Source organism: Salvelinus alpinus, chromosome 15 (genome assembly GCF_045679555.1).
Source record: "Salvelinus alpinus chromosome 15, SLU_Salpinus.1, whole genome shotgun sequence".
NCBI lineage: Eukaryota > Metazoa > Chordata > Actinopteri > Salmoniformes > Salmonidae > Salvelinus > Salvelinus alpinus.
The window spans coordinates 41533727-41822084 of NC_092100.1; the positions used below are offsets into that span (position 1 = coordinate 41533727).

The 288358-nt window shown below is 43.3% G+C and overlaps 2 protein-coding genes and 1 long non-coding RNA gene across 9 annotated transcripts; all 3 read right to left on the minus strand.

Annotated features, from left to right (window-relative positions):
- Positions 1-11274: 11274 nt before the first annotated feature.
- LOC139540100 (low-density lipoprotein receptor class A domain-containing protein 3-like) lies at positions 11275-135220 on the minus strand. 2 transcript variants are annotated; one of them, XM_071343665.1, is made up of 6 exons: positions 134848-135220; positions 80793-80939; positions 60788-60913; positions 58967-59098; positions 16858-17260; positions 11275-16423 (listed from the first exon to the last, which is right to left on the minus strand). In XM_071343665.1, the coding sequence occupies exons 1-6, from the start codon at positions 134897-134899 to the stop codon at positions 16207-16209; spliced, it is 1077 nt and encodes a 358-aa protein (XP_071199766.1). In that variant the 5' UTR covers positions 134900-135220; the 3' UTR covers positions 11275-16206. The 2 variants fall into 2 exon arrangements, with proteins under 2 accessions (XP_071199766.1, XP_071199765.1); XM_071343664.1 differs by having other exon boundaries at positions 58967-59101; positions 134848-135217.
- A 58703-nt stretch (positions 135221-193923) lies between these two features.
- Positions 193924-286015, minus strand: LOC139540101 (tripartite motif-containing protein 44-like). 6 transcript variants are annotated; one of them, XM_071343667.1, is made up of 7 exons: positions 285887-286015; positions 277165-277358; positions 252685-253352; positions 246855-246932; positions 224635-224919; positions 219479-219501; positions 193924-194574 (listed from the first exon to the last, which is right to left on the minus strand). In XM_071343667.1, exons 2-7 carry the CDS (start codon positions 277304-277306, stop codon positions 194490-194492), a joined length of 1281 nt encoding a protein of 426 aa, XP_071199768.1. In that variant the 5' UTR covers positions 277307-277358; positions 285887-286015; the 3' UTR covers positions 193924-194489. The 6 variants fall into 6 exon arrangements, with proteins under 6 accessions (XP_071199768.1, XP_071199767.1, XP_071199772.1 ...); XM_071343666.1 differs by having other exon boundaries at positions 219479-219504; XM_071343671.1 differs by lacking the exons at positions 277165-277358; positions 285887-286015 and adding an exon at positions 260192-260392 and having other exon boundaries at positions 219479-219504; positions 252685-252741; positions 253189-253352.
- On the minus strand, positions 258580-260193 carry LOC139540103 (uncharacterized). The gene is made up of 2 exons (XR_011668082.1): positions 259562-260193; positions 258580-259073 (listed from the first exon to the last, which is right to left on the minus strand). It is a non-coding gene; the product is annotated as an uncharacterized lncRNA (long non-coding RNA).
- Positions 286016-288358: the final 2343 nt, after the last annotated feature.

Genomic DNA, 288358 nt, shown 5'->3' on the forward strand with positions numbered 1-288358 from the left:
GGGCATAGCAGGATTTTTTATAAGCTTCCAGGTTAGAGTCCCGCTCCTTGAAAGCGGCAGCTCTACCCTTTAGCTCAATGTGAATGTTGCCTGTAATCCATGACTTCTGGTTGGGGTATGTACGTACAGTCACTTTGGGGACGACGTCCTCGATGCACTTACTGATAAAGCCAGTGACTGATGTGGTGTAATCCTCAATGCCATCAAAACATATTCCAGTCTCTGCTAGCAAAACAGTCCTGTAGTTTAGCATCTGCTTCATCTGACCAATGTTTTACAGACCGAGTCACTGGTGCTTCCTGCTGTAATTTTTGCTTGTAAGCAGGAATCAGGAGGATAGAGTTATGGTCAGATTTGCCAAATGGAGGGCGAAGGAGAGCTTTGTTCACGTCTCTGTGTGTGGAGTAATGGTGGTGTAGAATTTTTTTCCCTCTGGTTGCACATTTAACATGCTGATAGAAATGAGGTCAAACTGATTTAAGTTTCCCTGCATTAAAGTCCCTGGCCACTAGGAGCACCGCCTCTGGATGAACGTTTTCCTGTTTGCTTATGGGGGAATACAGCTAATTGAGTGTGGTTTTAGTGCCAGTCTCGGTCTGTGGTGGTATGTAGACAACTATGAAAAATAAAGATGAAAACTCTCTAGATAGATAGTGTGGTCTTCAGCTTATCATGAGATACTCTACCTCAGATGAATAAAACTTTGAGACTACCTTAGATATCGTGCACCAGCTATTGTTTACAAATATGCATAGGCCCCCGCCCCGTTTCTTACCAGAGGCTGCTGTTCTGTCCTGCCGACAGAGTGCATAACCCGCCAGCTGTATGTTTTTAATGTCGTCGTTCAGCCACGACTCAGTGAAACATAAGATATTACAGTTTTTAATGTCCCGTTGGTAGGATATACAGTGGGGAGAACAAGTATTTGATACACTGCCGATTTTGCAGGTTTTCCTACTTACAAAGCATGTAGAGGTCTGTAATTTTTATCATAGGTACACTTCAACTGTGAGAGACGGAATCTAAAACAAAAATCCAGAAAATCACATTGTATGATTTTTAAGTAATTAATTTGCATTTTATTGCATGACATAAGTATTTGATACATCAGAAAAGCAGAACTTAATATTTGGTACAGAAACCTTTGTTTGCAATTACAGAGATCATACGTTTCCTGTAGTTCTTGACTAGGTTTGCACACACTGCAGCAGGGATTTTGGCCCACTCCTCCCTACAGATCTTCTCCAGATCCTTCAGGTTTCGGGGCTGTCGCTGGGCAATACGGACTTTCAGCTCCCTCCAAAGATTTTCTATTGGGTTCAGGTCTGGAGACTGGCTAGGCCACTCCAGGACCTTGAGATGCTTCTTACGGAGCCACTCCTTGGTTGCCATGGCTGTGTGCTTCGTGTCATTGTCATGCTGGAAGACCCAGCCACGACCCATCTTCAATGCTCTTACTGAGGGAAGGAGGTTGTTGGCCAAGATCTCGCGATACATGGCCCCATCCATCCTCCCCTCAATACGGTGCAGTCGTCCTGTCCCCTTTGCAGAAAAGCATCCCCAAAGAATGATGTTTCCACCTCCATGCTTCACGGTTGGGATGGTGTTCTTGGGGTTGTACTCATCCTTCTTCTTCTTCCAAACACGGCGAGTGGAGTTTAGACCAAAAAGCTCTATTTTTGTCTCATCAGACCACATGACCTTCTCCCATTCCTCCTCTGGATCATCCAGATGGTCATTGGCAAACTTCAGACGGGCCTGGACATGCGCTGGCTTGAGCAGGGGGACCTTGTGTACACTGCAGTATTTTAATCCATGACGGCGTAGTGTGTTACTAATGGTTTTCTTTGAGACTGTGGTCCCAGCTCTCTTCAGGTCATTGACCAGGTCCTGCCGGGTAGTTCTGGGCTGATCCCTCACCTTCCTCATGATCATTGATGCCCCACGAGGTGAGATCTTGCATGGAGCCCCAGACCGAGGGTGATTGACCGTCATCTTCAACTTCTTCCATTTTCTAATAATTGCGCCAACAGTTGTTGCCTTCTCCCCAAGCTGCTTGCCTATTGTCCTGTAGCCCATCCCAGCCTTGTGCAGGTCTACAATTTTATCCCTGATGTCCTTACACAGCTCTCTGGTCTTGGCCATTGTGGAGAGGTTGGAGTCTGTTTGATTGAGTGTGTGGACAGGTGTCTTTTATACAGGTAACGAGTTCAAACAGGTGCAGTTAATACAGGTAATGAGTGGAGAACAGGAGGGCTTCTTAAAGAAAAACTAACAGGTCTGTGAGAGCCGGAATTCTTACTGGTTGGTAGGTAATCAAATACTTATGTCATGCAATAAAATGCAAATTAATTATTTAAAAATCATACAATGTGATTTTCTGGATTTTTGTTTTAGATTCCGTCTCTCACAGTTGAAGTGTACCTATGATAAAAATTACAGACCTCTACATGCTTTGTAAGTAGGAAAACCTGCAAAATCGGCATTGTATCAAATACTTGTTCTCCCCACTGTACGTGCATTCAGTTCATCCCATTTATTTTCCAGCGATTGAACGTTAGCTAGCAGAACGGAAGGCAAGGGCAGATTAGCCACTCGTCGCCTGATCCTCACAAGGCACCCTGATCTTTTTCCGCAAAACCTACATTTCTTTTCCCAGCAAATCACGGGGATCTGGGCCTGGTCGGGTGTCTGTAGTATATACCTCGCTTCCGACTCATTGAAGAAGAACTCCTTGTCGAATTTGAGGTGAATAATCCCAGTTCTGATTTCCAGAAGCTCTTTCCGGTCGTAAGAGAAGGTAGCAGCAACATTATGTTCAAAACAAGTTACGAACAACCCGAAAAAACAAACAAATTAGCATGGTTGGTTAAGAGCCGATAAGACGGCAGCCCTACCCTCCAGCGCCATCACATCACATTAAACATTACACTCACAAAAGTTCCAAAAGAATACAAATATTTTAAATGTCATATTATGTGCAAATACTGTAGATAAGGTTCAGGGGAAATAAATAAACATAAATATGGATTGTTTTTACAATGTTGATTGTTCTTCACTGGTTGCCCTTTTCTTGTGGCAACAGGTCTAAATCTTGCTGCTGTGATGGCACACTGTGCTATTTAAACCAGTGGATATGGGTGTTTTTCAAAATTGGGTTTGTTTTTGAATTCTTTGTGGATCTGTGTAATCTGTGGGAAATGTGTCTCTAAAATGGTCATACATTTTGCAGGAGTTTAGGAAGTGCAGCTCAGTTTCCACCTAATTTGATGGGCAGTGTGCACATAGCCTGTCTTCTCTTCAGAGCCAGGTCTTCCCATGGCGGCCTTTCTCAATAGCAAGGCTGTGCTCACTGAGTCTGTACATAGTCAAAGCTTTCCCTCTACAGGATCGGTGCACCCCCCCCCCCCCCCCCAAATTCTTGATAATCTAACTGTACTGTCCAATTTACTTTTTTGGAACACCATTATTTTTGAATTACTGAGATTTACTGTCAGGGCCCAGGTCTGACAGAATCTGTGCAGATGATCTAAGTGCTGCTGTAGGCCCTCCTTGGTTGGCGACAGAAGCACCAGTTAATCAGCAAACAGTAGACATTTGACTTCAGATTCTAGTAGGGTGAGGCCGGGTGCTACAAGCTGTTCTAGTGCCCTCGCCAATTCGTTGATATATATGTTGAAGAGGATGGGTCTTAAGCTGCATCCCTGTCTCACCCCACGGCCCTGTGGAAAGAAATGTGTGTGTTTTTTTGCCAATTTTTACCACACACTTCTTGTTTGTGTACATGGATTTTATAATGTTGTGTTTTTTTCCCCCAACACCACTTTCCATCAATTTGTATAGCTCTCTCTCTCTCTCTCTCTCTCTCTCTCTCTCTCTCTCTCTCTCTCTCTCTCTCTCTCTCTCTCTCTCTCTCTCTCTCTCTCTCTCTCTCTCTCTCTCTCTCTCTCTCTCTCTCTCTCTCTCACACACTCCCTGTTAATCTCTCAGTTTGTCTCACTCTCATTCTCTCTTTAGTTTTCTACCTCCCTTCTCACATGCAGGCCACTGATCCACACCACTGAACACCAGTGATCTGAGCCCTGGGTGTAGAGTGGAGTGGAAGGGCCCCTGACGCCCCTATTGGCCCTCTGAGGGAGGGAGTGCCCGGGGAGGCGAGAGGAGGGCCGGGGCGTCCTCTTTTGACAGCCCAACACAGAGAGGTTGCTGGTGACCAGGGGGCCATAGAGGGGACGGAGCCTCCTGCTTTAGAGAGCACCACACCCCTTCTTCAATACACCCCGTCCCCGGCCCTTGTCCCCCCTCAAGAGAGGGTGTGTTTGGGGGAGAGGCCGGCGAGAAGAGGCAGGGCATGGGACAAAAGCCTGGTCCTCAGGCCAGCACTGTTCTGCATGGTAGCGGCCTTATTCTTCTCCTCTTTTTGCCTTTTCTTTTCTTCTCTGGCTGGTATTGTGGGGCTGAGTTGGAGGCTGGGGGGTTGATATGATGGATGGGGCTGGGGAGATGGAGGGATAGAGGGATGAAGGGATCAGGAGCGAGGAGGTTTGGGGTGGGTGGGGGGCGCAATGTCATGCTCACTGTCTGAGAGGAACGTGCGAGGCGTGGGGCTGCCCTGGAGGGTGGGCGGGTCAGTTCGGGGTGAGGGAGGTGAGGATGGGGGAGAAGTGTTACGTGTGGGGTGTAGAGAGGGGGGAACTGCATGTTTGGATAAGGGTGTGGTGGGGGGGGGGGGGGGGGGGGGCTAGGTTGCCTCAGAGGAACATGCAAGGCGTTGTGCTGCCCTGCAGGGGTGGACGGGTGGAAGGGAAGGGTTGAGGGATGGATGGAGAGGGGATATGTATGGGTGGGTCAGGGAGTTGAACTGGGGTATATGTGACAGTGTAGTGGAAGTACGTGTTGGGCTAGGTTGCCTCAGAGGAACATGCAAGGCGTTGTGCTGCCCTGCAGGGGTGGACGGGTGGAAGGGAAGGGTTGAGGGATGGATGGAGAGGGGATATGTATGGGTGGGTCAGGGAGTTGAACTGGGGTATATGTGACAGTGTAGTGGAAGTACGTGTTGGGATGTTGGGGGTGACAAAGGGGGTACGTGTTGTGTGCAAGGAAGTGTGTGGGTTGAAGAAGTGGTACTTATGTGAGTGGTGTAGAGGGGATCCAGCATGACGATGTGGTGGAGGATGTGAGACAATGGCTCAGACCCGTCCTAGTCTAGTGTTTCACCTCCAGGCTCTCTGCATAAATATGTCTGTTAGAGAGCCACGAGAGCTGGAATGTTAACATGGAAAAGATGGTGTTTGGGCATATATATTCTAAAGTATTGCCCTTGCACTTCGGGCCATAAGAACTATTGATGATACTTCAATCGGGGGCGCAACTTTCACTGGGGACACCCCCCCACAGTATGAAATTGCATTTTGTCCCCCCCAGTTTTATCATTGGAATGTGAGACAAAACAAGGCAAAGGTGTGCTTTAGGACCATGCGTCCGCCTCCGAGCGGTCGGGCAGGCGGTTTGGAGTGTTAATCTGACTGGATAAAAATATAAAAATAGTAGTTATGCCCCCCTCCAAATCTAAAAACCAAAGTTACGCCTCTGGCTTCAATGAAAATGCACAACTTACTCAGGGTATACACAAGTAGAAATCTGGAAACTTCCAAACTACATTGATGAACTGATGGCTAGCCTCTTACAAGTGTGTTTGTGTGTGTGTGTGTGTGTGTGTGTGTAAGAGAGAGAGAGAGAGAGAGAGAGAGAGAGAGAGAGAGAGAGAGAGAGAGAGAGAGAGAGAGAGAGAGAGAGAGAGAGAGAGAGAGAGAGAGAGAGAGAGAGAGAGAGAGAGGGAGAGAGAGAGAGAGAGAGAGAGAGAGAGAGAGAGAGAGAGAGAGAGAGAGAGAGAGAGAGAGAGAGAGAGAGAGAGAGAGAGAGAGAAGTGGGTGCCTTGTGGGGCCCTGGTCATCCACAGGGTGTAGAGACAGATGAGGGCATGTTGGGTCCAGGCCACCATCTTTCATCACAGACAGGATAGAACCACGGCTGGGATAACAAGAGTTTATAATAATAATTATCATAATCTTGTCTACCACCAACACTACACAGTTCCACACACTCTGCAAAAAGCCATGCTTCATCTTTTCAGACAATATCTTGAACTCCCTCTTCTTTCTCTCTCTCACACACACTCTCTCTCTCTATTTATTTTTCACTCTGTCACCTCTTCTGTCCCACACACACACAGCCAATCAATGGCTGACTCCCCCCTTCCGATCCTCTCAGCCTCTCTCCCAGCTCTCCACCTTGTGATGAGGAATTCACTGGTCCTTAGGGACATACAAATAGACACTCTCCCCAGGACTGTCCCAAAACTCTCTCCCCCTATATCAAAGCCTTCTCAGCCCCAATTGACACCAATCCCTCCCTAACACAAAGATTGACAGTGGCGAGTGTATTCCATCCCTACTGCAGTCTATCAGGCCAGCCGGGGGGCTTTGTTTCTCACACAGACCACCCGCTGTAAGACAGCCACCACACGCCACACTCTCACTACCCAGAGACAGCTAACATAACTCTCCCTGCGCATCCCGGACAGAAAGGGAAACAAGGACAAACGCCAATCTTCCGCCCGTCAGAAATCTGTCAGGGCTTGGCAACGCACTGTTTGCTGCCCAGGAGAAATGAGGCTTTAGGATTTGGCAACCTGCTGGCTAAAGCAGGACCATCCAGGCTGGTGGTTGTCACCCAGTGCCCAGAGAGAGACATCGGCAGTGGGCTGCGTGGGGACAAAGGTGGCCTGCCCTGGGGATTAACTATTAGCATGCTGGTGTGTGTGTTTAGGCCTGGTCTGAATGGGGAGGACAAGAGCCAAGGACCCGGGCTATTCTTAAACAGGGAAGTATTTCTGTTTCAGCTGCTAATGCTTCCCCCTGACTTATAAATACATGCATATATATGAGAGGATCATGATTATCTATCGGTATGTGGATTTTTGTGCTGCGCTGACGGTTGGGTTTTAGGAATAACATTTTCTCATACAGGAAATACGATATATGAATGAATTACTGTATTTGAATTGTATGTATGAAATACTTTTAAAACAAATAACAAAGGCTTGATGAGGAGTGACACCTGCAATGTGTGGTTGGCATGTGAATGAAGAAGGGAGGTAGCGGAAGACAGTAAAGTTGGTGTAGGCCTACTGTCAGTGACACAGACCAGTAGCCCTCTTCTTCCTTCAGTGTAGTGGGTCTTGTACTAAGCTGACATACTCAATTGTTTTAAGATGGTCTTACCATGGATAATTTAGCTATTTCATTTGGAATTTTAGGAGCCCTTTAGGTATCAAAAAACATATTAAAAAAATATTTGATAAAATATAGAATTTGGCCTTACTACTGTAGCCCATAGCAACACATTGAATAACACATTTAAAAGTGGCAAAAAAGGCAATCAAAAGTGTCTGTCCTAAATCTAGGAGATTTAAGAAATCTCATAAAATAAATATATATGTCTTTTTTTTGGGACACATATTTAACCCTTATTTTTATTGGCACCAAGCTACCTCCATACTTCCATTAGTTTGTATGGGTTACCTTTAGACGAGTCCTGTCACACTTGTGGAGAACACCATTGTCTCCATCAGTCTCCCCATTCCATAGAGTGGTCAAATTAGTTTGTAGGCCAAACCGTTCAGATGCTATAAATGATTTCGGGAGAGACATATTTTTTGGACTTCTCATGGTCTGACAAACACCTCTGTAGCTCGGCCACCTTCCACTGCAGATGTGGAAAGGCAACATACTGTAGGTGTCGGCGGATGTGGTAGATTGAGACGCAGCCCATGCAAAAAAACTGATAGGCCTATCTGTAGCTTAAACTGACAGATTTTAATGGAGATATTTTTATTATGTTACTTAAATTGACGGACGGGTCCATCAACAGACTCTTAAGGATTTTAAAAGACCGGAAAAGAAACAGACTGCTTGATCCATCTTTCTTTCTGTCTGTGTGTGTTTCTTTGTGTGTGTTTTAACTTATTTGAGTGCGTGTGTGTCTGTGTGTGAACATGTGATTTAACGCACCTGATGTGTGTAGTCATAAAATTGGTGTGTGTGTGTGTGTGTGTGTGTGTGTGTGTGTGTGTGTGTGTGTGTGTGTGTGTGTGTGTGTGTGTGTGTGTGTGTGTGTGTGTGTGTGTGTGTGTGTGTGTGTGTGTGTGTGTGTGTGTGTGTGTGTGTGTGTGTGTGTGTGTGTGTGTGTGTGTGTGTGTGTGTGTGTGTACTGAGGCATGCTGGATAGTGGCTGATCTTAATGCTGGTGTGTGTCAGTGTGTGATTTTCTGTGTCTACTCTGTGTGTGATTGAGCTTGTGATTTTGTGATTGTGGTATGTGTGTGCACACCCTAGCTGGCCGGTGGCTGATAATAACACAAGAGACTGTGTGTGTGTGTTTGTGGACATCTTAGCGTTGGGCTTTCCCACCGTGCTCAGTGCGTCTGGGCTCTGTGTGTTTTGGGGTTGCACGCGTGACTCCGCCAGCTGTTCTATTCTCCCCTCGCCCCTCGCTCCTCGCTCCTCGCCCCCCCCACCCCCCCTCGCCCCACCTCACCCCCCCCCCCCCCCCACCCCCCTCTGAGGCCTGTTCTTCATCTGATAAGGGTCCAGCTCACCAAGCCCTCAGCAGAGCCCCTCAGAGCTGCTCCACACGAACAATACGCCCGCCTTCCATCTCCTGCCCCTCCACAATCACTACATTTACATGAGAAAACAGAGTCTAATCTCCAGTTCACTGGAGCTATGGCAGAGCAGCCCAGTAGCAGAGTGTGTGTGTGAGCGCAAGTGGCTGTGATTGAGAGTGTAAGAGAGTGGGAAGAAAATGAAAAGCTTGCGGTCCACTCAGTGCACCATTGTCATTTCACAGAGATACGCTTTTTTTGTGAGAAATCTTTGAAAAAGAACAGGAATTTCACATTAATATGAAAAGTGTAGACTAAAATATCAAAATACTACATGTCATGTCTCAAAAATGATACCAACTTACCTCTATATAACGAGTTCAACGGTAAGCCTGTCAGTTAGCCTTAATTCTCTCACAGCAACCTGATGCAATGCTATTTTCCCATTTTTGTAAACTCTTTTTTTCTCTGGCCTCCATTGATTTAGTCACCCTAATTGTGGCCATCCTACAAAGGTAAAACCGACAATAACTTTTAAATGGATTATGATAGAGACATGTTTGGACCATTGGTAAAATATGCCTTTTTGATTGGACACCTTACAGTATACTCATTCAGTTATAGTAAAGCTGTATAGGCCTACTTCAGAATGGCCATAATTATTACAAGAGGCAATGTGGAATCATGGGATGTATCTATAAGAGTCTGTAATGACTCTACAATGCATGTTTTAAAACATTTGAAAGGAAATGTGGCACCAACCAGATGCATCACACGTGTAGTGCATCCAACAGCCATGGGCGGTGGTAATGTAATACAAATGAGAGTCCCAGGAGAGAGAAATCCCTTGCCCCTTAGCTATATACTCTGCCAACTTATTATAGCATGTGCATCATCACACTACCACCATCAACACCACAATTAGCACTTCAAAAGTAATGTATGAGGTGCTATATATATATATATATATATATATATATAATTTTATTTAATGACCCCCCTTGGGCCATTAAATCAGTGTTATGGGCTTGCTCTCATTCCCTTGGGGACCCAGTGGTCATCATCTTCATATACCGCGGGCCACACTAAATCAACACTTCACCTGTGTCTTTGTCTGTGTGTCGCCACGCCGTCTCTTCCTGGGTAGCTATTGGCTGTTCTCTCTCCTCCACACCAGCTGTCTGGTAGGCCTGGTCTGCCTAACCCTGAACTACAGATTAATTACGAGGTCCTAGCAGAGTTGGAGATACAGAAGAGAGAGAGAGAGAGAGAGAGAGAGAGCAATCCTTTAATTAAGGCTTGTGAGGATGGGTTGGGACTATGCAAACAGGGTCCCCCACCTCCGTGTTTGGGTAGAGAAGAGAGAGGGGCCAAGGCAGACAAAGGGGTAGACATGGGGAGATGGGGACAGAAAGGGATGAGAGGGTAGAGAAGGGGAGAGAGTAGACTAGGGACAGCCTGATTCAGAGATGTTATGATGCTATCTGTTGTGTCCTAATTTAAAAAAAAATTACCTTTATTTAACAAGGCACGTCAGTTAAGAACACATTTTTATTTACAATGACAGCCTACCCCAGACAGGACTCCAAATCACAGTCAGATGTTAAGCATCCTGTATTTGAACCAGGGACTGCAGTGATGCCTCTTGCCCTGAGAGGCTGTGCCTTGGACCACTGCGCCACTCGGGAGCCCTAATGTGAAGGGGTGAGGAAGGTGGGGGGTCTGAGCGTTCAAACAATACACCACTAAGAATGGGTGACTGGCCCAAAGGCATTATACCTGTTCACTATGACATTAAATTCAAACCCTTGACAAATATTAGATTTGTACTAGTTGTGCCCTGATATCGATCAAAGCACAGACATACTAACATCATAAAATGGTGGAAGCTCTCTTTGTGACAACAGGCACAACTCCGACATAAAGTCATTTTTGGGTAAGTTGCCAAAATGCCACGTGCGTCCACTTATATCTTAGGGGGGCTCCTGAGTGGTGCAGCAGTCTAAGGCACTGCATCTCAGTGCTAGACACGTCACTACTGACACCCTGGTTTGAATCCAGGCTGTATCACAACTGGCTGTATCACAACTGCCTGTGATTGGGAGTCCCATAGGGTGGCGCACAATTGGCCCAGCATCGTCCGAGTTTGTCCGCTGTAGGCCATCATTGTAAATAAGAATTTGTTCTTAACTGACTTGCATGGTTAAAATAAAGTGTCATAACCACTTAACCATCATGAAACTTCTATTCAATCAAATAAGCCTCACGTAGAAAATTAGCAATTACATTTTTTGATGACCAAATTCGACACTCATTGACCATACAAAAATTCCTCACTTCATGGGCTTATTTTCATGATTTTGGGTGGAGTAAAACTTCTCGCTTCACCTCTTTCTCTCTGACTATAGTGGTTTAAAGACTCAGATTCAGACAACAGCGTCCCTAAGCCTGGCCAATTGTATTGTAGGGAAAGAGTGGCACCAGGTGGTAGGATGATTGAACTAAATCCCAGGCACAACCATGTGAAATGAATCAACAATAATTACATTTAACATAGATTATGATGGGAAACAAAGACTGAATCTAATGAGAAAAACACTTGACACATATTTGAATCAGAACCATTTTATATTACTTTTAATGTACAGAATATATTTGATCAGACAGAAAAGCAACGGAAACAAAAAGGTGGTGTGTAAAAGATACAAACAACATGAAACACAAGTCTCCAACAGAATGGAACAACAAATCAGTCATCCCTCTATATCGCAAACGAAAGCATAGTGTCATGTGAAAAGACTATCAGACCATTGTAACAGAAAAGATACAGACCAGGGTTGCATTCATGAAAGTGACAATTGACTATTTCAGTTAGTTCCTCAGCATTTCAGCCCACTTGCTTCTCTTGGCTCCTAGTGAATACAACCCAGATTGTCCCGAGACTCTGAGTAACACCACTCCTGTTCCTCTAGTCAGTTAGGTATCTGACACAAAACGAGACACAACACTACTGGGGGACGTGACTTTGGAGAGTAAGCCTTATCTTCTGGATTTTATAATTATAATGAATGATAATCTTTGGTTTATAGGTTGTTCAACACCACCAGCCAAATGACTGCTGGGGATATACAGTGAGCTCCAAATGTATTGGGACAGTGACAAATGTTTTGTTGTTTTGGCTATGTATCTCAGCACTTTGGATATGAAATTATACAATGACTATGAGGTTAAAGTGCAGAAAGTGAGAAAGTTAGAAACACAAATATCATACCCCCCAAAACCAACAGAAATGCTAACCTCCCCTGTTATTGTAATGGTGAGAGGTTAGCATGTCTTGGGGGTATGATATTTTTGCGTCTAACTTTCTCACTCACAATTCATTCAGGATTATCTGTAATCATGGTAGCGTCCACATTAATGTAGAGGTGTTTAGAAACTTGTTGTTCTTATTTACAATAAAAGGGACTCCAAAATGACACTACAATGTTTCTATTGGGCACAAAATCATCAGAAACACAACCAAAGCAAAACAGCAAATGCATTCAACAAATTTGTAGTCACAAGCTTGATTTAGTAATTGAGAGCTATGAATATGGGACCAAATACTTATCTTTTTACTACTTTAATACACATAAGTGAATTTGTCTCAATACTTTTGGTCCTCTAAAATGGGAGGGGCTATGTACAAAAAGTGTTGCAATTTCTAAACGGTTCACCTGATATGGACGAAAATACCCTCAAATTAAAGCTGACAGTTGAATCATTTCAAATCCAAAGTACAGAGCCCAAAACAACAAAGCATTTCAAAGTAATATGTTTGATAATGAAACATTATTTTCTTAGTTTAAAGTCTAAATATGATGTTTTAAAATAAATGTCTCTACTCTCTCACTGTCCGTATATGTACATGGTCACATGAAACCCTTGACAAGTTCTGAAATGGAAATGACACGACAACAACAATACATTACAGATCCTTCAGATAGGAGCTTTACCAGTCAGTCAATTAATAATTCTAGTTATTGCACAGTGGGCTGGGCGGTGCAGACAGACAGACAAGACAGACAAGACAGACAAACAGGCAGACAGACAGACAGACAGGGAATGGCAGTCTTCTCTCTCTCGCATCATCTGTACAGCTGAGACTTACATATTTCTAAACAATGAATTGGGACACTTATAATAAAAAGATTGAGTATTTTTCTTCTTTATCCAAACATTATTTGGCGTCAATTAAATTGGTCAAACAGCTATGGTACAAATTCAGAAAATAGTCTGTATAATAGGAATGGCAGTTACAGCATTTGAGACAGTTGGGATCCTATGAGTATGTGATTGAGTACGAATCAAAGAAATACAGTAAGAGAGACATTTTAACCAAGTTACTATAGGTAAAACAGTCCCAAATGGAATTAAACTTTCACTGCTCCATACAAAATGCTTGTCTTACTTTACATTATTTTCTGTGACTTCTCAGATGCTCTTATCCAGAGCGACTTAAAGGAGCAATTAGGTTTAAATGCTTGCTCAAAGGCACATCAACAGGTTTTTTTACCCAGTTGGCTTGGGATTCAAACCAGTGACCTTTCTGTTACTGGCCCAGTGCTGTTAACCGATAGGCTATCTGCCACCCACATGTCTGCCTCAACAACCCAGTAAGGATACTGAGCTGATACAGTTCTGTTGAAGTACTACAAGAGGTTACAATGTTACATATGCAGTCAAAACAGTATATCCTTAATCTATCAAAATGCAATTTGTAGAGCAACATTTTTTCCCTTCTGATTGACATATTGAAATAGACTTTAATACAGTGTGTGATAACACTGCATGCGCAACCAACCACATCTGTGATGATTCATTTCAGTTTGTCAGGAAATACATGCTGGGAGATGGTGCAGTCAGTAACACATCATTATGGAACCAAGGAGAAAAAGTCTGATCATTTTTGTCAGTGACTATATGAGAGTCAATTGAGCAAATACTTTTTTACTTGGTTGAATAATGCTCTTACAGTTTTTTCTCAGTCAAGCATTTTTTGGAACTGTGGTTAAATGTCCGTATAGCAAAACAACAATGATCAAATGCTTAAATACATTTGTAGATTGTCTGATCATTTTCTTGTTTTTGTACCTGGATTGCATATCTTAGATTAACTTTAGCAACAATGTCAATACAATTGTCATTTAAAAAAAAAATCGCTGTTAAGTGTTTTGTTCACAGAATGTCAACACATTGTTTTCATCAGAAGAGAACAGGTTGCAATGTGTTCCCTGTTTCCGGCAATCAGTTAATACTACTGCACAAAATAGACAGTGGTTTTATTCATAGTAAATCCGGTACAGTATAGAGAAAGATCTACGCAATGCGGACAGCCTAAGTTTTATGATTGTTTACAACATGCAGAGATGCAGAAAATGAAGTTCAGTTCCTTCCAAGTACTCATGAGACAAGTCATCTCCAATATTACACACCTTTGGTTTGGTGAGGATTGAGGCCTATAAATTCAGTTGTTTTCCTCCACTGTATTCACCTGTCCTTATATCTATTGGGGATTGTGTGTCTGCTTGCCAATGGAACATCTACAAACCTATGAGCAGAACAGCATATGTATCGAATACATGGAATTGGATTGTGATGATACCAGTGAATGAATTCTGCAAACCATGTGCTTTGTTTTCCATGTTCTTTTTGATCAGGAATAATACTTGATTTGATGTGTATGAAATGGTTTGGTAAAGTATGCATAAAAGGAGAGTAATTGTCCATAGTTCTGCACCCTAGTTGTATTTCCTGTTTCGATCATCATGACTGCAAAGAAAATCTATTGACCAACTGGTGTTTTTAAAAGACAGAATAACTTTCTGTTTTGTCAGCTATATGTACAGTGCATTCGGGAAAGTATTCAGACCCCTTGACTTTTTCCACATTTTGTTATGTTACAGCCTTATTCTAAAATGGATGAAATGATTTTTTCCCCCTACACACAATACCCCAATACACTGTATGTTTGTGTTGATGTTTTTGCAGTAAGTCGTCTTCTTTTGATGAATTTGCAATTTCGGTCTCATTTAGCCTTGCTGAATGTATTTGTGTATTTACTGTTTTGCAAGCAGCCACATAGTTCTGTGTGTTGTGAGCCTCGTTTTGAAAATAGACATTGTTCAACAAAAATGCTTGTATGCAATTGAGATTTGTTTTTACTTGAGGATAATCCCGAATGCTTATTTAAATGTACACGCTTGTGTTCCAAGGCACCAAGTGGAAGGGTCTCTGCTCCAGTCCACATCATTTCTGCACTTCCTCTTTATCTCTTCCCTGACAAAATGTTTGTCCTGTGCTCTCAGGCAGCAGAGTGTAACATTCATCAACATAAAAACACTAGTCAGACATGAAGTGCAGTCTGAACATTCTGCTCCTCTCTGCCAAAGTGTCTGAGGAGATATATCAAAATAAAGCAATTTGCACTGTTATCATGGGCAGTAGAACAAGATCTCAATGAACAGCTGTCAAACTAGACCCTGAGTGGACATACAGTTAACTTATATTTTAGTGCTTTGAAAAGGCACAGATACCAAAATAAACAACCTTACTTTGGGACCTTACTCAGTCAGAGAATTTTCATCCACATGTTCTCATCCTCAAATAATACTTCCATTTGAGTTCCTGCCAAAACACAAGTTACGTGCATACCCAACAATCACCACAAGTGCTCTATAACAGAGAAATATGATTCCAGTTATTCCTATGAAATGAAAAAGATGGCCAATGAGAATAGAGATGGAAGAGAACCAGCATCATGCAATATGGATGGGAGGGAAGTGCAGTATGTCCAGTACCCAAGAGCTTCTGTGGCTAGCTGGTTGTCCTAATGTGCTAAACTGTAACATTACAGATATGACACTGTGCCTTTTTCACTATTCTTAAACAACATATACATCTGCCACTGTAACACCATGTGACATTTGACCCATTATGAGTACCACAAATACTGTTAGTTAGTGCGACTCCTACTTCATTGTTAATGCATGACTGTACTACACAGGTTGACCATCTATCCAGTCAACTTAATCCAAGCTAAAGGATCTCCGCCCAACCACCCAACTGGTCTTCACCAGTCCAACAGGAGATGAATAGTGTTGGGAGGCTGTGGAAGTTTTTCTCAGTCTTTAGAAGTTTAGGCTCTGGTTTCTGTTAAGCAGACTGTGAGAAATTAATTTGTAAAAAGCACTATATAGCCACAGATTAAATGCAATTGACTGATGATTGACTGATTAATTGAATGAGTAGTTAGCCCAGTCAGGGATATGTAGATACATTTCCAGCAGAGGGCGCCAACGTACAAGAGTAATGATTCCAAGTGTCTCAGTAAGTCAGTCAGTCAGTTGTAGCTATAGGTAGAATAGCGCCTTGTCTCTCATTCCCACAGCAGGCAGGACAGTGCTTTGGGCCTTAACATATCGCACAGCTCTTCTCTCTTCAGCCATCCACAGCGCTGAGGCTGGGTACTGTAGTCCTACGTAGATGCAGTAACCAGAGGACTACAGCTGGTCCGACTCCTCTCTGGAGCTGGAGCTGAGGCTAGGCCGGGACAAGCCTGGGGCCACAGTTCTGGGTGTAGGGGGCTCAGATGGGCATGTATTGGGCTGAGTGGAGGGCACTGTGGGGGCTTCGTACTGGGGCAGCTCACCTTCTGACGGCAGCTCCTCCCCATCTGGGAGGTAGGGAGGCGGGGGGAGGTCGAACCACGGAGGCCGGCTGGAGGCGAGATGGAGAAATAGATAAGTAAAGGAGCGTACATATAATTATGCTACTATTGCACTGTTGCATTCTAACGTCCTAACTAATAAATTGACAAATTATGGTCAGAAGTATTCTGAATTGTATTTAGTTAAGTTTAGAGACAGATCAATTCTTAGTTAGATTTGTGTGTATTAGGTATTTGTTGTGAAATTGTTAGATATTACTTGTTAGATATTGCTGCACTGTCGGAACTAGAAGCACAAGCATTTTGCTACAGCCGCAATAACATCTGCTAAATATGTGTACGTGACAAATACAACTTGATTTGATTTTGAATATAACAAACACATTAAAATAGACAAAGCTACAGCTGGCAAAATGATAAGCCTCACACTACCCCCTCCAGTAAACTACATTTACAGTATGTCTCAAGCGGACTCTCAGCCTACCTGACATCCAGTACAGCCTGGGAGTAGGAAGGTGGTGAGTCCATGGGCATGCCAGCTGGGTAGAGGGCCCCAGACAGCAGCTGTAGCCCTGGGGGACCTGCAGGGTACTGGGCCGCAGCAGACGGGGAGGTGGGAGAGAGGCCAGGGCCAGCCGGGTGGACATGTCCCCGGTCTAGGATGACCAGGCGGGACAGCAACAGGGGCTGGTGGTGGTGGTGGTGGTGGGAGGACCCCCGGACCCCACGGGGCAGCAGCACGCTGCGCTTCCTCTGATGGTGCAGGACCAAGGCCAACAGCGCCACCACCAGGACGAAGATGACAGCGCTGCCGATGACCGCGTAGGTGATGCTGGGGTAGTAACGCAGCCGGTAGTCCAGGGTTACAAAGTCCTGACCTGGAGCCTCTGGAGGAGAGAAGGGAAATATATGGATCTGTTTAATGTAGGACTAGATCTAAGGGGGAAACGATCTTACAGTTATTTTCTAGAGAACCTATGCAGAGTTCAGGAGCTTCGTGTCTGAGATGAAAACAGAGAGCAACACTACGGGGAAGGTCAGATTACTGCTGTTGAGGAGTGAGCAATGCGTGCACACACACGAGAGTAACACTTAGGAACTCACAGGTCAAGATGAGAAAAGGGAACAGTGGGATAGTAGTCAGAAACACAGCAGCAGCCTACTGGTTGAAATTAACAGGAGTTGCAACACTAATAAGGAGCACTGTGCTTTATTATTCCAGATGAGAGGAGGGAAACATTTCCTGTATGGGGGCGGGTAGTCTGGGGAGACCAAGGGCCGCACTCAGAACTAGCCTGAATAAAATGTGCGTCCCCCCTCCCCCAACAGTCGCTACTAAACAATCACCAACACCCCTTCCCCTGTCATGGTGATGCTCATTCACTCAGACCCGGGCCGTTCCTTCCCTCAGTTCCTTAGTCCTATTCATTATGCGCTGAGCTCTGCAGAGAGCGGTCCAAAACAAAAGTTAAATACTACAGTAATTAGCGCAGTAAAAGAAAAACAGATAAAGGGATCCCACCGCTGCCACCCGTCCCGCTCGCCAGACGCACAGACAAAAGGAACTCATAATCAGGGCGATCACCAGAGTTTCAAAATATTTGGGGCTCAGTCCTGAAGACCAGGGAGTGAGGGGTTTGTGGGTCCGAGAAAAAAGAAAAAAAAAATCCCGGAGTTCTACGTCATTGTACATGACTGGAGACATTACAAGAATACTTTTTTATACCACAGAAATGATCAAAATGACAAGCGACTCTGACATTTACATACTGCGATCAATAAAATGAATGACCCATGTCTTAAAGCAACCAATAGCGTACGCAAATGAAAATATTGGATCCACAGATTTTAGGCCTACAATATGAGGAGGAAAGTATAGTCCAACAACTTTCCAGTGGCACTCAGCTACTCAAACTCCTATTTGTCCAGCAATTGTATTTTGAAATATTGCAAAACACCTTCTAGCTGCTGCCTGCTGTTCATTGACAGCCACAACTCAACAACAATCAGCTGTTTTATATTTCCCACGTGGGCTGCCCGATTGCTGGATTCCTGACTGTAGACTCACTAGGTCTATGCGTTTGGCAAATGTATTTCAATGTATGTGCAACACTTCCAGCACCCCTTCCTGCAGCGCTGTTTTCTTTCATGTGCTGTGCTCTCCCCAAGGCCAAATAGTCAACACTTTTTGTCATTAATTCAATCGAGTGTGGTCAGTAACCCCATATGAGGTTATTGTTTCGGTAGGCCTACTGTTACAATATTTGTTTTAATCATCTATCAGCAATTAGCTTAGCCTACATTTACAAGGGAATACATTCAGTAAATCAATGAAGCCAATAGTAGTTTCAGCTATATTGTTATTGAAACGATGCAGAGGCCTTATGACCTCTTTAAACAATAAAACATGTGTCAAATGACTTGAATAGTCTATGGGAAAAGCGTACGAATGTGTATTCGCATCAGTAGTATAAAAGTGACTAAAATGCATCAGAAAAGTGTTGAAAAGTTCAGGAAAACATCAGGGAAGCTTATTAGGTAGACTATAGGCCTAATGTGTGTGAAAAATCTGCATTACTTTCAATTGCTAGACTAATGATCATGAGCACTTCCCTAAACTTAGCTAACAATTGTCTGCCTAATTTTGACCAAATATCCAAACAGAGATTCAGAGAAAACAAAAATCTGACATTGACTGAATTATCAAGATGAGTTTCCATGTTTGTCTCAAAGCAACGCAACGACGTCGTCCCGATTATCAGTTGACCTTTCACGGCAAGTGCTTTACATTCATTATAACAAGTGGTATAGTGCTACTTTTTGATGTAGCCTACCGGAGCACCATTTTTGTATAATTATTACGCCATTATTTCTGAATGAAAGTTGGTACCAACATGAATTTTAGAATGTACATACAATGCATCATCCAAATTGTATGATTGCCTTTGCCTACACATACTGTAAGTAGCTAAAGGAAAACGTTATATTTGTGAAATCCTAAAACACCAAATTAGGCCTACTTTATTATGAATTAGGCCATCATCACTGTCAATCGTGAATGATAATTATTCACGTCTTACAGGTGAACGTCCATGCTGCACGGCAACCATTTGATCCCAATCACTTTCATGTGAATATGCATTTCAATCTACTTGAAAGATATACAGTAAGTAAGTAACCGGCCGAACTAATCGCATTTGAGACCAGATGAAGTTAAACACAGCCACCTCATGAGAAAAAAATGTAACATTTCAGCACATAAGAAATTACATGGTGTTTTTGGCATAACAGTGGCCTGACATTATCATGTTATTATATTCGGTTTATATTCGGATTGATAAGTAATCATTAAGTGATCTTGAGAGACATAGCACCATTGTGAAAAGTGGGGGAGCGTGGCTCTGTTGCGCACCAGCAGCACTACGCCCCTGATTATAACGGTTGGATGACTGGGAGTTAAGTGGCACATTCAGTTGACACATTTTGTTTTACACCATTGCAGCAGCGCAAAAGCTTATTGGCTGACCCAAAATAATTCGGGACTAAAGCACCAAAAGCCAGGTCCTGGTGACGTCCATGCTCATAATGCCTCCACGTACACAATGGGTAGGTATTTGGTGTGTTTAGCGATAGAGGTCCTATATGAAAAGGCTACTGTTCTGTCTCTACTGCACTACCTGCTCCGTGCTAATGAACTGGTGTTTCTGATGCAGACACATCAGAATAGAAGCACACACGCATTTTTCTATTCCATAAGGGAGCTTTGCCACTCCCAGATGACACCATCACCTCTAGCAGAGTCTCTATACTCTAAGTGCTCATAAACCTTTCCCCCCAGAAGAGGTAGAGGGCCAGGGATCACACAGGCTCTGCCTGCTGTTCCCACAGACCACTTTAATCATACCAGAGTGGCTTCTCTCACCCCCTTCTTCTCCCATCCTCTCAGCGCCTGCTCTCCCTTCTTAGTACCTACACTGCCTCCTCCTTCCTCCCAGCTCTCTTCCATCTCCCCCAGCCTCTCCTCTATAGGCAGTAATTTACTACCATGGAGATGACATGTAGCTGGAACAGGCAGTCCCACCAGGTGTATTCTTGTCGTTTGAACTGAGAGAGGATGTGGAGTGGGAGGTAGATCCTTTAAAGTGTCATCACAGAAACACAAGGGTGCAGTTACAGTGTGACACACAAACCTAAAAACAAAGCCTGACAAATAAAGTAGAAAATAAAGCCTGCCTAATCTCTTTCTTGCTCATGATCCAGATGCATAGACAGGAGTAAGACATACAGGAAAGTGAGACACGGTATTGGAGAATGCCTGCTATATTGAGGGCCAACATATTGAACATGCAGTGGTTATAACGAGCAGCACTGAAACTCTTCTTTGTCTGATCAAATCAAACTATGACAGACATTAACAGAACACTGCCATTTTATTGCTGGGATACAGGGGATTTCTTTGAAGCGCATTCTTTCATCCTGATTGGACACCTGCCTGCAAGTATGCTAATGAGCGACTCATGTCAAAATGAATGAGAAGAGAGAGAGAGAAATAGGGAGCTGGCAATACTGGAATAAAGGAATAGAGACATTTTCCCTGCTCATACTCCAGGAGAGGAGATCCACATCTATACAAATAAAGCCGTACACAGCACAGCAAATCCTTTCTCTACGTACCTTAACACATAATGTATTCACATACTCTCCTTTAGAAGAGAGAAAAAGAAAACAAGGGGAAAAACACTATCTCCTGCTATAACATTCCACTGCTTCGTCTCCAGTTGATTGGTTTGTTTGCCTCATTCCATGGAGGTGGGGAAACGCCGTGTGACGGTTGATAATTACAGGTGTTGGTTCAGCTGGCGGCACGGACATGACAGCGAGAGAGGTTTGTGATGATGGTGCAACAATGGAGTCAGTGACGAAGCTGGCCGCTCCTCAGATCAACACATTAGCTTGAGCCAGAGTAAAGATGACCATGCCGTGGAGTGGAGTAGTGGTGAGACGTACCACTAGGGGGCAGTCTGTTCCTATATTTTCACCACATCTTGGGAAAACTGGTTCCCCTCAGTGCAGGACTAAAACCTCAAACAGGACTATTCCTCCTGTCCAAGTTCCCCCAGTGAAGGGAGGCCGACACCCCTCACCCCCTGGGCAGCCCTCCAGAGCAACAGCCGAAGAAGGGGTAAAACACAGCCCAAACAGGCGGACAAGCCATCTGGCTAACAGGCTTCAAATATACCCCGGCGCATGTGCGCACTCACACACATACTAAGTGAGAAAAAAAGCAATTAACACTATTCAAAAATTACAACACGTCTTTCATTCTGGTCCAAATCTGCTAACTAAATCCTAACCCACATGGAGGGAAATCTATAAATGAAAAACGACAAACAAGTAGTAGGGGCCATGCTGTTCATGCCCCCTGGGAGTACTATTCATATGCTAGCTACTCACTCTCAGATTCCTCTGTCGGTGGAACAGTATGTAGAGAGGGAAAAACAAACTCTTAAAAATGACTGTGGTGGATGTGGTGGGCAACTTGGCTGAGGGACTGACACCATACTCCCCCTCTCCTCTCAGAATTCCATTGGCTGTCTGGCCATGCTGCTCTCTTTAGCAGTGATAGCATAGCGTAGCATGTTAGCTGCTCCCTGAGAGACACCATTACTCCTCCCTGCCTGCTGCTGCTGCGTTACTAGTGTTCATATGTCATGTCCCGTGTGACCCTCTCCTGTTATTATGTTCTGAGAGAGGGGAAGAGAACGACAGAGAGTGTTTGGATGAGTGAGAAAGTGAGAATGAGAGCGAAAGAGAGAGGTAGGGTGGGATCAACAACATGGAGGGAACAACAGAGAGAAAAAGAGAGAGTGAGTGAGGCCACGATAGAGAGTGAGAGAAAAAAATAAAAGAGCCAAAGGTAGTGAGGGAGGGAGGGAGGCAGCCCCCAGCCACACAGAGCTGGGAGGAGAGGTTTTCATGCTCTATCAAGTCTCCATTTGCCTGTCCTGTAATAACTTGTCCGCTCCATTGCCTGCAACTATCACCACGGCCATTACACTCTGTCACACGGTTACAGCAGCACGACCAGCCATGTTTGGAGGCAGGCAATGGAGACCACTAACAGATTGCACCACATCCATACACACTGGGAGAGGACGGAGGGATTGAGGAATGGAGGGGTTGAAAGACTGATAGAAGGAATAGAAGTGAAGAAGAAAGAGTGATGCAGGGTGGAGGGAGGGATGTTGGGACAAAGTGAAAGAGTGGATTAATAAAATGTATTGCAGGGAGCCAGACTTGGCTGGAATAGTGCAACAATGACTCATTAGGGATTCCAGTGAAGAAAAACGGTTGGGTGCTTTGGTGCAACACAGAGTGTGTCAAAGACTTTCAAATGCAGAATTCCTTAGAGATAAGCGGTGGGGTGCTGGTGTGATGTGTGTGTGGTTGGGGGGACAGAACCTTCTGCAGGAATAGTAAGACAAGGGAGGGGTCAGTGGTTAGAAAGAGCTTTGACTACAGGCCCCTCCTACTGAACCTGAGGGGCCCGTCTCCATAGTAACTGTGTGCTTTGGGCCGAGAGGTGAGAGAGGAAGGGAAGGGTGGGAGTAGTGGCTGTACACACACACTAATGCCCCCTGGGAGTACTATTCATCCATGTCAGAGAGACAAAGGGAGTCGGTCTGTCCATCTGTCTGTCTGTCTGCAGGATCCACAGGTTGAGGACAGACCTCCCAGAGGAGACAGCTATGCTGTGTGCGTGTGTGTGCGTTCAAAGGGAGCTATCACAAAACCCCATGGATGCAGCAGGACACTATGAGAGAGATACAGAGCCATGGATGCAGCAGGACACTATGAGAGAGATACAGAGCCATGGATGCAGCAGGACACTATGAGAGAGATACAGAGCCATGGCCACTGCCAAACCTTTTTATCTGATGTTCTTTATCATTTTATTTATGCAGGTGAGACTCTTTGAGATAAAACATCTCATTTTCAAGTGTAAAACAGCAGCAATCAGACTCATTAAAAGTTAAAAGTATACAGACACAGACATACAGTGGGGAGAACAAGTATTTGATACACTGCCGATTTTGCAGGTTTTCCTACTTAGAAAGCATGTAAAGGTCTGTAATTTTTATCATAGGTACACTTCAACTGTGAGAGACGGAATCTAAAACAAAAATCCAGAAAATCACATTGTATGATTTTGAAGTAATTAATTTGCATTTTATTGCATGACATAAGTATTTGATCACCTACCAACCAGTAAGAATTCCGGCTCTCACAGACCTGTTAGTTTTTCATTAAGAAGCCCTCCTGTTCTCCACTCATTACCTGTATTAACTGCACCTGTTTGAACTCGTTACCTGTATAAAAGACACCTGTCCACACACTCAATCAAACAGACTCCAACCTCTCCACAATGGCCAAGACCAGAGAGCTGTGTAAGGACATCAGGGATAAAATTGTAGACCTGCACAAGGCTGGGATGGGCTACAGGACAATAGGCAAGCAGCTTGGTGAGAAGGCAACAACTGTAGGCTCAATTATTAGAAAATGGAAGAAGTTCAAGATGACGGTCAATCACCCTCGGTCTGGGGCTCCATGCAAGATCTCACCTCGTGGGGCATCAATGATCATGAGGAAGGTGAGGGATCAGCCCAGAACTACACGGCAGGACCTGGTCAATGACCTGAAGAGAGCTGGGACCACAGTCTCAAAGAAAACCATTAGTAACACACTACGCCGTCATGGATTAAAATCCTGCAGCGCACGCAAGGTCCCCCTGCTCAAGCCAGCGCATGTCCAGGCCGTCTGAAGTTTGCCAATGACCATCTGGATTATCCAGAGGAGGAATGGGAGAAGGTCATGTGGTCTGATGAGACAAAAATAGAGCTTTTTGGTCTAAACTCCACTCGCCGTGTTTGGAGGAAGAAGAAGGATGAGTACAACCCCAAGGACACCATCCCAACCGTGAAGCATGGAGGTGGAAACATCATTCTTTGGGGATGCTTTTCTGCAAAGGGGACAGGACGACTGCACCGTATTGAGGGGAGGATGGATGGGGCCATGTATCGCGAGATCTTGGCCAACAACCTCCTTCCCTCAGTAAGAGCATTGAAGATGGGTCGTGGCTGGGTCTTCCAGCATGACAACGACCCGAAACACACAGCCAGGGCAACTAAGGAGTGGCTCCGTAAGAAGCATCTCAAGGTCCTGGAGTGGCCTAGCCAGTCTCCAGACCTGAACCCAATAGAAAATCTTTGGAGGGAGCTGAAAGTCCGTATTGCCCAGCGACAGACCCGAAACCTGAAGGATCTGGAGAAGGTCTGTATGGAGGAGTGGGCCAAAATCCCTGCTGCAGTGTGTGCAAACCTGCTCAAGAACTACAGGAAACGTATGATCTCTGTAATTGCAAACAAAGGTTTCTGTACCAAATATTAAGTTCTGCTTTTCTGATGTATCAAATACTTATGTCATGCAATAAAATGCAAATTAATTACTTAAAAATCATACAATGTGATTTTCTGGATTTTTGTTTTAGATTCCATCTCTCACAGTTGAAGTGTACCTATGATAAAAATTACAGACCTCTACATGCTTTGTAAGTAGGAAAACCTGCAAAATCCGCAGTGTATCCAATACTTGTTCTCCCCACTGTATATAGATATAGCTCCACAGCCAGTAAGCAGGGTAAAATAACAACCACTAACTTCATGACAGGAACAGGAAATTAGACCATTCTGATCTTTCACAAAAGTACCCAAAAAGGCTGTTTTTAAAAATGTGGATGTAGCTGCTGTGCTTGAAGTCAGGGCCTGACGAGGAGAGTTGGTGATGCTGTTACGGGGAGAATTGCCGCCATCGGTGGCGATGTCTGGAGCTAGGGAAAGGGGGATACCTAGTCAGTTGTACAACTGAATGCGTCTTCCCCATTTAACCCAACCCCTCTGAATCAGAGAGGTGTGGGGGGCTGCCATAATCGACATCCACATCTTTGGCGCCTGGGGAACAGTGGGTTAAACTGCCTTACTCAGGAACAGAACAACATATTTTTACCATGTCAGCTCTGAGATTCGATCCAGCAACCTTTCGGTCACACGAGAGAGAGAGAAGAAAGGCATAAAAACAAAGAGAGGGAATGAAACAGCGGTGAGGAGCAAGAGAGAGAGAGAGAGAGCTGTATATGGTTGTATGTTTTATTGAGTGTATAATATAGACTGAGTGCAAAACTGGAGACAAATTTAGCTCCAATAACTCCTGTGGTATATGTGTCAACAGCAACCTTGGGAAAATCCTCTGCATTATCATAACAGCAGACTCCTACATTTCCTCAGTGAAAACAATGTCCTGAGCAAATGTCAAATTGGCTTTTTATCAAATTGCCATACGACAGACCATGTATTCACCCTGCACACACCAATTGACAAACAAACAAAACAAAAGCAAAGTCTTCTCATGCTTTGTTGATTTCAAAAAAGCGTGTGACTCAAATTTGCATGAGGATCTGTTATATAAGTTGATGGAAATCGGTGTTGGGGGAAAACATAGTATATTATAATATCCATTTACAAAACAACAAGTGTGTGGTAAAAATTGGCAAAAAACATATTGATTTCTTTCCTAAGGGCCAGGGGCCGAGACAGGGATGCAGCTTGAGCCCCACCCTCTTCAACATTTATATCAACAAATTGGCGAGGGCTCTAGAACTATCTGAAACACCTGGCTTCACCCTACTAGACTCTGAAGTTAAATGTTTACTGTTTGCAGATGATCTGGTGCTTCTGTCCCCAAACTAGAAGGGCCTACAGCAGCACCTAGATCTTCTGCATAGATTCTGTCAGACCTGGGTCCTTGGGCTCAGTTCATCTCAGTAAGACAAAAATAATGGTGTTCCAAAAAAGGTCCAAAGACCACAAATACAAATTCCACCTACACAAAAAATGCTACCTACCTTGGCCTAAACATCAGCACTACAGGTAACTTCCACAAAGCTGTGGACGATTTGAGAGACGAGGCCAGAAGGGCCTTCGACGCCATCAAAAGGAACATGAAGGCTGACATCTCAGTTAGGATCTGGCAAAAAATATTAGGATCAGTTATAGAACCCATTGTTCTTTGTGGTTGTGAGATCTCAGGTCCATCACCAACCAAGAATTCACAAAATGGAACAAACACCAAATTGAGACTCTGCATGCAGAATTCTGCAAAAATATCCTCTGTGTACAACATAAAACACCAAATAATGCACATAGAGCAGAATTAGGATGAAAATAATCAAAATCCAGAAAAGAGCAATTATATTCTAGAACCACCTAAAAGGAAGCGATTCTCAAATTCTCCATAATAAAGTCATCACCTACAGAGAGATTAACCAAGAGAAAAGTCATTTCAGCAAACTGGTCCTGGGGCTCTGTTCACAAACACACACAAGACAGCAACACAACTAGGCCCAACCAAATAATGAGAAAACATTTGTGACCTGTTGCCACAAGAAAAGGGCAACCAGAAGAGCACAAACACCATTGTAAATTCAACAATATTTATCTGTTTATTTATTTTCCCTTTTGTACTTCAACTATTTACACATTGTTATAACACTGTACATAGCCAATAATAGAACATTTGAAACGTCTATGTTCTTTAAATAATTTTGTGAGCTTAATGTTAACTGTTCATTTCTGATTGTCTATTTCCCTTGTTTATTTCCCTTTTGTTTATTGTCTATTTCACTTGTTTTGGCAATGTAAACATATGTTTCCCATGCCAATAAAGCCCCTTGAATTGAGGGAGAGAGCAAGAGTGAGCGAGAGAGCGAGAGAGACACACACACACCTTGTGTCACACCTAGAGATGTATAATAAACAAACAGTACCTTTAGCTCACTCATTCTTACAGCAACAAATCCTCCTCTACCCCATGCCCTAGGTTATGAAAACTAGCAGAATTTAGGATATGTTCCCCTTCAAATGTATGCAGCTTATATCAAATCCCATTAGATTAGCCTATAGACTCAGTCAGCACTGGGTATTTATCCAACTTAATAACTTCCTTGGGGTTCCTGTCCTAACGTTCACAGGCTTTGAACAGGGAAATCCAACTGGGTACATGTTAAATGTTAGACATATTTCAAGCTACCTTTAGAGGACTTTATATTGCTCCCCTTAGATCTAATAGAATAGAATATGCCTCACACTAAATGATACCAGGAGAATTGTAGCTACAGGATTTTAACTCAAAGTGCTCCCCCTCTGGCCAGGAAAGTATATCGCAGTGGCTGGAGAAAACATAGTCAAGTATTTAGATTTAGATTTGATTAGGATCCCCATTAAGCTGACGCCACGACAACAGCTAGTCTACCTGGGGTCCAACAAAATAAAAAAAGACATTACAGACAAAAAGGTTTGGGAGCATAGATGGGACACTGATCTGCAAATGGGGTTGGGGGCTGACACACAGGCACAGACCGAGCGTTTCTCATTGTAACTCTAGCCACATGGGAACTGGTGGTGACAGGAGTCTTTGTGAGCGTCTGAAGATCAGGTTGAAGGTGATTTAGTGCTCAGCACAGGAGATCATATATGGCAGGGGTAATGAAAATACAACGTGAGTGGGTCCTCCATATCTCCTTCACACACACAGATGCACACCCCACAATTGGACCAGTCTGGGCATGGCTTATCTGCAACAGTAACAGAGACCAGTGGTTTTTCCACATAGACCCAGTGTCTCCAGCCATGACATGTTCTGATAAAGTTGAGCCCAGAGTGGACTGGAAGGGAGGGAAGACCGGAGGGAGGGAGGCTGGCTACTGGTGAGTCGATCAGAGTAACATACATCCATCCTGTTTGGCCAATACACACATGCAGTACATGCAAGTACTACAAACAGATAAACATGCATATTACCCACACATGCACACACACACAGACACTACCCTTGGTTCTGAAATGCACCAAGGTTTCAGATGCAGATCATTGTATCGAATCCCCTCTCCTCAAACACTGGGCCTGTCCAGCCCTACGGACGGGAGAGGGCGTTGGTCTTATCACTGTCCACAACACAGCCCATATCTATGGACCACACTACTGCAGATACAGTTGAAGTCAGAAGTTTACATACACCTTAGTCAAATACATTTAAACTCAGTTTTTATTTCAGCTTTTATTTCTTTCATCACATTCCCAGTGGGTCAGAAGTTTACAAACACTCAATTAGCATTTGGTAGCATTGCCTTTAAATTGTTTAACTTGGGTCAAATGTTTTGGGTAGCCTTCCACAAGCTTCCCACAATAAGTTGGGTGAATTTTGGGCCATTCCTCCTGACAGAGCTGGTGTAACTGAGTCAGGTTTGTAGGCCTCCTTGCTCACACAGGCTATTTCAGTTCTGCCCACATATCTTCTGTAGGATTGATGTCAGGGCTTTGTGATGGCCAGTCCAATACCTTGACTTTGTTGTCCTTAAACCATTTTGCTACAACTTTGGAAGTATGCTTGGGGTCATTGTCCATTTGGAAGACCCATTTGCGACCAAGCTTTAACTTCCTGACTGATGTCTTGAGATGTTGCTTCAATATATCCACATAATTTTCCATCCTCATGACGTCATCTATTTTGTGAAGTGCACCAGTCCCTCCTGCAGCAAAGCACCCCCCCAACATGATGCTATCACCCCCGTGCTTCACGGTTGGAATGGTGTTCTTCGGATTGCAAGCCTCCCCCTTTTTCCTCCAAACATAACGATGTCATTATGTCCAAACAGTTCTATTTTTGTTTCATCAGACCAGAGGCCATTTCTCCAAAAAGTATGATCTTTGTTCCCATGTGCAGTTGCAAACCGTAGTCTGGCTTTTTTTATGGAGGTTTTGGAGCAGAGGCTTCTTCTTTGCTGAGCGGCCTTTCAGGTTATGTCGATATAGGACTCGTTGACGGTGGATACAGATACTTTTGTACTTGTTTCCTCCAGCATCTTCACAAGGTCCTTTGCTGTTGTTCTGGGATTGATGTGCACTTTTCGCACCAAAGTACGTTCATCTCTAGGAGACAGAATGGGTCTCCTTCCTGAGCGGTATGACGGCTGTGTGTTCCCATGGTGTTTATACTTGCGTACTATTGTTTGTACAGATTAACGTGGTACCTTCATGCGTTTGGAAATTGCTCCCATGGATGAACCAGACTTGTGGAGGTCTACAATTTGTTTTCTGAGGTCTTGGCAGATTTCTTTTGATTTTCCCATGATATCAAGCAAAGAGGCACTGAGTTTGAAGATAGGCCTTGAAATACATCCACAGGCACACCTCCAATTGACTCAAATGATGTCAATTAGCCTATCAGAAGCTTCTAAAGCCATGACATCATTTTCTAGAATTTTCCAAGCTGTTTAAAGGCATAGTCAACTTAGTGTATGTAAACTTCTGACCCACTGGAATTGTGATACAGTGAATTATAAGTGAAATAATCTGTCTGCAAACAATTGTTGGAAAATTACTTGTGTCATGCACAAAGTATATGTCCTAACCGACTTGCCAAAACTATAGTTTGTTAACAAGAAATCGTGGAGTGGTTGAAAAACGAGTTTTAATGCCTCCAACCTAAATGTATGTGAACTTCCGACTTCAACTGTATATGGCTCTACTCAGCTCTGCCTGGATGGAAGAGAAGGCTCTTGGGATGTAGCAAGATTCCCTTGTTGCATTGTCAAGTCTGTCTGTTCACATACCTCTCTCTCTCTCTCTTTCTCATAGGAGCTTTATTGCCATGGAAATATATGTTAAGCAATACATATTTTTTATAGTAAACATTACACAAAAGTTCCAAAAGAATAAAGGCATTTCAAATGTCATATTATGGCTATGTACAGTGTTATAACGATGTTGAAATAGTTACAAAAGGGAAAATAAATCTTCACTGGTTGCACTTTTCTTGTGGCTAAAGGTCACAAATCTTTCTGCTGTGGTTGCACACTGTGATATTTCACCTAATAGATATTGGAGTTTATCAAAATTATAATTTTTTTCCCGAATTATTTTTGGGTCTGTGTAATCTGGGGGAAATATGTTTCTCTAATATGGTCATATATTTGGCAGGAGGTTAGGAAGTGCAGCTCAGTTTCCACCTAATTTTGTGGGCAGTGTGCACAAAGCCTGTCTTCTCTTGAGAGCCAGGTCTGCCTACAGCGGCCTACAGATACCTTAAAAAAAGGTAGGGTGATGCGCCGGAGGGCAAGGCTGCTGTCTTATCGGCTCGTCACCAACCATGCTATTTTGTTTGTTTTTTTGCGTTGTTTGTAACTTGTTTTGTACATAATGTTACTGCTACCGTCTCTTATGACCAAAAAGAGCTTCCGGACATCAGAACTGCGAATGCTCACCTCCAACTGGACGAAGAGTTCTTCTTCAATGAGTCGGACGGGAGGGATATAATACAGACACCCGACCAGGCCCAGATCCCCGTTATTCGCTGGAGAAGGAAATGCAGATTTTGCGGAAAGAGATCAGGGTGCTTTGTGAGGATCAGGCGACGAGTGGCTAATCTGCCCTTGCCTTCCGTCCTGCTAGCTAACGTTCAATGGCTGGAAAATAAATGGGATGAACTGAAAGCCCGTTTATCCTAAACTCAGCAAAAAAAGAAACGTCCTCTCACTGTCAACTTAACATGTGTAAATATTTGTATGAACATAACGAGATTCAACAGCTGTGACATAAACTGAACAAGTTCCATAGACATGTGACTAACAGAAATTGAATGTGTCCCTGAACAAAGGAGGGGTCAAAATCAAAAGTAACAGTCAGTATCTGGTGTGGCCCCCAGCTGCATTAAGTACTGCAGTGCATCTTTGTGCAGATTTGCCAGTTCTTGCTGTGACGTGGTTTGCCACTGCGAGGACGATCAGCTGTCCGTCCTGTCTCCCTGTAGCGCTGTCTTAGGCGTCTCACACTACGGACATTGCAATGTATTGCCCTGGCCACATCTGCAGTCCTCATGCCTCCTTGCAGCATGCCTAAGGCACGTTCACGCAGATGAGCAGGGACCCTGGGCATCTTTCTTTTGGTGTTTTTCAGAGTCAGTAGAACGTTTTCATAACTGTGACCTTAATTGCCTACCGTCTGTAAGCTGTTAGTGTCTTAACGACCGTTCCAAAGGTGCATATTCATTAATTGTTGGGAAACAGTGTTTAAACCCTTTGTGAAGAAACCCAATGAAGATCTGTGAAGTTATAAGGATTTTAATAAATTATCTTTGAAAGACAGGGTCCTGAAAAATGTTTTTTTTTTTTTTTTTGCTGAGTTTACCAACGGGACATTAAAAACTGTAATATCTTATGTTTCACTGAGTCGTGGCTGAACGACGACATTAAGAACTTACAGCTGGTGGATTATACACTCTACCGGCAAGACAGAACAGTAGCCTCTGGTAAGACACCCCCCACGGGGGCCTATGCATTTATTTAAACAACAGCTGGTGCACGATATCTAAGGAAGAATCTAGGTTTTGCTCGCCTGAGGTAGAGTATCTCATGATAAGCTGTGGACAACACTATCTACTTAGACAGTTTTCATCTGTATTTTTCATAGCTGTCTACATACCATCACAGACTGATGCTGGCACTAAAACCGCACTCAAAGAGCTGTATACTGCCATAAGCATATAGGAAAACGCTCATCCAAAGGTGGTGCTCCTAGTGGCCGGGGACTTTAAAGCAGGGAAACTTAAATCAGTTTCACTTGATTTCTATCAGCATGTTAAATGTGCAACCAGAAGGAAAATAATTCTAGACCACCTCTACCCCACACACAGAGACGCATACAAAGCTCTCCCTCGCCCTCCATTTGGCAAATCTGACCATAATTCTATCCTCCTGATTCCTGCGTACAAGCAAAAATAATAGCAGGAAGCACCAGTGACTTTGTCTATAAAAAAGTGGTCAGATGAAGCAGATGCTAAACTACAGGACTGTTTTGCTAGCACAGACTGGAATATTTTCCGGGATTCTTCCGATGGCATTGCGGAGTACACCACATCAGTCACTGGCTTTATCAATAAGTGCATCGAGGACGTCGTCCCCACAGTGACTGTACGTACATACCCCAACCAGAAACCATAGATTACAGGCAACATTCACATTGAACTAAAGGATAGAGCTGCCGCTTTCAAGGAGCGGGACACAAAACCGAAAGCTTATAAGAAATCCTGCTATGCCCTCCGACGAACCATCAAACAGGCAAAGTGTCAATACAGGACTAAGATTGAATCGTACTACACCGGCTCCAACGCTCATCGGATGTGGCAGGGTTTGCAAACTATTACAGACTATGAATGGAAGCACAGCCGAGAGCTGCCCACTGACACGAGCCTACCAGACAAGCTAAATAACTTCTATGCTCGCTTCGAGGCAAGTAACACTGAAACATGCATGAGAGCATCAGCTGTTCCGGGCGACAGTGTGATCACGCACTCCGCAGCCGATGTGAGTAAGACCTTTAAACAGGTTAACATTCACAAGGCCACAGGGCCAGACCGATTACCAGGACGTGTACTCCGAGCATGCGCTGACCAACTGGCAAGTGTCTTCACTGACATTTTCGGCCTCTCCCTAATACCAACATGTTTCAAGCAGACCACCATAGTACCTGTGCCCAATAACACTAAGGTAACCTGCCTAAATGACTACCAACCTGTAGCACTCACGTCTGTAGCCATGAAATGCTTCGAAAGGCTGGTCATGGCTCACATCAACACCATTATCCCATTATCCCAGAAACCCTAGACCCACTCCAACTTGCATACCGCACCAACAGATCCACAGATGATGCAATCTCTATTGCACTCCACACTGCCCTTTTACACCTGGACAAAAGGAACACCTATGTGAGAATGCTATTCATTAACTACAGCTCAGCGTTCAACACCATAGTGCCCTCAAAGTTCATCACTAAGCTAAGGATCCTGGGACTAAACACCTCCCTCTGCAACTGGATCCTGGACTTCCTGACGGGCCGCCCCCAGGTGGTAAGGGTAGGTAATAACACATCCGCCACACTGATCCTCAACACGGGGGCCCCTCAGGGCTGAGTGCTCAGTCTCCTCCTGTACTCCCTGTTCACTCATGACTGCACGGCCAGGCACGACTCCAACACCATCATTAAGTTTGCTGATGACACAACAGTGGTAGGCCTGATCACAGACAACGATGAGACAGCCTATAGGGAGGAGGTCAGAGACCTGGCCGTGTGGTGCAAGGACAACAACCTCTCCCTCTACATGATCAAGACAAAGATGATGATTTTGGACTACAGGAAAAGGAGGACCGAGCATGACCCCATTCTCATCGACGGGGCTGTAGTGGAGCAGGTTGGGAGCTTCAAGTTCCTTGGCATCCACATCACCAACAAACTAACATGGTCCAAGCACACCAAGACAGTCGTGAAGAGGGCACGACAAAACCTATTCTCCCTCAAGAGACTGAAAAGATTTGGCATGGGTCCTCAGATCCTCAAAAGGCTTTACAGCTGCACCATCGAGAGCATCCTGACGGGTTGCATCACTGCCTGGTATGGCAACTGCTCGGCCTCCGACCCGATTGTAGTGCGTACGGCCCAGTACATCACCGGGGCCAAGCTTCCTGCCATCCAGGACCTCTATACCAGGCGGTGTCAGAGGAAGGCCCTAAAAAAGTCCACAACTGGCAGCTTCATTAAATAGTACCCAGCAAAACACCAGTCTCAACATCAACAGTGAAGAGGCGACTCTGGGATGCTGTCCTTCTTCTCTTTGACTTGTGAGGCATCTGTTTCTCAAACTAGACACTCTAATGAACTTGTCCTCTTGCTCAGTTGTGCACCGGGGCCTCCCACTCCTCTTTCTATTCTGGTTAGCGACAGTTTGCGCCGTTCTGTGAAGGGAGTAGTACACAGCGTTGTACGAGATCTTCAGTTTCTTGGCAATTTCTCGCATGGAATAGCCTTCATTTCTCAGAACAAGAATAGACTGACGAGTTTCAGAAGAAAGTTATTTGTTCCTGGAAATGTTGAGCCTGTAATCGAACCCACAAATGCTGATGCTCCAGATACTAGTCTAAAGAAGGCCAGTTTTATTGCTTCTTTAATCAGACAACAGTTTCCAGCTGTGCTAACATAATTGCAAAAGGCTAACACAACGTGCCATTGGAACACAGGAGTGATGGTTGCTGATAATGGGCCTCTGTACGCCTAAAGAATCTGCAGTTTCCAGCTACGATAGTCATTTACAACATTAACACTGTCTACACTGTATTTTTGATGAATTTTATGTTATTTTAATGGACAAAATAATAGCTTTTCTTTCAAAAACAAGGACATTTCTAAGTGACCCCAAACTTTTGAACGGCAGTGTATGTGCGGCTGTCATGTTGAGGTCCTTGCTGCAGGGGCGGGGGGCAGAAGGGGCGTAGGTGGGATCTGGGGAGGCCTATATAGAGTGTGGCCAGGGTTTGCTTGGGGGGGGTCTCAGCTGGATGGGGTGGGGCTGGTGATGCTGTGGTCTGGGTGTAGGTCCTCTTGGCGTGGGTTCTCTCAGTGCAGGTCCTTCCGGAGGGTGTCTGGCTGGTCTGGGTGAGGTGTCCATTCTCTGAGACTCCTGTGTGAGGTGCTGGGGCAGCATTTGAGGGTGCTGCAAGTGGGGGGCCCGGGTTATACTCTCCACTGCACTCTTGGCTATCTTGATCAAGCATTCCTTCCTCCATCTATTCCCTCCTTTACTCCCTCTCCTTCAGTATCTTTGTTTTTATGCCTTTCCTTACCCAGTAATTAGCCTCTCTCTCTCTTTCTCACTCTCTCTCTCTCAGCTAATTTGCATTTGACTGTAAATCAAGTGCGCCTGGAAATAGCAACCCCTCCCCCACGAGAGAACAACGGTCAATCAGGAAACGCAACACAGAGAAAATGCTATTGAACGCCGCTCTCCTGGCTACCCAAAGCCCAGAGTGCTGCCTGCTTACCAGGAACATTTGACACTGGAGGAGGGACAGTCAAAACGGAACCAATTAAGATCAATGCTTGCACAATGAATTATGTATGGGTGTATGTGAGAGAGCTGCGGAGCTAGATAAAAGCATGGGGCCTGCCAGTGGGGGGCCTGAGTTATACTCTCCACTGCACTCTTGGCTATCTTGATCAAGCATTCCTTCCTCCATCTACTCTCTCTCTCTCTCTCTCTCTCTCTCTCTCTCTCTCTCTCTCTCTCTCTCTCTCTCTCTCTCTCTCTCTCTCTCTCTCTCTCTCTCTCTCTCTCTCTCTCTCTCTCTCTCTCTCTCTCTCTCTCTCTCTCTCTCTCTCTCTCTCTCTCTCTCTCTCTCTCTCTCTCTCTCTCTCTCTCTCTCTCTCTCTCTCTCTCTCTCTCTCTCTCTCTCTCTCTCTCTCTCTCTCTCTCTCTCTCTCTCTCTCTCTATTCAATTCAATTCAATTCAATTCAAGGGGCTTTATTGGCATGGGAAACATGTGTTAACATTGCCAAAGCAAGTGAGGTAGATAATATACAAAAGTGAAATAAACAATAAAAATTAACAGTAAACATTACACATACAGAAGTTTCAAAGCAATAAAGACATTACAAATGTCATATTATATATATACAGTGTTGTAGCAATGTATAAATGGTTAAAGCACACAAGTTAAAATAAATAAACATAAATATGGGTTGTATTTACAATGGTGTTTGTTCTTCACTGGTTGCCCTTTTCTTGTGGCAACAGGTCACAAATCTTGCTGCTGTGATGGCACACTGTGGAATTTCACCCAGTAGATATGGGAGTTTATCAAAATTGGATTTGTTTTCGAATTCTTTGTGGATCTGTGTGATCTGAGGGAAATATGTGTCTCTAATATGGTCATACATTGGGCAGGAGGTTAGGAAGTGCAGCTCAGTTTCCACCTCATTTTGTGGGCAGTGAGCACATAGCCTGTCTTCTCTTGAGAGCCATGTCTGCCTACGGCGGCCTTTCTCAATAGCAAGGCTATGCTCACTGAGTCTGTACATAGTCAAAGCTTTCCTTAAGTTTGGGTCAGTCACAGTGGTCAGGTATTCTGCCACTGTGTACTCTCTGTTTAGGGCCAAATAGCATTCTAGTTTGCTCTGTTTGTTTGTTAATTCTTTCCAATGTGTCAAGTAATTATCTTTTTGTTTTCTCATGATTTGGTTGGGTCTAATTGTGCTGTTGTCCTGGGGCTCTGTGGGGTGTGTTTGTGAACAGAGCCCCAGGACCAGCTTGCTTAGGGGACTCTTCTCCAAGTTCATCTCTCTGTAGGTGATTGCTTTGTTATGGAAGGTTTGGGAATCGCTTCCTTTTAGGTGGTTGTAGAATTTAACGGCTCTTTTCTGGATTTTGATAATTAGTGGGTATCGGCCTAATTCTGCTCTGCATGCATTATTTGGTGTTCTACGTTGTACACGGAGGATATTTTTGCAGAATTCTGCATGCAGAGTCTCAATTTGGTGTTTGTCCCATTTTGTGAAATCTTGGTTGGTGAGCGGACCCCAGACCTCACAACCATAAAGGGCAATGGGCTCTATGACTGATTCAAGTATTTTTAGCCAGATCCTAATTGGTATGTTGAAATTTATGTTCCTTTTGATGGCATAGAATGCCCTTCTTGCCTTGTCTCTCAGATCGTTCACAGCTTTGTGGAAGTTACCTGTGGTGCTGAGGTTTAGGCCGAGGTATGTATAGTTTTTTGTGTGCTCTAGGGCAACGGTGTCTAGATGGAATTTGTGGTCCTGGCGACTGGACCTTTTTTGGAACACCATTATTTTGGTCTTACTGAGATTTACTGTCAGGGCCCAGGTCTGACAGAATCTGTGCAGAAGATCTAGGTGCTGCTGTAGGCCCTCCTTGGTTGGTGACAGAAGCACCAGATCATCAGCAAACAGTAGACATTTGACTTCGGATTCTAGAAGGGTGAGGCCAGGTGCTGCAGACTGTTCTAATGCCCTCGCCAATTCGTTGATATATATGTTGAAGAGGGTGGGGCTTAAGCTGCATCCCTGTCTCACCCCACGACCCTGTGTGAAGAAATGTGTGTGTTTTTTGCCAATTTTAACCGCACACTTGTTGTTTGTGTACATGGATTTTATAATGTCGTATGTTTTTCCCCCAACACCACTTTCCATCAATTTGTATAGCAGACCCTCATGCCAAATTGAGTCGAAGGCTTTTTTGAAATCAACAAAGCATGAGAAGACTTTGCCTTTGTTTTGGTTTGTTTGGTTGTCAATTAGGGTGTGTAGGGTGAATACATGGTCTGTTGTACGGTAATTTGGTAAAAAGACAATTTGACATTTGCTCAGTACATTGTTTTCATTGAGGAAATGTACGAGTCTGCTGTTAATGATAATGCAGAGTATTTTCCCAAGGTTACTGTTGACGCATATTCCACGGTAGTTATTGGGGTCAAATTTGTCTCCACTTTTGTGGATTGGGGTGATCAGTCCTTGGTTCCAAATATTGGGGAAGATGCCAGAGCTAAGGACGATGTTAAAGAGTTTTAGTATAGCCAATTGGAATTTGTTGTCTGTATATTTGATCATTTCATTAAGGATACCATCAACACCACAGGCCTTTTTGGGTTGGAGGGTTTTTATTTTGTCCTGTAACTCGTTCAAGGTAATTGGAGAATCCAGTGGGTTCTGGTAGTCTTTAATAGTTGATTCAAGGATTTGTATTTGATCATGTATATGTTTTTGCTCTTTATTCTTTGTTATAGAGCCAAAAAGATTGGAGAAGTGGTGTACCCATACATCTCCATTTTGGATAGATAATTCTTCGTGTTGTTGTTTGTTTAGTGTTTTCCAATTTTCCCAGAAGTGGTTAGAGTCTATGGATTCTTCAATTACATTGAGCTGATTTCTGACGTGCTGTTCCTTCTTTTTCCGTAGTGTATTTCTGTATTGTTTTAGTGATTCACCATAGTGAAGGCGTAGACTCAGGTTTTCCGGGTCTCTATGTTTTTGGTTGGACAGGTTTCTCAATTTATTTCTTAGATTTTTGCATTCGTCATCAAACCATTTGTCATTGTTGTTCATTTTCTTCGGTTTTCTATTTGAGATTTTTAGGTTTGATAGGGAAGCTGAGAGGTCAAATATACTGTTAAGATTTTCTACTGCCAAGTTTACACCTTCACTATTGCAGTGGAACGTTTTACCCAGGAAGTTGTCTAAAAGGGATTGAATTTGCTGTTGTCTAATTGTTTTTTGGTAGATTTCCAAACTGCATTCCTTCCATCTATAGCATTTCTTAATGTTACTCAGTTCCTTTGGCTTTGATGCCTCGTGATTGAGTATTGCTCTGTTCAAGTAGACTGTGATTTTGCTGTGGTCTGATAGGGGTGTCAGTGGGCTGACTGTGAACGCTCTGAGAGACTCTGGGTTGAGGTCAGTGATAAAGTAGTCTACAGTGCTACTGCCAAGAGATGAGCTATAGGTGAACCTACCATAGGAGTCCCCTCGAAGCCTACCATTGACTATGTACATACCCAGCGTGCGACAGAGCTGCAGGAGTTGTGACCCGTTTTTGTTGGTTATGTTGTCATAGTTGTGCCTAGGGGGGCATATGGGGGAGGGAATGCTGTCACCTCCAGGTAGGTGTTTGTCCCCCTGTGTGCTGAGGGTGTCAGGTTCTTGTCCAGTTCTGGCATTTAGGTCGCCACAGACTAATACATGTCCCTGGGCCTGGAAATGATTGATTTCCTCATTCAGGATGGAGAAGCTGTCTTCATTAAAGTATGGGGATTCTAGTGGGGGGATATAGGTAGCACACAGGAGGACATTTTTCTCTGTTAAGATAATTTCCTTTTGAATTTCTAGCCAAATGTAAAATGTTCCTGTTTTGATTAGTTTAATGGAGTGAGTTAGGTCTGCTCTATACCAAATTAGCATTCCCCCTGAGTCCCTTCCCTGTTTCACACCTGGTAGTTTGGTGGATGGGACTACCAGTTCTCTGTAACCTAGAGGGCAACCAGTGGGTCCGTCTCCTCTGTACCAGGTTTCTTGCAGGATGACAATGTCTGCATTACCGATTTCTTTGGTGAAGTCCGGGTTCCTGCTCTTTAGGCCAAAGGCAGATGACCTCAGGCCTTGGATATTCCAGGATGATATAGTGAAGGCTTTTTGTTCCATAAAGTGTCCAATGTTGTTGGCCGTGTGGTTTGGCCTCAGGCCAGTAAGTGTGAGCAGAGCCTGCTGAGCATCTGGTACATGCCGTTGGCTTGGGCGAGTGTAAGAGTGGGGGTTGGGCCTGTTTGCCCGCTCACTACCTGGGCGTATGTGTGACTTCCATGTTGATGCCCTCTTTGCGGGGGTGGGGTGCATGGGGTGGGCAGGAGTGGCATAGGTCTGATCTGAGGGGGCCTAAATTGGGTGTGGGCATGGTTGATGTGGGGGGGGTGTGTAGGTCCAGGGGGGGGTCTTGGAGGGTGTCTCGCTGGTCTTGGTGGGGTGTCTATTGATCTGTTGCTCCTGTGTGAAGTGTTGGGGCTGCGTTTGAGAGCGATGTCCTTTAGAGTCCGGGCAAAGGTGGGCACTGCTGCCTTGTAGAGGTGGACCTGGTCATAGAGGCTGTTCAAGTCCAGGGTGGAGTGGTGGGCCAGAAAAACATTTGGTTTTGAGGCACAGTCACGGGAGATGCTTGCGTTTACCCGCTGTATTGTAGCAGGGTGGAAGTCTTTTCGTGGTAGCAGGGTGGAGATAACCACTTGTGCGTTGGGGAAAGTAGAAGAAGCTTTTTCGATCACTCCCTTCAGTGCTGTGGCCACCCTTTCCTGCTGTGCTCTCAGGTCGTTTGTGCCTGTGTGTATTATTATGTGGCTAGGTGAGCCTAGTTTGTCCTCAGACAGAAGGTCTAGGGCGCACTGGGTGTTTGGACACCAGAGTTTAGACACACTGTGTTTGGGAAAAAGTTTTTTTTCTTCTATATATTTCCCATTTGAGTCCATAAGAAGGACAATCTGTGTCTTGTGTTTGTCCTCAGTGGGTGTGGGGGGGTTGTCAGGAGGGCTATCAGGGTGGCTGACAGGGGGGGTGCTCAGAGGGGGTGAGAGCTGCTGGGCTTGGGGTTTTTCTTTTGTCTGTTCTGTTGTGATGTCGTTTCTATGGTCAGGGTCTGGTGTGGACTGTTCTGCTGTGGTGTCGAGACTTTTGTCGGGTGCTGAGGTGGGCTGTTCTGCTGGCGTCTCTGTGGGGATGGCCACCTCCCTAGTGGGTTGTTCTCTGTCACATGCCATCCCCCTCAACCTCTCCTCCTGTAGTCTGATCCTCTCCTCCATCCCCTTCTCCCTCTCCTCCTGTAGTCTGATCCTCTCCTCCATCCCCCTCTCCCTCTCCTCCTGTAGTCTGATCCTCTCCTCTAGTGCTCTGTTCTTCTCCTGCTCCTGCTCTTTCTCCTGTTGATGTTGTCTCACCACTGTCCATAGTGCAGATATGTCTTTCTCCACCTCCGGCTCTCCAGGTCTGGTTAAGGGGGTGTTGTTGTGCTGGACTGTTGTCTGGGTCTGTGCTGACTGGAGTGTGATCACCTGCTGTTCCAGCTCCACCTGCCTTACCTCCAGCTGGGTGAATTTATCCTTCATTTCAATGAGGGAGAAGTACTCTGTACTGGGAGGTTGACTGTCTGCTGAGGGTTGCTCGTCTGTGTGGTTATATGATGAAGACGTCTGGTCTGACCCGCTTGGGGTGGGGGTATCTTTATCAAGGGAGAGCTTCTCCTGCTGGGCTAATTCTTTGATTTGGTGAAAGTCCAGCTGAAACTGTTTGTGGTTGCCCTGTACCATTACTGTTCCAGACTTATAGAGATTTATATTAGCCGACTCCTCGTCCTCGTTGTCAAGAATCCTGAGTTTCCACCCCTCGTTAACCCCCCCTCTCTTAACAAAGGGGTAGTGTGCTAATATAGCACTGTGCCATGCCACTGGATGGTTTGTGTAGAAGATAAGGTTGCTGATGTTCCCATTTTTGTAATAGTCAGCAAAAAGTGTCTCTTGATTTTCCATAAGGAGCTTCATTTTGTGATCTTTTCTTGCCTTATCATTCTTTACAATGACAGGGTACTGTATTTTAATTACCTCTGAACAGCGGGAGGCAGCTTCTAAGGCCTCTCCATTTGGTTGGGGTAGACTATTCGACTCTCCTGCCATTGTTGGGCTAATGGGCTTTGACACCTCTCACTTGACACTTAAGTGCTAGATGAAGTTGTATCAAGCTTGGCAGAGTTATGTTACTATTCAGTCCTTATAAAGTAATGTCATGTATTATTCTTCTTGGCTTTTGGAAATAGAATATAGTTTCAGACTAAACATTACTCACTCAGTTCCAGGTTGGGTGGTGTTCTCAGGTTTCTGTTGTTTTCCAGAGAATTTGCTGTATAGAATAATTAATCCTTGGTATTTGTGAACTTTTCAGGTGATTCTGTAATTCCGTCCAAAATCAGGTTGTAGGTTTCGAGTTTTGATTTGAAGTGAGGGTTATGTTGTAGAGGGTAGCATCCTGTATGTGTTCCTGACAAAAAATCCAAGTTTATCTAACTCTAAATGTATCTTTTTTAAAGAAAATGCTGAAAAATGCAGGAGCTCATCTGATCGTGACCTCTCTCTCTCTCTCTGAAACTGGAGTCTCTCTCTCTCTCTCTCTCTCTCTCTCTCTCTCTCTCTCTCTCTCTCTCTCTCTCTCTCTCTCTCTCTCTCTCTCTCTCTCTCTCTCTCTCTCTCTCTCTCTCTCTCTCTCTCTCTCTCTCTCTCTCTCTCTCTCTCTCTCTCTCTCTCTCTCTCTCTCTCTCTCTCTCTCTCTCTCTCTCTCTCTCTCTCTCTCTCTCTCTCTCTCTCTCAATTCAAGGGGCTTTATTGGCATGGGAAACATGTGTTAACATTGCCAAAGCAAGTGAGGTAGATATTATACAAAAGTGAAATAAACAATACAAATTAACAGTAAACATTACACATACAGAAGTTTCAAAACAATAAAGACATTACAAATGTTATATTATATATATACAGTGTTGTAACAATGTACAAATGGATAAAGCACACAAGTTAAAATAAATAAGCATAAATATGGGTTGTATTTACAATGGTGTTTGTTCTTCACTGGTTGCCCTTTTCTTGTGGCAACAGGTCACAAATCTTGCTGCTGTGATGGCACACTGTGGAATTTCTCCCAGTAGATATGGGAGTTTATCAAAATTGGATTTGTTTTCAAATTCTTTGTGGATCTGTGTAATCTGAGGGAAATATGTCTCTCTAATATGGTCATACATTGGGCAGGAGGTTAGGAAGTGCAGCTCAGTTTCCACCTAATTTTGTGGGCAGTGTGCACATAGCCTGTCTTCTCTTGAGAGCCATGTCTGCCTACGGCGGCCTTTCTCAATAGCAAGGCTATGCTCACTGAGTCTGTACATAGTCAAAGCTTTCCTTAAGTTTGGGTCAGTCACAGTGGTCAGGTATTCTGCCACTGTGTACTCTCTGTTTAGGGCCAAATAGCATTCTAGTTTGCTCTGTTTTTTTGTTAATTCTTTCCAATGTGTCAAGTAATTATCTTTTTGTTTTCTCATGATTTGGTTGGGTCTAATTGTGCTGTTGTCCTGGGGCTCTGTGGGGTGTGTTTGTGTTTGTGAACAGAGCCCTAGGACCAGCTTGCTTAGGGGACTCTTCTCCAAGTTCATCTCTCTGTAGGTGATGGCTTTGTTATGGAAGGTTTGGGAATCGCTTCCTTTTAGGTGGTTGTAGAATTTAACGGCTCTTTTCTGGATTTTGATAATTAGTGGGTATCGGCCTAATTCTGCTCTGCATGCATTATTTGGTGTTCTACGTTGTACACGGAGGATATTTTTGCAGAATTCTGCATGCAGAGTCTCAATTTGGTGTTTGTCCCATTTTGTGAAATCTTGGTTGGTGAGCGGACCCCAGACCTCACAACCATAAAGGGCAATGGGCTCTATGACTGATTCAAGTATTTTTAGCCAGATCCTAATTGGTATGTTGAAATTTATGTTCCTTTTGATGGCATAGAAGGCCCTTCTTGCCTTGTCTCTCAGATCGTTCACAGCTTTGTGGAAGTTACCTGTGGTGCTGATGTTTAGGCCGAGGTATGTATAGTTTTTTGTGTGCTCTAGGGCAACGGTGTCTAGATGGAATTTGTGGTCCTGGTGACTGGACCTTTTTTGGAACACCATTATTTTGGTCTTACTGAGATTTACTGTCAGGGCCCAGGTCTGACAGAATCTGTGCAGAAGATCTAGGTGCTGCTGTAGGCCCTCCTTGGTTGGTGACAGAAGCACCAGATCATCAGCAAACAGTAGACATTTGACTTCGGATTCTAGTAGGGTGAGACCGGGTGCTGCAGACTGTTCTAGTGCCCGCGCCAATTCGTTGATATATATGTTGAAGAGGGTGGGGCTTAAGCTGCATCCCTGTCTCACCCCACGACCCTGTGTGAAGAAATGTGTGTGTTTTTTGCCAATTTTAACCGCACACTTGTTGTTTGTGTACATGGATTTTATAATGTCGTATGTTTTACCCCCAACACCACTTTCCATCAATTTGTATAGCAGACCCTCATGCCAAATTGAGTCGAAGGCTTTTTTGAAATCAACAAAGCATGAGAAGACTTTGCCTTTGTTTTGGTTTGTTTGGTTGTCAATTAGGGTGTGTAGGGTGAATACATGGTCTGTTGTACGGTAATTTGGTAAAAAGCCAATTTGACATTTGCTCAGTACATTGTTTTCATTGAGGAAATGTACGAGTCTGCTGTTAATGATAATGCAGAGGATTTTCCCAAGGTTACTGTTGACGCATATTCCACGGTAGTTATTGGGGTCAAATTTGTCTCCACTTTTGTGGATTGGGGTGATCAGTCCTTGGTTCCAAATATTGGGGAAGATGCCAGAGCTAAGGACGATGTTAAAGAGTTTTAGTATAGCCAATTGGAATTTCTTGTCTGTATATTTGATCATTTCATTAAGGATACCATCAACACCACAGGCCTTTTTGGGTTGGAGGGTTTTTATTTTGTCCTGTAACTCATTCAAGGTAATTGGAGAATCCAGTGGGTTCTGGTAGTCTTTAATAGTTGATTCTAGGATTTGTATTTGATCATGTATATGTTTTTGTTCTTTATTCTTTGTTATAGAGCCAAAAAGATTGGAGAAGTGGTTTACCCATACATCTCCATTTTGGATAGATAATTCTTCGTGTTGTTGTTTGTTTAGTGTTTTCCAATTTTCCCAGAATTGGTTAGACTCTCTCTCTCTCTCTCTCTCTCTCTCTCTCTCTCTCTCTCTCTCTCTCTCTCTCTCTCTCTCTCTCTCTCTCTCTCTCTCTCTCTCTCTCTCTCTCTCTCTCTCTCTCTCTCTCTCTCTCTCTCTCTCTCTCTCTCTCTCTCTCTCTCTCTCTCTCTCTCTCTCTCTCTCTCTCTCTCTCTCTCTCTCTCTCTCTCTCTCTCTCTCTCTCTCTCTCTCTCTCTCTCTCTCTCTCTCTCTCTCTCTCTCTCTCTCTCTCTCTCTCTCTCTCTCTCTCTCTCTCTCTCTCTCTCTCAGCCTGCCCACGCATGCACACACACACACAGCTGCTCCACATATAAACACACACATTTGATCACATACAGACACTCATAATCACACACACAGCTGCATTGTTTTCATTCTTAGTGATGGCTCTGTTGTTCGATATAATAAGCCACAATAGTCCCTGCACGCAGCTTTTTGGGGGGGTGAGCGCCAAGGAAGGCATATATCGACATCTTTAGGCCCTCTTCAACCATCCAAAATCAACGGATGTTTCTAGTGACCAGGCTGCCAGCACAGCCACACTACAACACAGCCACACTACAACACACCACTATACAAAGGATCTCAGGAGAGAGAGGCCAAAGGTAACACATACTCAGAGAGAGAAAGACTCTTTCTGAAAGTCTCTTTCTGATTTTCTCTCTCCATGCCTCTAGCGTGTAGGAGTCCAAAGAATCCTACCCCACAGAGACACTAGAGAAGAAAAAGAGAGAGAACATAGAGAGGATAAAAACCACCACAGGAGCAGAGCAGAATTACCATTTCAAGCATCGTATACAAGTTTTCCCTGTGAACACAGACTGCTAGAGGAGAGGAGAAGAGCAGAGGGGGGAGGAGGGTGGAGAGTGAGTCAGGATGCATACAGGCCCCCACTGGCAAACAGGGATCAGAACATAAGAGGTGTATGTGTTGGGGGGGGGGGGGGGGAGAAATGAAGAGAGCAGAAGACACATTTCTGTTGTTCGCTGTAACTATGGACAGTAAAGTTGTATTGTATTGTGTGTGCGTTTGTCATCACCTATCAACACACCTGACCTGTTTATACTGTGTGTATACCACACATGCTATAGTCTAGTAATGTACAGAGAGACACATGTGTGCCCTCCAAATGCGTTTTAACCTTGTCCACAGAAAGAGAGGGGGAGAGAGAGCGGAGAAGGAGAGAGCGAGTCCAGTTGAGCTCAGTAATTACCATTAATGAAAGCAGCGTTGCATGCAGGGACTCATCCTGCTCTCCTATTCACTCTCTGGGCCTCAGGGACACAGCCCAAAATCTCATATCCTCCGCTTTCCCACCTCTCTCCCTCTTTTTCACCCTTTTCTCCCTTTCCCCCTCCTCTTTCCCCTAAATCTCATTGTGCACCTCTATCTCCCCATCCAGGCTCTCCACCCGTCCTAACTCCCTCCCATGCCAGTTCCTTTCCTTGATCCCTTCACTCTTATTTTTGCTCTTTACAACATACTTTTTAAAATTCTTACCCGTCTCTCTTCCTCCTCTTTGTCTGTCATCCCCTATCAACTCTATCAGTCTCTCCTAATTCTTTCTCCTTCCTCATCTTTCTTCAACTTCCCTGTCTGTCTCCCACCTTTTCTTGACTCTTTCTCAATTTCAATTCAATTTATTGGCATGGGAAACATAGGTTAATATTGCCAAAGCAAGTGAACAAGATAATAAACAAAAGTGTGTTGGGGTTTGTTCTTCACTGGTGGCCCTTTCTTGTGGCAACAGGTCACAAATATTGCTGTGGTATTTCACCCTATAGATATTGGAGTTTATTAAAATTGGATTTGTTTTCAAATTCTTTGTGGGTCTGTGTAATCTGAGGGAAATATGTGTCTCTAATAAGGTCATATATTTGGCAGGAGGTTAGGAAGTGCAGCTCAGTTTCCACCTAATTTTGTGGGCAGTGTGCACATACACTGTCTTCTCTTGAGAGCCATGTCTGTCTACGGAGGCCTTTCTCAATTGCAAGGCTATGCTCACTGAGTGTGTACATAGTCAAAGCTTTCCTTAAACCAAACTTCTCTCTCTCGCTCTCTCTCTCTCCCCATCTATCTATCGCTCTCTACACAATGAATCCGGAGGGTTATATTTTGTACATCTCCATCAACTCCCTATTCTTTCTCTCCCCTCCCAGCTCTCTCTCCGGCTCTCTGCCGCTCCCTTGCTTTCATCTCCCTCACATTCCACTCTTTTTCATCCCATATTCTATCTCATTCTCCCCCACCCTCCTCCTCTCGCATTTCTATCTCTCTATCGTTCTCCGACACACAATCACTCTTCCCGCTCTCCTGGGCACGCTTTGGTCTCGCTCTAGTCAAGCCTTTTTCCTCCTGCATTTCCCTGACGGATACACACACACACACCTCCACCATCCTGGAGACGTACAACGTACGCACGCACGCGCGCACACACACACACAGCTCCCTGATGGATACGAACACTTACACCTCCACATACACCCTGAACGATTCAGACACTTAGCTCCATACCCACACACTCCTCCCTGTCTGCACACCTACACCATATGCTCACAGTATTGTGTTGTCAGGACACAACATCCATTAGTATTTGCCTATTAACAGTAATCCAACTCTGCCAGTCATAATGCCAATGGTACAATACAAACACATTGGCGAGAGAGAGAGAGACAAACATAAATACATAAACATGACCTTGTAGTGATGGGCCCAGCCTCCTAAGTGACTGTCCACACTGTATGCAAGGATTTGCTTTGTGTTGTCTTAGGAATGCTGCATTATCTCACCAACCCCCTCTTGTCACATCTCTATGAACCAAGTGATGCTTTTGCTTTTACATCTTGTAGGTCTGATATCTGATTGGAAGTTCACTTTTAGAGTATTCTATTGGTGAATGATTCAGATTTTGAATCCAAATCCAAGCTTAATTTCATTGTCTCTTTCTCTCTTTGTTCCTGACCTGCTGTGGTGAGATATACTCTGTCTCTTCCCTCTCTCTCCAATGAGCTATGGCCCATTTTATTTTTTATTTTATTTAACTAGGCAAGTCAGTTAAGAACACATTCTTATTTACAATGACGGCCTAGGAACAGTGCGTTAACTGCCTTGTTCAGGGGCAGAATGACATTTTTTTTTACCTTGTCTGCTTGACTCTTCGGTTACTGGCCCAACCCTCTAACCACTAGGCTACCAAGCCATGGTTTCTTTGTATCTCTCTCTCCCTCTCTGATCATGCATATATTGTAATTATTGTTAATGCTTTGTAACTTAAACTTGTGCTTTGTATGTGAATTTATTGAATTTTACAATGTAATTAAATCTATTTGCCTTTCATAGACAACTCTCAAACCTTTATTGGTAGTTTATTCCTGTAACTGAACAATAGTCCTGCTTGCATGTTGTTGAATCATCTTTATGGAATGAGTTGTCATATTAATTGCAGTCTTATCACAGGTCCGTTGTGAGGTACGCTATATATAATATGACAATATTTACCCCACTACAACCCAATGCATCATGCTTATTAACTCATATTCATTAACATTGATGGATTCACTAGCTCCTCTCCATGGTGTCCCTACAAACAATAGCAGCTACTGTTACGGAGTCTAGTTGATAGGTAATCGACTAGCTGGACTGTTCCCCAGACTCCACGCGTAGGGATTTGTACAATGCTTAACAAGGCTATTGAATTTAACATTGGTGTCTGTCTTTATTCCTTAATCCGACATATCATACTGAAACAGCTACTGTATGTTGGCACTGCCATGTTGAACTGAGCCTTGCTGTTGAAAAACCTCTACAGTGTCCGACTTTCGACTGTCGCAGACGCAGCTCCCCCAACTTCACACACCGACTATCATCTACAGTCGGCTACGTTAGTCTTATTGCCCAAACACAACCTGTATCTTACGTCAGATGGCGTCAATCCTAGGCAAAGCATGTCTCTCAACCGATCTGCCTTACAGGTCGTGGAACTCATATTCAAATTTTAAATATTCCAGAACGAAAACATAGTTCCTATTTTTTTTAAATCACTGCGCTCTCTTATGACTCTCCATGAAATAGACAGAATAACTAAATTATTAAAAACGTTATTACAGTGATTTTGCAATTGTGCGAAAATAAAAAACTAAGCGGTGGCTAGCTCCTGCACAAATTCTGTGCAAGGACGTCGGTCACCAACGTGACTTGATCAGCTGCTTAGCTAACGTTTGCTGCTAGTTTACTGACATAGGTAACGTTAGTTATCTAGCTAGCTCTACCTTCAGTTAATGACATAAAAAGCTTGGTTAGCCTGTTTCAAATATCCTGAAGTTGTAGACATGCAGCCCCAAAATTAGGAGGGACAGAAATCAGTCTGTAAATCAGCATGTTTCTCCACTAACGCTAACATGCATATTTGTATTGTTGGGTCAACTGAGTACAGCAGCTGACTCAGGAGGCTACTGCAATGACTCGCGGCAGAACAGCTGCTTCATGAAAACTCTTAATAATGTTAGCATTAGCACTACTACAGTAGCTTACTAGCTAGCGTTTGTTGGAAGCATTCTACATTGTGTGTGCTGCACTAAGTAGGTAGCTGGTTGGTTAGCATCATTTCAGTGACTGGCTCAGCTAGCAAGCTATGTAATGTTGGCTTTCGTTCCCATTGTCTAACGTCAGAAATACTGCTCCATGAAACACAAAATCCTTAGCTAGATATAAAACGGTGGGACTAAGACGTCCTCAACAGACAAAAAGTACACATTGTTGAATGATGTATTGGTCTACAGTAGCTTAGATTCATTTAGACTGTTTTGAGGCAGAAATGGGGTTCAGCGGGGTATGTCACCGATGTAATATTTTTAGCCAAACTACTTTGGATCTATCTCATTACCATTTGTGAAATTCGAGACAGAACAGTGCAGATGGAATCAACGCGCTATCTGACGTAAGACAATGACAGACTCTGGCATTACCTCCCAGTGATTAAAAGTTTTTCAGCCTGTTTGACTTGTGATAGCCTATTCTATATGACCTTCTGAAGCTACTCTGCTGCTTATGGATGAGCGCATTAGGCATGTCACCCAGGTAAAGTAATGATATGATAAAAATAGTGTGCTGGTGAAATGGCCTTCTGGGCACATCACTACCTCTTAGAGTAGGTCTATTTTTAACACATTCATCATCAACCCTGCTGCCCAGGAGAATGAAGTCATGTGGATCACACCTCTTCACTCTAATCCATTAATTCCTCTTAATGAAACATTTTATTAAATGGCAGGAAAAGTTTTTTGCATACCTCCTAGGCTAAAGAGGTCTGAACTAATGGCGAGCTTCCTTACTACGCATGCAGAAGTGTTTCAACATTATAACAACGTGGGCAAGGTCTCATTATTCCATGTGTCTTGAGTTACTTGATAACACGTTCTCTTCGGCAATTACGTTCTGGCCAAGAGGTTGAGATGGTTATGTAAAGAACAGGCTGAGGGGAGAGGAGGCACAGTGGAGTGGTTCCTGAGCCCTATTCAAACACAGATAATGGGTACGGAAGAGCAGGCTCTGCTCATGCACACGCACACACACACTAGAGAGGAGGGGCTATGGGTATTAGTAACAGTAAAGCTTATGTCCCGACTGGAATTCCTCTTCATGTCCGTGGGTGGAGGTTGTACCAGTTGACCACCATCGTCATGGTGACTGAATGGGGTTGGATGTAGCAGAGCAAGGTTGTTCATTTTGGGGAGCTCAGACAGAGTGGAATGGCTGGCCATCGTTTAAGGACATGGGGATTCATACAGACACAAGTGCAGGGGGAGGGCTCTTTCTGGCCATGGCCAAGACAGTTAGGCCCTTACACTGACGCTCAGCCATGGTATAGGTTAGAGCAGGGGTATTCAGCATGGGTGTCTGCAGCCCCCCCCAATGTTTTTATGAATATTGCTAGCAACAACAAAATAAACACATTTTCTTATGACATACCTACAGTAGAAAAGAGGAGAATATACTATTTGTAATGATGTCAACTTTATTTCTTAACTCCTAATATTGAGCAAATTACACTCATTGGAGCCAATTGTACTCACTGGAGTAGGTAACATAGCTGCTGGCTGCTGGTAAGGTTTCTTGACTTGGACATTTTTACCAACACATGGCTAACCTTTGTTAAACCAGCTAAACAGCTGCTCTTAGCGAAAATGTGTTTTGAGTTTCCATTTTAGCTAATAGGAGTTTACACTTCCTCTTCCAATTATAATGTGGGGAGGTCAAAATAATGAAAAACTATCTACCAAATCTATTCAAAATGTTTTTTTGCTAACATATGATGGAGGTCCCTGGGTCGCCGGTTTGCCTGGGAGAGGCTCCCTGGGCAATAGAATAATGAAGACCCCTAGGTTAGCGGGCTACTTCTAATGGAGGAACAGGGAGGGGAGGGGGGAGAGGAGAACAACAAAAGAGGGAAGAGAAACGTGGGTACACATACACACACACTGAAAGTTGAACTAGTTGAACTCCCTGGGCAGTAGCGTGTCCAACCTCTTCTATTCTGCTCTGTCCACTGAGTGTTGGCTCTGATAAACTAGCACTATTATATTCCACTCCCCCATCCCCCTCCACCATTTTACGCTTACTCCCACGGCATTCTCCCTCTGTCCTCGCCTTCTGTGGTAATGACGGCGCAAGACAGACCCACACCTTACACACAGATGCCTGCATGCACACACACACGCCGCACACACACACACCGCACACACACACACACTTACACCTCCACCATCCTGAAGACGTACGTACGCGCGCACACACACACACACTTACACCATCCTGAAGACGTACGTACGCGCGCACACACACACACACACCCAAAACTCCCTAGGATTAACTTGTTATTTTAATCTATAGTGCCTATTCTCTGGCCCAAATTCCAGCAGAAATCAATGGGGGATATATCGAGGCTGATAAGCCATTAAAAGTAAAGGGATACCACCAGCGATGAACACAGCCCATGAATCTGTAATCACACTGACATTCTGGATTCAGTTTATATATCAGCGTGACGGCAGGTCCTAATGTGTGCTTTACTGTGGACTCTAATGGTGAGGTGGAAATGAGTGTTATATATCGTCAGTGTACACACAAATCTGTGTAAATGACGTCTGTTTATGAGCTGGTGTAGACGGCTGGCCCTGGGATCCAGGTTTCTCATGCATAATGGTTATGCAAAGCAGAAGATGCAGCTGTGAATCTCCTCTCACACAGAGGAAGGCGATATTAAATATATAGATTATACTCTGTAGACGTAGTGCTTCTCTGGAGTTCAAAAGAGGCTCTCGGAAGTTTTACTAGGAGGAAGGAGAGAAAATTCTGTGTCCAAAACTTCTGAACCCAAGGATTCAGAAGCCAGCTTCAAGGGGTTCTTAGACAGACAGTATGTAGTGGTAGATATAGCGGAGAGGGGGGGAAAAAGGGGAGATCACAATTCTGTTTGCACAGTTGTTTACATGGATACGCTTCTTAATAAAAACCTATTTGAAACAAGCCATTACATTTCGTTATTATCATGGCATTTCATTATTATTCAGGTTATTACTTTTAAATATGAATCAACAAATTAAGAAATGCCAGTTTGGGGGGGGGTTCTGTTGCATTTTTGTATTGACAACATTAATTAGGCTAGGGTCTATTTCACTCCACTTCCTGTCTGAGACTGACATGCCCAAAGTAAACTGCCTTACTCAGGCCCAGAAGCCAGGATATGCATATAATTGGTTCCATTGGATAGAAAACACTTTGAAATTTGTAGAAATGTTAAAATAATGTATGAGACTATAACACAATTGATATGGTAGGAGAAAATCCAAAGAAGAGCCCATGCTCTTACAATGGAAAGCTATGGGTTATATGCATTTCCAGCTCCCAGATTGCAATTCCTATTGCTTCCACTAGATGTCAACAGTCTTTGTTCAAGGTTTCAGGCTTGTTTCTTCCCAAACGAGGAAGAATTTTGAGTTTTGGTACTGGGAGTCAGAGTTAAAAATCAGTCTGTGCGCACGCAACGAAGAGGAATTTGCTTAATAAGCATTTGCTTATTTTGCTTTTCAATTGAACATACTTCTTTCCGTATGAAATATTATAGTTTAATTACATTTTAAGGTACCTGAGGATTAAATAGAAAAGTATTTTGACTTGTTTTAACAAAGTTTAGCAGTAGCTTTTTGGAATCCTTTCTCTGCATGTTGAATGAGTGGATTACTCAAATCGATGGCGCCAAATAAACTGACCTTTTGGGATATAAAGAAGGATTTTATCTAACAAAACGACCATGCATGTTGTAGCTGGGACCCTTTGGATTGCAAATCAGAGGAAGATTTTCAAAAAGTAAGTGAATATTTAATCGCAATTTGTGATTTTCTGAAGCCTATGCTGGTTTAAAAATATTTTAATGTGGGGCGCCATCCTCAAACAATCGCATGGCATGCTTTCGCTGTAAAGCCTATTGTAAATCAGACAATGCAGTTAGATTAACACAAATGTAAGCTTTTAACCGATATAAGACACTTGTATGTACCTAGATGTTTAATATCCATAATTTTAATGATTATTTATTTGATTGTGCGTCCTCCAAATTCACCGGAAGTTGTCAACAGTTGTCCCCGGAAATGTATGAAGGAATTGACAAGGAAAGTATGAAGGGGACACCTATGCTATAGTATGAAGATGAAATTAACAATCATTAAAATAGAAACATGCAACATGTCCATAGCCTATTTATTAGCAACACTGATTGTCAAGGAAGAGAGTATTGGAAAGCTTTTTCAAATACTGTGAGGAACTATTATAATTTGAAAAGATGTAAAAAAAAATAAAAAAAACAGACCTTTGTTGACATACTGTGTGAGGTGAAGAAACATTACTGAGAAGCCCAGCTGGGCAGGTACTTCTACGCTTGAATCGGCATGCACGCTCCGTCAACATGAGCAGGACAAAGAAAGCAGACACATGCTCATTGTTCACATGGAGTGCATAAATGATGGTTATGAAATAAACCACAACTTGTTTCTCATGTAGCAAGTGTAGCAGGTTGTGAACGTTTTCACTCCGAGAATGAGAACAGTAAATTACTGTAATTAATACATGCATAAACAGAAATTAATGTGACCAAATGAGAGAGATTAACGGTAAATTGCCTGTTTTACAAGCAGTCGATTACCACATGGGCAATGTTCCCTCTAAGCTGTGCACGTGCGTGGGTGAGCAGTAGCACTGAGACTGCTGCGCAGCTCCCTGAGCTCCCTGGACTGGTGTGCAGAATGCAGAAGAAATATCAGCCCACAAAGAGAAGCACGAGATTGAACTTCACTCAACTTTCTAGAGTTTTCCCTGTTAGTTAAGACTACCAACGTTTCCCTTTACTGTGGCAATTGTGATCGAGTCAACGCAATATTAGCCACTTTCAATGCAACATACCGGAACAAAACAAACTATGCAAGACATTTTGTTATAGGCAGAACGCATAGGAGTAAGATTCTATTGCACACGACTCAACGGCACAGCCAATCAGAGCTGCAGTAGGCCTACCTGCAAATAGACCATTGCCATATATGAATCTGTGCTATTTAGCTTGAACTGGACTGTGTTTACAGCTGTGGTCTTGAGTAGATGCACTTGTTTTGAGATCAAAGCAAGAGCTGCATGTAGCCAGATGTGCAAATTTTGTTCATATCCTTTGCCAGTTAGTGAGTTATTAGCCCAGTTATATATAATTTGTAGTCAGCAATAGAGGAGTGATTGCTTCCTACAAGAGCACAAAACGTGTACATTTCTATAGTTCTTTGAAAAGCAGGTTAGGTAAAGAGCTTATTTTTGTCTTAAAGGGGCAGTGCTGTATTTTGAGACAGCCAAGTAGCCAATAGGCAGAGGGTAGCATAATTTGTCTGATTGCCTGTAATAATGGTATGAGAATAATAATACATTTTGTTTTATAAAATTGTTTCCAGCATCAAACAACGCAACAACATTTTCAGTCACATCCTTGTCAGAAGGACAAGTGGATAAACAGGTTAGTGTCTAAAGTCTCATGGAATGTAGGCCTACATTGAACGTCACACATTGGCTGCTACTGAAGGCTGAATAATTAAACAGTCATTTCCATGTTAAAATGTTATGGGATGCATTTTCTCCATTGTTTTTGATGGTAGGTCACTCTGGTAGGCCTACATTATGATCTCATAGTCACAGTAGACTACTTGGCCAATGTCTGAAACTGCAACTTAAAGTGGGGCACAGCCTCAGTGTTCACAGTAAACGTGCACTGGAAGTTGCACAGAATTTTGGCAACATTCAGGACTGGGTATGATCAGCGTTGATTAGTTTATAAATTAAAATATGCCATATCGAATTATACCATGCCAGGTTGGAGAGGACTTGCCCATTGTCCATTTGACACAACGTTAGCGCATTATAGGCCACAGAGCCAGAAAACTGGACCTAATAGCAGGAGTGTCTGCTAATGATTATAAGCAATTGTTTTGCTAACTTAGTCTGTCTATTCAACTTTCTATATCTCCTCCTCTTTCCAACTGATGATAGGTGCTATAGGCTATGGTACTTCAGTAAAATATGGTTTGATTTGTGGACTTTTATACAATTCACATTTTAATTGCTTGCTAGTATAAATCTCTCTTCTTTTCAAAAAGGTTTGATGTGTCTGTCTATTGATTAATGATTTAACATCTTTCGACAAGGCGTTTACCTCCATGGAAATGAAGCGAATAAAAAATAACTGAAATCTTAAAATGAACGTAGGTTTATTTAAACGGTTTTGATGGTTATTTTATTTACATGGTCTTCATCCATAACCGTCAGTGACATGGTTATTGAATTACCGTCACAGCCCGAATGTCAGCCTCTTTCCCTGCTCCTTCTGGGTCTCTTCTTACATTTAATTGGCTGTCTGACAGTCCTCTATGGACCTGTAGGCCACTGATTACACTGATGGGGTCGGTGGCAGGGACAGTAATGTGACCAAATACATGTTGTGACAGTTGTATGGTTACTGAAGCAGCACGGGACATATTTATGACGAGAGGGTTTCAGTTCAGCATGAGACTGGACTGCAGGCCCTGAAGATATCATGGTGTGTTGGTGTGTGTGTGTACTCTACAGCATCTTTGCATTTGTGAAGTGTGTGTGTTGCATATGATAGTGTTTGTAGTTGCCACATATTTAGCATTGAAGGACTTCAGTTTAATGGTCACCAGGCCTCCAAACAATCAGGATGTACAGTGTGACTATCTGTGAGGGGGAGTGGTAAACATAGCAAGTCACTATGGTTCGATCCCTTAAAGTAATGCTGCAGGATAACCTTGATGAGAAAAGTTGGTTATAAATAGGCTTTGTTGTGATGCGAAGGGATATGAATGTAAATGACATGCAAATGTGTCCAACAAACATTGCATCTGTATTCAAATGTGCCTTAGATACTGAAATGTGAGTAAGGTTTGGGACTGGGGACATGAAACAGAGCTTTGGTTGAAAGTGGATGCGAATATGAGCAATAATGGAGAAGTTTCCCAGAGCCTTCGTGAGCTCTACTCTACATGAAGACACTAGCATAATCCACACTGCATTTCTGAATTCCTGCATATTGTTTGGAATGTAAATATTTAATGATAAAGTCTATTTGAAAATGGTTATGTTAAATTTTTTGAAAAAGTGGAAATGTTGATAACTAACTTTAAAAATGATCTATGTTTTCTACAGTCCACTGGAGAGGTTGGTGCTGATTATTCAAACACGCACACATAGACAGACGTGCGCATACAGGGAGCGTGCCAAAACAAAAGCCTTTGATGCCGGTGATCAGACAAAGCATGCAATGTCTTCAGAAATCCACAAAGCCAGTTGAAAGCTTACACAACCATCAAATCCTCCTCTACCTTTATGTCTCTTTGTTTTGTTTCTCTCTCCATCTATTTCTCACAACTTCAGCAGGGATGGTCATCAGATGTGAGAATGAATCACTCCAACATCACCATGTGCATAATACACTGTGTCATTAGTCTACTGAGACAATTCAATGGCTGTACTTTGAAAGAATGTCCTTTCTTAGCAGATTTGAAACAACTTTCACCCATTCTGTGAATTAATGTTATTACTTAGAAAATAAACTCTCTTCAACTTTCCAACTCAAAGAGAATACTTCACCCACAGTCGGGCATTAAGCAGCCCTCTGCATGTCTCTCACTATTTCACATTCACAAACGTCCTGATATTAGACTGCAGCCGGTCAGGGAGTTATACTGGGTGTATTAATGCTTTAGTGTGTGTGAGAGTATGTTTGGTGCTTGGGTATGCAGAGTGCTTCTCTGGACCCCAGTATTCAAGTGTGTGTGTGTGTGTGGGGTGTTCCTGTTCCTAACCCCCTCCAACACTGTGCACCCAAACACACATTTGAGAGGAAAGGTAAATCTCTCTCTTTCTCTCAGACTACTGCCCACCTCTCTAAATGTCCCTCTCAGTCACTTCTATCTATTCAATTCCCCTCCTCTGGCTTCCATTTCACTATTCCTCTGTCTTCGATCTACAGTGGGGAGAACAAGTATTTGATACACTGCCGATTTTGCAGGTTTTCCTACTTACAAAGCATGTAGAGGTCTGTGATTTTTATCATAGGTACACCTCAACTGTGAGAGACGGAATCTAAAACAAAATCCAGAAAATCACATTGTATGATTTTTAAGTAATTAATTTGCAGTTGAAGTGTACCCATGATAAAAATTACAGACCTGCTTTGTAAGTAGGAAAACTTGCAAAATCGGCAGTGTATCAAATACTTGTTCTCCCCACTGTATATCAGCTCCACCATCTCTCATTCTCACTATCCCTCTCCTATTTACCTCTCTTCCAACCTTTCATGTCTTTTATTCCTACCTTTTCTATTGCTCTCTATTTTTCTCGTATTCTCTCTCTATACACTCCCTATATTACACCACCTATCCTTCCCTCTACGTATCTCTCATATCCCTCTCTCAACATTTATTGGATCAGTGCATTTATAGATGCTTGTATATTGTTATATTACATTGTTTGCCACTTCCCCCCTCCAAAACCAATTATGCAATAAATAAATAGATAAACAACATAGCGGCCATCCTTCATGGCTGTCTAACAGTGCCAAATGGCCTAAATCAGATTGCAGGAATGAAACAATAAAAATATAAAATGCTGAGAGTAGGCTAGATTTAATTATCAGACACCTTAGCGGCAGGTAACCCAAACAGCATTTGACTACAGGAGATGTCCGACCTAGCAGATACACAATCCAGGGAGGTGACTAGGAGGACACCAGAAAGTAAGATAGGAGGAGAGGAGGACAGGCTGAGGAGAAGAAGAATGTAGTGGGGGTAAGGGAGCAGAGGAGGAAGAGGAGAAGGAGGGAAGGAAAAGTACATGTGGGGGAGGAAGAGAGGAGTAGAGGCAGAGAAAAAGAAAAGGAATGGGATGAGGAGAGGCGAAGGAGAAGAGGAGGGGAGTGTGGGGGAAGAGGAGAGGTATAGACGCAGAGAACAAAAAGAAGCGGTGAGTGTGGGGAGTAGGACAGGAAGAGAGGTGGAGGAGAATATATATAGAAGAAGTGGGGTGTGGGGGGAAGAGGACAGTAGAAGAGGTGAAGGAGAAGAAGAGGTGTGTGTGGAGAGGAAGACGGGATTGTAGGCTGAGCTCAGGTGTCTTAAAGCAGATATTATTGCCTTATCTGTCACCTGCAGCAGCTCAGCTATTCTTTTAGAGAGAGAGAGGAACTGCTAGGGGAGGGAACATAGATGGTGTGTGTGTGTATACCTTTGGGTGTGTGTGTTATGTAGATTAAATTCCCCCTTCTCCTCCTCAGCACAGAGGGAAAATAAACACGGTAAACACTGGGCTTCACTTCTCTGCTGTGCTGTAATCTGTTCTGAAGGCCACGGGGGTCTGGGAGATGTGTATGGAGGCACATGTCAACTGTCTCTGCAGGAACAACAAGCTAGAGTCTTGCTTCTGACTGCAAAAGTTGGCTTGGAGTGCAAGAGGAAGCCAAGTATTGAATCCTGGTGAACACTGTTAAGGATAATAATGGTGCCTTGTGACTGTGATCCCATTAGCTTGTAGCCGTGATAGTGTGTAGTTTGCGCATAGTTAGCATGCAGCTGCGTACCTGCAGTGGTCAAGCAATGCTGCTCTGTTTCAAGTAGTTGGCATGTAACTGTCGAATGGCTGTCTTTCTACGGTGGTCATTAGCATGTAGCCGTGTTAGCGTGTAGTTATGCAGCATATAACTCCTTACCTGCGGTGGTGAGGCAGTGTTCCTCATCGCTGTTGTCCTGACAGTTGTCTTGTCCATTACACAGGAAGCTGCGGTCCACACAGCGCCCGTTACGACACTTGAAGCGGGCCTCCAAGCACACCAGCGGGTTACCTGCTGTGAGAGTACCACAACATGACTCAGAGGTTAGAGGTCAGGGGTTAGAGATTAGGTATGTGATAAACATACTGTAGGCATTGTTTTGATTTGTTTTTATAACCACTAGCTCCTTAACACTAGAAGTGCAGAGACCAAACTGCGCACAGCTCACCTGGCAGTTGCCCTCGGAACAGAACCTACAACATCTGCAAGCGACATGTTTATGGGAAGTGTTGCAAGCAAGAAAAAGCGAAGATTTGTCGACTCTTAGGACAAGGGATAACAGCAAAAAGAGATCCAACTGATGCCATTGCATGAAGACAGATGCTTTACTGTAAGCACGAGTGAGGCCAAAAATAATATGTCCAATAAATGACAATAATGGACTATTTTTACTTTCGTGCTGATTTGACTATTTATCAAGCCCACTTTGAACTGATACTGATGTTTAGGATAATGATAATTTATTCATTTCACCGTGTGTCTTGCTGACCGTGCGTCTTAGTGGTTTGGGTATTTGCATTTGTTTTGTCGTTATAGAATCAAGTTGTTACCGTGTTCCAACGCACATGCTTTTTTTCAACATAGTTGTACAAAGGCAAAACCATGAATAAAATTGGTTTATCACTTGAAATTCTGTGCTTTTAGTGTTTTTCATTTTTACATATACCCTACGGTAACATAAACGAATAAAAATGCTATTATGTAAAAATGTATATTTTTACGTATTCTAATGTTACCTAAGACCTTCATAAACACACCCAAAGGATTATTTTCCCGATAACATTACATTTATTTATTAGACTGTTAGAATGTTGATGCCCCAAAAGACATTGGCTCAAAGTGGAGTCCCTCGAGGCCTGGCACTTTAGGTGTTAAACTAAAGAGCAGAAGCTGTCCTAAAAAACAAGAGAAACCTCAAACCTCAATCCAAAACATATACTGTAACACAGTCCAATTTAACAGAAACGTTGGGATTTTAGACTATCCAAAATTATCAGACATTTGAAGAGGGGAGTAATGAAAAAATGTAACACATCACACGGGATCGAGAGATACAGTAAAACCATTTGATCAGGGTTTTTGATTAGATACAAAAAAATCTAACTCGAACTAGCATGAGAGACATCAGAAAAGTTCTGATTCCTCTTTACACTCTGTGCTGCTTGGCCTTTGTTCCAAGCCTGGGCAGAATTAGGCGGAATTATCTTGTGAGACGATTCCGACAATTACCCAATGGAGATGATGTGGTCGGCTCTGAGAGTGTGCCGCTCCCAGCACAGAGCACACGGAGGGATAACAGCTCCATTGAAATAGCTAGATTAGATGTGTAAGCCGCGTCAGCGTGGGGGCCTGCGGGCTAGGCATAGTGTTTTTGACGATGGAGAGTGATTGGTTCGTTAGAAGCTGCCCGGTTGAGATGGAGAGAGACAGGAACAGAGACACCACTCCCACCAATTCCTCTCCCAATCCTCCACTATAATATACTACAGCTGGCTCCCAAATGATCCCTATCTCTGTACTGTGTCTGCTAACAAGAGGGGAAATCGCACTGACTATAGGACCAGAAAACCAACCTGAGTGTGAATACAGTATGTGGCTAAATAGAGAGTGGTTTCCATGATAATTGTATATTAGGGTCATGATGAGGTTTGGTTGTAAGGGTTATTATGGGATGGGAAGTGGTTGCCGTGGGATACTCACTGCAGTTCTCCTCGTCGCTCCCGTCAGGACAGTCACTGAAGCCGTTACAGCGGAAGCGCCCGATGATACAGTGGATCCCGTTGGCACAGGCGAAAAATGTTGGAGCACACTTGGACTTTATCTTGGCTGTGGGGAGGAGATAGGGAGAGAGAGAGAGAGGGAGAAAAGGGTCTGTTATTTAGGATGATGGCAAAAATATCTATGGATGGATGATGCTGCAGTTTTAAGTGTGTCATAATATAATTGAGCTGTGGGGATAAGAGAAGTAGAGAGCGAGAGAGAGAGAGAGAGAGAGATAAGGAAGAAGAGAGAATGAGAAGGAAGCAAGGACAGCAGGAGAGAGATGGAGAGGAGAGGGAAAGAAGGAAGGAGAGAGATGAAGAGCAGGACAGGGAGAGAGCGGGAGAGAGAGGATGAGAATGGTAGGGAGAGAGGGATGTGTTATATGGGACATACCAGACAACCACTGTATATTACAGGATGTTGATGGAGTGTCATTCATGGCCTTAAAGGATCCTCTTATTGGCATTCTGGCAATGGTGCACTTTGAATACAGAACTGTTGTTCTGTCATACTAAAGGTCAGTGAATTAATCTGTTCTACTTATCCTGCAGCACTTCTTTGCACTTTCTCTATTGGCCTACTGCCCTCAACTTAAGAGCTACTGGTTGGAGACAGAATGGAAAGCAGTTAGGAAGGAGAGCAGGCAGAAAGCAGACAGAGACAAAAAGCAAACAGATAGTGGAGGGGACCCTTGGAATAGATCCAACACCAGTCAGTCTAAAGGAGGGTAGATGGAGAGAGGGCCAGAGGACAGATCTCAGTGGACAGCCAGGAGATTGACGAGCCTCCAGCCCCATCATTCAGCACCGTTTAACACCAGTAGCACCTAACTTCAGCTGCCTGCCTCAGACATATTGATCTCCCCTCTCTGGAGGAGGAAAACACAGTGCAGGAATTGCTACACCACAGACAAAGACTTGTGGGGAGAAGTCAGACCAGAAAGACCTTGGGTACTTGGTTACTGCTTTTCAATCCATTGCCGATAGTGGCATTCTAGGGCCATGATTGCCATTTTGAGAAGTGCATTGGATTTGCACATGGAGTCTGTCCCATAGTGTGACCCAAACCTGCCATGGCAAGATGAGTCCACCATCTGGGACATGCTACTGTGCAAATCAAAGAACCCCTGAGAGTGTTATCTAGATTAGAAATCCACTAACTGGAGAGAGAAAGCTGAAAACATGTCTAAGTCCATGTTTAATTCCCCCTGGAAAATGTATGCAACACAAAAGCTTAGTAACTCAGGCGCTTAAAGTATAGATCAAACTTTCTGTCTAAGTAATCCACCTCATACGAGAGCTACAAAGTAGGTTGCATAGCTAGCAGCCAGTTGAGCAACCACTGCCAGTAACCAGTTAGCCACCAGTATGTGGGCACAGACACTGCATACATAACAGGCGGCTCTAGTAAAACCCAGCATTTGAAAGCAAGGCCTCAAACCCCCTGAAGGCGGTGTAGTGAGTGGGTACACAGTACATCTCTCAGCCAGCCAACAGCCAAACATCTCCCTGTGTTTTCCCCACTCTTAATAACAAAGAGAATCGGCCTGTCCATGGCTTGGCACAGCAATTTTTCATATGCTAGGGGCTCACATTTCTCCCCCTACAATCTATTGTGGTAGGCCGATTTATGAGCTCTTTCAAGCTGTGTCGATAATGTGTGGTAGAGGGAGGGGTACGCAGAGCACCCGCATATTCTCCTCTCCTGGCTGAGGAGTGGGTGTGTGTGTTTGTGTGTGTGCGTACAATCTGGGAAGCCTTTGTTTACTGCCACAGAGGAGGCCCTGAGCGCTTAAAGCCCATTTTGCATGGGTGGTATATCACATTCATTAAACAAACGCTGGGGAGAAAAAAGACATGGCTCCGAGCTGTAGCACAACATAAAAGCAAGGATCTAAACAGGCTGTGTAGGTGTACATTAAAGCTAATTTGTCCGCAAACAATGAAGAAAACTCAAAGGTTGTTGTTTTTTCTTCATATTTTCTCTCACTCTGATGTAGAAAAGAATAAAAACAGGTTCCCATCTATTACATATCATGTCTTGTTTGTATTTCTTTTGGCCTCCTAAGAAAGTGAGAATTCAAGCTGAGAATGATTTGTGGGTATGAGGTGGCTACATGGATCTGAAGTATCAATCTGCCTCTTGTCTGCTCCTTTCCTTTATCATCTACTCAGACCATAGAGAGGGGTCAAGGAAAGGAAGCCATTTAACACCATTGAGATGCACCCCTGTGGAGGTGGGTAGTAACCGCATGCTATAGCGTGGTATGAAACAACTTCTAATTGAGGAACCACTGTATCACATCCGGTTGGGGTCGCCTCGTCCTTCACAGGTAGAACAGAGTGCAGCTCTCTGGACATAACAAACAATCAAAGTTGATTGGAGAAGCCATTTTGGAGTAAAATAAAGGAAGTGAAGAGGGCAGAGACTTAACAAAATAAAACTCAGACCCTGTTAGTACATTTTCCTTGTTTCTCTTTGTTTTTGTTGCATGGAATTGTTGGCTCTCCACCTCTCTAAATTGAAGAACTTCCATGTTGCTGTTTTTTCCTCTCAGAGCATTGCTCTTCAAGCTCTCCCTCTCCCCCTACCTCTTTCCCTCTCCCACCCCTCCTGTGACTCTTTCCCTCTTAGTTGAACTTCTTTCATTCTGGGCCAAGTTTTTTTCCTTTTTCTCTGTGCCTAAATAGAAGTTGTTTACAAAAATCAGCCCCAGTTTTTTTTCTGTGTTGAATGGCTTCCAAAGTTAGTGGCAGTGTTCAGCTCAGCAGAAAAAAATGAAAACGAATGGGCCTGCAGTCAGGCCGAATCGTCTAGAAAAGTCTATCACCAGCAGTAAAACACAACCTGATCTCACTGACACACACACTAACACATGGACGGAAGCACAAACAAGCGCAGAGGCATGCCCACGCACGCACGCACACTTCAGGGGTGAGTGCTTTTCCTTTCAAATCTCTCCTAAACCTTATCCAAGAGAGCATTCTTAATTGCAAATTTGTTTGCCATAAAACTTCCAAGCATGCAAGCAGCAAATAACATATTTTTTCATTGCTTTAATTAAATACTAAGGTTTTCCCTTTTCATGCAGACATTTGCAGCCAAACGAAGGCCATTGCTGCATAGTACACATACTGTTGAACCTTTGAGTAGCTGGTGATTCATCTGAGTCCCTTTATAGACGGACAGAATGAAAAGCAGCGCATATTAAAACACATTATCGTTTCTTTAAATCAAATCAAATGTTATTTGTCACATGCTTCGTAAACAACAAGTGCAGACAAACAGTGAAACGTTTACTTACAGGCCCTTCCCAACAATGCAGATATATATATATATATTTTAATAATAGAAAAATAATAAACATGAGGAATAAATACACAATGAGTTACGAATCGTTGGCTATGTACACAGAGTACCAGTACCAAGTCGATGTGCAGGGGTACTTGGGGTAGATAGGTAATTGAGGTAGATATGTACATATAGGTAGGGATAAAGTGACTAGGCAACAGGATAGATAATAAACAGTAGCACCAGTGTATGTGAGGAGTCAAAAAAATTGTGCAAAAAGGGTCAATGCAGATAGTCCGGGTAGCTATTGGTTAACTATTTAACAGTCTTATGGCTTGGGGGTTGTTCAAGGTCCTCTTGGTCCCACACTTGGTACATCGGTACCGCTTGCCATGCGGTAGCAGAGAGAACAGTCTGTGACTTGGGTGCCTGAAGTCTTTGACAATTCTCAGGGCCTTCCTCTTACGACGCCTGGTATAGAGGTCCTGGATGGCAGAGAGCTCAGCCCCAGGGATGTACTGGGCCGTACATACTACCCTCTGTAGAGCCTTGCGGTCGGATGCCAAGCAGTTGCAATACCAAGCAGTGATGCAGCCAGTCAAGATGCTCTCAATGGTGCAGCTGTAGAACCTTTTAAGGATCTGAGGGCCAATGCCAAATCTTTTCAACCTCCTTAGCGGGAAGAGGTGTTGTCGTGCCTTTTTCACAACTGTATTGGTGGGTGTGGACCATAATAATTCCTTAATGATGTGGACACCAAAGAACTTGAAGCTCTTGACCCGCTCAACCTCAGCTCCGTCATTGTGGATGGGGGCATGCTCGGCCCTCCGTTTCCTGAAGTCCATGATCAGCTCCATTGTCTTGCTGTTGTTGAGGGAGAGGTTGTTGTCCTGGCACCACACTGCCAGGTCACAGACCACCTCCCTATAGCCTGCGCATCGTCGTCGGTAAGAGAGGCCGAGGAGTTGAAAGGACATTATCTGACCTTGCCTGTGCGTTTGTGAGGGAAGGAAAATCGATGGGTAATGGAGTCTGGGTGAAAGAAAGGAGGGCAGCCAGAGACTGAGGCAGTCTGCTAGGAGGCTGGAAGATCAAACTAATCAATCTGGCCCCTTCAGGGTCCTGGCCCAGTCTGGCGCCGTACAATACAATAACCTTCTGAGGGAGAACAACCTACAGTAGGTTGGCCCTAAAGAGCCGCCTTCAGCCTTGCTTTCTCTTGGCCCTGAACCTTTAATGGAACTTTATGATCACGCCAGGCCAACAACGTTCAAGCGATGTTACCGATGTGCAAAAGAGGAGCAGTGAGTGACTCCCATATGCTGTACGTATTTACAATAATTGAAAATAACAACATTTCAATCAGCCGACATCATAAACCATCAAGTCATTATGAGCAAATGTTTTCCTAGTTGGTGATGCCACAGGACCAGCAACCTTCTGTCAAGACAAGTGTGTGCAATATCAACTATGAAAACATAATTTCCAACGCATCTGCATTTAGAAAGCTGGCTTTTTTAACGGATGGTAAGACAGAGAGCGATACAGACAGGCTACTTGGTGTAGAGAATGAGCGTTGTTTAGTGCAGCGATAGATCTCCCCAATAAAGACTCTGTTGCAATATTCATCAGAGGGGCTCATATCTTCTAATAGCCTTGTTTCAAGTCAGTGCATCCGACAATGTGTTGCTCTACAACGGCACATTAGCATTTCTTTTTCTTTTGTGGATTTCAGGGAAGCCGCTTTGCTGGAGCGCAACTGTCTGAGGGGCAGGGAGGGAGTTCAATCTGAAGTAGAAAGAGACAGAGAGAGAGAGGAGAGAGAGGAGAAAGAGAGGGGAGAGAGGAGAAAGAGAGAGGAAGAAAGAGAGCGAGGCCTTAATCAATATTTCATCCTGGTCTGTGGTATTAATTGCAGAAGCTCATTGATCAGTCATCCATTAAGCGTCTGGGCTGCACCAGACCTATTCTACATCCCTCTGCATCTACTCTGCACTCCTCTCCTCCTTTCCCCATCCTTCTACTGCCCCCTCCTCTTCTTCTCCGCTCCTCTACTATCTTTCTCTATCCCCTCCCCTTCCTCCTCTTCTCCATTTTTTGTCTTTCCCCTCTTTTCTTTTCCTCCCCTCCTTACTTCTCTCAGTTCTGATGTATTTTTTATTATCAATGTGTTTAATAAAAAAAGGTGTTCCTTTAATGTTGAAATAGATGGTCTCTTCTCCTCTGTGGTGTGTGAGGAGTGTGTCTGAGACAGCGCTGTAACAACAGATATAAAACCACACACACTCCCTCTGTAAGCCCCACAATCCTCTCTGGCCTCTCCTCCATGATACAGACTTTCCATAAGCTCCACACTCCCAATGGCCCAGGGAGGACATGGAGGGACAAGGGAGAGATGGAGTGAAAGAGAGAGAGAGAAAGCGAGAGAAAGAAACACATGTTGCATGCTCGTTTCACAGACACACACAAGCTCAGAGACATTGTGGTGGAGCTGAAAGGATCCTGGCCAAACAGCCAGTAGGAGATGGATTCCTACACAGAGAGGGCAAGGCTTTCTGGGATTTACTCATTTTCATCCCCTTACTTTTTCTGCCTATATTCCCATCTCCCCCTTTTTCTCTCTCTGTCCTTTGTCCATGCCATCACCACCTCTCTCTCTCTCCTTCTCTTAGCATCTTCCCTCTCTCCCACCTCTCTTCCCCTCTCTCCCTGCTTCAATAAGGCTGGTGGTTAATCTCCACTAAGAGGGCATGGACCAGTAAGCCCCGTTAGCGCTCCTCTCCATACATAGAACACATTTACATGCATGTACAGTATGTATGTATGTATGTATGTATGTATGTATGTATGTATGTATGTATGTATGTATGTATGTATGTATGTATGTATGTATGTATGTATGTATGTATGTATGTATGTATGTATGTATGTATGTAGGTGCAAACTACCAAACTGAGACACGCACACAATCTATTTTCCACCCTTAGGAGCTAGAAGCAGATCTGCCATATCTGTCGGCGCCATCTGTAAGCAATAAGCACACAAAACACTGCATTTCAGGAGTTCTGTACTAGACGTGTTCATTTGGGACACAGATGTAATGTGAAAAATGCTTCATTTGTAAAGGGGATTGACCTTGCATTGGCTTTGCAACACAGTAACCAAATAACCTACATGTGTAATGTAATGTAATAATGTATTTCAAGGTTATGTTTAATTTCTCTGTCTTGAGGAGATATACAAGGACATGGAGATATTAGGCTTTTTTTCTCTGAGTGCTGTAGATGTTGAATGCTTTTTCAAAGCGAGCGGCCGTATTAACATGGCTCTGGCTGACCTCTTTGCTGGAGCGCAATTGTCTGAGGGCAGGGAGGGAGGTCAGTCTGAAGTAGAAAGAGAGAAAGAGAGAGAGAGAGCGAGAGAGATAGAGAGGGGGAGAGGCAAAGAGAGAGAGAAGCACACTCAGTTCTATCAGGAAGAATGTATGCTGGCAGAGAGAAAGAGAAAGCAGAGAGAAAGCAGGAAATACAAGCCAGGTTTGTATCTCCCTGGGCCAAACTTTCAACTGGTTGTCATGGGGATACGATGCAGGAAGGAAGATAGCAAAAGCTACTGGGGCATCGAGATAGCAGCATATTTCCTTGGATATGATCAAGGTGCGTGTGTGTGTGTAACCATGTGTGAAGAAAATAAGTGTGAGCTATTATTGTGTATGAGGTGAGTGTACAAGTACATAGCTGGATATGTTTACTTGTGAGTTTGTGTGCTTGTGTGTTTATATTTGTTAGTGCATGCGTGTGTGTGTGTTTATACACTGTCTGAGTTGCATATGCACATGGGTCTCAGTGTGTACAAACAAGTCATTTGCATGTCCAGATCAGCCCGTCAGCCAGCACTCCAGTCCGTTCCCCCTTGGCTACATCATTTCTAAAAACAAATTCTCATTAATGAGTCATGGGGGATATCTGATTGAATATGACCTTTACTTTCAGCTCTGCACGAAAAACCCAATTTGTGTGAAGGCCGCCCACATCAGGGCTAACCACTGGCTAAGTAGCCTTGTCTTCTGGGGGGTTAAGAAACCAGAGTAATGATTCTCATCCACCAGACAGAGGCAGAGCAGGGAGCTAAAAGGACAATGATACTGTACTGCATGGACTGGTACAACCTTCTGGTACAATACAGCTGCCATGGCATCACTCACATGGGTGCTACATGTTACTAGTTGAGGTGAGTCCTTAACTTCCTACCTTTAGTATGTAAAGCACTTTGAGCACCTGGGAAATAGGCTATACCCAGACAAAGTAGGTATTCTTATTCAGGACACAGAGGTAGGGCAGCTAGCTAGCTAAAGGCTAATCGAATAACAGGGCAGTCCAGGCTTCATTCAGCCAGACTGCAAATTGACTGTAAGAAGCCTTAACAGATATATGAAAATCTGGATACCGCCCAACCCTAATAGAGAGATATACACGGAATGTACAAAACATTAGGAACACCTTCCTAATATTGATTTGCACACCCTTTTGCCCTCAGAACATCCTCAATTCGTTGAGGCATGGACTCTACAAGGTGTCCAAAGAATCCGCAGGGAATGCTGGATGTCCTTTTGGTGGTTAATCATTGAGACATGGATTGTGCGTGTGCCAGTCAGAGGGTGAATGGGCAAGCCAAAATATTTAAGTGCTTTTGAGCAGGGTATGGTAGTACGTGCCAGGCGCATCAGTATGAGTGTGTCAAGAACTGCAACGCTACTAGGTTTTTCACGCTCAACAGTTTCCCATGTGTATCAAGAATGATTCACCACCCAAAGGACATCCAGCATTCCCTGTGGATGCTTTGGACACCTTGTAGAGTCCATGCCTCGACGAATTGAGGATGTTCTGAGGGCAAAAGGGTGTGCAAATCAATATTAGGAAGGTGTTCCTAATGTTTTGTACATTCAGTGTATATCTCTCTATTAGGGTTGGGCGGTATCCAGATTTTCATATCGTCATACCGTCCTTCTCTGTTATTTATGTTATTACCGACTTAGTACACAAAAAAGCGCCAAAAAAGCCCATCCGGCGTCTATTGCCAGAATGCTAACTAAATTAGCACAAGTAATAGCAGCTCAAATAAGCAAAGAGAAACAACAGTCCATCATTACTTTAAGACATGATGGTCAGTCAATGCGGAACATTTCAAGAACTTTAAAAGTTTCTTCAACTGCAGTCGCAAAAACCATCAAGCTCTATGATGAAACTTGCTATCATGAGGACCGCCACAGAAAAGGAAGACCCAGAGGTACCTCTGCTGCAGAGGATAAGTTAATTACCGTTATCAGCCTCAGAAATGGCAGCCCAAATAAATGCTTCACAGAGTTCAAGTAACAGACACATCTCAAAATAAACTGTTCAGAGGAGACTGCGTGAATCAGGCCTTCATTGTCGAATTGCAACAAAGAAACCACTACTAAAAGACACAAATAATAAGAAGAGACTACCTTGGGCCAAGAAACACAAGCAATTGACATTAGACCGGTGGAAATCTGTTTTTGGTTCCAACCACCGTGTTATTGTGAGATGCAGAGTAGGTGAACGGATGATCTCTGCATGTGTGGTTCCCACCGTGAAGCATGGAGGAAGAGGTGTGATGGTTTGGGGGTGCTTTGCTGGTGACACTGTCAGTGATTTATTTAGAATTCAAGGCACACTTAACCAGCATGGCTACCACACCCTTCTGCAGCGATACGCCTTCCCATCTGGTTTGCGCTTAGTGGGACTATCATTTGTTTTTCAACAGGAGAATGACTTTTTCACTGTAGGCTCATTTACTTGTGTGGCTGCCAGCCAAATAGCGTTGCACATCTTTTGTCATCTGATGAAAATGAAGCTATTTTCTGCCGAATGTGTTGCTTTAATGTATTTTCTGTGAAGGAAAACTTCTATTGAAGCACAAAAACACTCTTGACTTTCAATTTAAAACACGACACCTGTCAATACACAGCTGGACTCACCTGCTCCTGCCTTCTACCGTTGTGCTATTTACAAACAAACACGTGACTGGCTCAACTGTTCTGGGGAACTACGGTAAGCTTCATCATGTAAAATAATGTGACAGGTGAAATGAAGAACGCGATCTGCTTTATCTCCTAACGTATTAAACAAGTAGACTGCAGGTGTTTGCATAATAAGTAGCTACAAATACGAAAATAGAGTAAAAAACGTCAGCATTGGTGATATTGAAAAACAATCCTGTGGCTATTTCCAAATACCCCGGTATACGGTATATACGTTATACCACCCAAACGTACTCTCTATTATGCATGGAAATACTTTGGAACGGATTAAAATCACTTGGAGCTGATATGCTGGTGTTTTTACAGTCTTTTTTACATTTTCTAATAATAACATTTACATGTTTTTTTTGCTCAGAATACTTGGAGGGGCCAAATAAAAAGCCAGTTGGGGAACCCTGCCCTACAGAGAATCATAGATATGGCCTCACAACTAGAGATATGAAACATGAGGTGGCAAACATCCTCTCTATCAAACTAGCAGCAGCTCATATCGCAGGTGACACATATTTCCTGTTGCTGCTGCTGCGTTGGCAGAAAGGAAGCAAGGTTAACACTAATGGTAGTCATAGTGATAAGGGTTGCCGTGCATACAGATAAGCACGGAAGAACCGAGACAAGCAAAAATGGAAAGCATGTGTAGTACTGGTATGGAGGTGGATAGACAGTGCTTCCAACCTACATGTTGAGTGAAGGCACAGCTCTAAACGACAGGTTTGTACTAAAAAACTAAACATTTGTTGAATTCCCAATGTGTTATCACTATGCTTACTACCATCTAATAGAACAACCAAATTCCAATTGGAAAACAATGTTTGATTTTTGGTGTAGTTGTCATTAAAATGGGCTATCACTGCACTTTCAACCATTTAATGGACAACAAAGTTAAAATGGGAATACAATGTCAGATATTTTGTATTTATACAACAACGTCATGTCTTTTCACTGTGCTTCATAAAGATGTTTTATTGTCACATGCACCAGATAGGTGCAGTGAAATGTTTTGTTTTATAGGGTAAGTCATAGTAGTAAGGAACCTCCTGGAGCAAATTAAGATTAAGTGCCTTGCTCAAGAGCAAATCGACAGATTTTTCACAATGTCGGCTCGAGTATTTAAACAGCATCCAATTTGTTTACAAATGTATAATTGACATGTTGGATTCACGTCTCCATCTCAAACAAACATCTAAGTTAAAGAATAGAACTAAATCTAATCAAACTTTAATTGCACTTTAAACAACATTTTATTTGATTTAGTCTTATTCTTGAACCCTGGGTTAAATTGAAAGAGCTGTTAAGGACTTCGCAAATGCTACATAGACCTAAATAGCATTGTTGTAGTCGAGTCACTAAACCTCAAGTCCAAGTCGAGTCCAAAGTCTCCAGTGCTCTGAGTCGAGTCACAGTATACAGTCTACCGCTGTCGGCGTACCTGGAAGAGGGCTTAGTCCGCTCTTCTCAAGACCACCTCCAGGTATCGTCGAACAGGCAGATCGACACCGGACCCCGGCTCCCTGCTATCATCTTGGGCAGAGGGTATGGCTGTCTAATCGGGTTCTGCCCCACCGGGTAGAGTCCCGTAAACTTTCCCCCCATTTTATCGACCCTTTCCCAAGATCCCTAGCACCTCTGATGTTCATCTTCTGTTGCCCAGCACCCTCTGTATACATCCCATGTTTCATGTATCAAGGATTAAACCTCTGTCTCACAGCCTTCGTCTACTCTTTGTTACTTCGAACTGTCTGCACCTGTGTCTTATCCTGAGGTCTGATAAAAATAGTGTTAACATAATTTTTGAATGACTACCTCATTTCTGTACCCTACACATACAATTATCTGTAAGGTCCCTCAGTCGAGCAGTGAATTTCCAACACAGATTCAACCAAAGAGCACGGAGGTTTTCCAATGCCTCGCAAAGAAGGACACCTATTGGTAGATGGGTAAAAATAAAATAAAGCATACATTGAATATCCCTTGAGCGAAGTTATGAGTTTGAGTGAAGTTATAATTTCACTTTGGATGGTGTATCAAAACATCCCTACATCACTACAAAGATACAGACGTCCTTCCTAACTCAGTTGCTGGAGAGGAATTAAACCGCTTAAGGATTTGACCATGAGGGCAATGGTGACTTTAAAACAGTTACAGAGTTTAATAACTGTCATAGAAGCAGACTGGGGATGGATAGACAACATTGAAGTTCCTCTACAATACTAACCTAAATGACAGAGTGAAAAGAAGGAAGCCTGTTCAAAATACATATATCCCAAAACCTGCATCCTGTTTGCAATAAGGCACTAAAGTAAATTGCAAAGAAATTAACTCTATGTCCTGAATACAAAGCGTTCTGTTTGGGGAAAATCCACTCTTCATATATTCAAGCATGGTGGTGGCTGCATCATGTTACGGATATGCTTATCATTGGCAAGGACTAGGGAGTTTTATTGGATAAAAATAAATGGAATAGAGCTAAGCACAGGCAAAATCCTAGAGGAAAACCTGGTTCAGTCTGCTTTCCATGAGACACTGGGAGAGAAATTCACCTTTGAGCAGGACTATAACCTAAAACACAAGATCAACTATATACTGGAGTAGCTTACCAAGATGACATGAAATGTTCCTGAGTGGCCTAGTTACAGTTTTGACTTAAATTGTCTTGGAAATCTATGGCAAGACTTTAAAATAGCTGTCTAGAAAATATCAACAACCAACTTGACAAAGCTTAAAGAATTTTTAAAAGAATAATGTGCAAATATTTTACAATCAATGTGTGCAAATCTATTAGAGACTTACCCAGAAAGACTCACATGTATTTACTCAGGGGTGATTGACTCAGGCGTGTGAATACTTATGTAAATGAGATATTTCTGTAATTCATTTTCAATAAATTTGCAAAAATTTTGGAAAACATGTTTTCACTTTGTCATTATGGGGTATCATGTGTAGATGGGTGAGAGAGAACATTTAATTGAATCAATTTTGAATTCAGGCTAGAACACAACAAACTGTAGAATAAGTCAAGGGGAATGAATACTTTCTGAAGACACTGTATAGTGAAAGCAGGTGCTTCCACACAGGTGTGGTTCCTGAGTTAATTAAGCAATTAACATCCCATCATGCTTAGAGTCATGTATAAAAATGCTTGTCAGGATGTTATTTTGGCTATCATGGCTATGCCCCGATAGGATGGCAATGCCAACATCCACAGGGCACGAGTGGTCACTGAATAATTTGATGAGCATGAAAACGGTGTGTGTGTGTGTGTGCGCACATGATGGCGCCGGAGGGTAGGGCTGCCATATTATCGGCTCTTAACCAATCATGCTATTTTGTTTGTTTTTTCATGTTGTTCGTAACTTGTTTTGTACATAATGTTGCTGCTACCGTCTCTTATGACCGAAAAGAGCTACTGGAAATCAGAACTGGGATTATACACCTGAAATTTGATGAGGAGTCCTTCGTCAATGAGTCAGACGCGAGGGATATACTGCAGACACCCGACCAGGCCCCAATCCCTGTGATTCACTGGAGAAGGAAACTGAGATTGAGGCCAAAGATCAGGGTGCCTTGCGAGGATCAGGCGACGAGTGGCTAATCCGCACCTCAGTTCCGTTCTGCTAGCTAACTTTCAATCGCTGGAAAATAAATGGGACGAACTGAAGGCCGAGCACATATATCCGGTGACGGGATGATATGACAACAGCCAGTGAAAGTGCAGGGCGCCAAATTCAAAACAACAGAAATCTCATAATTAAAATTCCTCAGACATACATGTTTCTTATACCATTTTAAAGGTAGTCTTGTTGTTAATCCCACCAAAGTGTCCGATTTCAAATATGCTTTTCAGCGAAAGCACTACAAACGATTATGTTAGGTCACACCAAACCACAAGAACAAGAACATACAGCTGGCGTGTTATACACTCTATTAGCAAGACAGAACAGCAGCCTCTGGAAACACACGGGGCGGGGGCCTATGCATTTATGTAAACAACAGCTGGTGCACGATATCTAAGGAAGTCTCAAAGTTTTGCTCGCCTGAGGTAGAGTATCTCATGATAAGCTGTGGACCTCAATGTCTACCTAGAGAGTTTTCATCTGTATTTTTCGTAGCTGTCTACATACCACCACAGAGTGAGGTTGGCACTCAATGAGCTGTATTCCGCCATAAGCAAACAGGAAAACGCTCATCCAGAGGCGGCGCTCCTAGTGGCCGGTGACTTTAATGCAGGGAAACTTAAATCAGTTTTACCGAATGTCTATCAGCATGTTAAATGTGCAACCAGAGGGAAGAAAATGCAAGACCACCTTTACTGCACACACAGAGACGCTTACAAAGCTCTCCCTCGTACTCCATTTGGCAAATCTGACCATAACTCTATCCTCCTGATTCCTGCTTACAAGTAAATATTTAAGCAGGAAGCACCAGTGACTAGATCAATAAAAAAAGTGGTCAGATGAAGCAGATGCTAAGATAGAGGACTGTTTAGCTAGCACAGACTGGAATATGTTCTGTGATTCTTCAGACATTGCGGAGTACACCACATCAGTCACTGGCTTAATCAATAAGTGCATCGAGGACGTCGTCCCCACAGTGACTGTACGTACATACCCCAACCAGAAGCCATGGATTACAGGCAACATCCGCACTGAGCTAAAGGGTAGAGCTGCCGCTTCAAGGAGCAGGACTCTAACCTGGAAGCTTATAAGAAATCCCGCTGTGCCCTCCGACGAACCATCAAACAGCCAAAGCGTCAATACAGGGCTAAGATCGAATTGCACTACACTCTCTCGGACATTCGTCAGATGTGGCAGGGCTTGCAAACTTTTACAGACAACAAAGGGAAGCACAGCCGAGAGCTGCCCAGTGACACAAGCCTACCAGACGAGCTGGGCCAGACGGATTACCAGAACGTATACTCCGAGCATGCGCTGACCAACTGGCAAGTGTCTTCACTGACATTGACAACCTCTCCCTGTCTGAGTCTGTAATACCAACATGTTTGAAGCAGACCACCACAGTCCTTATTAAAGGTCGACCGATTATGATTTTTCAACGCTGATACCGATTATTGGAGGACCAAAAAAAGCCGATACCGATTAATCTGCCGATTTTTTTAATTTATTTGTAACAATGACAATTACAACAATACTGAATGAACACTTATTTTAACTTAATATAATACATCAATAAAATCAATTTAGCCTCAAATAAATAATGAAACATGTTCAATTTGGTTTAAATAATGCAAAAACAAAGTGTTGGAGAAGAAAGTAGAAGTGCAATATGTGCCATGTAAGAAAGCTAACGTTTAAGTTCCTTGCTCAGAACATGAGAACATATGAAAGCTGGTGGTTCATGAGTCTTCAATATTCCCAGGTAAGAAGTTTTAGGTTGTAGTTATTATAGGAATTATAGGACTATTTCTCTCTATACGATTTGTATTTCATATACCTTTGACTATTGGATGTTCTTATAGGCACTTTAGTATTGCCAGTGTAACAGTATAGCTTCCGTCCCTCTCCTCGCTCTTACCTGGGCTCGAACCAGGAACACATCGATAACAGCCACCCTTGAAGCAGCGTTACCCATGCAGAGCAAGGGGAATAACTACTCCAAGTCTCAGAGCGAGTGACGTTTGAAACGCTATTAGCGCGCACCCCGCTAACTAGCTAGCCATTTCAAATCGGTTACATCAGCCTAATCTCGGGAGTTGATGGGCTTGAAGTCATAAACAGTGCAATACTTGAAGCACAGCAAAGAGCTGCTGGCAAAACGCACGAAAGTGCTGTTTGAATGAATGCTTACAAGCCTGCTGGTGCCTACCATCGCTCAGTCAGACTGCTCTATCAAATCATGGACTTAATTATAACATAATAACACACAGAAATACGAGCCTTAGGTCATTAATATGGTAGAATCCGGAAACTATAATCTCGAAAACAAGACGTTTATTCTTTCAGTGAAATACGGAACCTTTCCGTATTTTATCTAACGGGTGGCATCCATAAGTCTAAATATTCCTGTTACATTGCACAACCTTCAATGTTATGTTATAATTACGTAAAATTCGGGCAAATTAGTTCACAATGAGCCAGGCGGCCCAAACTGTTCCATATACCCTGACTCTGCGTGCAATGAACGCAAGAGAAGTGACACAATTTCACCTGGTTAATATTGCCTGCTAACCTGGATTTCTTTTAGCTAAATATGCAGGTTTAAAAATATATACTTCTGTGTATTGATTTTAAGAAAGGTATTGATGTTTATGGTTAGGTACACGTTGGAGCAACAACAGTCCTTTTTCGCGAATGCGCACTGCATCGATTATATGCAACGCAGGACACGCTAGATAAACTAGTGATATCATCAACCATGTGTAGTTATAACCAGTGATTATGATTGTAAAAAAAAAAATGTTTAATGCTAGCTAGCAACTTACCTTGGCTTCTTACTGCATTCGCGTAACAGGCGGGCTCCTTGTGAGGCAGGTGGTTAGAGCGTTGGACTAGTTAACCGTAAGGTTGCAAGATTGAATCCCTGAGCTGACAAGGTAAAAATCTGTCGTTCTGCCCCTGAACAAGGCAGTTAACCCACCATTCCTAGGCCGTCATTGAAAATAAGAATGTGTTCTTAACTGACTTGCCTAGTTAAATAAAGATGTAAAAAAATTCAAAAATAATAATCGGCATCCAAATTTACCGATTACCGATCCTCAACACGTGGGCCCTTCAGGGGTGCGTGCTCAGTCCCCTCCTGTACTCCCTGTTCACTCATGACTGCACGGCCAGGCATAACTCCAACACCATCATTAAGTTTGCTAATGACACAACAGAGGTAGGCCTGATCACCGACAAAGATGAGACAGCCTATAGGGAGGAGGTCAGAGACCTGACCATGTCTCATCGCTGTAGTGGAGCAGTTCCTTGGCGTCCACATCACCAACAAACTAACATGGTCCAAGCACACCAAGACAGTCGTGAAGAGGGCACGACAAAATCTATTCCTCCTCAGGAGACTGAAAAGATTTGGCATGGGTCCTCAGATCCTCAAAAGGTTTTACAGCTGCACCATCGAGAGCATCCTGACGGGTTGCATCACTGCCTGGTATGGCAACTGCTTCTACAGAGGGTAGTGCGTACGGCCCAGTACATCACCGATGCCAAGCTTCCTGCCATCCAGGACCTCTATACCAGGCGGTATCAAAGACTCCAGCCACCCTAGTCATAGACTGTTCTCTCTGCTACCGCACGGCAAGTGGTACCAGAGCACCAAGTCTAGGTCCAAGAGGCTTCTAAACAGCTTCTACCCCCAAGCCATAAGACTCCTGAACAGCTAATCAAATGGCTACCCAGACTATTTATCCCTCCTCCTACGCTGCAGCTACTCTCTGGTATCATCTATGAATAGCCACTTTAATAACCCTACCTGCATGTACATAATTACCTCAATTACATCGACACTGGTGCCACCCGCACATTGACACAGTACCGGTACACCCTGTATATAGCCCCGCTATTGTTATTTACTGCTGCTCTTTAATTGCTTGTTTTTCTTATCTTTAACACATTTCTTTTTTAGGTATTTTCTTAAAACTGCATTGTTAATTAAGGGCTTGTAAGTAAGCATTTCACTGTAAGGTCAACAACATTTGATTTGATGTGTGTGTGTGTGTGTGTGTGTCAAGGAGGAGACAGACAAAAACAACTAAATGCTCCGACAACGGAGTAGGGATATCTATAAGGTATTTTAATACCAATGCATCCACTCGGCTTGGGTGTCAATTAGAGTAACTTCATGCGAACCCATTCACATTGTTTCAGCATCAATTCAAATGATTTCATACGAAGGCGATCACTGCACGTTAGCATCAGTCCAATGGTGAGGTTAAAACTCTTGACAGAGCAGAGAGCTGTCTGAAGAACCAAGCCTAACCTAACCTGTCTGCTCTGCCAAGACCAGGAGGTAAAGTGATGGAAGTGAAGGGGATGGGTTAGATGGATTACAGAGACCTCAGGCTGAGAGAGGAGAGGAGGGAGGAGGAAAATTCTGTCCAAAAAAGTTCTACTGAAATGAACAAGAGTGAGTGAGAGAGAGAATGAAAGGGAGAGAAAGACAGAGAGAGAGACAGTGAGAGACAAAGAAAGAGAAAGAAAGAAAGAAAGAAAGAGAAAGAAAGAGAGAGAAAGAAAGAAAGAAAGAAAGAAAGAAAGAAAGAAAGAAAGAGAGAGAAAGAAAGAAAGACAGAAAGAAGAGTGAGAAAGAAAGAAAGAGAGAGAAAGAAAGAAAGAGAGAAAGATAGAGAAAGAAAGAGAGAGAAAGAAAGAAAGAGAGAAAGAAAAAGAAAGACAGACAAAGAGAGAGAGAGAGAGAGAAAGAGAGAAAGAGAGAGAGTCAAAGAAAGAGAGACAAAGAGAGAGAGAGAAAGAAAGAGAGACAAAGAAAGAGAGACAAAGAAAGAGAGACAAAGAAAGAGACAAAGAGAGAGACAAAGAGAGAGAGAGAAAGAGAGAGAAAGAAAGAGAGAGCAAGAAAGAAAGAGACAAAGAAAGAGAGACAAAGAAATAGAGACAAAGAAATAGAGACAAAGAGAGAGAGAGAAAGAGAGAGAGAGAAAGAAAGATAGAGAAAGAAAGAGAGAGAAAGAGAGAGAGAGAAAGAAAGAGACAAAGAGAGAGAGAAAGAAAGAGAGAAAGAGAGAGAAAGAAAGAGAGAGCAAGAAAGAAAGAGACAAAGAAAGAGAGACAAAGAAATAGAGACAAAGAAATAGAGACAAAGAGAGAGAGAGAAAGAGAGAGAGAGAAAGAAAGATAGAGAAAGAAAGAGAGAGAAAGAGAGAGAGAGAAAGAAAGAGACAAAGAGAGAGAAAGAAAGAGAGAAAGAAAGAGAGACAAAGAAAGAGAGAGAAAGAAAGAAAGAGAGAGAAAGAGACAAAGAAAGAGAAAGAAAGAAAGAAAGAAAGAAAGAGAGAGAGAGAGAGAGAGAGAGAGAGAGAGAGAGAGAGAGAGAGAGAGAGAGAGAGAGAGAAAGAGAGAGAGAGAGAGAGAGAACAACAATCCATGAACAACTCCAGTGTGACTTGTCATCTTGGGAATCAGGGTCCCGTTGGCAAAATGTGAGTTGTCTGGTGACTCCCTGAGCTGCCACAGCAAACAGAGAGAGTGTTGGCGAAGAAGGAGAGGACATGGGGAAGGACTGTGTGTGTGTGTGTGTGTGTGTGTGTGTGTGTGTGTGTGTGTGTGTGTGTGTGTGTGTGTGTGTGTGTGTGTGTGTGTGTGTGTGTGTGTGTGTGTGTGTGTGTGTGTGTGTGTGTGTGTGTGTGTGTGTGTGTGTGTGTGTGTGTGTGTGTGTGTGTGTGTGTGTGTGTGTGTGTGTGTGCATTGGGTTATGAGAGTTAGGAGGGTATGTAAACTGGGGCTGAGCCACATGTACATTTCCCAGAGGCGTCTTAAAGTCTCAGCAGAACCAGAAGGGAAGGGGGTGAGTAGATGTTTGGCAGGGACCTAACACCCGTCCCACCCAACATGAGGAGGCAACATGTTCCTTAATTGGAGAAAAAAAACATTAGGTGTGTGAAAGGTAGGGTAACAGTCATCAGAGGGGAATGAGGGGGAAAACCCACCTGGAGATGAAGAGAGGGGGCGAGAGAGAGCGAGCAACAGAGAGAGAGAAATTTGATACTTGTAGACATATTCACTTAAGAAGGGAGAATGAGACGGGGTGTGGTGGGGGTGTTGATGCACTTGAGATGGGAGTTCCCCTTAAAGGGGTAATCCGCAATTGCTACATCCATTATTGTACTTGTAAATTCACGATATGTACCCATTGATTCTTGAAGAATATAACTTAGAAATGCCTCAGGTGCTTAGTTAACTGTCTTACCCCATCAGAACCCAAAATATAAGGTTGTTTTACTCCAATGTTAGTGTACATTTACTTTGTTTACAAACACTGTATATAGGCCCGAAACATGACTAAAACTATCATTTGGATATCATGGATATCATGGACGGTCAGTTCTTGTCACTGTCTATGAATTTGAGATCCAGCCCCATCCCTCAGCTTTTTACCAAAACAGGGGTGGGGAAACGCTTTGTTATTGTTTCTACTGCTGATTGCCTCTTTAAATATGTCAGGAGCTCAAAGTTAATGCTTATCAACATTCCCATCTTTATGTGGAGAGGGGGGATAAAGAGGTGAGAGCGGAGATAGAGAGAGAGAGAGAGAGAGAGCGAGAGAGAGAGATAGCAGGATAGACGAAAGCTCAATAAAGATCAAAGCCAAGCAACACTAGTAGGATCATGACTTTACTGGATTAAATTACCGTGGTGTTACAGTAGCATTATAATGTGCTATTTCTACACAGAGGCGTAATCGTCCATTGCTTTGATGGTATTAAGTTTCCCCAAGTGCTAAACTGGGGCTATGGGTTTGGATAGGGGGATGGGGGTGAGGGGGGCTAGACAAGAAAGAAGGGGCGAAGCAAGAAGCGCAGGGCTAAACCTGGTCTCTGGTTCCCTTAAAATGCTTAGAGAGAGAGAGAGAATGAGAGAGAATTAGAAAGTGGAGATGGTGAAAGGGAGCTGTACTCACGGCAGCCTTTCTCGTCGCTCTTGTCGAAGCAGTCGGGCAGTCCGTCACACTGCCACCCGCCTGGGACACACTTCCCGTCCCCACACATGAAGTTCCCTGGGATGTTACACTCGGTGGTGAAGTTGTTCCCCGGAAGGAGCTGGCTCTCTGTGGGAGAGGAGGAGAGAGGGAGGAGGAAAGGAGAAAATGGAGGAGAGGGGTGGAGGGGAGAGGAGAGGAGGAGGACGAGGATGAGGAAGGAGGATGGGAAAGATGAGGAAAAGGAAGATGAGGAGGAAGAGGGAGATATTGTACAATCTGAGAACTTGAACGGTAGAAGGATATTGCATTCAAAAGATAATAATCTCACAGTCAAAAGGCAGGCTATTATTATCTCCAAATGGAAAATATTAAAGGCATTCCTATATCAGTATCCAGGCAGGTCATAAAAACAGAGGATAGCATCATGAATACCAATATGAAAGTATGAAAGGGTCATAATGGTGATAACAGTCAGTCTCTGAGTCAGTCTACTGCTGGCTAATATAAAGAAGGGCAGATAAGGACACACACATCAAGCACACACACACACACACACACACACACACACACACACACACACACACACACACACACACACACACACACACACACACACACACACACACACACACACACACACACACACACACACACACACACACACACACACACACACATTTTCCCTCTGATTTCCCTATCGCTAAATACGACAAAACGACAAATGATGCGTGCATCATTGCATAGTGAAGATTCCTTTCTAGATTCCTATGTAGACTATGACCCATTTGCCTTAGAAGGCAATATGGGTATGTATGGCATCAAGTACATTTGCAAAGCTCTTCCATTGTATGATCCATTGATCCACAAGCAGAGCAGCAGAGAAGCATAGTGGCCTGTGGGCAATTCCACAATAACGGTAACAGACACTCAGATTGCCAAACAGTATGCCAAACAAAAAACATTGATTTTAAAGTTTAACAAACCATACAGCTCTATGCACAATGACTACTTTTAACAATTTACACAGAACATAACACATTTACTGGAAGAACTGTGCAGATGCAAAGTTTGGTAACAGAATTACGGTAAAATCTCCCTCAGATTTTTGTGTCCACGCTTTCCAAAAACTCTGTTAGATCTCTGCTCCAAATTAAGAGTTAAAGATGTCTGCAGGAAGAATGGGGGTGAAGTGGATTTACACCCGGTGACGGAATTGCAGTAACAGAATTTCATCATGGGTCCCTGATCTGTGCTACAAAGAAATGCATAATTTTGGATATGAATGTCATTTTCTTTAAATAGGTACAGAAAGGTATAAATATGCAATATCCTTCTTTGCATATTTAGGTATTATTCTACACAGTAGCTATTCTTTTAATAAGATCTGCCCCCAAACAAGACCAAATTTGGTTGGTCCGGTCTGGGCCAAATCTAAACCAATCATAGACATCAACGTACAGCACAGTAGAGTACAATAGAGTACAGTACAGTAAAGTGTTGTACAGTACAGTAGAGTTCAGTACATTCTAGTGTACTCAACTCTAGTGTGCTCTACTGTGTAGTGTACTCTACTTTACCTTAATGTACTGTACTGAACTATACTCTACATTTATTTTATTTGGTAACGGAATTGAGTTTTAACCACTTAATAATTCATAAACAAAAATGCATAACAGTAAAAACACTAACTCATTGATAGGTCTACCTTTAAATCTTACTTCTGTGAACTTCCATTATCCTCCCTCCTCATGACGGAGAGAAATGAGAAAATATCTTAAAGATATGTGTTTTTTTGGTAATGGAATTTGAACTGAGAGAAGGCAGAAAAATTTATCCGAAACTAAATATAAGTGTTGATATTAGTTAGCATGGGTCTTTACTTCAATATTCTTATGTTTTCATACGTTTCTCATAAATTTTTAGACTTTTCTGGTAGATGTTTTCTAAGAACTCTTTTCTATCTCTCTGACCAGAAATCAAAGCCTTTGCTTATTCCTAATTTTTAGGATGGACAATTGTTGGAAAATGTACACACTACCGGTACAAAGTTTAAGAACAAACCTACTCATTCAAGTGTTTTCTTTATTTTTACAATTTTCTACATTGTAGAATAATAGTGAAGACATCAAAACTAGGAAATAACATATATGGAATCATGTAGAAACCAAAAAAGTGTTAAACAAATCAAAATATATTTTTTCAAATAGCCACCCTTTGCCCTGATGACAGCTTTGCACACTCTTGGCATTCTCTCAACCAGCTTTACCTGGAATGCTTTCCCAACATTAGTTAAGGAGTTCCCACATATGCAGAGCATTTGCTGGCAGATTTTCCTTCCTTCTGCAGTCCGACTCATCCCAAATCATCTCAATTGGGTTGAGGTCAAGGGGATTGTGGAGGCCAGGTCATCTGATGCAGCACTCCATCATATTCCATATAAGTTTTTTCATAGTTTTGATGTCTTCAGTATTATTATACAATGTAGAAAATAGTAAAAATAACAAAAAATCCTTGAGTAGATGTGAATGAGAAGGTGTTCTAAAACTATTGACCGGTAGTGTATAAGCACTGTACCTTAATTTCAAAGGAATATAGACTCTTAGCTTTCATTTGACAGCCATTTTAACATGATCCTAAGAATATCACATGTTGCTGCTCATGGGTCTTTTACATGGAAATGACCCTGTCTGATCTTTAATAAGTGGGATAGGGCTGAACTTGTTGATGCACTCCAGCAATAGACTAATGAGTTAGAATGTAAAACATGTGCTGCTGGGCTGGCTGGCTGGCTGGGCTCTGACACTGTGGTTGGGAAGGACACACTTAAGTGATAATGCCCGAGGAGCCGGTGTTTGGAGGATATACAGTTGAAGTCGGAAGTTTACATACACTTAGGTTGGAGTCATTAAAACTCGTTTTTCAACCACTCCACAAATGTCTTGTTAACAAACTAGAGTTTTGGCAAGTCGGTTAGGACATCTACTTTGTGCATGACACAAGTAAATTTTCCAACAATTGTTTACAGACAGCTTATTTAACTTATTTCAAATTATCACAATTCCAGCGGGTCAGAAGTTCACATACACTAAGTTGACTGGGCCTTTAAAAAGATTGGGAAATTCCAGAAAATTATGTCATGGCTTTAGAAGGTTCTGATAGGCTAATTGACATCATTTGAGTCAATTGGAGGTGTACGTGTGGATGTATTTCAAGGCCTACCTTCAAACTCTGTGTCTCTTTGCTTGACTTCATGGGAAAATCTTAAGAAATCAGCCAAGACCTCAGAAAGAAATTGTAGACATCCACAAATCTGGTTCATCCTTGGGAGCAATTTCCAAACACCTGAAGGTACCACATTCATCTGTACAAACAATAATACGCAAGTATAAACACCATGGGACCACGCAGCCGTCCTACCGCTCAGGAAGGAGACGCGTTCTGTCTCCTAGAGATGAACGTACTTTGGTTGCGAAAAGTGCAAATCAATCCCAGAACACCAAAGGACCTTGTGAAGACGCTGGAGGAAACAGGTACAAAAGTATCTATATCCACAGGAAAACGAGTCCTATATCGACATAACCTGACAAGCCGCTCAGCAAGGAAGAAGCCCCTGCTCCAAAACCTTCATAAAAAAGCCAGACTACGGTTTGCAACTGCACATGGGGACAAAGATCAAACTTATTGGAGAAATGTCCTCTGGTCTGATGAAACAAAAATAGAACTGTTTGGCCATCGTTAAGTTTGGAGTTAAAAGGGGGAGGCTTGCAAGCCAAATAACACCATCCCAACCGTGAAGCACGGGGGTAGCAGCATCATGTTGTGGGGGTGCTTTTCTGCAGAAGGGACTGGTGCTCTTCACAAAATACATGGCATCATGAGGATGGAAAATGATGTGGATATATTGAAGCAACATCTCAAGACATCAGTCAGGAAGTTAAAGCTTGGTCGCAAATGGGTCTTCCAAATGGGCAATGACCCCATGCATACTTCCAAAGTTGTGGCAAAATGGCTTAAGGACAACAAAGTAAAGGTATTGGAGTGGCCATCACAAAGCCCTGACCTCAATCCCAAATAGAAAATTTGTGGGCAGAACTCAAAAACTGTGTGCGAGCAAGGAGCCCTACAAACCTGACTCAGTTACACCAGCTCTGTCAGGAGGAATGGGCCAAAATTCACCCAACTTATTGTGGGAAGCTTGTGGAAGGCTACCCGAAATGTTTGACCCAAGTTAAACAAATTTGTTTTCTTTTTTTTCTCCCCTTTTCTCCCCAATTTTCGTGGTATCCAATCGCTAGTAATTACTATCTTGTCTCATCGCTACAACTCCCGTACGGGCTCGGGAGAGACGAAGGTCGAAAGCCATGCGTCCTCCGAAGCACAACCCAACCAAGCCGCACTGCTTCTTAACACAGCGCGCCTCCAACCCGGAAGCCAGCCACACCAATGTGTCGGAGGAGGAAACACTGTGCACCCGCCCCCCTCGGTTAGCGCGCACTGCGCCCGGCCCGCCACAGGAGTCGCTGGAGCGCGATGAGACAAGGATATCCCTACCGGCCAAACCCTCCCTAACCCGGACGACGCTATGCCAATTGTGCGTTGCCCCACGGACCTCCCGGTCGCGGCCGGCTGCGACAGAGCCTGGGCGCGAACCCAGAGACTCTGGTGGCGCAGCTAGCACTGCGATGCAGTGCTCTAGACCACTGCGCCACCCGGGAGGCCCCAAGTTAAACAATTTAAAGGCAATGCTACCAAATACTAATTGAGTGTATGTAAACTTCTGACCCACTGGGAATGTGATGAAAGAAATAAAAGCTGAAATAAATAATTCTCTACTATTATTCTGACATTTCACATTCTTAAAATAAAGTGGTGATCCTAACTGACCTAAAACATTAGGAAAAACTGAGTCTAAATGTATTTGGCTAAGGTGTATGTAAACCTCCGACTTCAACTGTATTGTCACGGATGTTGTTAGGCCCGTGCCAATATATCCTCCAAACACTGGCGTCGGGGGTATTATCACTTTTATACAACGGTTTACCAACATATTCAAATAATTATTTACATATTTTCATTAAAAACTTTATTTGGAGGAATGTATAAATACTTTTTCATCCTTCCACAAGATATAGTCCCGACACACATCTAGGGTTGCTACCCAAGCCAGCGGGTAGTTCATTCTATCGGTTTGGTTGCTAGAGACGCGACCCAGTCATTCAGCCTTTTGTTCTGTATCTATGGACGCGACCCAGTCATTCGTTCTAAATGTTCCATTGCCATAATGGCTGGCAACGTTCTTATCCTTTGCTTGCTTGTTAGCCAACTACAGCTAACTTACAGTCACGTCAAAAAGTGCAGCCAGAATAACAGCACAGTAGCTGCAATTGCATTTGTTTAAGGTGTTTCTAGTGACATTTATTTGGATACATCCATAACATTGAGCTAATGAGGCACGATTTCACCTGGCATAGAACATGTGCTCACTCGTCAGGACACTGTTGAAAGGAGCTAGCCAACAACACAGCTAACACAATCACTTCAAACTGAAGCTGGAAAGACTGCAAACAAGCTGCACTTCGTTTAATTTGACCTTTTTCAATTGACATTTCTTTGTATATATCCATAAAAATGATGCCAGCTGATTCATGATTTCGACTGGCTGAGAAACGCTGCCTGTCTTTCTCGTCCCAACTTCCGACATGTTCATTACTATGGGACAGCTGGAGATCGAATTTGAATACTGAAACAATTTTGCAAATGTCGGAGACAACCAGCAAGGTTTAAACAACTCTCCACTGTTGAAAACTAAATGTTAGTCTAAAGTAAATGTGTGATCATTTGTAGATGCTTTTTATAGAGGAGATAAAGTTTATAAATCGCTTGGCTGGGCTGATGAGACAGTGGATTGCGCAGTCAGATGGAACAGAGTAAATAGGCATTTTAACGTCATAGATTTAGCCGGTGGAAACTTGCGGCATAGACACCAGCTGGAATGCGGTTTAAACCAATCAACATTCAAGATTAGACCCACCCATAGTATAATAACAAACAACACTACTCTATAGTCATCCAAATTATAACTTAAGGACACCAAGGCACAGGATGTGTCCCAGATAGCACCCTATTCCCAATACTGTACAGTGCACTACTTTCGACCAGGGCCCAGAGGTCTCTGGTCAAAAGTAGTGTGCTAAATAGGGATAATTTGGGACGCATCCACAGTTTCACTCGGCAACCCAACCTGTACCAAACTAAGGGAGGAATACAAAGTTGTAAGAGTCCAATTTATAAATAGGCCTGTATTATAATCAGTGGTGTAAAGTACATAAGTACAAATACTTGAAAATACTACATAAGTAGTACTTAATATTTACATTTTTGAGAACTTTTACTTCAATTAATTTCTAATAATGTCATTTTTACACCATATATTTTCCGACACCCAAAAGTACTTGTTACATTTTGAAAGCTTAGCAGGACAGGAAAATGGTCTAATTCACACAATTATCAAGAAAACATCTCTGGTCATCCCTATTGCCTCTGATCTGGCAGACTCACTAAACACACATGCTTTGTTTGTAAATTATGTCTGAGTGTTGGAGTGTGCCCCTGGCTATTCGTTAGTACATTTTAAAAATAATTTAAAAAATGATGCCATCTGGTGTGCTTAATATAAGGCATTTGAAATGTTTAATACTTTTACTTTTGATACTAAGTATATTTTAGCAATTACATTTACTTTTGTTACTTAAGTATATTTAATGCAACATACTTATAGACTTTCACTCAAGTAATATTTTACTGGGTGACTTGCACTTTTACTTGAGCCATTATCTATTAAAGTATATTTACTTTTACTCAAGTATGACAATTGGGTACCTTTTCCACCACTGAATATAACTAAGGTTGACAAACTGGATTTAGTAAGAAGATTGTGAGCTGTGTTAGAAAGTTGCTGCCTGTAGTGACTATGCTTTTGTCGTTGTTATTGAGGTGCAACAGGCCCAGTATTTTAAACATGTTGTATTATTAATTAACTGGTAACAGAATCAAAATGTTTTCCTCTATTTTCATCAGCACACAGAAACAGTGAAAACATCAACCCACGTGTTCTGGAGGGCAGAACACACTGTTCGCACTTTGTTTCATTAGACTATATGTGAGTACATCATCAAACACACCTACACAGACACCCAGAAAACCTGCTAGGCAAGAACCTCGCTGTACACCTGTGTTTTTTCCCCTGACCATCTGATCCCAAAAATAACTCCTGGTCCAACAGAGCTAAAGAGTCCTGTCTACTTGTTATACATCTCTTCAGATCCAGCCACTCCCAGTGCTACATCTGAGTGATTGACAGCTGGTATGAGTCATAAAGGGATTACAGCTGTATGAGAAATGCTTCATCATCACCCTGGCCATTTCACACTTGAGGTTCTGGAAATGTCTATATAACATCCCTCTCCTCACCCTCGCAGAGGGTGTGATGCAAGATACTCTTTGTTTCTTTCAATTAAAATGAGAGAGGGATCGAGGGAGAGAGGGACAGGGAGATAGGAAAGCTGTTGCTAGGTCAGGCTTTTATATGTAGCATACTAATTGCTATTTCTCTGCTTGGCAGTAGAACGTGCCAGCGAGTTTTGTGGGATGGCTACACTGGGTTGTTTCTAACAGCTCGAGAACAGAAATCCACATTGGTGCACATGCACACAACATGCATAAAGACTTGAGGGAACTAGGCTGTTTGACAAGAGGCAATGGGTTCATTGGAGCTGCTCTGCGACTCTGTGTGTGTGTGTGTGTGTGTGTGTGTGTGTGTGTGTGTGTGTGTGTGTGTGTGTGTGTGTGTGTGTGTGTGTGTGTGTGTGTGTGTGTGTGTGTGTGTGTGTGTGTGTGTGTGTGTGTGTGTGTGTGTGTTCAGCTTATCACTATGATTTGATACAGGCTGCTCCACGGCCTGGTACTGTTACAGCAAACCCCAGCAGCACTCCTGACACTTCTTAGATTGGCACTAGCACTACACAAGGATATTGACCTACACTCAGACACTCACATACGCACACATGCAGGCACATACACACACACACACACACACACACACACACACACACACACACACACACACACACACACACGTTGATCCCTAGCCTAGCTGTACCCTGGGCTGTATCAATCTATAACCTCAATCTATAACCCGACATTAAAGTGGCCTCTTTGACCCAGCCAGGTTAACATATCTCCCCGCCATTGATCTGGATGGAGGAAGAGGTGAGAAATAGATTGGAATGGCGTTAGAAAATTCTTGAGGGGATTTTAGCAAAGGGTGTATACAATGTACTGTAGCACTGATGTTAGCATTGACACACACTGTCTGTGAGCAAAGGCACTCCGCTCCCATGGTTACTGCAGACAATGGTCCACAACATAGCTACACGTCGTGTCACACACACACCCCAATTGAGAAAATACAGACAAAGTAACATTTTCAAGACTCCAAATCTAATGAAAATGCAGAAGGGATTTTTGTGTTTGACGAAAGTAAGAATAAATTAGGGGATGGATCATTATTGGACAGCTCAGAATAAGCCTGGCTTTTTATGGCTAGATGCAGGAACTTGTTTTCCAATGACACACTGATTTTAATGGGCTGGCTGTATCAGGAGCTTCTGAAGCACAGAGGGTGGTGGAGGGAAATTGGAGCCCTATGTGTGTGTGCGTGCGTGCATGTCTTTGTGTGTGTGTGTGTGTGTGTGTGTGTGTGTGTGTGTGTGTGTGTGTGTGTGTGTGTGTGTGTGTGTGTGTGTGTGTGTGTGTGTGTGTGTGTGTGTGTGTGTGTGTGTGTGTGTGTGTGTGTGTGTGAATATGTGTGAAAGTGTGTGCATGTGACAGCTCATAGAGAAGGACAGGATTCTCATTCCTCTTCCTTAGACTCAACGGAGCGAATCACAAATGAGCCGACAACCTTTGGCCTGGTCAATTAAAGACACCACAAACAGAGAGAGAACAGCTGGCTGCAACACACACACAATTAACACACAACTCAAGGATCTCAGCCACCTCGCTACCATCTAGTAAGGCAGAGACAGTACAGGTTCATCAAAGCTGATAAACAGCTTCTATCTCCAGGCCATGAAACTGTTAAAAAGTCCCCACTAGCCAGCCTCCGCCCAGTACCCTGCACTGAACCTAAGTCACAGTCACCTTGTCACAGGAAGGCCAACAAGATCATCAAGGACATCCTAGCCAGCTACCCTGCCAATATTCTACCCTGCAACTTAGAGACTGCTGCCCTATGTACATAGAGTTATTGAACACTGGGCACTTTAATAATGTTTACATACTGTTTTACCCACTTTAAATGTATATACTGTATTCTCCTCATGGCTCATCTTATATAACTACTGATGTACACACGTTTTCTATTCACATAATGTCCATAAATCAAATGAAAAGTATTGGTCACATACACATATTTAGCAGATGTTACTGCGGGTGTTACTGCGGGTGTAGCGTAATGCTTGTGTTCCTAGCTCCAACAGTGCAGTAGTATCTAACAATTGAAAACAATACACACAAATCTAATAGTAAAAGAATGGAATTAATAAATATATAAATATTAGGACGAGCAATGTCGGAGTGGCATTGACTAAAATACAGTAGAATAGAATACAGTATATACATATGAAATGAGTAAAGCAGTATGTAAACATTACTAAAGTGACCAGTGTTCCATTATTAAAATGACCAGTGATTCCATGTCTATGTACATGGGGCAGCAGCCTCTAGGGTTTAGGGTTGAGTAACCGGGTGGTAGCCGGCTAGTGATGGCTATTTAACAGTCTGATGGCCTTGAATATTAGAAGCTGTTTTCAGTCTCGGCCCCAGCTTTGATACACCTGTAATGACCTCGCCTTCTGGATGGTAGCGGGGTGAACAGGCCGTGGCTAGAGTGGTTGATGTTCTTGATGATCTTTTTGGCCTTCCTGTGACATTGGGTGCTGTAGGTGTCCTGGAGGGCAGGCAGTGTGTCCCCAGTGATGCGTTGGACAGACCGCACCACCCTTTGAAGAGCCCGGAGGTTGCGGGTGGTGCAGTTGCCATACCAGGTGGTGATACAGCCAGACAAGATCCTCTCAATTGTGCATCTGTAAAATTTTGTGAGGGTCTTAGGGGCTAAGCCGAATTTCTTCAGCCTCCTGAGGTTAAAGAGGCGCTGTTGCTCCATCTACACCACACTGTCTGTGTAGGTGGACCATTTTAGATTGTTGGCGATGTGTACGCTGAGGAACTTGAAGCTTTCCACCTGAAGTACACGATCAGCTCCTTCATTTTGTTGACGTTGAGGGAGATGTTATTTTCCTGGCACCATCCGGCCAGGGCCCTCACCTCCTCCCTGTAGGCTGTCTCATCATTGTTGGTAATCAGGCCTACTACTGTTGTGTCATCAGCAAACTTGATGATTGAGTTGGAGGCGTGTGTGCCCACACAGTCATGGCTGAACAGGGAGTACAAGAGGGGGCTGAGCACGCACCCTTGTGGGACCCCTGTGTTGAGGATCAGAAGAAGTCAAGGTGTTGTTTCCTACCACCTGGGGGCAGCCCGTCAGGAACTCCAGGACCCAGTTGCACAGAGCAGGGTTCAGACCCAGGGCCCCAAGCTTAATGATGAGCTTGGAGGGCACTATGGTTTTGAAGGCTGAGCTGTAGTCAAGGAACAGTATTCTTATAATTGGTATTCCTTTTGTCCGATTGGGATAGCGCAGTGTGAAGGTGATTGCATCGTCTGTGGATCTATTGGGGCGGTATGCAAATTGAAGTGGGACTCTAGAGTGTCAGGTTAGGTCGAGGTGAGGAGCTCTTCACGATGACAGAAGTGAGTGCTACAGGGGGAAAGTCATTGAGTTCAGTTACCTTTGCTTTCTCAGGTACAGGAACAATGGTGGACATCTTGAAGCAAGTGGGGACAGCCGACTGGGATAGGAAGAGATTGAATATGTCCGTAAACACTCCAGCCAGCTGGTCTGCGTCAGGAGCGGGCCGCGTCGGTGCCACTGTGTTATCCTCAAAGTGGGTGAAGAAGGTGTTTAGCTTGTTCAGGAGCAAGACGTCGGTGTCTGTGACGTGGCTGGTTTTCCCTTTGTAATTCGTGATTGTCTGTAGACCCTACCACATACAGTTGAAGTCGGAAGTTTACATACACTTAGGTTGGAGTCAAATAAAGTGGTGATCCTAACTGACATAAGACAAGGTTTATGTTAACTTCCGACTTCAACTGTATGTATATATATATACACTGCTCAAAAAAATAAAGGGAACACTTAAACAACACAATGTAACTCCAAGTCAATCACACTTCTGTGAAATCAAACTGTCCACTTAGGAAGCAACACTGATTGACAATAAATTTCACATGCTGTTGTGCAAATGGAATAGACAAAAGGTGGAAATTATAGGCAATTAGCAAGACACCCCCAATAAAGGAGTGGTTCTGCAGGTGGTGACCACAGACCACTTCTCAGTTCCTATGCTTCCTGGCTGATGTTTTGGTCACTTTTGAATGCTGGCGGTGCTTTCACTCTAGTGGTAGCATGAGACGGAGTCTACAACCCACACAAGTGGTTCAGGTAGTGCAGCTCATCCAGGATGGCACATCAATGCGAGCTGTGGCAAGAAGGTTTGCTGTGTCTGTCAGCGTAGTGTCCAGAGCATGGAGGCGCTACCAGGAGACAGGCCAGTACATCAGGAGACGTGGAGGAGGCCTTCTGGTGTCCTTTGACAGCTCTTTGGTCTTGGCCATAGTGGAGTTTGGAGTGTGACTGTTTGAGGTTGTGGACAGGTATCTTTTATACTGATAACAAGTTCAAACAGGTGCCATTAATACAGGTAACGAGTGGAGGACAGAGGAGCCTCTTAAAGAAGAAGTTACAGGTCTGTGAGAGCCAGAAATCTGGCTTGTTTGTAGGTGACCAAATACGTATTTTCCACCATAATTTGCAAATAAATTCATTAAAATCCTACAATGTGATTTTCTGGATTTGTTTTTCTCATTTTGTCTGTCATAGTTGAAGTGTACCTATGATGAAAATTACAGGCCTCTCTCATCTTTTTAAGTGGGAGAACTTGCACAATTGGTGGCTGACTAAATACTTTTTTGCCCCACTGTATGTCTTGAGATATTGCTTCAATATATCCACATAATTTTCCATCATCATGATGCCATCTATTTTGTGATCATGATGCCATCTATTTTGTGAAGTGCACCAGTCCCTCCTGCAGCAAAGCACCCCCACAACATGATGCTGCCACCCCCGTGCTTCACGGTTGGGATGGTGTTCTTCGGCTTGCAAGCACCCCCCTTTTTCCTCCAAACATAACGATGGTCATTATGGCCAACAGTTCTATTTTTGTTTCATCAGACCAGAGGACATTTCTCCAAAAAGTACAATCTTTGTCCCCATGTGCAGTTGCAGTCTGGCTTTTTTTATGGCGGTTTTGGAGCAGTGGCTTCTTCCTTGCCGAGTGGCTTGTCAGGTTATGTCGATATAGGACTCGTTTTACTGTGGATATAGATACTTTTGTACCTGTGTCCTCCAGCATCTTCACAAGGTCCTTTGCTGTTGTTCTGGGATTGATTTGCACTTTTCGCAACCAAAGTACGTTCATCTCTAGAAGACAGAACGCGTCTCCTTCCTGAGCGGTAGGACAGCTGCGTGGTCCCATGGTGTTAATACTTGCGTATTATTGTTTGTACAGATGAACGTGGTACCTTCAGGTGTTTGGAAATTGCTCCCAAGGATGAACCAGACTTGTGGAGGTCTACAATTTCTTTCTGAGGTCTTGGATGATTTCTTTTGATTTTCCCATGATGTCAAGCAAAGAGGCACTGAGTTTGAAGGTAAGCCTTGAAATACATCCACAGGTACACCTCCAATTGACTCAAATGATGTCACCAATTAACTCAAATGAATTATGGAATTTTCCAAGCTGTTTAAAGTCACAGTCAACTTAGTGTATGTAAACTTCTGACCCGCTGGAATACAGTAAATTATAAGTGAAATAATCTGTCTATAAAAAAATTGTTGGAAAATGTACTTTTGTCATGCACAAAGTAGATGTCCTAACCGACTTGCCAAAACTATAGTTTTTTAAAATGTGTGGAGTGGTTGAAAAGCGAGTTTTATGACTCCAACCTAAGTGTATGGAAACTTCAGACTTCAACTGTATATATATATATATATATATATATATATATATTCCGTACTCTGACTTTGCTCGTTCTGATGCGTTCTGACACAGTGATGCGTGAGCCATGTGCCCAGTGTTCCCTGCCCTCTGTACAGACCAATAACAACCCAGGAGAGAGGGATGACTAGGGAGGAAGAAAGGAGCTGAGGAGGAAGAAAGAGAAGGTTAGGGGAGGAGGAAAAGATGAGAGGGATGAATAGAGAGTTGTGCATCAGTCAGCCCTCTTTTGATGTGACCTTGGCGTCTCCAGCCAAGACTCCCTGATGTCTCTATTTACACACGCACGCCCACCCACGCCCGCTGCCATGCCCCCACACAGCAATGTACAGGAGCCTGTATAGCAGAAGCTCTCTCACTAGAGGTGGGATAATGGCAGCTCTGCTTCTACCTGCTAAGCAACTTTGCAGTATTTTGTTTTTGGGTTATTTCTTTCATCTTTAGCCCAGAAGTTTTTTGTGTTATTACATACAGCTGGTTAGAACTTGTGGATATCAGAGTGATGGTAACTCACCCGCATTACGAACACGAATACGACTTTACCAAATTGGATCGTTTGTTCGCACCCCCCAGGGCAATTTAACTTATCCCAGAGGCTGCTCCTAGACGCCGTCGGCTGAGAAGAGGTATTCGGAGTGGACTTCTAGTCCGACTCAGGACGCGGGCACACCATCCACCGCTTCAGAGTCTCTGGACAATAAAGTAGACGAGCTCAGGGCGAGGATCTCCTTCCAGAGAGACATCAGGGACTGTAACATACTCTGTTTCACAGAATCATGGCTCTCTCCGGATATACTGTCCCCATTCATACAGCCAGCTGGGTTCTCAGTACACCGCGCAGACAGAAATAAAGAACACTCCGGGAAGAAGAAGGGCAGTGGTGATTGTTTCATGATTAACCACTCATGATTGTGATAACGTAGAGAAACTCAAGTCCTTTTGTTCACCCGACCTAGAATACCCTACAATCAAATGTCGACCGTATTACCTACCTCGGTTATAGTCACAGCCGTGTATATTCCCCCTCAAGCCGATACCACGACGGCCCTCAAGGAACTACACTGGACTTTATGCAAACTGGAAACCACATATCCTGAGGCCGCCTTTATTGTAGCTGGGGATATTAACAAAGCAAATTTGAGGAACACGCTACCGAAGTTCTATCAACACATTGACTGTAGTACTCGAGCTGGGAAAACACTCGCCCACTGCTAGTCTCTCTTCCGGGATGCCTACAAGGCCCTCCCCCGCACTCCATTCGGCAAATCAGATCACAACTTAATTTTGCTCCTCCCTTCCTATAGGCAGAAACTCAATCAGGAAGTGCCCATGCTAAGGTCTATTCAACGCTGGTCTGACCAATCGGAATCCATGCTCCAAGATTGCTTTGATCACGCAGACTGGTTATATGTTCCGGGTAGCCTCGGAGAATAACAATACATGAACGGACATGGTGACTGAGTTGATCAGGATGTTGTTCCCACTGTGACTATTAACTTCTTCACTACCGTCCCACCTGCCCAACATCCGGTGAAATTGCAGAGCGCCAAATTCAAAATACAGAAATACTCATAATAAACATTCATAAAATATACAAGTGTTATACATTGGCTTAAAGATTAACTTCTTGTTAATCCAGTCACTGTGTCAGATTTAAAAAAGGCTTTACGGCGAAAGCATACCATGCGATTGTAAGCGCCCTGCTTACAAAAGCATACAAACATTTTCCAGCCAAGTAGAGGAGTCACAAAAGTCCAAAATAGCGATAAAAATAATAACTTACCTTTGATGATCTTCATATGGTTGCACTAACAAGACTCCCTGTTAAACAATAAATGTTAGTTTTGTTCGATAAAGACCCTCTTTATGTCCCAAAAGCTCTGTTTTGTTGGCGCGTTTTGTTCAGTAATCCACTGGCTCCAAAACATGCAGACGAATACATCCTAATAATACCGGTAAAGTTCGTCGAAACATGTCAAACGATGTTTATAATTAATCCTTAGGTTGTCTATTGTCTAAATAATCAATAATATTTTAAATGGACAATAGCGTTTTCAATAGAAAGGAAAATCAACGAACGGCGGTTTTTGCCTGCCATATCAGTTCTGTTATACTCACAGACATCAGTCCTGTTATACTCACAGACATTATTTTAACGGTTTTAGAAACTTCAGAGTGTTTTCTATCCAATACTACCATGCATATGCATATCCTAGCTTCTGGGCCTGAGTAACAGGTAGTTTACTTTGGGCACGTTTGTCATACAAACTTCAAAATACTGTCCCCTACCCAAGAGGTTAAAACTTACCAAAACCCGAAACCGTGGATAGATGGCAGCATTACAGCTAAACTGAAAGCACAAACCACCTCATTTAACCATGGCAATACAAACAGTGTAGTTATTTCCTCCGTAAGGCAATCAAACAGGCAAAACATCAGTACAGAGACAAAGTGGAGTCGCAATTCAATGGCTCAGACACGAAACGTATGTGGCAGGGTCTACAGACAATCACGGATTACAAAGGGAAAACAAGCCATGTCATGGACACTGACATCTTGCTCCGACAAACTTAACACCTACGGTATATTTATATATTTCTTAATTCCATTATTTTACTTTTAGATTTGTGTGTGTTGTTGTGATTTGTTAGATATTACTCCACTGTTGGAGTGAGGAACACAAGTATTTCGCAACACCCGAATAACATCTGCTAAATATGTGTATGTGACCAATAAAACTTGATTTGATAACACACAGAATATTAGCGCAGTTAGCCAGGCCAAATCCCACTACGTAGTAGACTAGATTTTTATTTTGAGCCCTCCTGACTCAACTACAACAGAATATCACAAGGCAGCAACAGCACAACACATCTGTTATCTTACTATTGTACATGTCTACCAAGATCTTGAAATTCTGGTTATAAACACCAATCAAAAAACTGCTCTTGTTCAGTCACATGAAAAAATATGCAGAAGGAAGACCCTACAAAGGCCTTTTCCATTGGAGTGTTGATTGATTAAAGGAGGCTTGCATAAAACAGGCAAATGCGCACACAGCTTTCTCCAGAGAAATGTATCCAGTAAACAAATACGTCTGGAACCCCGCCCTAACCCCCAGGACACATGCACTACACCATGAGTAGTAAACAAGTCGCTCTACATGGGTCTGGGCTCTAGGATAAGTGTACTAACAAAACGTATGCAGGGTTGTTCCACCTCATAAAGCACCCACCATCTCAGATTGTTCTGAAATTGTTTCTGTAGTTAGTAACAGATACAATTAGCATTCCTGAAGCATTATTTTGTTGAAATATAATTTAATCTCTCATTTAAAATTCTAGGATTCAGATAACATTCAATAAATATAGTACCTAACATTCGATTTGGCCCAAACTTCCTACCAACAAGTAAGACACAAATGGATCCCCAAAACTGTTCCAAAGCCACCCACGGACCCCCCACCTCACATGCTAATCCAATCTAAACAACCAGTATACAGTATTGGTTCTCTGAGTTTGACAAGAGGTATGACGCTTTGGCTTGGAGTATTGCTTCTCCATACTATATAATGTATTCCCTGTGAATCTAGTTTTCCCCTGTTGAGAAAAATGTGTCATTAAGTCACTTGCATTATTTACCATAAAGAAGTGCGGAAGTACCATGTTATGACCACTAGATAGGAAGAGGTTTGGTCCAAATCGGATGTTGAGTACCATATTTATTGAATATTATCTGAATCCTATGAATGAAAATGGCCAATTTGGGTGCAATCAATTTCTCCAAGATCAAATACAATTTCAACAAAATTATGTTTCAGGAATGCCCGTCTTTCCTGTTTTTAACTAAATAAACGATTTCAGAACAATCTGAGATGTTGAGTGTCATGGCTTGCTGAAATGACATGAAGCGGCTCTGCAGTCTATTGTGCCCAAAACAATTGGTGCCGCACGCTCTTTTCTCTTGTTGTTGGAAAATAAAAAAGGGGCCTGAAAACAATAAAGTGCACATTAACAGCGTCCCAGCTAACTGAGCTAAACGACTACCGCCCCGTAGCACTCACTTCCGTCATCATGAAGTGCTTTGAGAGACTAGTCAAGGACCATATCACCTCCACCCTACCTGACACCCTAGACCCACTCCAATTTGCTTACCGCCCCAATAGGTCCACAGACGACGCAATCGCAACCACACTGCACACTGCCCTAACCCATCTGGACAAGAGGAATACCTATGTGAGAATGCTGTTCATCGACTACAGCTCAGCATTTAACACCATAGTACCCTCCAAACTCGTCATCAAACTCGAGACCCTGGGTCTCGACCCCGCCCTGTGCAACTGGGTCCTGGACTTCCTGACGGGCCGCCCCCAGGTGGTGAGGATAGGTAGCAACATCTCCACCCCGCTGATCCTCAACACTGGGGCCCCACAAGGGTGCGTTCTGAGCCCTCTCCTGTACTCCCTGTTCACCCACGACTGCGTGGCCATGCACGCCTCCAACTCAATCATCAAGTTTGTGGACGACACTACAGTGGTAGGCTTGATTACCAACAACGACGAGACGGCCTACAGGGAGGAGGTGAGGGCCCTCGGAGTGTGGTGTCAGGAAAATAACCTCACACTCACACTCAACGTCAACAAAACAAAGAAGATGATTGTGGACTTCAGGAAACAGCAGAGGGAGCATCCCCCTATTCACATCGACGGGACAGTAGTGGAGAAGGTGGAAAGTTTTAAGTTCCTCGGTGTACACATCACGGACAAACTGAATTGGTCCACCGACACAGACAGCGTTGTGAAGAAGTCGCAGCAGCGCCTCTTCAACCTCAGGAGGATGAAGAAATTCGGGCTTGTCACCAAAAGCACTCACAAACTTCTACAGATGCACAATCGAGAGCATCCTGTCGGGCTGTATCACCGCCTGGTACGGCAACTGCTCCGCCCACAACCGTAAGGCTCTCCAGAGGGTAGTGAGGTCTGCACAACGCATCACCGGGGGCAAACTACCAGCCCTCCAGGACACCTACACCACCCGATGTCACAGGAAGGCCATAAAGATCATCAAGGACAACAACCACCCGAGCCACTGCCTGTTCACCCCGCTATCATCCAGACGGCGAGGTCAGTACAGGTGCATCAAAGCAGGGACCGAGAGACTGAAAAACAGCTTCTATCTCAAGGCCATCAGACTGTTAAACAGCCACCACTAACATTTAGTGGCCGCTGCCAACATACTGACTCAACTCCAGCCACTTTAATAATGGGAATTGATGGAAATGTATGTAAAAATGTATCACTAGCCACATTAAACAATGCCACTTAATATAATGTTTACATGCCCTACATTACTCATCTCATATGTATATGTATATACTGTACTCTATATCATCTACTGCATCTTGCCATCTTTATGTAATACATGTATCACTAGCCACTTTAAACTATGCCACTTTATGTTTATATACCATACATTACTCATCTCATATGTATAGACTGTACTCTATACCATCTACTGCATCTTGCCGAAGCCGTTCTGTACCATCACTCATTCATATATCTTTATGTACATATTCTTTATCCCTTTACACTTGTGTGTATAAGGCAGTAGTTGTGGAGTTGTCAGGTTAGATTACTTGTTGGTTATTACTGCATTGTCGGAACTAGAAGCACAAGCATTTCGCTACACTCGCATTAACATCTGCTAACCATGTGTATGTGACAAATAAAATGTGATTTGATTTAGCTAGCACATAATGTTCTGAGAACAATATGTTTCTTAGAGCTTGATGAGAGTGTGGTTGTCCTATGGTTATGTTACATACAACCTTCCCACAGCTTTCTGGGAATGGTGCAGGATAGTTGCTTGGCTTTGGATCATTCTCAGCACATTAAGGAACTTGACAAAAAATATATTTTTGGGGAATTACTTTAAAAAAAAATGTTTAACGTGGTTACACTTAATTTCAATTTTGGTAATGTTCTCAAACTGGTTTGTATTTGGCAATGCTCCCAAATAATTCAGATAATGTTAAGAAACAATGTTCTTCTGTGGGAATTTCAGCATAAAGTTTCCTACAGGTTTCCTCGTGGTTCTATTTAAAGTTAAGTTCTCAAATTGTTCCAAAAACGTTATGAAACAACATTCTTCTGTGGGAATTTCAGTAAATCAGCATAATGTATCCTACATGTTTCCTCATGGTTATAATTAAAGTCATGTTCAGAAATTGTTCCGAGAACATTAAGAAAACTTTCCATAAAAGCCACAAGAAACTTAATGTTCAGAGAATGCTCTAGGAATGTTATTAAAAATGATATACATTCCATTCTCAGCATCAACAAAACTTTCTGTCCTTTATCTTGTTAAGTGTGTTCAGGTGTGTTTGCTGCGCCCACTAATTGGCCACACCTGATCTTAATGAGTGCTTGTTTCCTTTGAAATGAGGTCTGGTTGAATAGATTGAAATGAACTGTAAGGTTGAATCTCACTGAGGCTGTGTAACAATAACAAATTAATATGTTTGCATGATTAGGGCTGTGGGGTCACAAAATTTCGTCAGTCAGTGATTGTCAAGCAAGTAACTGTTGATCTCACGGTAATTGACCGTTAATTAACATGAACACATTCATTTTTTTATTTTTTTATACATCCATGTAATATAGCCTACACCTTCCCAATAAAGCCATTATTTATTTTAGACAGCTCTAAAGAAGCATGAGATTAAGAAAATGTAGCCTATTTCAGAAGAAAACAATCGCATACTCTGAGTTGTCCTTATGTTATGTCCTGATATGGCTATGCCAAATGGCTGTGAGCTACACTAGTTCATTTAGCAGACAACACCTGCTTAGAATTTCGTGGCATTATTTTATAGTTTGAATAATACAATTGAACAAAGCTGAATAAAATATAAATATTTTCTCAAAACGATTTGAGGGAGTGCACACATGCGGCTATTCTGTGTTGAGTAGTTAAAATAGGTACTCCCTATATGCTTAATTTAGAGTTATTAATGAGTTATTAGAGTTATTAATTTAGTTGTTCTACAAATGTTGGGCTATATGTTTTGCTTTTTAATAAATTGTAAAAAAAAGTCGCTTGAAAAGGCATGAGCTCTGCTTTGTTTTTGAGCAGGCTGTACACACTCCAACAGTCTCTCATTCACAATTTGACAAGCACTTGATAATGCCTCGAATTTCACGGTGGCATCCCCTTTGTGGCCGTAACGCACCCTAAAAAAATCCATGCCTTTTGCGGCCCGGAGTGCTGCGTTGTGCTCTTCTCCCTGAGTGCTGCACAATCCGAAGCGTCTCTCACTCACATGGCTCTCCGTCACGTGACCGGGTCTTTCTCACAGGCTACAAGTGAAGACAGACACATCAGGGACGCAACTGCTATGCCCCATAGTACAAAAGTCGACCTATTCTATTCTGTGCGAGAAATACATATTCCAAACATAGTCTGGGACAGTTGTGAGGTGCAATAGATCCCAAATTAATACAACCACTAGCATCAAGAAAAACTTTTTTACGCAATGTGGCTGATGCAACAGATCAGAACGTTTAGCTTAAAATGTTGATAAACTATTAGGCTATATCTTCACATTATCAGCGCAGCAATGTGCACATGGCAGTCGGCTATAAGCACAAATGTTCCATTAGCGGGAAAACACCTTTATCAAAAGTGACCGCAAATGCGATTATGAATGTAATGCTTTTATTATAAAAAGGTGCATTTTTATGGTGAAAATTATCTTCCCCAAACTTGAATCTCACGCACTGCTTATGTATGCCAGTTAGGCCCTTGTAAAGCAGATTAATGTGCTTAATTTTAATAAGGTTTGTGATACAAACCTTATCAAAACATATTGGCTTATTGGCTAGGCTACATGAGGTGTGCAACTATGATTCTAAAAAGACAGTTTCTTATGCTGGGCATCATTCACAAGTGATAATATATAATTCACAAGTGATAAGCTAATATTGTCATCCATCAGACTATTCTTGATTTAATCTTGTCTTTACATACACTAAATAATATAAGTGTGAAATTTGTTTTGATTTAGAATGGACCATTATCATGCACCTGTCTGTCTCGAAACAGGGGCAGCAGGAAAACACAAATGTCATCTATGCACTTAAATAGCAAATGGAGGACGCTTTTCCTTTGGTTCATTTTCATGTGAGACAGGTAGGCTATACTCCTGTTTTAAAAATAAACAGCGTGCTTAATATTAGGAAAGATGAGAAATAAATATAGTAGGCCTAGCCTATAAAAAGCTGATGAGATCCTCCTCTTTTTAGTAGAGGCCCTCACTCTGTTTTCTCGGGCAATTGCAAAACCTATAGAAATGTTGCTCAACATGAGCTCATGAAGTGTTTGATTCGATTTTCGAACACATTTGCATTGATGTCAGAGTGATTAGAGGGACAATAGAGTGCTGAGTACCAGGCAGTTAGCAAGTTTGGTAGGCTACTAATGACCATCAGCAGCATCAGAGCTTGGAGAAGCCTAATTACAATGAATAAAAGGGCACATGGAATTTGACTGCCTTCATGACTCGTGACTGCCGGTGTGCCAGTAATACGGTCCGCCACACCAGCATGATTAATGCTTAAGGAAATACATTTCTGTGCTGGGAATTCAAACCAGTGCAGTGTTACTGAAACATTGAAACATTCTGTGAAAATTTTAAGGAAGTTATTTAAAAACCTTAAAATAACCTATAATTTCCATTCTTAGAGCATTAATAAAATCTCCCAGGAATACTATAATGGAACCAGAGTAAAACATTCTTAGGACATTCCCAGAACAGGCAGAAAGTTCACTTCCGTTCTCAGAACATTTAAAAAAACGTTCAGTTTTACCAGTCAGTAAATGTATGGCTGTTCCCACAACCAATGTGAAACCAATAATATACATTCCCACAATTGACAAGAAACCAAATCTGCTAGCTGGAGTGTTTATTTCTAGTTTGGGTATAAATCTAAGCCTTTTTCGCTAGAATGTGACCGCCTAGTGACTAGCAGGCAACGTAGAGGGGCACTAAAGCCTTGTTAAAAGCCTCTGCTCCAGCCTCTGTTCTAAACCATACATTATTGATGATCAATCTGTGGCCTAAAAAGAGATGTGGTGCTAAAAGAGGATGGAGAGAGAAAGAGAGAGCAATAGATAACGAGAGTGTAAGGGAGAGAGAGAGGGGCAGAGAGAGCGAGAATGAGTGAGAGAGAAAACCCTACTCTCCGCTCCTCTTCCATTTCTCACAGCAGCATCTGCCTGACCCTGAAGGTCATAGACAAGGTCTTGGCAGAAACCACACGATCCACTTTTAAGGCCAATCCTTCAGTGGGGGAATTATGTGTGCATGCATGCAGACAGTTAGCTTTCTCAATTCCACCACAACTCTGCTGCCTTTTCATTTCAGTGATGTGATAGTAATGAGATAGCTCAAACTTCCCTCCAACTGTCTAACCAGCACTCTCTAGAAGACTGGGCTATTTCCCTTATCTCCACTAAGAACCATCAGATCCAGTAATCACCGTAAATACCCTTGTCTCCACTGCCTATTCAACTTTAACATGACAACATTAGGAGATTGGCGTGTTTACTTCCTGACGAAAGAGGAAACTGCTGTATAATGCAATGCTCCCTCCCATACACGTGATTAATATGAGTGTAATTCCAATGTCCCCTAAAGTACAGAGCAGTTTGTATATGGCACGGGCTAGTTACATTAGTCTGGATGGTTTGGGATGCTTTCCTAATCTCAACTAAGTAGAGCTGTTTTAATGTTTTTGATGTCTATTGCGGAACAGATTCCAAACTTCTGTCGACTTACGTTTACTACTTTGCTGATTCAATTAAAAGTGAATCCACAGGAATATCCTAAAAGCGTGCGAATAGTGCGAGTCAGTGCTCTTGGTAAACACAAACATAAAGATGATATTACCATTACACAGTCATAACCCTGCTCCAGTCTCCAGTGTGTTTAATAGAGCCAGTGATGGCTGCTGTTGGATCAGATTCACACTGGATGCTGACTGGCCACATTAGCCTGGCCTGAGCGAACACACTGCTATTAAATCACACAGGAAACATCCTAAATGGCACCCTGTTACCTATATAGCGCACTACTTCGAACTGGAACCCTATGGGCCACGGTCATAGGTAGTGCCCTATTTTGGGAATAGGGTACATTTGTGATGCAGAACTATTGCTCATGAAATACTATGGGATCACAGATCAAACTGCCTCTAATCTAACACAACATCATCTTATTCTGGGTGGATCAGTAGTGGATAGAGAGACGGTCACACTTTATTTGGATAGTCAGGATAGTTCATCGGTAGATGCTCTACAGATGGTCATACTATCAACAAACTATCTGTTGATAAGCAACTGCTTGCTAAGGTGAGGTTTAGAATAAGGGTTAGGCTAAGGGTTAGGGTTAGTAGAGAATTAGTTGAAATGTTACTGATACTCTATAGAGCATCTACAGATGGACTATCCAAATAAAGTGTTACCAGAGAGACCAAAAAACACACTCACTGAAAATGTATGTAAATTAATGAATTTGTTGTGGCAACAGGTGTATTTAGTGCTTGTGTGATAGACAATCGTGCATCAAGCATATCTGATTGAGGGTAAATAACTAACTAATACACAGTACCAGTCAAAAGTTTGGAAACACCTACTCATTCAAGGGTTTTGCTTTATTTGTACTATTTTCTACACTGTAGAATAATAGTGAAGACATCAACACTATGAAGTAACACAAATGGAATCATGTAGTAATTCTTCAAAGTAGCCACCCTTTGCCTTGTTGACTGACAGCTTTGCACAATCTTGAGATTCCGTCAACCAGCTTCATGAGGTAGTCACCTGGAATGCATTTCAATTAACAGGTGTGCCTTCTTAAAAGTTAATTTGTTGAATTTCTTTCCTTCTCAATGCGTTTGAGCCAATCAGTTGTGTTGTGACAAGGTAGGGGTGGTATACAGAAGAAACCCTATTTGGTAAAAGACCAAGTCCATATTATGGCAAGAACAGCTCAAATAAGCACAGAGAAACAACAATCCATCATTACTTTAAGATATAAAGGTCGGTCAGTCAATCCGTTTCTTTAAATGCCGTCGCAAAAACCATCAAGCGCTATGCTGAAACTGGCTCTCATGAGGACCGCCACAGGAAAGGAAGACCCAGAGTTACCTCTTCTGCAGACACCTGCTTGGGCCAAGAAACACAAGCAAAATACATTAGACCGGTGGAAATCTGTCCATTGTCCAAATTTGAGATTTTTGGTTCCAACCACCGTGTTATTGTGAGACGCAGAGTAGGTGAACGGATGATCTCTGCATGTGTGGTTCCCACCGTGAAACATGGAGGAGGTGTGATGGTGCTTTTCTGGTGACACTGTCAGTGATTTATTTAGAATTCAAGGCACACTTAACCAGCATGGCTTCCACAGCATTCTGCAGCAATACGCCATCCCATCTGGATTGCGCTTAGTTTGTTCATTTGTTTTCAACAAGATAATGACCCAATACACCTCCAGGCTCTGTAAGGGCTATTTGACCAAGAAGGAGAGAGATGGAGTGCTGCACCAGATGACCTGGCCTCCACAATCACCTGACCTCAACCCAATTGAGATGGTTTGGGATGAGTTGAACCGCAGAGTGAAGGAAAAGCATCCAACAAGTGCGCAGCATATGTGGGAACTCCTTCAAGACTGTTGGAAAAGCATTCCTCATGAAGCTGGTTGAGAGAATGCCAAGAGTGTGCAAAGCTGTCATCAAGGAAAAGGGTGGCTACTTTGAAGAATCTAAAATCTAAAATATATTTTCATTTGTTTTACACTTTTTTGGTTACTACATGATTCCATATGTGCTATTTCATAGTTTTTATGTCTTCACTATTATTCTACAATGTAGAAAATAGTAAAAAATAAAGAAAAACCCTTGAATGAGTAGGTGTGTCCAAACGTTTGACTGGTGCTGTAATTCTCCTAGTGTAAAGGAACAAAGCAGTAAGACAGAAGGATGTCATGGTTTATAATCAGTCTTCAGCCCTCAGTACTGTGTCTTTGCCCCCCACCCCTCCACACTTGGCTTGGAATTCAAGTAAACCCATCATCTATTTAATCCTGCCACAGATGACAGTGGCAATTTTTATAAGCGTCTGGCCTTTTTAATATCATTTTGGGATTACCTTCCTGAAGTGGGGGAGGAGGAGGTGATAGAGGAGAAGAGTAGCAATAGTGCACGAACATACACACACACAAATCAGCAGTACCCGACAGAATGACCTCTTTATGTGTAGATCAGTCCCAAGTACAGTAGGAAGCCTCCTCTGTCTGCTTTACAGACAACTGTCCCATTCATTCTGATTCTCCACGTTGGCCCGTCAGCAGCCTGCTGCTAAACTAAATGTCACAGGTCCCCCCCCACTCTGTTAACATGGCATGGCACACACACACACACACACACACACACAATGGGCTAGTTTATCTTTTGTAACTATCATTCTGTGGAGTATAATAAACAGGTTAATTAACGCTGACGTTTGATTTGTAAATCAAAAAAAGCTATGTCCTGCTCCTTCCCAGACTATTCCTAAGTGTTTGTATTGTACACTGCTCATTTGTCAGAATGTTGACATCACAAACAGAAAAGTATTTAGAGCCTTTTTTTCACAACTATTCTCAACTTGCTGTAGGACGTTGGTACCCAGCAAGGCGCTAATGCGTCTCTCTCGCTCCTCACTGAATGAATGACAAATGGATGAATGGGTGATAATTGTGCACCTTACTCCAACATTTTATTTAAATTAGGCATAACTGAATGATAAGGAGGGTGAAGAGGTTGATTTAATTAAGAAAGACAATAGCGTAAAGATGAGTTTGTGTTATGCCTATTAATCAGCAGCAAATAATTTGACCACGCGCCTTGCGGGTTAAAACCATTCTCTTTTATGTTTTACTTTGTAAAAATATCTGTTATGGGACTGTTTTATTTATTGCAACTCTATTATGAATCTAATTTATTGTAAGGGAGACAAAAACATGCTACATGTTGCAGTAGGCCTTTAGAATAACGCTAAACATATCTTTGACTCTATCCAGAGAAGCAAACGATTCCAGCCGACAATGAATGACAAATGGATGGAATGGGGATCAAGTCACTTTTCAATCGAATTTCAATTAGGCCTAACTGAATGATGAGGGTGAAGAGGTTGATTTAATGTAGAACAACAATAGTAATGATGAGTTTGTGTTATGCCTATTTATCAGCGTTGGCACTCACGTTAATAATTTGACCGCGCAACTTGGAGGTTGATACCATACTCTTTTACATTTGACTTTGTAAAAATCAGCTGTTACAGGACTGTTTTAATTACTGTAACTCTGTTACTAATCGAATGTATTGTAAAGGAAACAAAAACATGCTATGTGTTGCAGTAGGCCTTTAAAAAAATGCAAAACATATCCTTGACTCTGTCCAAGTTTATGAGCAGGAAACAAACGATGCCAGTCAGCCTCCACAGCCGGCCCATAGAAAATACACATAAACTATACCGAAACTAACTTCACACATAATAAAAAATTGCCTATAGACAATTAAAAAATACAGTTGAAGTTGGAAGTTTACCTACACTTAGGTTGGAGTCTTTAAACTCATTTTTCAACCATTTTTCAACCATTCCACAAATGTCTTGTTAACAAACTATAGTTTTGGCAAGTCGGTTTGTGCATGGATGTAGAAGGATGTATTCCAGGGCCTACCTTCAAACTCAGTGCGTCCTTGCTTGACATCATGGGAAAATCAAAAGAAATCAGCCAAGACCTCAGAAAAAAAATGGTGGACCTCCACAAGTCTGGTTCATCCTTGGGAGCAATTTCCAAACGCCTGAAGGTACCACGTTCATCTGTACAAACAATAGTACGCAAGTATAAACACCATGGGACCACACAGCCGTCATACCGCTCAGGAAGGAGACGCTTTCTATCTCCTAGAGATGAACGTACTTTGGTGCGAAAAGTGCAAATCAATCCCAGGACCTTGTGAAGATGCTGGAGGACACAGGTACTAAAGTATCTATATCCACAGTAAAACGAGTCCTATATCAACATAACCTGAAAGGCCGCTCAGCAAGACAGAAGCCACTGCTCCAAAACCGCCATAAAAAAACTAACTACGGTTTGCAACTGCACATGGGGACAAAGACTGTACTTTTTGGTGAAATGAAACAAAAATAGAACTTTCGCCATAATGACCATTGTTATGTTTGGAGGAAAAAGTGGTAGGCTTGCAAGCCGAAGAACACCATCCAAACCGTGAAGCATGGGGGTGCCAGCATATGTTTGGGGGTGCTTTGCTGCAGGAGGGACTGGTGCGCTTCACAAAATAGATGGCATCATGAGGCAGGAAAATTATGTGGAAATATTGAAACAACATCTCAAGACATCAGTCAGGAAGTTAAAGCTTGGTCACAAATGGGTCTTCCAAATGGACAATGACCCCAAGCATACTTCCAAAGTTGTGGCAAAGTGGCTTAAGGACAACAAAGTCAAGGTATTGGAGTGGCCATCACAAAGCCCTGACTTCAATCCAATAGAAAATTTGAAAAAACCTGCTTGAGCAAGGAGGCCTACAAACCTGACTCAGTTACACCAGCTCTGTCAGGAGGAATGGGCCAAAATTCACCCAACTTATTGTGGGAAGCTTGTGGAAGGCTACCAGAAACGTTTGACTCAAGTTAAACAATTTAAAGGCAATGCTACCAAATGCTAGTTGAGTGTATGTAAACTTCTGACCCACTGGGAATGTGATGAAAGAAATAAAAGCTGAAGTAAATAATTCTCTCTACTATTATTCTGACATTTCACATTCTTAAAATAAAGTGGTGATCCTAACTGACTAAGACAGGGAATTTTGACTAGGATTAAATGTCAGGAATTGTGAAAAACTGAGTTTAAATGTATTTGGCTAAGGTGTATGTAAACTTCTGACTTCAACTGTAAATATATATATATACAGTATATATCAGTGCATTCAGAACGTATTCAGACCCCTTTTTCAGAATTTTGTTACTTTACAGACTTACATAAAAATGGATAACATAAAGAAAATTGTGATAAATATACACAAATTTCCCTACAATGACAAAGCGAAAACAGGTTTGTAGAATTTCTTTGCAAATGTATAAAAAAATTCAAACAGAAAGACCTTATTTACATAACTATTCAGACCCTTTGCTATGAGGTCTAGGCTGATTTCTTTTGGATGTCAAGCAAAGAGACACTGGGTTTGAAGGTAGGCCTTGAAATACATCCACAGGTACACCTCCAATTGACTCAAATGATGTCAATTAGCCTATCAGAAGCTTCTAAAGCCATGACATAATTTTCTGGAATTTTCCAAGTGTTTTAAATGCGCAGTCAACTTAGTGTATGTAAACTTCTGACCCACTGGAATTGTGATACAGTGAATAATAAGTGAAATAATCTGTCTGTAAACAATTGTTGGAAAAATTGCTTGTGTCATGCATGAAGTAGATGTCCTAACCGACTTGCCAAAAACTATAGTTTGTTACCCAAAAATTTCTGGAGTGGTTGAAAAACTAGTTTTAATGACTGCAACCTAAGTGTATGTAAACTTCCGACTTCAACTGTATGTAAAAATGTAGATGTGTGCATAAATTGGTCATCAAATTTGATCTGATCTTCACCTAAGTCACAACAATAGGCATAGTGTGCTTAAACTAATAACACACAAATTATTGTATTTTTCGTGTCTATATTGAATACAAAAGTATCTCTAAAAGCCTTGATATTCATCAGTCCACGGTAAGACAAATTGGAGAAAAGTGCAGCACTGATGGTACTCTCCCTAGGATAGGCCGTCCTGCAAAGATGACTGCAAGAGCACAGCGCAGAATGCTCAATGAGGTTAAGAAGAATCCTAGAGTGTCAGATAAAGAGTTACAGAAATCTCTGGAACATGCTAACATCTCTGTCGACGAGTCTAACACTAAACAAGAATGTGTTCATGGGAGGACACCACAGAAGAAGCCACTGCTGTCCAAAAAAAACATTGCTGCACGTCTGAAGTTTGCAAAAGTGCACCTGGATGTTCCAAGGCGCGAACGGCAAAATATTCTGTGGACAGATGAAACTACAGTTGAGTTGTTTGGAAGGAACACACTATGTGTGGAGAAAAAAAGGCACAGCACACCAACATCAAAACCTCATCCCAACTGTAAAGTATGGTGGAGGGAGTATCATGGCGTGGGGCTGCTTTGCTGCCTCAGGGCCTGGACAGCTTGCTATCATCGACGGAAAAATGAATTCCCAAGTTTATCAAGACATTTTGCAGGAGAATGTTAGGCTGTCTGTCCGCCAATTAAAGCTCAACAGAAGTTGGGTGATGCAACAGGACAACGACCCAAAACACAGATGTAAATCAACAACAGAATGGCTTCAACAGAAGAAAATACACCTTCTGGAGTGGCCCAGTCAGAGTCCTGACCTCAACCCAATTGAGATGCTGTGGCATGACCTCAAGAGAGCAGTTCACACCAGACATCCCAAGAATATTGCTGAACTGAAACAGTTTTGTAAAGAGGAATGGTCCAAAATTCCTCCTGACCATTGTGCAGGTCTGATCCACAACTACATAAAATGTTTGCTTGAGGTTATTGCTGCCAAAGAAGGGTCAACAAGTTATTAAATCCAAGGGTTCATATACTTTTCCCACCCTGCACTGTGAATGTTTACACGGTGTGTTCAATAAAGACATGAAAATGTATAATTGTTTGTGTGTTATTAGTTTAAGCAGACTGTGTTTGTCTATTGTTGTGACCTATATGAAGATCAGATCATATTTTATGACCAATTTATGCAGAAATCCAGGTATTTCCAAAGGGTTCACATACTTTTTCTTGCCACTGTACTTTCACCTTAATTTCTTTTCAAGAGAATGTGTGTGTATGTGTGTAAGTGTGTGCACAGCATCGGGTCTGCATAATGTTGCCAGTCTCACAGTGGGGAGGCAAAGCTGGGATGAAGCAAGCTACAGGATTGGAGCAGAATTAAGTGTCAGAGAGGATACGCCAGGTCCATCTACTCCCATGACAACTGGTCCCGTGTGGCTCAGTTGGTGCAGCATGCCGCTTGCAACGCCAGCATTGTAGTTTTGATTCCCATGTGGGACCAGTACGGAAAAGTATGAACATTTATGCATTCACTACTGTAAGTCGCTCTGGATAAGAGCGTATGATAAATGACTAAAATGTAACCTGAAACACACATACATAGACACACACACACATACCTAATCAACACCTACACTTGTTTGACAGGATGTCAGTAAAAAGCCTTTTGTCAATAGCAGGATCACATTCCAGTAAGAGAGTGAGTCTTCCTATTCCCTCAAAGCCTATCCCTATACTTTTTTGACAAAACATTTTCATAGTGATATTCTTGTGTATTGGTTTGGTTGCTGTGTTACAATGGACTGTGTTATTGTTGTCAATTATAATTAGTAGAATGGGAGTACCCATTCAAGTAAGTTATGCCATAACGGGTAGACTGGCAGTCATTCTAGTTATTTCATTTCAATAGTTATGAAGTCCAGCTGTATCCCCAGAACAACTCTCCTAGAGAGAGAGAGAGAGGGAAGGAAAAATCTTCTCCTCTCTGTCAGACAAGGAGAATGGCCTCTCTTTCCTTATCTACGTCCAAATGAAAATCTCTCGCTCTCTCTCCTCCCCACCCCCTCCTCTCTGCTTTGGTAAAAATAAATAAAAGAGAAAAACAAATGTCCTGAAAATTCCCCAAAGTGGAAGTTGTTTTGGAGTGGTCAATTTATTTTCATTTGCGCCAGTGTCCTTGCCGGTGCTTGCCTGAGAGCTTCATAGATCATTCTGGCTCTGTTCGTCCTCCTCGATGACACTTAGGCCCCGCTACACAATTAGGAGCTCATTAGCCAGGGAGACAGAAACAGGACAGAGAGAACAAGAAAAACGAGAGCAGGTGGCCTGTCCTTTCTGTTCCCTCTCCTCCTCTTTCTATTCCCTGTCCTCATCCCTCTGGGCCTACTTTTTAAAGTGCATCACTTTTTATGCCCTCCTGCTTTCTTTGCTTCATTCCTTTGCTCCCTCTGTAACAGTTCATCTCCCCTTCTGTGCTTAATGTCATGAGTATCGAGAGTGTTGAATGTGAAAAACAAATAATTGGGCACAGAGTACTGCATGAATGTAGTGTCTGCATAAAGACAGACAATGTTCCGATCCCCACAGTGAGTGTCATGACCCGGACGTGTTTGTTGAGAATAGGTGTTCAAGATTCCTGTGACTGGGTCAGGATAATTACCAGAGTACATACTTTTCGGGAGAGGTTTAGAATTGGAGCTTTCCGAATCATGTCTCATTCTGAGCTTCATTTAATGCCTCTGTGTTCTGCAAGCTGTATTTTCTACCTGTTGAAATGAGCTGAAAACTGAAACAATAATTCATTTCTGCTTTGAATTAAATTTCAACCGAGACAATGCCCTCTAATAAATGTGGATAAACAAAGTTATATTGTTTTAATATTGAATGGGATTTTGAGGGACTTGGGCATGGTTTCTTTAACTTTTCAATCATTTGTTTTTGTTTGACATACATTTCAAAGTAAAAAATAGGAGTCTCAGCATCACTCTGTTGCCATGGAATTGCCCTGTTACAACTCATGTGACCCCAGACAGGGCCAATGTCAGGGCATGGTCACATAGAGATGTGTTTCTCTCAGTCACATCAGGTCTACGCTGCTTGGCAGCCCCGCTCAACACCCCGCCATCTCGGATCATCCTTCACTGTCTGCCGCCGCTCCCCAAATGTCACTGTGCCCGCATGGTCATGGTGAGCAACTGGGACTGAAGGGTAGAGTGTGTGTGTTTACTTGGCTGACAGATGAATAGAGAGTGCCTGAGTGTACAAAAGAGAAACTAGCACATACAGTGCCTTAAAAAATAATTCATACCCCTTGACTTATTCCACATTTGTTGTGTTACAGCCTGAATTTAAAATGAATTACATATATTTATTTTCCTCACCCATCTACACAATATATCCCATAATGACAAAGTGAAAACATGTTTTGTAGAAATGTTTGCTAATTTATTGAAAATGATATACAACTCATTGAGGGCTTGATGACTAGTTGACCAGTTGAAGCAGGTCTGCTTGTCCATGGTTAAAATATAAATGTGCACTGTTGGGGGTACTAGAGGACCAGGGTTGGGAAACACTGTTTCGGTTATTGTCCTGCTGAAAGGTGAATTTGTCTACCAGTGTCTGTTGGAATGCAGACTGACACAGGTTTTCCTCAAGGATTTTGCATGTACTTAGTTCTATTCCGTTTCTTTTTGTCCTAAAAAACTCCCTAGTCCTTGCCAAAGACAAGGATACCCATAACATGATGCAGCCACCACCATGCTTGAAAATATGTGACCCGTTTCAAGAAGCTAGGGCTATTTCGCACAAACATTTGTTTTTTTTGCAGAAATCCGTTCTGCAACATGGTAACTTTCATGTGCCTTAATATAGTCATAGTAAATTTAGGAACCTTCCCGCTAGCCATGACTGGCTGAGATAATGGGTGGGCTGGACATGCAGAGAGATGAGTTTGGATTGGTCTGCCATGTAGCATGCTTCTGTCTATAACATGAGCTGCTCTGTAAGTATAGATAATCATTTCTACCGTGGCTTTTTTTGAAAGATCATGAAGAACTGAAAAACGTAAGTTAACAGGCGCTATCGGCAAAGATCAGTGGGAAAAAGTTGTGATGGACTACTTTCTGGAGGACGATTGTGCCATGCTGACTCGCTCTAAATCAATCAGACGATGAGGAAATTCCTTTTGGGTAAAATAATTTTCATTGCACCCGACAATGTAGAGTCTTCTGATGACAGTGATGGGTAAGAAACAGCGACCAACATTGTCATTGTCATGGCAGAAGTTGACCAAGTTTTTAAATCAGTGGAATGCCCGGTGGAAGCAGAGAGATGATTGCAAAATGCAGTGAGAGTTGAAAAGAGAACACATAAGGCTGTTGTATAAAACACCTGTCTCTGGATTACATCTTCAAACTAAGGGCAACCATGGCATCCATGACAGAGAGGGAGAAGCATTCATCCATGTATAGTTGAAGTCAGAAGTTTACATAAACTTAGGTTGCAGTCATTAAAACTTGTTTTTCAACCACTCCACACATTTATTTTTAACAACCTATAGTTTTGGCAAGTCGGTTAGGACATCTACTTTGTGCATGACACTAGTCATTTTTCCAACAATTGTTTACAGACAGATTATTTCACTTATAATTCACTGTATCACATTTCCAGTGGATCAGAAGTTTACATACAAGTTGACTGTGCCTTTAAACAGCTTGGAAAATTCCTAGAAAATGATGTCATGGCTTTAGAAGTTTCTGATAGGCTAATTGACAACATTTGAGTCAATTGGAGGTGTACCTGTGGATGTATTTCAAGGCCTACCTTCAAACTCAGTGCCTCTTTGCTTGACATCATGGGAAAATCAAAAGAAATCAGCCAAGACCTCATTGTAGACCACCACAAGTCTGGTTCATCCTTAGGAATAATTTCCAAATGCCTGAAGGTACCACGTTCATCTGTACAAATAATAGTGCGCAAGTATCAAGACCATGGGACCACGCAGCCGTCATACCGCTCAGGAAGGAGACGCGTTCTGTCTCCTAGAGATGAACGTACTTTGGTGCGAAAAGTGCAAATCAATCCGAGAAAAACAGCAAAGGACCTTGTGAAGATCCTAGAGGAAACAGGAAATAAAGTATCTATATCCACAGGAAAACGAGTCCTATATCGACATAACCTGAGAAGCCTCTCAGCAAGGAAGAAGCCACTGCTCCAAAACCGCCATAAAAAAGCTAGACTACGGTTTGCAACTGCACATGGGGACAACAATCATACTTTTTGGAGAAATGTCCTCTGGTCTGATGAAACAAAAATAGATCTGTTTGGCCATAATGACCATCGGCATATTTGGAGGAAAAAGTGGGAGGCTTGCAAGCCGAAGAACACCATCCCAACCGTGACGCACGGGGGTGGCAGCATCATGTTGTGGGGGTGCTTAGCTGCAGGAGGTACTGGCGCACTTCACAAAATAGATGGCATCATGAGGATGGAAAATTATGTGGATATATTGAAGCAACATCTCAAGACATCAGTCAGGAAGTTAAAGCTTGGTTGCAAATGGGTATTCCAAATGGACAATGACCCCAAGCATACTCCCAAAGTTGAGGCAAAATGGCTTAAGGACAACAAAGTCAAGGTATTGGAGTGGCCATCACAAAGCCCTGACCTCAATCCAATAGAACATTTGTGGGCAGAACTGTAAAAGCGTATGCGAGCAAGGAGGCTTACAAACCTGACTCAGTTACACCAGCTCTGTCAGGAGGAATGGGCCAAAATTCACCAAACTTATTGTGGGAAGCTTGTAGAAGGCTACCCGAAATGTTTGGCCCAAGTTAAACAATTTAAAGGCAATGCTACCAAATACTAATTGAGTGTATGTAAACTTCTGACCCACTGGGAATGTGATGAAAGAAAAAAAGCTGAAATAAATAATTCTCTCTATTATTATTCTGACATTACACATTCTTAATAGAAAGTTGTGATCCTAACTGACCTAAAACAGGGAACTTTTACTAGGATTAAATGTCAGGAATGGTGAAAAACTGAGTTTAAATGTATTTGGCCAAGGTGTATGTAAACTTCCGACTTCAACTGTAGGATAGGGATAAAGTGACTATGCATAGGTATTAAACAGAGAGTAGCAGTACATTTATGCAATAAATCTAACTGATTGGATTAATCATTCAATGTAGATGAAAAATCAGAGATATTAAAAACAATCCTAAATAAAAATCTACCTGCAGCAGAGCATGCTGGGAAATATGCTAATGATGGGTGTCATTTTTGAATGATGGGACTTTTTTACTTTCCACGGTGTAAAACAATAACTCTGGTTACAACACAAACACTATGGGTTCTTTTACACCACTGTAACTCCTGAATCAACACTAGAAATGTTACACTGAAAATGCAACACTGGCCAACTTGCTGTCTACTAAAGGCCTGTCTGTTTACAGAGGTCACTCAAGGGGAGATCATTTAATCATGATCCTTCATAATCAGCTGCTTGGCTGCTCCTTCAAGAGTCACCAGCTCCTGACCCGTATCGGACATGTTGAAAGATAAACATAATTTCACAAAACATGGGATGTTCACTAGCTTTAGTTGTATCGGCTTGCTTGACACTTAAGCTTGTTACTTCACTACTAAGTTCAGACTTTACACTGAGGGGTGTGGATATTTATTTGGCATGTCTATAGCGTTCTTCACACAGTCAAGAGACCAGGGAAGTTAATATTACAGTGTGATCATGCTCTCTCATTTTACTTAGCTTGTCATACCTGAAATGTTGATCAAAAGTGGTACCATGACAAGCACTTCTGAATATCATTAATACACCTACTTAACATCAGCCTGGGAATTAAATTAAAGCGTCAATCTCGTAAATGGACATCAAAAAGCTGGGGGGAACAACCTCCGAGTGTATTAATACTAAGCTCCAAAGTCAGTCAGAAAAATCCGAGCAATCCTTCATTAGGCCTACGTATCTGGAGTCATTAGCTGAGCTGGAGGAGGGCTTGTGTGTCTGATAGTCTGACACATTGTCCGGGGCAGAAGAAATGAGTCACAACTCCAGTCTCTAGCTTCTCATTAGACCAGGGCTGCACAGAGACTAACTCAATTACCATCTGCAACATCACTTCCTCTCCTCTCCTGTAGACTAAATAGCCCAACTCCAACCTGACCTGCCTGCCCTCTACTAAGACAACCCCTGTAACTCTACCTACAGCTGGGTGATAGACAAACATCCATATGGTGATAAATTGCCTGAATTGATGTGATAATGATAAATAGAACAATACGTTTTTAACATCAATGTGCACGACAGTTTTGTTTTATTATCCTGTGAACTAGAGGTCGAACGGTTATGATTTTTCAACGCCGATACCGATACCGATTATTGGAGGACCAAAAAAATTAAACGGGTATCAGCTATTTTTATATATATATTTGAAATAATGACAATTACAACAATACTGAGTGAACACTTTTATTTTAACTTAATATAATACATAAATAAAATCAATTTAATCGCAAATAAATAATGAAACATGCTCAATTTGGTTTAAATAATGCAAAAACACAGTGTTGGAGAAGAAAGTAAAAGTGCAATTATGTGCCATGTAAAAAAGCTCACGTTTAAGTTCCTTGCTCAGAACATATGAAAGCTGGTGGTTCAATATTCCCAGTTCTTCACTATTCCCAGTTAAGAAATATTAGGATGCAGTTATTATAGGAATTATGACGCGTTGACTATTTCTCTCTATACCATTTGTATTTCATATAACTTTGACTATTGGATGTTCTAATAGGCACTTTAGTATTGCCAGCCTAATATCAGTTGATATTAGGCTGGTTGATAGGCTTGAAGTCGTTGATAGGCGAGTTGATAGGCTTGAAGTCATAAACAGCGCTGTGCTTCAAGCATTGCTAAGAGCTGCTGGCAAACGCAGTAAAGTTTGAATGAATGCTTACGAGCCTGCTGCTACCTACACCCGCTCAGTCAGACTGCCCTATCAAATATCAAATCATAGACTTAATTATAATATAATAAACACAGAAATACGAGCACTTGGTCATTAATATGGTCAAATTTGGAAACTATCATTTCGAAAACAAAACACTTATTCTTTCAGTGAAATACGGAACTGTTCCGTATTTTATCAACCGGGTGGCAACCCTAAGTCTAAATATTGCTGTTACATTGCACAACCTTCAATGTTATGTCATAATTATGTAAAATTCTGGCAAATTGGTTCGCAATGAGCCAGGCGGCCCAAACTGCTGCATATGCACCTCTACTGTGAACCACTACTACTAGTTTGATGGTTGTAACCATCAATCGTCACATTGACAATAACCCATATTAGCAAACAAATTTCATTTCAAACTTCAAATGTATCTCTTACTGAACAAAAATATAAAACACAACATGTAAAGTGTTGGTCCCATGTTTCATGAGCTGAAATAAAAGGTCCTAGAAATGTTCCATTAGCACAAAAAGCTTGTTTCTTTCAAATTGTGTGCAGAAATTTGTTTACATCCCTGTTAGTGAGCATTTCTCCTTTGCCAAGATAATCCATCCATCTGACAGGTGTGGCATATCAAGAAGCTGATTAAACAGCATGATCATTACACAGGTAATGTGCTGGGGACAATAAAAGGCCACTAAAATATGAAGTTTTGTCACACAACACAATGCTACAGATGTCTCAAGTTTTGAGGGAGCTCACAATTGGCATGCTGACTTTAGGGAATGTCCACTAGAGCTGGAACCAGATAATTTAAATGTTCATTTCTCTACCAAAAGCCGCCTCTAACGTTGTTTTAGAGAATTTGTCAGTACATCCTCATTACCGCTGACCACGTGTAACCACGCCAGCCCAAGACATCTACATCCGGCTTCTTCACCTGCGTGATCGTCTGAGACCAGCCACCCGGACATCTGATGGAACTGAGGAGTATTTGTCTGTAATAAAGCCCTTTTGTGAGAAAAGACATGTTCTGAACGGCTGGGCCTGGCTCCCCAGTGGATGGGCAAGTGAGGGCATAGGCCCACCCAATTGGGAGCCATGCCCACTCACTGGGAAGCCAGGCCCAGCCTGGCTGTGACCCTGACCAGACATATGAAATTCATAGATTAGGGCCTAATGAATTTATTTTAATTGACTGTTTACCTTTTATGAACTATAACTGAGTAAAATCGTTGAAATTGTTGTATGTTGCGTTTATATTTTTGTTCAGTATAGTATAGGCTACTTTTCGTAATGAAAAAGTAGCAAAATGCCTGCGATAAGTGATCGGTATGGTTGGTGTAGATACTTTTAGGTTTATCTTCCCAGCTCTACCTCCACCCAACAGATACATACTGTATACACATGATTTAGAATATATATATTTGTGTGCCTTTATTTATGCATAAGTGGGTGCACACAACCCATTACATCACTGGGGACAAGCTTCCTGTCAGAGGAAGGCCCAAAAAAGTCACCAAAGTCATAGACTGTTCTCTCTGCTACTGCACGGCAAGCGGTACTGGAGCGCCAAGTCTAGAACCAAAAGGCTCCTTATCAGCTTCTACCCCCAAGCCATAAGACTGCTGAACAATTAATCAGATGGACATCCTGACTATTTACATTGACCCCCCCGATTGTTTTTACATTGCTGCTAGCCGCAGTTTATTATCTATGCATAGTCACTTTACAAATTACCTCGACTAACCTGTACCCCCTCACATTGACTCGGTACCGGTACCCTCTGTATATAGCCTTGTTATTGTTATGTAATTTTCTTGTGTTACTTTTTGATTTTATAAAAAAAAATTGCTTTAGTTTATTTAGTTATTTCTTAACTCTATTTCTTGAACTGCATTGTTGGTTAAGGGCTTGTAAATAAGCATTTCACGGTAAGGTCTACACCTGTTGTATTCAGCGCATGTGACAAATAACATTTTATTTGATATGATTTAGTGGCCTGGTCGTGGGGAGAGATGCCAAGCCACGGTTGACAGAGAAGCAGCATTAAAGCAATTAACATGGGATTTGCATTTGATTTGGGCTGGCAAGGGGGGAGATGTAAACAGCAGGCAGCATCAGCCGATTAGTTCTGGTGAAGATGAGCGCATCGTCTCCACTGTCCCCCTCCAGGAGAGGATTACCCATTACACACATACACACACGCTCCCAAACATTCACGCGTTCACACACACACACACACATGCGCAAGCAGTTTGACTTTGTGTTAAGAGAGAGATTGAGAATGTGTGTGTGTGTCTCCTAGGGGTTTAAAGACAGATTTCTGACACAACAGGAGTGAAACAATGTGCTCCTCCTCCTTCCTCTCTCTTCCGCCTGAATTCACCTCTCTAAAATCATTCAGACAGGCAATATTATTGCCTTCCTTTCTTACATGACATATTTCATCATCCATTATACACCAGGGAGAACGCCCAGGCTCCAGTACGATGCTCTGAGCTGATCTCCGCTTAACGAGTGGTATTTTCAGGTAGGCAATAATGGGAAATTCAATATCAATATCATGGGGTCTTAAGTCAAAGCTTTGAAATTAATTGTGACAAAGAGGTAATTATTTATAGTCTGCCAAATTGAGATTGATCTTATTTGTTCATTGATGCACTTGCCTGGGAGAGTAACATCAAGTGCGTAATTGGCTTTTCTGTTGAAAGATTCTCATCTGTGATTGGAGTTTCACCCGAGAGGTTAGTGTCTGTGTGAGTGTAATAAAAGGTGGAGAGAATTCCACTGGTAGCCTCAGCTGAATGCCAATGTGATGTGAGAGAAGAGGGGAGGAGGGGAAGATCATAACTAGGTATTTAAAAAAACTAAAACATTTTATCCTCTCCTCTGCTCCTGACTCCATGTGCTGCTGTTGCAGGGAGTTATGACGGTTATTTTATTTTCATGATGGTCTTCATCCATAACTGGCAGGTACACGGTTATACAGTAATTGTGCAAGCCCTAATCACACCTCTCCATCCCACAGGAGGAAGGAGAGCTATTAGAAGTCTTGATGCGTCAGCTGGCCACTTCACTCAGAAAGAAGTCAAGCCACCATTCAGTCATTCCGTCCGTCCGTCTGTCTGTCCATCAGTCACCAATTTGGTATGTTACTCTTGTATTTATGTTGCTTTATCTCTATGAAAAACCACAGAGATAAGGCATATTCAATGTTTTTTATTAGTATTCACATCAGTATTTATTCTAAAGTATGCAGACTTGCGGAGGGATGACTGAAAAAAATGCAGAAGGGCAAAGTACAAATGTAATCGAACACTGAGCAAGACAAACTCTCAGGCTCAGTGTAGAACAAGAACTCTGCAATGTTAACTGGAGCAAGTAGAACAGCTAAGTCTGCAAACATTCACCATTTCACACTCTAAGACATCTCAATTCTGATTTGGAGTTTCACATTAAAAACTTGTTTGAAAAAATACTTTCTTCAGTGGTGAGTGTGACCTGTGAGTGTGACCTGAGAGAGAGAGAGAGAGAGAGAGAGAGAGACCAGGTTGCACTTCAGGCTATTGAGGCCCTGTGGACCGTTTTCACTTAAGTTCTATATGTAATTCTATGAGGAATACCAAAGAGCTTGCTATGACAGCAGACACACCTAATAGAACAATGAACATTTGATTCAGACAATTTACATCAGGGCTCGCCAACCCTGTTCCTGGAGGGCTACCGTCCTGTAGGTTTTCGCACCAACCCTAATCGAGCGCACCTGATTCTAAAAATTAACTAGTTGATAAGCTGAATCAAGCTAGATTGAAATCCTACAGGAGGGTAGCTCTCCTGGAACAGTGTTGGAGCCCTGATCTACATATTTATTAGAAATTATGCAAAACACACAAGTCCGCTAGTAAGCTCTCCAATTTAAATAAAACTATTTGTGTGTTTGGTTTGTGTGTTTGCAATGTACAGACTTTATGACTACTTTGCCAGTGATTGCATTAGGGCTGACCCCATTTAGGCGAATGGACGATTGTTTGGTCGACTGGCTGTTGGTCGACCAAGATTATTTTAGTTGAGCAGTGGCAAATATATTTAAAACAATTATGGCACACTAGACACCTGTCTGATTCACGCCTGTCTGAGTGGACTAATCCATTGTGGAGGCCGCAGGGATGGCACGCCAGTATCACCAGTAGTACATTTACCGTTAATTAACATCCTTTATAATCTACAATGTTTGTTTGGTTACAGTCATTTCTGTTAATGCATTCATTATACTATTATTACAGTCTTACCGTTGTCATTGTAGGAGAGGACACGTTGTTTGCAAAGGGCACAACCTTGGCTACACCTGTGAATTTTTTTGGGGGGGGTTATTTCATTCCATTTACGAGTTGTCAATTCATTCATTGTCTTGTTTGGAGCACTCCTGTCAATAATGATGTAAGGACACGTACCTGATTACGCATATAAGTAGGCCTAGCCTACCTGGCCTGCGTGCAAATGTAGGCCTAGAAATGTGTCCATTTGGGGATCTGATACTATTTCAGATTTTCTTTCTAACTCACCATCACTTTTGAGCTCATTTTTTCTTCGCCTCAAAAAGCAAGTAAACAAAGTCTGTTTTTACATCCATTGAGAATGACAATAGTTCCTCAACGTAGCCTATTTGAAAAATCTTTCCAGCTCTTTCTCTTTCGATAACCACTCAGCATGAAAGGGGAAAAATGTTATGCTCTGATCCGGTGGAAACGTCATAAAATAGGCTTACCTGATTATCCCTTGCGCAAATAGTCTACAGCTGTGTCTGTCTGTCCAGAGCTCATTGGCCTGAAGCTCCAGAATATTGTATACAATGTTACAGGTTTGCTAGCAGGAGAAGTTAATAGTTGATACAATGTTTCAAGTTCCTTGCAGACAGGCCATGTGTAGCCAATGTGATGTATAGGACACTTATTTTTATCAGGATATATTCTACTTGAGGGCTGCAATGTTTTTATTTGTTGGCTTTTGCTAAAGAATGTGAAACTTTAATGTGAAACTCCAAATCAGAAATGAGATGTCTAGAGTGTGAAATTGTGAATGTTTGCAGACTTAGCTGTTCTACTTGCTCCAGTTAACATTGCAGAGTTTTTGTTCTACACTGAGGCTGGGAGTTGGTCTTGCTCAGTATCGGACTACATTTGTACTTTGCCCTTCTGCCTTTTTTTCAGTCATCCCTCCACAAGGGAATGCTGACTTGCCTAGTTAAATAAAGGTTAAAGAAATAAAACATCTAATAAAAACAACAAGGCCAGCAGCAGGCAGCGGGAGGAGGGGGGTCGGCTGGAGGCGGGGGGTCGGCTGGAGGCTGGAGGAGGGGGGTCGGCTGGAGGCTGGAGGAGGGGGGTCGGCTGGAGGCTGGAGGAGGGGGGTCGGCTGGAGGCTGGAGGAGGGGGGTTGGGTGGGGAACACGTTTTTGTTCTTCTTGTTAGGCTATATTGATCTCTGGCTCCATCTTTAGTAATTTGTGTGTCTTCATTTTTAATGAAGTATGCTTCAGTGCTTAAAGCATCAGACAACCTCAGTAGCCTACATAGAGTTGATTTTATTCAAACATAGGGTGTGTCTATATATGGAAAAATAGACGTTTAAAAATGTTGATCAATTGAAAAAGAAAGAAGACTACTGTCAGTCAAGCTATTTTTTTTTGTCAGAGACAGCCATAGATTGCATATTTAGAGCATCATATTAGATAATAATGTCATGACTGTCCACAGCTATTGTTTGGAGTTCAGCTCTCCACTGCAAGCACATGAATATAACTACAAACCATGCACTTTGCCAATACATCCATACCAAGGTTTAGTGTAACCCAAAAACTATCATAAAAATAATGTAGTAGCTCTTATCCAGTGACCTACACTCAGTCAGCACATAAGTACACAATCAATGGTATATAGCAGATAGTACACAACAGCAAATAACACCCTGTGAGCCAGTCTCAGAGGGATGATGGGATTGCTGTCTGTGTCCGTGATGCCACGCTGGGTGACACAACACAGCAAATGACTCCTGATCGCAGGGACAGCAGGGGACCCAGCTGTCTGGCAGGCAGCAGGAGGACAACACAGGGCCATAATGGCCTTTTCCAACACACAACACGAGAGAACAGAAGAAAACCGACAGAGAGAGGGAGAGAAGAGGTAATGGTGTGTTGTAGGCATCACAAACAATTAGTAGATTTGGTTATCCATGGGAGATAAAGTTATATCCACCCTTGCCCAGAATGAGGGGTATGGAATCTCCTACCTCCTCAGGCTTCCTTGTTTCTGTGGCGATGATGAGTTAATGGGTTGCCAGGAGACAGAACTGCAGTGACATGAAACACTGCCACTCTACATGGCACTGTCATTATATTCCAAAAGACGGTATTCGGATAAATACGTTTTTTTTTAAGTAACACTTCTCTGCTGCTACTCCTTGGCTTTGGCGTACAGCTAGGTGTGTGTGTGTTTGTATGTGTGTTCATGTGTGCAAGTGTGTGGAGTCAATTACTGCCAAACAGACAAGAGTCTCCTTTAAAAACTCCCAAAACAGATTTATCGCCGGGACCTAACTCCCAGATTAAAGCCTATATCTCATATTAATGTTTGAAAGTTTAAACTTGTGACAGGCCATTTGAATGAAGACCAGAAGTGACTGGATCAATGTTATAAACTCCAAGGGAAAGAGCATACAGCACATTCTAGGCCAAACCATGGTGAGCAGTACAGTTAACAAGTCATATGTTATGAATATACCTTATTGAAATATCTCACCAGGATTACAAACTTTGGCCCACCGAAGTTAGCAGTACAGGGTCTTTTAACTTCACAAACTAAGTCAGAGAAGATTCTTAGCTATCGATGTATAAAACCATCCAACCAGTCAAAGGTTTAATCTTGGCTCCAGGGAAGTAGATATGATCGATAGACGACAATGATGAGACTGAGCCTTTCATGGAATAGCAAAGCACTTTGGATCGATCAGCAATCAATTTCTAATGAGTTCTCTGGACAACCTTTTATTCAAACCTCTCTTCTTTTGTTTCCCCTCCGATCCATACATCTCCAGATAGATCAGATCCATGAAACATGAAGCAGCGCGATTAATAGATCACAGAGCAGAGCTCAGGTTGGATGGAAGGAGATGCTACATCTCAGGTAGAGATGGACAGAATCACATCAATCATTCATTTATCCCATCCAAATTAAATGAAAATAATACAGAAAGAATAACAAAAAATTGGTCTAATTAATCCCATTACGTGTAGTATTTTTTTTAAGGAATTCAATGATTGCAGATAGAGGATTTGTCTGCATTCTCATATCTGCTGCAACTACTGAAATCTGTCTGTAATAGTCTGGCCCATGTCTGTAACAGGGATAGAGGTTCAAAACACAGCACTGGTATTGAGTTGAAAGTGTGGTGCTGTGCTAGGGAGGTCTGAAAGGTGACTCCAGTCATGTGGCTTTGTTTGACAACTCTGGGAAATGGCACCAACTCTATCACACACAAGGCAGGCCTAATTCAAGGGACACAGTAGGACAATGATTGGGAGCATATCAGCTGAGGTGAAAACACACACACACAGGCATACACACACATGGTATGCACACACTGCACAGACACACATACAGTCACAGATGTTTGTGCGTGGACACACAAACACACACAGGGCTAGCCACTAAACACCCTTCTCTGACAACAGAACAACCCAGGAGCACAATATCAACCAAAGGTAAACAATATACAACTTGGTTCTGCTCCTCGACTCTGAGTCTCACCAGGTGAGAAATTATTACGGCACCCGACGGTGGTTATGAATGAAAACATCCAACCACCTGTGTCTTGAAGTGTGAAGTACTATTGAGACTGTAATGGAACACATTCATCTTGATTATGGAGATATCGGGCATGCTTACGTCTGTCTGTTTCCTCACACTGCCATTGCCGTTATTTTTAGGGCGCTGCTTCACAGTAAATACAATAACGAATCTGAGGACGGCAGATATAGGAGATAGTCATTGAATAAATAATATCCTTGTTTGGACCCCAGGAAGAGTAGCTGCTGCCTTGGCAACAGGTAATGGGGCTCCTAAAAAAATATATATACTATGTCTGATAGAAAGAAGGGATAGCATGCGTGCGTGTGTGTCTGTGTGCATGTGTGTGTCTGTGCAGTAGCAGGCACTATCAGGCCATGAGGACTCTGCAAGACAATAAGGTTTGACATACAATCGTGGCCAAAAGTTTTGAGAATGACACAAATATGAATTTTCACAAAGTCTGCTGCTTCAGTTTGTATGATGGCAATTTGCATATACTCCAGAATGTTATGAAGAGTGATCATGAGAAAATGAACTGAATCCCCAAAAAACATTTCCACTGCATTTCAGCCCTGCCACAAAAGGACCAGCTGACATCATGTCAGTGATTCTCTCGTTAACACAGGTGTGAGTGTTGACGAGGACAAGGCTGGAGATCACTCTGTCATGCTGATTGAGTTCGAATAACATACTGGAAGCTTCAAAAGGAGGGTGGTGCTTGGAATCATTGTTCTGCCTCTGTCAAACATGGTTACCTGCAAGGAAACACGCGCCGTCATCATTGCTTTGCACAAAAAGGGCTTCACAGGCAAGGTTATTGCTGCCAGTAAGATTGCACCTAAATCAACCATTTATCGGATCATCAAGAACTTCAAGGAGAGCGGTTCAATTGTTGTGAAGAAGGCTTCAGGGCGCCCAAGAAAGTCCAGCAAGCGCCAGGACCGTCTCCTAAAGTTGATTCAGCTGCGGGATCGGGGCACCACCAGTACAGAGCTTGCCCAGGAATGGCGGCAGGCAGGTGTGAGTGCATCTGCACGCACAGTGAGGCGAAGACTTTTGGAGGATGGCCTGGTGTCAAGAAGGGCAGCAAAGAAGCCACTTCTCTCCAGGAAAAACATCAGGGACAGACTGATATTCTGCAAAAGCTACAGGGATTGGACTGCTGAGGACTGGGGTAAAGTCATTTTCTCTGATGAATCCCCTTTCCGATTGTTTGGGGCATCCAGAAAAAAGCTTGTCTGGAGAAGACAAGGTGAGCGTTACCATCAGCCCTGTGTCATGCCAACAGTAAAGCATCCTGAGACCATTCATGTGTGGGGTTGCTTCTCAGCCAAGGGAGTGGGCTCACTCACAGTTTTGCCTAAGAACACAGCCATGAATAAAGAATGGTACCAACACATCCTCCGAGAGCAACTTCTCCCAACCATCCAGGAACAGTTTGGTGACGAAATATGCATTTTCCAACATGATGGAGCACCTTGCCATAAGGCAAAAGTGATAACTAAGTGGCTCAGGGAACAAAACATCGATATGTTGGGTCCATAGCCAGGAAACTCCCCTGACCTTAATCCCATTGAGATCTTGTGGTCAATCCTCAAGAGACGGGTGGACAAACAAAAACCCACAAACTCTGACAAACTCCAGGCATTGATGATGCAAGAATGGGCTGCCATCAGTCAGGATGTGGCCCAGAAGTTAATTGACAGCATGCCAGGGCAGATTGCAGAGGTCTTGAAAAAGAAGGGTCAACACTGCAAATATTGACTCTTTGCATCAACTTCATGTAATTGTCAATAAAAGCCTTTGACACTTAGGAAATGCTTGTAATTATAATTCAGTATTCCATAGTAACATCTGACAAAAATATCTAAAGACACTGAAGCAGCAAACTTTGTGGAAATTAATATTTGTGTCATTCTTAAAACTTTTGGCCACGACTGTACAGTGAGGTCCAAAAGTATTTGGACAGTGACATATTTTTTGTTGTTTTGGCTCTATACTGAAATGGTATAATGACTATGAGGTTAAGTGCAGACTGTCAGCTTTAATTTGAAAGTATTTTCAGCCATATCGGGTGAAACATTTAGAGCAGCGTTTCCCAAACTCGGTCCTCTGGATCCCACGGGGTGCACATTGGTTTTTGCCCTAACACTACACAGTTGATTCAAATGATCAAAGCTTGATGATTAGTTGATTATGTGAATCAGCTGTTTAGTGCTAGGGCAAAAACCAAAATGCGCACCCCTTGGAGTCCCAAGCACTGAGTTTAGGAAACCCTGGTTTAGATAGAACAGCACGTTTTATACATTGTGCCCACATTTTAAGGAACCAAAAGTATTCTGACAAATTCACTTATGCAGTATGTGTATTAAAGTAGTCAAAGGTTAAGTATTTGGTCCCATATTCCTAGCAAGCAATGACTACAAGCCTGTGACTACAAACTTGTTGGATGCATTTGCAGTTGGTTTTGGTTGTGTTTCAGATTATTTTGTTCACAATATACAGTACCAATTAAAAGTTTGGACACACCTGCTTTTTATTTATTTGTACTATTTTCTACATTGTAGAATAATAGAGAACACATAAACGATGAAATAACACATATGGAATCATGTAGTAACCAAAAAAGTGTTAAAACAAATCAAAATATATTTTATATTTGAGATTCTTCAAAGTAGCCACCCTTTGCCTTGATGACAGCTTTGCACACTCTTGGCATTCTCTCAAACAGCTTCATGAGGTCGTCACCTGGAATGCATTTCAATTAACAGGTGTGCCTTGTTAAAAGTTCATTTGTGGAATTTCTTTCCTTCTTAATGTGTTTGAGCCAATCAGTTGTGCTGTGACAAGGTATGGGTGGTATACAGAAGATAGGCTATTAGGTAAAATACCAAGTCCATATTATGGCAAGAACAGCTCAAATAAGCAAAGGGAAATGACAGTGCTCATTACTTTAAGACAAGAAGGTCAGTCAATCCGGAAAATGTCAAGAACTTTGAAAGTTTCTTCAAGTGCAGTCGCAAAAACCATCAAGCGCTATGATGAAACTGGCTCTCATGAGGACCGCCACAGGAAAAGAAGACCCAGAGTTAACTCTGCTGCAGAGGATAAGTTCATTAGAGTTACCAGCCTCTGAAATTGCAGCCCAAATAAAAGCTTCACAGAGTTCAAGTAACAGACACATCTCAACATCAACTGTTCAGAGGAGACTGCGTGAATCAGGCCTTCATGGTCGAATTGCTGCAAAGAAACCACTACTAAAGGACTTAGGCCAAGAAACATGAGCAATGGACATTAGACCGGTGGAAATCTGTCCATTGGTCTGATGAGTCCAAATTTGAGATTTTTGGTTCCAACCGCCATGTCTTTGTGAGACGCAGAGTAGGTGAATGGATCATCTCCGCATGTGTAGTTTCCACCGTGAAGCATGGAGGAGGTGGTGTTTTGCTGGTGACACTGTCAGTGATTTATTTAAAATTCAAGGTACACTTAACCAGCATGGCTACCACAGCATTCTGCAGTGATACGCCATCCCATCTGGTTTGCGCTTGTGTGGGACTATCATTAGTTTTTCAACAGGACAATGACCCAACACACCTGTGTAAGGGCTATTTGACCATGAAGGAGAGTGATGGAGTGTTGCATCAGATGATCTGGCCTCCACAATCCCCCCACCTCAAACCAATTGAGATGGTTTGAGATGAGTTGGACCGCAGAGTGAAGGAAAAGCAACCAACAAGTGCTCAGCATATGTGGGAACTCCTTCAAGACTGTTGGAAAGGCATTCCAGGTGAAGCTGGTTGAGAGAATGCCCAGAGTGTGCAAATCTGTCATCAAGGCAAAGGGTGGCTACTTTGAAGAATCTCAAATATAAAATACCATTTGATTTGTTTAACACTTTTTTGGTTATTACACGATTCCATATGTGTTATGTCATAGTTTTGATGTCTTCACTATTATTCTACAATGTGGAAAATAGTATAAAATAAAGAAAAACCCTTGAATGAGTAGGTGTGTTCAGACTTTTGACTGGTACTGTAAATTAATGGTAAATAATGTATTGTGTCATTTTGTAGTCACTTTTATTGTAAATAAGAATGAAATATGTTTCTGAACACTTCTACATTAATGTGGATGCTACCATGATTTTTTTTAAGGGGGGGGGGGGGTTATGATATTTATGCCTCTGTAACATTCTCACTCATCATTATTCACAATTCATGAATGATTATTCGTAATCACGGTACCATCCACATTAACGTAGAATTGTTAGGAAACATATTCTATTTTTATTTATACTAAGTGACTCCAAAATAACACAATACATTATTTCCCATTCATTTCTGTTGGGCACAAAATAATCAGAAACAACCAAAACAAACTGCAAATGCATCCAACAAGTTTGTAGTCACAAGTTTGATGTAGTAGTGATTGTTTGCTAGGAATGTGGGATTAAATACTAAACTTTAGACTACTTTAATACACATAATGTCACGCCCTGACCTTAGTTCCTTTATGTCTCTATTTTGGTTTGGTCAGGGCGTGAGTTGGGGTGGGCATTCTATGTTTTTTTTCTATGTTTTCTATTTCTATGTGTTTGACCTGGTATGGTTCCCAATCAGAGGCAGCTGTCTATCGTTGTCACTGATTGAGAACCATACTTAGGTATCCTTTTCCCACCTGTGGTTTGTGGGTAGTGTTTTCTGTTTTGTGTTGTAGCACCTTTCAGGACTGTTTCGATTTTCGTTGTTTCACTTTGTATTTTGTGTTCAGTTGTAATAAATTAACATGGACACTTACCACGCTGCGTTTTGGTCCGATCTATCCTGTTCATCAGATGAAGAAGATCGTTACATAAGCGAATTTATCAAAATATTTCTGGTTCCCTAAAATGGGGGGACTATCTATAAAAGTGCTGTCTTTTCTAAATGGTTCATCTGATATGGATGAAAATACCCCCCAAAAAGTTGACAGTCAGCACTCATAGTCATTGCATCATTACAAATCCAAAGTGCTCAGTACAGAGCCAAAACAACAAAACAAGTGTCACTGTCCAAATACTTTACCTCACTATATATGCTACGCTAGCACCATCACTTCATTACACATTCATTCTGACAGGTGAGACATGGTCAGGTGGAGCTTTGGTGATTCACATGGGTCTTCAATGAGAAGATGGTGGAACACCACTATTCTATAGTGCTAATGACTAATAAAAGTTTTTTGGGCCATTCTCCCACTTTACCTCACTTCAGGGGCAAGCCTGGAAAAGACCACAAAAAAGACCACCCACACACACACACACACACACACACACACACACACACACACACACACACACACACACACACACACACACACACACACACACACACACACACACACACACACACACTCACACACTCTCTCTCTCTGAAGTTATTCCAACTGTATTCCAGCCAGGTCTGTTGTGATTTATATGGTTCATTATAACGGAAATTCTTTACAACCCAACCCGACAGAACAGGGTGCCATTGAACACAGAGTCACGGGAGGAGGAAGACACATTAAATGGCCTCTGCAGAGCACAAACAGACAGACCTGGAGTCCATTTTGGAAAGTTATATTTACAATGCATGTGCAGGTTTAATTTGCTCGGTTTTGTTACGGCAGATTTCCTCCTCTTCGTCAGAAGAGGAGGTGTAGGGATCGGACCAAAACGCAGAGTGGAAAGTGTCCATGTTTTATTAACAATTAAACTGCACACTAAACGAAACAAAATAGCAAAAGAGAATCTAACCGACAAACAGTCCCGTGTGGCACAACTACATACACGGAAGACAAACACCCACAAACAACACGTGAAACCCCGGCTGCCTAAGTATGATTCTCAATCAGGGACAACGATTGACAGCTGCCTCTGATTGAGAATCATACCAGGCCGAACACAAAATCCCAACATCGAAAATCACACATAGACAAACCCACCCAACTCACGCCCTGACCAACTAAATAAATACAAGACAAAGGAAAACAGGTCAGGAACGTGACAGGTTTCACTTTGTTATTAATAATAGCCAGCTGTGTGTGTGTGTGAGTGAGTGATCAGGTCTGGGTGACCTTGATCGGTCAGACCAAAATGGGTCGGTCGCAGAGTGGAGGCCTGAAGTTTGACAGCCCTCTAAATCTAATAAAACATATAACTTTAACACATTTAATGCATGTGTCATATGTATGGATTTACCACTGTTTAAGATATTACCAACTAAAGTAATATAGGCCTTCATACTGTACTGCAACACTGAGACTGAGACTGTGTTTTACACCAGATTTCACAAGTGCTAAACAAATGTGAAATGAGAGTTACCGAAAAAGACATCAAGACAAAAGTGTGTTAGCTAAAAAACCTTCCCGCATTCCAAAATGTAACATGAGTAGCAGAATGGCAGATGGCTGGGAATTAGTTGTCAGAATTAAATAGACATCCCTTTTAGAGCCCAAACATGCAGCAAAAACAATATTTATTTAAAAAGCATGAGTCTCACAAACTGACAGGTACAGTAGTAGGCTACACAGCTAAATGATTTGAGTCTGGGACCCATGAGCACCAACATGTGAAGTTCATATTAGGTGTCAAATGAAAGCTAAGTCTCTTTTTATTTATTTTTATTAAGGTATAAAAAAAAAATAGGAATAAGCAAAGGCTTTGATTTCTGGTCAGAGAGATGGAAAAGGGGTCTAAGAAAACATCTACCAGAAAAGTCAAAAAATGTATGAGAAACGTATGAAAACATAAGAATATTGAAGTAAAGACCCATGCTAACTAATATGAACACTTATATTTAGTTTTGGATAAATTATTTGCCTACTGTACATTTTTAAAACATGACTTTATGCTTGTAATTCTGTTGCCAAAAACCTACATATTTTTAAGATATTTATTTCTAATTTCTCTCCCTCATGAGGGAGAATAATGAACATTCACATACGTAACAAGGAAAGTTAGATGTACCAATTAGTTCGTGTTTTTACCGATATCAAGTTTGTTTATGAATTATTAGGTGATTAAAACTCGTAATTTCCGAAATCACAAAAAAAAATCCGAAATCACAGTTGGGTCACGTGCTACTGTCCTCCTTTCCACTGGCATACTGTTATGTTCAGCTCATAACGGTTTTCTTTCTCTTTCTGTCATCTGGTGGTCAAAGCAAGACTATAAAAACAATCTGGACAACCTCTCCCTCCTCTCTCTCGCCAGTTAGTCACTGACGTTACCGACATCTACCACCTTTCCATTTACTGTAACAAGGACATCCATGGATGGGCCAAATATGAACCAATCATAAATGTCTGTTTCACAAGTTTGGACAGCACAGTACAGTACAGTAGAGCACAGTAGAGAACAGTAAAGGGCCCGGTTTTCCAAAAGCATCTTAAGACTAAGTTAATCGTTAGAACCTGTACAGTATAGTACAGAAAGGTACAGTACAGTAGAGTTCAGTAAAGTACAGTAGAGCACACTGGAGTAGAGAACCATATGTGCTTTAATGCACTGTACTCTACTGTACTGAACATATGTACTTTACTGTACTGAACTCTGCTGTGCCATACTGTGCTGTGATGTCCAAACTTGTGAAACATAGACGTCTAGGATTGGTTCAGATTTTGTCTGGTCCGGACCAACCAAATGTGGTCGTTTGGGGGCAGAGCTCATTCAAATAATAGCCAGTGTGTAGAATAATACCCAAATATGCTAAACATATATTGCATATTTCTACATTTGTGTACCTGTTCAGGATGCATCACCATGAAGAGAATGATATTCATACCCATAATTATGCATTTCTGTATAGTACAAATCAGGGACCAATGATGTAATTCCGTTAGCGGTTTAAAATCCACTTCACCTACTGTAGTTCGATAACCAAAATAAAAAATGTGAAACTCAACGTGTCATGTCAAAACTGTCTTCTTGCAGGCATCCTTGAATCTTCATTTTTGGAAAACGTTGTCGCATTAGAAACTAAGGGCGATTTTACCGTAATATCGTTACGAAACTTTGCATCTGCACAGTTCTTCCAGTAAATGTGTTTTGTGACATTTTCTGTGTAAATTGTTCAAAGTAGTACTTGTTCATAGAGTTGTATGGTTTGTTAAACTTTAAAAATCTATGTTTTTTTTAGCATACATTTTAAAGTGACAAATCGGTTCTCGTTGCGGACAAGTCAACTCAGTACTCTGAGGTAGCCTTTAAATCTGAAACATGTTGAGTTTGAATAACAAAAAGGCATCATCTTTTGAACTCCCATTGCCCTCATAGAGTGGCTCAATGTGTTTTGCACAGCAAATCAACTCTCACCTGTCAGTCTTTATTCGAACCTGTAGAACGGTCTATGCAACTTGGTAATAGTCATCATACTAGAGCCTACACTGAACTTTATTGAATGAAAAACGATCTACTATGTAACTATAAACACAATATTGTTACTACAGTTTTTCTGTGTAGGTTAGTTGCTCTCAATATAGGGCTCTGGTTACATGTACTTAAAATAATTATATAGGCATACATGGAAGGCCACAAATTCATGTAGCCATACTGAAAGCATTTAAAATCCTATCCTGGTAATGTAATTCTGTAATACTTACTGCCTGCTGCACAGTCTGATAGAAGTAGGCTTCTCTCCATGCCCCCCACTCGGCCCCTCAGCTGCCATGGCGGGGCAGGGGCACAGATTGACTTGTCAACGCTGCCCTGTCAACAACCTCAGATCATAACTACCATGTGTCCTCTGACTCCTCTCCCTCTGATTCACCTCTCACACTTCACACAGCATCCTTACTCACAAACACAACAGTATAAGGCAATCTAGCCCTACACATGGCTGCCAAACGTTTAACGACAAACTGACATGCAATGCGATGTCCTGGGAAACATAGCCTACACGCCACAAGAAAAGAACGGGAATTTGAGAATAGCCCGCTGCTTTCGGGTTGGCAAAAGTAAAACAACGGGACGTAGCGGAACTAAATCGACTTCGCAGCCTTCGCAGCCCCACTCCGCTTGAAGTTAGCGCTGGTTACATTGCAACAGTGTAACATTTATGACAACAACGATATTGTGCACACAAAAGTGGCAAATAGGATATATCGTTTTTGTTACGTCTGTTGCGAAAGCACGCTTGTTCTTTCCCTTCCAGAGCAGCCACAGCGGCACTGTTAGAAGCGCCGACAGATGAAAAAGCTTGAATACGAAAAGCTATGTATTTAAAAAAAAAAAAACTTACCAACCGAGCTTGAGCCCGTCCCCGAACTAAGCAAGATGTACCAGATCCACATCTTATGGTCTTTTTTCGGCCTGCCCTTTTTGCACCCCGCCGCGGGCCAACAATCGGGGCAATAGAACACTTATCCGGTTTGCTCCTATCTCCACTTTTCGCGTTGTTTTCTCCTTTTTTCTATTCGTGACAAAGTTAGAAAATGGCTTGCGTGAAGAGCCAGATTCTCACAGGGACAGAGTTTTCGGAATCAGGGCTGGGTAGGAAGTGGCTGGCGGCGGTAGGGGCTTGGGGGTGGTGGCAGGGGATTTGGAGTGAATGGGGATCACTGGGTGGGGATCGGGTTAGCGCCGTTTGAGAGGCGGAGACTTGTGGCTGCTACAGAAGACTAAAGGTCGGTTGGGAGTAGGACCATGTATGTGCCTCGAAGGCAGGCACTCACACGAGCTCTTGATCACAGAACATGTGATATAGCCAGGCATCTATTAATCCAAAAAGCTTGAAAATAGTGACATTCAGCCATTAGTTATTCGTCCTTTATACATACTTTGTTTGTGAGATTAAATCTCTGTAGATTTTAGACTTCTGGTTTGTGAGATTAAATCTCTGTAGACTTTAGACTTTGGAGACCTGGGAAAAACTATGTGAAAGGTGCACTGAGCAGTTTAAATAGGCTACAGCTCCCTGTTTGCTCTCAATCCCCACACATATACACACACTCAACCAAGCAAGCACGCACCCACACACCCAAGCATGCACACACACACACACGTACACACACAATCTGTCTGTCACAGTGTCAGTGTTATGAATAGTGTGTCAACTCCGAAAACAGAGGGAGCAGATAGAAGAGAAGGGGAGTGATGAGCTTTCACCAGAGCAGACCTATCCTCTTTATCGTTCAATGCAGCTGTGTGAAGTCAAAGACAGACCCAAACAAAAAGCCAGCTTTTGATAACACCCTAACCTGCAGGCATATGATCTGGAAAAGCCCCCACTATCAAACAACCTCCAGCCCTGAAAGAATTCATCAGCACATTGCTTATCAAGGCAGCTGGGCCTGGAGCAGGCAGCACAGGGGGTCAGATAAATGCATAAGGCCATTGTCATCAATCTCAGTTTGATCTACAATACCAGTCAAAAGTTTGGACACACCTGCTCATTCAAGGATATTTCTTTATTTGTACTATTTTCTACATTGTATAATAATAGTGAAGACATCAAAACTAGGAAATAACAAATATGGAATCATGTAGTAACCAAAAAAGTGTTAAACAAATCTAAATCTATTTTATATTTGATATTCTTCAAAGTAGCCACCCTTCGCTTTGATGACAGCTTTGCACAGTCTTGGCATTCTCTCAACCAGATTCACCTGGAATGCTTTTCCAACAGTCTTGTGAGGAGTTCCCACACATGCTGAGCACTTGTTGACTGCTTTTCCTTCACTCTGCCATCCAACTCATCCAAAACCATCTCAATTGAGTTGAGGTCAGGTGATTATGGAGGCCAGATCATCTGATGCAGCACTCCATCACTCTCCTTCTTGGTCAAATAGCCTTTACACAGCTTAGAGGCGTGTTGGGTTATTGTCCAGTTGAAAAACAAATGATAGTCCCACTAAGCGCAAAACAGATGGGATGGTATATTACTTCAGAATTCTGTGGTAGCCATGCTGGTTAAGTGTGACTTCAATTCTAAATAAATCACAGACAGTGACACCATCACACCACCTCCACCATGCTTCACGGTGGAAACCACACATGCGTATATCATCCATTCACCTACTATGTGTCTCACAAAGACACAGAGGTTGGAACCAAAAATCTCAAATTTGGAATTTATCCTCTGCAGCAGAGGTAACTCTGGGTCTTCCTTTCCTGTGGCTGTCCTCATGAGAGCCAGTTTCATCATAGCGCTTGATGGTTTTTGCGACTGCACTTGAAGAAACTTTCAAAGTTCTTGAAATGTTCTGCATTGACTGACCTTCATGTCTTAAAGTAATGATGGACTGTCATTTCTCTTTGCTTATTTGAGCTGTTCTTGCCATAATATGGATTCGTTTTTTTACCAAATCTTCTGTATACCACCCATACCTTGTCACAACACAACTGATTGGCTCAAACACATTAAGAAGGAAAGAAATTCCACAAATTCACTTTTAACAAGCCACACCTGTTAATTGAAATGCATTCCAGGTGATTACCTCATGAAGCTGTTTGAGAGAATGCCAAGAGTGTGCAGATGTCATCAAGGTGGGTACTTTGAAGAACCTCAAATAACTCTTTTTTTGGTTACTACATGATTCCATATGTGTTATTTCATAGTTTTGATGTCTTCACTATTATTCTACAATGTAGAAAATAGTGAAAATAAGGAAAAACCCTTGAATGAGTAGGTGTGTCCAAACTTTTGACTGGTAACGTATATCGGTTGTTATGGCCATATTTAAATGCCATTAGGATGCACCACTTTCTTTCTCACTCGTGTACTAAATTGTTTTCCATACTACACTGAAATCAATCAAATTATGTATTATGAGGAGCAGAGATTGAGAGACGAAACACAAATGTTCCAGTCACTTAATAGCAAATGGATTCATAATCGAGAGAAGCCCTTGAGTTGCTGATGATAATACACCATAACAATACCAATACTGAATTGCTAAACAAAAATATCTACAATGAATGAGGAGCACAGAGCAGAGTAAACAGTTTGAGGCCTGTGGTCCCTCCTTGGTCCCTGCAGTGGGAACGTCAGAACAAGGAAATGTTCCCCTCACCATTGATTGACACGCAGAGCTCTCAGTAATGTCCCATCAATTAGCTGAAGCTATCTATAAACAGCAGGCCTGCAGGACCTAATTAGCCTGTTGGCGAATGACAAATGTATTTAATGTAACCACTGGCAACCACCAACCTCATTAGTGAACATTAAACTCTAATATGAAGGTTGTTATTGGCTTAATCACAGGAGAAACCCAATTAGACGGCAGGTTGGGGAAATTATTCGGGGTCAGAGATGTACGATGTGATTGGTGGAGGCAGGGAAGGAAGGAGGGGACAGAGCAGTGCAACCTGAGATGACAGCCTGTGGGGGCATTGATAAAGGGAGGGAGGGGAAATGGTGGAGAAAGCGTAGGGAGCGTAGGGAGATAGAGATTTTTTTATTACATTTTTTATTTCACCTTTATTTAACCAGGTAGGCCAGTTGAGAACAAGTTCTCATTTACAACTGCGACCTGGCCAAGATAAAGCAAAGCAGTGCGACAAAAACAACAACACAGAGTTACACATAAACAAACTTAATTAAAGTCAATAAAAAAAAATTTTTTTTTTAGAAAGATCTATGTGTGCAAATGTAGAAGAGTAGGGAGGTAGGCATTAAATAGGCCATAGAGGTGAAAATAATTACAATTTAGCATTAATGCTGGAGTGATATATGTGCAGTTGATGATGTGCAAGATACTGGGGTGCAAAAGAGCAAGAGGGTAAGTAATAATATGGGGATGAGGTAGTCAGGTGTGCTATTTACAGATTGGCTGTGTACAGGTACAGTGATTGGTAAGCTGCTCTGACAGCTGATGCTTAAAGTTAGAGAGGGAGATATAAGTCTCCAGCTTCAGAGATTTTGCAATTTGTTCCAGTCATTGGCAGCAGAGAACTGGAAGGAAAGGCGGCCAAAGGAAGTGTTGGCTTCGGGGATGACCAGTGCAATAAATCAAATCAAATTTTATTTGTCACATACACATGGTTAGCAGATGTTAATGCGAGTGTAGCGAAATGCTTGTGCTTCTAGTTCCGACAATGCAGTAATAACCAACAAGTAATCTAACCTAACAATTCCACAACTACTACCTTATACACACAAGTGTAAAGGGATAAAGAATATGTACATAAAGATATATGAATGAGTGATGGTACAGAACGGCATAGGCAAGATGCAGTAGATGGTATAGTGTACAGTCTATACATATGAGATGAGTAATGTAGGGTATGTAAACATAAAGTGGCATTGTTTAAAGTGGCTAGTGATACATGTATTACATAAAGATGGCAAGATGCAGTAGATGATATACAGTACAGTATATACATATACATATGAGATGAGTAATGTAGGGTATGTAAACATTATATTAAGTGGCATTGTTTAAAGTGGCTAGTGATACATTTTTACATAATTTCCATCAATTCCCATTATTAAAGTGGCTGAAGTTGAGTCAGTATGTTGGCAGCGGCCACTAAATGTTAGTGGTGGCTGTTTAACAGTCTGATGGCCTTGAGATAGAAATATACCTGCTGGAGTGCGTGCTACGGGTGGGTGTTGCTATCGTGACCAGTGAGCTGAGATAAGGCGGGGCTTTACCTAGCAAAGACTTATAGATGACCTGGAGCCAGTGGGTTTGGCGACGGATATGTAGTGAGAGCCAGCCAATGAGAGCATACAGGTCGCAGTGGTGGGTAGTCTATGGGGCTTTGATGATAAAACGGATGGCACTGTGATAGACTACATCCAGTTTGCTGAGTAGAGTGTTGGGGGCTATTTTGTAAATGACATCGCCGAAGTCAAGGATTGGTAGGATAGTTAGTTTTAAGAGGGTATGTTTGGCGGCATGAGTGAAGGAGGCTTTGTTTGCGAAATAGGAAGCCTAGATTCTAGATTTAATTTTGGATTGGAGATGCTTAATGTGAGTCTGGAAGGAGAGTTTACAGTCTAACCAGACACCTAGGTATTTGTAATTGTCCACATATTCTAGGTCAGAACCGTCCAGAGTAGTGATGCTAGTCGGGCGGGAAGGTGCGGGCAGCAATCGGTTGAAGAGCATGCACTTAGTTTTACTAGCATTTAAAAGCAGTTGGAGGCTACGGAAGGAGTGTTGTATGGTGTTGAAGCTAGTTTGGAGGTTTGTTAGCACAGTGTCCAAAAAAGGGCCAGGTGTATACAGAATGGTGTCGTCTGCGTAGAGGTGGATCAGAGAATCACCAGCAGCAAGAGCAACATCATTGATATATACAGAGAAAAGAGTCTGCCCGAGAATTGAGCCCTGTGGCACACCCATAGAGACTGCCAGAGGTCAGGACAACAGGCCCTCCGATTTGACACACTGAGAAGTAGTTGGTGAACCAGGCGAGGCAGTCATTTGAGAAGCCAAGTCTATTGAGTCTGCCGATAAGAATGCGGTGATTAACAGAGTCGAAAGCTTTGGCCAGGTCGATGAAGACGGCTGCACAGTACTGTCTTTTATCGATGGCGATTATAATATTCTTTAGGACATTGAGAGTAAGTAATAGTTGTTGCAACAATTCCAGTGGAAATTTTTAGAAAGAGGGTCCAGATTGTCTAGCCCAGCTGATTTGTAGGCATACAGATTTTGCAGCTCTTTCAAAACATCAGCTGTTTGGATTTGGGTGAAGGAGAAGTGGGGGGGGGGGGGGGGGGGGAGTTGCTGCAGGGGGTGCTGAGTTGTTGGCCGGGGTAGGAGTAGCCAGGTGGAAAGCATGTCCAGCTGTGGAAAAATGCTTTTTGAAATGATCGATTATCGTAGATTTATCGGTGGTGACGGTGTTTCCTATCCTCAGTGCAGTGGGCAGCTGGAAGGAAGTGCTCTTATTCTCCATGGACTTTACAGTGACACAAAACTTTTTGGAATTCGTGCTACAGGAAGCAAATATCTGTTTGAAAAAGCTAGCCTTAGCTTTCCTAACTGACTGAGTATATTGGTTCCTGACTTCCCTGAAGAGTTGCATGTCACGGGGGCTATTCGATGCTAATGCAGAATGCCACAGGATGTTTTTGTGCTGGTCGAGGGCAGTCAAGTCTGAGGTGAACCAAGGGCTATATCTGTTCTTAGTTCTACATTTTTGATCAGAGAGATGAGAGATATGGGGTATTGAGAGGCTTGAGAGGCTTGGAGTGTGAGAGAGTGTTGGAGAGAGACTAGGCTGTGGTAGGGAAAGAGTGGCAGAGAGGAAGAGACAGACAGACAGACAGACAGACAGACAGACAGACAGACAGACAGACAGACAGACAGACAGACAGACAGACAGACAGATAAAACTAAGGGTTTAAATACATTCAAGGGAAACGAGGCACAGGTGCAAATAATAACTGGAAACAAGGGAAAAACAAAAGGGTCAAAAAAGCACAATGGGGGCATCTAGTGACCAAAACCGGAACAATCCTGGCCAAATCCTGACAAGTCACACTCCAAACTCCACTATGGCCAAGACCAAAGAGCTGTCAAAGGACACCAGAAACAAAATTGTAGACCTGCACCAGGCTGGGAAGACTGAATCTGCAATAGGTAAGCAGCTTGGTTTGAAGAAATCAACTGTGGGAGCAATTATTAGGAAATGGAAGACATACAAGACCACTGATAATCTCCCTCGATCTGGGGCTCCACGCAAGATCTCACCCCGTGGGGTCAAAATGATCATAAGAACGTTGAGCAAAAATCCCAGAACCACACGGGGGGACCTAGTGAATGACCTGCAGAGAGCTGGGACCAAAGTAACAAAGCCTACCATCAGTAACACACTACGCCGCCAGGGACTCAAATCCTGCAGTGCCAGACGTGTCCCCCCGTGTCCCCCTAATCCTTCCCACTGGTGGAAGGATTAAATAACATAACAAATATTTTTTTTTATAAAAACCATGTAGTTAATATTTTTTAAATATGTTGTCAACCGTTATGTTAAAGCAATAAGGTCCTCGAACCCAGGAATTATCGTCTCGGGCCTAAGAACAGCCCTTAGTTGGGAGTTATCACACGATAATCACCGGGGTCTCATACCTTATTGCTTAAATATTATGAAGTTATTATATCCAATCAGTAAAAAAGGAATCGAGCTATCTAACTAGCAGATTTACATCAATTATTAACCCACCCTCTTTACCCAATGTCAATCATGTCTTTAAGAGGCACTTTAACTAGCTTGCTTACAATTTGTGATGAGTGAGTGTGTTATTGCAGAAATAAATATGCAAAAAAATGTCCCGATGGGTGCCCTTTTTTCCCATTTTGAGCACCTACCCCCTGAAAGGTCTGTGCACGGCCCTGACCCCAAGGCAGTCTGGGATGTTGATTTAACTTTGCCAGTTGTCTAGTGCTCCACTGTTAGGTCATCCTTAATGCATGACTTTAAATCCATCAAACATTACTACTGCATCTGAAGGAGAGTAATAATAAAAGTCACAGAGCCTTCAGGATGACATGACCTTGTCATGTTGGACTGCTGTCACAGCAGCTGGAAAATGCCAAGGTTCTTAAAGGACTGGCTGATAGGAGGATGTGTGTGTGTACCTCCCTCAACACTCGTCACAGACTTAATAAACACCCTAGTGTACAGTACGTGAGGAGTGGTGTGATGTGAAGGACAGCGCTGTGTGTTTGTGTGTCTGACAGAGCAGAGGACACTTCAGCGGACATGCCCCTGATGATTTCAGCAAGAATCTGTCTGCTAGCTCATTAGCACATCCACTCTGGTGGCAAACATCCAGCTCCATGGACCACACACATGCACGTGCCGTATGCACACACACTCACGCAAGGGTAAACACACAGACACATAGTCCTTTCCCTCAGACACACGCACTTATGCAAATATGCACACCCACGCGTTGTTTCACATCACCCCAAAGTCTCCTTCATGCTTCTTTAAATGCATTAATTGATTAATCAATCAATGAACTAATAATTGTATCTCTCCCCTCTGACACGGGTAGTTAGTATGGCAGACATCTTGCCAGCTGCCAATGCAGAGAAACACCAGATAGGCATTGCCAATTAAATGAGAAGGAGAGGAAAAGGGTGGTGTGTGTGTGTCATTCTTCAAAGTTATGTCTCTCCTCCCCTTGAGGCAGGCAGCCTAAGACACCTGTCCTTGACACATCCTTTACTTTATAGTTATATCCAGTGGGTGTTGTGTCCAACCTTTATTTCACTCCTTCCCTTCATTCCTTCCTCCTTCTGTCCCCATTGCACTATTCCCTTCTCCCTCTGTCCCACCCCTCCATCAGTAGCCACCTTCCAGGGAATTGACTGCCACCTCATCAAGGATGTTCCCGTTAAGTCATTAATCCTGCTTATCAAGGACAAGATTTCAATCAGTTTGGGATTACAACAATTATTCATTCCATTTTCGCTCTGTGTGACGTACAAGTCAGTACCCACTGGGCACAGATGTCAATTCAAATTCTATTCCACGTTGACTAAACGTAATTTCTTTTAAATTACGTGGAAACAACATTTATTCAACCAGTGTAAGACTTTTGGGTATATACTTAAGTCAAATGAAAATGTATACAAAAAGAGAGAGGGGGGGTGAATAGGTAGATAGAGAGAGGCCGACAGAGACGGAACTATAGAGGGAGAGAGAGAAAGAGATAAAGATAGAAACTGTGCAAGAGAGTGAGAAAAAGAAAGAGAGCGAGCTAGAGACGGTCAAGGGCAGGGGGAAGAGAAGCCCCGTCACCAGTCTTACCAGCAGGCATCGCCTGTTTTACTGACGACAGCTTGGCTTGGCTGATCCTGTCTCAGCTCTCAGCCCCTCGGCTTGCTTTAGTGGCACACCAACTTTCTGCTGTAGGTGGGTTTTTTTAGGCAAAAGTGGGACACTCATTCCCTGCCTCCTTTCAATGCCCCCACTCCTGCATATTTCAGAAGCCTGCTCTGAGCTATATTTGCATGTCCATTAGATAAAAAACCTCAGCCATGTCAAAGAGTAACGTTGAGTATAACCTTGTGCCGATTAAAACAGCTAAAATATATATTTTTTAAGTTTGAAATAATTCGAAACTGCAAGATTTCATTGAGAAAGTGACTGGACTGGATAGTGTTTGAGTTACATAATTATTATGAGTAAGAGAACAAGGTTTGTGACATTAAGAAAAGGGGAAGAGAGTGTTGAGGTAAAACACAAAGGGAAACCCAGCCGCGAGCTGACCAGGGACACAAGCCTACCAGACAAGCTTAATTCCTTCTATGTTCGCTTCGAGGCAAGCAATGCTGAACCATGTATGAGAGCACCAGCTGTTCCTGACGACTGTGTGATCTCACTCTCCGTAGACGACGTGAGTAAGACCTTTAAACAGGTAAACATTCCCTGTTCACCCACAACTGCGTGGCGGCGAACGACTCCAACACTATCATTAAGTTTGCTGACGACGTGCCCGTGGTTGGCGTGATCACCGACGACAATGAGAGCAGTGTACACAACCTTTCCCTCAACGTCAGCAAGACAAAGGAGCGTATCGTGGGCCACAGGAAATGGAGGATAGCGCACACCCCCATCCATATCGACAGGGCTGTAGTGGAGCAAGTCGAGAGCTTCAAGTTCCTTGGTGTCCACATCACTAAGGACTTATCATAGTCCACACACACCAACACAGTGGTGAAAAAGGCACCTCCTCTTCCTCCTCAGGAGGCTGAAAAGAATCGGCAAGGGCCCTCAGATCCTCAAAAAGTTTTACAGCTGCACCATTGAGAGCATCTTGACGGGCTGCATCACCGCTTGGTATTGCAAATGCTTGGCATCCGACTGCAAGTCTCTACAGAGGGTAGTGCGTACGACCCAGTATATCACTGGGGCCGAGCTCTGTGCCATCCAGGACCTCTATACCAGGCGGTGTCAGATGAAGGCCCTAAACATTGTCAAAGACTCCAGCCACCCAAGTCATAGACTGTTTTCTCTGCTACCGCAAGGCAAGCGGTACCGATGCAGCAAGTCTGGAATCAACAGGACCCTGAACAGCTTCTACCCCCAAAACATAAAACTGCTAAATAGTTAGTTAAATAGTTAACCATTAGCTATATTGCTACATATCTACATTGACCCTTTTTGCATGAACTCTTTTACTTATCACTTATCACTTATGCTGCTGCTACTGTTTATTATCTATCCTGTTGCCTAGTCACTTTATCTCTACCTATATGTACATATCTACCTCAATTACTTCGTACCTCTGCACATTGACTAGGTACTGGTACTCTGTCTACATAGTCAAGTTATCGTTACTCATTCTGTGTTTAGTCCTTGTGTTATTATTTTTCTATTATTTCTAGCAAGCATTTCACTGTTAGTCTACACCTGTTGTCTATGAAGCATGTGAAAAATAAAATGTGATTTGATTTGAGGTGACGATGGGGAGGAGGAGGTCTGGTAAAGGAGGAAGTGGATAACAGTATAGCTAAAGAGGAACATGTGATTGTGACTATGTAGGGAGGCAAGGGATTGTCCCTGCAGGGTCCAGCAGGTACAGGTAGCAGCATGTGAAGGGGTGTAAGGCTGTTTCAGACACCATGAAGTAGGCTAACTGATAAAGACATTAGAAAGTACAGTGGGGGCAAGGGGAAATAGTTCTGTCCAACAGTTTAGGGTGGCATGAAGTAACTGATGAAGAGTGGCATGAAGTAACTGATGAAGTGAGTAGCTAGGACTTAAGGGGTCAAAGGTGAAAAATAGTGGTGAAGCATATAGGGGGTAAGAGTTGAAGAGAGCAGGGTGTAAGATTTGAAGCGGGCAGGGGGTAATGGCCAGGCGGTGGCACCGGAGGTCTCCTGGGCTCTGGGATAATGAGGGCTGTCGCTGCAGGCTTAGTGTTCACGCCTGACTTACCTCAACCCTGACTAGAACACAGAGAGGAGGAGAGGAGAGGAGAGAGGGATTAGAGGAAGGGGCTGCTTTAAGGGCCTTGTTTGGGAGGAAGGGTAGGGAGGAAAGGAGAGGAGAGGCAGGGAGGAAGGGAGTGAGGAGGAAATGAGATGGAGGGTGAAGATGGCCTTTGATCACCCAGAGAGGAATTACCAGCTCATTGCCCACGGCTCCTGCGCCCCAGCTCCGCAAAGCATCATGGGAAATGGTTCTGGGTGGCTTAGGGTACAATACACAGACTCTAACTAACCCCCTACTCTCTATGTCCCCAGTACACACACACACACATGCACACTCACACACACTACTAAATATCTTTGTTTCCTCACCCGGACTTGGGCAACTCTCATTAGAGTCAACAGTGAGGAACTATGTGGGCCGTGACACACAGAGAAATACAGAGACACACAGAGACAAGAGGAAACACCACACACTTCACAGAGCCTACAGACACAGAGACACAGTGACAGAGCAAGAGAGACATGTTGTTAGCAGGATCTGGACAATTAATAGTTTAAATGCACATTCATAACCTTTCTTTGTGAAGAATAAAATGTTTTCAGGCAGAAAAACTATTCCCCTAGTCTGTAGACCTCAACCTCAAGGACAGGTATTATTGGACCAAAACAAAATATCTGAATAGTGGTAAATAATGGAATTCGAAAGATGTCTATTTAGCTGGCTGCAGAACACCCCATGCATGCCTAAGTGTACAGTGACTGAGCACCAACGACAATTGGCTGGAGGAATATAAACAAGAAGGCCGGGAATATGTATTTCTGAACCAATGGCTTAGATCCGTAGATGGCTGCAACATTCCCCTCTAGTCAACACACCTAAGTCCACACTGACTGTAGAGCAAGGACAGGTCCTTAAGAATATACAATAAGGCTAAACGGTTGGAATGCTCATTTATTATCTCTTTCAGACTGCATGCCTGAGACTAAAGAACTAGAACAGGTAGATTGGAATCATCGGCCCAGACAGTGGGAATACATGTGTGAAGACGGGTAGACTAGCCTGCCTTAGTAGTGGTCCTACTCGATACTCTATTGCCCTGAATTAGACGTTTTTCTTTTGTAAAACTTGTACATTTCAATAATTCCGTTTCATTGAACATATCAGTAAAATTCTATGTGTCATGCACCGCCTTAAAGAGCACTTCTTGGCATGTGGCCAGCTTTTGTATTGTTTCTGTGAATAGACGGTAGCAGGGCCTTGGTGAGCCAAGATCTGCCTGTCGATGACAGCTTTCGCAAGGGAGAGAACTTCTCTTTGCTCTTCTCTTGCCTGTAGCAAGGCACTAGATCTGATAGGCTAATCTGTAGCCTTTCTATCTCTTCCTTTAAATCTCGTAGCTCGGCCATGTACGAGCCCTCAAAGACCTGGGACATTTAACTTGTACTACAGCGCATAACTTTTAGGGGACTGTATTCAATAATTATTTCAATCTTGTTTGTGATGCCTGATGTGACAACAGGTAGACTAGCCTGCCTTAGTAGGGGTCCTACTCAATACTCTATTGCCCTGGATGGCTGAGATAACAGAAAGATCTTGGTCCTTGTCCCCAACACATTTCGCCTCTGCTCCTATTCTGTATTACTTGACTGGATGCAGTGAGGTGAGGATTTTTTATTATCAAAGTGAAGACCTGAAGTGTAGCAGTGTGTGTACTAACAGGATTATAAACCCAACCTAGTAACCTCTCCCTCATATGTCCTACAGAAAAGGAGAGACGCCCCTAACCCAGGGTAAAAGAGTATCGCAGCATGAGTCATAATACCCATAAAACCTAGAGGTCAAACAGGGAAATGGTTCCAATCATCATCATCAAACCAATTGGAAACACTTAAAATAAGGGCTGTGTTTCGTGTAGGCTTACAGTGGCGTGATGTTTTGATAACCGTCTAAATCTTTCTAGGACAAGGTGACCTTTATCAATTTATTCAACGGTATTTACCACCCAGAAATGAAATGCTAATTAGCTGTTAATGTGGCTATCATAAAGATCTACAAATGCCATGATGACCTGGACGAGACTGTCGAATTGAGACAAAGGTAAGAATCTCTGGAATTAAAACTCTTAAGGATCGGACCCTTTTTTTCAATTTTCGCATAAAATTACATACCCAAATCTAACTGCCTGTAGCTCAGGTCCTTTTTTTTCCTTTTTCTCATAACAGTCAATAACACAATAGATATATGTATGTACAGTGTGTGCAAATGTAGAAGAGTAGGGAGGTAAGGCAATAAATAGGCCATAGAGACAAAATAACTACAATTTAGCATTAACACGGGAGAGAGATTTGCAGATGATGATGTGCAAGTAGAGATACTGAGGTGCTAAAGAGCAAGATGATAATTAACTATCTAATGATAGCAAAATGTAGTAATGAATAAATAGGCTACATTAATATAAGTGAACAATTCTGTGAACTGTCTTGTGCAAGGTTTAATTTGACACAATACCTGTTAGCAAAGGTATCAGCAAGAGAGGGCAGGTGCTTGCAGTTTTGTAGTTTTGCATGATGTTTATTTTGATGCAAATTACCATTTTCGAATCCGAGAGTAAATATAACCAAACATATTGATAAAAGTCACTGTGTCCTAGAGAGATTTACATGGTTATCAAAACGTCACGCTAGGGTAAGCCCTAAGTGTTTCTAAAACCCCTATGGGAAAAATTAATGGTGGAAAAATTGTTGGAACCATTTTCCTGTTTGAACACTAGGTTTTATGGGTATTATAATACCTCCACTGTGGGACTCTATGGTCATGCATAACTCAATGTCTAATAAAACAAATGTTATATTTATTTTCAAGAGTAATTCTAAACAAAAATAAGAAAAGGTGGTTGGCGTAAAAGATATCCTTGTTATTAGGTCAATTAAAAAAAAAATATATATATATATACAGTATATCTTCACCACTGATAATTAAGCATAGATTATTGTAGATTTATCTACGATAATAATGCTTTCCACCTGGCTACCCCTACCGCAGTCAACAGCTCTGCATACCCCACAACAACTTGCCCAAGCCCCCCCCATTTCTCCTTCACCCAAATCCAGATAGCCGATGTTCTGAAAGTGCTGCAATATCTGGACCGGCTGGCCATGCTTTCCACCTGGCTACCCCTACCACTCCCAACATCTCAGCACCCCCTGCAGCAACTTGCCCAAGCCCCTCCCCCCGCTTCTCCTTCACCCGAATCCATGCAGCTGATGTTCTGAAAGAGCTGCAAAATCTGGATCACTACAAATCAGCTGAGCTAGACAATCTGAACACTCTCTTTCTAAAAGGTTCTGCCGAAATTGTTGCAACCCCTATTACTAGCCTATTCAACCTCTCTTTCGTATCGTCTGACAACCCCAAAGATTGGCAAGCTGCCGCGGTCATCCCCCTCTTCAAAGGGGGAGACACTCTAGACCCAAACTGTTATAGACCTATATCCATCTTGCCTTGCCTTTCTAAAATCTGCAAAAGCCAAGTTAACAAATAGATCACCGACATTTTAACCGCCATCAATAAGAGATACCCAAATCCAAACAGCTGATGTTTTGAAAGAGCTGCAAAATCTGGATCCCTACAAATCAGCTGGGCTAGACAATCTGGACCCTCTCTTCCTAAAAATTTCCACCGAAATTGTTGCAACAACTATTACTCACTCTCAATGTCCTAAACCATATTATAACCGCCATCGATAAAAGACAGTACTGTGCAGCCGTCTTCATTGACCTGGCCAAGGCTTTCGACTCTGTTAATCACCGCATTCTTATCGGCAGACTCAATAGACTTGGCTTCTCAAATGACTGCCTCGCCTGGTTCACCAACTACTTCTCAGATAGAGTTCAGTGTGTCAAATCGGAGGTACTGTTGTCCGGACCTATGGCAGTCTCTATGGGTGTGCCACAGGGCTCAATTCTCGGGCCGACTCTTTTCTCTGTATATATCAATGATGTCGCACTTGCTGCTGGTGATTCTCTGATCCACCTCTACGCAGACGACACCATGCTGTATACACCTGGCCCTTCTTTGGACACTGTGCTAACAAACCTCCAAACAAGCTTCAACACCATACAACACTCCTTCTGTAGCCTCCAACTGCTTTTAAATGCTAGTAAACCGATTGCTGCCCACACCCTCCTGCCCGACTAGGATCACTACTCTAGACGGTTCTGACTTAGAATATGTGGACAACTACAAATACCTAGGTGTCTGGTTAGACTGTAAACTCTCCTTCCAGGCTCACATTAAGCATCTCCAATCCAAAATTAAATCTAGAATTGGCTTCCTATTCTGCAACAAAGCCTCCTTCACTCATGCTGGCAAACATACCCTTGTAATACTGACTATCCTACCGATCCTTGACTACGGCGATGTCATTTACAAAATAGCCTCCAACACTCTACTCAGCAAACTGGACGTAGTCTATCACAGTGCCATCCGTTTTGTCACCAAAGCCCCATAGACTACCCACCACTGCGACCTGTATGCTCTTGTTGGCTGGCCCTCACTACATATTTGTCCAGGTCATCTATACGTCTATGCTAGGTAAAGCCCCACCTCAGCTCACTGGTCATCATAGCAACACCCACCCGTAGCACGTGCTCCAGTGGGTATATTTCACTGGTCATCCCCAAAGCCAACACTTCCTTTGGCCGCCTTTCCTTCCAGTTCTCTGCAGCCAATGACTGGAACGAATTGCAAAAATCACTGAAGCTGGAGTCTTATAGCTCCCTCTAACTTTAAGCATCAGCTGTCAGAGCAGGTTACCGATCACTGTACCTGTACACAGCTAATCTGTAAATAGCACACCCAACTACCTCATCCCCATGTTGTTATCCTCTACGGCACAGGTGTCAAACTCATTCCACGGGGGGCCGAGTGTCTGCGGGTTTTCGCTCCTCCCTTGTACTTGATTGATGAATTAACATCACTAATTAGTTAGGAACTCCCCACACCTGGTTGTCTAGGGCTTTATTGAAAGGAAAAACCAAAAACCTGCAGACACTAGGCCCTCCGTGGAATGAGTTTGACACCCCTGCTCTACGGGATCGGTGTCCCCCCCACGGGACGGTTGAGCTAACGTAGGCTAATGTTATTTGCATGAGGTTGTAAGTGCGCCGACCGCAACACAAATATCCCCCGTCTTCTTCCCTCTTGACAGGTGAAGCAATGGAGCAGTCTCACTCACACATCCGCACACCTTCAGCCACCATGTCCTCAGCCCGCCTTGACGGGTGTAGCAGTGCTCATCGGCTCTCCATGAGCGACCCTCTCTTGACAGGTAGAGTTCCTCCCTCGCCACAAATGCAGTCTGCTCCTCCCCCACCCTCGTATCAGGAGCTAACGAGGGGAGTAGTAGTAGTTCTTTGAAGCTTGCTAACACTTCTCAGTCTCACAAGGTTGTTAACAGTAACCAAAAGGTTGCTTGATCACATCCCGGAACTGACAAGGTAAAAATCTGTCCCTCTGCCCCTGAACAAGGCAGTTAACCCACTGTTCCCCAGTTGGCCGTCATTGTAAATAAGAATTTGTTCTTAACTGACTTGCCTAGTTAAATACAGTTTAGATAAAAATGTATAATTTACATTTACATTTAAAATATTTATTTATTAAGAAGAAATGACATGTTTTAGATACGTCTGTGTAGACCAGAGGAGGCTCTTCAGAGGAGGAAGCGGAGGACCATCCTACTCAGTGAATTTCATAAAAATTGTAATATTCAAACATTTAAAAAGTTGAGAGAGAGAGAGAGTTCTTACCTACTTCCTCAGACTTACACAGTAATTATGACAACTTTCGGGAAGACGTCCTCCAACCTATCAGAGCTCTTGCAGCATGAACTGACATGTTGTCCATCCAATCGAAGGATCAGAGAATGAATCTATTACTGAAAGCATAAGCTACAGCTAGCTACAGTAGCACTGCAGTGCATAAAATGTGGTGAGTAGTTGATTTAAAGAGAGAAAGACAATAATTGAACAAATTAATTTATTAAAAAATTAAGGAGAAGCAGTAGAGAGAGAGGGAGATATTTCATCATATGTTTTTCTTCAGTTTCACTGTCACTTATGCTAGCTAATGCGACTAATTTAGCCTACTCAACAACCTGACTCAAACATAGAGAAATGATTGTCACGGCCGTGAAAAGAAGAGGACCAAGGTGCAGCGTGTTGAGCGTACATTTTCTTTTATTAATAAAAATTACGCCGAACAAAACAATAAACTCTACAAAAACAAACCGTGAAGCTAAAGGCTATGTGCCCTAAACAAAGTCAACTTCCCACAAAGACAGGTGGGAAAAAGGGCTACGTAAGTATGGTTCTCAATCAGAGACAACAATAGACAGCTGCCTCTGATTGAGAACCACACCCGGCCAAACACAAAGAAATAGAAAACATTGAAATAAAGAAACTAGAATGCCCACCCTAGTCACACCCTGGCCTAACCAAAATAGAGAATAAAAGCCTCTCTATGGCCAGGGCGTGACAGTACCCCCACCCCAAAGGTGCAGACTCCGGCCGCAAAACCTGACTCTAAAGGGGAGGGTCCGGGTGGGCTTCCTTTACGGCGGTGGCTCTGGTGCGGGACGTAGACCCCCCCCCGCCTTTGGCTCCCCCCACTTTGGTGGCGCCTCTGGTGCGGGGACCCTCGCCACCAACTCCGGACTGGGGACCCTCGTTGCGGGCCCCGGACTGGGCACCCTCGTTGCGGGCCCCGGACTGGGCACCCTCGTTGCGGGCCCCGGACCGGGCACCCTCGTTGCGGGCCCCGGACTGGCCACGCTCGTTGCGGGCCCCGGACTGGGCACCCTCATTGCGGGCCCCGGACTGGAGGCCGTCGCTGGAGGCTCCGGACTGGAGGCTCCGGACTGGAGAACGTCGCTGGAGGCTCAGGACTGGAGAACGTCGCTGGAGGCTCCGGACTGGAGGCCTTCGTTCCATGACTCCTCACTGGAGGCTTCGTGCCATGGATCATCACTGGAGGCTTCGTGCCATGGATCATCACAGGAGGCTTCTTGCCATGGATCATCACTGTAGGCTTCGTGCCATGGATCATCCCTGGAGGCTTCGTGCCATGGATCATCACTGGAGGCTTCTTGCCATGGATCATCACTGGAGGCTTTGTGCCATGGATCATCACTGGAGGCTTCTTGCCATGGATCATCACTGGAGGCTTCTTGCCATGGATCATCACTGGAGGCTTCTTGCCATGGATCATCACTGGAGGCTTCTTGCCATGGATCATCACTGGAGGCATCGTGCCATGGATCATCACTGGAGGCTTCTTGCCATGGATCATCACTGGAGGCTTCGTGCCATGGATCATCACTGGAGGGCGGAGACGTATGGGCAGTCTGGTACGTTGAGCTGCCACAGGGCTCACCAGGCTGGGGAGACATATGGGAGGATTAGTTCTAGGCGCAGGCACCGGATACACTGGGCCGTGGAGGCGCACTGGAGGTCTTGAGCATAGAGCCTGCACAACCTGTCCTGGCTGGATGGTTATTTTCGCCCTGCAGATGCGGGGCGCAGGCACAGGACGCACTGGGCTGTGCAGACGCACCGGAGACACAGTGCGCAGAGCCGGCGCAGGATATCACGGGCCGTAGAGACGTACTGGCAGCCAGATGCACTGAGCCGGCATCCTCCGACCTGGCTGGATGCCCACTCTAGCCCGGCCGATTCGGAGAGCTGGAAGGTAGCGCACCGGGCTATGCACGCGCACTGGAGACACCGTGCGCTCCACCGCATAACGCGGTGCCTGACCAGTACAACATTCTAAAGATTGATTCAGTACATCGTTTGACATGTTTCTACTGACTGTAACGGAACGTTTGGACATTTCGTCATGTTATAGTGGTCGCGCTTTGAGACTTTGGTTAGGGTGTTTGGTAAACAATTCGAAAGTAGCTAATTTGACATAAATAACGGACATTAACGAACAAATCAAGCATTTATTGTGGACCTGGGATTCCTAGGACTGCATTCTGATGAAGTTCATCAAAGGTAAGGAAACATTTATCATATATTTTCTGGTTTCTGTTGAGTCCAACATGGCGGCTAATTTGGCTATTCATCTGAGCTCCGTCTCAGATTATTGCATGGTTTATTTTCCGTAAAGTTTTTTTGAAATCTGACACAGCGGTTGCATTAAGGAGAGGTATATCTATAATTCCATGAGTATAAATTGTATTATCATCTATATTTATGATGATTATTTCTGTTGAAACGATGTGGCTATGCAAAGTCACTTGATGTTTTTGCAACTAGTGAATCTAACGCCTCAATGTAAACTCAGATTTTTTGATATAAATATGAACTTAAACAGCGCCGACTGCCACTGGTGTAGACTGACAGCCTGGGGGGCTACTCTGTAAGCTAATGCAGGGGAGTTAGTGTGAGTGTTGGTCGGTGGGGTTTCCCTCCCTCCCTCTAGCAATACTCATAAAAATGATTAAAAGGTTTTAAAAATAATTGTAATAAATGCAACAGTTGGACAATGGAATTCAGGTACAGTGTGGTTTGGTGGAGAACAGATATTCCCTATGTACCACATTCTAGGCCAGAGTAAGTGTTCTGCTATTGATAGCGCCTTCCTCAAGCTATGAATGATGAAGGAGCAAATGTTTCCTGTGCACGCATCAATGGGGCGAAGGGGGGTCAACCCTTCCTGTCACTGAGTAGCTTACAAGATGCCCCTATCACAGGAACAATAACTCCTCTCCCTTTCTTCTTTATAAAACTCTGTGTCTCCAGAAGGAGGTCAAAGAGACAAAGAACAGACACTTTCTGCAGATCAGCAGACCATCTTTATGATTTACATGTGTTACAGGGGATTACCAACTAGACTTTTGGGCACTATAGATGTGGATTCCAAGAAAGGCGGGGTTCAGGCAATGATATTCCTTGTAACAACAGGGAAAAGTACCGCCAATTGCACCAGTGTCATTTAAACACATTTTTGAACAATGTATCAAAACTGAAGGACTCATGAAGCATACAACTTGAAGCATACTGTAATATTTTTCTTCAAATGTTTCTATGCCATTAAAAAGGGATATAATGTTTATTTGCTGTAACATGGAGTGTATGTATTTTACTCAAGACATGTTTAGAACCTACAGGCTACATGTTTCATCCTATGGACTATTCAAATGTTTTCTGTACAGTAGGAACATACTGTGGACACTTGTGAGGATATCTCAGATTTATCTCAATGGACATAAGTGTGCTGAGTTCTTAGAATCAACGGGGTGGTCCCGTGACACCCTGTCCGGCCTATCAGCCCGCCCTCTGTGAGTTCCCTATAGTTACAGGACTTGCTAAAAGACTGATAGATAAAGTTTCTTCGCAGTGTGACCACGCCAGTTTAATGAATTATCCACATCTCTTTGGAAAACCCAAAAACCTATCTTCTGTCTGAGTAGACCTATCCTACTCAGACAGAAGCAATCACACCAGAGGTGATCCTACAGAATGCAGAGATGGACGGAGAGAGTGTAAGAGGGAGAGAGAGAGAGAGAGGCTGAGAGAGAGAGAGCGAGGGTGAGAGTTGGTGGGTATAGCTACTGCAGCCTGCTGGCCTCAGCACTACTGAAAGACTTGGACAACTAACCTTTTATTTCACCAGTCCTCAAAAATATGTATACATTCTCAACTTTATTTTTCCTGTTCACAATTGATTTTATTTTTAATTCAATTCATATTCTATTGACCCCATATGTCCAACCCTCAGCAGCCTCCACTGATAGATAGCTCACCAACCAGGAAAAGGGTAAATTACTTGCATGTTGGTGTTGCCTGTCCAGCTGGGTTAAGATGAACCGTCACTCCAAAACTAGTGGACCAATGGAGACTCGTTGTCTACGCCTCCCTCTAAACCCCACCCTTCACGGAAAAATAATGCCAAAACTCGCAATCGAAAAGACTGGCAGTGAAAGCAAAGAAACAGACATAGAAAGAAAAGATACGAGTAGCGTAACCAAAAGGAAGTACATGCAGGCAAGAGTTTAGGCAAAATGTATTCAATAGGATTGGTTGCTGGGAGAGTTTAACCGGAAACTATTTTTGCATTAGTTTTCTAATATTTGTAAAAATTATTTGTCAGAGTTTTGAGCTCGCTTAAAAAAAAATGACGTACAAGTTTTTTGGGGTTTTGCTTTTCATGTCTTATTTTTGTTTACAATTCTATACATTTTGCTTTCAATTGTTTGGTTTTTGATTTCAACATCCATTATTTAATCCATCCTCGAAAATATAATGTTTACATTATCAACTTTATTTTTCATGTTCACTATTTATTTTATTTAGAATTCAATACATATGGCGTGAAATTGACCCCATAAGGACGGCTCATGGAAACCATGCGTTTGATGTATTTGGTACCATTCCACAGATTCTGCTCCAGCCATTACCACGAGCCTCTCCTCCTCCATTAAGGTGACAACAACATCCTGTGCTCTATATAGTTTCACGGTTGTGAAAGCCTATGTCGATGTAGCCCTCTCTCATTTTCTCTTTAAATTAATACGATCATATGATTCTCAAAAGTCTTGAGTTGAGTACGGAAGCCTATTCATATTTACCTGTGGAGCTTCTCACCACAATAACTGTGTTGTATCCCATTGTACCCTGTCTTTATATCGTATCGTTTAACTGCACCTCATTATCTAATTATTTGTGGCACTTAAGTCATTTGTGAGCAACTGGGTTTTTGCAGTTCCAGGGGTAACGGCTATTCAGAATGAGAATATTGTAAATTGCCTGTTGGTTAGGCTATTGTTGATATGTAGTGATTAATGGTATAACAGTTAATGATAACTACTGATATAGTTAATTTAAGGGTTTCTCTGTATCCAACTCTTAATGGTGCCCTCTTAGATTAATTTGGATAGGATAGCCAAATGAATCATTTAATTATTACAGTAATTAAATCAGTAAATGATCTTGAATAGTAATTAGCCAAAAGCCATAACAAACCAGTGTGTCAATAACAGGACACCCTCAACACGATCGGCTCTATATTACACCTATCTATACATACCAGTGGTAGGAATCACGCTTGCAACGTCAGTAGCCTACAGTGGCCTAAGCTTCATAGGGGGACGGGCATGTTGCCTACACGCACAAACACTGGCAAAGATTTTCAGCTGCCAGGCAGACACTGGACACTGGACTCAGTTTCTGAGTGACAGAGTGAGAGCTTTGGCATAGGTGCGTTGTTGCATTTTTGTGGGACTGAAAAAAAAATGTCCCGGAATGTAAAATAACATTATAAATCGGTTCTTATGCTTTAAAATTATGGTTTAGTTCCAGAATAGTATAGACCACCTTCGTTCCAGTTTCTGTTCCTCGAAAAAAAAAAAATTCTCCAGTTTTCTGTTCTGTTCCCTGAACCGGTTCCAACCCCTGATATGTTCTTTACATTGTTTGCGAGATCATACATAATATCACTATAATCCGAGTGTTCATTTTCGGAAGATGCTTTCATTTCACGCATCTAATTTGTAAACATTTCAACTGTATTAAATTATAACTTGTTTTAATTCCAAGAAAAATGTACACCCAGCTAAATAAAATGATCTTTCATCTCTTTCTTGTGATGTAATTGTTGAGACGATGCGTTAAATCCCAGACGAAGCATTAGCATTCTTATAGATGCAACCTAATGTCCGAATACCCATACTAGCATACTGAATACTTACACTGCATACTATTTACTTATTGTTGCATACTATTTAGCACGTACTGTTTAGTCAAAAGTATGCCACGACCGCAACACACTAGCGGCTACTGATTGGCTTGGGCATCTTCCCAATTAAGTAGCCTAGTTTTGTTTTTGGTTATTTGGAGAGAACTAGGGCCTATCACTCACAGCCAACCTCTTCAAATGCATTGTGATAAAGTGTGCATTGAATTCTACTAGATGAAGTACCACAATTTGTATAACATCCTGGTATTTAAACCATAGTCGATTTTCAAAATGTTGCATACTATTAAACATTCTATTTTCACATACTGAGAATGCAACATGCGTGATTGCGTTGTTTCCCACTATTCATTGATTTCGGTAGCACATCCCCATATCTAATTGATCAGCTGTTTTCAAAGCCGAAATGAGTATGACATTCATGCATTTATAGTATACTCATTTTCGAAATGTCGAAGTACTCAAACGGTCTACTATTTAGGACACAAGTATGGGTATTCGGACACGTCCACATATTCCATTCAGTCCATTTCAGCCATTACCGGGGTGTGTTTGACAGGTCATTACAAACATTCTGTGGTTGTAATGTTAACGAGAAGAAACGACAGGCACAAGCAAGAGTATGAAAGAGTCGTAGGAATAAAATGAAAGCAATCAATCCAGCCAGATTTGGATTTTGTGGATTTTGTAACCCTCAAACACAGGGCGGGGCACGCGTGCTGCTACTCCCTTCATTCCTTTCCGCCCTCCCGGCCGCCTGTTGCAGGGGAAGTGTGCATTGAATGTGCATTGTGCAGTAAATGTGAGCATAAAATGAGCTAGTCTCTGAGCGGAGAGAGGTTGTGTGTGTCCGTGGAGGCTGCCGAGGTGAGGACGGCTCATAAAAATGACTGGAATGGAGTCAATGGAATGTTATCAAACACGTGGTTTCCATGTGGTTGAGACCATTCCATTGACTCCATTGAAGCCATTATTATGAGCCATCCTCCCCTCAGCAGCCCCCACCGGTGTGTGTGGGTGTGTAGGAGGAATCTGCTATAACATTTAATGCTCCTAAAAACTAACCAGGCTGTATTTAAGATTCTGGAGGGGATGAGAGGAACTCCTCCACCAGAACCTTTCATTGGGACACAAACTGCCAGCCACAACATCTTAACACTCAGTATATCTCATAAATGTGAGCTGGTGGCAGAGGCCTCTCTCTTTGTTTCTCTGCTGATTATTTAATTGAGTAAGTCTCATTAAATAGCATTGCCAGTGGCGGAAAGTGCACAGACACAAGCTGAGGCTGACCTTTCATCAGAAGAACAATTAATATGACTGGGCACTCGTTTAATCAGAAGGGCATTTTATTATCATTATCTTTATGGGAACCCATACATCATGGTTACAGTCAGAGCCTGTTAGTTTCCCTTAATGTGGTTGCGAGGGTACCGAGGCTGGCACATAGGAAATGCAGCACTCTGATCTGTGATCTAAGAATCAAAACATTTCTAATCAAATAACTATGGCCCTGAGTTACTCCTGGCCATTGGGATATGGAGGGTCATGTGGTCAGGAAAAACTCCTGGCCCTATTCATGGGTTGCACGTTTTGTCGCAGTTTTAGGACTGACGCCCGACTGATCATTCTACTCAATGCATTGTCATTGGCGCTGATGAAGATTTCCTCAAAAGTTTATTACAGTAGCTTGGAATTACAATAACAATTCTAAAAGGAGGTAAATAATTAGTAGGAAAACTTTTTGTCATCCCTGTAGCCAGATTGACTTTAGATGCAGCCAACTAAGATTCTGGGGACAGGACTGGATTTTGCTAGCTAACGTTAGCATTGCTTGCTATTTTTGACAAACTTTGCCTGAACATTGCTAAAACCTTGCCTACATTAGCAATGTCATTGTATTTCCAGGACACTAGAGTGTAATTTATACAAAACAGTCATTAGCCCTCTTCAGAATGACTGGGCATCTCTCAACTTTTGGGCACAACTATGGCAGAGGGTGGCTAAAGAACGTTAATAACAATGCAACCGAGTGACGGTGCAACACATGAATACAGAGCACCATTGAAATGACAGACAGAAAGACAGGAAGAAGAAGAGAACGTTTTGTTCCACTCAGAGATGCACTCCCTTATTGATGCTCTTAACTTCCCAGAAGTACTTCTTTGCAACAGTGCTCTGAATACAATGAGGCCTCAATTGAAGCGTAATGTGAATAAATAGTCTCTCTGCAGTATTTCTCAGGGCCGAGCTGTTCTTTCTCTTCTCAGTGGGCCAGCTGAGATGAGTGCGTCTGCATACATTTCTCCACCATCTGTTAGCCTGCTACGCTATCAGCCACCCAGGACTCTGTACAGACAAAGTAGTCCAGGACCAGGCTCATTAGATACATTGTTAGAGAGTGGCCTTCGCAAAAGAGCTGCGTGCTGTTGGAAGGGTGTATGTGTTTTAAAGAATGTGTGTGTGTGTTTTCAGTGTGTGTCTATGCCACCCACAGGGAGAGCCTGAAAGTTGACTAAATAAGTTGCAGAGCCCTGGGATACACATTACATTCACACACTCCCTCAGTCAAACTCTCACCTCAGGCCTCCAGCACTCTCAGAGGGCTGTCACAAAATAGAAATAGATTAATTCCATTCCCCATAGCAACCCTCACGGGCCTCTATTTCACTAGCAGAGACATATCGAAAAGAAAGCAGAGACGATTCTGTGGTATGTCAACTAATACTAAAGAGTGGAAACACGTGGCCCATCTGACATTGCATGTTTGATCTATATGTTTGTATTGAGGATACAGCCTTGATGAGCAAAATATGGCCTCAATTTCCAGACTGACATTGTCCATATCATGGGTTGGCGCCCTCCCTCGTGTTGTGCCGTGGCGGAGATCTTTGTGGGCTATATTCGGCCTTGTCTCAGGATGGTAAGTTGGTGGTTGAAGATATCCCTCTAGTGGTGTGGGGGCTGTGCTTTGGCAAAGTGGGTGGGGTTATATCCTGCCTGTTTGGCCCTGTCCGGGGGTATCATCGGATGGGGCCACAGTGTCTCCTGTCTCAGCCTCCAGTATTTATGCTGCAGTAGTTTATGTGTCGGGGGGTTAGGGTCAGTCTGTTATATCTGGAGTATTTCTCCTGTCTTATCCGGTGTCCTCTCTCGGAGGACCTGAGCCCTAGGACCATGCCTCAGAACTACCTGGCATGATGACTCCTTGCATGATGACTCCTGGCCGTGCTGCTGCTCTAGTTTCAACTGTTCTGCCTGCGGCTATGGAACCCTGACCTGTTCACCGGACGTGCTACCTGTCCCAGACCTGCTGTTTTCAACTCTCTAGAGACCGCAGGAGCGGTAGAGATACTCTCAATGATCGGCCATGAAAAGCCAACTGACATTTACTCCTGAGGTGCTGACTTGTTGCACCCTCGACAACTACTGTGATTATTATTATTTGACCATGCTGGTCATTTATGAACATTTGAACATCTTGACCATGTTCTGTTATAATCTCCACCCGGCACAGCCAGAAGAGGACTGGCCACCCCTCATAGCCTGGTTCCTCTCTAGGTTTCTTCCTAGGTTTTGGCCTCTCTAGGGAGTTTTTCCTAGCCACCACACTTCTACACCTCCATTGCTTGCTGTTTGTGGTTTTAGGCTGGGTTTCTGTACAGCACTTTGAGATATCAGCTGATGTAAGAAGGGCTATATAAATACATTTGATTTGATTTGATCATCCAGCACCGGTGTCACATATACAGGTAACTGCCAAATTTGATTTCACCTTTATTTAACCAGGTAGGCTAGTTGAGAACAAGTTCTCATTTGCAACTGCGACCTGGCCAAGAATAAAGCAAAGCAGTTCAACACATACAACAACACAGAGTTACACATGGAATAAACAAAAATACAGTCAATAATACAGTAGGAAAATCTATATACAGCATGTGCAAATGAGGTAGGATAAGAGAGGTAAGGCAATAAATAGGCCATGGTGGCAAAGTAATTACAATATAGCAATTAAACACTGGAATGGTAGGATGAGCAGGGGATGATTGTGCAAGTTGAGATACTGGGTTGCAAAGGAGCAAGATAAATAAATAAATACAGTATGGGGATGAGGTAGATAAAGTAAACACTTGAGTAAATGAGGCATATAAAGTATATTGAAAGCAGGCGCCTCCTCACAGGTGTGGTTCCTGAGTTAATTAAGCAATTAACATCCCATTATGCTTAGGTTCATATATAAAAATACCCAGTTGCCCATTATTTTGGTTACCATGGCTAGATGAAGAGATCTCAGTGACTTTTAAAGAGGGGTCTCAAAAGAGCATATGGTTTGTGTGTTCTTGTGTGTGTGTCTCAGTCACTAGATCTCAACCCAATTGAACACTTATTGGAGATTCTGGAGTGGCGCCTGCGACAGCCTTTTTCCACCACCATCAACAAAACACCAAATGATGGAATTTCTCATGGAAGAATGCTGTCGCATCTGTCCAATAGAGCTCCAGACACCTGTAGAATCTATGTCAAGGTGTATTGAAGCTGTTCTGGCGGCTCGTGGGGGTCCAACTCCCTATTAAGATACTTTGTTGGTTTCCTTTATTTTGGCAGTTACCTGTAGCTTCCCCCTGATGGTGCCCCCTCATTCTTTCATTTCACTCCCCACACTGGCAAACCCTTTCAAAGTTTATTTTCCTCTCATCTGCCTGTCTCTTCCTCCCTGTCCCCCTCCTCTCTCTCTCACTCCTCCTTGAATGACTCATCCCGTGTCCAGACTGTTTGTTACCTCTGTCATTCTTCCAGCTCCTCACACCCTGCCTGCCCCTCTTTCACATCACACTTGTTTATTTCTGTCCCCTCTCGCTCTCTCACACTTCCTCCCTTTCCTTGCAGAAAGGAAACTTCTTCCGGCGCCGACAGAGATGGCCGCCTCGCTTCGCGTTCCTAGGAAACTATGCAGTATTTTGTTTTTTTACGTGTTATTTCTTACATTGGTACCCCAGGTAATCTTAGGTTTCATTACAGAAACTACTGAATATAAGAGCAACGTCAACTCACTATCATTACGACCAGGAATATGACTCTCCTGAAGCGGATCCTGTGTTTTGCCTTCCACCCAGTACAATGGATCGGATCCCAGCCGGCGACCCTAAACAACGACGCCGTAAAAGGGGCAAACGAAGCGGTCTTCTGGTCAGGCTTCGGAGACGGGCACATCGCGCTCCACTCCCTAGCATACTACTCGCCAATGTCCAGTCTCTTGACAACAAGGTTCATGAAATCCGAGCAAGGGTAGCATTCCAGAGAGACATCAGAGACTCTAACGTTCTTTGCTTCACGGAAACATGGCTCATTTGAGCAGCCAGCTGGTTTCTTCACGCATCGCGCCGACAGAAACAAACATCTTTCTGGTAAGAAGAGGGGCGGGGGAGGTATGCCTTATGATTAACGAGACGTGGTGTGATCATAACAACATACAGGAACTCAAGTCATTCTGTTCACCTGACTTAGAATTCCTCACAATCAAATGTCGACCGCATTATCTACCAAGGGAATTCTCTTCGATTATAATCACAGCCGTATATATTCCCCCCCAAGCAGACACATCGATGGCCCTGAACGAACTTTATCTGTGTAACGACTCTCATCGTTGGTTGAAGGAGAGGAGGACCAAATCGCAGCGTGGTATGTATCCATATTTATTTGAAAACTTTTTTTAAGATGAACAAAACAATAAACAAAACGAAACCCAACGACGCTACAGTCCTGAACTTGAGAATATATAAAACACAAATAACGCACGAACAGGAACAATCACCCACAAACAAACAGTGAAAACAGGCTACCTTAATATGGTTCCCAATCAGAGACAATGACAAACACCTGCCTCTGATTGAGAACCATATTCGGCCAAACAACAAACCCAACATAGAAACACAAAACATAGAATGCCCACCCAGCTCACGTCCTGACCAACTAAACAAAGACTAAACAAAGGAAATAAGGTCAGGAACGTGACAATCTGACTCTATGTAAACTGGAAACCACACACCCTGAGGCTGCATTCATCGTAGCTGGGGATTTTAACAAGGCTAATCTGAAAACAAAACTCCCTAAATTCTATCAGCATATTGATTGTGCTACCAGGGCTGGTAAAACCCTGGATCATTGTTATTCTAACTTCCGCGACGCATATAAGGCCCTCCCCCACCCTCCTTTCGGAAAAGCTGACCACGACTCCATTTTGTTGCTTCCAGCCTACAAACAGAAACTAAAACAAGAAGCTCCAGCGCTCAGGTCTGTTCAACGCTGGTCCGACCAATCTGACTCCACGCTTCAAGACTGCTTCGATCACGTGGATTGGGATATGTTCCGCATTGCGTCCAACAACAACATTGACGAATACGCTGATTCGGTGAGCGAGTTCATTAGAAAGTGCATCGGTGACATAATACCCACAGCAACGATTAAAACATTCCCAAACCAGAAACCGTGGATTGATGGCAGCATTCGCGCGAAACTGAAAGCGCGAACCACTGCTTTTAATCAGGGCAAGGTGACCGGAAACATGACCGAATACAAACAGTGTAGCTATTCCCTCCGCAAGGCAATCAAACAAGCTAAGTGCCAGTATAGAGACAAAGTAGAGTCGCAATTCAACAGCTCAGACACAAGAGGTATGTGGCAGGGTCTACAGTCAATCACGGATTACAAAAAGAAAACCAGCCCCGTCGCGGACCAGGATGTCTTGCTCCCAGACAGACTAAATAACTTTTTTGCTCGCTTTGAGGACAATACAGTGCCACTGACACGGCCCACTACCAAAACCTGCGGGCTCTCCTTCACTGCAGCCGAGGTGAGTAAAACATTTAAACGTGTTAACCCTCGCAAGGCTGCAGGCCCAGACGGCATTCCCAGCCGCGTCCTCAGAGCATGCGCAGACCAGCTGGCTGGTGTGTTTACGGACATATTCAATCAATCCTTATCCCAGTCTGCTGTTCCCACATGCTTCAAGAGGTCCACCATTGTTCCTGTTCCCAAGAAAGCTAAGGTAAGTGAGCTAAACGACTACCGCCCCGTAGCACTCACTTCCGTCATCATGAAGTGCTTTGAGAGACTAGTCAAGGACCATATCACCTCCAATCTACCTGACACCCTAGACCCACTCCAATTTGCTTACCGACCCAATAGGTCCACAGACGACGCAATCGCAACCACACTGCACCACTGCCCTAACCCATCTGGACAAGAGGAATACCTATGTGAGAATGCTGTTCATCGACTACAGCTCAGCATTTAACACCATAGTACCCTCCAAACTCGTCATCAAGCTCGAGACCCTGGGTCTCGACCCCGCCCTGTGCAACTGGGTACTGGACTTCCTGACGGGCCGCCCCCAGGTGGTGAGGGTAGGTAACAACATCTCCACCCCGCTGATCCTCAACACTGGGGCCCCACAAGGGTGCGTCCCTCTCCTGTACTCCCTGTTCACCCACGACTGCGTGGCCACGCACGCCTCCAACTCAATCATCAAGTTTGCGGACGACACTACAGTGGTAGGCTTGATTACCAACAACGACGAGACGGCCTACAGGGAGGAGGTGAGGGCCCTCGGAGTGTGGTGTCAGGAAAATAACCTCACACTCAACGTCAACAAAAAAAAGGAGATGATTGTGGACTTCAGGAAACAGCAGAGGGAGCACCCCCCTATCCACATCGACGGGACAGTAGTGGAGAGGGTAGTAAGTTTTAAGTTCCTCGGTGTACACATCACGGACAAACTGAATTGGTCCACACAGACAGCGTTGTGAAGAAGGCGCAGCAGCGCCTCTTCAACCTCAGGAGGCTGAAGAAATTCGGCTTGACACCAAAAGCACTCACAAACTTCTACAGATGCACAATCGAGAGCATCCTGTCGGGCTGTATCACCGCCTGGTACGGCAACTGCTCCGCCCACAACCGTAAGGCTCTCCAGAGGGTAGTGAGGTCTACACAACGCATCACCGGGGGCAAACTACCTTCCCTCCAGGACACCTACACCACCCGATGTCACAGGAAGGCCATAAAGATCATCAAGGACAACAACCACCCGAGCCACTGCCTGTTCACCCCGCTATCATCGAGAAAGCGAGGTCAGTACAGGTGCATCAAAGCAGGGACCGAGAGACTGAAAAACAGCTTCTATCTCAAGGCCATCAGACTGTTAAACAGCCACCACTAACATTTAGTGGCTGCTGCCAACATACTGACTCAACTCCAGCCACTTTAATAATGGGAATTTATGGAAATGTATGTAAAAATGTATCACTAGCCACTTTAAACAATGCCACTTAATATAATGTTTACATACCCTACATTACTCATCTCATATGTATATGTATATACTGTACTCTATATCATCTACTGCATCTTGCCATCTTTATGTATACATGTATCACTAGCCACTTTAAACAATGCCACTTAATATAATGTTTACATACCCTACATTACTCATCTCATATGTATATGTATATACTGTACTCTATATCATCTACTGCATCTTGCCATCTTTATGTAATACATGTATCACTAGCCACTTTGAACTATGCCACTTTATGTTTATATACCCTACATAACTCATCTCATATGTATATACTGTACTCTATACCATCTACTGCATCTTGCCGAAGCCGTTCTGTACCATCACTCATTCATATATCTTTATGTACATATTCTTTATCGCTTTACACTTGTGTGTATAAGGTAGTAGTTGTGGAATTGTTAGGTTAGATTACTCGTTGGTTATTACTGCATTGTCGGAACTAGAAGCACAAGCATTTCGCTACACTCGCATTAACATCTGCTAACCATGTGTATGTGACAAATAAAATTTGATTTGAAATAAAGTCTCCCATACAGGCCTGAACATGTACAGTGTCTCCATGTAGTAGAGTAGACTATTGAGTCACTTTTTCAGAGAAATTAGTGCGATTATTTAGGATATTTTTCACAAAGAAAAGCTGAAGCCTGACAATATGTCTAATACAGGTGCCATGATAAAGAGTCTGAGGGCTGGACACTCCATAAGATGTAAGAACTAGACCAGATAACTAGACCGTTCTTCGGCACTATGTGAGGCTCTGGGCAAAAGTAGTGCACTATATAAGGAATAATTTGTGAGGAACACACAACCAAAGCCAGACTCTATATACAGAATACAGTATTTCCCGCCTGCATGCAGCTGTGTTTAGTAGAGGGGATGGATTCATCAAGCCAGATGCACATTGCTCGGCTCAGTGAGTGAATGCTTACCCATCAGTGGTTTGTTTACCAGAGTCTCTTCCTCAGTCATCAGCACATCACTGCTGCTGCTCTAGCTTTTTTTTTTTTATTCTGCAGAGAATCAGCAGCGATTATCATAAGGACATCTACAGACATCTACATGTAAACTGTTCAATCCTATTCTTAACTGATGTGGTGACGTCATATCAGCACACAACATACAGTAAATGTCTTATCATCATCACCCAAATCCAATTAGGATCCGCTTTTTAATCTGCGTGTCATCTTGATTAACTGATTGCCATGGGGAGAGTCAGAGAGAGAGAGAGAGAGAGAGAGAGAGAGAGCAGAGTACCAGGAAGACGCAGGAGTGAGTGGGTGGAGAGACCTAAAGAGCCAATTGGAGTCACTCGTTATGGAATAAAAATGGAATAAAAATGACTGCATAATTCCAACTCTGTGAGACTGCTTCAGTCTTTAAAGGGTCATTATGGCTTTGAAGTCATCTTAAAACCGCAAAATGTTTGTCCATTTAGCAGATGCTCTTTACCAGAGTGACTAAGTATCACTCTATCCCTCTCATCCTTAATCTCAAGTCAGAGCAGAATTGATAATAATAAGATAACAATGATAATAATAAGCAGAGGTAATGTGACCTACACAAATATGTACAGTGGCTTGTGAAAGTATTCACCCCCTTGGCATTTTTCCTATTTTGTTGCCTTACAACCTGGGACAAAAATGTATTTTGGGGGGGTTTGATCATTTGATTTATACAACATGCCTACCACTTTGAAGATGCAAAATATGTTTTATTGTGAAAAAACAAGAAGAAAAAACTGAAACCTTGAGCGTGCATAACTATTCACCCCCCCCCCCCCAAGTCAATACTTTGTAGCGCTACCTTTTGCAGCAATTACAGCTGCAAGTCTCTTGGGGCATGTCTCTATAAGCTTGGCACATCCAGCCACTGGTATTTTTGCCCATTCTTCAAGGCAAAACTGCTCCAGCAGTTGGATGGGTTCCGCTGGTGTACAACAATCTTTCAGTCATACCACAGATTCTCAGTTGGATTGAGGTCTGGGCTTTGACTAGGCCATTCCAAGACATTTAAATGTTTCCCCTTAAACCACTCAAGTGTTTCTTTAGCAGAATGCTTAGGGTCATTGTCCTGCTGGAAGGAGAACCGCCATCCCAGTCTCAAATCTCTGGAAGACTGAAACAGGTTTCCCTCATTTCCCTGTATTTAGCGCCATCCATCATTCCTTCAATTCAGATCAGTTTCCTAGTCCCTGCCAATGAAAAACATCCCCACAGCATGATGCTGCCACCACCATGCTTCACTGTGTGGATGGTGCTCTCGGGGTGATGGGAGGTGTTGGGTTTGCGCCAGACATAGCATTTTCCTTGATGGCCAAAAAGCTCAATTTCAGTCTCATCTGACCAGAGTACCTTCTTCCATATGTTTGGGGAGTTTCCCACATGCTTTTTTGGCAAACACCATACGTGCATGCTTATTTTTTTCTTAAGCAATGGCTTTTTTCTGGCCACTCTTCCGTAAAGCCCAGCTCTGTGGAGTGTACGGCTTAAAGTGGTCCTATGGACAGATACTCCAATCTCCGCTGTGGAGCTTTGCAGCTCCTTCATGGTTATCTTTGCTGCCTCTCTGATTAATGCCCTACTTGCCTGGTCCGTGAGTTTTGGTGGGCGGCCCTCTCTTGGCAGGTTTTTTGTGGTGCCATATTCTTTCAATTTTCTTTATAATGGATTTAATGATGTTCAAAGTTTCAGATATTTTTGTATAATCCAACCCTGATCTGTACTTCTCCACAACTTTGTCCCTGACCTGTTTGGAGAGCTCCTTGGTCTTCATGGTGCCGCTTGCTTGGTGGTGTTTCAGACTCTGGGGCCTTTCAGAACATGTGTATACACTGAGATCATGTGACAGATCACGTCACACTTAGTTAAATAAAATCCATCTGTGTGCAATCGAACTAATGCGACTTCTGAAGGTAATTGGTTGCACCAGCTCTTAATTAGGGGCTTCATAGCAAATGGGGTGAATACATATGCACTCACCAATTTTCCATTTTATTACATTTTTTAAAACAAGTAATTTTTTTCATTTCACTTCACCAATTTGGACTATTTTGTGTATGTCGATTACATGAAATCCAAATAAAAATCTATTTAAATTACAGGTTGTAATGCAACAAAATAGGAAAAGCTCCAAGGGGGATGAATACTTTTGGAAGGCACTGTATAAATGTATAAATGTATAAAATATAAACACAACATGTTGGTCGCATGGTTGATGAGCTGTAACGGTGCAGTCCGTGAGTTTAATAATAACGAACAGATACAAAACAAGAGAAGCGTCTGGACAAGAAAACAGAACCAGTACTGCCTGATGAGTGAGGCTACAAAGTGCTAGATAAGGGGGGAGTAATCAAGGTAGTGATGAAGTCCAGATTTGCATAATGATGGGCACAGGTGTGCGTAATGATGGTTGCCAAGTGTGGACAATGATGGGTTGCCAGGACCGGTGGTTAGTAAACCAGCGATGTCAAGCACCTTAGCGTGAGAGCGGGAGTAGGCGTGACATGAGCTGAAATAAAAGATCCCAGAAATGTTGCATACGCACAGTAATCTTATTTCTCTAAAATGTTGTGCACAAATGTGTTGACATTCCTGTTAGTGAGCATTTCTCATTTGCCAAGATAATAAATCCACATGACAGGTTTTGCATATCAAGAAGCTGATTAAACAGCATGATCACAGGTGCAACTTGTGCTTGGGACAATAAAAGGCCACTAAAATGTGCAGTTTTGTCACACAACATAATGCCACAGATGTCTCAAGTTGAGGGACTGTGTAATTGGCATGCTGACTGCAGGAATGTCCACCAGAGCTGTTGCCAGATATTTGAATGTTAGTTTCTCTACCATAAGCCACCTCCAACGCCGTTTTAGAGAATTTGGCAGAACATCCATCCGGCCTCATGACCGCAGACTATGTGTAACCACACCAGCCCAGGACCTCTAGATCTGGCTTCTTCACCTGCAGGATGGTCTGGTACGAGCCACCCGGACAGCTGATGAAACTGTGGGTTTGCACAACCAAAGAACTTCTGCAAAACTGTCAAAAACCACCTCAGGGAAGCTCATCTATATGCTTGTCGTCCTTGATCTGACTCCAGTTCGGCGTCGTAACCGACTTCAGTGGACAAATGCTCACCTTCGATGGTCACTGCTATGCTGGAGAAGTGTGCTCTTGATGGATGAATCCCGGTTTTAACTGTACCGGGCAGATGGCAGACAGCGGCGTCGTGTGGGCGAGCAGTTTGCTGATGTCAATGTTGTGAACAGAGTGGGGTTATGGTATGGCCAGGCATAAGCTACGGACAATGAACACAATTGCATTTTATCAATGGAAATTTTAATGCACAGAGATACCGTGACAAGATTGAGGCCCATTGTCATGCCATTCAACCGCTGCCATCATCCCATGTCTCAGCATGATAATGCACATCCCCATGTCGGAAGAATCTGTACACAATTCCTGGAAACTGAAAATGTCCCAGTTATTTCGTTGCCTGCATACTTACCAGACATGTCACCCATTGAGCATGTACGACAGCGTCTTCGCACAGCCAGACACAATTCCACAGGCCACAATCAACAGCCTTATCAACTCTATGCGAAGAAGATGTGTTGCGCTGCATGAGGCAAATGGTGGTCACACCAGATAATGACTGGTTTTCTGATCCATACCCCTACTTTTTAAAAAAGGTATCTGTGACCAACAGATGCATATCTGTATTCCCAGGCATGTGAAATCCATAGATTAGGGCCTAATTTATTTATTTCAATTGAGTGATTTCCTTATATGAACTGTAAGTCAGTAAAATATTTTAAATTGTTGCTTGCTGCGTGTATTTATTTGTTCAGTGTAGTTACTTATTTATGGAGCCATCCCCTGTATAATTTCTAGGCCTCCCAGGTATTTGCAATGAAAGTAATGTATATGATTATTGCTGCTAGGGGGAGCTATGAGGTCAATGGGGAGCGTAGTGGGATCGTGAGGTCTTGGATGTTTCTTCTTCAATCTTGGAGAATGCTAACCTTTCTCAGTTTCATCATTCCACCCTGTTAATTTAGGTATATTATCTGCTGACCACATCTCAGTCCGATGCGTGTAACAGTAACAAATTGGCGTACCTTGAGCTGACACTCCTAACAAGGTGTCTGTGTCCTTTAACTGTCTCTGAAAAGGAAGAAAGAATGACCTGACCATGTCATCAAACAGAAAGCAGCTATGTGATGTGCCAGCAGAGGGCAGGTTCTGGGGGCAGGACATAGGCCATATGGCATCACCCTGCACTGCCACGTTGCCCGCCACACTCCTGGACAGAGCAATTAGACCTGCTGCCTCAGACACTGTACTGTGTCGCCACCGCAATTACCAAGTTCCGGAGGAGCCTGAACAACGACAGAGTGAAAGACTGCACACACAGCGTGAGGGATGAGAGGAAGGCGGAGGAGAGAGGGAGGTGAGAGGTAGGGTGAAGGGAGAACGGAGAGAAAACCCATGCAAGAGGGTGGACATGCCTGGTTGCTGGGTTGTAGTGAATAGCCGGTGTAGGCGGGTGGCAGAATCATCACAACAATCAATGCTGTGCATTTACTGAGAAAAAAAATACTGAGAGTTGGATGCACACCTTTCTTCCTCGAAACAAACATGATTAAACTGTTTTTGGGGTGAGTCTTTTCATGCTCCGTTTTGATGATGCAATCCAGGGTTCCATTGTTTTGTTGTTACCTGTACCTGTGGGAGAACAGAGAGTTTGGATTATAAACTCCTGGAAACTGTTGTGCTTTTTTCTCTCACACCCAGAGTCGTGAATATGATTCATCATCTGTGTTGATGAAATTCTGCACCTGGGAGAGGGGGAGACGGGGGGAGAGAGATGGTGGGGATGGAGAGAGAGAGAGAGAGAGAGAGAGAGATTTGCTACGGCTCCCAGATGGAACACCAAGATGATGGGTATCTGCCGCAGCCTTACATTTTATTCAAGCACATGTTCAGTATTCACCGACTGAGAAGGAACCAACCATCTCTACACACAGACACACACCCAGAGACAGACAGATTCAATGGGCTAACAGACCTACAGCAGACAGAGAATGCAAACAAGCACAGACAGACAGTTCCAGACACACAAACTGATCTAGAGCCAGTGAGAACCAGAAAGACCTACAGACAGATTGATGGACAGGAGGTCATGTTGGTAGACCTAGTGACAGAGAAGAGCGATGAACCTACCGGGTGGCGCAGTGGTCTAGGGCACTGCATCGCAGTGCTAGCTGCGCCACCAGAGTCTCTGGGTTCGCGCCCAGGCTGGGCTGGGTTCGCGCCCAGGCTCTGTCGCAGCCGGCCGCAACCGGGAGGTCCGTGGGGCGACGCACAATTGGCATAGCGTCGTCCGGGTTAGGGAGGGTTTGGCCGGTAGGGATATCCTTGTCTCAGTATGTAAAAAAAAAGAAAAAAAGAAAGAAAGAAAAATATGAAAAAGAAAATAAAAAATCTAAAAAATAATAGTCACAATATAATTAAACTTGTTTGGGCTGCAATCCCGACAAAGGTACACTTATGACAACATCCAGCTCAAGTGCAAGGCGCGAAATTCAAAATCTAGTTTGTTAAAATATTTAACTTTCACACATTAACAAGTCCAATACAGCATATGAAAGGTAGACATCTTGTGAATCAAGCCAACATGTCCGATTTTTAAAATGTTTTACAGGGAAGACAAAATATGTAAATCTATTAGCTAACCACGTCAGCAAAAGAGAGCACTTTTCTAACTCCATCAGTTTTTTACTCCGTCACTAGCTATCACTAATTCGACCAAATAAAGATATATATAGCCACTAACCAAGAAACAACTTCATAAGATGACAGTCTGATAACATATTTATTGTATAGCATATGTTTTTTTTGAAAAATGTGCATATTTATGGTATAAATCATAAATTACATTTCAGCTACAATCAGAAATTGCACCGAAAGCAGCCATAACATTTACAGACACCAACGTCAAATAACTAATTACTCATCATAAAACATATCTGAGAAATACATACTGTGCAGCAATTGAAAGACAGGATTCTTGTGATTCCAGACAATATTTCCGATTTATTAAATGTTTTACAGCGAAAACAAAATGTAGCGCTATGTTAGCATAGCCACAATAGCCAGACACACTTGGGCGCCCGCGACCAGTTGACATGCACGACAGATATATGAAATAACATTATAAATTGGGTCTTACTTTGGCTGATCTTTCATCAGAATGTTGATCAGGGTGTCCTTTGTCCAGATGAGTCGTTGTTTGGAGTCAGGATGGCAACTTTCCCTTCTCACTTAGCATTGGCACTGGTCGACTGGCACGGATTTGTCCAACGTTAAAAAAGTCAGAGAACGGAACACGGCAAAACTCCCGAAAAAAATTCAAATAATCTGATTAAACTATATTGAAAAAACATACATTACGATGATATGGTCTCATTTATCAAATAAAAACCCAGCCGGAGATTGTTCCCGTCCAAAACAGCAGCAAAACAGAACGCAATATCACTCCCAAGTCGCGCGCTTCAGACTTCCGGAAGTGGTCGGTCACGTCAAAGAAATAGCTCTTATTCAACCTCTGAACAAGATATTCACTAAATTTCTTCTCTCATACCCTCTTGACACCCAGAGCAAGGCGTACGGAGTGTACGTAGGGTCTTACGTATAATGACCATGTATAGGCATAACGTTGAAGCGAGCATAGATTTCTGACATTCTACTTCTTGGTCAGGGAAAGTGCTGCCAAATGACTTCTGTACCACTCAGAGAAAAAATTAGAACGGTTTTAGAAACTAGAGATTGTTTTCTATCCAATATTAATATTAATATGCATATTGTAAGAGCAAAAATTGATTAAGAGGCCGTTTGAAAATTGGCACATATTTTCCAGTTTTTCCAATACGCCCCCTGCAGCCATAACAGGTTTTAACAAAAAAAAAAATAAATAAAAAAAAAAAAAAATTCTATGTAATAAAATGTATGCACTCTACTGTAAGTCGCTCTGGATAAGAGCGTCTGCTAAATGACTAAAATGTAAATGTAAATGTAAAGACTGTCAGTGAGAGATGGATCTCTGGACCCTCTCATTTCCACACAGTCATCGCTCATCAGTGGGTGTTGCCAGACACCGGTCTTTCCTTGTCACACCTGACAGATGCCTCCTGTCACTCTATCTGGGATTGGCCAAAGCCTCAGACAACATTATCTGTCTCACTCACACACGGACAAACTTAAAGATGGAATCCGCATTAGGGGAAACAGTGCCACTGTCCACCACATGGTCATTGACCACATGGTCATCTACCAACTGAGCCCGTGTGGCTCAGTTGGTAGAGCATGGCGCTTGCAACGCCAGGGTTGTGGGTTCATTCCCCACGGGGGGACCAGGATGAATATGTATGAACTTTCCAATTTGTAAGTCGCTCTGGATAAGAGCGTCAGCTAAATGACTTAAATGTAATGTAAATGTCATTGCTTCTGTTCTATCGTGCGTGCAGTGAATTCCAAGGGAAAGAAAGACAGTGTTTGTTGTTTGCAGTAGCTTCTTTGTTATAAAATCGGAAACAGACGTAACAGTTTAAGGATTTCAGCTTTAAGGACACGGACACACACACAAACACACACTTAGGACAGAGCTTTGGTCACTGCGGTTTCTGATTCAGGTATGCAATGGAGAACAGGCAAATTTGGAAGTCCCACTTTTCATCCCGTCGGTTCCAGAAGACCAGATGATGACGATGATGAGCCAAACCCGAGACCAAACAGTCACTCTCTGATTCAGAGCTCCAGGAATAGACATTTTAGTCTGCTGTGTTTTCAACTAGCCCAGACAGACACAGAACTAATCAATCTATTGAAGCAGTCCTCTTTCAGGTTAAAACTTCTTAGGGCTAGGCCCCTTTTTTCCCCAATATCCGCCTGAATGAGGTGCACAAAGTAAACTGCCTATAGCTCAGGCCATGAAGCCAGGATATGCATATAATTGGTATCATTGGAAAGAAAACACTTTGCAGTTTGTAGAAATGTAAAAATATTGTAGGAGAATATAACATAATAGATATAGTCGGAGAATAACCAAAGAAAAACCAACCCAAAATATATATTTTGAGAGACCATCCTCTTAGAAATGCAATAGTAAGGTCATATTGAAAATGAGCTCCCTGGCTCCTATGGCTTCCACAGGGTGTCAGCAGTCTATGTTCAAGGTTCCAGGCTTGTAACTTCAAAAACTAATAAGAAATAGCAGTTTTAGTACAGTAGACACAGTATTGGAAATTCGTGTTTGTGCGCGCCATGAAGACAGGACGCATCTGCTAAAATTGGTTTCCTATTGAACATACTTCTTTCTGTAAGAAATATTATAGCTTGATTACATTTTAGGGTATCTGCGGAGTAAATAGAAACATTTTTTGACTTGTTGAAACAAAGTTGAGGGGTAGATTTTCAGATTCCTTTCTCTGCATGTTGAACGAGTGGATTATTCAAATCGATGGCGCCAACTAAACTGACTTTTTGGGATGTAAAGAAGGATTTTATCTAACAAAACGACACTACATGTTATAGCTGGGTGCCTTTGGATGACAAATCAGAGGAAGATTTTCAAAAAGTGAATAAGTGAATATTTAATCGTTATTTGTGAATGTATGAAACCTGTGCCGGTGGAAAAATATTTTGATGTGGGGCATCATCCTCAAACAATCGCATGGCATGTTTTCACTGTAATAGCTACTGTAAATAGGACAGTGCAGTTAGATTAACAATAACTAAAGCTTTCAGCCCATATAAGACTCTTATATGTACCTAAATGTTTAATATCCATAATTTTTATGATTATTTATTTGAATTGCGCACCCTCCAGTTTCACCGTAAGCCTATCCCTAATTAACTTAGAAAACCGCAGCATTAGGGAACATTGCCTTTCCCCTAGAATAGACGTCTGAGCCCCCGCGAAAATCTAATTTGCATAATAAAATAATCCCCATCAAAATCAGTCTGTTTAAGCGAGAGATTTAGAGATTTTTTTGCATAGGCTGCATCTCAATCCTCCGCATAAGCCGTTGTTAGCCTTCCACCTCTGCAGTGGAAAGTGACAGAGCTACAGCGGTGTTTGTCAGACCAGGAAACATCCCGAAAATTGTTCTTCTCGCGAAAACGTCAGAAGCGTCCAAACGGTTTTGCAAACTAATATGACCCCTCTATAGAAAGTTGAGACTCAATGGGACTCGTCTGAAATCGGTACTGCCGATCTGCCAACTTCTGTCTGTAGTGTCTTAACAGTTTGGGCTACACACGAATATGTCCGTTTTGCTCTAGGACGCCACAAGCCTCACAACACTCGTCTGAAGGTAGCCCGGTACCAATTAAAAACATTATTGGAAGTATACAGTGCCTTCAGAAAGTATTCATACTCCTTAACTTTCAGGAAATTAGGCGTATGTCTCACGTCACTGCTTCACAGGAGAGGCATTTAACAAAATGCTTTTTTTGGAAGAAATGCCTTCTGGAACATGTGAATTTTATGTGCCTTAATTCCAACCTTGTATATCAGCTATGGAAAAAGGCAGGAACCTTCCCACTAGCCATGGTTGGACATGCCGGGAGATGAGCTTGGATTGGTCTGCTATGTAGCATGATTCTGTCTATAACGTGAGCTGCTCAGTATACGTTGATAGTCCTTTCTACCACGCGGTTTTTGAAAGATATAACGCCAGCCATCAAGAACTACTAAAGTTTTGCTACTTTTCTCAACAACATTGATGCCCTGAATTTAGCAGGCACTATTGACAGATCAGTTGGAAAAAGTGATGGGCTACTTTCTGCACAAGCCACAGTCAGTGTTAACCAGAGTGACTTGACACAACACCTGCCAAACAAGGTAAAGCTACAAACAAAATGGAGTTAAAATGGTTCTAGTCTGCCGTGAAGCACTCATCCATGTTTACAAGTAGGAGTCGAGCAAAATGTTCAGATATTATACGTTTTAATTTTCCTTGCAAGTTAAAGCGTACTGTTAGCTAGCTAGAAACATTAGCTAAAGTTACGTGTATGATCTGTGTAGTAATATTATTCGAATCAGAAAACCATTTGCATTACTAGTTATAGCCTAATGTTAGCTAGCTAACATTGAACCTAGTTGTTAGCTTTAGCTACCTGCAGATTCATACTACAGCTATGACAATGTTTGTATTGGTAGTAGTATGAGTCGAGATTATGCATGTTCATTGTTTAGCTAGCTAGCTAGTAGCTACATGTTAAGATGGCACCAGAGAAGAAGGTTGATGCTTTACGTGTTCCTATCCAATTGTGTTTTTTTTATTGTTTCTTTGCGTTGTTAGTAACTTATTTTATAACTTATTTTGTACATAATGTTGCTGCTACCGTCTCTTACGATCGAAAATAACTTCTGGACATCAGAACTGCTATTACTCACCACGAACTGGCAGAATCCTTTTTTTTCCTTTAACGAGCCCAAGGTGAATGACATACTGTTTTCCCGGGAACAGGCCCAGATCCCCGTCATTTGCGTGAAGAGAAGGCGGAGAAAAAGGGGCCGGCGGGCGGGCGGGCGGGCTGCCTTCTGAGAATTCGTAGGTGATCATATAAACTCCCACTTCCTTCCATTCTGCTAGCAAACGTGCTATCTTTGGAAAATAAAATCGATGACCTACGCAGACCTCTATCACAGGGGAAGGCCTCAAAAATTGTCAAAGACTCCAGCCACCCTAGTCATAGACTGTTCTCTCTGTTACCGCATGGCAAGCAGTACCGGAGCGCCAAGTCTAGGTCCAAGAGGCTTCTAAACAGCTTCTATCCCCAAGCCATAAGACTCCTGAACATCTAATCAAATGGCTACCTAGACTATTTGCTTTGTCCCCATCCTTTTACACCGCTGTTACTCTGTTGTTATTGTGTATGCATAGTCACTTTAATAACTCTACCTACATGTACATATTACCTCAATTACCGACTAACCGGTGCCTCCGCACATTGACTCTGTACCGGTACCCCCTTGTATATAGTTTTGCTATTGTTATTTTACTGCTGCTCTTTATTAATTACTTGTTACTTTTATTTCTTATTTGTATAAAAAATGTTTAAACTGCATTGTTGGTTAGAGGCTCGTAAGTAAACATTTCACTGTAAGGTCTACTACACCTGTTGTATTCAGCGCATGTCACTAATAAAATTTGATTTGATGTCTAAACAAAAGACTCCACTTCGAAGGATGATTGCATGACCCATCTAGTTAGCCAGGTGTGTCTGGGGGTGATTACGCCATATATTGTATTTCATGAACGTGTTGATGTCTAGACAATAGTGACCCATCCACTTAGCTAGATGTGGTTGGGGGTTGGTTATAGTATTTCCTTCACATGCCCATCAATTTAGACAAGTGTGTTGGGTAAGCGTTATCTAATTATAAACTATTTATATCTATACACTTTGTTTTTTATATTGCTACTATGCACGAAACCATTTCAAAGGTACAGTTTACGCCTTCTGAATCATGTGCATGTGACAAATAAACGTAGATTTTATTTGATAAAGTGTGTGTTTACCAGAGATGGTAATGCGAAGGACAAAATGACCTTCACCAAATTCAGATTAAGATACAGGCCAAGGACTAGATTAAGTGTATATTTACCTGCAGTTTTTCCTTATTGTAGGTTACTACTTTTACCACTTTTAGTCTTGAAATCTTTGGTTGTTTAATAAACTACTCACTCTGTTTATCACATGGCTTCACATGTGAATCCTTTGTAACGGGTGTCGTCGGAAGTAAGAGACCAAGGCGCAGCGTTCTTTGAGTTCCATATAATTGAATAACGAAGGGAAAGTTTGAAAGGACAAAACAATAAAGAATACAACGACCGAACAGCTTCGATGTGCAAACTACCTGCACACAAACAAAGAACAAGATCCTGGCTGGATACCCCCTGTAGCCCGGCAAGTGCGGGGAGCTGGAACAGGCCGCACAGGGCTGTGCTGGCGAACCGGGGACACCGTGCGTAGAGCTGGCGCAGGATAACCTGGGCCGAAGAGACGCACTGGAGGCCAGGAGCGCAGAGCCAGCACCATCCGTCCTGGCTGGATGCCCATTCTAGCCCGGCAAATGCGGGGAGCTGGAATATAGCGCACCGGGCTATGAGTGCGCACTGTAGACACCGTGCGCTTTACCACATAACACAGTGCCTGCCCGGTCACTCTCTCCCAACGGCAAGCACGGGGAGTTGGCTCAGGTCTATAACCTGACTCTGCCAAATTCCCCGTGTGACCCTCCCCTTTTTGGGGGCTGCCTCTCGTGCACACCTCGTTGAGCCAACTCCTCGTAGCGTCGCCGTTACGCCTTAGCTGCTTCCAGCTCCTCCTTAGGACGGCGATATTCTCCCGCCTGTGCCCAGGGTCCCTTGCCTTCCATTATCTCCTCCCATGTCCACTCCTCCAGGAAACGCTGCTTGGTCTTTTTGTGGTGGGATCTTCTGTAACGGGTGTCGTCGGAAGGAAGAGACCAAGGCGCAGCGTTCTTTGAGTTCCACATAATTTAATAACGAAGTGAAAGTTTGAAAGGACAAAACAATAAAGAATACAACGACCGAACAGCTTCGATGTGCAAACTACCTGCACACAAACAAAGGACAAGATCCCACACAGAAGGAGGGAAAAGGGCTGCCAAAGTATGATCCCCAATCAGAGACAACGATAGAAAGCTGCCTCTGATTGGGAACCACACTCGGCCAGAAACAAAGAAATACAAAACCTAGAAATAAAGAACATAGAATGCCCACTCAAATCGCACCCTGACCAAACCAAAATAGAGACATAAAAAGGCTCTCGAAGGTCAGGGCGTGACATCCTTAAAGAGATGTGTGGGGCTAAGGCTTAAGAGGGTGTGAATGATTCTAAATGGGTGGTGATAAAGAAGAGCTCTCCTGTAGAAAATAATTTATCCTGAAAAACTTGTTTTACTCAGTACTTTATTGAAGCACCTTTGGAATCGATTAAAGCCTTGATTTTTCTTGGGTATGATGCTACAAGCTTGGCACACCTTTATTTGGGGAGTGTCTACCATTCTTCTGTGCAGATCCTATCAAGCTCTGTCAGGTTGGATGGGGAGCGTCGCTACCCAGCTATTTTCAGGTCTCTCCAGAGATGTTCAATCGGGTTCAAGTCAGAAACTTATCCCGAAGCCACTCCTGCATTGTCTTGGCTGTGTGCTTAGAATCGTTGTCCTGTTGGAAGGTCAACCTTAGCACCAGTCTGAGGTCCTGATCGCTCAGGAGCAGGTTTTCATCTGTACTTTGCTCCGTTAATCTTTCCCTCGATCCTGACAAGTCTCCCTGTCCCTGCTGCTGAAAAACATCCCCGCAGCATGATGCTGCCACCACTATGCTTCCCCGTAGGGATTTTTATAATTACATTTACATTACATTTAAGTCATTTAGCAGACGCTCTTATCCAGAGCGACTTACAAATTGGTGCATTCACCTTATGACATCCAGTGGAACAGCCACTTTACAATAGTGCATCTAAATCTTTTAAGGGGGGGGGGGGGGGGGTGAGAAGGATTACTTTATCCTATCCTAGGTATTCCTTAAAGAGGTGGGGTTTCAGGTGTCTCCGGAAGGTGGTGATTGACTCCGCTGTCCTGGCGTCGTGAGGGAGTTTGTTCCACCATTGGGGGGCCAGAGCAGCGAACAGTTTTGACTGGGCTGAGCGGGAACTGTACTTCCTCAGTGGTAGGGAGGCGAGCAGGCCAGAGGTGGATGAACGCAGTGCCCTTGTTTGGGTGTAGGGCCTGATCAGAGCCTGGAGGTACTGAGGTGCCGTTCCCCTCACAGCTCCGTAGGCAAGCACCATGGTCTTGTAGCGGATGCGAGCTTCAACTGGAAGCCAGTGGAGAGAGCGGAGGAGCGGGGTGACGTGAGAGAACTTGGGAAGGTTGAACACCAGACGGGCTGCGGCGTTCTGGATGAGTTGTAGGGGTTTAATGGCACAGGCAGGGAGCCCAGCCAGCAGCGAGTTGCAGTAATCCAGACGGGAGATGACAAGTGCCTGGATTAGGACCTGCGCCGCTTCCTGTGTGAGGCAGGGTCGTACTCTGCGAATGTTGTAGAGCATGAACCTACAGGAACGGGCCACCGCCTTGATGTTAGTTGAGAACGACAGGGTGTTGTCCAGGATCACGCCAAGGTTCTTAGCGCTCTGGGAGGAGGACACAATGGAGTTGTCAACCGTGATGGCGAGATCATGGAACGGGCAGTCCTTCCCCGGGAGGAAGAGCAGCTCCGTCTTGCCGAGGTTCAGCTTGAGGTGGTGATCCGTCATCCACACTGATATGTCTGCCAGACATGCAGAGATGCGATTCGCCACCTGGTCATCAGAAGGGGGAAAGGAGAAGATTAATTGTGTGTCGTCTGCATAGCAATGATACGAGAGACCATGTGAGGTTATGACAGAGCCAAGTGACTTGGTGTATAGCGAGAATAGGAGAGGGCCTAGAACAGAGCCCTGGGGGACACCAGTGGTGAGAGCACGTGGTGAGGAGACAGATTCTCGCCACGCCACCTGGTAGGAGCGACCTGTCAGGTAGGACGCAATCCAAGCGTGGGCCGCGCCGGAGATGCCCAACTCGGAGAGGGTGGAGAGGAGGATCTGATGGTTCACAGTATCGAAGGCAGCCGATAGGTCTAGAAGGATGAGAGCAGAGGAGAGAGAGTTAGCTTTAGCAGTGCGGAGCGCCTCCGTGATACAGAGAAGAGCAGTCTCAGTTGAATGACTAGTCTTGAAACCTGACTGATTTGGATCAAGAAGGTCATTCTGAGAGAGATAGCGGGAGAGCTGGCCAAGGACGGCACGTTCAAGAGTTTTGGAGAGAAAAGAAAGAAGGGATACTGGTCTGTAGTTGTTGACATCGGAGGGATCGAGTGTAGGTTTTTTCAGAAGGGGTGCAACTCTCGCTCTCTTGAAGACGGAAGGGACGTAGCCAGCGGTCAGGGATGAGTTGATGAGCGAGGTGAGGTAAGGGAGAAGGTCTCCGGAAATGGTCTGGAGAAGAGAGGAGGGGATAGGGTCAAGCGGGCAGGTTGTTGGGCGGCCGGCCGTCACAAGACGCGAGATTTCATCTGGAGAGAGAGGGGAGAAAGAGGTCAGAGCACAGGGTAGGGCAGTGTGAGCAGAACCAGCGGTGTCGTTTGACTTAGCAAACGAGGATCGGATGTCGTCGACCTTCTTTTCAAAATGGTTGACGAAGTCATCTGCAGAGAGGGAGGAGGGGGGGGGAGGGGGAGGAGGATTCAGGAGGGAGGAGAAGGTGGCAAAGAGCTTCCTAGGGTTAGAGGCAGATGCTTGGAATTTAGAGTGGTAGAAAGTGGCTTTAGCAGCAGAGACAGAAGAGGAAAATGTAGAGAGGAGGGAGTGAAAGGATGCCAGGTCCGCAGGGAGGCGAGTTTTCCTCCATTTCCGCTCGGCTGCCCGGAGACCTGTTCTGTGAGCTCGCAATGAGTCGTCGAGCCACGGAGCGGGAGGGGAGGACCGAGCCGGCCTGGAGGATAGGGGACATAGAGAGTCAAAGGATGCAGAAAGGGAGGAGAGGAGGGTTGAGGAGGCAGAATCAGGAGATAGGTTGGAGAAGGTTTGAGCAGAGGAAAGAGATGATAGGATGGAAGAGGAGAGAGTAGCGGGGGAGAGAGAGCGAAGGTTGGGACGGCGCGATACCATCCGAGTAGGGGCAGTGTGGGAAGTGTTGGATGAGAGCGAGAGGGAAAAGGATACAAGGTAGTGGTCGGAGACTTGGAGGGGAGTTGCAATGAGGATAGTGGAAGAACAGCATCTAGTAAAGATGAGGTCGAGCGTATTGCCTGCCTTGTGAGTAGGGGGGGAAGGTGAGAGGGTGAGGTCAAAAGAGGAGAGGAGTGGAAAGAAGGAGGCAGAGAGGAATGAGTCAAAGGTAGACGTGGGGAGGTTAAAGTCGCCCAGAACTGTGAGAGGTGAGCCGTCCTCAGGAAAGGAGCTTATCAAGGCATCAAGCTCATTGATGAACTCTCCGAGGGAACCTGGAGGGCGATAAATGATAAGGATGTTAAGCTTGAAAGGGCTGGTAACTGTGACAGCATGGAATTCAAAGGAGGCGATAGACAGATGTGTAAGGGGAGAAAGAGAGAATGACCACTTGGGAGAGATGAGGATCCCGGTGCCACCACCCCGCTGACCAGAAGCTCTCGGGGTGTGCGAGAACACGTGGGCGGACGAAGAGAGAGCAGTAGGAGTAGCAGTGTTATCTGTGGTGATCCATGTTTCCGTCAGTGCCAAGAAGTCGAGGGACTGGAGGGAGGCATAGGCTGAGATGAACTCTGCCTTGTTGGCCGCAGATCGGCAGTTCCAGAGGCTACCGGAGACCTGGAACTCCACGTGGGTCGTGCGCGCTGGGACCACCAGATTAGGGTGGCCGCGGCCACGCGGTGTGGAGCGTTTGTATGGTCTGTGCAGAGAGGAGAGAACAGGGATAGACAGACACATAGTTGACAGGCTACAGAAGAGGCTACGCTAATGCAAAGGAGATTGGAATGACAAGTGGACTACACGTCTCGAATGTTCAGAAAGTTAAGCTTACGTAGCAAGAATCTTATTGACTAAAATGATTAAAATGATACAGTACTGCTGAAGTAGGCTAGCTGGCAGTGGCTGCGTTGTTGACTTTGTAGGCTAGCTGGCAGTGGCTGCGTTGTTGACACTACACTAATCAAGTCGTTCCGTTGAGTGTAATAGTTTCTACAGTGCTGCTATTCGGGGGCTAGCTGGCTAGCTAGCAGTGTTGATTACGTTACGTTGCGTTAAAAGAACGACAATAGCTGGCTAGCTAACCTAGAAAATCGCTCTAGACTACACAATTATCTTTGATACAAAGACGGCTATGTAGCTAGCTATGTAGCTAGCTACGATCAAACAAATCAAACCGTTGTACTGTAATGAAAATGCGATACTACCTGTGGAGCGAAGCGGAATGCGACCGGGTTGTTGAGTGCGGAAGTTCTATTCGGTAGACGTTGGCTAGCTGTTGGCTAGCTAGCAGTGTCTCCTACGTTAAGGAAGACAAATAGCTGGCTAGCTAACCTCGGTAAATTAAGATAATCACTCTAAAACTACACACTCTAAACTACACAATTATCTTGGATACGAAGACAGCAAAGACAACTATGTAGCTAGCTAACACTACACTAATCAAGTCGTTCAGTTGAGTGTAATAGTTTCTACAGTGCTGCTATTCGGTAGACGGTGGACGTTTGCTAGCTGGCTAGCTGCTGGGCAGATAGCAGTGTAGACTACGTTAGGACGACGAAATACAATAATTACGCAATTATCTTTGATACAAAGACGGCTATGTAGCTAGCTAAGAAGAAATTGCTAAGATTAGACAAATCAAACCGTTGTACTATAATGAGATGTAATGAAATGTAATGAAAAGTTATACTACCTGCGGACCGAAGTGCGAATGCGACCGCTCGCTCCAACCCGGAAGTTGCCGTATGGGACTTCAATCACGGCCGGTTGTGATTTAGCCTGGATTTGAACCAGGGTGTCTGTAGTGACGCCTCTTGCACTGAGATGCAGTGCCTTAGACCGCTGCACCATTCGAGAGCCCCAACCCCAGGTTTCCTCCAGACTCTTGTTACTCTTGGCATTTGTTTGTTTTGTATATGTAACCATTATTTATTTAACTATTTAAAGAGTTCAATCTTGGTTTCATCAGATCAGAGAATCTTGTTTTCATGGTCTGAGTCCTTTAGGCGCCTTTTGGCAAACTCCAAGCGGGCTGTCACGTGCCTTTTACTGAGGAGTGGCTGCCGTCTGGCCACTCTACCATAAAGGCCTGATTGGTTGAGTGTTGCAGAGATGGCTGTCCTTCTGGAAGGTTCTCCCATCTCCAAAGAGGAGATGGGAGATGGTCAGAGGGACCATCGGGTTCTTAGTCACCTCCCTGACCAAGGCCCTTCACCCCCAATTGCTCAGTTTGGACGGTCAGTCAGCTCTAGGAAGAGTCTTGTTGGTTCCAAACTTCTTCCATTTAAGAATGATGGAGGCCACTGTGTTCTTGGGGACCTTAAACGCTGCAGAAATCTTTTGGTAACCATCCCTAGATCTGTGCCTCGGCACAATCCTGTCTCGGAGCTCTACGGACAATTCCTTCGACCTCATGGCTTGGTTTTTGTTCTGATATGCACTGTCAACTGTGGGACCTTATATAGACAGGTGTGTGACCTTCCCAATCATGTCCAATCAATTGAATTTACCACAGATGGACTCCAATGAAGTTGTAGAAACATCTCAAGGATGATCAATGGAAACAGGGTGTACCTGAGCTCAATTTCGAGTGTCATAGCAAAGGGTTCGAATACTTACGTAATTAAGGTATCTGTTGTTGATTTTTTTATACATTTGCAAAAATGTCTAAAAACCTGTTTTCACTTTGTCATTATGAGGTATTCTGTTTAGATTGATGAGGAAAATGTTTCATTTAATCCATTTTAGAATAAGGCTGTAACGTAACAAAATGTGGATAAAGGGAAGGTGTCTGAATACTTTCCAAATGCACTGTTTGTGAAATTTGTTTTGATTTAGAATGGACAAGTATAATGCAACTGTCTCGAAACGGGCAGGGAAACGAAATAAAATCAGCAAAAAAAGAAACATCCTTTCACTGTTAACTGCTTTATTTTCAGCAAACTTAATGTGTAAATATTTGTATGAACATAACAAGATTCAACAACTGAGACAAACTGAACAAGTTCCACAGACATGTGACGAACAGAAATTGAATAATGTGTCCCTTAACAAAAGGGGGGGGGTCAAATTCTAAATATCTGGTGTGGCCACGAGCTGCATTAAGTACTGCAGCGCATCTCCTCCTCATGGACTGCACCAGATTTGCCAGATATTGCTATGAGATGTTACCCCCCTCTTCCACCAGGGCACCTGCAAGTTCCCGGACATTTCTGGGGGGGAATGGCCCTAGCCCTCACCCTCCGATCCAACAGGTCCCAGACGTGCTCAATGGGATTGAGATCCGGGCTCTTCGCTGGCCATGGCAGCACACAGACATTCCTGTCTTACAGGAAATCACACACAGAACGAGCAGTATGGCTGGTGGCATTGTCATGCTGGAGGGTCATGTCAGGATGAGCCTGCAGGAAGGGTACCACATGAGGGAGGAGGATGTCTTCCCTGTAACGTACAGCGTTGAGATTGCCTGCAATGACAACAAGCTCAGTCCGATGATGCTGTGACACACTGCCCCAGACCATGACGAACCTCCACCTTCAAAATTGATCCCGCTCCAGAGTACAGGCCTCGGTGTAACGCTCATTCCTTCGACGATAAATGCGAATCCGACCATCACCCCTGGTGAGACAAAACCGTGACTCGTCAGTGAAGAGCACTTTTTGCCAGTCCTGTCTGGTCCAGCGACGGTGGGTTTGTGCCCATAGGCGACGTTGTTGCCCGTGATGTCTGGTGAGGACCTGCCTTAAAACAGGCCTACAAGCCCTCAGTCCAGCCTCTCTCAGCCTATTGCGGATAGTCTGAGCATCGATGGAGGGATTGTGCATTCCTGGTGTAACTCGGGCAGTTGTTGTTGCCATCCTTTACCTGTCCCGCAGGTGTGATGTTCGGATGTACTGATCCTGTGCAGGTGGTGTTGTTACACGTGGTCTGCCACTGCGAGGACGATCAGCTGTCCATCCTGTCTCCCTGTAGTGCTTTCTTACGCGGCTGACAGTACGGACATTGCAATTTATTGCACTGGCCACATCTGCAGTCCTCATGCCTCCTTGCAGCATGCCTAAGGCACATTCACGCAGATGGGCAGGGACCCTGGGCATCTTTCTTTTGGTGTTTTTCCAGAGTCAGTAGAAAGGCCTCTTCAGTGTCCTAAGTTTTCAGAACTGTGACCTTAATTGCCTACCGTCTGTAAGCTGTTCGTGTCTTAACGGCCGTTCCACAGGTGCATGTTCATAAATGGTTTATGGTTCATTGAAAAAGCATGAGAAACAGTGTTTAAACCCTTTACAATGAAGATCTGTGAAGTTATTTGGATTTTTACAAATTATTTTTGGAAGACAGGGTCCTAAAAAAGGGACGTTTACATGTTATCTATGCACTTAAATAGCGAATGGAGGATGTTTTTCCAGTGGCAAATTTTCATGCCAGCCAGGTAGGCTATACTTCTGTTGTAGAGAAGCAATGTGCTTAAAATTAGGAAATAAATAAAGCTGATTTGATCCTCCTCTTTCTAATAGAGGCCATCCCTCTGTTTTCTCATGCAATTGCATAGCCTATAGAAATGTTGTGCAACATGAGCTCATGGGCTCTCATGAAGTGTTTGATTAGATTTTTGATTACATTTGCATTGATGTCAGAATTATTAGAGGGACAATAGAGTGCTGAGTACCAGGCAGTTAGCAAGTTTGGCAGGCTACTAATGACCATCAGCAGTATTAGAGCTTTGAGCAGCCTAATTACCACGACTAAACGGTCACGTGGAATTTGATTGCCGTCATGACTCGTGACAGCCAGTGTGGCGTTAATACGTTCACCATAACAGCCCTAGGCAGGGGTGGGTCTCGTCAAATAAATGGATGCCATCTTAGACAGGCCATCACTCACGCACACACACCCCCACACAAACACACCCACATGCTGTCTTGTAAAGCTAACCTTGTGGGGACACACAATTCAGTCCCATTCAAAATCCTAGCCCTAACCCGTACTCTAACCTCAAGCCAAAAACCTAACCTTAACCCTAACCAAATGTCCCCAGTTAGTCAAATTTTAGTTTGTTTACTATTCTTGTGGGGACTTCTGGTCCCCACAAGAATAGTTAAACACATCCACGTGCACACACACACACACACACACACACACAAAAGTACAGCCACATATTGAAAAGGGCAACCGTACAACCAGGTTTGAGCCTCTTGCAGTGTGTGGTACAATTTCTCCCTGCTACTCCAGGCTTGCATGCCAATAAGCAGAATCATTAAAGCATGTCATAGTGGGAAGGTGGGCGTCTGAGCTGCTCTGCTACTCTGAAACCACAGCCTACAGACGTGTTTTAAAATTATTAAACACACTAATTAAAGCCACCCGCCACTAGCATCCCTATCACGTAACTAATTTCATCTCACAACCCACAAAGCAATTAATTCCTGTCAATACAAACAAACATATTGTCTCTTTTGCCCATCGGGAAAATGGAGGTCTAACAGATGTGTGTGTGTGTGTGCGCGTGCATGCTCAGCGAGGTGAGCCCAGCCTGCGAGAACAGGTGTAATTGGATGTGGGAAAAAAGGAACCTTGTGGTCTCTCTCGCTCAATTAGATCAAACAATCTTCTCCTCTCCATTTCCTCCTCAGTCAACAGGGTGCATTGTTCCCCCTCAGGTCTGTTATTATTGCTTTGATCACGTTGGAATCAACGATCGAGGCGACGTAGATGACAGGCTAATGATAACGCGTTGAAACCAGCCCTCCTTTGATAGCATAAAAGCCCCTCTCCCTCTATACGTCTTGTCTGGACAAAATCAATTTAGCCGCACAAAGAGGAAAAATATGCCCCACTAATAGGGTTTTAGTGCTTTGGTCCGCTGACACTCAGCAGTGGCTTAGCCATGCCTGCATGGGGATCAATGACTCCTACAGTAAGTAATTAAGGCCCATGTCTATAAAGGGAAACAGGTGAGGAGAGAAATGTAGAACCGCATACTAAGCTCCAGCTGACCATGGCCAGTCGTTTACAGCCGTTGAGTTCTCAATGCAAAGACATTGGCACGTCTGCTGAAACTGCAGCTCCACACTTGATGGAGCGTCCCATATACATTTGAAAGCAGGTGTGAAGCCGCAGTGTGCGCTGCGCCAGGATTCTGTTAAATGCGTAAAAAGGGAAGTGGGGGGAGCGGAAGATGAGACAAAGAGTTTGACTGCTGCTGTGAGAGAGAGAGAGTGGTTCTAGCTTGGCGGGGTATACGGGGAATCTCTTGCTGGCTGTTGACTGCAATTAAATGGTGTGGCTGTTAGAAAACATAATTTAAGAGCAGTTATCCTTCTCCCCTTTCCCTCCATTCCTCTACTTCCAACCCCCAGTCCTGTCTGAATGAAAGGGTGCCATGAATCTTGATTAAGGAAAGACAGAAAATGATTCCCTTCCTTACCCAGCTCATCTACCCCTCCTTCCCTCCCTCCCCTACAAAGAAGTGCTGTTGAGGTGCCGAGAAGGACGGTGATGGCAGATGGTTTGAGAAATGGCCCTCACAGATGGAGGATGAAAACACCACAGAACTTAGCTTGTCTAATAAATTATTACTAAGGGAGAAAATATGCTTGTGAAACCATTATCTGTCATTTCATTTATTAATTAATTCAAGGCAACAGCAAAAAGAAACAATTTCATATCCTGACTATTTACCTTTACCCTTACCATGATTGCTGAATCAAAACATATATATATATATATATATATATACACATATACATATATATATATATACACTGTTCAAAAAAATAAAGGGAACACTTAAACAACACAATGTAACTCCAAGTCAATCACACTTCTGTGAAATCAAACTGTCCACTTAGGAAGCAACACTGATTGACAATAAATTTCACATGCTGTTGTGCAAATGGAATAGACAACAGGTGGAAATTATAGGCAATTAGCACGACACCCCCAATAAAGGAGTGGTTCTGCAGGTGGTGACCACAGACCACTTCTCAGTTCCTATGCTTCCTGGCTGATGTTTTGGTCACTTTTGAATGCTGGCGGTGCTTTCACTCTAGTGGTAGCATGAGACGGAGTCTACAACCCACACAAGTGGCTCAGGTAGTGCAGCTCATCCAGGATGGCACATCAATGCGAGCTGTGGCAAGAAGGTTTGCTGTGTCTGTCAGCGTAGTGTCCAGAGCATGGAGGTGCTACCAGGAGACAGGCCAGTACATAAGGAGACGTGGAGGAGGCCGTAGGAGGGCAACAACCCAGCAGCAGGACGGCTACCTCCGCAAATTCGCCACTGGCGCCCTGTGCTCTTCACAGATGAAGCAGTTTCACACTGAGCACATGTGACAGATGTGACAGAGTCTGGAGACGCCGTGGAGAACGTTCTGCTGCCTGCAACATCCTCCAGCATGACCGGTTTGGAGGTGGGTCAGTCATGGTGTGGGGTGGCATTTCTTTGGGGGGGGGGGCACAGCCCTCCATGTGCTCGCCAGAGGTAGCCTGACTGCCATTAGGTACCGAGATGAGATCCTCAGACCCCTTGTGAGACCATAAGCTGGTGCAGTTGGCCCTGGGTTCTTTCTAATGCAAGACAATGCTAGACCTCATGTGGCTGGAGTGTGTCAGCAGTTCCTGCAAGAGGAAGGCATTGATGCTATGGACTGGCCCGCCCGTTCCCCAGACCTGAATCCAATTGAGCACATCTGGGACATCATGTCTCGCTCCATCCACCAACGGCACGTTGCACCACAGACTGTCCAGGAGTTGGCGGATGCTTTAGTCCGCCACCTCATCAGGAGCATGCCCAGGCGTTGTAGGGAGGTCATACAGGCACGTGGAGGCCACACACACTACTGAGCCTCATTTTGACTTGTTTTAAGGACATTACATCAACGTTGGATCAGCCTGTAGTGTGGTTTTCCACTTTAATTTTGAGTGTGACTCCAAATCCAGACCTCCATGGGTTGATAAATTTGATTTCGATTGATAATTTTTGTGTGATTTTGTTGTCAGCACATTCAACTATGTAAAGAAAAAAGTATTTAATAAGAATATTTCATTCATTCAGATCTAGGATGTGTTATTTTAGTGTTCCCTTTATTTTTTTGAGCAGTGTGTATATATATATATATTGTTGTCAGCACATTCAACTATGTAAAGAAAAAAGTATTTAATAAGAATATTTCATTCATTCAGATCTAGGATGTGTTATTTTAGTGTTCCCTTAATTTTTTTGAGCAGTGTGTATATATATATATATACAGTGGGGAGAACAAGTATTTGATACACTGCCGATTTTGCAGGTTTTCCTACTTACAAAGCATGTAGAGGTCTGTAATTTTTATCATAGGTACACTTCAACTGTGAGAGACGGAATCTAAAACAAAAATCCAGAAAATCACATTGTATGATTTTTAAATAATTAATTTGCATTTTATTGCATGACATAAGTATTTGATCACCTACCAACCAGTAAGAATTCCGGCTCTCACAGACCTGTTAGTTTTTCTTTAAGAAGCCCTCCTGTTCTCCACTCATTACCTGTATTAACTGCACCTGTTTGAACTCGTTACCTGTATAAAAGACACCTGTCCACACACTCAATCAAACAGATTCCAACCTCTCCACAATGGCCAAGACCAGAGAGCTGTGTAAGGACATCAGGGATAAAATTGTAGACCTGCACAAGGCTGGGATGGGCTACAGGACAATAGGCAAGCAGCTTGGTGAGAAGGAAACAACTGTTGGCGCAATTATTAGAAAATGGAAGAAGTTCAAGATGACGGTCAATCACCCTCGGTCTGGGGCTCCATGCAAGATTTCACCTCGTGGGGCATCAATGATCATGAGGAAGGTGAGGGATCAGCCCAGAACTACACGGCAGGACCTGGTCAATGACCTGAAGAGAGCTGGGACCACAGTCTCAAAGAAAACCATTAGTAACACACTACGCTGTCATGGATTAAAATCCTGCAGCGCACGCAAGGTCCCCCTGCTTAAGCCAGTGCATGTCCAGGCCTGTCTGAAGTTTGCCAATGACCATCTGGATGATCCAGAGGAGGAATGGGAGAAGGTCATGTGGTCTGATGAGACAAAAATAGAGCTTTTTGGTCTAACTCCACTCGCCGTGTTTGGAGGAAGAAGAAGTATGAGTACAACCCCAAGAACACCATCCCAACCGTGAAGCATGGAGGTGGAAACATCATTCTTTGGGGATGCTTTTCTGCAAAGGGGACAGGACGACTGCACCGTATTGAGGGGAGGATGGATGGGGCCATGTATCGCGAGATCTTGGCCAACAACCTCCTTCCCTCAGTAAGAGCATTGAAGATGGGTCGTGGCTGGGTCTTCCAGCATGACAACGACACGAAACACACAGCCATGGCAACTAAGGAGTGGCTCCGTAAGAAGCATCTCAAGGTCCTGGAGTGGCCTAGCCAGTCTCCAGACCTGAACCCAATAGAAAATCTTTGGAGGGAGCTGAAAGTCCGTATTGCCCAGCGACAGCCCCGAAACCTGAAGGATCTGGAGAAGATCTGTAGGGAGGAGTGGGCCAAAATCCCTGCTGCAGTGTGTGCAAACCTAGTCAAGAACTACAGGAAACGTATGATCTCTGTAATTGCAAACAAAGGTCTCTGTACCAAATATTAAGTTCTGCTTTTCTGATGTATCAAATACTTATGTCATGCAATAAAATGCAAATTAATTACTTAAAAATCATACAATGTGATTTTCTGGATTTTTGTTTTAGATTCCGTCTCTCATAGTTGAAGTGTACCTATGATAAAAATTACAGACCTCTACATGCTTTGTAAGTAGGAAAACCTGCAAAATCGGCAGTGTATCAAATACTTGTTCTCCCCACTGTATATATATACACACACACATATATATATATATATACACACACATATATATATATATATATATATATATATATATATATATATATACACACACATATATATATACACACACACACATTATATATACAAAAGTATGTGGACAGCCCTTCAAATTAGTGGATTTGGCTATTTTAGCCACACCCGTTGCCTATACTGAAGAGCTCAGTGATTTTTAACGTGGCACCGTCATGGGATGCCACCTTTCCAACAAGTCAGTTCGTCAAATTTCTGCCCTCCTAGAGCTGCCCCGGTCAAGTGTAAGTGCTGTTGCTGTGAAGTGGAAACATCTAGGAGCAACAAGGGCTCAACCGCGAAGTGGTCGGCCACACAAGCTCACAGAACGGGACCGCCGAGTGCTGCCTCTGTAAGCAATGTCTGCCCAAGAACTGGTTGTAGGTAGCTTCATGAAATGGTTTTCCATGGCCAAGCAGCCGCACACACAAGCCTAAGATCACCATGCACAATCTCAACCATTGGCTAGAGTGGTGTAAAGCCTGCCGCCATTGGACTCTGGAGCAGTGGAAATGCATTCTCTGGAGTGATGAATCACTCTTCACCATCTGGCGGTCCGACGGACTAATCTGGGTTTGGAAGATGCCAGGAGAACGCTACCTGCCCCAATGCATCGTGCCAACTGTAAAGTTTGGTGGAAGAGGAATCATGGTCTGGGGCTGTTTTTTCATGGTTTGGGCTAGGCCCCTTAGTCCAGTGAAGGGAAATCTTAACGCTATAGCATACAATGACATTCTAGACGATTCTGTGCTTCCAACTTTGTGGCAACAGTTTGGGGAAGGCCCTTTCCTGTTTCAGCATGATAATTCCCCTGTGCACAAAACGAGGTCCATACAGAAATGGTTTGACGAGATTGGTGTGGAAGAACTTGACTGGCCTGTACAGAGTCCTGATCTCAATCCCTTCGAACACCTTTGGGATGAATTGGAACGCTGACTGCGAGCCAGGCCTAATCGCCCAACATCAGTGCCCGACCTCACTAATTCTATTGTGGCTGAATGGAAGCAAATCCCCGCAGCAATGTTCCAACACCAGAAGAGTGGAGGCTGTTTTATCAGCAAAAGGGGGGACCAACTCCATATTAATGCCCATGATTTTGAAATGAGATGTTCGACGAGCAGGTGTGCACATACTTTTGGTCATGTAGTATATATATTACTTATTTTGTAGCAGTCATGAAATGATTAATAGAAAGATATATATATCTTTATATTAATCATTTCATGACTGCTACAAAATAACATGATCCATTGGGTAGGGCTTGGTCCTGGTCACAAACCCAATCATATTGATTAGGTTAAAGGTTACTCTCTCCTTTAAGACAAAATAGACCGCATCAAAAACAAAAATATACCTTCTGTATGTGATTATTGAATGACATGATGGAGTAAGACAAAGTACTGTGTGCAGTTAGTCGTCAGGAGTCAGGACTGTTGTACACTGCAGATTGTCTCGGGTAATGAGGCATAGTATTACAGAGAACGCTGACACTGCACAGAGAGCTATTACATACACTTCGATTTCCCGTAACATGTACGCAGCAGCTCTCAGAAATCAATATGTGTCAACGCATCATCTGATGATGGATCTGACAAACAGACACACAAGAGGAAGGAGGGGAGAGAATTTGAAGGTGAGGACAAACAAGAGAAGAGGAGAGCAGTTGTGTTTATACATCAAGGCAGATTTAAGACACTTGTGATATATTTCCCTTCAGAGTATAAAACAGGAACACCCACCTTGTCCTGTACATTCTATATTCCTCCTCTGATCTAAGGTGTTCTGTCAACTTATTTTGCTTAGCTTTTTTTTGGTCAATGCTGCTTGTCATTACTAAATACATAGAAGAAATTAATGTAAAGCACAGCGTGTCACATTCAGAATTTCATGTTCCAATCCTGACATCCTCAGATTTTCTACCTACACTCCTCACTGAGCACAGCTCACCAGACAAGGATCTGATTGAGTGTGAAAATTTTGCCTGACGGTAATAGATTGCAATCGACTCATGAACCTCAATTAAAAAAGACTTAGTAGAGTTTTAAAAGTTCTGGAAGCAGAAAGAAAGAGCCATCCATTTTGTTACAGCCTTCTTCATTCTCACTCCATTGTCGTCAGACATGGAGAGGAGAATCTCTCTGGTTTTGTTGGTCTCCTGGACAGAAGTAGGAGGAGAGAGAGGAGTGGGAAGTGATCTGTGATTGGGCAGCTGGTGTCAGGGGGCGTGTCCCATTGAGGATCTGGACCCACCCTCTCCATAGTCCCTGGGGTCCTGAGGGTCTCGTCTCGGCTCTGGGAGTCTGAAGGAACGAGACACACAAGAAGATCTGGTGAGAGGAACATCTCTTCCTTTCTGTCACTTTCTCACTCACTCTGCCACACACACACACAAATGTTTGTTTTACTATCCTTGTGGGGGCCAAACAATTGACTCCCATTCAAAATCCAATTTTTCCTGACCCCTATCCCTAACCCTAACCTTAACCCCAAACCCTAAACCTAACTCTAATTGAACCCTAACCCCTAAGCCTAAAATAGCCTTTTTCCTTGTGGGGACCAGTGAAATGTCCCCACTTGTCCAAATGTTCCTTGTTTTACTATCCTTGTGAGGAGCCAAAAAACAGACACATTTGCGGGTGCATGCACAAACACTACAGTACATGTCACCAATCAAAAGTCTTAGCTTGTATTATTTTGAGATTTGAAGTAGAAATGCTTTATTCTACTTAGTGGCTGTCGAGTGACGCAGGTAAAGTGATTGCCAAATTGGTGGAGCCTATAGCAATCAGAGACAGTGTGATAGATTCCATTCCACCGGGGACAGGCTGCACTAATCATATCCCCTAATTGGACAACCTTCTGAGGATGACAGAATGACAGAACAGCCCTCCTCCCAGAGAGAGAAGGGAAGGGACAGGAAAAAAAGACTTCTCCCTCCTCCCCTCATCCTACTCTCATTCCTCCTCTTTCTTCCCAGAGAGAGAGAAGCCAAGAAACAGACCGTCTCCTCCTCATGTCTGCACACTCATTCTCCTCTCTTTCCCTTTACATCCTTCCCTCTCTTCCTTCTGCCCACTTCCTACTCTTTCTCCTCCAACTCCCCATTTTGCTAACTGAACTTTCTCTGTACTTCTAACCATTCTCCCCTCTCACTCTACTCACCCCCTGATCTCCTCCCAAAGACCACATCTCTGCTGGATCTCACTTTGTCTGAATTCCAACATCCCTCTCCTGCCTCTAGGACCTCCTCAGAGGCTACTACTCTGTTCTCTCCTCCTTTAACAACCCAACAGCCCTCTCCTGCCTCTAGGACCTCCTCAGAAGCTACTACTCTGTTCTCTTCTCCTTTAACAACCCAGATATTTGGCCTTTCTCCCTCTCCTCCTCCCTCACTTGCTCCCCTCAGACTGTGGTGCGGCCTCAGGCAGCAGAGCAGCATATCCATGAATCGGAAGCAGCCAGGCAGCTATCAGGGCACCTCAAAGAGCACACACACCTGCAAGTACACAATCCCACCCACCACTTCTCTTCATCCTAATTTGTGGATGCTCATCACTCATTTCGTACTATATCTTACGAATTTCAAATCGTACAACATGTTATAAATTTGCAATTTGTTGTGGCTAACGTTAGCTAGATGGCTAACATTAGCCAGATGGCTAACATTAGCTAGGCTACGGGTTAAGATTAGGGTTAAATTAAAGGTTAGGAATAAGTGTTAGGGGTTAAGGTTGGGGTTAGTGGAAGGGTTAGCTAACATGAAAAGTAGTTGCTAAGTAGCTAATTAGCCAAAATGCTAAAGTTGTCCGTAATGTCATTCAACCTTTGGGTTGCTAGATCTTCACGTTATACCCCCACCCATCCTCCCCAACCAGCCTTCTTCCTTTCGTTTTTTGATGTAACCTTCTGTCTTATGTAACCATTTTGGGTTTGCTACCTTTTTATTTGGGCATTTTTATTGTTCAGAAATGTGGTGGGTACTCTCTTCGTTCGCTGGACTTTATCCTGCTAACTGTACCAAATGTCCGAACTGAATTTGGTAAAAGGGCTTTTATGTACTCTGCGCCATCGTCTTGGAACGCCTTACAAAATACTTTTAAACTGGAAGAACTTGTCCCGATTGGTATTTTTAAATCACTGATGAATGATCTTGAGACTGATTCCCTGACCTGTCAATGCTGTTTTTAATTTTGTTATACTCTTGTGAATTCTATGGTTTTTACTAGATTACTTGTAGTTTTTCATGTTGTTTGTCTGTAATTTTTGTAATGACTTGGTGCTGCCCATCTTGGCCAGGACGCTCTTGAAAAATAGATTTAAAATCTCAATGAGCCCTTCCTGGTTAAAAAAATTAATAAAATCTGTTGACTATGTTATGTCTTTTAGGCCAAGTTGTTGTCTTTATATTTTTCTTCAACAAAGTCAGTGTGAAAGTATACACCTTCGCACCTCTGATGGCTGTTATACTCTAAACGCCTTTTCTGAGAGTGAGAGCAAGACAGAGAGAGAAGAGAGAGGTTTGCGAACACACACACACACACTGACACTGTTCCCCCATGCCTGACATGAGGGGGAGAAGCCGTGTTTTGGGAGTAACTCAGAAAGTCTTATTTGTGTAAGGCAATTTCATCTTTCATCTCCAGTCAACCAAAAAGTCTCCCTGCTGTTTGATATGAAAATGTAATTATACATATATTCACATGGCTCCCCTACGGTGGGAAATTAACTATTTCTATTGCAATAGTCCTGGCTCAGCCCTTGGACGTAATAACTTATTTATTTCACCCGCAGGAGACAGGGCAGTACGTCTAGAGAGAGAACAGGGATAGCGTTAATAAGGAACAAAATGTCAGGATGAGGGGAGAAATATTCCCTACAAGGTTAGATTCCCGCTCTCTGCTTTTACCTCTCTCTCTTTTCTGTAAAAGTGCACGCGCACAAGCTTGTACACACCTCTCCTCCAACACCTCTCTTAATCGCTCTCTTTCTCCCTTTCCTTTCACCACCACCACCTCCCTCTCCCTCCGTCTTAAGTCCCGTCTTACTGAGGACTAATGCAGTCCATGCATTATTGATTAGCACCAATACGTTTTTGTCCCTTTGCCTGTGATCGTGGCCCGCGGATAGGGGGCACGTTCAGCTGAAAAGCCCAACGCGGGGCTCACTATCTGGGGTCAGGAGAGTTCTGAGACCCCTGGGTGATGGATGCATAGATGGGGTCTCAATGGATGGGATCAGATGTGTATGTGTGTGAGAGAAAAATGTGTGTGTGAGAAAAAGGGGGAAAAGTTTTTAAAAAGTCTCAGAATCTTACTAACATCCACTGACTGTGTAAATGTCTCACCCTCCCTCTTAAAATGAACCAATCTCTCATTTTGGAAAACTTTGTTCTTTCTGTTTTTGGTGGGGGCCGGGTTGCTGAGGCCTATAGAGACATACAGAGAGGGAAGGAGAGAGGGAAGGAGGGGAGCTGTGGCCTGATTGAGTTTGATTCCCTGCTCTTGGCAGAGAAATTGCAGGGCTTCTAAGTCATCATCCGGAAATGCGCCCATCACGCTCCAGCCTTGCCGCGTCAATCTAGCATTATTGCTTAATCAGACTGCGGTACTCTGGATAGGCTCAATGTGGGGGGGGGGGGGGGCAGGGGTGGCAGGGGTAGGGGAGGTGGGGGGCGAGGTCCCTACTGATTTAGCAGTACTTTAGTGCTTGAAGGCGACTGGGGGAAAGCGGGAGTAGTGGAGAGATACTGGAGAGGCTGATGAAGAGGGGACAGGGAAGTAACTTAGGTCTTTCCTGGTTAAGCATAGAGGTTGTCGGAGGGAGCACTTCACCAGAGCACCAGAGTAGAGACACTCATGCCAGCCATCCAAGTGGTAAATAAATATCCCCCATTTGCATTTCCAAACAGCGGTGATGCCGCCTGGACCTACTACTCAATCACATTAGCTAGGGAGAGAGAGGCCCATTTCTCAGGACCCCTGGGGGCCTGTGAGGGAAGGGGGCTGTAATGAGAGAGGATCCTTAATGGTTATCGATAGGGCCTCCAGGACAGTCTCTTACCCTGGCTCTCCAGTAAGCACTGCACTCTGCCACTACTTAATGAAGTAAAACTTGAATCTTCTCCGGGATGATTTAACATCGCACACAGCGCTGAGACATGGACCAATCAAGAAGTAGATGGGGCAGTGATATAGGAAAGGAGGGAGAAAGGGATGAAGAGAGGATGAGAGGGAGTATGAGTGAGGAAGATTGAGTTGAGGGTTATTAGCAAAAGATTGAGAGAAGAAAGAGAGTGAGCGAGAGAACAAAAGTGAGAGAGAGAGTCCAGATGGCAGTCTGTTGTGGAAAACGGAACCAGGGGTATGATGGGTAATTTGACATAGCAGAGTGAACACTCCACTGGGCCTAATTGGCCATTGTCCTGCGAGGCACTGCATCCCTTTCTTCCTCTCTCTCCGCCTCTCATTCTCTTTATTTAGCGCTCTTCCTCTTTCCCTCTCTCCATCCTCTCTCCGTCTCTATGTCCGCCTCGCTCGCTCTCTCTATCCCCATCTCCCGCTCTCCATCCCACTCTCTCCGTCTCATGGTTAATGTCAGTAGATCTGTCCTCTTCCTTTCTATCTGACATCTGCTCTGTGTGAAATGTGTAATTTAGAAATGGCCCCTGCTCATCCACCTGTCCCTGGGAGACCCTGTGCCATCCCCCAGCACTTTGTACTGCAATCATCCTGCCACAGAGAATCTGAGCTGGGGATGGAGTGTGATGAGGGGAAATGCAGAGTGGAAGGAGGCGTTGGAGGGAGGGTAGGGAATAAGGGAAAGAGAGAGATGGAAAGGCAGAGAGGAAGGAGGCGTTGGCGGGAGGGTAGGGAATAAGGGAAAGAGAGAGATGGAAAGGCAGAGAGGAAGGAGGCGTTGGAGGGAGGGTAGGGAATAAGGGAAAGAGAGAGATGGAAAGGCAGAGCGGAAGGAGGCGTTGAAGGGAGGGTAGGGAATAAGGGACAGAGAGAGATGGAAAGGCAGAGAGGAAGGAGGCGTTGGAGGGAGGGTAGGGAATAAGGGAAAGAGAGAGATGGAAAGGCAGAGAGGAAGGAGGCGTTGGAGGGAGGGTAGGGAATAAGGGAAAGAGAGAGATGGAAAGGCAGAGAGGAAGGAGGCGTTGGAGGGAGGGTAGGGAATAAGGGACAGAGAGAGATGGAAAGGCAGAGAGGAAGAGAAATATATACTGTATCAGTGCTTCACATGAAGCCGAGGAGGAAATGGATTCTCTGTCAGAGTGATTCAGAGGAAGCAGGAGGAACTACTATTATGTAAATTGGAGATTGTGTGTTTGTCAGTGCATAGCGTTTCATAGGTTGAAATGGAAGAGAGGATTTTGTAAATGTATGCTTTCACCACAGCGCCTCTAGATAAGAGCTGTCAATAGCTATTCAGTACGCTGGATGAGAGTAGATATTCTTTCTATAAAAAGCTGTTATTGATATTGGAGTGTCTATTATAAACTGGAGCGGCTTGGTGACGCAACCAACCCGACCGGAGAGGGAGTGAACGCCTTCACGCCCATCCACCCACACATCATCTCACTCCTCTTCACTTCACACCAGCCCACACACAAGCACGCACACTAAAATAGAGACAAAGAGTGAACAGACGGGCTAATAAAGCTGTGAAACAAAGCCGCAGAGGGAAAAATAACAAGAGTAGAGGGAATATTTTTCCATGAGAAAAGAGATATCATCGCAAACCATTCAGTGATGCCGGACATAATTCCCAGAACATTCTTGAAAACAATTCCTTTGATAGAGCTACCTCAAGCCTAAGTTGCAGTAGAGAGAAAGTGAAAACGCAAAAGCTATATAGCCACCAATCATGTCCTGAGTGTATGGAGAAGCCTGTCATGTGACACACACACGTACCATTCTATGTACTAACCATTCTGTAATCTCAGCCCACAGCCAGATAGATACTCCATTCCCTCTCATCCGTATCCATACATATATTTATACAGTACTGTCAAGGGTACAGCAATAGTGTACACCAATGGGAGAAGTGTGATGCTACAGGCAGAGGAGCATAGGATATGACCTTTAGTTTACATTGCATGTGATTGATGTGAGCAAAATTCTGCTCAGTACAGTTGGAGATGAATCCATCTCTTTAGCTTACTGATCCACAGCCTCCAGCCGCACTGATTCCAGCTCATCTTCATACATGCCATTATGTAAAAATGTACATTATGAAATTCACTGGATACTACCACCCACTCGCCAGAAGAAATCCATGCAATCCCCCCACCATGTGAAGTGTAGCATACATTAGCCTGAACATGCCTCTGTGTGCTACCGGCTCTGAACCACAACTCTGGAACACACAAGGTCAGTGATGTGGAATTAAAACAAGCGTTGGTGATGTTTATCCAATTGAATAATCATTGAGGAGATGTGAGTTAGTAGCAGTTTTGCAGCCGGTATGAACACTTATCCACCCGGAGCCAATTTCCTCTGTGTGTCCGACAACGTACGCACCTGCCTTAATCGTTTACAGGAATTAACAAAGAGACATTCTGATAAGAGCATTAACTATTGTAAAAAGTCAATCTGACACAGGCTCATTTAGTGCTTTTACAATCACTGTTGCCACAGGGAAAATTGAGGAATTAGCCTAATTGAGGGGAGTTGCATTGAGCAACACTGTCTCCGCCGCCTGCGTAGGCCGCAGAAATAAAATCTCTCATTAATTAGTAGTGTGAAATTTAATTTGGCGGCTCTGTGCTCCGGGGAGGGCTGTTAGTGTAGCGCGGTGTCACGTGGCTGATAATTCCCCCATAAAGCCAATTTTCACAGAGATGTAAATAGATTGATAAACAATTAGAGTGCATTCAGCACATCCTGGATCAGCCGGCGCCTGCCTCCTATATCTCCTTCAGAGTCGTTAAAGTCCTGTTAGTCCGCCTTAATTCATTTCTTAAAGAGCATCCTATAGAAGAGAGGAGAGAGAAGAAAAAACCCAAAAGCGGAGGGCCAGGTATAGAAAGAGGAGTCGGAGGGAGAGAGAGTTTTAGTTTAGTTTATTCATTCGACCATTTAAAAAAACAAGCACATCTGAAACTTGAAAAGCCTGCTTTTTCATATACCATCTCCTCCCCCCTACTGTTTAGTTTGTTTTTGGTAGTACTACTACAGCCTAGTTCCTTAAATTATTTCTAAAGCTTTTTAGGGTCATTTTTGTTCTCAATGATTTTATCAGCAAAGTAACCCCTCTTAGCTTCATACATCCTGCTCTGTGCTTCATTTCATTTACGTTTATATAGGAGAAAATCAGGCTGCTCTTGAGAGTTCCTTTTTCCTTGCTTTAATAGATTCTAGAATCTCATGATTAAAGCAAGGAATAGATCTCAGCTTTACTCTGACCCATCTAATGGGAACCATCACATTCACCACCTCAAGGAATCTACATTTAAAGGCTTCCCAGGCACTGTCTACCCCTACACTATCCAGCACAGATGCCCAGACAATTTTACCCTCTTGCGCCCTAAATATTTCAACACTGTAACACTGAGTTCCTTTGATTCGAATAGTTTTGTGACACTTAACAATATCTTTAAAAACCCTTCTTGTGCAAAATGTAATAAAATGATCACTGATTCCATAGACTATTACTCCACTCTGCAATATTTTGGATTTATCAGACACCAATATTAAGTAAATCGTACTTTGCACTGTTTCACATACCCTGGTGGGTACAGTACACTGACAGCAAAGGTACGTTTCATTGAGCCCATGCCCAAAGCTAGGATCGCTGTATTTTAGATGAATCCACTGCGCGTATTCCAAACATACCAGAGCTTTGCTGTTACTCTAACCCAACGTTCGCAGGAGGTGCATGGCTGCATAGGCCGTTTGTGTTCATGATAAACTGAGGCATTGATGTATATCACCTGATAAAAGAAGCCATAGAGTTATTATAAGATCTCCATTAATTTGAGATTTCAGACTGGCCTTGGATGATCGTTTTGGTATATAACATTCCTTCCAAATCCGAAGTGCTGGATGCCATCAGATGTGTTGGCATGACAGAAGTTGCTGAGAATGTATCGTTCTTTAATGTAGAGTAAAGTAAAAGTGCTGCCACCATGCCGAACAGCCATCTGGCCTTGCACACACACACACACAGAGACACAGAGACACACAGAGACACACAGAGACACAGAGAGACACAGAGACACACAGAGACACAGAGAGAGACAGAGACAGACAGAGACAGAGACAGAGACACAGAGAGAGAGAGAGAGAGAGAGAGAGAGAGAGAGAGAGAGAGAGAGAGAAAACAACATCTCTAATGGAAGTGATGGATCGGGCCTGAAAGGCAGACGATATTCGTTTCATTCTCCACCATAGTTCTATTTGGGGCCAAATGGAGAAATGGAGCATATCAGTGCCTCCAGTAATGCTGTAGTATAATGCAGGACAATGTGCCGGGATCCCCCCAGCAAGCAGCCTGCAGAACACACGAGACAGCCTGGAAATGAGGAAGTGAAGGAAGGACCCATAACAACCAAGGTCTTGGTGCTGAAGCCCTCTCTGTTTACAATGCACTATAAATACTGTCCCCAGAGTGCTGCAATGCCATTTGGTCCTGGGTTTCATTGGGACTGCATATGGGAACAGGGCCTGGAGCGGTATGGTACTGCACTACTAACTAGCTCCCAGACGATGACAGTCTAGTCTGTGTCCCAAATGGCAGCCTATTCCCTATATAGTCCACTACTTTTGACCAGGAATAGGGTGACATTTGGGGTGCAGTAGTGACTGTAGAGTATAGAGTCCCACCATGTGTCAAAGGGTAACAGAGTAGAGGCTCTAATCAGCTTGGACAAGCCACTCTTATGGAACTGCTGAGCTGTCACACTACGATCACACTGCATTCTGGAACATTGATAAAATTATAAGCTCTAGAATGTGGTTGAATGGAGAAGAAATCCTTCGGAGTGACGAGGGGGTGGTAGAATTATTGAATTAGAGCAGGGATGGACTTTGATTTACTGAATCAGGTGATTCGGAGAAGGGCTGGAACAAAATCCTTCGTACCCAGTCAGTGCTCCAGGAGGAGGGTTGGCCACGCCTGAATTTGAGTTTTTGTGTGGGCTCCACCCCTGAAATGGGTATTTGTATCTTTCTGCAGTATACTCTGACATTTCTACAGAGGAGAGCAGAGTTTGGAGGAACCTTTGTCAATTCTCTCCAGCTTCCTGAAACAAGGTTTATTTTCCTCCTCTCAGTTTAAAAAGCCTCTTTCTTCACCACTGCTCTAAATATATCTTAAACTTCCCTTCAAAAAGCTGGAGAGTCAAGGCCAGCAAAGAGAAAAACTATTTAGAGCCAGATAAACTTGTATCTATCCCTCTATTGAACAACACCTCAAGTGTGCTGAGAAACCATATCAATAGCTAAAAGGGGATAAATAACAGTGAAACCCTGCTCTATCCCTACACTCTTCCTCCCCACCACCCTCCCTCCTCCCGGAGAGGTGGACTCCCCCTGGTTTTATTTGCATATCTGTCCCATGTGATGTATGGGAGTCGTTCCAGGCTGGGCCATTATGAAGAGTGACGGGTCACGGCGCCCACGCTACCATGAAAACACTTGGCAGACTGGCACAGCTGCGTCCCGCCCTCATCTCCCTCCCTAACGGTGGACTACTGTCGCTGCCACCATGGGAATAAAAAATATTTGCGTCCAGGTGCCGAGGCAAGCTGTCCGGGAATGCTTTGGAATGCTGTGTCTGTGTGTGCTGTGTCTCTGAGCGATGTCATGGAAATAACTTTTCCCCCTTCAACAGAGATGGAGAGATGGTAGAAGATCATATGGCAGCAGAGGAAGAAGAGAAGGAGAGATTAAAAGAGAGAGAAAAAGAGTGTGTGACGGAGAAGAGACAGCCTGGCTATTAGGCTAAGTCTTCTGACATGTGAACGCTCCCCATCCAAGTTCTGTCATCCACACGTACATAGCCTAAGTCTGAAGGACACAAAAGAAGACTATATCATCCTCTCTGCCTGCTTCCTGTCTGTATACTGCTGTCACAACTCTTTTCTCCTGATAAACATTCCCTGTCCCTCAGTTCCACGTGTCCTCTCAAATAAACAAACACAAAATTAGAACCTTCGCCCAGAATACTTACCACTGGGGATATCACATGTTTAATGTTTGAGCATACAATCCTGCGCTAATGATGAATACAATAGAAAGAAGTGAATACAATACAATAGAGCTGTATTGACGGGTCCCTGTGGTTGTGTGTTCCTGCAGTAGCAACAGTAGACTCGACAGTAGGTCAGATACCTGGCAGTGTGGGGCCAGGACAACAACCTCTCCCTCAATGTGAGCAAGACAAAGGAGCTGATCGTGGACTACAGGAAAAGGAGGGCCGAACAGGCCCCCCATTAACATCGACAGGGCCGTACGTGGAGCTGGGCGAGAGTTTCAAATTCCTTGGTGTCCACATCACCAACAAACTATCATGGTCCAAACACACCAAGACAGCCGTGAAAAGGGCACGACAAAACCTATTCCCCCTCAGGAGACTGAAAAGATTTGGCATGGGTTCCCAGATCCTCAAAAGGTTCTACAGCTGCACCATCGAGAGTATCCTGACCGGTTGCATCACCGCCTGGTATTGCAACTGCGCTGCATCTGACCGTAAGGCGCAACAGAGGGTAGTGCGTACGGCCCAGTACATCACTGGGGTCAAGCTTCCTGCCATCCAGGACCTCTATAATAGGAGGTGTTAGAGGAAAGCCCCCAAAATTGTCAGAGACTCCAGTCACCCAAGTCATAAACCGTTTCCTCTGTTACCGCACGGCAAGCGGTACCGGATCACCAAGTCTAGGACCAAAAGGCTTCTTAACAGCTTCTACCCCCAAGCCATAAGACTGCTGAACCATTAATCAAAATGGCCACCAGACTATTTACATTGGCACCCCCAACCCCCTCCATTTATTTTGTACACTGCTGCTACTCACTGTTGATTATCTATGCATAGTCACTTCACCCCTACCTACATGTACAAATTACCTCGACTAACCTGTACCCCCGCACATTGACTCGTTACCGGTACCCCCTGTATATCGCCTCGTTATTGTTATTTTACTGAGTTACTTTTTATTATTTTTTACTTTTGTTTATTTGGTAAATATTTTCTTAACTCTTCTTGAACTGCACTGTTGGTTAAGGGCTTGTAAGTAAGCATTTCAAGGTAAGGTCTACACTTATCTGCTCGTGTGACAAATAAAGTTTGATTTGATTTGACACTGAGCTGGGACAGGAGCAGACACTTTCACTGGGCCCTGACGGCTCCACAGTGCTAGTTGGATGACAAATACATTTTTATGGGTGCTAATGCATCTTGTAAAACATCTGTCATAAAAGCCTGCCAGCTCCTGGAACTAATATTCCCCCCATGATATTTTATCATAACACAAGACAGAAGGCAATTTCAGTGTTTTGGGAAATCCAGTGGCCTGTCCATCCATGCCTATTAGTTAAAACACAACCCCCCCTCCCCAGACAAACACCTTCAGTGGAGGCTAGGAGGAAAACAACACTATACACTGTCATTTAAATCAGGACCAAGCCCGCAGCAACCACCAAACCTTTACATATATATTTTTCCTATACGAAGATCTTCCTCACCTACTACCAACAGAAAGATGTAGAAAAAAAACTCAAAAATGTCATTCAAACAAAGAAAAACTGATCTGCAATCTCCCTCAACACCCCTCGCACCATCCAATGCAAAAGAAAAAAAACAAGTGCAAATAGTAAAAGAGAAAAAATATTTTCTTGATGTGTGACCAGTGAGAGGTGGTGTGCTATGTGGTGTGCATACTAACACTCCTCTATAGTAGGGTAATTAAGAACTGTCTCCCTTCCCACTCCTTCACTCCTCCAGTTCTCTACATTCCACTCAAGGTTGCCTTCTCCCGCCGCCGCCGAATACTGATACTGATGTGCTAGGCAACATAACGCCACAGCAACACATAAATTGCAACAGTGACAGCGCCTGTCGGGAGGCTGCTGAATTAAACATGGCCATGACAACCTTCGTGCTCTCCCTCTCTCTCTTTGCGCTCTCTCCAGCAGAGGGATGGAGGCAGTAAAAGAGGAAAGGATGAGAGAAGAGACAGACATCTCCGGCCCTTCCACTCTGCTGAGCCTGGGGTCCGTGAACCGTGTGTTGTGATGTCACACGATTCAGCGGGCCCCTGTCTGCATGTAACAGTGTTAACAGTATATTGGTGGTGTAGTGGGCCGGGAGGGAGCAGGGCTAGGAGATGAGGCGGTGTGATATGGTTCTGCTGCTGCAGTGTTGACAGGTCATAGCGAGGGGCAGGATTCATCAGCCTTTGTTCAGCTCACCACTATCACCCCGCCAACATCTCCACTGAGCTGACACCAGACCTGGAACCCTACCCCGGGGTGTCAGACTGTGTGTATGTTTGTGTGTGAGAGAGAGTGAGAGGGGCACAGTGAGCATAGTCTTCATGTGGCTGAAGTAAGGAATATTTTACATCAGGCTCAAGAAGTATGTGTGCGTGTTGTATTTAGTACTTGGGAATGCAATAAATAATGTTTGTGTGTTCTGTAACTTCTAGAGTGGTGCGTGTGTGTGGGATTACCCTTAACAGAGATACGGGGTGACAGTCTGCTTTGGGAAAACCACTGGCACTCAAAGAGAGAGAGATTGCAACTTTGTTGTCTGTATCGGTGTCTGTATGTGACAGAGGAGGAGGGAGTGTTATCCTTCTTTTACTAAGTCACATCACCCAGTTATTCCAACTCAACCCTCTGTCCCAGCAAACACTGAAGCAGGTATTCACTGTCTTTTTACAACCAATAGGCCTGCCCCGTGTAATACCCAAGATTCTACCAGCCTGGAGACTGAGACTGCTAGATTGACTGGCATCTGCTAGTTGGAGTGGTTGCCATACGTGGCCAGTGTTCAGTTAGCCATCATACCCCATTACGAACCATTAAATGTTCTCCATCATTCCTGCGTCAGCTCCTTACCGATGGCGATGCTGCCTGGTCTCGTCAAGCTGTATCAGAACGCTTCCCTACAGACGATGACTAGAGTGTGATGGAGTCACACTGTACACACAGAATCACAACACATCTGTGTTCTACTCTACACTGCTCCCTTCTCCAGCAGTCTACCTCTCTCATATAGGCTCTCTCTCTGACACGCACTCTCCATTTTCAGTCTGTCTTAATAAACTCACTTCATTTCTTGCTCCCTCGCTCTCCCTCCTCAACAGCCCAGTCTTTCAAGCTAGTGCTGACAACGAGCGGCATGATTACTTTCCAGGAAAGGAGAGCAGAGTAAAAGAGGAGAGCAGACCCTTTTAATGAGCAGGTGCAGAGAGAAAGAACAAACAAATGAGAAAGGAAGACTGTTTCACAAAAACAAACCATCAACGTTGTGATTAATAAGCAACCAAACAAAATAAATATTCAGATATACTGTATTACAGCCACAATTTGGAGTCTGTTGCAGCCCTGCTACTTGGTTTGGAACAGAACAAGCTAAACATACAACCACTCAATTTAATTGACAGAGCTACGGATGCAAGGACTGACAGTCCATGCAGTCAAAACACAAACAATCCGTTAATACATTTTGAGTTTGATAGGGTCAAACAGTTGTACTGAGCTCATGAGGTATTCATAAACAGTACATGGACTTGGTAGGAAGTGTAATACTTGGTAACATATTGGATACCACAAGCTTATCAGCAAGGGTATCACTGGAAGTAGATATAACTCAATGTGCAACACAGGAGAAGATAGCAAACGGTTTATACCACTGTACATGGTGAAGTTGGCTGTCAGACTAAGTTATTGTTGTTGTCTTGTGCACTGGATCCCTATGAGATATGATTCACCAGGCTTGCTCCCATTTTTCATGCCCTGTCCTTCTATATTACCCCGTGCCCAGAAAGCTTACCCCCCCCCTTTTACCATCTCCCCTCTTTCCCTTCTCTATTCTGAGTTAAACATGATCTCTCCTTTCTTGAATACTTAAAGCGGTAACTGGGGGTATATATATTAATATTTTAAGTTATCCTCTTGATTCCCTTGTTAAATAGTTAAAGTGCATCCTCTTCTGGCTCCATTTCAATGTCAGCAGAAAACATTGACAATAACTGCTTTCAAATGAATTAGATATAAATAGATATACTTAACTGACGAACCGACAAACACACACAGAACTACTGTAGACAATCCATCATTTATAGGCACTATAGGCTTGAAACATTAAAGGGATACTTCGGGATTTTGGCAATGATGCCCTTTAGCCCCGAGTCAGATGAACCCGTGAATACCATTTTTATGTCTCTGTGTGCAGTTTTAAAGGAATTTGCTAACTAGCTTTAGCACAATTGCTGACTAGCGTTATCGCAATGACTGGAAGTCTATGGGAACTTCTAGCATTCTAGCTGTTCCTGTAGACTTCCAGTCATTGCGCTAATGCTAGTTAGCATTTGTTCGCAAAACTACCTCTAACTTCCTTCATACTTGACGCAGAGAGATAAAAATGATATCCACGAGTTCATCTGACTCTGGGGAAGTAGATACGTCCCGAAGTATCCCTTTAATGTTTCAAGCCTATAGTGCCTATAAATAATGGATTGTCTGCAGTATTTGTGTGTTTGTCGGTTCGTCAGTTAAGTATATCTAAACAGTGTGTTGCCTACTCATTCATTTGAAAGCAGTTATCCAGCAGTTTTCTGCTGATATTTAAAAGGAGCCAGAAGAGAATGCACTTTAACAATTTTACTGCCAGAATCCCTTAATAATAACATTGCCCAAAGTATCCCTTAATACTACATATTTCATTGAATTTTATTGAGCAAGGATAATCCACTCAGTAACACTTGCCACTGTTTTCTTAGGAGTTCTGGGATCAAAGTCCAGGCAGATAACTAGTCTGAGATTGGCACTTTGCACCTCCCTTCTTCTTACTGGGGATGATGGTCAACACAGAACACAGGACAACACACATGACCAGAGTCTAGTATTTACTCCAACCCCTAGGATTCAAAACTTAACTCCACAGGCTATATCTAGCAACGGTAGTTTAAAGTCTACCTTTCTACAACTCAAAAAAATCTGAGCTCCTCCACATCCATTAGAAAACCAGACACTTTCAGTCACATCTTTTATGAAAATACATTATTGTCAACTGCACCATTTTCTTGATGTGCGAGAATACAATCTTATGATTCAGATTCTGACATTTCAGAAACTCTATTAAATCTAAAAAGCTTTACATTTTCCAATCTACTTTAAGCAGCACTACCCTTTCCATTTAGGTCCACATCTCTTCAGAATGGCTGAACAGGGGAACAAAATACAAAACCATAATGCTTTGGCAACTCCCAAGGTTAAATTGTGATTCTTATCGGAAGCTTTGTTGTGGTAAAATGACCTTTTTTGCATTCCAGTTAACCCGGGAAGAAAAAGAAAAGAAAAAGAAAGAAACGCGCACGCACAGGTTTAAGATTAGAGCTGCTGTGGCTGTCGATGTCATTCGATAGTGGACCTCAAAGTGAGTACCAGTGACATGAACCTAAAGAAGTCTGTGGGTTGTGTGTAGTACATGTGACTCTTTCGATTAATAATACAGATTTATTTGTGGTGTGACATTCAGTGAGTGGTGTGTGTGTGTGTGTGTGTGTGTGAGTGTGTATATATGTGCTTGCACAGAGAACAGTGTTATGTCAGTGTGTGTGTTAGTGCACACATGCCAGTGCATGTTTAGCAGGATAGTGTAGAGGGTGAAGTGTGGAATGCGAGATCCACAGTCCCATTGGAATGTGAGAGGAAAGGAGTGTGATCCTCCATCATCACCCACAGCAGCCAGCTGGGCCCTGTTACTCACGCACGCAAGGACGCCACACACACACGCACCAGCAGTCACTTAAACCCTGTTGGCTGGTGTTTCCAACTATAGCCACTTAAATTATTAAGTGAGGGCATGTTGATTATACCGCGGCATACAGTTACACACAGTAAGACACACACGCGTTCTCGCACACACGCACACACACACACACACACACACACACACACACACACACACACACACACACACACACACACACACACACACACACACACACACACACACACACACACACACACACACACACACACACACACACACACACACACACACACACACACACACACGATGGGATAATGGAGGGGGGGGGGGGGGCTGCAGAGCCTTGGTTCTCTCTGGGGATTGTAAATATTTCATTAGCGGAAACCCAGCTCTGTGTTTCCATCTCAGGGGTCTTTCCTCAGCCCTCTACCACTTAACTCCTCTCTTTCCTCCCTTCCACCCATCTGTTTGACCCTCTGAAGGGCAAAGGGCTCAACATAGTGGCTAAAGCTGAGCCAAATCATCTCAACACCACACCCTTCCCTCTCCTAACCCTGAATGTGTTGACTGAACATCAGGAGGGCAACGATAGAGAGCTACCACTTCCTCTTCCTGTACAGCCTTGCCAGCACAACCAAAACACTACTAACTAACCATCCATTCAAGGAGAGAAAGATCACAACAAAAACAAAATTAGGCAACCGATTTCACAGTTCAGACTGTGTGTGTTACATAAATGTCTTGGTGTTAGTAGCATATGTGAGAGCGAGCGAGAACAAGAGAGCGGGTGGGGGGGTGAGGGAGATAGCTGGGGGGAGAGAGATAGAGCGCAAGAGATGGAGAAAAGGAGCAAGAGAGAGAAGAGTATGTGTGATTACATAAAGGCTCTGGTGAGAGCACTAGCCCTTAGCCCTGCAATCGCTACTCTCTGAGGTAACGCTACTTCTGCTCAGGTCCTATTCATGATAAAACAGAGGAAATGTGTGTGTGCGCGCACAGGTCCCACGCATGAAAAAGCGGGTCTGAAAGTCAGGGTGCATGGCTCCAGAGAAAGACCATAGCGATGTGACAGAGTGGAGGAATAAGTGGAGGGACCTCCTATCATCCTTATAAGTGCCAGACTTCCCAGCGTGCCTTATCATATTAGTGTGATTACACTGCATGATTTATATGCTTGCCAAGCCTCCCGTGCTTGGCAGACTTTCTGCACATCACAGTCCCGTAACTCTTTCTGACACACATATCTTCGTCTCAACTGGGGTTGTAAAGTGATGGTACATTACTGGAAACTTTTGAAGTTTGCCAGTAAACTACCCGAAATGTGGTATCTTTCAAGGATTTTATGTAATCTATCACAAGACATGTAAGTGGCCCTTGTGTACTTCAGCTTATCACAGGTGTCTGTAATTATCTCTGGCCATCTATGTGGCCTCATCACAAAAACAGATAACTATTAAATAAGATGATTTTAAAATACAAACTAGAATAACAAAGTTGTAAAACATTATCCTAAATATAAACCTTTAACTTCGTTAATACCATTGTGTTAAATATGGGGTTTGAGCATGAAATATCCTTTGTTATTTTTACTCATGTTTTGGCGTCAAACTGGTGGTAGTTGTGAAAAAAGTCAATAGTTGGAGGAGTTGCAGAGGTAATTGAAAATAATGTAATCGCTGATTAGATGCTTTGTTTTGATTAATTAGGGTATTGTCTCTTAAACCATATGGTCTACATACTGGAAACTAATGGACAATATGGACACATAAAAAAGGAATATAATACAGTACCAGTCAAAAGTTTGGACACACCTACACATTGAAGTTTTTTTTATTTTTACTATTTTCTACATTGTAGAATAATAGTGAAGACATCTAAAGCTATGAAATAACACATATGGAATCATGTAGTAACCAAAAAAAGTGTTAAACAAAATCAAAATATATTTTAGATTTTAGATTCTTCAAAGTAGCCACCCTTTGCCTTGATAACAGCTTTGGACACTTTTGGCATTCTCCGAACCAGCTTCATGAGGTAGTCACCTGGAATGCATTTAAATTAACAGGTGTGTCTTGTTAAAAGTTTGTTGAATTTGGTGAATTTCTTTCCTTCTTAAATGCGTTTGAGCCAACCAGTTGTGTTGTCACAAGGTACGGTTGGTAAACAGAAGATAGCCCTATTTGGTAAAAGACTAAGTCCAAATTATGGCAAGAACAGATTAAATAAGCAAAGAGAAATGACAGTCCATCATTACATTAAGACATGAATGTCAGTCAATGCGGAACATTTTAAGAATTTTCAAAGTTATGATGAAACTGGCTCTCATGAGGACCGCCACAGGAAAGGAAGACCCAAAGTTACCTCTGTTGCAGAGGATAAGTTCATTAGAGTTACCAACATCAGAAATTGCAGCCCAAATAAATGCTTCACAGAGATCAAGTAACAGACACATCTCAACATTAACTGTTCAAAAGAGACTGCATGAATCAGGCCTTCATGGTCGAATTGCTGCAAAGAAACTAGAGGACACCAATAAGAAGAAGAGACTTGCTTGGGCCAAGAAACATGAACAATGGACGTTAGACCGGTGAAAATCTGTCCTTTGGTCTGATGAGACCAAATGTTTGATTTTAGGTTCCAACCGCCATGTCTTTGTGAGACGCAGAATAGGTGAACGGATGATCTCCGCATGTGTTGTTCCCACCATGAAGCATGGAGGAGGAGGTGTGATGGTGCTTTGCTGGTGACACGGTGAGTTATTTAGAATTCAAGGCACACTTAACCAGCATGGCTACCACACCCTTCTGCAGCGATACGCCATCCCATCTCGTTTGCGCTTAGTGGGACTATCATTTAATTTAACAGGACAATTTCCCAACACACCTCCAAGCTGTGTAAGGGCTATTTGACCAAGGAGAGTGATGGAGTGCTGCATCAGATGACCTCGCCTCCACAATCACTCGACCTCAACACAATTGAGATGGTTTGGGTTGAGTTGGACCGCAGAGTGAAGGAAAAGCAGCCAACAAGTGTTCCCCACATATGAGAACTACTTCAAGACTGTTGGAAAATAATTCCAGGTGAAGCTGGTTGAGAGAATGCCAAGAGTGTGCAAAACTGTCGTAAAGGCAAAGGGTGGGTACTTTGAAAAATCTAAAATATATTTTGATTTGTTTAATACTTTTTTGGTTACTACATGATTCCATATGTGTTATTTCATATTTCATTATTTCTACAATGTAGAAAATAGCAAAAATAAAGAAAAACTCTTGAATGAGTAGGTGTGTCTAAACTTTTGACTGGTACTGTATATGAACACATTTTTAAAAAGTTATTCAAATATAAATTACCAAAGTTATGATTTGGTATTTTTGGGGTATTTTATTAGGATCCCCATTAGCTGTTGCAAAAGTAGCAGCTACTCTTCCTGGGGTCCACACAAAACATGAAATAGTACAGAACATTAATAGAAAAGAACAGCATACATTTGGTAGACTGCCATAGATTCTGTTAATTACCAAAATTACTGAAGATTCCGGTGGCATAGGCCTCAGTGAATGTCCCGCCTCTCTTTTCATCAGAAAACTAACAGAAACCTTGCTCTCCTAATCTTCGTCCCTTAAGGACCACCTGTCTAGCATAACTTGGAACTCACCCAGGGTGAAAAACAATCTAAGAATGATCAACTTTTAGAGATGTAGAGAGACTCCATCGATTGGGATGTTTCATTTGCTTTCTTTAGTACAACTCATCCTTCTCATTCGTAAAGTTGCACAATGTCTCTGTCCCTCCCTCCCTCCCTCTCCCTCTTTTGCTGTCCCTCTCCCCCTTTCTCTCTTTTCTCTCCAATCCTCCTATATTCTCCAGGGAGACACATTGGCTCTGTGAAATGAACCGTTTATGCCCCATCCCCTGCTGTCCCAGGATGCTTTGAGGAGATGTGTGTGGAGACGCTAAGCACCTCACCTGTTCCTCCATCGATCAGAACAAACTAACACACACCCATGCGCACACACAAACTATTGATCAGTGGCCCTACCATCTCCCAAACCAACACCACTCTCTGATGGGAGGATGATGAGAAACCATTAACCAAATCAATGTTTGTGCGTGGTGTAGTATGTGAGAGATGTGCAAGGGGGGCAATGGCACCTCTTGGTAGGATATAAATTGATTCAATAAAAGACAATCTCATAATACATCATTAGCACACACAAACAGGCAAACCATGACTAAGTTCACAAAGAGGCTTCAATTGTGCGATTAGAGCCAGATGATAAGTATAGTCATGACCTGTGTCTATGTAGAGCTCCTCACTAACACTGGGGAGAGGGGACTAGGGAGAGAGGCTCATCACTAACACTGGGGAGAGGGGACTAGGGAGAGAGGCTCATCACTAACACTGGGGAGAGGGGACTAGGGAGAGAGGCTCATCACTAACACTGGGGAGAGGGGACTAGGGAGAGAGGCTCATCACTAACACTGGGGAGAGGGGACTAGGAAGAGAGGCTCATCACTAACACTGGGGAGAGGGGACTAGGGAGAGAGGCTCATCACTAACACTGAGGAGAGGGGACTAGGGAGAGAAGCACATCACTAACACTGGGGAGAGGGGACTAGGGAGAGAGGCTCATCACTAACACTGGGGAAAGGGGACTAGGGAGAGAGGCTCCTCACTAACACTGGGGAGAGGGGACTAGGGAGAGAGGCTCATATCTAACACTGGGGAGAGGGGACTAGGGAGAGAGGCTCATCACTAACACTGGGGAGAGGGGACTAGGAAGAGAGGCTCATCACTAACACTGGGGAGAGGGGACTAGGGAGAGAGGCTCATCACTAACACTGAGGAGAGGGGACTAGGGAGAGAAGCTCCTCACTAACACTGAGGAGAGGGGACTAGGGAGAGAGGCTCATCACTAACACTGGGGAGAGGGGACTAGGGAGAGAGGATCATCACTAACACTGGGGAGAGGTGGCTAGGTAGAGGCTCATCACTAACACTGGGGAGAGGGGACTAGGGAGAGAGGCTCCTCACTAACACTTGGGAGAGGGGGCTAGGGAGAGAGGCTCATCACTAACACTCGGGAGAGGGGACTAGGGAGAGAGGATCATCATTAACACTGGGGAGAGGTGGCTAGGTAGAGGCTCCTCACTAACACTGGGGAGAGGGGACTAGGGAGAGAGGCTCCTCGGAGGATGTGTTGGTACCATTCCTTATTCATGGCTGTGTTCTTAGGCAAAACTGTGAGTGAGCCCACTCCCTTGGCTGAGAAGCAACCCCACACATGAATGGTCTCAGGATGTTTTACTGTTGGCATGACACAGGACTGATGGTAGCACTCACCTTGTCTTCTCTGGACAAGGTTTTTTACGGCTGCCCCAAAAAAACGGAAAGGGGATTCATCAGAGAAAATGACTTCACCCCAGTCCTCAGCAGTCCAATCCCTGTACCTTTTGCAGAATATCAGTCAGTACCTGATGTTTTTCCTGGAGAGAAGTGGCTTCTTTGCTGCCCTTCTTGACACCAGGCCATCCTCCAAAAGTCTTCGCCTCACTGTGCGTGCAGATGCACTCACACCTGCCTGCTGCCATTCCTGAGCAAGCTCTGTACTGGTGATGCCCCGATCCCGCAGCTGAATCAACTTTAGGAGACGGTCCTGGCGCTTGCTGGACTTTCTTGGGCGCCCTGAAGCTTTCTTCACAAGAATTGAACTGCTCCCCTTGAAGTTCTTGATGATCCGATAAATGGTAGATTTAGGTGCAATCTTACTGGCAGCAATATCCTTGCCTGTGAAGCCCTTTTTGTGCAAAGCAATGATGACGGCACGTGTTTCCTTGCAGGTAACCATGGTTGACAGAGGAAGAACAATGATTCCAAGCACCACCAACCTTTTGTAGCTTCCAGTCTGTTATTCAAACTCAATCAGCATGACAGTGTGATCTCCAACCTTGTCCTCGTCAACACTTACACCTGTGTTATCGAGAGAATCACTGACATGAAGTCAGCTGGTCCTTTTGTGGCAGGCTGAAATGCAGTGGAAATGTTTTTGGGGGGATTCAGTTGATTTGCATGGCAAAGAGGGACTTTGCAATTAATTGCAATTCATCTGATCACTCTTCATAACATTCTGGAGTATATGCAAATTGCCATCATACAAACTGAGGCAGCAGACTTTGTGAAAATTTATATTTGTGTCATTCTCAAAACTTTTGGCCACGACTGTACATGCTGAGAGATGTTGAAGGGAAAATAGGCTTTTGGTGATTTGGGAAGAGGGGGGACCATATCAGGAAAACAGCTTGGGCATAGGTATTACTACAATTTCATTCTCTCTAATCCTGCCTCTCCTCCACTCTTTCCCTTGTCCATTCCTTCAATTATTTTTTCCTCTCCACCACCTCTCTTTCTCCATCTCCCCGCGCTTGTAAGCTATAACACTACAGAAATTAAAAAGACATGTATTCCCTCCACTTTCCCAGTCACATTCCTCCCTGTCTCCTTCCTTTAGTACCCGTTCTTCCTGCATTAGGACTTCATTATGTTTTATACATGTTGGTATCTGATGCCTTTATCCAGGCAGGGAGCTGGGCTAAATTCTGCACCCACGGCATTTTATGAAGATGGAAAAGAGTAGTGTGTGTGCATACATGTATGAGTGTGTGCATACTTTTGTGTACACTATCGTTCAAAGTATTAGAACACCTACTCATTCAAGGTTTTTTCTTTATTTGTACTATTTTCTACATTGTAGCATAATAGTGAAGACATCAAAACCACGAAATAGCACATATGGAATGATGTAGTAACCAAAAAAAGTGTTAAACAAATCAAAATATATTTTATATTTGAGGTTCTTCAAATAGCCACCCTTTGCATTGATGCCAGCTTTGCACTCGCTTGGCATTCTCTCAACCAGCTTCACCTGGAATGCTTTTCCAATAGTCTTGAAGGAGTTCCCACATATGCTGAGCACTTGTTGGATGCTTTCCTTCAATCTGCAGTCGGACTCATCCCAAACTATCTAAATTTGGTTGAGATCGGGGGATTGTGGAGGCCAGGTCATCTGATGCAGCACTCCATCACTCTCCTTCTTGGTAAAATAGCCCTTACACATCCTGGAGGTGTGTTGGGTCATTGTCCCGTTGAAAAACATAGTCTCACTAAGCGCAAACCAGATGGGATGGTGTATCGCTGCAGAATCCTGTGGTTTAACACTTTTTTGGTTACTACATGATTCCATATGTTTCATTCCATAATTTTGATATCTTCACTATTCTTCTACGATGTAGAAAACAGTAAAAATAAAGAAAAATCCGTGAATGAGTAGGTGTTCTAAAACTTTTGACTGGTAGAGTGTGTGTGTGTGTGTGTGTGTGTGTGTGTGTGTGTGTGTGTGTGTGTGTGTGTGTGTGTGTGTGTGTGTGTGTGATAGATATGTATTTATCTATGTGGGTTAACCTTGACCAAGGGCATTGTAGAAGCGTTATCCAACAGTGGGGTCCCAACTCTCAGCCATCTGGTCTGGATAGAGAGTAGTGGATTGTGCTTGGGTCTCAGCATTACCATTGGCAGGCCCATCAGTTATAGCCCCTGAGCTGGCAGTTATACTGGGCCTCTCCATGGCTGGGTCAGGGCCATTAAAAACAAAACACTAGAATCTGCAAATATCTACAAACACTGTACATTTCTCCAAAACAAATACTCCAACTTCTCTATGTACTTGCTCCATATTCTGCAGGTGTGTGACAAAACAAGGCAATGCTGATTGATGTGTTTATTCAATTTCCCTGCCGTAGCTGCTATTTGGTTATTTGTGTTATCACTTATCTGTTCTGAAAATCCAACAACATTCCAAAGATAAAACACAGAGCTGTCTGTCTTTCTCTAAAGCTTTTAGCTCAAAGCTTGTTGATGGTGTCTGTCTTAGAAGACACTGTCTTCTTTAACCTTTATTCAACCACAAAGTCCCTTTCAGATAAAGCATTTATTTCCCACCGGATATACTGAGGCTGACATTTCAGAAAGGCAGACATAGAGGCACTGCCTGTGTCTCAGACCTTTACTGAGCGAGCGAGTGTGTGCGTGTGCGTATGTGTGAGAGAGAGGTGGGGAGGCAGCCTGACATCAAGGCCAGGAGAGACACACACACCAAAGGGACAGGACACAGCAGGGGGTGATGGGAAGGCAGCTGCTCCGAGCGAGCAGCTCCTCTGAGATCCATGTCAGTGTCAGGGAATCAATACGTGTGTGACTGGGTAAAGGCTATCTGTTACACCTACTGTCTCCCACACTAGCCTACACACCTTTACAAGTCAGACAGTCCTAGAGAGACAGGTGGACAGATGGACGAGAGGATGAACAGAAAGACTTACAGATAGACAGAGATACAGGCAAGTAGGCAGGCAGACAGACAAGACACACACACCCCCTACACGACTACCTACCAGACCAGCTTACTACAACACAGACCATGCTGCCTAAGCATGGTCGATCCACCTGAAGGCTTGAGTTGACCCTAATAATCAGACTACAGCTTGACCACACACTAACGGCCAGTGTCTCTCCAGCATCCAGCCCGCTCGGCCCAGTGTCCAATGAAGCGGACAGGGGCAGGTCATTCTGTGTTGCCGTGTGATTAAAGAGGGCAAGTCGTCACCTTTCCAAGCATTTAATTCCAGCGGGGACAGAGATTAGAGCAGCTAATTGCCTGGCTGGGCCACGGACGTGACACACATACAGTACTAAAAGGGGAGGAGGAGAGAAGGAGGGGGGGGGACACTGTGCAAGGGCTGGAGAGAGAAGTGTGTGTGTGTGTTTTTAGTTTTACTATCCTTGTGGGGACCAGAAGTCCTCACAACGATTGTGAAACAAGGAAAGTGGGGACATTTTGGCTATTGCCTTTTTCATTGTGGGGACCAGCGAAATGTCCTCACTTTCACAGTAAAGGCAACGTCCATTAGGTTTAGGTTTGCAATTTGGGTTAGAATTAGGAGTTAAGTTTAGGAAAAATAGGATTTTGAATGGGAATCAATTGTTTGGTCCCCACAAGGATAGTAAAACAAATGTGTGTGTGTGTGTGTGTGTGTGCATGTGTGAGTTTACTGTACGTGTGAGTGTGAGCATGGATGTGTGTCGCATACTGATCCCCTCTCCCTGTAAGCCCATTGTAAAACCACCTGAGTGTGGGGATTTAAAAGGGTATTTTTCTCCCAGCTCTGCCAGATGCTATAAAAGAGGTTGTTATGAATCAGTCTTACCTTGGCCTGGCCTCAATGTCACGCTGCTGAAAAAGACAAGAGAAACAGCAGTTTAAATACAGGAGACTATAACACAGCGCTGTGGTTGACACTGACACAATCACACATCTACACAGATGGCAAGACATCACACAGCTGACATCACATATCAAAACCTATTCAAAGACATCAGTGTGTTACATGAGAGGAGAATAAATGAGCCCAGTGGTGGATCAGTTCTCTGACAGTAGACACTGTTCACACTTTAATTAGCAGCCACAAGCAACCACCTCAGTCACCATGCAGCCGCCAGCTATAGAGGAGAACCGCAGAGACTAACAAGACAGTACTATACTGTAGCTTCCCCTGGAGGGCCCTGCTAACTCCATCTCTCGGCTCCTTTTCATTAAAACAAATGAAATCAAATGTTATTTGTCACATGCGTCGAATACAACAGGTGTAGACCTTACAGTGAAATGCGTACTTACAAGCCCTTAACCAACAATGTTTTAAGAAAATACCAAAAAAATAAAAAATTGTAAAAAATTATTAAAGAGCAGCAGTAAAATAACAGCAGCGAGGATATATACAGAGGGTACCGGTAGAGTCAATGTGCGGGGGCACCGGTTAGTCGAGGTAATTGAGGTAATATGTAATGTAGGTAGAGTGACTATGCATAGATAATAACAGAGTGTAGCAGCAGCGTAGAAGAGGGAGGGCAATGCAAATAATCTGGATAGATAATTTGATTAGATGTTTAGGAGTCTTATGGCTTCGGGGAAGAAGCTGTATAGAAGCCTCTTGGACCTAGACTTGGAGCTCCGGTACCGCTTGCCATGCGGTAGCAGAGAGAACTGTCTATGACTAGAGTGGCTGGAGTCTTTGACAATTTTTAGGGCCTTTCTCTGACACCGCCTGATAAAGAGGTCCTGGATGGCAGGAAGCTTGGCCCCAGTGATGTACTGGGCCGTACGCACTACCCTCTGTAGTGCCTTGCGGTCGGAGGCCGAGCAGTTGCCATACCAGGCAGTGATGCAACCCATCAGGATGCTCTCGATAGTGCAGCTGTAAAACCTTTTGAGGATCTGAGGACCCATGCCAAATCTTTTCAGTCTCTTGAGGGGGAATAGGTTTTGTCATTTGCTCTTCCTGACTGTCTTGGTGTGCTTGGACCATGTTAGTTTGTTGGTGATGTGGACGCCAAGGAACTTGAAGCTCTCAACCTGCTCCACTACAGCCCCGTCGATGAGAATGGGGTCATGCTCGGTCCTCCTTTTCCTGTAGTCCACAATCAAGACACAATGAACAGAACTACCCTCCTTCTTCCCACTTAGTTAAAAGTGGACTAGTTGATATTAAAATCTCATTTGAATAGGTGCAGAATTAAAATCAATTGCAAAAATAAGAACATATTGTGAGGCTGGGTGGGCCAGATGGGTGGGGTCTAGTTTACTATAGTAACCCAGGTCTGATTGAGACTGGTGAAATGTCAAATGAGTGATATCTACAGTGATGGCAGTAATTATTCTCTCTATGGCTACGTTTAGATTGGCAGCCAAATTCCTGTGCTTCTACATCTGCATTGCCTTGGGGTTTTAGGCTGTGTTTCTATATAAGCACTTTGTGACCTCTGCTGATGTAAAAAGGGCTTTACAAATACATTTGATTGAAATCTGATCTTTTTCACTTTTGACAATGTGAAAAGATGTGAAAAGATCTGACATGATTGATCTGGTTTAGGAGCAGGTCAGGTTGAGGCCTAGGTCAACACGGTCAGCACACTGGGCATCTAATGACAAGCTAATGGCTGATTGGACCCTGTCTGAGGCCAGGAGGCTTTACACATGATTGTACCCACTGCCTCTACTCTCTATTGCCAAACACTCACTTGCTCACACACAGGCATGCATGTAGAAATGAGGAAACTACTGTAACTTGCTCACACAAACAGCCACACTCATTCTAGTATGCACACTAACATAGATTCATATGGGTGCAAACACATCTCAAAAAATTCAATGGAACGTGTTAGTCTGTGTATTGGTGCACTGCGGCATGTGAGAGGGTCAGTGTGCATGATTGTCTATCTGTATGGGTATCATTCCAGTCTGTGCACTCTGCTGTGTGTGTGTTTATGCTCTGCAGTGTGTATTTGTCTGTATGCTTAGCTGTGTGTGTTCTGCAGTGTGTGTGTGCATTCTCTGACTATGTGTGTGGTTGTGTGCATGTGCTATGTGAGACTGTGTGTGTGTTCTGTCAGACAGGCTGAGGGATGATTTCCTCCGGGGTGACAGATCAGTGCTCAGTAATCATGGTGGGTGGTGATTGGAGGGTAAACACAGCGGGCGTACGTCTGTAGAGCTACTTGCCTACCTACCTACCGCCCGCCCGCCCCGCTCTCTATTGATTTAATGACAGATCTGTAGATTACACTGCAAAACAGGAGCCCATTCATTCTGTAATAAATGTACACAGCAACTGCCATAACAGCTGGCCCATTCTTTATCAGCTTTACCTCTATTTAGGCTAACTGCTTAGCAAGCATTAACACATGCACACAAACGCACAAGCATCATTCTCCATTTAAGCACTGGACTTCTCAAACTAGTATGTATCTTATAGGATAAATTATGGGATTATGTTAATGTTTTTGCCTAAAGTTGCAAAACTATCAGATAATGGCAATCTATGGTAACTTTGGTAATTTACACTTGAATAACTTTCCAAAAATTCATTCATGTATAGTATTCATTTTTTCTATATCTGTGTCCATATTTCCCATGAGTTTCTGGTGGATAGACCATATGGTTCAGGAGAAAATAGCCTAATTAATGGGGAAAAAGCATCTAATCAACAATGGCATTATTTTCAATTAACTCTGCAAATCTTCCAACTATTGACTTTTTTCACAACTGCCACCAGTTTGACGCCAAAACATTTACAACAAAGACATATTGACATAGTACAATTCATGCTGAAGCCCTCATATTAAACACCAGTGGAATTCACTAAGTTGATGGTATTTATTTAGGATAATGTTTCACAGCTTTGTCATTCTATTTTATGTTTAAAAATCATGTGATAAGGCCAAACAGAGGGCCAGAGAAAATGACAGACACCTGTGATAATCCGAAGTACCCAAAAGGGAAACTAGATGTCTTGTGATAGATTACCTAAAATCCTTAGAACATTTCCAGTAATATTCACTACCTTTGCAACCCTATGTTTGCCTGATCTAAAGCAAGCGGACTCATCTCAATTATGAGAAGTATGCTTTAGAGAGGGGTTTGAGGAAGGATAATGATCGGGATGATATTATTCCATCCTAAATTATTTCCATAGTCTTATTTTTTCAGATGTGGTTGCTGGACTGTTGGTATTCATACAGTGCGTTTCGGTTGCTTTACTCTCTCAGATCTGCAGTTGGCATCTTTTCCATCTTGTAAGTAGATAGTGGGGCCACTACATCAGAGAATACAGACGGCTAGAACTGAAACGCGCTGGAGAATGTGATTAGATTGTGTGTATAAATTGGTATTAGGGTCTTCTCTCTAACTCGTTCCCTATCTTGTATCTCTTGCACACACACACACAAATGTTTCTATGTGTACCTCATCATACACACACATATATCCCTAAGGCATCTCAAACACTGTCTCTCTCTCTCCTATAGACATCTCTAAGTCACAGCGGGCATTACTCAAAGCAGAAATTACTTACAGGAGAAAACAAACAGGGCAACCATCACCATTCAATTAGGCCCTTAATGAACTCGGCCCACCACGAGCCGATCATTTCACCCAGGAAAGCAATCTGCAGGCTGGCCACAGCCATTACTACATCCCTCCGTCTCTCCCTGACTGCCAGCCACCCTGCCTGGCTCCTGCCTGAGAGGCTCCACCAGGGAAGAGAACAGTCCAGTCTCCAACAGTTAAACTATAGCAGTTGAGTAATGGGCCAGGAGGATCTTTTAATTTACCCCTGTAGAAATAAGAGCCTTCTCTTAACTAGTATGAGGGAGGAGGAGTGTGTGGAGAGGGGAATGGGGAGGGGGTGTGTGCATGTGAGTGAGTGAGAATACATATGTGTCAGTGTGTGTAAATGTGTACGTATGTAAATGTCAATGTGTCACTGTATGAGTGTGCGAGTAATGGTGTGGGCGTATGAGAAAGTAACCTTGGCAGGGATTGGTATGTAGAAGAGGAGGTACAGTATTTCCAGCTGGCGTCTCTCTCTCTCTCTGTGTGTGTGTACCTAACAAGCAGCCAGAGGACATACATAGTTACACTTAAGCCGCCAGCTATGCAGTGCTAAACATGTTTACATCTAAGAACCCACCCTAGTTGCACACAAGCAGCTTCCCAAATAAAAAACCTGGTCTCAGGGCATTTTGTATTATTCTGTGGGTAATCCATTTAGTATATGTTACGTTTCATATAGTTTGTATTAATTTGTGGATAACCATCACCCATTTCATATGATATGTTATGAATTACAATTCGTATTATATATTACGAATTTGCAAATTATATAATATGTTACGAATTTGCAAAACGTATGATATGTTGCAAAATCGAGCTAGGTGGCCAACTTTAGCTAGCTGGCTAACGTTAGCTAGGTTAGGGGTTAGGGTTAGCTAAGATGCTAATTAGTCGCAAAGTTGCTAAAAAGTAGTAAGTAGTTGAAAAGTTGCTAATTAGCTAAAATGCTAAAGTTGTCCGTGATGAGATTTGAAATCGAAACCTTCGGGTTGCTAAACATTCGCGTTATACGCCTGCCCATCCACCAAGAACAACCACCCTACTTTAATTTTTGCCTTAAGTAACCATCTGTCTTATGTAACCATACCAAACATAACATATCATACTAATTTGAGTGACCCGGGTTTACATTACTATGTTAGCCTGGTCTCAGACTAAACATGAGTAAAAAAAGTAGTCTAAAATGATTTTATCCCTTTGTACTTCATACCAATCAACATGCAGATGCCTGCTGTGCCTTTTCAGATATCCTAGTATGATGGTGGGTTAGGATGAAATTACCCCTAGACATTTATATAGGTCAGTTATAAGGTCGGTGCTGCGTTACCCACCCAATGATGCACTGATCCAAGATCAGTGCCTACAGTGGTAACATCTACCCTGACAATGGTGGTGTATAAGGGAGAGGTGCCTCACCGCTGGTCTGGGGCATGGTCCTCCCTGGGCTAGGGCAGCTACTCCGGCTCCAGGCTGTCCCTCGGCCTGGTCCAGCTGGCACAGCTGCTGCGTGATGCAGTCCATCTCCTCCTGGAGCCGCTCGGTGTGGACGGTGATCTCAGCGATCTTCTCGGCGGCGGCGGCGGTCAGGAAGGCTTCCTTCAGGTCCACTAGGTGGAGGGTCCTCTTCTCCTCCAGACGAACTAGCCGGTGGAGCTCATCAAACTGACTGTTGACATACGCCTCCAACTGCTCTGTAGACATCTAGAGAGGAGAGGAGAGCGAGAGAGCAAGAGAGAGATGGAAGGATGTGAAAGAAGGTGAAGAGATGTGAGGAAGAATAGTAGGATGAAATGGTGCAACAGTCGCATTGACGGTCTACAGACAGTCGGCCTGAGTCAGTGTTTCCCCTATATCAATTTCGCCAAAAAAAGATACAAAAAAATTAAAATATAATATTTTTTGGTAAATCGGGATTGAAAAAGAATTCTGTGTAAATTTAAACAACTAAAACACTCTTTTGTGATGTGGTTCACAGCAGCACTAACGGGTGTGTTGACATGACAACTGCGTTGGAGTTTTGAATGACCCTTGCCTCCTTCTGTTCCATTCTGGCTGAAGACCTAGCTAGCTAGTAACTAGCTAACAACAGACACAGACGAAAAGGGAAAACATAAGTATCTTTGCCATAGATGAATATGGTAAACTTTTAATTATATTTACTGACTCCCTACAGTGAAATGTTCCCAACAGAAGAGTAGCTCTCTAGCTATTTAAACCACACCCCTCTGCAAACACTCCTTCTTTGATGTTGGTTACGGTACTTATTTAAATTAGGTAAGAAAATGTCATGTTACTGTTGGTGTATTAAAATGATGATGTCACCCTATACCTTTAATAATCCTGCCACCTGAATCCAAGTGTTTGATACAGGGGAGACTAGTAACTTTATGATCAAACTTTTTCAATGTAAAAGCAACATACATTTTTCATAGGAAATTATCTTTAAAATAGTCAAATGTCTCTGCGGCCAAGAGGAGAGCCACTACAATTCTAGGTCGAAGACTGCATCATTGACTAAGCCCACCACCACCTACGCCCCATTTTGATCCAGAAAAACCCCTGAAGTGGCAAGTTTAAACGTATATTTGTCGAATATTTTGGGGGGTTTCAATTAGGTAAATGCAGATGGGCAGCCTATTTACTGAATGATGCAAAGCTGCATTAGTTGGGCTACAGGTTATAATGCTTTTAAAGGGAAAATTATATTTTGGATGGTGTCAGCATAATTTAATTTAAATAGATTTTGGTGTAGAATGTCCTTTTAAAAAGTCACCAGAAGTGACCTCAGTCGTTGTACAACTTGATTGGTGTTCACCTGTTGTAAATTCAATTGATTGGACATGATTTGGAAAAGCACACACCTGTCTATATAAATGTCCCACAGTTGACAATGAATGTCAGATTAAAAACCAAGCCATGAGATCGAAAGAAGGCACAGATCTGGGGAAGGGTACCAAAAAATGTCTGCAGCATTGAAGGTCCCAAAGAACACAGTGGCCTCCATCATTCTTAAATGGAAAGAGTTTGGAACCACCAAGACTCTTCCTAGAGCTGGCCACCAGCCAAACTGCACAATCGGGGGAGAAGGGCCTTGGTCAAGGAATGGACAGATAACCTGATGGTCACTATGACAGAGCTCCAGAGTTCCTCTGTGGAGATAGGAGAACCTTCCAGAAGGACAACCATCTCTGCAGTACTCCACCAATCAGGCCTTTATGGTGGAGTGGCAAGACAAAATCCACTCCTCAGTAGAAGGCACATCACAGCCCACTTGGAGTTTGCCAAAAGGCACCTAAAGGACTCTCAGACCACGAGAACCAAGATTCTCTGGTCTGATGAAACCAAGATTGAAATATTTGGCCTGAATGCCAAGCGTCACGTCTGGGGGAAACCTGGCGCTAACCCTACAGTGAAGCGCGATGGTGGGAGCAGTATAATGCTGCGGGCAGGGACTGGGAGACTAGTCAGGATCGAGGGAAAGATGAACAGAGCTAAGTAGAGAGAAATCCTTGATGAAAATCTGCTCCAGAGCACTCAGGAACTTAGAGTGGGGCGAAGTTTCACCTTCCAACAGGGCAACGACCTTAAGCACACAGCCAAGATAACGCAGGAGTGGCTTCAGGACAAGTCTCAAAGTACTTGAGTGGCCCAGCCAGAGCCCAGAATTGAACCAGATCGAACATCTCCGGAGAGACCTGAAAATAGCTGTGCAGCGTCACTCCCCATCCAAAATGAAAGTATCTGCAGAGAAGAATGGGAGAAACTCCCCAAATACAGGCGTGTCAAGCTTGTAGCGTCATACCCAATAAGAATGGGCTACAATAGCCGGACCCCTTCTACTGCCGGTACGGGGCACGGAACCCCGCCGATCCTTCATGACAGGACTACGACGTAATCTACTCGAGGGAGTACTCAACTATCCCCTACATCATGACGTCCCCTGAATGCCCATCTGCTAGCCTCCGCCCGCTAGCTGTCTAGAGAATATTGGACTGTTAGCTGTATAGATCCATCGGACAATTTCTTGGGCCACTATACCTATTTTGCCTATTGGACTTGGACCCCTCTGCTACTCGGAACCCTACTAATCCATCACGACTGGTCTATCGACGTCACCACACACGGAGGCTAAAACAGACTTTCCCTCCGTCGAGACGTCCCTCTAAGGCCCTTCTGATAGCTTGCTAGCCCCGGCCTGCTAGCTGTCTGAATCGCCGTGTCTCCAGCCAGCCCAACCACTCACTGGACCCCTATGATCACCAGGCTACGCATGCCTCTCCCTAATATCAATATGCCTTGTCCATTACAGTCCTGGTTAGTGATTGTCTTATTTCACTGTAGAGCCTCTAGCCCTGCTCAATATACCTTAACAAACTAGTTTCATCACCCACATATGCGGTGGCATCACCTGGTTTAAAAGTCTCTAGAGACAATATCTCTCTCATCATTACTCAATGCCTAGGTTTACCTCCAATGTACTCACATCCTACCATACGTCTGTCTGTACATTATGCCTTGAATCTATTCTATCGCACCCAGAAACCTGCTCCTTTTACTCTCTGTTCCGAACGCACTAGGCGACCAGTTCTGATAGCCTTTAGCCGTACCCTTATCCCACTCCTCCTCTGGTGATGTAGAGGTTAATCCAGGCCCTGCAGTGCCTAGCTCCACTCCCATTCCCCAGGTGCTCTCATTTGTTGACTTCTGTAACCTTAAAAGCATTGGTTTCATGCATGTTAACATTAGAAGCCTCCTCCCTAAGTTTGTTTTATTCACTGCTTTAGCACACTCCGCCAACCCGGATGTCCTAGCCGTGTCTGAATCCTGGCTTAGGAAGGCCACCAAAAATCCTGAAATTTCCATCCCTAACTATAACATGTTTCGACAAGATAGAACTGCCAAAGGGGGCGGTGTTGCAATCTACTGCAGAGATAGTCTGCAGAGTTCTGTCTTACTATCCAGGTCTGTATCCAAACAATTCGAGCTTCTACTTTTTTTAAATTCACCTTTCCAGAAACAAGTCTCTCACTGTTGCCGCTTGCTATAGACCACCCTCTGCCCCCAGCTGTGCCCTGGACACCATATGTGAATTGATTGCCACCCATCTATCTTCAGAGGACATGCTGAACACCCCGGCCATCCAACAATCTAAGCTTGATGCCCTCAATCTCACAAAAATGATCAATGAACCCACCAGGTACAACCCCAAATCCGTAAACACGGGCACCCTCATAGATATCATCCTAACCAACTTGCCCTCCAAATACACCTCTGCTGAATTTCAATAAGCATTTTTCTACGGCTGGCCATGCTCTCCACCTGGCTACCCCTACCCCGATCAACAGTGCTCCACAGCAACTCGCCCAAGCCTCCCCCATTTCTCCTTCACCCAAATAGCTGATGTTCTGAAAGAGCTGCAAAATCTGGACCCCTACAAATCAGACGGGCAAGACAATCTGGACCCTCTTTTTCTAAAATGATCTGCCGACCATTTCGAATCCTCCCGTACGTTCTCCGCTTTCCAATCTGGTTTCAGAGCTGGTCATGGGTGCACCTCAGCCATGCTCAAGGTCCTAAACGATATCATAACCACCATCGATAAGAGACATTACTGTGCAGCTGTATCTATCGACCTGGCCAAGGCTCTTGACTGTCAATCACCACATTCTTATCGGCAGACTCAACAGCCTTGGTTTCTCAAATGATTGCCTTGCCTGGTTCACCAACTATTTCTCAGATAGAGTTCAGTGTGTCAAATCGGAGTGCCTGTTGTCCGGACCTCTGGCAGTCTCTATGGGGGTGCCACAGGGTTCAATTCTCAGGCCGACTCTTCTCTGTATGAAACAAAAATGATGATGTCGCTCTTGCTGCTGGTGATTCTCTGATCCACCTCTACGCAGACGCCACCATTCTGTATACCTCTGGCCCTTCTTTGGACACTGTGTTAACTAACCTCCAGACGAGCTTCAATACCATATAACTCTCCTTCCGTGGCGTCCAACTGCTCTTAAATACAAGTAAAACTAAATGCATGCTCTTCAACCGATCGCTGCCCGCACCTGCCCGCCAGTCCAGCATCACTACTCTGGATGGTTCTGACTTAGAATATGTGGACAACTACGAATACCTAGGTGTCTGGTTAGACTGTAAACTCTCCTTCCAGACTCACATTAAGCATCTCCAATCCAAAATTAAATCTAGAATAGGCTTCCTATTTCGCAACAAAGCATCCTTCACTCATGCTGCCAAACATACCCTCGTAAAACTGACCATCCCACCGATCCTCGACTTCGGCAAAGTAATTTACAAAATAGCCTCCAACACTCTACTCAACAAATTGGATGCAGTCTATCACAGTGCCATCCGTTTTATCACCAAAGCCCCAGATACTACCCACCACTGCGACCTGTACGCTCTCGTTGGCTGGCCATCGCTTCATAGTAGTCACCAAACCCACTGGCTCCAGGTCATCTACAAGTCTCTGCTAGGTAAAGCCCCGCCTTATCTCAGCTCACTGGTCACCATAGCAGCACCCACCCGTAGCACGTGCTCCAGCAGGTATATCTCACTGGTCACCCCCAAAACCAATTCTTCCTTTGGCCGCCTTTCCTTCCCGTTCTCTGCTGCCAATGACTGGAACGAACTTCAAAAATCCCTGAAGCCGGAGAATCATATCTCCCTCACTAGCTTTAAGCACCAGCTGTCAGAGCAGCTCACAGATCACTGCACCTGTACATAGCCCATCTGTAAATAGCCCATCCAACCATCTCATCCCCATACTGTATTTATTTATTTATCTTGCTCCGTTGCACCACAGTATCTCTACTTGCACATTTATCTTCTGCACATCTACCATTCCAGTGTTTAATTGCTATGTTGTAATTATTTCGCCACCATGGCCTATTTATTGCCTTACCTCCCATTTCCTACCTCATTTGCACATGCTGTATATAGACTTTTTCTACTGTATGTTTGTTTATTCCATGTGTAACTCTGTTGTATGTGTCAAACTGCTTTGCTTTATCTTGGCCAGGTCGCAGTTGCAAATGAGAACTTGTTCTCAACTAGCCTCTCTGGTTAAATAAAGGTGAAATAAAATAAATATAAATAAATAAAGAATCAAGGCTGTAATCGCTGCCAAAGGTGCTTCAACAAAGTACTGAGTTAAGGGTCAGATTTTTTAAATATACAGTTGAAGTAGGACGTTTACATACACTTAGGTTGGAGTCATTAAAACTCATTTTTCAACCACTCCACAAATTTCTTGTTAACAAACTAGTTTTGGCAACTCGGTTAGGATATCTACTTTGTGCATGACACAAGTAATTTTTCCAACAATTGTTTACAGACAGATTATTTCACTTACAATTCACTGTATCACAAGTCCAGTGGGTCAGAAGTTTACATACGCTAAGTTGACTGTGCCTTTAATAAACAGCTTGGAAAATTCCAGAAAATGATGTCATGGCTTTAGAAGCTTCTGATAGGCTAATTGACATCATTTGAGTGAATTGGAGGTATACTTGTGGACGTATTTCAAGGCCTACCTTCAAACTCAGTGACTCTTTGTTTGACATCATGGGAAAATCAAAAGCAATCAATCAGTCAACCAGTCAAAAAATTGTAGACCTCCACAAGTCTGGTTCATCCTTGGGAGCAATTTCCAAACGCCTGAACGTATCACGTTCATCTGTACAAACAATAGTAAGTATAAACACCATGGGACCACGCAGCCATCATACCGCTCAGGAAGGAGACGCGTTCCGTCTCCTAGAGATGAACGTACTTTGGTGCGAAAAGTGCAAATCAATCCCAGAACAACAGCAAAGGACCTTGTGAAGATTCTGGAGGAAACAGGTACAAACACATCTATATCCACAGTAAAATGAGTCCTATATCAACAAAACCTGAAAGGCCGCTCAGCAAGGAAGAAGCCACTGCTCCAAAACCACCATAAAAAAGCCAGACTACGGTTTGCAACTGCACATGGGGACAAAGATCGTACTTTTTGAAGGAATGTCCTCTGGTCTGATGAAACAAAAATAGAACTGTTTGGCCAAAATGGCCATCGTTATGTTTGGAGGAAAAAGGGGGAGGCCTGCACGCCGAAGAACACCATCCCAACTGTGAAGCTCGGGGGTGGCAGCATCATGTTGTGGGGGTGCTTTGCTGCAGGAGGGACTGGTGCACTTCACAAAAAAGATGGTATTATGAGGAAGGGAAATTATGTGGATATATTGAAGCGGGTGGCCCAGAGTCTCTGGGTTCGCGCCCAGGCTGGGCTGGGTTCGCGCCCAGGCTCTGTCGCAGCCGGCCGCAACCGGGAGATCCGTGGGGCGACGCACAATTGGCATAGCGTCGTCCGGGTTAGGGAGGGTTTGGCCGGTAGGGAGGGTTTGGCCGGTAGGGATATCCTTGTCTCAGTATGTAATTTTTTTTAAATAAAATGTATGCACTCTACTGTAAGTCGCTCTGGATAAGAGCGTCTGCTCTTGGCCGGTAGGGATATCCTTGTCTCAGTATGTAAAAATGTATGCACTCTACTGTAAGTCGCTCTGGATAAGAGCGTCTACTAAATGACTAAAATGTAATGTAAATGTAAATGTAAAATGAAGCAACATCTCAAGACATCAGTCAGGAAGATAAAGCTTGGTCGCAAATGGGTCTTCCAAATGGACAATGACCCCAAGCATACTTCCAAAGTTGTGGCAAAATGGCTTAAGGACAACAAAGTCCCATAGAAAATTTGTGGGCAGAACTGAAAAAAAGATGTGCGAGCAAGGAGGCCTACAAACCTGACACAGTTACACCAGCTCTGTCAGGAGGAATGGGCCAAAATTCACCCAACTTACTGTGGGAAGCTTGTGGAAGGCTACCCGAAACATTTGAACCAAGTTAAACAATTTAAAGCCAATGCTACCAAAAACTAATTGAGTGTATGTAAACTTCTGACCCACTGGGAATGTGATGAAAGAAATAAAAGCTGAAATAAATCATTCTCTCTACTATTATTCTGACATTTCACATTCTTAAAATAAAGTGATGATCCTAACTGACCTAAGACAGGGAATTTTTACTAGGATTAAATGTCAGGAATTGTGAAAAACTTAGTTTAAATGTATTTGGCTACGGTGTATGTAAACTTCCGACTAACAGATTAGATAGACATTTTCTGTCGATTAAAACAACATCAAATTTATCATAAATACAGTGTAGACATTGTTAATGTTGTAAATGACTAGTGTAGTTGGAAATGACTTTTTTTTTATGGAATATCTACGTAGGCATACAGAGGCCCATTATCAGGAACCATCACTCCTGTCTTCCAATGGCACATTGTGTTAGCTAATCCAAGTTGATCATTTTAAAAGGATAATTGATCATTAGAAAACCCTTTTGCAATTATGTTAGCACAGCTGAAAACTGTTGTTCTGATTAAAGAAGCAATAAAACAGGCCTTCTTTAGACTACCTGAGTATCTGGAGCATCAGCATTTGTGGGTTCGATTAAAGGCTCAAAATGGCCAGAAACAAAGCACTTTTTTCTGAAACTCATCAGTCTATTCTTCTTCTGAGAAATTAAGGCTGTTCCATGCGAGAAATTGCCAAGAAACTGAAGCTCTCGTACAATGCTGTGTACTTGTTCCTTCACAGATCAGCACAAACTGGGAGGCCCCGGTGCACAACTGAGCAAGAGGAGAAGTACATTAGAGTGTCTAGTTTGAGAAACGGATGCCTCACAAGTCCTCAAGCTTCATTAAATAGTACCTGCAAAACACCAGTCTCAAAGTCAACAGTGGAGAGGCGACTCTGGGATGCTGGCCTTCTAGGCAGAGTTCCTCTGTCCAGTGTCTGTGTTATTTTGCCCATCTTAATCTTTTATTTATATTGGCCAGTCAGAGATATGGCTTTTCTTTGCAAATCTGCGTAGAAGACCAACTTCCCGGAGTCACCTCTTCACTGTTGAGACTGGTGTTTTGCGGGTACTATTAAATGAAGCTGCCATTTTAGAATAAGGCTGCAATGTAACAAAATGTGGAAAAAGTCATGGTGTCTGAATACTTTCCGAATGCACTGTAAACATAAAACTGTGAACAGTGACCGAGACTGGGAGAGCGAGTGCATAAATGTAGAAGTAAAAAAGACATGAGGAGACTGTAAAAGAATAGAGGATGATGAGGTAAAAGACTAGCACCAGACGGTAACAGAGAGGGAGAGGTATAGCGAGAGATCGACACACAAATAACAAAATAAATCAAGACTATGAAAGAGAGTGAAAAAAAGAAAGAGTGAAAGAAGGATGGGGCGAGTAACTGCCAGGCCTCAACCTCCGCTTGTTTTTTTAACAGTCTCTCTCTCTCTATTTCTATCTTTCTCTCTGTCTCTCTCTGAGTGGTGCATCTCCTACCCAGGCTCTCCTCCACGGTGCCAGTCTGTAGATAGAGACCTCAGAGCCCATCTGCACCGCCGCTATGCCATCTGTTTGGCTTTCAGGGCAATTGAACTCCTAACTGAGATTGCATTTTAATCAATTTCCCAGCTCCCCAGGCTTCTGGGCTCTCTTTAGCAACGACTCATTAGAATACGACACCTTCACTAGCAGGCCCCTCGCTGGGACGCCTCCGCCTTCAACGCAACACGCCAACATAGACAGTGATGCATTGAGGAGCTCCAGCCAGCCCCCTGTCAAGGTCTCCTGGCACCCCCTATGCCCCTGAATGCCCTCATGTCACCTTACCTGCCCTCAACATCTCTCACATTGCCTCCTATCTTTACCTCATTCCTCCCCCTAACTACTCCAGTGGAGCAGTTTCACAGAAGTTAGCATAGCTGAGGCCATTGGATGAGGCCATTGGAGACCAAAGTCTTGTCAGTAACTGCCATTTCTGCACAAGCAATCAGATTCTCCAAATTACCCCCCAACTCAATAGAGAGATTTAAAACATTTAATTAACTTTTTTTGTATGGGGGGATAGAAACATGCCCATCATTCATTCAGATTCCAGGAAAATCGAATCACAGCAAATTAGTAGGCATGGAGTCAGTGTACCGAATCTAAAAGTTGTTTTTTCAGTCCCAGCTATCCCATTAGCTTTAACACAGATCAATCTGAGAAATAAGATCATCCATTGAAGAATTAAAAGGGAAGGACATTTCAGTCAGCATAGCTTGCAGCAAGGTTCTTAGGTCATGTACCTAATGCAAAAACATGTCATCAATCTGGCACAGTTGACACATTCTCTCACCACCTCTCCCATCCTCCAGGCCCTCGATTGAGCCCCCTGCCCTTTCCTGCTGGGTCCCCATGACCCCTGCACCAGATGGGGGACATGCTCCTAGCATTGCCCCCCTGTTTGTGGAGCATGGCCCTCTGCCCTTGGACCTCTCTCCCTGGGATGGAGCTGAGCATCTGCCCTGATAGTGAGAGGGGAGGCAGCCATCCGTGCTAATCTTCATTTACACTGGAGCAGACCGAGGCCTCCAACTGGAGACACCAGAGAGAGCGGGTACAGGACTTAATGAAGAGAAAGAGCGAGAGAAACAAAGAGAGAGAGAAAAAGAGAGGCAAAGTGAGAGAGAGGCAAGGAGAGAGAGGACACACTGGCAAGGCCATGGGCATTGGGCCACTGTGCCTCCGAGGCTACACAAAGACAGGGAACGACTGCTAGCTATCAAAATGTTACAGAGGAGAGTTGTGGGTTTGACTAAATATAGTAAACTTCTTAACATTGGCCATGAGAGAGAGAAATAGTGCTGTGCACATGACTTCAGAAGTCTAGACACTCCAATGAAATTAACATCAGACAGTGGCTCCTTTGGGATTAAAGATTCAGAAGGTGCTACCAATTAGTACTGATAGAGAATGCTAACATTGAGCCAACACTCTTGGGACCAGCAAAACATCACATACTCATAGCTGACAGCTAAAGCCTGTATGTGTTTACAATTGTATTTAACCATCACTTGAACTCATAGTCATGCATACATTAGAAATCAAATAAAAGTTTATTTGTCACGTGTACCGAATACAACAGGTGTAGACCTTACAGTGAAATGTTACTTACAGGCTCCAACCAATAGTGCGAAAAAGGTATTAGGTGAACAATAGGTAGGTAAAGAAATAAAACAACAGTAAAAAGACAGGGTATATACAGTAGCGAGGCTATAAAAGTAGCGAGGCTACCTGACTGGTTAGTCAGGCTGATTGAGGTAGTATGTACATGTAGATATGGTTAAAGTTACTATGCATATATGATGAACAGAGAGTAGCAGTAGCGTAAAAAGAGGGGTTGGCGGGTGGTGGGTGCCGGGACACAATGCAGGTAGCCCGGTTAGCCAATTTGCGGGTGCACTGGTTGGTCGGCCCAATTGAGGTAGTATGTACATGAATGTATAGTTAAAGTGACTATGCATATATGATAAACAGAGAGTAGCAGCAGCGTAAAACTAGGGGTTGAGGGGGGGGGGGGGGGGGCTTACACAATGCAAATAGTCTTAGTAGCCATTTGATTACCTATTCAGGAGTATTATGGCTTGGGGGTAAAAACTGTTGAGAAGCCTTTTTGTCCTAGACTTGGCACTCCGGTACCGCTTGTCATGCGGTAGTAGAGAGAACAGTTTATGACTGGGGTGGCTGGGGTCTTTGACAATTTTTAGGGCCTTCCTCTGACACCGCCTGGTGTAGAGGTCCTGGATGGCAGGCAGCTTAGCCCCAGTGATGTACTGGGACGTACGCACTACCCTCTGTAGTGCCTTGCGGTTGGAGGCCGAGCAATTGCCGTACCAGGCAGTGATGCAACCAGTCAGGATGCTCTCGATGTTGCAGCTGTAGAACCTTTTGAGGATCTCAGGACCCATGCCAAATCGTTTTAGTTTCCTGAGGGGGAAATAGGCTTTGTCGTGCCCTTGGACCATTCTAGTTTGTTGTTGATGTGGACACCACGGAATTTGAAGCTCTCAACCTGCTCCACTACAGCCCCGTCGATGAGAATGGGGGCGTGCTCGGTACTCCTTTTCCTGTAGTCCACAATCATCTCCTTAGTCTTGGTTACGTTGAAATATTTAGCATTAGCGTTTCCCCTATATTCATTCCTCCCTGCTGCAACAAATATGTGACTCGTTTCAGAAAACTAGGCGTATGTCGCACATCACTACTTCACAGCAGAGCCATTTGAATGTAAACAAAAAAAATCTATCAAAATGCGTTTCTTGGCAGAAATGTCTTCTGGAACATGTGAACTTTCATGTGCTGTAATAATAAACTTGTATTCCATTTATAAATACAAATGAAATGGTTAAATTATGAGCCTAGTTGGTTTAGCCACAGACAAAGCCAGGAACCTTACCACTAGCCATGATTGGCTGAGATAATGGATGGGCTGGACATGCCTGGAGATGAGTTTGGATTGGTCTGCCATGTAGCATGCGTCTGTCTGTGAAGTGAGCTGTTCAGTATGTGCTGATAGAAAGGACTAACACGCCATTTTTGAAAAGTGTATAACGTTAACCATCGAGAATTACAAAAGTTTTGCTACTTTTCCTCATCAACATTGATGCCCTGAATTTAGCAGGCACTATCGACAGATCAGTTGGAAAAAGTGATTGGCTACTTTCTGCACACGCCACGGTCAGTGGGAACTGGAGTGACTTGACACAACCTTGCCCAACAAGATGTAGCTACAAACAAAACGGAGTTAAATGGTTCCAGTCTGCTGTGAAGCGTTCATCCATGTATACAGGTAAGAGTCTAGCCACATATTCAGATATACGCTTCTAATTTTATCAGAAAGTCGTTGATCTATGTAGTAAAATTATTCGAATCAGAAATCCATGTGCATTGCTAGATAGTCTAATGTTAGATAGCTAACATTGAACCTAGTTTGTTAGCTTTAGCATCCTGCAGATTCGTACTACAGCTATGACAATGTTTGTATTGGTAGTAGTATGAGTTCGGATTATGCTGGTTCATTGTTTAGCTAGCTAGCTACATGTCTAAACAAAAAGACTCCACTTCGGACATATTATTACATGACTCATCAACTTAGCCAGGTGTATCTGGGGGTGATTACCGCCATCTATTGTACTTCATGAACATGTGTAAATGTCTGGACAATAGTAACCCATCCACTTAGCTAAACATGTTGGGGGGTGGTTATAGAATTTCCTTCATATGGCCCATCAATTTTGACAAGTGTGTTGGGTAAGTGTCATCTAATAATTATAAAATATTTCTAAAATATTTTTATCTGGACACTGTTTTTGAAATTGCTACTATGCAAGTCACCATTTCAGTGAACCATTTCTACCTTCCGTATCCTTTGCATGTGACAAATAAACAGATTTTATTGTATATATTGTGCGTTTACCACATGGCCTCACATGTGAATCCTTAATGAGATGGGTGGGGCTAAGGCTTAAGAGGGTATGAAACATGCTGAAAGGGTGTAGACAAAGAAGAACTCTCCAGTTGGTGTAGCAAACAATTCAAGGGCCATTTTCTCAAAAGTGGGGTTACAAGTTTATCAACTTTCAAAGAAGAATTACTTCCCATTGTTCCTCAACTGCAGTGTATGATATACCATTTACTAGCTCGGAGTCATTACTTTTATCCATTGTAAAAAATACTATTTCAAATTTTGCTACATAAGACCAAATCGAGGAGGTTGGTCACATATGTATATTTTTTTTAAAGGGATAGTTATTGGCTCAATGACTGGAAGCCTATGGGAACTGCTAGCATGTAATTGCGCTAACACTAGTAGCAATGCACCCAGGTGCTAACAACTTTAAAAAGTTAAAAGCACCACATTAAACGTAGGAGCACCAGAAAATAAGATTTTCTAAATTGACTGAGATACAGCCTATCAATATGAATTCTACTCACTGTGCACAGACGTCAATTCAAGGTCTATGCTGCGTTGGTTCAACATAATTTCATTGAAATGACATGGAAACAACGTTGATTCAACCAGTGTGTGCCCAGTGGGTAGTTTATTTTGAAGCACATGTTGTGCCCTAGAAACTAATATGTAACACTGTAAAGACATGAGTTTATTATAAAGGCTGAATTGTTTATACAAATACCTGTAATTGAAAATACAAAGTCATTTGTGAAATATTAGGTTCCTACATGGTGTAAAAACACTATTTTCCTATTGAGATGCATTATTTTGAAAATTGTACACGTCCCTTTAAAAACATATTGTGATGATGACATTCAAGAGATCTGTCATTCATTCATCGCTATGTCTATGATCATTGATCTCCTGAAGAAGCTATCCCTTTTACTTTCTTTCTGTGCTCCAAATGTTTGGCTATACTGGTAAAGCTACCAGGTTATTAGCTAGCTAGCCAATGAGGTAACATGACTGAACAGAGTGTAAACAAATGGTTAGACGATGCGGTCCCTGAGATCCGCTATAGGAAGAAAAACAATGTTGCGCCGGTAATAATGGGTCAGATCTTTAGACCTGGTTGGGTTAGAAGCAACACTGAGCAAATCATAAATGAAACATTAAGGCCTGTACACTTGTTATAAAACTTTCTGTGCAGAACATCTCTCCCTATATACTGTAGGTCCGGTTGGTGCTTATCCCCAGTCCAAGGCTATGCGTACTATTTTTACAAGGCCTAAAAAGCATTAATGGAACATTAGCACTAAATGGCTTTGAACAGTCTATCCCTCCCTCTGGCAACAATGGCCCCGCTCTAAACACTTTTCCAGAGAGATCCAAATCCCCATTCTTCTCTCTCTCTAACTCTCGCTCTCTGTTATCGGCATTTCTCTGCAAGCAATCACATTCTCCAAATTACCCACTAACTCAACAAAGGAGAAGTACTTTAAAAAAATATATACTTTCTCCCTTTTTCCCCTCTAAAATAATGTACAAATGGGGAAAGCAAGAGAGGGAGAGTGAGAGAGAGGGTCAGAGAGAGGGAGAGAAAGAGAGGCCCTGTGACATCGGCTGTGAAAGAACGTCAGCTACAGTGAGCTCCTGTTTAATGATACATACGGTAATTAAATTTAAATGCTGTGAAAAGAGAGAAAGAAGGATAAATGGAGGTAGAGGTAGATTGAGAGGGAAATAGGGAGAGAGAAATAGCCCAACACCATATTTTTTTTTAATGCATTTCTGTCTGTTCCTGGCCTCCCCGTGACAGCTTTAATGTGTCTACTGCTGTTGTAGATTTTCTGAAGCAGGGTAAAGAGATGGAGACAGATGGTATATATATTGTATGTATTACTAGGCGCTCCTGAAATGGAGTGATTTCTCACAAAACCCAGATTTTTTCTTTTTAAAGATTTGTTTTTTTTTCACGAAATGTAATCCATCGAATAGTCCTTTGAAGGAAAGATTGTTGACATATTTGACATTTGTATCTAAAAGCAAAATTGAGAAATAATTGATCAAAGTTGGCGTTTTTATGACATTTTGGCCACATCCAGGCCTTTAAATCAAATCAAATTGTATTAGTCAGACGCACCGAATACAACAGGTGTAGGTAGACCTTACAGTGAAATGCTTACTTACGAGCCCCTAACCGACAATGCAGTTAAAAAAAATACGGATAAGAATAAGAGATAAAAGTAATAAGTAATTAAAGAGCAGCAGTAAAAAAATAACAACATATACAGGGGGGTGCTGGTACAGAGTCAATGTGCGGGGGCATCGGTTAGTTGATGTAGTATGTACATCTAGGTAGATTTAATTAAAGTGGCAGTGGTGTGGAGAGGGGAGGGGGGGGCAATGCGAATAGTCTGGCCATTTAACTAGATGTTCAGGAGTCTTATGGCTTGGGGGTAGAAGCCTCTTGGACCTAGACTTGGCGCTCCGGTACCGCTTACCTTGTGGTAGCAGGGAGAACAGTTTATAACTAGGGTGGCTGGAGTCTTTGACTATTTCTAGGGCCTTCCTCTGACACCGCCTGGTATAGAGGTCCTGCCCAGGCCTTCTTTAAGAGTCTATAATATTTAATCTATAGATGCTACAAAGCATAAACTGGTGTCATATGAAGATTTAGCGCCTGCTATGCAATGAGTATTTTTATTAAAATATAATAATTGTTACATTAATTAATGACCATGGAAAAATAAGCAAATTTTTCAATAAAATACACTCCATGTGCACATCAAAGTTCCAAAGTGGGATCTCAGCTAGTTTTAAAGAGCGAATGCCCCTAAAAAGCAAGTAATCCCTTTGAAAATGGCCTATGTGGCATCGATATGGGTCAGTAACATTTATTCTAGTGTCGAAATGTTGGTCTCATCTAAAACGTAGTTTGGAACTCTTGCGCGTCACAACAAGTAAATGAAGGTTGCGTTTGGATGAACAATTATGACAAGATATCATGCCCCGTTATGCCAAGCTCCATATGCAAATCATCCCTCTGCCCTTCCCTTATGATTAGGGCTCTGTTGTTTCATCTCCCCCAACGCGCTCAAAGGATCACTGCCATTAGAGACTGAAAACACCAATACGTATTGACCATGCCTCTATGGTGTGCATGCCCAGCCGAAGGACCCTAGTATGCAGAATAGGTGCTTGGAGTTTGTCGGCCCCCGTCTGCACCAGTAGTGCTAGCTTGGTGTGCAACGACCCGTGGTAGTTAATTATAACCAAAGATACTGGAATATAATGCACTCTCTGAACAGGCACCCCATTAACATTGACGGGCTGAAGTGGAGCGGGTCGAGAGTTTCAAGTTCCTTGGTGTCCACATCACCAACGAACTATCATGGTCCAAACACACCAAGACAGTCGTGAAAAGGGCACGACAACACCTTTTCCCCCTCAGGAGACGGAAAAGATTTGGCATGAGTCCCCAGATCCTCAAAAAGTTCTACAGCTGCACCAGAGCATCCTGACCAGTTGCATCACCACCTGGTATGGCAACTGCTCGGTATCTGACCGTAAGGAGCTACAGATGGTAGTGCGCATGGCCCAGTACATCACTGGGGCCAATCTTCCTGCCATCCAGGACCTATATAATAGGAGCTGTCAGAGGAAAGACCATACAATTGTCAGAGACTCCAGTCACCCAAGTCATAGACTGTTTTCTCTGCTACAGCACGGCAAGCGGTGCCGGAGTGCCAAGTCTAAAACCAAAAGGCTCCTTAACAGCTTTTACCCCCAAGCCATAAGACTGCTGAACAATTAATCAAATGACCACCGGACAATTTACATTTGTGGCCCGATTCAGGAAACTAGGCAAGTCATGACTTCACAGGAGAGCTGTGTGAAAGTAAAACATTTTTTTTATATCAAAATGCGTTTTTGGCAGAAATGCCTTCTCGACCATGTGAACTTTCATGTGCCTTAATATCAAACTGATATGCCATCTGTAAATATGAATAAAAGAGATAAATTACAAGCATAGTTGGTTTAGCCACAGAAAAAGCAGGCAACCTTCCCGATAGCCATGATTGGCTGAGATAATGAGTGGGCTGGACATGCCGAGAGATGAGTTTGGATTGGTGTGCCATATAGCACTCGTCTGTCTATTGGAGCTGGTCAGTATGTCTAGGTAATCGTGTCAAACGCAGCTTTTCTTTATTGAAATTGAGCTCAGGTTCATCATGTTTCCATTGATCATCCTTGAGATGTTTCTACAACTTGATTGGAGTCCACCTGTGGTTTGGAAAGGCACACACCTGTCTATATAAAAAGGTCTCACAGTTGACAGAGAATGTAAAAGCAAAAACCAAGCCATGAGGTCAAAGGAATTGTCAATAGAGCTCCGGGACAGGATTGTGTTGAGGCACCGATCTGGGAAGGGTACCAAAACATTTCTGCAGCATTGAAGGTTCCCAAGAACACAGTGGCGTCCATCATTCTTAAATGGAAGAAGTTTGGAACCATCAAGACTCTTCCTAGTTCTGGCCGCCCGGCCAAATTGAGCAATCGGGAGAAGGGCCTTGGTCATGGAGGTGACCAGAACCCAATGGTGACTCTGACTGAGCTCCAGAGTTCCTCTGTGGAGAAAGGAGAACCTCCACCAATCAGTCCTTTATGGTAGTGTGGCCAGACGGAATCCACTCCTCAGTAAAAGGCACATGACAGCCCGCTTGGAGTTTACCAAAAAGGCACCTAAAGGACTCTCAGACCATGAGAAACAATATTCTCTGGTCTGATGAAACCACGACTGAACTCTTTGGCTGGAATGCCAAGCGTCACGTCTGGAGGAAACCTGGAAACCCGTGGAGATGTTTTTCAGCGGCAGAGACTGGGAAACTAGTCAGGATTGAGGGGAGGATGAACGGAGAAAGGTACAGAGAGATCTTTGATGAAAACCTGCTCAGGACCTCAGAGGGGGGGGTTCACCTTCCAAAAGGACAACAACCCTAAGCCCACAGCCAAGACAACGCAGGAGTGGCTTCGGGACAAGTCTCTGAATGTCCTTGAGTGGCCCTACCTGAGCCCGGACTTGAACCCGATCGAACATTTCTGGAGAGACCTGGAAATAGCTGTGCAGCGAAGTTCCCCATCCACCCTGACAGAGATTGAGAGGATCTGCAGAGAAGAATGGGAGAAACTCCCCAAATCCAGGTGTGCCACGTATGTAGCATCATACCCAAGAAGACTAGGCCGTAATCGTTGCCAAAGGTGCTTCACCAAAGTATTGAGTAAAGGGTCTGAATACTTACGTAAATGTAACAAAATGTGGAAAAAGTCAAGGGGTCTGAATACTTTCCGAATGCACTGTTCAAACTTCAACATTGTACCTGTTTTGGTAAAACATAGTCACTGTTCTATTACCAGTGGCAGGTACTATGTGTGTATGTGTTCACAGAAACATGTATGGAGCCAGCACATGGAGACTTGCAAGAATGTGATGAAGTCCAGACTGACAGACTAGCTTGATACTGATGTAACTAAATGGAGAGACCTGGCACTCAGCACTAACATTTTACTAGACACAACTTTTACTTGTATTGTATTTTTTTTTTATTGATTTGAATGGTATCATTCAATATGGGGAGGGAGAATCCTGTGTATGCGGGACACCACACAGGAAGGTGTGTGACATGTTTGCCAAAGTAATTTCATTACCACCAGACAAAATGCCAATAGGCACAGTATCTGTATCAGCTGGGAATGGTGAAAGGTACACGTTGTTATATCAGCAGAATGCTGCTTCTATGGTATTATATAAAAGGTTGTTTGGCAAGGACACATCCAAGAAACATCCAAGTCAAACCACACCCCCAAACCAACTCACGCTTGGCTTCTGTCATGGCCACCAGCAATTCTTGAGGAGCAAGTTCCGCTTTAAAGTTATTGCAGAGAATTTCGCATATTATGTTCAGCAATATCTTGCCCAAATATGTTTATCTTTTCTTATATTTGTAAAGTAAAGTAAAGAAAGTTATTGAAATCAAAACACTACTGATATTACAGAGCAAACGATAAAGCTTCATATGACACCAATGTTTGCTTAGTCGCACCTACAGATGAAACACTATGGAGTCTTAAAGGAGGCCTGTGGAAGGCCAAATATAAATATGCCAACTTTGATCAATTATTTCTCAATTATGCTTTTAGATACAAATGTCAAATATATGTCAACAATTCTTCCTCCAAAAGACTATTCTATGGATTACACTTTGTGAAATCCCACAAATCAATGGTCCCTGTCTGAGGTGATTGAGTAGGCAGCCAGGCAACACCACAGAAGGCAGTGCGCCACTGACAGAATTATGCAGAGACAGTAAATAAAATAAGAGACAGAGGTAAATATGCTGACTACCTGCTGCCTTGATCTAAACCTCCCCGCGTCACACAATGTTACCTGCTCTCTGAGACAGACACAGACACACAGAGAGAGACGCACAGACAGAGACATGCAGGTAGGCGGTTAGGTATGCAGGCAGGCGGATAGATATGCAGGCAGGCAGGCATACCCCCCATCCTATCCTAATCCCCTGGTCACCCATTAATATGTATGGACTGAGTCACAGCATTACTGTGCTTTTTGTATAATATTCCATTCTCCCTGCAGGTATAGTGTGTGTGTGTGTTCCATCCCCCAGCAGAGCATGGAGATATGAGTTAAGAGACGTGAAGATTAAAATCCCCATACCTGAGGCAGAGTACATAATTAAGTAGAGAGAATTTAATAAGTAAACAGCAGCTATGGGTTAAACCTCTTTATCCACTCACCTCCCTGAAAAGCACACACATGTACGCACACACACACACTCCCTTGGGACCATGCTAAAGTTTAATCTCTTCAAACTTCCCCTTCACACACACACCCTTCCCTCTGCCAGCATTGAACTATAGCAGCTAGTAGTCTTGCATAATGAAAAGCTGTGACATTTGAGAGCATGGAGAGGACACACTGACAAATCCACCTAATGGTTCCTGACGCTTCAGCCTGTGAGTGAGGAGGGAAGTGGATTCTCCTGAACACGCCACACCTCTCTGGTGGGAAGACAGGAGACAAAAGGTCCAGGAAGGCCCGGGGGCAGCATTGGTATCCTAGTATGATAATATGCCAGGGCTGGTATTCGAGTGAGTACGATATTAAACTGATTATGGCAGTAGGCAGATTATGCAATAGTCATGGAAACACCTTAAGTCTGCTTATATTAAATCGCCATAAGGTCCAAATTGAACTATGCATAAGTCGATTAAAACACCTGGTTTTCTGAGCAATCTTTCAACTTATTAGGACATCTAAAGACCTCAATCGGCGTTCCAGCGGTGTATTTGACCAGCTCATGTGCTACCACCAGCCGAGTGTCACGCCGTGACCATAGAGAGCCTTTTTATTCTCTATTTTGGTTAGGTCGGGGTGTGACTAGGGTGGGTAATCTAGGTTGTTTTATTTCTATGTTGGCTTGGTATGGTTCCCAATCAGAGGCAGCTGTTTAGCGTTCTCTCTGATTGGGGATCATATTTAGGCAGCCATCTTGTTTATGTGTAGTTGCATGTGAGCACTCCATAGCTTCACGTGTCGTTTAGTCTTTATTGTTTTGTTGTGCGGTTCACTTATAATAAAAATGTCGAACCGATTTCACGCTGCGCTTTGGTCCGAATGTTCTTACGACGATCGTGACAGAGAGCCTCCCTCTTTAGCACAAGTGAAGTGTGTTCGGAACAACTGAATGCATGTGTCTTAGAAGTAGTTTTCACATACAAACTTTATATATGTCTGAACTCAGAATCAAATAGGCTTCCCAAACATAACATGGTCACTGTGGTAGAATGTTTATTTTGATTGGCATTGATAAGAGTGCAGGTAGCCTGATTTCAGATGTGTCCATGTAAATATAATTATTAGGGAAATCGTTCTTCTTGCAAAGCATGTCAACGTTTTAATCAAACTATTATATTAATCTGACTATCCACAATAATCACATTATTGTGTACATGTAACTGTACTCAGTGACTACTTGCCAATAAGGGTACTCAGTGACTACTTGCCAATATTACCTTTTCACAGGGTGTTCAAATTAACCTTATGGTGCTTGACAGCGGGTCAGCTCTCAGATGGGGCGGCATTACGCTGCTCCGCTCACAGAGACATAGTTATGTAACAACACAGCAGAGTGTTAAGGCTGCAGGGTTCGCTGGAGGGCCAGGTTCAACACTGTCTATGGTAAATAAATTAGACCTGGCTGATTAGCAATGACCTCCCACGTGCGCACGCACGAACACACAGATTTACTCCCAGTGACTAAGTCCCCTTCACTAAGTTATTTAGGCTGACATTAAAGCCATTATTTCCAAGGTTGACCGGGGATAAAGAAAGTCTATTTGAGTTGCTGTGTGTTAAAATGGGCCAACCTGGCAAGAGGGAGAGCAACTTAGCTACCTGCCAATCCTATAGCCTACTGTAGGAACCAACAGCACAAAGGGAAATGATTAATATCACTCTGACCGCTGCCAAATAATCAATCCCATACACTGAACAATAAACTCCTTAGAGGAAAACCTACAGTCACTAACACAGTATAAAGGACTCTGTGCTATTTTCTATTTTATTTAACCTTAATTAACTAGGCAAGTCATTTAAGAACAAATTCTTATTTACAATGACGGCCTACCCCGGCAAAACCTTGACGCTGGTCCAATTGTGCGCCGCCCTATGGGACTCCCAATCACGACCGGTTGTGATACAGCCTGGAATCGAACCAGGGTCTGTAGTGACGCCTCTAGCACTGAGATGCTGTGCCTTAGACTGCTGTGCCACTTCTGAGCCCTCTGCTATGTCTCAGAAGTAAACCAGGATGTATCCCTGTTACTCCAGTACTGCTCAACAAAGCCATAGATGTCTGTCTGGGAGGAGATGAAGACAGATTTAGATGGTGATGCCATAAATACCTAGGTTTTTAGAAAGGTATGACGCTCCAGGAAGCCAAGTGGAAGCCTTCTCAGTGAACGGAACAGTGAGTAGATAGGAATAATTAGGTCCCATGTATACTTCTCCTCTGTCTCATTTAGGATGTAATCTCTGTGTAATCCATCTTTAGCTCACACTAGACTGATGTGTGTCATACTGCCACAGCTGGGTTTTGTTCTTAGAGAATTAGGAGAATAAATCAGACTTTCTTGTTCAAAGCAGTGTTCTGAGGTAGAAACACTGTCGGCCATATTGGAATGTTAGTTGTAATAGTGTGGTTGTACTGACCTCAGGGTTGGTCCACTTGGTCTTGATATGGTCAGCCATGTTCTGTGTGCAGCCCAGCAGGTCATAACCCTCCCTGCTCTGGAGGAGAACAAAGACAACACAGAGACAGACAGTCACACAATTTGAAGTTGGTTAGTTTTTGAACTTTGTAAAATTCCATCACTCCTAGGCTTAATCTATTCCTCAGAGGCAAAATTATGATGATGATTACCCCACTTGGTTCATCACTAATTGGTACTATAATGATACTGAGTGTAAATGGGGTAGTGATAATGTCATCTCTCTCCTCCCTGCGTAGTGATGATGGTGTCATTCCCTCTCCTGCACATTATCCATGATATCTCCTCTGCCCACAGAGAGCAGTCAGTTAGTCAGTGAGTCACGGGATGGGACGGGCTGTAAAACGCCTGCAGTAAAAAGCCATCTGGGAAGGAATTTCTCCCTAGCCAAACAGACATTGGAATATGTTAATCATATTCCAAATAATAAATCTTGTTTCCATACAAATTATTAATAGGGCTTAATAATTGGGAGGATTTGTCATGGAGGTCATTGTAGCCTTTACATGGTGGCATACTATTATTATTTTGACATGAAATCATTGTGTTAAACATATGGAGATACTCTGCTCAACTTTTAGAAAGCCCTAGTGTGTTGACTGGAGGTAATGTATCCGTGCATGAGAGCTATTAGTCTATTGTTATCATAAAATATTACAGACACTACATAAACAATATTGATAGTATTGTTTCTCCTATAGGGGATGTAATTTGCAGTAGAGGGCTTAGAATGAGTTACATACAGGCTGTGTCACTTCACTGTATGCCAGCCTTTTAAATACAACTATACTAAATATAATCACGTCACCAAATAATTGATTAAAACACACTATTTTGCAAAGAAGGTCTACAGTAGCCTCAACTCTGTAGGGTAGCACCATGGTGTAGCCGGAAGACAGCTAGATTCCGTCCTCCTCTGGATACATTGACTTCAATACAAAACCTAGGAGGCTCATGGTTCTTCTTCCAAAATGAAAGAGAAGCAAGAAAAAAAGAGAGAGAGATTGCCTTTTTTCTCTCACTTTGTTTCCCTTACTTAGTTAGCAAATGCAGCTAGCTAGTTCAGCCTACTCAAACATCCTGCTCAAACAGAGGGATGCTATGTTAGCTAGCTGGCTATGACTATCCAACAGAACACTGGAACTCTTCCAAGTCTAGGTAAACTATTGGTTTGACAAATGTATTGTATTGCCACCCCGCCGGTGTAAGTGCTTACCGACTTTACACTGTAACGTTACTGCATGATTGTAGCGGGTTTATGAACGCGTTAGTTCTATTAGCTATTAGCTGACTATGACGTTACTTTAGCTAATATGGTGACAACGATGTAGGCTGTGTGTAGTGGTTTGGCTTGGAAAGGTTTTTTCACCTGGTCACATACAGCTGATGTGCATTGAAATCCACAAGCGAAAGGAAGAGTTGAGAGGAGAGCGCATAGATGCGAGAAGGAATACAACGTGGCTGATATGAAAGTGAACGTGATCAGGGGTGTATTCATTTCGCCAATCCTGTTGAAAAATGATTCCTATAACAGAAGCAAACGGACCAAAATGGGGATAAACATACCTGAATTTGTCCAATAGAAACTCTTGTTTGCAAATGTTGGACTAATGATTACACCCTATATCAGCTAGATGCAAGCAGGATGGTGCAAGGCTGTATTGAATGTCACTGTCTGTCCATGTGTCACTGTCTGTCACCTCAAATTTGTCTCTCGACCTGTGTGCACCTACATTGTAAACTTTCATTCATAGGCTAGGTTGTAGCAACCTCGTGATGGGTATAGGGAAACATTGAGTATCGTGTAGTAGTCTAAACCTATGAACTGGGTGAATGGAATATGAATGACAGTCATCCAATATGCTGTAATAGAAATAAGGCCATGCTGAAGAAAAAAAACAAAATGCCTCCCTCATCTTAAATGGCACTGAACGCCACTGCTATGATTTCTATCCATGAAGAATACCTTTGCAGGTCATCTAGTCAAGGACACAGGTGGCAAGGATCTCTCTCCCCCTTTACAATGGAATGGAAGTTTAGAACTCTTGTTGCCCTTTGTTAAGGGTCTGCATGTTTGTATACACTATATATACAAAAGTATAAAAGGACACCCCTTCAGATTAGTAGATTATCTTGTGGCTGAATGGAAGCAAGTCCCCACAGCAATGTTCCAACATCTAGTGGAAAGCCTTCCCAGAAGAGTGGAGGCTGTTATAGCAGACAGGGGGACCAACTCCATATTAATGCCCATGATTTCAGAATGAGATGTTTGGCAAGCAGATGTCCACATACTTTTGGTCATGTACTGTAGTGTTTTGTTAAATTGTGGGACTGTGCTTATATCCATGTTATAAATGTGGTACTGCGCTTATATCAAGGTTATTAACGGTGGTACAGTGTAGAGGTCGACCGATTAATCGGAATGGCCGATTAATATAACAAATTCATAACAAATCGGAAATCGGTATTTTTGGGCGCCGATTTGCCGTTTTTTTTTTTTTTTTAACACCTTTATTTAATCTTTATTTAACTAGGCAAGTCAGTTAAGAACACATTCTTATTTTCAATGACGGCCTAGGAACAGATTTTTAACCTTGTCAGCTCGGGGGATCCAATCTTGCAAACTTACAGTTAACTAGTCCAATGCTCTAACACTGATTACATTGCACTCCACGAGGAGCCTGCCTGTGCCGCGAATGCAGTAAGCTAAGGTAAATTGCTAGCTAGTATTAAACTTATCTTATAAAAAACAATCAATCAATGACTGTCATTGCTCCAATGTGTACTTAACCATAAACATCAATGCCTTTCTTAAAATCAATACACAAGTATATATTTTTAAACCTGCATATTTAGCTAAAAGAAATCCAAGTTAGCAGGCAATATTAACCAGGTGAAATTGTGTCATTTCTCTTGCGTTCATTGCACGCAGTCAGGGTATATGCAACAGTTTGGGCCGCCTGGCTCATTGCGAACTAATTTGCCAGAATTTTACGTAATTATGACATAACATTGAAGGTTGTGCAATGTAACAGGAATATTTAGACTAATGGATGCCACCCGTTTGATAAAATACGGAACGGAATAAATATTTAGTTTGAGGAGATAGTTTCCGGATTAGTCAAAGGTATATGGTTTAGAGAGAAATAGTCGACGCGTTATAATTCCTGTAATAACTTTAGGCTGAACTTGAAAGGGGTTCCTTCGTTATTTTACCGTTCATGTCTTCCATAGAGAATGTCTTGATCTACTTCAAATAAGGTCTGTGTTTCGTGCAGGCTTAAACCGCCTCGACGTTTTGATACCCGTGTAAATCTCACTAGGATAAGGTAACGTTTGTCAACATATTTTCATAAATCCACTCTACAAAAAAAAAGATATTCTCTTATATTTAGCCAATATTGATCAGAGTTACCTTGTCCTATGGATATCTACACAGTTATAAAATTGGCAATGTGGTGTAAGCCTACACGAAACACAGACCTTATTTTAAGTGAATCTAAAAAATATCCTATGGAATAAATGAAGGAACCGCTTTTCAGATTTTGCTAGAAGGTGTCACGGGAATTATGACTCGCACTTTGGTCGTCAATTCTTACCATGCCCATTATTAAAATAGGATTTCCTGCATATAGAATGACAGTTTTTGTTTTCAACATTCATCACAGGTATCTTAAACTCTATTTTTATTCAAACAGTTGAGAGTATTTGTCTCCTAAGCAGACTCTTCAGTATCATTGTCACTTCAGAGCTGTGTGTGTGTGTGTGTGTATTTATGTATTATATTAAGTGAAAATAAAAGTGTTCATTGTTCATTCAGTATTGTTGCAATTGTCATTATTACAAAAATGTGTGTGTGTGTATGATTTATATATATATATATATATATACAGTGGGGAGAACAAGTATTTGATACACTGCCGATTTTGCAGGTTTTCCTACTTACAAAGCATGTAGAGGTCTGTAATTTTTATCATAGGTACACTTCAACTGTGAGAGATGGAATCTAAAACAAAAATCCAGAAAATCACATTGTATGATTTTTAAGTAATTAATTTGCATTTTATTGCATGACATAAGTATTTGATCACCTACCAACCAGTAAGAATTCCGGCTCTCACAGACCTGTTAGTTTTTCTTTAAGAAGCCCTCCTGTTCTCCACTCATTACCTGTATTAACTGCACCTGTTTGAACTCGTTACCTGTATAAAAGACACCTGTCCACACACTCAATCAAACAGACTCCAACCTCTCCACAATGGCCAAGACCAGAGAGCTGTGTAAGGACATCAGGGATCAAATTGTAGACCTGCACAAGGCTGGGATGGGCTACAGGACAATAGGCAAGCAGCTTGGTGAGAAGGCAACAACTGTTGGCGCAATTATTAGAAAATGGAAGAAGTTCAAGATGACGGTCAATCACCCTCGGTCTGGGGCTCCATGCAAGATCTCACCTCGTGGGGCATCAATGATCATGAGGAAGGTGAGGGATCAGCCCAGAACTACACGGCAGGACCTGGTCAATGACCTGAAGAGAGCTGGGACCACAGTCTCAAAGAAAACCAATAGCAACACACTACGCCGTCATGGATTAAAATCCTGCAGTGCACGCAAGGTCCCTCTGCTCAAGCCAGCGCATGTCCAGGACCGTCTGAAGTTTGCCAATGACCATCTGGATTATCCAGAGGAGGAATGGGAGAAGGTCATGTGGTCTGATGAGACAAAAATTGAGTTTTTTGGTCTAAACTCCACTCGCCGTGTTTGGAGGAAGAAGAAGGATGAGTACAACCCCAAGAACACCATCCCAACCGTGAAGCATGGAGGTGGAAACATCATTCTTTGGGGATGCTTTTCTGCAAAGGGGACAGGACGACTGCACCGTATTGAGGGGAGGATGGATGGGGCCATGTATCGCGAGATCTTGGCCAACAACCTCCTTCCCTCAGTAAGAGCATTGAAGATGGGTCGTGGCTGGGTCTTCCAGCAAGACAACGACCCGAAACACACAGCCAGGGCAACTAAGGAGTGGCTCTGTAAGAAGCATCTCAAGGTCTTGGAGTGGCCTAGCCAGTCTCCAGACCTGAACCCAATAGAAAATCTTTGGAGGGAGCTGAAAGTCCGTATTGCCCAGCGACAGCCCCGAAACCTGAAGGATCTGGAGAAGGTCTGTATGGAGGAGGAGTGGGCCAAAATCCCTGCTGCAGTGTGTACAAACCTGGTCAAGAACTACAGGAAACGTATGATCTTTGTAATTGCAAACAAAGGTTTCTGTACCAAATATTAAGTTCTGCTTTTCTGATGTATCAAATACTTATGTCATGCAATAAAATGCTAATTAATTACTTAAAAATCATACAATGTGATTTTCTGGATTTTTGTTTTAGATTCCGTCTCTCACAGTTGAAGTGTACCTATGATAAAAATTACAGACCTCTATATGCTTTGTAAGTAGGAAAACCTGCAAAATCGGCAGTGTATCAAATACTTGTTCTCCCCACTGTATATATATATATATATATATATATATATATATATATATATATATATAACTTTTTTAAACTTTTTTATATAAATCGGCCTATTAATCGGTATCGGCTTTTTTTGTCCTCCAATAATCAGTATCGGTATCGGCGTTGAAAAATCATAATCGGTCGACCTCTAGTACAGTGTAATATCTATGTTATAAACATGTGTTGACAGGTAGTGAACATTCTTATGTGAAGTCATTGCGAGTCCGCCTGCAGGTATGATATCATTTAAGTGCGACTCACCTTCTGCCAGATGTAGGCCTCGCGCAAGGTGATGATCTCATGCTCGCGGTGCTCCCCCTGCACGGCACACACCACACAGATGACCTTCTCGTCAGTCTTGCAGTAAAGAGTACCCTCCTGGCCATGCTCATTACAGCGCAGCCTCTCCACTGTCACCGTCTCCCTCTTACTACCCCCCTCTGGGGCTGCCACCACCTCTTCATCACCATCATCTTCATCATCAACTTTCCCCTCCCCCTGGACTCTCTCTCCTCCACACGCCTCGTTCTCTTGTACCCCAGTCCCACCACATGCCCCATTTTCCACCACCTCTTGCTCTGCCCTACGCCCAATCTCTCGAACCCTTTCCTCCCCCTCCTCTGTGTCTCTGTCCCTGGCCGGCTGTTGGGACCGGGGCTGGGGTTGCTCCACTTCCTGGCCGTAGGGCGTCAGTAGGTGTCGTGTGCTGTGGACATGTTTCTCAGCGTGGGTAGAGCAGAAGGCGAAGCTGCAGGTGTAACACACCTGGGTTGCCTGCTGGGCCTCATCAGGCTCACAAGCGTCACATGACCCGTCCATCTGTGGTAACTCCTCCTCCTCAGGTTCTCCACTTCCTCTCCAGGGTTCCCCTTGGTCTGTCATTGTGGTGGGTATGAGTAGGCTGAATAGGGGGCTAAGAGCAGCACACCCTGTAGGAGAGATCAGTAGTACAGGACAGAGTATATAAATAGTGGTGACAAGGGAACATACTCACACCAAGCTCTGCAGAAAGGTTATGTAGTCAGAATGTTACAGTCAGCTCCTCTAGACATATCCCGTGTTTGGGAGGGACAGACAATCTCTCTCTAAGAATACAACAGTAATCTACACCTTTAACAAACACATCCTCCTACTGTACATCACCTAAGCAACAGTAACAAAATTATTCCACAGGTACTGTACTGGGTTGGGTAGGTTACTTTCTAAATGTAATCCGTTACAGTTACCTGTCCAAAATTGTAATAGGCAAAGTAATTTTTGGATTAACCAAACTCAGTAAAGTAATCTGATTACTTTGGGTTACTTTCCCCTTAAGAGGCTATTAGAAGATGACAAAGATCTATTGCAGGATAAACCAATGTTAGAGTTGACATAGCTGGCCATAAATCGATGTTGCATTTTACTTTATGGGTTGGTTATGTAGGCCGCTTATAACCCATTGCTTTCTACTACAGATAATAATACGATTAGGCTATATCGTTACAAAAAAAATCTAAGTCTGTCAGATTTCCCGTGATTCCAATTAATTCAATACCCCTTGATCTTCAAGAATATTAAATATGGAAATATAGACTAGCCGAATAGTTTTACCTGAGCATATACACACACATTTTTATATACTCAGTCGGGGTCTCAATTTACTGTTTAGAATTAGAATAGTAGGATACACAGAGTGCAATTTTGAAATGTTGTTGTGTTTCAGCAGATTTTATCTTGTTATGTCACTCAAATTAGCCATGTCAGCTAAGAATTTTTTGATTGGTAAATTAGTCTAGCCAGATATCTAAACTATTAATAATGGCCGAATAACTACCAGGCACGAAGGGCACATACCCAGGGGCCCTCGTTGATTTTGTTAGTCACTCTCACTCAGATATAATTAACATGGCATAAATTATGGCAAAATGTGTAGAATTGCAGGTAATTCGTTTTAAAACTACAACATTTTCTCTACGCCCCATGGCAAAATGTGTAGAATTGCAGCAAGTGAACTTCCTCTCTGCCGTCAAGAGAGTGGTGACTAAAGTGTTTTGCCCGAGGTGTGTGTGTGTGTGTGTGGGGGGGGGGGGGGGGGGTCCATCCAAAGCTCGCTTAGGGCCTCCCATTTGATGATTAGCAGAGCGGGCTCCTGTGGTTGACGGTTGCAGTAAAAAAATGTTGATATAAATATACACTACCGGTCAAAAGTTTTAGAACACCTACTCATTCAAGGGTTTTTCTTTATTTTTACAATGTAGAATAATAGCGAAGACATCAAAAATATGAAAGAACAGCCTGGAATAACAGAATCATGTAGTAACCAACAACAACAAAAAAAGTGTTAAATCTAAATATATTTTATATTTGAGATTCTTCAAAATAGCCTTGATGACAGCTTTGCAAACTCTTGGCATTCTCTCAACCAGCTTCACCTGGAATGCTTTTCCAACAGTCTTGAAGGAATTCCCACATATGCTGAGCACTTGCTGACTCCTCCCAAACCATCTCAATTTGGTTGAGGTCGGGGGATTGTGGAGGCCAGGTCATCTGAGGAAGCACTACATCACTCGACCTTCTTGGTCAGATAGCCCTTACACATCCTGGAGGTGTGTTGGGTCATTGTCCAGTTGAAAAATAATATTATATTCCCACTAAGCCCAAACCAGATGGGATGGCGTATCGCTGCAGAATGCTGTGGTAGCCATGCTGCTTAAGTTTGCCTTGAATTGTAAATAAATCACTGACAGTGTCATCAACAAAGCACCCCTACACCATAACACCTCCTCCATGCTTTATGGTGGGAAATACACGTGGAGATCATCCGTTCACCTACACAGCGTCTCACAAAGACACGGCGGTTGGAACCAAAAATCTCCAATTTGGACTCCAGACCAAAGGACAAATTTCCACCAAATTCAACCGATCGCTGCCTGCACCTGCCCTCCTGTCCAGCATCACTACTCTGGATGGTTCTGACTTATAATATGTGGACAACTACAAATACCTAGGTGTCTGGTTAGACTGTAAACTCTCCTTCCAGACTCACATCAAACATCTCCAATCCAAAGTTAAACCTAGAATTGGCTTCCTATTTCGCAACAAAGCATCCTTCACTCATGCTGACATACATACCCTTGTAGAACTGACCATCCTACCGATCCTCGACTTCGGCGATGTCATTTACCCTACTCAATAAATTGGATGCAGTCTATCACAGTACCATCCGTTTTGTCACCAAAGCCCCATATACTACCCAACACTGCGACCCGTACGCTCTCGTTGGCTGGCCCTCGCTTCATACTCATCGCCAAACCCACTGGCTCCAGGTCATTTACAAGTCTCTGCTAGGTAAAGCCCCACCTTATCTCAGCTCGCTGGTCACCATAGCAGCACCCACCTGTAGCACACACTCCAGCAGGTATATCTCTCTGGTCACCCCCAAAGCCAATGCCTCCTTTGGCCGCCTCTCCTTCCAGTTCTCTGTTGCCAATGACTGGAACGAACTACAAAAATCTCTGAAACTGGAAACACTTATCTCCCTCACTAGCTTTAAGCACCAGCTGTCAGAGCAGCTCACATATTACTGCACCTGTACATAGCCCATCTATAATTTAGCCCAAACAACTACCTCTTCCCCTACTGTATTTATTTAGCTCCTTTGCACCCCATTGTTTCTAGTTCTACTTTGCACATTCTTCCACTGCAAAACAACCATTCCAGTGTTTTACTGGCTATATTGTATTTACTTCGCCAACATGATCTTTTTTTGCCTTTACCTCCCTTATCTCACCTCATTTACTCACACTGTATATAGACTTATATTTCTACTGTATTATTGACTGTATGTTTGTTTTACTCTATGTGTAACTCTGTGTTGTTGTATGTGTCGAACTGCTTTGCTTCATCTTGGCCAGGTCGCAATTGTAAATGAGAACTTGTTCTCAACTTGCCTAACTGGTTAAATAAAGGTGAAATAAAATAAATATAAATAAATAAAGCAAGAAATAAGATATAAACGTGTGAGGTAGAATGCCCTGCCCCTTCACGGTCAGGCAGTTCACACTCCATGTGTCCACCTTCACATAGTCTGTGTTCAAAATACCCACTTGCATTCTGCGTTCTCCCGTTCTTTCAAGGGTGATCTTCCGAGAATACCTGAAACAGCATATTGTGTAGATTGGGAGAACGCAGAGCGCTTAAAATCCCCAAAAATTTAAAGGTACCTCGACGTGACCTCTAACCTAAACAGTAAAGTTAATCACGCACCTGGCGTCAAAAAATATATATTGTGTAGCATAAAAGCATGTGGACCCCCCTTCAAATTTGTGGATTTGGCCATTTCAGCCACACCCGTTGCTGACAGGTGTATAAAAATCGAGCACACAAACAGGGGCAGTAGTATTGTCTTACTGAAGAGCTCAGTGACTTTCAACGTGGCAACATCATAGCATGCCACCTTTCCAACAAGTCAGATCATCACATCTCTGGCTGCTAGAACTGCCACGGTCAACTGTATGTGCTCTTATTGTGAAGTGGAAACATCTCGGAGCAACAATGGCACAGCCGCAAAGTCGTAGGCCACACAAGCTCACAGAACGGGACCGCCGAGTGCTGAAGTGGGTAGCAAGGAAAAAAATTGTCTGTCCTAAGATGCAACACTCACTACTGAGTTCCAAACTGTCTCTTGAAACAACATCAGCACAAGAACTGTTTGTTGGGATCTTAATAAAATGGGTTTCCATGGTCTGGGGCTGTTTTTAATGGTTTGGGCTAGGCCTCTTAGTTCCAGTAAAGGGAAATCTTAACGCTACAGCATACAATGACATTCTAGACGATTCTGTGCTTCCAACTTTGTGGCAACAGTTTGGGGAAGGCCCTTTCCTCTTTCAGCATGACAATGCCCCTGTGCACAAAGCGAGGTCCATACAGAAATGGTTTGTGGAGATTGGTGTGGAAGAACTAGACTGGCCTGCACAGAGCCTTGACCTCAACCCCATCGAACACCTTTGGGATGAATTGGAACGGCGACTGTGAGCCAGGCCTAATCGTCCAACATCAGTGCCCAACCTCATTAATGCGGTTGTGGCTGAATGAAAGCCCCCACAGCAATATTCCAACATCTAGTGGGTAGCCTTCCCAGAAGAGTGAAGGCTGTTATAGCAGCAAAGGGGGACCAACTCCATAATAATGCCAATGGTTTTGGAATGAGATGTTTGATGAGCAGGTGTCCACATACTTTTAGTCATGTAGTGTAGCTATCTACATCCATTTACAACATACCCAATGTAGTAGTGTTAGCCACTAGTGCTACCAATTCAGTGAAGGACTATCCCAGAATGGAAATATTTAACACAAATACTAAGTAAAAAAGGAGCAGAATCGATTCTCTCAGTACCGGTCACTGAATTAAGCTGAAACCAACCAGAATTGCTTGGTCTGCTGCTACATCATTGTGGACGTATGACAGGTAAGCTTTCATGCATTGTACTATGGCTGAAGCAACAACAACAACAACAACAAAAAAATGAAATAAGCTATTTTGCTTACTGTTTAAGAATGATACATAGCCAGAATAGTGGTGTTTCACTGTAAATCTGATATTGCATTACATTAGGACTGCTGGTGTTTTATTTCCAACGAGCAGGCTTACATTGTGAGAAATTCATACAACAACCATGCATATTATTAAATTACACCGATGTTCAAGACAGCTTGGTTTGATATTCACCCTATGCATTGATAACTAATTGATAGGCAATATGATTCAATACAACTAGATTAGGTCTAGACTACTTCATCTTAATGTAAACTAAATGTATTGGATACAAAACTAACACTGGCATATTATAAAGGAGAACATGTCCAATTGAATTATATGCATACATATCAAACAGGAATATATATTAAATGAATACACCAAGTATTATTCATGCCTTTCTCTCTCCTTGCAGGGGATTAGACAGATGAACTGCAGTCCCCAGATGCCCATGCCTCAAAACCAGAATTGTGTGGAGACATCAACACCGGTTATTTCTTATAAAATATTAACCCTGTTGTTTTCCTGTATCTGTCTACAGTATGAATACAACAGGATACACATGGTCCAAAGAAATGTTTACGTGCAGGTTCATTCTCAACAAAGTAACAATAAGAAATAAAATAAATACCAACAAAAAGTAAATGGCTCAGTAGCATAAACCTTTAATCAACCCCAAGAGAGACATCAAGGAGATTAACATTCAAAAGCTTGTTCAGGACATGAGGGCACATTTCTTCACAACAGCCACAAGTTTTTTAATACACAGGACAGGAGTTTATAGGTTTTTGTTCCAACCTTTCACCAACACCTCATTCAACTAATTGTGGTCTAAATTGTAGACAAATAGTTGAACATGGTGTTTGCTGGGCAGTAATAAAATGTGCACACAGTACAGTACCCTGGGGCAGAAATCATCCACATCTGTATTTTAGAATGAGCTTCATATGGTACAATGAGCTGACATGTTTGCATGATGGAGAATACAGGGTGGATCCACGGCTAACATAGTGACATTGCACACTGCTGATTAAGTTCCTGACTAAACTCCTGTGATAGGGTGATTTTCCTGGTGGACAGAAGGTTCTCAAGTTCTTCACATCTGTCTGGGTGATGGGGTGGGATGTGCGTCAACCTGAGGAAAACAGAGCAGAAACATAAAGCCAAGGGAGGGTAAACTAACCTCACTGCTCAAATGTAAAATGCTGGTTGAAGCTGCTGAGAACCACAACTAGCTTTGTTAATGTGCAATGGTTTTTCATATTCATAGGCTTGATCACGTTTTAAGTTTTAAAACGTTAATTTCATTATATGCAATGGTGAAACAAGAGGGGAGGGGAAAGTGACAAGAAGAAAGTTAGCTAGCGTTAGGTAAACATACTACATGCATGCATTTTTACTGATCATTTAAGAATGCACAAATAACTTGCCTGGCTAGCAAGCCTAGATTGAACAGAACACCGTTAGCTGCATTTCCTGCTGTTTTTTTTTAATCAGATGTTAAAATGTCTTGGCTCCAAACCAGTCGCCGCAGTGACTCAACATTTGAATAAAACATTTATATGAAAGTAATTCGTTCAACATTTTAACAAAATATGGTGAATCAATAAACCTAATACTTACATTTTACAAAGTTATTCCTTATTCCTCTGGAACATTTTCTTCCAAGCAGGGACCTCAGACCCCGTTAATTCAAAAGTTTCACTGTGTCGCAAGGTGTTATGGGATATCCTCCCCGGCTAACGAAAAAAATATGCTCCCATGCGTGCTTTGTTTTCAGACTTTTCGCTTATAGAACTTCCGGTAAACTAAGTACATACTTGCCTTTTTGCGTTCTTATGTTTGGAGTCGCACTTGAAAAATGACAGTTGGCTTACGTACTCGCTATACGCTCTAGATAGAACACAAGTATGCATTTTGGAACACATTAATAGTTTATGAGACAAAGGCTGGTACTGTAGGTCCGTAGTAATATTTACGATTATACACAGCAGGGCCTAAACTAAATTCAAACCCGCTCTTTTGCTTTCTCTAAAGTTCTCCTTCTCTCTATGTTGGGGCCTATCCCTCCTGAACACTGCTCGAGTATTCTCTCTCCTTCCTGACACAAACAACCAGCACAAACCGGGCTACGCTGCAAAAAAAATCCCCCTCTTCTCCCCTCTGCTATATCCAGTTCTCTGACTCATTCACACACTCACTTTTCCCCTGTGGGGCCTACCAGTGTGCAGCTCAGTTGAAATGGGTACTCACTGCTGGTATTTCTGTGAGGCAGGGTCTGCAGTCTCGTTCTCTTTCTGTCGCTCTTCGTTTTACTCTCTGCTGGGGAGAGCACAGCCAGTGTTGACGTTAGCTAGCTAGCTAGCACTTCCTTATGCCAACTGCCCTGGTCTGTTGTGCTCTAGCCTGCCCTACTTTCACTTCACAGCTGAAGCTCTGGCTGCATTCACTTCCTTGTTTTCCTCAGCTGCTGGGTATTTCTTTTCTCCCCCCTTCTCTCTTTACTTCCTGGTTCTCTAGCGGCAGCCGGAAAGAGAGACACAGAGGTGGAAGAGGGAAATTATCTTGACAACCATAAAGGTAGAGGGAGCAGCCCGCTAGCGGAGCAGGATTTGAAGGCTTCAGAGGGAGAGGAAACAAACTCTTCCACCGTTCTCCTCAGAGAGAGCTACGAGGCTATTGAGCGAGCCTCTACATAAGTAGAAGTGTTTTGGTCAGTGTTTAGAGTGCTGCCTGCTACTCTATAGTGAAACACAAATACATTTTTCATTAACTAAACCGGCTACGTTGAGTGGCCATGTGCTATTTCAGACGCTTGACACGCTGAAAGTCAGCCTCTCCCATCTACTCATTGTTTTTTAGGAGAATACTAACCCACATAGGTGATTGAAAGATGAACAAGGCCCACACTCCAGTCCATTTGGTGGCGGTAATGCAACTTAAAGTTGGTTGCCAACTGCCATATAGAATCCTCAGAAGAAGAAGAAATATACGAAAGATGAGAGATTAATAAAAGGGAACTAACTAAAAACATTATAGGTTTCCCCTTTATCTGTGGATTAAATGTCAGATTAGAAAAAACACGATTGTATATGACACAAAATGGGTCAAAATTCTACAACGATCCAGCTAAAAAAGGACCAATTGCATTTCAGGTAAAATAACAACCCAATGATTATCTAACAAGACAAATTACCTAGCAACAGCAAGCTAGAAATGTCCATTAATGGTTCATCTGTGTTTTGACCTGTCCCCAAATTAATATAGTTGTGTAGCGACCCGCACAGACAGCTGTGTGTTATGTGTTAGGCTAGGAGGTGGTTGTGTTGTACTGACCAGTACCCAGTGTTCGCGGGCTCCGACATGTCAATCAACCTGCTATCTGCCAATCACGGGAATGCCTGGAATGTTCTGATGCCGGGCATCCTGGTGGTTGGCGGAGTGGCGTGGAGGGGGGTTGGGCAGGGGGGTGGAGCATTGGAAGTTAAGACCAGGTTCAGCCTTTGTTCTCTCTCTCTTACGTCTGGGCTTCACAAGAGAAGGTCACGATTGGCTTGTGGGTTATCTGTCATCTATTTGGCGTGTGCTACGGCCCAAACAGTAGCCTGTGTAAAGTTGGTTTAATAAACCGTCAATTCGCAAACTCAAGCCTCTGTCTGGACAATTGTTCATTTATGATCTAGTCAGGTCATTACATTGGTGTCGGAAGTGATCGGACCTCGCATCCACGACAGTGCGTGTGCTTGGCCGGTGAGCGCGTTCCTGTAAGACGTAGAGTCGCAAGCTAGCGCGAGGACGCGCTCTTTGAAAGGAGGGAGTAGTGTAACGACCCTGGGTTTATAAGCGCGGAAATCGACTCTGCCGCACGAGCATGCTTTTGCGGCACAGTCGATAGCGCGCCGGACCTCGGGCTAGAAGGTCGAGGGTTCGAGACCTGCTCCCTGCTGTTTCATTACAGTTGGTTCACAGTTGGTTTTGCTATTTTAACCGGCGTGTCATGAATGCATCTGGTGGGAATAGACAAAATCAACATGTGCATGATGGAGGATGCATGCACGGAGCCAGTTTGGTCAAGGTGTAAACTGAAATCACAGTCTGAGTGGGCCTCGGAGGATGCGGACAAAGATGTGTTGCCAATTGCAAAAGATAAAAGAACAAAGCCAGACAAGCCACACTGCAAGAGAATAAACAACAGAGACAAAAAAACAACAAGCATTTAGCACAAACATGAGAAAATTATATTGTCCAAATCTTTAGTGATTTCCAGTGGAAAATGAGTACAGCAAAAAAAAATCTGAAAGTCGGATTTCAACAAAGACAACACCTGATATAGCTCACTTGGGTAGTTTCACAAGAGTCCCTTTTTGTGTAACTTTGTGGGGAATAAAACATTCACCTAATTTTCATTCTGTCATGACCAGCACATTCAACTTAATAAAAAACACGTTTTTTATGTTAAATAAAAAGCAGACTATAGTAAAGTAAGTGCCTTTTAGGTACCAAATTAAGTAACTGGGTTGATGATTTAATCTTAAATCGCCCATAAATCCCCTCATGACAGGGGGAATGGACGGTTGTTGTGTGCAACAGGGAAGGTCAATTAAATGCAAGCTATACAAAAGCATAAAAAAATGTAATTGTTAAAACATTTCTAGCCTGTCTATGGGTAACATTGTTGAGGTGTTACGCTCGACCCACTCAGTTTTGCACTAGAAAGTGGCCAAAAAGAGTAGAACCAGTTCACTTGCTTTTACAATATGATTTGACTATTAGATGTTCAATGTTTATTTTGAAAAAAAAGATTTAAAAAGGAATAGCTTCACCAAATTAAAAGAGAGGGTTGACCTTAAATTTATGGATAGGTTTCCCCCCCCCCCCCCCCTTAAAATGAATCACTAATCACATGAAATAATTAACAATCATCAGGAATAATGTTCTCAAAGCAACAAAGTAACTAGGGCTTTACAAGGATGGTGAAAACCTGGAGAAGGTTTGGTTTTAAGTGGGATAAAATCCTCTGAGAAGTCAGAGAGAGTGCATATTTTTTATGTGGTCTATATTAAAGGACACTTAATTTAAAATATCAGGCTTTTAAAATCCAATATTGGTGAACAATTTCTTCTTAAAATATGAAAGGGATACTAAAGGGCCTCAATTCATGGAATAACCCACCTCAAAGTGAAACTATGCAGAGGGTTAAGTAAGCTCTAATTGACAAGATATGGCAAGACCACATAACTTACTCCCTATAGAACATCATTGCCTTTTTATGCACTTTTTCTCTATGCTTATTCTGACTTTGAACTTTAGTATGAGAATAGCATGCTATTCACCCACTAACCGTTTGAGGTGGAGCGCAAATAAATGAAAGTGTGGTGGAGGTGTGTCTAAAGATACAACGTATTCTGACCGTCACTTTAAGCCAATTAAAAGCCCATTTACAGTACATTCGGAAAGTATTCAGACCCCTTCCCTTTTCCCACATTTTGTTACGTTAAAGCCTTATTCTAAAAGTGATATTAAAAAATAACAATCATCAATCTGCACACAATACCCCATTAATGACAAAGCAAAAACAGGTTTTAAGAAATGTTTGGAAATGTATAAAAAAATAAACATAACTTATTGACAAAAGTATTCAGACCCTTTGCTATGAGACTCAAAATTGAGCTCAGGTGCATCCTGTTTCCATTGATCATCCTTAAGATGTTTCTACAACTTGATTGGAGTGCACCTGTGGCAAATTCAATTGATTGGACATGATTTGGAAAGACACACACCAGTTTATATAAGGTCCCACAGTTGACAATGCATGTCAAATCAAAAACCAAGCCATGAGGTTGAAGGAATTGTCCATAGAGATCAGAGACAGGATTGTGTCGAGGCACAGATCTAAAGAAGAGTACCAAAACATTTCTGCAGAATTGAAGGTCCCCAAGAACACAGTGGCCTCCATCATTCTTAAATAGAAGAAGTTTGGAACCACCAAGACTCTTCCTAGAGCTGGCTGCCCGGCCAAACTGAGCAATGGTGGGAGAAGGGCCTTGGTCAGGGAGGTGACGAAGAACCCAATGGTCACTCTGACAGAGCTCCAGAGTTCCTCTGTGGAGATGAGAGAACCTTCCAGAAGGACAAGCATCTCTGCAGCACTCTACCAATCAGGCCTTTATGGTAGAGTGGCCAGACTAAAGCCACTCCTCAATAAAAGGCACATGACAGTCCACTTGGAGTTTGCCAAAAGGCACCTAAAGGACTCTCAGGCCATGAGGAACAAGATTCTCTGGTCTGATGAAACCAAGATTGAACTCTTTGGCCTGAATGCCAAGCGTCATGTCTGGAGGAAACCTGGGACAATCCCTACGGTGAAGCATGCTGGTGGGAGCATCATGCTGTGGGGATGTTTTTCAGCAGCAGGGACTGAGAGACTAGTCAGGATCGAGGGGAAGATGAACGGAGCAAAGTACAGAGAGATCCTTGATAAAAAATCTGCTCCAGAGTGCTCAGGGCCTCGGAATGGGGCAAAGGTTCACCTTCCAAAAGTACAACGACCCTAAGCCAAGACAACGCAGGAGTGGATTTGGAACAAGTCTCAATGTCATTGAGTGGTCCAGCCAGGGCCGGGACTTGAACCCAATCGAACATCTCTGGAGAGACCTGAAAATAGCTGTGCGGTGATGCTCCCCATCCAACCTGACATAGCTTGAGAAAATCTGCAGAGAAGAATGGGAGAAACTCCCCAAATACAGGTATGCCAAGCTTGTAGCGTCATACCCAAGAATTCTCGAGGCTGTAATCACTGCCAAAGGTGCTTCAACAAAGTCCTGAGTAAAGGGTCGGAATAGTTATGTAAATGTGATATTTCATTTATTATTTTTTATTTCTAAATTAGCAACATTTTCTAAAAACCTTTTTTTGCTTTGTCATTCTGGGGTATTGTGAGTAGATTAACTATTTAATACATTTTAGAATATGGATATAATGTAACAAAATGTGGAAAAAGTCAAGGGGTCTGAATACTTTCCCAATGCACTGTATGCTTGAAACCGAAAATGTGTCCGAAAGCTCCGTATGGAAGGTGTGACACAATTGTGGAGCCACTGGAGGCATGCAAAGGCCAAATTGAGCTTGGTACTTTATCGCCATGCACCTCCCAATTTTTGTAACAACGCGGAGGGCTCCATATAGCGCCGCATTGACATGATTGGTTGACGGTAGGTGGGGGCAGGAAGTCCTATATAAACACAAACTCACTTCCTTGACAAAATCTCTGCCCAACAGCTCTGCACTGCTCTGTGAAGCGCAAGAAGTATGAATGCCCTGACTTCTGCAGAGGCCATATCACCATAAATGCTGCACGGCCAATGCAGAAGTCAGTTTGACCATGCAGAGCCTTTTAATTCCACCACCTTTACGCGCGAGGAAACCATTAATAAGTTCTAGCAAATCTACCGGTCCCAAGTGGAAAAGCATCTACTTTATTTTTCCTGATAGAAATAATACCATTCTCAATGCACTGTAATTTACAAATTAATACAAACTGTTGAGTAATTAATTTGCATAAGGGGATTGTGAATATAAATTACTTTTTTAGATCTATTTTATCTTTTGATCACTGGAGACAAATGTGAAACCAGTCATATGGCAGAAAACTGAAACATATCAACTTTCCCACAATAACGTTTATGAAATGCTGTGCCATTATCAATCAATCAATCAATCAATCAAATGTATTTATAAAGCCCTTTTTACATCAGCAGATGTCACAACGTGCTATGCAGAAACCCAGCCTAAAACCCCAAACAGCAAGCATTGGATATGTGGAAGCACGGTGGCTAGGAAAAACTCCCTAGAAAGGCAGGAACCCTAGGAAGAAACCTAGTGAGGAACCAGGCTCTGAGGGGTGGCCAGTCCTCTTCTGGCTTTGCCAGGTGGAGATTATAAGAGTACATGGTCATTAAGATTGTTCTTCAAGATATTCAAACGTTCATAGATGACCAGCAGGGTCAAATAATAATCACAGTGGTTGTAGAGGGTGCAACAGGTCAGTACCTCAGGTGTAAATGTCAGTTAGCTTTTCGTAGTCGAGCATTCAGAGGTCGAGATAGCATGTGCGGTAGAGAGAGAGAGAGTCGAAAACAGCAGGTCTGGGACAAGGTAGCATGTCCGGTGAACAGGTCAGGGTTCCATACCCGCAGGCAGAACAGTTGAACCCACGGACAGGGCCAACCAGGCAGAATATAACCCCACAGCCCCCACACCACTATAGGTATATCAACAGACCACCAACTTACTACCCTGAGACAAAGCTGAGTATAGCCCACGAGGATCTCCTCCACCGAAACAAGTCCAAGGGGGCTCAAAAACGGACAGGAAGATCAGGTCAGTGACTCAACCCACTCGTAGTAAGACATTTCTGTCCTACTAGTGTCTGTGTTTTTATGGTCTCCACTCTAGTTCCCTGCAGCTAATCTGGGCGTATGGTCACTAGAGATGGCTAGAGCTGACAAATGAGTTCAAGACTGCATTACATACTGTAGACAAGAATGTGTTTTACTAGAGATAGCTTAGGAGTAGAACAATCCCTCATTGTCTCAAAATCATCCTTGCAACTGGGAAACTAAGCCAGGGTGGGGTTAAGACAACAACCCTTTGCAGATAACGACCGGATGAACCCAGACTGGCTTATGATTCCTCTTGGTCTGCATGAGAGGGGCTGAACCAACCATGACAAAGCGATTTTAGTGTCAGCTATATATAGTACTCTGCATTTGTGTAAAGGTTAGGTTACTCGGTCCAACACTCAAGCGTGTGGGGTCGACCAGCCTCATTATTGCATTAATTAAGCAATTTGAAATAAAGATGATTGTTTGAAGAAATGGCAGTCTCTCTCAGTATGAATTTCCACGACAAGTGACGCACCCCTCCTAGGGACGGCATGGAAGAGCACTAGTAAGCCAGTTGCACAGCCCCTTTAATAGGGTCAGAGGCAGAGAATCCCAGTGGAGAGAGGGGCTGGCCAGGCATAGACAGCAAGGGTGGTTCATTGCTCCAGTGCCTTGCTGTTCACCTTCGCACCCCTGGGCCAGACTACACTTAATCATATGACCTACTGAGGAGATGAGTCTTCAGAAAATACCGAGTCTCACATGGATAGAAAGACCATTCCATAAAAATTGGGCTCTATAGGATAACCCTGCCTCCAGCTGTTTGCTTATAAATTCTAGGGACAATAAGGAGGCCTGCGTCTTGTGACCTTAGCGTACGTGTAGGTATGTATGGCGGGACCAAATCGGGGAGATAGGTAGGAGCAAGCTCATGTACTGCTTTGTAGGTTAGCAGGAAAACCTTGATACCAGTCCTAACATAACAGGAAGCCGGAGTGGAGAGGCAAGCACTGGAGTAATATGATCAAATCTTTCGGTTCTAGTCAAGATTCTAGCAGCCGTGTTTAGCTCTAACTGAAGTTTATTCAGTGCTTTATCCGGGTAGCTGGAGAGTAGAGCATTGCAGTAGTCTAATCTGGAAGTGATAAAAACATGGATTAGCTTTTCTGCATCATTTTTGGACAAACAGTTTTTCATTTTTGCAATGTTACAACAATTTTAAAAAGCTGTCCTCTAAATATTCTTAATATGTTTGTCAAAAAAGAGAGCAGGGTCCAGAGTAACAGCGAGGTCCTTCACAGTTTTATTTGAGATGACTGTACAACCATCAAGATTAATTGTCAAATCCAACAGCAGATCTCTTTGTTTCTTGGGACCTAGAACTAGCATCTCTGTTTTGTCCAAAATTGAAAGTAACATATGCCACCATCCACTTCCTTATGTCTGAAACACAAGCTTCCATGTTTCATTGAAATTTACAGCTGTCTGTCGTCTGCATAGCAGTGAAATTTGACATTGTGCTTCTGAATGACGTCACTAAGAGGTAGAATATATAGTGAAAACAATAGTGGTCCTGAAACGGAACCTTGAGGAACACCGAAATGTACAATTGATATGTCAGAGGACAAACCATCCACAGAGACAAACTGATATATTTCTGACAGATAAGAACTAAACCAGGCAAGAACTTGTCCATGTAGACCAATTAGGATTCCCATTCTCTCCAAAAGAATGTAGTGATCGATGGTGTCAAATGCAGCATTAAGGTCTAGGAGCACGAGGACAGATGCAGAGCCTTAGTCTGATGCCATTAAAAGGTAATTTACCACATTCACGAGTGCAGACTCAGTGCTATGATGGAGTCTAAAACCAGACTGAAATGTTTCATATACATTATTTGTTTTCAAGAAAGCAATGAGTTGCTGTGCAACAGATTTTTCTAAACATATTTAGAGGAATGGGAGGTTCGATATAGGCCGATAGTTTTTTACATTTCCGGGTCAAGGTTTGGCTTTTTCAAGAGAGGCTTTATTACTGCCACTTTTAATGAGTTTGGTACACACCCGGAGGATAGGGAGCCATTTATTATATTCAACAAAGAAGGTTCAAGCACAGGAAGTTGCTCTTTCAGTAGTTGGAATAGGGTCCAGTATGCAACTTGAAGGTTTGGAGGCCATGACTATTTTCATGAATGTGTAAAGAGATACAGGATTCAGAAACTTGAGTGTCTCCATTGATCCTAGGTCCTGGCAGTTCTGTGCAGACTCAGGACAACTGAGCCTTGGAGAAATACGTACATTTAAAGAGGAGTACGTAAGAATTTAATTTGTAAGGACTTTTCAAATCAAATGTTATTTGTCACATGCCCGGAATACAACATGTGTAGACCTTACCGTGAAATGCTTAGTTACAAGCCCTTAGCCAACAATGCAGTTCAATAAAATATTTACTAAATAAAGTTTTTTTAAATAATTTAAAAAGTAACACAATAACAACAACGAGGCTATGTACAGGGAGTACCTGTACAGAGTCAATGTGCGGGGGTACAGGTTAGTCGAGGTAATTTGCACATGTACAGTTGAAGTTGGAAGTTTACATACACCTTAGCCAAATACATTTAAACTCAGTTTTTCACAATTCCTGACATTTAATCCTAATAAAAATTCCCTGTTTTAGGCCAGTTAGGTTCACCACTTTATTTAAGAATGTGAAATGTCAGAATAATAGCAGAGAGAAGGATTTATTTCAGCTTTATTTCTTTCATCACATTCCCAGTGGGTCAGAAGTTTACATACACTCAATTAGTATTTGGTAGCATTGCCTTTAAATTGTTCAACTTGGGTCAAACGTTTCGGGTAGCCTTCCACAAGTTGGGTGAATTTTGGCCCGTTCCTCCTGACAGAGCTGGTGTAACTGAGTCCGGTTTGTAGGCCTCCTTACTAGCACACGCTTTTTCAGTTCTGCCCACAAATGTTCTATGGGATTGAGGTCAGGGCTTTGTGACGGCCACTCCAATACCTTGACTTTGTTGTACTTAAGCCATTTTGCCCCAACTTTGGAAGTTGTCATTGGGTCATCGTCCCAATGGGTCATTGTCCATTTGGAAAAACCATTTGCGACTAAGCTTTAACTTCCTGAATGATGTCTTGAGATGTTGCTTCAATATATCCACATAATTTTCCTGCCTCATTATGCCATCTTTTTTGTGAAGTGCACCAGTCCCTCCTGCATCAAAGCACCTTCACAACATGATGCTGCCACCCCCGTGCTTCACGGTTGGGATGGTGTTCTTCGGCTTGCAAGCCTCCCCCTTTTTCCTCCAAACATAACGATGGTCATTATGGCCAACAGCTCTATTTTTGTTTCATCAGACCAGAGGACATTTCTCCAAAAAGTACAATCTTTGTCCCCATGTGCAGTTGCAAATCGTAGTCTGGCTTTTTTATGGCAGTTTTGGAGCAGTGGCTTCTTCCTTGCTGAGCGGCCTTTCAGGTTATGTCGATATAGGACTCGTTTTACTGTGGATATAGATACTTTGTACCTGTTTCCTCCAGAATCTTCACAAGGTCCTTTGCTGTTGTTCTGGTATGATGGCTGCGTGGTTCCATGGTGTTTATACTTGCGCACTATTGTTTGTACAGATGAACGCGGACCGCGTACCGCCTTCAGGCATATGGAAATTGCTCCCAAGGATGAACCAGACTTGTGGAGGTCTACAATTTTTTTTCCTGAGGTCTTGGCTGATTTCTTTTGATTTTCCCATGATGTCAAGCAAAGAGGCACTGAGTTTGAAGGTAGGCCTTGAAATACATCCACAGGTATACCTGCAACTGACTCAAATGATGTCAATTAGCCTATCAGAAGCTTCTAAAGCCATGACATCATTTTCTGGAATTTTTCAAGCTGTTTAAAGGCACAGTCAACTTAGTGTATGTAAACTTCTGAACCACTGGAATTGTGATACAGTGAATTATAAGTGAAATAATCTGTCTGTAAACAATTGTTGGAAAAATTACTTGTGTCATGCACAAAAAATAGATGTCCTAACCGGCTTGCCAAAACTATAGTTTGTTAACAAGAAATTTGTGGAGTGGTTGAAAAATGAGTTTTAATGACTCCAACCTAAGTGTATGTAAACTTCTGACTTCAACTGTACTAAATATAGATCTCAATGGACAACCTCTGCCATGCTTTAAATAATCCTTAGTCCGATAGGAAATCACCAGTCCATTTCAATACATACCCCCAACTGTAGGTAGGGGTAAAGTGACTATGCATAGATAATAAACAGCCAGTAGCAGCAGTGTCAATGTAAATAATCTGGGTGGCCATTTGATTAATTGTTCAGCAGTCTTACGACTTGGGGGTAGAAGCTGTTAAGGAACCTTTTGGTCTGAGGCTTGACGCTCCGGTAGCACTTGCCGTGCAGTAGCAGAGAGAACCGTCTACGACTTCGGTGACTGGAGTGTTTGACAATTTTTTGGGCCTTCCTCTGACACAGTCTGGTATATAATTCCTGGATGACAGGAAGCTTGGCCCCAGTGATGTACTGGGCCGTACGCACTACCCTCTGTAGCGTCTTAAGGTCAGATGCCTAGCAGTTGCCATACCAGGCATTATTACAACCGGTCAGGATGCTCTCAAATGTGCAGCTATAGAATGTTTGAGGATCTGGGGACACATGCCAAATCTTTTCAGTCTCCTGGGAAAAGGTGTTGTCGTTCCGTCTTCACGACTGTCTTCATGTGGTTGGACAATGATATTTTGATGGTGATGTGAAAACCAAGGAACTTGAAACTCTCAAACAGCTACACTACAGCCCAGTCGATGTTTAATGGGACCTGTTCGGCTCGCAATTTCCTGTAGTCCACAATCAGCTAATTTGTCTTGCTCAACGTGAGGGAGAGATTGATGTCCTGGCACCACCCTGCCAGGTCTCTGACCTCCTCCCTATAGGCCGTCTCATCGTTGCTGGTGATCAGGCCTACCACTGCTGTGTCATCAGCAAACTGAATGATGGTGTTGGAGTCGTGTTTGGCCACGCAGTCATGGGTGAACAGGGAGTACAGGAAGGGACAAAGCGTGCACCCCTGAGGGGCCCCGGTGTTGAGGATCGGCATGGCAGTAAGTACAGGATCCAGTGGCAGAGGGAGGTGTTTAGTCCCAGGGTCCCTAGCTTAGTCATGAGCTTTTAAGCAACTATGGTGTGAAAATGCTGAGCTGTAGTCAATGAACAGCATTCTCACATAGGTTTTCCTTTTGTCCAGGTGGGAAAGGGCAACGTGGAGTGCAATTGAGATTGCGTAATCTGTGGATCTGTTGGGGCGGTATGTGATATGGAGTGGGTCTGGGGTTTCTGGGATGATGGTGTTGATGTGAACCATGACCAGCCTTTCAAAGCAGTTCATGGCTACCAACGTGAGTGCTATGGGGCGGTAATCATTCAGGCAGGTTACCTTCGCTTTCTTGGGTACAGGGACTATGGTGGTCTGCTTGAAACATGTGGTGTATTACAGACTCATTCAGGGAGAGGTTGAAAGTGTCAGTGAAGACACTTGCCAGTTGGTCAGCGCATTCTCGGAGTACACGTCCTGGTAATCCGTCTGGACCTGCGGCCTTGTGAATGTTGACCTGTTTAAAGGTCTTACTCACATCTGCTACGGAGAGTGTGATCACACAGTCGTCTGGAACAGCTGATGCTTTCATATATGGAGATCAGAAGGGACCTTACGTCATAGGCGGGACTACCCTCGAAGTCCAGGGGAGGGGTGTCGTAGGGGACTGCACCAACCAGGGGACCCGGAACCACCGGCCTTAGGAGGGAAACATGAAAAGAGGGTGAGATCCCTTAGTCATTGGGAAGCTGTAATTCGGTAAATTACCTCATTGAGGACTTGAATGGTCCCACAAAATGGGTTCCCAGCTTCCGGCAGAGCAGGCGGAGTGGGAGATTCCTGGTGGAGAGCCAGACACAATCAAACAGGATGGAAAACGGGTGCCTCACTGAGTTTGCAGTTCGCCTTCTGGCGCATTGGAATTTCATGTGAGTGTCGATCTAGCTCGGGGTCCATGGAGGCAGGGCCAGCTGGTACTCAAGGATGCACTGGAAGGGAGACAACCCTGTAGTTGAGTGAAGTAGTGAGTTCTGGGCGTATTCCACCATGGGAAGAAACCGAGCCCACTCCCTCTGCCATCCTGACAGTGACTCCTCAGGAACCTCCCCAGCTCCTGGTTGGTCCTCTCCTCCTTCCCGTTGGATTGAGGCCAGTACCCGGATGTTAGGCTGACCATAACCCCAGGTTCTCCATGAAGGATGTCCATACATGTGACGTGAATTGGGGACTACAGTCGGAGACGATATCCTCAGGAAGGCCATAGTGCCAGAAGACCCGCTGAAACAGTGCCTCATTAACCTGGACAGCGGCAGGGAGACCAGAGAGAGGGATAAAACGTCAGGATTTGGAGAATCTGTCCACAACAACCATAAGTGGTGAAACCATCAGACAGGGGAAGATCAGTGACTAAATCTAGTGACAGATGGGTCCAAGACCACTGAGGCACAGGAAGGGGAAGGAGTTTCCCTGCTGATGTGTTCCAGGGAGACTTGGTTTGGGCACATACAGAGCAAGAGTTGACGTAGTGGGAGACTTCCTGCACCAAGGTGGGCCACCAGTACTTAATGTAGATAGATTGAGTGGTCCGGATGTTACCTGGGTGTCCAGCAGCAAGGAATGTGTGCGCCCAAGTCAAAAGCCGATCCCTTACCTCCGTGGGAATGTAGGTACACTCCGGAGGACAGGTAGCAGGTGCAGGTTTCCTCTCCAGAGCCTGGCGGATGTCCACGTCTATGTCCCAGAGCACGGGGCAACAATTCAGGAAGGCGGTATGATTGGACCACTCAGGACAGGAACTTCTCCCGAATGGTGGAGTCGGGACATTGCACCGACTTTGGTATTTGACAAGGTGGTATGACAAGGTGAAGTTGAATCTGAAGTTGAATCCACGCCAAGCAAGGGCCCACCTTGCTTGGCGTGGGCACAACCACCTCTCTTGTCCGTATGTACTCCAAGTTCCGATGGTCGGTGAGGATGAGAAATGGGTCCGTGTTTCCCTCCAGCCAGTGTCTCCACTCCTTTAATGCCAACGTCATTGCCAGGAGCTCCTGGTCACCGACGTCATAGTTAGTCTCTGCAGGGGACAGGTTTTTAGAGTAGTATGCACATGGATCAGTTTTTGTCGATTACCTTGACGTTGTGACAGAACGGCCCCCACGCCCCCTTCTAAGGCGTCCACCTCCACCACAAAGGGCAGCGTAGGGTCTGGGTGTTTCAGCAATGGGGCGGAGGTGAAACGCCCCTTCAGCAGGCCTCATCAGCTGCAGGATTCCACGCCAACTTACAGGGACCACCTTTGAGGAGAAAGGTGAAAGGAGTGGCGATGGAGCTGAAGTTCCTGATGAAGACCTAGTAAAGGTTGGAAAAACCCCAAAAATCATTGTAGTCCCTTTATGGTGGTTGGGACTGGTAATGACCTGACCTCATCTACCTTCCTTTCCTCCATAACCAGTCCCTGTGGGCTGATCTGATATCCCAAGAAGGAGACATCCACCTTATGGAACTGGCACTTCTCCGCTTTCACTTACAGATGGTTCTCCAGGAGGCGTCCCAGAACTATCCGGAGTGGGCGAAACAACTGGGCCCCGCAGAGCTGTTCAATGGCGGCCGGCACCAACGGGAGGGGGTAACGGTACTTGGTGGTGATGGTATTGAGACCTCTGTTGTCAATACACGGACGAAGACCCCCCTCCTTCTTGGCCATGAAGAAGAAACCAGCCTACGCAGGGGAGGTGGATGGATGGATGAAACCCTGTTGAAGAGCTTCCTGGATGTACTCCTCCATAGCCTTGGTTTCAGCCACCAACAGGGGGTAGATGCGGTAGCGCGGAGGCTCAGAGTCTGTTTGCAGGTCAATGGCACATTCCCAGGGGCGATGAGGAGGGAGACAGGTGGTATGAGTCTTGGAGAAAACCTCCCTGAGATCCTGGTAAACCTCTGGGATGTCGGCCTGTAGGGCAACCACAGAATTCTCAACCAAAGTGGAACCACAAGGTCAGGGAAAGCAGGTCTTCCGGCATCCGGGGCCCAGGCCATAATCGCCATCCTCGGCCAGGAGATGGTGGGGTCATGGCGTTGGAGACACGCGAGGCCAAGGACAACTCCGCAGCGGTCTGGTCCTCATGCCATAGTTGAAGTAGGTGCTCACTCCCCCTCTCTTCCCTCCGGTGGATGATTGAAGACTCCTTTGAACAAAGCCATGAACCTCACATAGGAACCAGGCTCCTCCTCTCCTCTCTCCCAGACGGCCGTAGCCCATTCCAACACCAGCCCAGTCAACAGTGAAATATCCGTGGCAACCTTGGACCTCTCGGTGGCGGGGGCTCCCATTTGATGAGGAAATAGAGGGAGCAGTGGAGAAGGAAGCCACGGCATTTGGATGGGGTCCCGTCAAATCTGTCTAGAAGGGACAAATGGCCATCGCTGACCTGGGCAGGCTGCTGAATGTGCTGGGGTGCTGGCTCGCTCGATCAACCCATGGTTGAGGAACCTCCGCTCGTTGGGGTGACGCCCTGTGGAGAAGATCTAGACGTTGAAGGCGGCGGAGGACCTCATCCATCACCATCCCCAGTTGCGCCAGCTGATCATGGTGTTGGCGAAGTAGGTCTCCCTGTTCGCCGACCATCTGGGAGATGTGGCGGACAGATAACCAGCCCCCCTCTCTCCCACATGAGAGGAAACGGGAGAGTTGGGCCGGTTTTCTAACTTAACAGACGATCATAAAATTTAGAGAGAACTTCCTTCTTCTTGATCTCTATTTTGGGAGAATGGAATGTCTGGGTGTTACAGAGAGACTCTTGCCCAAAACTTCAACAACAAGCAATGAACACTGGGACAATATATTTCAACATCCGAATGTTGGGAATGATGAGATGGAATATGGGAAATTAATGTCTATTTTGTGATGTCATTAATATGATCATAAAGATGTTATAACGGAAACATTGTAACTTCAAGAGCTTTCACACTGTATATATCAGATTTACATCTAAATGTTGTAAAAATTATATGATTAAATATTATTTTTTATTTTTAAGAAGGAAATGTGATTTTAGCCTTCTAAATCAGATTTTCTTTCTTGCAAACTTTTGCTGACTGTCTAGCTTACATACGTATCAGTGATTAATAGTGAGCTGGACACCGTCAATAAACTGTAGGTCTGTTATCATTTCGATTTGGATTTAATAATTTGAAAGTATACTGAACAAAAATATAAACTCAACATGTAAATTGCTGGTCCCATGTTTCATGAGCTGAAATAAAAGATCCCTGAAATTTTCCATATGCTCAAAAAGCTTATTTCACTCAAATGTCGTGCACAAATCAGTTTACATCACTGTTAGTGTGAATGTATCCTTTGCCAAGACAATCCACCCACCTGACAGGTGTGGCATGTCAATAAGCTGATTACACAGGTGCACCTTGTGCTGGGGACAATAAAAGGCCACTATAAAATGTGCATTTTTGTCACACATCACAATGCCACAGATGTTTTGACGTAGCGTGCAGTTGGCAGGCTGTCTGGCAGGAATGTCTACCAGAGCTGTTGCCAGAGAATGTAATGTTCATTTCTCTACCATAAGCCATCTCCAATGTCGTTTCAGAGAATTTGGCCGTACATCCAACCAGCCTCACAACCGCAGGCCATGTGTAACTACGCCAGCCCAGGACCCCCTCATCCAGCTTCTTCACCTGTGGAACTGTGTGAGGCGGTGCTGAGGAGTATTTCTTGGTGTATGTAACGGTTTTCTAGATCTTCCTCCTCCTCAGACGAGGAGAGGAGAGAAGGATCGGAGGACCAATACGCAGCTAGGTATGATGACATAATATTTATTTAACAAGACAAAAGACGAAACGAAATACTCTTAAACAAACTACAAAACAACAAACGAAGTAGACAGACCTGGTGCGACGAACTTACATGAAACACGAAGAACGCAATAACAGGAAAACTGACTACATAAAACGAATGAACAAACAAAACCGAAAACAGTCCCGTGTGGCGTAACATACAGACACTGACACAGGAGACAACCACCCACAACAATCAAAGTGAAAACACCTACCTTAATATGGCTCTCAATCAGAGGAAATGAAAACCACCTGCCTCTAATTGAGAGCCATATCAGGTCACCCTTAAACCAACACAGAAACACATAACAAAGACTACCCACCCAAACTCACGCCCTGACCGTCAAACACATACAAAACAACAGAAAACAGGTCAGGAACGTGACAGTGTATTAAAGCCCTTTTTGGGAAAAATCTTATTCTGATTGGCCGGACCTGGCTACGCAGTGGGTACCCATGGCTGCGTCCTTGCCCAGTCATGTGAAATCCATAGATTAGGGACTAATTGATTTATTTTAATTGACTAATTTCCTTACATGAACTGAAACTCAGTAGACTCTTTGAAATTGTGGCATGTTGCTATTTATATTGAGTTCACCCGCCACCCCCCGCCCCCCCCCCAAAAAATGATATATTATATTTAATTTACAGTACAAGTCAAAAGATGACACACCTACTTATTCAAGGGTTTTTATTTTACTATTTTCTACATTGTAGAATAATAGCGAAGACATCAAAACTGTGAAATAACACCTATGAAATCATATAGTAACCAAAGAAGTGTTAAACAAATCAAAATATATTTTAGATTTTAGTAGCCACCCTTTGTCTTGATGACAGCTTTGCACAGTCTTGGCATTCTCTCAACCAGATTCACCTGGAATGCTTTTCCAACAGTCTTGAAGGAGTTCCCACATATGCTGAGCACTTGTTGGCTGCTTTTCCTTCACTCTGCGGTCCAACACATCCAAAACCATCTTAATTGGGTTGAGGTCGGGTGATTGTGGAGGCCAGATCATCTGATGCAGCACTCCATCACTCTCCTTCTTGGTCAAATAGCCTTTACACAGCCTGGAGGTATGTGAGAAAGAGACAGAAAGAGAGAGATTATAATGCCAAAAGCGGACATTTGATTTTGCTCCTGATCCTCTGCAGTCCCAGAGGAAAAGCTAATAATTTCAGAATCATCCCAGAATATTCCAAAACCCTAAACCAATTTTCTGCGGAATCATTCATTCCTGAAAACCCCTAATATACAATGTTCAATATTCAAATATAATCTGTATATTTCTTATGCAGTCAGAATTAGATTAATCCTGTACATGCATATGAGGCAAGGAAGGAGAAGTGGAGAGAAGGCAGAGGGAGTGTTTGGTTCATACAGTGATAGAAAGGTGACACACAGTGTGTGTGTGTGTGTGTGTGTGTGTGTGTGTGTGTGTGTGTGTGTGTGTGTGTGTGTGTGTGTGTGTGTGTGTGTGTGTGTGTGTGTGTGTGTGTGTGTGTGTGTGTGTGTGTGTGTGTGTGTGTGTGTGTGTGTGTGTGTGTGTGTGTGTGTGTGTGTGTGTGTGTGTGGTGTCAGGCACAATCTGGATGCAGCATTCAGCTCTGATGTTATTTTCAGTAATGTTGGTGATTTCACATCACTCACACTTCACTAACAGCTCTCAGGCTATTTTATGAGACTGCGAAAGCCTTCATCTGCCCATTTTTCTTTTCCTTCTCTTATATTACCATAGGATCAATACCCAGGTTTAGTGGACACTTTCCCTCAATAAGTCATTGATTCAATCATCTTCTGAGCCAGGTCTGTAGCATGTCTATTATCATAAAACCAGGCCTGACCTGGACTTTATTGCTACTAGCAGATGGTAACGCTAGGAGTGTGGGAGAGAACCACTTGGCAGGAAGTTGCTGGTCTTAACATGCCATTTTTCACCACTAACAGAAGAATGGCTAAGACACAACAGGATGGAGTGAAATCATCTTCTTCTCCACATATTTTCTTATTCAACCTTTATTTAGGAGTCATGCTAAGACCACGTTTTTTTCTTGTAGATGAGCCCTGCATGAACGTTTCAATAAACAACAATTACACATATACATATCTTTACACATCTTAATTTACAAAATACATGGAAAGAAAAACATAATTATATGAAACAAACACATTCTTCAATAAAAATGCCCTCTAACATCCGCCTGAATTGCCCTAGAGGCACCAACATAAGATGCAAAAAAACTAAAAGCTCGGTGGAGATTGAAGGGATCTCCAGGTTTAGACATCCCTGAGTCTGGGTCTGGTAACTTATACTGTACGTCTGAAGGTTAACAATGAGCTAAGGTATGGCAGAAGTTTATGGAAGAGGGCTTTAAAGTCAAAAATAGCGCAATGCATCGATCTACGAGACTTCATAGAGGGCCAGCCTACTTTCTGATACAAAAGGCAATGATGTGTATTGAACCTATCAACCTTAATACTGCCTCCAATACAGTGGCAGCTGCATTCATATAGACAATATGGCCATTGTCAATAATTATTTATTTTACGCTATTTAACGAACGACAGGACCTGTTCCTATAGAATAAGCCTATTTTCATTCTTAGTTTCTTAATTAACAGCTTTTAGTCATTCCAGATGCCCAAATATACTGTATATAAGCAGGGATACAGTCAATGAAGGGCACCATCAAAAGTATGTATGCATAAATCATCAGATACATTTTTATGTGATATGGAAAAATAAGTGTGAAAAGTATTCAGACCCCTTCTCTTTTTCCACATTTTGTTACGTTAGAGCCTTATTCTAAAATTGATTTAAAAAGTATATATCATAAATCTACACAAAATACCTCACAATGACAAAGTGAAAACTGAAAGTGAGCACAAAGTGAAATGTTTGCTAATTTATATATAAAAAATAAATACCTTATTTACATAATTATTCAGACCCTTTGCTATGAGACTCAATTGAGCTCAGGTGCATCCTGTTTCTATTGATCATCCTTGATATGTTTCTTCAACTGATTGCAGTCCACCTGTGGCAAATTCAATTGATTGGACATGATTTGGAAAGGCACACACCTGTCTATATAAGGTCCCACAGTTGACAGTGCATGTCAGAGCAAAAACCAAGCCATGAGGTCAAAGGAATTGTCCGTAGAGCTCCGAGACAGAATTGTTTCTGCAGCATTGAAGGTCCCCAAGAACACAGTGGCCTCCATCATTCTTAAATGGAATAACTTAGGAACCACCAAAACTCTTCCTAGAGCTGGCCGCCTGGCCAAACTGAGCAATCAGGGAAGAAGGGCCTTGGTCAGGGAGGTGACCAAGAACCCGATGGTCACTCCAACAGAGCTCCAGAGTTCCTCTGTGGAGATGGCAGAACCTTCCAGAAGGACAACCATCTATGCAGCACTCCACCAATTAGGCCGTTATGGTGGAGTGGCCACACAGACGCCACTTCTCAGTAAAAGGAACATGAAGGCCCACTTGGAGTTTGCCAAAGAAACCAAGATTGAACTCTTTGGCCTGAATGCCAAATCAAATCAAATTGTATTAGTCACATGCGCCGAACACCACAGGTGTAGACCTTAAAGTGAAATGCTTACTTACGAGGCCCTAACAAACAATGCAGTTAAAAAAAAAATATGAGTAAGGATAATAAATAAAAGTAACAAGTAATTAAAGAGCAGCAGTAAAATAACAATAGCGAGACTATACACAGGGGGATACCGTCACAGAGTCAATGTGCGGGGGCACCAGTTAGTATTGTAATATGAACATGTAGGTAGAATTATTAAAGTGATTATGCATAGATGATAACAACAGAGAGTAGCAGCGGTATAAAAGCGCGGGGGGGGGGGACAATGCAAATAGTCTGGGTAGCCATTTGATTAGATGTTCAGGAGTGTTATGGCTTGGTGGTAGAAGCTGTATAGAAGCCTCTTGGACCTAGATTTGGCGCTCCGGTACCGCTTGCCATGTAGTAGCAGAGAGAACGGTCTATGACTAGGTTAGCTGGAATCTTTGACAATTTTTAGGGCCTTCCTCTGACACCGTCTGGTGTAGAGATCCTGGATGGCAGGAAGCTTGGCTCCAGTGATGTACTGGGCCGTACGCACTACCCTCTGTAGTGCCTTGCGGTCGGAGGCCGAGCAGTTGCCATACCCGGCAGTGATACAACCAGTCAGGATGCTCTCGATGGTGCAGATGTAGAACCTTTTGAGGATCTGAGGACCCATGCCCAATCTTTTCAGTCTCCTGAGGGGGAATAGGTTTTGTCGTGCCGTCTTCACGACTGTCTTGGTGTGCTTGGACCATGTTAGTTTGATGGTGATGTGGACACCAGGAACTTGAAGCTCTCAACCTGCTCCACTACAGCCCCGTCAATGAGAATGGGGCATGCTTGGTCCTCCTTCTCCTGTAGTCCACAATCATATCCTTTTGTCTTGATCACGTTGAGGGAGAGGTTGTTGTCTTGGCACCACATGGCCAGGTCTCTGACCTCTTCCCTATAGGCTGTCTCGTTGTTGTCGGTGATCAGGCCTACCACTGTTGTGTCATCGGCAAACTAAATGATGGTGTTAGAGTCATGCCTGGCCACGCAGTCATGAGTGAACAGGGAGTACAGGAGGGGACTGAGCACGAGACCCTGAGGGGCCACTGTATTAAGGATCAGCATGGCGGAGGTGATGTTACCTGCCCTTACCCCCTGGGGGCGGCCCATCAGGAAGTCCAGGATCCTGTTGCAGAAGGAGGTGTTTAGTCCCAGGGTCCTTAGCTTATTGATGAGCTTTGAGGGAACTATGGTGTTGAACGCTGAGCTATAGTCAATGAATTACATTCTCACATAGGTGTTCCTTTTGTCTCGGTGGGAAAGGGCAGTGTGGAGTGCAATAGAGATTGTATCATCTGTGGATCTGTTGGGGCGGTATGCAAATTGGAGTGGGTATAGGGTTTCTGGGATAATGGTGTTGATGTGAGCCATGAGCAGCCTTTCAAGGCACTTCATGGCTACAGATGTGAGTGCTATGGGTCGGTAGTCATTTAGGCAGGTTATGTTAGTGTTCTTGGGCACAGGGACTAAGGTGGTCTGCTTAAAACATGTAGGTATTACAGACTCAGACAGGGAGAGGTTGAAAATGTCAGTGAAGAAACTTGCCAGTTGGTCAGCGCATGCTCGCAGTACACGTCCTGGTAATCAGTCTGGCCCTGCGGCCTTGTGAATGTTGACCTGTTTAAAGGTCTTACTCACATCGGCAGTGGAGAGCGTGATCACACAGTTTCTGGAACAGCTGGTGCTCTCATGCATGTTTCAGTGTTATATGCCTCGAAGCGAGCATAGAATTAGTTTAGCTCGTCTGATAGGCTCGTCTCACTGGGCAGCTCTCGGCTGTGCTTCCCTTTGTAGTCTGTAATGGTTTGCAAGCCCTGCCATATTCCACGAGTGTTCGGAGCCGGGGAGGTACGATTCAATATTAGTCCTGTAATGATTGTTCGTTGGAGGGCATAGCGGGATTTCTTATAAGCTTCCGGGTTAGAGTCCCGCTCCTTGAAAGCGGCAGCTCTAGCCTTTAGCTTAGTGCGGATTTTGCCGGTAATCCATGGCTTCTGGTTGTGGTATGTACGTACGGTCACTGTGGGGACGACGTCATCGATGCACTTATTGATGAAGCCAATGACTGATGTTGTGTACTCCTCAATGCCATCGGAGGAATCATATTCCAGTCTGTGCTAACAAAACAGTCCTGTAGCTTAGCATCTGCTTCATCTAATCACTTTTTATTGATCGAGTCACTAGTGCTTCCTGCTTAAATTTTAGCTTGTAAGCAGGAATCAGGAGGATAGGGTTATGATCAGATTTGCCAAATGGAGGGTGAGGGAGAGCTTTTTATGCACCTCTGTGTGTGGAGTAAAGGTGGTTCAGAGTTTTTTTCCCTCTGGTTGCACATTTAACATTCTGCTAGAAATTTCCTGCATTATAGTTCCCGGCTACTTGGAGTGCCGCCTGTGGGTGAGCGTTTTCCTGTTTGCTTATGGCGGAAAAAAGCTCATTGAGTGCGGCCCTTGTGCCAGTATCGGTCTGTGGTGATATGTAAACAGCTATGAAAAATACAGATGAAAACTCTAGATAGATGTGTGGTCTACAGCTTATCATGAGATAGTCTATTTCAGGTGAGTAAAAACCTTGAGACTTCCTTAGACATTGTGCACCAGCTGTTATTTACAAAAATACATAGTCTGCCGCCCCTTGTCTTACCGGACACCGCTGTTCTGTCCTGCCGATACTCCAAATAACCATCCAGCTGTATGTTGATAATGTCGTCGTTCATCCACGACTCCGTGAAACATAAGACATTACAGTTTTGAATGTCCCGTTGGTAGTTTTATCTTCCGCGTAGGTCATCAATTTTATTTTCCAAAGATTGCACGTTTGCTAGCAGAATGGAGGGAAGTGAGGGTTTATTTGATTGCCTACGAATTCTCAGAAGGCAGCCCGCCCTCTGGCACCTTTTTCTCCGCCTTCTCTTCACGCAAATTACGGGGATCTGGGACTTCTCCCAGGAAAGCAGTATATCATTCACATCTGGATCGTCAGACTCGTTAAAGGAAATAAAGTATTCTGTCAGTCCATGTTGAGTAGTCGCAGTTCTGATTCCCAGAAGTTATTTTCGGTCATAAGAGACGGTAGCAGCAACATTATGTACATAATAAGTACAAAAATAAGTAACAAACAACGCAAAGAAACAAACAAAAAACACAATTGGTTAGGAATACCTAAAATGTCAGCCTTGATCTCCGGTGCCATCTCTACCCTGCCTTAACTTCACATCTGGAGGAAACCTGGCACCATCCCTACGGTGAAGCATGGTGGTAGCAGCATCATTCTGTGGGGATGTTTTTCTGCGGCAGGGACTGGGAGACTAGTCAGGATTGAGGGAAAGATGAACGGAGCAAAGTACAGAGAGATCCTTGATGAAAACCTGCTCCAGAGCACTCAGACTGGGGCTAAGGTTCACCTTCCAACAGGACAACGACCATGAGCACACAGCTAAGACAACGCAGGAGTGGCTTTGGGACAAGTCTATGAATGTCTTTGAATGGTCCAGCCAGAGCCTGGACTTGAACCCGATCGAACATCTCTGAAGAGACCTGAAAATAGCTATGCAGTGATGCTCCCCATCCAACCTGACAGAGCTTGAGAAGATCTGCAGAGAAGAATATAAACTCCCCAAAATAAAGGTGTGCCAAACTTGTAGCGTCATACCTGTAATGGCAGCCTTCCCTCTCTTCACAGGGATCAGACCAACACGCAGCGTAGCCAGTGCTCAACATGTTTAATTAAACGAATAAACAGTGAACACTTACAAATACAAAATAACAAAATGTGGCAAACCGATACAGCCCTATCTGGTGCAGAGAAAACACAGAGACAGGAAACAACCACCCACAAATCCCCAACACAAAACAAGCCACCTATATATGATTCCCAATCAGGGACAACGATTGACAGCTGCCTCTGATTGAGAACCATATTAGGCCGAACACAGAAACAGACAAACTAGACACACAACATAGAATGCCCACCCAGCTCACGTCCTGACCAACACTAAAACAAGCACAACACACAAGAACTATGGTCAGAACGTGACAATACCCAAGAAGACTCGGGGCTGTAATCGCTTCCAAAGGTGCTTCAACAAAATACTGAGTAAAGGGTCTGAATGCTTATGTAAATTAGATATTACATTTTTAATTTGTAATACATTTGCAAAATTGTCTAGAATACTGATTTTGCTTTGTCATTTTGAGCTATTGTGTGTAGATTGATGAGGGAAAAAATATTTAAGGCTGTAACATAATAAAATGTGGAAATAGTCAAGGAGTCTGAATACTTTCCGAATGCACTCTACTTGGTTTTACCTGCATTAAGTACCCATTTTAGTTCAACAAAGGCTTTCTGCAGTGCAATAAAGGGAGATTAAAGCTATGACAGAGCCTGGTCAGCTGTGGGGGCAATAGCATACACCACAGTGTCATCTGCAGTTAGGTGAAAATGTTTTTTTGACAGAAAAACCAATATTGTGGTGAAAAGAACCGGACCAAGAATCGATCCCTGTGGGACACCATCAGTAAATACAAACTGTAAATACACATTTCCAAACCAGCTACACGCAGCCTGGTCCAGCCAAATTGAAGAATGCCTATGGATAAGTAATGAGTAACAGTGTTGCTTTAGACAGGTCAATAAAAAGTGCCGCACAGTGTTTCTTCTTTTCCAAACAATTAAGAACATAATTTAAAACCAAAGAAGTAGCAGAGATGGTGCTATGACCTAGTCTGAAACCTGACTGGTGGACATTTAGAATAAATGTTGAAGTTAAAAAGGATGTAAGTTGAATATTTACCACCGATTCTATAATTATTGCAAATCAAGAGAGTTTTGAAGTGGGGCGATAATTATTTAAGTCACAGGGGTCCCCAACTTTGTGAAAGTGGAGTACATGGCCACCTTCCAGACCCTGGGGATGGTACCAGAAATAATTGTAAGGTTAAAAATATGTGTTGAAGATTCTGTAATCAGAGGAGCAGAAAGCTGCAGCAAGAAAGGATCAAGCAAATCAGCCCCAGTGGATTTATTTTACATCAATCTTGTTCAAGGTGTCTAGTACATTACAAGTACAAAGTTGTTGAAATGAACACAAAGATTCAATAGAAGTGAATGAAACTTTCATCGAGCCAATTAGAGGCTGGGAGAGGGTCAGGCAGTCAACTGGCGGACCAGGGTAAATATCTACAGTATATACAAACGTTAAAGAGGCTCATCCACTAAACCAAACTGCACCCCAAATCACTAACAATGTCCTCTGCGTCTAAAATAAACCAAAATGCATCCCGAATCATGAACAATATTCTCTGTTAATCTGTTCAAAACAATTCGATTTTGAGAGGATGTATGGTTAGTCAATATGCTACAGTGGCTGGTTTAACACTGGCATTCATTTGATTGATGAGACAACTGGCACAATCAAATAACTGTTGGAAGAAAAACTGTGTACTCATTGAAAGTGATTCACTGAGTGTTGACAGTACAATATATGGACAATGTCACTCTGTGGCTCAGATGAAAAGCATTTCCCCGATGCTGTCAAGCCTGACACCCAGCCAGCTGTCTGGAGACAAACTGAAAGGAGATGCAAGCTTGTAAACATCACCACTGTCATCTGCCTTATCAAAGTTGCTTTATATCAATCAGTATACTGATCAAAGCTAATCAACTGATCTCCCGGTCCCAGCTCAGAAAAGCCTCCACGACAGGGAACACTAATTTGTCCACTGAGGCCAATATTTGATGTTTTCTCTGCTCAAAAGGGGTGAAAACAAACTGGTCATCCAAAGGTTGAAAGTGTACCATATTTTCCAAAGACGTCAGAGCACAATCTCTTTCTCTCCCGTTCCATTCCTCATGCTCTGGGCTCCAGACGAGCTCCACCGAGCCGCAAACGAGATTCTATCGATTTGGCTACGGTTTGGATCCTGTGCCATGTCAGTCAGTCAGACAGACATGTAAATAATCAGATAAATCGGTGACTCACCGTCAGAGCCTTAGCGAACGCAGTCCTGTTCTGCAGCCTCGTTCCACCCCGCTCGATCCACGACTAGCTCTTATTAGTCCCCTCTTCACACAGGCCATCTCCATGGTAACCATCTTCCACTACCAATCTGAGGGCAGCGATGTGCCTCCGTCGGTTTCCAGCGAGGTCGGCCCCTGCTTTTTCTGACTGCTGTCAGAGCTGGGGAAACTAGAGAGAGTTATTTAGTTATTTAGAGTCAAACAACCCATTCAGCTAATATTATGACATTCTGTTTGCCTTCTAATATCTGTCTTGGATTTCCACTTCTGTTTGTGCTTGATCTCCAGAGATAGACACTGTCAAGTTATGCCAATCCATGTAACTTTAAACCCTTATTTGAACAGAACCGTAGGTTAGCAAGGTTCCCAACAGCAGAGTCCCAACAGCAGTCCCAACACCTACACCTGGCTATCAGCGGAGCCTTATCTGGCAGCGAAACAGTTCATTCAGCCTCATTTACTGCCTTAAAAAACATAGCTGATATGGCTGACTTGCTTAAACAAATGTGGTTCCTACAGACAACTGAGATGTACAAACTACAGCATAAGAAGATGACAAGCAGATAAGAGGCAATCCATAATTTCGATTAAGACATTAATGAGCAAGCTAGGACGGATTTAGTCAATGTAACTATTTGCTCCTTTTGAAATGTACAGCGACAGAATTCAGAACATAGGCCGTTCTTACAGTGTCCTCCCTGTACACCAAGTCAGAACCGTAGGATAAATAAAGGGGGCATTTAAGCAGACAATGAAAGCTCTTACAATATTCGATGATTACATTTCTCTAAAACAGTTCATAGGCTACATGTCAACGACCAAGTCAGAACAATAGGCGAAATTGAGAGGGGAAAATAGACCAAATTATTAGGGTGAGGCACATGGGCTTCTAACATCTTACTTCACAACATACATTTAGTATAACTTAGCTACAGTATACATATCTCCCTTGCATATTACATAATTTACGCAGCAGCATACAATACATTTTTGGACTCACCTTGTTGTGCTGTGCTCACTTAAACAGGAAGGGGGTGCGGTGGTCCTTCGTGGACAAATTTTGTCATCAAACTTTGTCATCAAAGTCTGGCATTCTCTGGATATATGGAGCTTTCAAAACAACTGGGAACTCTGAAAAAAACAAGATTGAATCATGATGACGTCAGTGATCTTCAGGTCGTAGCTCTAGAAAGAGGCCCGAGTTCCCGACTTACAATTCCGAGTTGGATGACCGTTCATAATGTATTTTCCCAGTCGGAGCTCGTTTTTTCCTGAGTTCCCAGTTGTCTTGAACTCACTGAAGTCAGATTTCCCAGTTCTGAGTTAAGTTGTTTTGAGCGTGGCAGAAATCATGCTGGATTGACAGCATGGCCAATGTTGAATGTTTATCATTTTAAACTTGGAAAGAGAACCATAAACAAAGATTGTGGACCACACACCCACTCCACAGAATAGCAGGCTAGTGATTGCTTTGCAATGCTTGCAGTTAGCCACTGATTCCTTCCAAACGACTCCTTGTTGAATTTGCGATTTCCAACTTGTTGTGTAATGTTTATGTGCAATGGCCGATTAGCACCGATATGTTTTATCTATAATTTCTCTTCATTATTTCTCTTCATATGACAAGAATTAAAAAGTATTTGCGAGTAGGTTGTCGAGTTGATTCATGACTGCTAGCTAAGATTTTGAAAGTATGATGTTGAAATGATCAGTCCAATCAAAGTTACTCTAGATATACCGTGATTTGACGTCATTTTATCTGTGGTCAATGACCTTGAGCCTTTTTGGATGGGCACTTCTAATGTAACTCTATGGCAGCACCCAAGGGCCTTGAATTTACGAGCTCCACCTTTAGATTTGGCAGTGACGTAGTGTCCCCATGAGTGACAGAACACTGAGCCAATCATGGCGCAACTAGAGAACATTACCAACCCCTACGCTCCATATTTTCCGCTTGCTGCCCCACCACCACAGAACGCACTAAGCAAAGCTGAAACACCTGCATTTTGGAGCTGCCTTACTCAAGAAACCAAAAAATAGACCATGTTTGTGTGGAGGTTTTATTATTATTGTTTACATTGTTTGCAAACTGATATGTGACACATATTAATGCCAAAACAACATGCAAAACAGGCAACCCCAAAAACATTTTCTAAATTGTATTTATTTTTATTTATTTATTTGCCAAAAATCTGGGGCTCAAAATAGGTGGCCCTGAATGACCGGATGCCACTGGTCCTTACAGTCTTTCAGACAGAATCTTTACAAAGGAACAGTGGAGTTACAATTACTTTACTGTAGCTTCTGGGCTTGTTAAGGCCTTATGCTCCACAGGGAGCAAAGAGGAGTAGCTCTAAGTAAGCAAATACTGTCATCTATGTTGTCAAGAATAATTATCCTAACACAACACTTAATCTTGTCCAGATCAGCAGAA

What these genes read in the sequence shown, in the direction of transcription:
- LOC139540100 (XM_071343664.1), bottom strand. Translation starts at nt 134,899, where the DNA reads ATGTGGATCTGGTACATCTTGCTTAGTTCGGGGACGGGCTCAAGCTCG. An exon ending in GACGGGCTCAAGCTCGGTTG is followed by an intron (nt 80,940 to 134,847) that starts GTAAGTTTTTTT and finishes CCTCTCCCACAG; the next exon opens with AGAGCCAGCTCCTTCCGGGG. An exon ending in CAGGCTGTACTGGATGTCAG is followed by an intron (nt 16,424 to 16,857) that starts GTAGGCTGAGAG and finishes TCTCGCCTCCAG; the next exon opens with CCGGCCTCCGTGGTTCGACC.
- LOC139540101 (XM_071343666.1), bottom strand. Translation starts at nt 277,306, where the DNA reads ATGATCTGGCCTCCACAATCACCCGACCTCAACCCAATTAAGATGGTT. An exon ending in CTGTTGGAAAAGCATTCCAG is followed by an intron (nt 253,353 to 277,164) that starts GTGAATCTGGTT and finishes TCTCTCCTACAG; the next exon opens with GGTGTGCTGCTCTTAGCCCC. An exon ending in GACATTGAGGCCAGGCCAAG is followed by an intron (nt 194,575 to 219,478) that starts GTAAGACTGATT and finishes TCGTTCCTTCAG; the next exon opens with ACTCCCAGAGCCGAGACGAG.